The 249,357-nt window shown below is 43.7% G+C and overlaps 6 protein-coding genes and 1 long non-coding RNA gene across 9 annotated transcripts; 4 read left to right on the forward strand and 3 right to left on the reverse strand.

The window, feature by feature from the left end:
* Window positions 1–2,520: 2,520 nt before the first annotated feature.
* Window positions 2,521–6,620, reverse strand: LOC106569593 (uncharacterized). 3 transcript variants are annotated; one of them, XM_014141107.3, is made up of 5 exons: window positions 6,268–6,618; window positions 5,784–5,840; window positions 5,171–5,259; window positions 4,847–4,937; window positions 2,521–3,997 (listed from the first exon to the last, which is right to left on the reverse strand). In XM_014141107.3, the coding sequence occupies exons 3-5, from the start codon at window positions 5,249–5,251 to the stop codon at window positions 2,811–2,813; spliced, it is 1,359 nt and encodes a 452-aa protein (XP_013996582.1). In that variant the 5' UTR covers window positions 5,252–5,259; window positions 5,784–5,840; window positions 6,268–6,618; the 3' UTR covers window positions 2,521–2,810. The 3 variants fall into 3 exon arrangements, with proteins under 3 accessions (XP_013996582.1, XP_013996577.3, XP_013996581.1); XM_014141102.3 differs by lacking the exon at window positions 5,784–5,840 and having other exon boundaries at window positions 4,345–4,937; window positions 6,268–6,620; XM_014141106.3 differs by lacking the exon at window positions 5,784–5,840.
* Window positions 6,621–11,596: 4,976 nt separating this feature from the next.
* Window positions 11,597–12,392, forward strand: LOC145860355 (uncharacterized). The gene is made up of 2 exons (XR_014380384.1): window positions 11,597–11,711; window positions 12,144–12,392. It is a non-coding gene; the product is annotated as an uncharacterized LOC145860355 (long non-coding RNA).
* An 18-nt stretch (window positions 12,393–12,410) lies between these two features.
* On the reverse strand, window positions 12,411–19,451 carry LOC106569707 (uncharacterized). Its single transcript, XM_014141277.3, has 4 exons — window positions 19,039–19,451; window positions 17,187–17,759; window positions 16,158–16,934; window positions 12,411–15,766 (listed from the first exon to the last, which is right to left on the reverse strand). Exons 1-4 carry the CDS (start codon window positions 19,298–19,300, stop codon window positions 14,817–14,819), a joined length of 2,562 nt encoding a protein of 853 aa, XP_013996752.3. The 5' UTR covers window positions 19,301–19,451; the 3' UTR covers window positions 12,411–14,816.
* Window positions 19,452–24,365: 4,914 nt separating this feature from the next.
* On the forward strand, window positions 24,366–42,004 carry uck2b (uridine-cytidine kinase 2b). The gene is made up of 8 exons (XM_014141276.3): window positions 24,366–24,528; window positions 37,302–37,367; window positions 37,602–37,695; window positions 39,974–40,070; window positions 40,599–40,741; window positions 40,934–41,031; window positions 41,136–41,184; window positions 41,431–42,004. Exons 1-8 carry the CDS (start codon window positions 24,424–24,426, stop codon window positions 41,568–41,570), a joined length of 792 nt encoding a protein of 263 aa, XP_013996751.1. The 5' UTR covers window positions 24,366–24,423; the 3' UTR covers window positions 41,571–42,004.
* Window positions 42,005–44,135: 2,131 nt separating this feature from the next.
* Window positions 44,136–46,511, forward strand: czib (CXXC motif containing zinc binding protein). The gene is made up of 8 exons (NM_001141346.2): window positions 44,136–44,150; window positions 44,239–44,322; window positions 44,849–44,905; window positions 45,009–45,090; window positions 45,240–45,271; window positions 45,507–45,584; window positions 45,951–46,016; window positions 46,154–46,511. Exons 1-8 carry the CDS (start codon window positions 44,145–44,147, stop codon window positions 46,229–46,231), a joined length of 483 nt encoding a protein of 160 aa, NP_001134818.1. The 5' UTR covers window positions 44,136–44,144; the 3' UTR covers window positions 46,232–46,511.
* A 218-nt stretch (window positions 46,512–46,729) lies between these two features.
* On the forward strand, window positions 46,730–67,336 carry scp2a (sterol carrier protein 2a). The gene is made up of 16 exons (XM_014141273.3): window positions 46,730–47,023; window positions 47,862–47,916; window positions 48,122–48,193; window positions 48,860–48,991; window positions 50,502–50,566; window positions 50,679–50,805; window positions 50,979–51,042; window positions 51,297–51,383; window positions 51,603–51,753; window positions 51,848–51,995; window positions 53,647–53,754; window positions 56,127–56,280; window positions 57,716–57,809; window positions 58,256–58,385; window positions 60,779–60,858; window positions 66,858–67,336. Exons 1-16 carry the CDS (start codon window positions 46,847–46,849, stop codon window positions 66,951–66,953), a joined length of 1,740 nt encoding a protein of 579 aa, XP_013996748.1. The 5' UTR covers window positions 46,730–46,846; the 3' UTR covers window positions 66,954–67,336.
* A 12,473-nt stretch (window positions 67,337–79,809) lies between these two features.
* On the reverse strand, window positions 79,810–199,736 carry slc1a7a (solute carrier family 1 member 7a). The gene is made up of 11 exons (XM_014141283.3): window positions 198,991–199,736; window positions 184,243–184,322; window positions 94,591–94,806; window positions 90,518–90,560; window positions 89,584–89,818; window positions 89,145–89,244; window positions 88,693–88,926; window positions 85,886–86,080; window positions 82,952–83,086; window positions 82,531–82,630; window positions 79,810–81,535 (listed from the first exon to the last, which is right to left on the reverse strand). Exons 1-11 carry the CDS (start codon window positions 199,129–199,131, stop codon window positions 81,287–81,289), a joined length of 1,728 nt encoding a protein of 575 aa, XP_013996758.2. The 5' UTR covers window positions 199,132–199,736; the 3' UTR covers window positions 79,810–81,286.
* Window positions 199,737–249,357: the final 49,621 nt, after the last annotated feature.

Raw genomic sequence — 249,357 nt, forward strand, 5'->3', positions numbered from 1 at the left:
TGTGTAAAGTATGACTGCACTTGAGAATTGTGCTGTCAAGACCTAAATCAAGTTCAACCAAACCTAGTTTATTTTTAAAACTAGCAACACCTTAATTGTAGAATAACACAAAGGTCGCATTTCCCTGCTCAGACGTTGCATGCATCAACCAATGGTTGCGTGCCACGTCAGACTGTGCAGTCAGGCACCAGATTGTTATAAACACGCTCTAGTTATCTGATAAGTAAAATACCTGTTGTAAGAACTGGCATGAGTCAGCAACATCAGAGCAGGGGAACACAGGCTAAATCTGGGGGGTGATGCCCAGAATAGGTATCAACTGTATGACACTTTTAGATCAATTACTGACCCCAATAGTCAAGAAACATCCATTTCCTATTTCTTATCAATGCAAGTGACAAACGTTTCTGCAACCTTCACAAATAGTCAGAATCAACTACAGGATTTGGTCCTTTACCAGGCTTTGAGCTGCTGGTCCTTTACCAGGCTTTGAGCTGCTGGTCCTTTACCAGGCTTTGAGCTGCTGGTCCTTTACCAGGCTTTGAGCTGCTGGTCCTTTACCAGGCTTTGAGCTGCTGGTCCTTTACCAGGCTTTGAGCTGCTGGTCTTTTACCAGGCTTTGAGCTGCTGGTCTTTTACCAGGCTTGGAGCTGCTGGTCCTTTACCAGGCTTGGAGCTGCTGGTCCTTTACCAGGCTTGGAGCTGCTGGTCCTTTACCAGGCTTGGAGCTGCTGGTCCTTTACCAGGCTTTGAGCTGCTGGTCCTTTACCAGGCTTGGAGCTGCTGGTCCTTTACCAGGCTTGGAGCTGCTGGTCTTTTACCAGGCTTGGAGCTGCTGGTCTTTTACCAGGCTTGGAGCTGCTGGTCCTTTACCAGGCTTGGAGCTGCTGGTCCTTTACCAGGCTTGGAGCTGCTGGTCTTTTACCAGGCTTGGAGCTGCTGGTCCTTTACCAGGCTTGGAGCTGCTGGTCCTTTACCAGGCTTTGAGCTGCTGGTCCTTTACCAGGCTTGGAGCTGCTGGTCTTTTACCAGGCTTTTGAGCTGCTGGTCATTTACCAGGCTTGGAGCTGTTCCTTGGCAAGGCTAGAAGCTGTAGTTGAAGCACTCTGGGGTAAAGTTTCCCCTAGGTACAACTCAAAGATCAGCTTCCCCTTCCCAAATCCTAACCTTAACCATTGGTGGGGAAAATGCTAAACTGGATCAGCGTCCAGAGGCATCTTCACTGTACTCCGGTGGGAGCAGGAACAGTAATCAGGAAGTGACGTCAGTGTTTGTAAATGGGGAGGAATGCTCAGGACTTTATTTGCTCTGTAAAGGGCATTTATACTGTGTCTGCCGTGTACTAAAGGTTCCGCCCCAGAGACGTGAAACTATGCACACACACATAGCCACGTCAACATTGAGCCATGTCGTAGCCTGGGTACCAGTCTGTTTGGCTAACATTCCACTCCTTATACTCCATGGCATATGACAAGGAGTGGAACGTTTGGTAAACAGACTGGTACCCAGGCTAGTCATGAAGTTAACTGTTGCAAAGTTACTCTGCCATGCTTAAAACAGCAGCTTCAGATCATACTGTAACTTTTCAAATGTATACTGAACAAAAAATAAAAGCTGTTGCCAGAGAATTGAATGTTAATTTCTCTATCACAGGCCACCTCCAACGTCATTTTAGAGAATTTGGCAGTACATCCAACCGGCCTCCCAACCACAGACAACGTGTAACCACGTCAGCCCAGGACCTCTGCATCCTGCTTCTTCTCCTCAGGTTCGTCTGAGGAGGGGGTTGCTGAGGAGTATTTCTGTCTATAATAAAGCCAGTTTCTGGGGAAAAACTAATTCTGATTGGCTGGGCCTAGCTCCCCAGTGGGTGGACCTGGCTCCCAAGTGGGTGGGCCTATGTCTTCCCAGGCCCACCCATGGCTGCGCCCCTGCCAAGTGATGTGAAATCCGTAGATTTGAGCCTCAATGAATTTATTTCAATTAACTGATTTCCTTCTATGAACTGTAACTCAGTAAAATCTTTGAAATTGTTGCATGTTGCGTTTATATTTTTGTTCAGTATATATCTGCAAAGCCCTTACTTATTAGAAAAGCATCATAACACCAATATTTCTGTAATAGGACAACCTTTCCACAGAGTTTTCTATATTCTCTTTGACCCCGCTCTGCTGAAATGAATGGTTCGCCATTACAGTAAAGGAGAACTTCAAATGGGGGTTAGTTCCTGTAGCAAAACTGCACTAGGGTCACTAATAGTTTGCTCTGTTCTGAAAGTTGAGTACCACTGCCCTCTGGTGTGTAGAGATTTACACTGTTTACAATTACACAATCCAATACAGCAGTGAAGACTCTACAAAGGGTTCCCTGATTATTAATTGGTTCCACAGCCTACTGTGTGTGTCTATGGGCCATGGTCGAAACTAGAGCACTATATAGAGAAGATGGTGCTATTTGAAACACACCCACTGTTATATGACATGAATAGGTAATAACAAAACATTTTGCCAGAATACTTGATTATGGAGAGTACCGATTTTCATAGTTTATTAAAAGGCCTGATGCAAAACTATTCACTGTGTATTTTATTTCATGAAATGTTTCTGTAGTGTTGAAAATAGCATAAAACATCAACGTTCTAATTTTTCTTGAACTATTTTAATTTCTAAAGTAAAACAAATAACTTCATCTTAAATTCAGCTTTGAGGACCATATTTACAGACTTCCTGGATAGAGGTTTAATAATAATAATAATAATAATAATAATAATAATAATTATTATTATTATTATTATTATAATAATAACCCACTCAGCTATACCCAGCATGAATAATCCTGTGCCGCTTCAGATGGTGCAGAAGAGTGAAAGTCTTGCCACACTGAGAGCAACCATACGGTCTCTCTCCACTGTGGACACTCTGGTGTGTCTTGAGACTGCTCTGCTGGGTAAACCTCTTCCCACACGTGGCACAGCTATAGGGTCTCTCTCCCGTGTGAATGCGGTGGTGTATAGTCAGGTGCGAGGAGCAGTGAAAACTCTTCCCGCAGACGGTGCACCGAAACGGCCTCTCTCCCGTGTGACTTCGCTGATGTATCTTCAGATAGGACAAGCGACTAAAACTCTTGCCGCACTGCGAGCAACTGAAAACCTTCTCTGTTATGGCTGTACCCCAGTGATTTTTAGTATTATAATGAGGCATAGTAAAGCTTCTGAGGCCACCTGATGTAAAAGTGTTATTGTTCAATCGAATCCCTAAATGGGAGGCAGTTGGTCTGTCAGTGTCACCCAGTCCAAAGCTTCGCTCTGCTGTGTGTCCAGTGTCTTGAGGCCTGGACGGTGGGATGTGATTATTCCTCTGGGAGAACACCTGATCTCTCTGCCTGGTCTGCTGCTGTGAATGGTTGATCTGCGGTCGGCACTGAAAAGAACTAGACACAGACTGAGATGCACTTACTTTCTCTTTCTGAAAGACTTTGTTGTACATTGATCCATTGCACGGTCTCTGTAGAGGTGAGATGGCTGATTTACTAGGGCCTTCCACTGGGCTAGAGAGGGGCTGTGGCTGAGCCTCGGAGCGATCTGGAAAACTCTCTGAATACTGCTCGGCTACATAAGAGAAATCAGGAAAGTCAGTCTCTATGACTATGTCATCATTCCCTTGAACTATAGACGACCACAGTTGACTGTCTCTTTCATCCATTACAAACTCAGAGCTCAAGGGGTTCTGCTGCTTTACTGTGCTCCTCTGACATCCAGCCTGACTGAATCCAGAATGTTCTTCCTCCTTCTCAGTCTTTATTACAAACTCTAGAACACTGGTCTCCTCCTCGCCACAGTGCCCAGACTGAGACTGGCACAGCTCACTAAGCTTCTCTTGACCTTCTGCCAGCTGCTCCTCCAGGAGGATCAGTGGGTCCTGATTCTCCTCTTCTTCCAAGTCCTGATGATTCCCAATGGGAAGCTTCTGAATGGCATTATTGCCATATGTGGTGTTTCCTAGATAGAAAGTGCAAAGACAATCGTTATAATTGCAAAGCAAAAGAAAGGATATTTGTAGTTACTACAGTATGTCAAGAATTGCATGCCCTTCTTATATGTCCCAAAAATATATAATTGCAAAGCAAATGTTATCAAATCAAGGTTCAACACCATGGCCAGTAGAACACTGTTTGGAAACAAAGTAGCCCAAACCCACCCTATTCCCTACATAGTGCACTCCATTTAACCCAAGCTTTACGGGCCCCTGTTCAAAAGTAGTGCACTATATAGGGAATAGGGTACCATTTGGGACAGTGTTTTGAAAGGAAGTAGGCCTGTCTAATGAACCCAATGAATGCAGTTACCCTGCCTGATGAATGCAGTTGCCCTGTCCAATGGCCCACTGAATGCAGTTGCCGTGTCCAATGGCCCACTGAATGCAGTTGCCGTGTCCAATGGCCCATTGAATGCAGTTGCCGTGTCCAATGGCCCATTGAATGCAGTTGCCGTGTCCAATGGCCCATTGAATGCAGTTGCCGTGTCCAATGGCCCATTGAATGCAGTTGCCGTGTCCAATGGCCCATTGAATGCAGTTGCCGTGTCCAATGGCCCATTGAATGCAGTTGCCGTGTCCAATGGCCCATTGAATGCAGTTGCCGTGTCCAATGGCCCAATGAATGCAGTTGCCGTGTCCAATGGCCCAATGAATGCAGTTGCCGTGTCCAATGGCCCAATGAATGCAGTTGCCGTGGGTAATGGCCCAATGAATGCAGTTGCCGTGTCCAATGGCCCAATGAATGCAGTTGCCCTGTCCAATGGCCCAATGAATGCAGTTGCCCTGTCCAATGGCCCAATGAATTCAGTTACCCTGTCCACTTGGTTCTCTATGTTGCTCCCTGCTCCATGATCCATCATCCTGTCTCTCTACCTTAATGAAAGGGGTTTCTATCTCTGCAAACTAGAAGAATGAAACTATTAGACAGTATGCATGGTCAATTTGTCAGGTTTCAAGTCTGTAATATTTCATTGGGTTATGGGTTTTCTAGAGATGTTGTGTCCCTTTCGGCTCGTAGTTGAGCAAAGGGACTCAACAGACATGCACCGTCAAGGCCCTTCGGTCTACTTGGAGCCGAATACGATACTATCAATCTCTGATTCAACTACACAAGAATCAGTCTACGGAGCACAGACCTTGACTTCTCCCAAAGCTGACCCAAACGCATCCTCATCTCCTCGCTGACTGGGTCTCCAGTCTGAAGCACAGCTGTCCATGTATTTCTCTGAAACAGCAAATTATTACAGACATAAAGGACACTCCCAGGACTCTCTGGTAGTATTTTTTTGACAGGTAGGCAACCATAAGATTCCGACCTTATTTATGGTCGCTGTAAGTACATCTTTCCAGTATGGTCCGGAGCCCGGCAAGATATGGTTCGGAAAACGTGTGTGTATGTAACCTTTATTTAATTAGGCAAGTCAGTTAAGAACAAATTGTGCACCGCCCTATGGGACTCCCAATCACGGCCGGTTGTGATACAGCCTGGATTCGAACCAGGGTGTCTGTATTGACACCTCAAGCACTGAGATGCAGTGCCTTAGACCGCTGTACCACTCGGGAGCCCAGAGTTTTCTAACCAACGTTCCTCAATCCAGGGATAGAAGATGGCGCTGTACTACTAATTGTCCAAAATTATACACTGAGAAGACTGAAATACTGATCGATTTTACTTAAACTGTCCTTTTTGTCCTCATGCTAGACTAAAGCAACCCATTGGATTCCACAACACTTCAGGTAGCTACTCACCTCAACGCTAGGCGTCGTATTTTCACGGAATCCATGGGCTGCTATTGCCTAGGTAGACTAACATTGGGACGACAAAGGCAGTTTAATAAAAAAATAGCAGTATTTCAATATTTTCGATGTAACATTTTAATAATGGGAAAATTAGAATTACAGCGTCATCTTCCATCCCTGGATTGAGGTACGTTTCCTGAGCCTTATCTAGCGTCTGCTCTGTGGTGTCCTGAGCTAGCTGGTAGGTAACGTTAGCCTGACAACTACATTTCAAAACACAAATCGGCCCAATAACATCTATATTTCTCTATCTAATGTTTTCCTTGAATAAACACAACCACATAAATACTTAGCTAGGTATTAGAATAGCCTTATCTACAAATAACAATAGAGGCCTAGCCTGTACGACTGAGCACTTTGGAGATAACGTTAACTAGCTAATATAACAGTAACGTTAACTTCTGCGTACCACAACATTTGGTACAGTACTCACCAGTTTGTCGTGGAATCCGCGCAATCTTCAGTTCATTTTCAATCAGGAGCAGTTTTCTCCGCAGAATTTCATTATCATTATGCTTCCGAGATATTTCGAAATGTAATACAGCACAGTTGTCATCGATAAGTTTGGCAATTTCTGCCACCGCTGATTTGGCTAAAACCTCCATGATCGAGGTTAGTTGTGTCTGAAGGGCGATACAGTTAGACATTTTGAGTGTCGTTTAAAAACGAGTTAATGTAAATGTTATTCTAAAAGCTAGCTAACTACATCAGCCAATTTAAATGTCTGCAAAATAAACCTAGCTAACGTTAGCTAGCTACTTCCGAGTCAAAATCTTCTTCTATCATATAATGGCGGTCAGCAAACCAACGTTAAAGGTGCATGCCGCCACCTACTGTGCTGGAGTGTGTGGACAATCATGGTTTACAACATTAGTTCCACATTTCTAAATCCTCCAACCTAACTCAGCACTTCTGAGAGAGAAAAAAAGCCTATTAACTTCTAATAGACCATGCCCCAAATCCCTTCCAAACCCCCCAACCCTGTCCAACTCAATGACCTTACACTTAAATCTTTCCCTCTCTTCAACACACTTGCAACAATATAACAACACATGCTCCATCGTTTCATCGACCATACTCTCCAGACACAAACCAAGTCACATGCTTGCCAACAAGATGTAAAGACGAGTTCAATGTATAATGTCCTAGACATGTCGAGCAAATACCACCTCTTCCTTCCTAATCTGACCTTTGAATCTTGGTCCACCAACCTTTCTTTGGAGGGAATATAAATGTCGGCCCTTGGGCTCAGGGTCCCATCTTTTCTGCCACACAAAAAGGCTCTGATCTTACATTTGGCCTCACCTTTACCCAGTGGAACATTCATATGAATTATGACTCATTTTAAAGCTCTTTTGGCTATGTGGTCTACAATTTCATTCCCTTCCACACCCAAATGGGCTGGGACCCAGCAGAATCTCACGACTTCACCAAGATTAATTCTCCATAATGACATTAATGCCTCCAATAGTAGGTCACTCCTATTAGATTTGCCAGATGATAAACTATTCAATATAGACAGAGAATCTGAGCATACTATATATCATTCTGACAGGTTGAACGTCCTCCACCCACTGAAGGGCAATTACTATCGCCAACTGTTCAGTTGAGTATACTGACAGTTTGTCTGTTAGTATTCTACATGTCTGCACATTAAATTCAAGAACATAAACACCTGCTCCTGTGTGCCCACTATCTGGGTCCTTGGATCTATCTGTGAAAAGCAGTAAAAATGCATAAAAACTTCTACCAATGTAATTGTCAACCGGTTTCCTTAAATCACTGACTTCTGACCAATATTTTATTCTCTACCAAGGTTAGATAAACAGGATCTGGGAGTAACCACAGAGGAACATCCCCTATCACCACAGAAGGGCCAACCTCCAACTCCCTCAAACCACTCTCATGAGCAAGCTTTCCAACCAAACCCACTGCCTTGTCTAGTAGTATATTCCCAACAGTCATCTAGAACAGTAGCAGTGAGATGATCAACCTCACAGCCTTTCAGCCTAACCCAATAAGCTAATGACAGTTTTTTACTCTGTATATCCAATGGCATCTCACCTGCCTCCACTAGTAATGCACATACAGATGTTGATTTAAATGCACCAATACATATCCTTAAAGCTATATACTGGATTCTGTCCAGCCTCTGAAGCCAAGTCTTCGCCGTTGTTCCATAAACTATACATCCGTAATCATTTGTCGTCCTCATCAGAGCTCTATAAATATCCGTCAACTATGGTCTGTCAGCACCCCATTCATAACCAGAGACTGAGCTCATAAGATTCACCACCTTCTTACAGTTAGTTTCAACATTTATGACATAATCTTTCCATGTATATCTCTTATTGAACCATAGACCAAAATATTTGTACTTAGAAACCCTGCCCATATGCTGTCCATACAGAAACAACTGTATATTATTAGCAACTTTCTTCTTTGAGAAGAACATACAGCAAGACTTTGTCTCTGACAATTTTAAACCCCAGTAAATCTTGTTGAATAGATTTGGTCACGAGAGACATTCCTTCCCCTCTTCCATATAGCTCCATAATCAGCATATAGGGAAGCCCCAATACCCCTACCTACATTCGAAAACAAATCATTAATCATAATATTGAGCAAAATAGAACTGACAGCACTGCCTTGAGGAATACCATTGTCAACTACATAGGAATCAGATAAAATGGATCCTATTTTAACTTAAAGATGTGATTAAATAAGAAGGATAAAACCCAGTTATATAATCTCCCACCAATACCAAGTCCTTCCATCTTAATCAGTAGGCCTTCTCCACATAGTGTCTTTTCAATATATAAAAAAAGACAGTAGCAATTACTTCTTTCATGGCCAGAGTATTTTCAACTTGCTCACTTTTACTAATGCATCCAAAGTAGATCGACTTTTACGGAATCTACTTTGACATTGACTCAATATACCTCTATGTTCCAGGAAATATGACAATCTGATGACTATCATATTTTCCATCAATTTACACAAGTTAAAGGTCAGTGCTATTGGTCTAACTATCAACACATGAAGGGTCCTTGCCAGGCTTTACAAAAGGTAATATTACTGAATGTTTACAACCAGGTAGGTATAAACCCCTCACTACAAATCGTATTAAATTATCCCAGGGGAACGTACATGACCTCATCAGGTACAGTAGATGCTTAAAAATTACATAGCACAACTGATCATGACCTAGGGCTGTATATCCACAGCCTATTAAGGCTGAAAATCAAATCAAATGTTATTTGTCACATGCGCCGAATACAACAGGTGTAGACCTCACAGTGAAATCCTTACTTACAAGCCCTTAACCAACAATGCAGTTTTAAGAAAGATCCCTAAAAAAAATAAGAAATGAAAGTAACATATAATTAAAGAGCAGCAGTAAAATAACAATAGCGAGGCTATATACAGGGGGTACCGGTACAGAGTCAATGTGCGGGGGCACCAGTTAGTCGAGGTAATATGTACATGTAGGTAGAGTTACTAAAGTGACTATGCATAGATAATAAACAGAGAGTAGGAGCAGCGTAAAAGGGGGTGATAATGCAAATAGTTTGGGTAGCCATTTGATTAGATGTTCAGGAGTCTTATGGCTTGTGGGTAGAAGCTGTTAGAAGCTTCTTGGACCTAAACTTGGCGCTCCGATACCACTTGCCATGCGGTAGCAAAGAGAACAGACTATGACTAGGGTGGCTGAAGTCTTTGACAATGTTTAGGGCCTTCCACCGCCTGGTATAGAGGTCCTGGATGGCAGGAAGCTTGGCCCCAGTAATGTACTGGGCCGTACCCACTACCCTCTGTAGTGCCTTGCGGTCGGAGGCCAAGCAGTTGCCATACCAGACGGTGATGGAGCCAGTCAGGATGCTCTCAATGGTGCAGCTGTAGAACACATCTCACGTATGGTAAAGTCTGCATTCAAAGAAGAGTCAACAGTGTGTCTTTTCTTATACACATTAACATGAGCATTTAAAATGTCACACCTGTGTTGCTTATATACACTGAACAAAAATTTAAATACAACATGTCATGAGCTGAAATAAAGGACCCACTGAATTTTCCATGTGCACATAAAGCTTTTCTATCAAATTTTGGACACAAATTTGTTGATATTCTTGTTAGTGAGCATTTCTCCTTTGCCAAGATAATCCATCCACCTGACAGGTGTGGCTTATCAAGAAGCTGGTTAAACAACATGATCATTACACAGGTGCACCTTGTGCTGGGGACGATAAAACGTCTAAAATGTGCCGTTTTTTTCACACAACTCAATGCCATAGATGTCTCATGTTTTGAGGCAGCATGCAATTGGCAGTGATTACAGCCTTGAGTCTTCTTGGGTATGATGCTACAAGCTTGGCACACTTGTATTTGGGGAGTTTCTCCCATTCTTCTCTGCAGATCCTCTCAAGCTCTGTCAGGCTGTCAGGTTGGATGGCTATTTTCAGGTCTCTCCAGAGATGTTCGATCCGGTTCAAGTCCGGGCTCTGGCTGGGCCACTCAAGGACATTCAGATACTTGTCCTGAAGCCACTTCCGTTTTGTCTTGGCTGTGGTGCTTAGGGTCCTTGTCCTGTTGGAAGGTGAACCCTCGCCCCAGTCTGAGTTCCTGAGCAGATTTTCATTAAGGATGTCATGGGCGTCGTAAGGATTGGACCAAGGCGCAGCGTGTAAAGTGCTCATCTTCCTAATTTATTTAAAGAAAACATTTAAACAAACTAAACAAACGACGAAAACAGTTCTGTAAGGCAACACAGGCTATACAGGAAAACAACCACCCACAAAACACAAGTGAAACAAACACAACTAAATATGGCCTCCAATTAGAGACAACGACAACCAGCTGCTTCTAATTGGAGGTCATTGCCAAAAACCCAACATAGAAATAGAAAACTAGAAATAAACATAGAAATAGATAACATAGAACCTAAACCCAAAAACACCGAAACACACAAAAAACACCCCCTGCCCCGCCCTGACCAAACTACAATGACAAATAACCCCTAATACTGGTCAGGACGTGACAAAGGATCTCTTTGTACTTTCTTCCATTCATCTTTGCCTCGATCCTGACTAGTCTCCCAGTCCCTGCCACTGAAAAACATCCCCACAGCATGAAGCTGCCACCACCATGCTTCACCGTAGGGATGGTGCCAGGTTTCCTCCAGACATGACGCTTGGATTCAGGCCAAAGTTTTCAATCTTGGTTTCATCAGACCAGATAATTTTGTTTCTCATGGTCTAAGAGTCTTTAGGTGACTTTTGGCAAACTCCAAGCGGGCTATCATGTTCCTTTTACTGAGGAGTGGCTTCCGTCTGGCCACTCTACCATAAAGGCCTGATTGGTGGAGTGCTGCAGAGATGATTGTCCTTCTGGAAGTTTCTCCCATTTCCACAGAGGAACTCTAGAGCTCTGTCAGAGTGACCATCGGGTTCTTGGTCACCTCCTTGACCATGGCCCTTCTCCCCCGATTGCTCAGTTTGGCCAGGCAGCCAGCTCTAGGAAGAGTCTTGGTGGTTCCAAACTTCTTCCATTTAAGAATGATGGAGGCCACTGTGTTCTTCGGTACCTTCAATGCTGCAGACATTTTTTGGTACCCTTCCCCAGATCTTTGCCTCGACACAACCCTGTCTCGGAGCTATACAGACAATTCCTTCGACCTCATGGTTGGTTTTTACTCTGACATGCACTGTCAACTGTGGGGCCTTATATAGACAGGTGTGTGCCTTTCTAAATCATGACCAAACAATTTAATTTATCACAGGTGGACTCCAATCAAGTTGTAGAGACATCTCAAGGATGATCAATGGAAACAGGATGCACCTGAGCTTGAGTCTCATAGCAAAGGGTCTGAATACTTATGTAAGTAAGGTATTTGTTTTTTATTTTGAATACATTTGCAAAAATTTCAAAAAAAACTGTTTTTGCTTAGTCATTATGGGGTATTGTGATGTCATTATGGGGTATTGTGATGTCATTATGGGGTATTGTGATGTCATTATGAGGTATTGTGTGTAGATTATTGAGGACATGTTTTTATTTAATCCATTTTAAAATAAGGCTGTAACGTAACAAAATGTAGAAAAAGTCAAGGGGTCTGAATATTTTCCGAAGGCACTGTATTCCTACACAACACTCTGTAAGCCCTATTTCTTTCTCGAATAGCCGCAGTGCACTCTTTGGTCCACCAAGGAACCACCTTCCTTTTGTCACCCACTTCACTCACTGGCGCATACAGTGCATTGATATAGTATTCAGACCCCTTGACTTTGTCCTCATATTGTTACGTTACAGCCTTCCTCTGAAAGTTATGTTTTTTTACTCATCAACGGACTTGAACCCGATCAAACATCTCTGGAGAGACCTGAAAATAGCTGTGCAGTGACGCGCCCCATCCAACCTGACAGAGCTTGAAGATCTGCAGAGAAGAATGGGAGAAACTCCCCAAATACAAGTGTGCCAAGCTTGTAGCATCATACCCAATAAGACTCAAGGCTGTAATCGCTGACAAAGGTGCTTCAATAAAGTATTGAGTTAAGAGTCTGAATACTTATGCAAATGTCTTATTTCATTTTTTTATTTTTAATAAATGTGCAGAAATTTCTAAAAACCTGTTTTTGCTTTGTCATTATGGGGTATTGTGTTAAGATTGAGGGTCAAAAAACTATTTCATCAATTTTAGAACAAGGCTGTAACGTAACAAAATGTGGAAAAAGTCAAGGGGTCTGAATACTATCTGAATGCACTGTAACTCTCTAGAGCCCAATTCTCCAGATATTTCATCAAACTTCGCTACAGATAGTTGACGACCAGGGTTATAAACATGTTGCTACTTATTACTACCTCCACTGTAGATTTCCACCATCACACATTCATATTCAGATGGGAAAGGTATATTACCATATATATGACCTTCCCTTATGAATGTAGCACAACCACCCACCCTGTCCAATTGATCAATAAGATCCGACTGAACAATAACCAGGAATAATAAAATCAAGATGTGGTCTAAGCCACGTTTCTTGAACACATAACACATCAGGTTTGATCTCTAATCAATTCCATACTTCCTGACCGTTAGCAATAAGGCTTCTGACATTCCACTGAAGGATGACAAAAACCATGACTCTATCATTATACTGAGACATTCAATCATTATAATTATTAAAAGTCAACATATCAACAATCATGGCAACAGTAACATCTGTTACTCCTAAAAACTCTGTTGCTGCTCCCACAATAACCTTCAACTTGGCAGTTCTGTTTTCCTCAAGTGCAGTCATGTTGATAACCTTTCCAATGAAGGCTATAAAGTCAATCTGATTAACTATCAAGGTGTCTTTTGACACGACACATTTGTGAGAGCAAGCTCTCAGAACAGGCCTCGTAATGGTGTCAGAACCAACATAACTCCTACAGTAGGTCCACTTATTCCAGGACTGACCCTGTCATCTCCATCATTCTGCCTTATAGTTCTAATAGTTCCACCAATCTGCATTGAAGCCTCTGCCTAAGAGACATTATGTATGATTTTATATCTTTGGGCCTCTCTAGCCACTTTCTGGACTTGGCATCCACCAAATGCTGCACTGTGGGTCTGGAAGCCAAAACAGCCAAATACACCATCTAAACGTGAATCTATTCTCAATTGCAGCAGTTGGTTCTAGATACATAAAAAAAAAAAATCACAAATACAAACATACTGTTTTAACACAGTTTCAGAAGACAGTATTTTTCTGTGTTTGTGGTGGCATCCATTTACACACAGGTGTTAGGAGATGGCTAATCAGCCTTGTGGAAACACTAACCCTATAAAAAAGGTGTGTATCAATTTAACTTAAAAAAATATATTTTCTAGCTGATATGAAAGATAAGATCCTTATGCTTCCAAAACCATACCACAAGCAATGCGTGGTAATGTTCAGACCGAATGTCTGGGCTCTTAAAATTCCCCCGAACAGAAGACGCTTACGTCCAATGACTTACCGTAATTACCAGACTATTAAGCGCACCTAAATATAAGCCGCACCCACTGAAATGTTTTAAAATTATTATTTTGAACATAAATAAGCCGCACATGTCTATAAGACGCAGGTGCCTACCGGTACATTGAAACAAATGAACTTTACACAGGCTTTAACGAAACACGGCTTGTAACAAAAATAAATAGAAACACGGCTTGTAACAAAAATAAATAGGCTTTAACGAAACACGGCTTGTAACAAAAAATAAAAAATTTGCAGTAAGCTTTAGTTGTCTTTTTGCACTGAGTCAATTCCTCACGCTGCTGTTTCCAACGTCTTATCATCGACTCATTAAGACCAAGCTCCCGTGCAGCAGCTCTATTTCCTTTTCCAACAGCCAGATCAATCGCCTTCAACTTGAAAGCTGCATCATATGCATTTCTCCGTGTCTTTGCCATGATGAGGGTGACAAAATGACTACCGTAATCAGAATGATGGGAAGTTTGAGAGCGCTCGATTTAATCTAAACAGTAAACCCGTTCGGCAATTTCATTGGTCTAATGAAAGCTTCATGCCGCCAAAAAACTGAGCACGTCACAGAATGTGTTTTTTTGTAGATTTTTTTTTGAAAGCGGGTAAAATCCATATATTAGCCGCGTCATTGTTTAAGCCGCAAGGTTCAAAGCCTGGGAAAAAAGTTGCGGCTTATAGTCCGGAATTTACGGTAATTAAAAAGTAAAAACGACCATATCAAACAAACAAATAAGACATCTTATCAACACAATTTAGTTGGACTTCTAAACAGTTGCAACACCATCAACGTGTTAACAATAGCAGCCAAATGTCCCATACTCATTAACTGGTGTTGATTGAGTTTTGATGAGGTCGAAACAACTTTCAGTAAGGCTCTGTCCCAAATGGCAATTCATACCCTAAAAAGTAGTGCACTAAATCAGGAATAGGGTGCCATTTGGAACACAAACAAATACACTTTGGCCCTTGATTAACCTGTATGAAGTCTCTGATGAGCTTTCAGGCTGCTCTTCTGTGTGAAAGTCTTACCACATATCTCACAGCTGTAGGGCTTCTCACCAGTATGAGTGTGCAGGTGTCTTTCAAAATGACTATGGCGATCAAAACTCTTTCCACAAAAGGAGCATATGAAACATCTATTTCTTGTGTCGTCTGTAGTGGCGCTGCTGCCCTCTGTACTGTAAAAACTGTCTATGCCAAGGGCAAATAAAATCCCTTCTTGACTGTAGTTTGGTTCTGTGATGTACGCTCTCATTGCTGTTTCCTCCTCTACGGGTAGTGGTGGCGGTGGTACCCGGTCCTGAAACCTGGGTAGTATTGTCCCAGAACCATCCTCCCTGTTCCTTGCATGTAGAACCATCCCTGCATACTGCTCTTGCTCAATCACATCCAACTTGTCTTTCTCATCCTGAAAAGACAAGTCTTCAAGTTCCACCTCTCTAGAAGCTGACGTATAGAACCTGTGGTGGTGGTGCAGTCCATCAAAAGGACTGTGATGGTATTTGACACTGGGTGAAACAGGATGGGAGTTCTGCTGCTTTGTCACATCGGAGGAGCCGCCTGGATGTAGTGATGCAGACTCAGTATCACTGTGCCTCTCTGTGAAAGATCTACACAGCTGACTCTCCCTCTCATCCATGACATACTCTGGGTCGTCCTGGTAATCTGGTCGCTCTGTGCTTTGTTGGTGTGGAGGTCCTGACTGACTGAGTATCTGGGATTCAAACTGCTTTTCTTTCTCTGCTTCCCCCACCAACCCCTGCCCCCTGCCCTCCTCCTCCTCACTGTGCCCGGAGCTAGGCTGTGCTTCAGCAGGTGAGGGCTGATCCCTCGGTTCCTCTGGGTTCTCCGAGGGTCTAGGATAAACGTCAGGCTTCTTATCATCAAGCGGAGGTTGTCCCGTTAGCATGTCAGCATCATCTGCTTGTCAGGAAAAGAGTATCAAGTATTTTAGCATAGATTTTAACAACATGGCAATTCAAACAATGTAAATCAGCCAACATGAACTGTTTAACGTCATCTTAAACCCGACAGAGAACAGGAAAACACTTTGTATCCATCCCAAATGGCACCCTATTCTGTATGTAGTGCACTACTATTGATCAGAGACCTTTGGGTCCTGGTCAATAGTACTACACTATAAAGGGAATAGGGTTCCATTAAGGATGCACACTTATTTAAGCCTTATTTAATTATATAACGGGCATACTGTCTTTTAATTACAGAATAATTGACTGATTTATGCACTTAAGAGTTAACCATTTTCATGTATTAAAAGTATGAAAACATCAATATTATTCTCATCTCTTACCTATGTGAGTTTTCAGATGCCCTTTGAGGCTACTCTTCTGGTTGAAACACCTTCCACATATGTCACAACTATACGGCTTCTCACCCGTATGAATTCGCTGGTGCCTTTCAAGATGACCAACACGCTCAAAAACTTTCCCACAGAATGAGCAGATGAAGCACTTCTTGTCCTTGGTGACTCCTTGGAAGGTTTTCACTTTCCTTTCCTGGAAACTGGAGAAGATGGGCGGATGGTTCAGAGAAGCCCCGTCCATGACCTGTGAGTTTGGCTGTACTGTACCGTCACTTGCTATCAAGAGTGTGTCTGAAGGTCCATAATGTTGCTGCCTGAGCTGTAAAATCATATCCTCGCTGACATCTACATATGGTTTCCCTGGAGATGAAGCACTGCTGCATGACGCCTCCACCATTCCTGGGACAGGAGGTACAGGAGAGTGATCAGTGAGACACTGGGAGTTCTGACCTGAACTGTTGAAATATTCTGAATTGCTCTTGTCTATATCGTTGTCTGCTTGTGGACCGGACATCCATGGCTGGCTGTCTCTCTCGTACATTGACAATTCATCATCCAGTTGCTGTTCTGCTCTCCCTGCTGTCTGTTCTTCTGCTTTATGATCTAGTGTCTGGAATGCAACCTTCTCCTCCCCTGGCTCAGACTTCATAGGGATCTGAGGAGCAGTTTGGAACACTTCGTCCTTTTCGTACAACTGCTCTTCCTCAGACTGACGTCTATCCAGGCGAGGCTTCTCTTCGTTGTTAGCTAGTCCATCCATCGATACTGTTTGGAAAGATTACATTTGATTAATAAAACAATGAGGCATAGAATTGTTTATGTCCTATTAATAACCAATATATTGGATGTCATTATGTAGTGAGTGTGTCCCAAACGGTACCCTATTCCCTATATGATGCACTACCCTATGGGCCCTAGTCAGAAGTAATGCACTATATAGGGAATAGGTTGTTATTTGGTATGCATACATGGAATTGTCTATAACCGATAACCTAATAAGTGATTCTAATCTCTTACCTCTGTGAGTCTTCAGATGCCCTTTGAGGCTACCCTTCTGGTTGAAACACCTTCCACATATGTCACAACTATACGGCTTCTCACCCGTATGAATTCGTAGATGCCTTTCAAGATGACTGTAACGTTCAAAACTCTTTCCACACAGTGTGCAAATGAAGTGTTTCTTAACCTGGAATAATATTTTGTTGCTCGCTCTCCTTGCTGTATTATAATTTGGGTCAGAACCCAATGCACTTTGAGGGTCTGGGTTTGACTGTACTGTGCCGTTGCTTGTTCTCCTGAGCGTGTCTGACTGCCGATAACGTTGTTGCTGTCTGAGCTGTAAAATCATATCCTCTCTGACGTCTGACTCTAAACATGGTTTCCCTGGAAAGAAAACACTGCTGCATGATGCTTCCTTGTCTTTTATCCCTGTAGTCTGCTCTTCCTGTTGACCCTCTCCTCCTGGCTCAGTCTTCACCAGAATCTCATCCGCAGGTTTAACTCCTTCATCCTTTTCATTAAAATCTTCCTCAGGCTGCAGTTTTTCAAGCGAGGTCTTCCCCACACAAGTGGTACCACTTTTACCAGGCCCTGTGGAAATGAATAAGTACTGTACGTCAGTAATCAAAATAATGTATTGGTTGTTTTAATAGTAATCTAAATGGATGTGTCCCTGTGGGCAGTTGTGTCAAAGAAGGGTGTAATGGTTTGTAATAATAATGATTTGATTTCACATGCCTCCTGTTTCTATAGCGAGGTGTACAAGTACACCCCCTGGACAGGATACTAGTCTGTTGTTGGGCCTTACTCCAAATCCATCTCCTTAATTTTTTATTTAACCTTTATTTAACCAGGTTCTCATTTACAATTGTGACCTGGCCAAGATAAAGCAAAGCAGTTCGACACATATAACAACACAGAGTTACACATGGAGTAAAACAAACATACAGTCAATAATACAGTAGAAAAATAAGTCTATATACAATGTGAGCAAATGATGTGAGATAAGGGAGGTAAAGGCAAAAAAGGCCATGGTGGCAAAGTAAATACAATATAGCAAGTAAAACACTGGAATGGTAGATTTGTAGTGGAAGAAAGTGCAAAGTAGAAATAGAAATAATGTGGTGCAAAGGAGCAAAATAAATAAATACAGTAGGGGAAGGGGTAGTTGTTTGGGCTAAATTATAGATGGGCTATGTACAGGTGCAGTGATCTGTGAGCTGCTCTGACAGCTGGTGCTTAAAGCTAGTGAGGGAGATAAGTGTTTCCAGTTTCAGAGATTTTTGTAGTTCGTTCCAGTCATTGGCAGCAGAGAACTGGAAGGAGAGACGGCCAAAGGAGGAATTGGCTTTGGGGGTGACCAGAGAGATATACCTGCTGGAGCACGTGCTACAGGTGGGTGCTGCTATGGTGACCAGTGAGCTGAGATAAGGGGGGACTATACCTAGCAGGGTCTTGTAGATGACCTGGAGCCAGTGGGTTTGGTGACAAGTATGAAGCGAGGGCCAGCCAAATGTTAATGCTGAGTGTCAAGCAGAGAGAGTCTGTGGTCGAACCCCCAACCTTCCAATCTCAGGGTGTAGGCCTCCACTCTAACAAGGCCACTGAATTGGTTATAATGAGTCATTACTATTCCTCTCCCATCCCATTGTGCACAGACAGATATGACCCGAGGACACACTCGTCTGTTGTAGGGCCCTAACGTTAGCCCTGGGCTCTGTGCAGTGTGAACGTGAGTAGGCTGATTAAATACGCCTACATTGTTTACCTGCACATATTTCTAGCTGACTACTGTTACGTCACGTACACAGTTAGCTATTGATAACTATTGATTGATTATAAAATAGTTAGTACCACTACGTCGACCCACCTCTCCTAAGATTCTCAGCATCGACTGATCGACCATGGTGAATGCGTCTTCGAGCATTAATCCCTCGAGCTCTTTGAAGCTCGCTGTAAAGTTGTTGTACATTATTGTTCAGGACGTTGATTTCATTTTCCCGTCGACACATTTCTACACGTAACACAACTATACCATCGTCGACTACTTTGCTAATTTCTGCAACCGCAGCTTTAGAAAGTACCTCTATGATGGAAGCGATCTGAGCCCGGAGAGAAACACTGCTCAACATTTTCAAACGTTTGCGAAAACTAAACAGAGTTCGGTCTGACTTCAGCAGATGATTGAAACTTTGTATCTAAGTAATATGCTAATCATTTGGTTTAAATATGCTAGCAACAATGTGAATCGTGTAGTTACATGTGCAGCTACAGAGAGGAAAAGGCGAAGCGAGAGCTTTTACTCCACCCAAAATCTGCCCAAGACGTGAGGAATTTTTGTATGGAGGTCAACGGAAAATTGAATTGTTAATTTGCCACGTGAGGCAAATACAATACAATATTGATACAATAGACGTTTCGTAATGGTTAGCTTGTTATGCATGCACTGATATAAGTAAACACATGTGACATTTCGTCAATTTAGAAAAATACGACTATATCGGAGTTGTCATAGAGCTAGATAGAGGCCTCATCATGGATATAACATTGCCAATTGAGGCTTCAAATCATTTTATAGTAGTCAACTTGGTGGGGATTCCTATGAGTTGGGAGCAATCAGCCAATGAAGAAGAAGAAAAGGGCTCTTGGGTGGCGCAGCAGTCTAAGACACTGCATCTCAGTGCTAGAGGTGTCACTACAGACCCTGGTTCGATTCCAGGCTGTTTCACAACCGGCCGTGATTGGGAGTCCCATAGGGCGGAGTACAATTGGCCCAGCGGGTTAGGGTTTGGCGGGGTAGGCCGTCATTGTAAATAAGAATTGTTCTTAACTGACTTGCCGAGTTAAATAAAATAAAAATGGTGCTGTCACAGATTATACAATGGCACAGATACAAAGATGAGTCCTCTGATCTATCTCCATGTCTGTTCACACGCGTATCTGCCTTCTCATTGGCTAGACTGGTCCCACCTGAACTCGCCTCCCCCTGCCTGCTTTCCGTCTTTGATGACATGTATTTCCATTGTTAGAGCGGTAACTCGAATATCTTGTCAATATAATAGACAATCTTCGATGCAACAAACTAAAATAGGGTTATGGCCGGAAGTGGTGAAAATAGTCAACCGTAAATAGAAAAGATGATGCGTAACGGAATTTGAGATCTGGCGTCACTTTTTTGGCGAGGCAAAGAAAAATAACATGAAAAGAGGTTCAACATCTTTGATACTTTCTAAATGAATACTTCATATTTTGGAAACCTAAACCTTTCCAGTACAGGTAGACAATATATCCGGTAAACTTTTTTTGAATCCCACAATACACGAACTGGAAACGTAACCATTTAGGCTGTCGGCGGAATATACAGTATGACAGTAATTGGCTGATTTACCAGCAAGCTATAGACGTTTGATTATATGTTTTTACGTCATTTAAGTATCCTTGCTATCAGGAATCCTTGGGATGTCCAACTCTGACATCACATTTTATGTTATTTTAATGGACAAAAAATTTGCTTTTCTTTCAAAAACAAGGGCATTTCTAAGTGTCCCCAAACTTTTGAACGGTAGTATATATATACACAGTGGCATGAAAAAGTATTTTCCCCCATCTGATTTTCTATATTTTTGCATATTTTTTTATCAGATCTTGAACCAAACCCTAATATTAGATAAAGGGAACCTTAGTTTAAAAATAACCCCCCAAAAATATGACTATTTCATTTATTTAATTTAAAAAAAGTAATGCAACACCTAATTCCCCTGTGTGAAAAAGTAATTGCCCCCTTTAACTCAACGACATTTGTGGGTTTTCAGGCATAAACTGCACGTTTCAAGTCCTGCCAGAAATTCTCAATTGGCATTAGGTCTAGACTTTGACTAGGCCATTCCTAAACTTCAAATGTGTTACTTTTTAGCCATTTCATGTAGACTTCATTGTGTGTTTTGAATAATTGTCTTGATGCGGGACCCAGCTGTGCTTCAGCTCACAGACGGATGGCTTGACATTCTCTTGTAGAATTCTCTGATACAGAGCAGAATTCATGGTTCCTTCTATTAAGGCAAGCCATCCAGGTCCTGAGGCAGCAAAGCATTTCCAAACTATCACACTACCACCACCATGCTTGACCGTTAGTATGAGGTTCTTACTGTGGAATGCAGTGTTTGGTTTTCGCCAAGCATAATGGGACCCAAGTCGTCCAAAAAGTGGACTCAAGTTTGCCAAAAAGCACCTGGAAGCACCTGATCATTAAGACTCTTGAAGAATGTTCTATGGACAGATGATTCAAAAGTATAACTTTTTGAACGACATGGGTAGTTCATGCTTGAAAACACACAAATGTTGCTGAGTTACAACAGTTCTGCATTGAAGAGTGGGCCAAAATTCTTCCACGCCGACTTGAAAGACTTATCAACAACTACAGGAAGTGTTTGGTTGGAGTCATTGCAGCTAAAGGTGGCACAACCAGTTATTGAGTGTCAGGGGACAATTACTTTTTCACACAGGGGCATTGGGTGTTGCATAACTTTGTTTATGAAATAAATGAAATAAGCAGGTAATTGTTGTGTTATTTATTCACTCAGGTTCCCTTTATATGCAAAAGTAGAAAAAATTAGAAAGGGGGCAAATACTTTTCCTTGGCACTGTATATACACTGAACAAAAATATAAACGCAACATATACATTCCTGGTCCCATGTTTCATGAGGTGAAATAATTATTTGCAGAAAAATATTATTTATCTCAAATGTTTTGCACAAATTTGTTTACATCCCTGTTAGTGAGAATTTCTCCTTTGCAAAGAAAATCTATCCACCTGACAGGTGAGGCATATAAAGAAGCTGATTAAACAGCATGATCATTACACAGGTGCAACTTGTGCTGTGGACAATAAAAAGCCACAATAAAATGTGCAGTTTTGTCATACAACACAATGCCACAGATGTCTCAAGTTTTGAGGGAGTGGCAAATTGGCATGCTGACTGCAGGAAAGTCCTCCAGAGCTGTTGCCAGATAATTTAACGTTAATTTCTCTACCATAAGCCGGCTCCAACAAATTATGCAGTCCGTCCAACCGGCCTCAAAACTACAGACAACGTGTAACCATGCCAGCCCAGGACTTCCACATCTGGCTTTTTCACCTGCAGGATCGTCTGAGACCAGCCACACGGACAGCTGATGAAACTGTGGGTTTGGACAACCGAAGAATTTCTGCACATACTGTCAGTAACTGTCTCAGGGAAGCTCATCTACGTGGACGTTGTTCTCACCAGGGTCTTGACCTGACTGCAGTTCGGCGTCGTAACCGACTTCAGTGGGCAAATGCTCGCCTTCGATGGCCACTGGAGAAGCTGGAGAAGTGTGCTCTTCATGGATGAATCCCGGATTCAACTGTACTAGGCAGACAGCATGTGGCCAGTCCTCTTCTGGCTGTGTGGGTGGAGATTATAACAGTACATGGCCAAGATGTTCAAACGTTCATAGATGACCAGCAGGGTCAAATAATAATCACAGTGGTTGTAGAAGGTGCAACAGGTCAGCACCTCAGGAGTAAATGTCAGTTGGCTTTTCATAGCCGATCATTCAGAGATAGAGACAGCAGGTGCGGTAGAGAGAGAGTCGAAAACAGCAGGTCCGGGACAAGGTAGCACGTCCGGTGAAGAGGTCAGGGTTCCATAGCTGCATGCAGAATAGTTGAAACTGGAGCAGCAGCACGACCAGGTGGACTGGGGACAGCAAGGAGTTATCAGGCCAGGTAGTCCTGAGGCATGGTCCTAATACAGCTGTGCCAAGCTTATAGCGTCATACCCAAGGAGACTCAAGGCTGTAATCACTGCCAAAGGTGCTTGAACAAAGTACTGAGTAAAGGGTCTGAATACTTATGTAAATGTAATATTTTAATTTTTTATAACATTTGCAAAAAATCGAAACAAGTTTTTTGCTTTGTCATTATGGGGTATTTGGTGTAGATTGATGAGGACAATTTTTTTTTTATTGTTCCATTTTAGAATAAGTCAGTAACGTAACAAAATGTGGAAAAAGTCAAGGGGTCTGAATACTTTCCATGTGATTTGTATATACAGTACCAGTCAAAAGTTTGGACACACCTACTCATTCAATGGTTTTTCTTTATTTTTACTATTTTCTACATTGTAGAATAATAATGAAGACATCACAACTATGAAATAACACATATGGAATCATGTAGTAACCAAACAACTGAAACAAATCAAAATATATTTTATATTCTTCAAAGTAACCACCCTTTGCCTTGCTGACAGCTTTGCACACGCTTGGCATCACCTGGTTGTCTAGGTGTTAAATACAAGCAGGGGTGCAACTTTCACAGGCGATGGGGGGGGGGGACATTCTGAAATTGCATTTCTGTCCCCCGTTTTATCTTTGGAATGTGATACAAAAAAAAGGTCAGTTGTGCTTTAGGACGATGCGAGCGCCTCCCAGCGGTGGGGAAGGCTGTTTGTAGTGTTTTTCCGAATGGATAATAAAAAATAAAGTATGCCCCCCCACTTCTAAAACCAAAGTTTTGCCCATGTGTATATATATATATATATTTATATATATTATTACACTTTTTTTTATGTTCGCAATCAAATAGGCAAATTTTACATACGATGTCTTGGGCACTGGGCAAGTGAGCGTGATCGTAATCGATACCCTACCCTACAGTAAATCATGACGAACTCACTTACAAAACTCTGTTTTGGACGAGACTGACTTCATGGACAAAAGTATCCTGTTTACACTTCGTAGATAACTTCGTAAATTTTGTCTCTAGAATTAATGTTTCTGACTCAAATCGAAATAAGCCAAAAGTAACTGCAAGTAATCAGATTACATTACTGAGTGTTGGGTAATGCAAAAGTTATGTTACTGATTACAATTGTGGACAGGTCACTAGTAACTTTAAAGGATTACATTTAGAAAGTAACTTACCCAACTCTGATAAGGGTTAGGGTAAGGGTTAAGGTTAGGTTTTAGTGTAGGGTTGTTCCAAGGATTCTGTATAGCACTAACCATTTATGAAGCGCAAACATGCAATGAATTTATATAAATAATACAGCTTTATTAATCAATTTATATACAAATCACATTATGTGCAAGACCAGGACATTTGAAAAATTCCTTAATACAAAATAAATAAATAAAAGTTATACATTTAGTGAAGGAAATGATGGGAGGAGCTCAGCGGGACAGTGTATTCTTCCCAGCTGCGTTGTTGTAGGCACGTTATTGCAAGCATGGCCGGGGACACTGAAACACATCTGAGTGACTATGCCGAAAATAACAACGTTATCCGACAACCATTCCTTATCGGTGTGTCCGGAGGCACTGCCAGTGGCAAGGTTAGCACCTTACATATATTGTCTATTGTTGTATGTTTTTGCAACTGATGGAATGTGTTCAAGTCGCTCGTAAACTCGCCGACCGCGTGGCTCATGTCAAACTGTTGGTTTGAATGACATCAACCCCTTGCCAATCTTGAGTAATCAGCATTTATTAATGAGTTGGCTAATTGATTGTAACTTTTGTGGTTTCCTTAATCCGTTGGCATCATATTTCCCTTGCCCACAGGATGCCTAATTCCACCACACACAATGGAAACAGTGTGGTAACAACATAAAAAATCTTGACTGCGTCCTGTACTATTAAAAAAACTAATTGGCAATACATTTAGTTAATTATAGTTGGCTATCAAATCAACCAACAGTTTCTAGTTAGTAAATTAACTAAACTGTAATCGTTATATTTTATCCCCGGTACTACATGCTAACGTTATGTTAGTAACTAGACTGGCTAGACAGCTAACGTTAGCTAGCTACTTTTTGTTGTTGTTGTTGCACACACAGCTATAGAGAGCCTACCCAAATCGGCTATGGAGACTAACGTTAGCTTGTTATCTATCGCGCCATACAGCCAGCTAAATCATTCTTTTGTTTAAAGTTCTTTGATTAGCTAGCTAGCCCCGCGGGTTAGCCGAATAAGACCACGGTTCGTACCTTCTTCTGAATGTCAAAGTGACGAACTATTCGACACAATGTGGCTATTATCCACTGTTTGACTTATTTATTGACGGGGGACACGACTACTGGCTATTTCAGTTGAATCGATTATTGACGCGTAGCTACCTAGCTAATATTAGCTACATAACAATAACAGACGTGGGCTCAAGCGGGAAACGGGCGTCAGTTCCGAGTAATAAAAAATATTTTTTCTTTTATTCTATTCTAGTATACTTTTGCAGGAAGAAAAGCAGGCTCGGTACATATCTTCTAATATAATTATTAGTGCACACAGAACTGAATTCTTCATCTAATGAACATAATTTCCCTGTACAAGTCCATTAAGTGACAAGTCCATTTCCCTGTACAAGTCTTATAAGACCTGTAAGGTATTGCATATAAAACGATGGCATATATAGTACCAGTCAAAATTTGACTAACCTACTCATTCCAGGGTTTTTCTTAATTTGTACTCTTTTATACATTGTACTCTTTTATACATTTCAGTTGAAGACATCAACTGAAATAACACATGGAATCATGTAGTAACCAAAAGTTTTAAACAAATCAAAATATATTTTATTTGAGTTTCTTCAAAGTAGCCAACCTTTGCCTTGACTGCTTTGCACATTCTTGGCATTCTCTCAACCAGCTTCATGAGGTAGTCACCTGGAATGCATTTCAATTAACAGGTAGTCCTTGTTAAAAGTTGATTTCCTTATTGCGCTTTCCTTATTGTGTTTGAGCCAATCAGTTGTGTTGTGACAAGGTGGTAGTGGTGGTATACAGAAGATGGCCCTATTTGGTAAAAGACCAAGTTCATATTATGGAAAGAACAGCTCAAATAAGCAAAGAGAAATGACAGTCCATCATTACTTTGACTGACCTTCATGTCTTAATCTGGAAAATGTCAATAACCTTAAGTTTCTTCATGTGTAGTCCAAAAACCCATCACACGCTATGATGAAACTGGCTCTCATGAGTACCGCCACAGGAAAGGAAGACCCAGAGTTACCTCTGCTGCAGAGGATAAGTTCATTAGCCTTAACTGCACCTCAGATTGCAGCCCAAATAAATGCTTTGTAGTTAGAGTAAGGCACATCTCAACATCAATTGTTCAGAGGAGATTGAATCAGGCCTTGATGGTCGAAATGCTGCAAAGAAACCACTACTAAATGACACCAAGAAGAGACTTGCTTGGGCCAAAAAACACAAGTAATGGACATTAGACCGGTGGAAATCTGTCCTTTGGTCTGAGTCCAAATTTGAGATTTTTGGTTCCAACAGCCGTGTCTTTTTGAGACGCTGACTAGGTGAACGGATGATCTCCGCATTTGTGTTTCCCACTGTGAAGGATGGAGGAGGAGGTGTGATGGTGTGCTTTGCTGGTAACACTGTTGGTGACTTATTTAGAATTCAGGGCATACTTAACCAGCATGGCTACCACAGCATTCTGCAGCGATACACCATCCCCTCTGGTTTGCGCTTAGTGGTACATCATTTGTTTTTCAGTTTAGATTGTTTGAGATGAGTTGGATTGCAGACTGTTGGAAAAGCATTCCTCAAAGCTGGTTGAGAGAATGCCAAGAGTGTGCAAAGCTGTAATCAAGGCAAAGGGTGGCTACTTTGAAATATCTAAACTCAAAAATATATTTTGTTTGCTTAACACTTTTGGTTACTACATGATTCCATATGTGTTATTTCATAGTTTTGATGTCTTCACTATTATTCTACAATGTGTGAAAATAAAGAAAACCCCTTGAATGAGTAGGTGTCAACTTTTGACTGGTACTGTACCTGGAATTCCATTTAACAGAATTATACAGTTGTACATTTGTCATTAAATAATTGTCACTAAGAAAATAACGTTCTCTAACCATCTTTGAAAAATTAAGATGTTTTATTTTTAACTCAAACACCTATGAGGGGAGAAATTGTTTATATACAATTAACCAGGATAGTAATGCTTGCTTATGGAAATTGGCTAATTTAGTGAAGTTACATTTTAGGAAAAATTCAATGACTCCAACCTCGTTTTTTCAAAAACAAGATTTGGGATAATATTACAAATCCTATCCTTAAATTGATTTAATTGTTGATCCATCTAGTCTTAAATAATGTTGGATGTACCAAAATCAAGCACATTTAAACATCCTTGATTTATAAAAAATAAAATAAAAGTATTCCTTCAAACAAAATGGAAGCTGTCTATGTCTTTTTAATTGTTGTTTGGGGGAACATCCATTGCCATTTCAGAATATATTCATCTTGATAATCCTTCAGTTTTTGACAGCAATATATGACTCTTTTTTTTAAAAGAGACAACGAAGCATAATATTCTCTTCACTTTCTCAGCGATGGGATTAAATGAGACAAACATGGATTTTTCAGATGTGGGGATAGAAACTAGTCTGGTAACCAATCTTTTTAGATCATATTCATTCCACTCCTATCTTTGGCAAATGAAATGAGTGGAATGTTAGCTAACAATACTTGTGCCCAGGCTACAAAGAAATGTATTTTGTTAGCTAGATTATTTGTTTTTATAGTACAGGACGCAGTCAAGATTTTTATGTAGTTACCACACTATGTAGTTAATAGCTTTGTGTGATTTGATAATGACGTGTTAACACTGAGCCTAGTATGGCCTTTAGTTTTCCACTATTTGTTCGTACTTGTTGGTTTGAGACCACAATTAAATACCAGTCTTGATACCAACAGTAGTTTGGAAAGCAAATTATTAGTTTGCTTTGTATATCACAAGGCATATGTAATAAGCTTGTGAAATGAACTAAAGTTAAAATTCTTAATAGAACTCGATGGAAGCTTCCACACAATGTCCTTTCCCCGGCCCCTTCCTTACCCTCCTCTGTTCCTATTGTTCGGTTGACCCACACATGAAGTTAACTTTTGGCATAGGGCCACTGTTTGGCTCCTTGAAAATCCCCGTACATGGTGTTGGGTGTGACTGAGGTGGGGTGGTTTGGGATTGCTGGCCCATTGCGTTATGAGGAAGTAGTGAGCGAACAGTAATAACCTGCAGTATGGTATATCAAACATGGTGTAACAAACATGATGTCACATTACCCTATGGTTTCAGTGCACTTACAAATGTGGCTCTGGGTTGAATGGTATCCAGGCTTTTGCATGCTTGTATTTGCTAACTGAGATTACTTACAGCCTACCCTGTAGCTCAGTTGGTAGAGCATGGTGTTTGCAACGCCAGGGTTGTGGGTTCGTTTCCCACGGGGGGCCAGCACAGAAAAAACAAATTATGAAATTGTATGAAATGTATGCATTCACTACTGTAAGTCGCTCTGGATAAGAGCGTCTGCTAAATGACTAAAATGTAAAAAAAAATCTAATATTTACTGTACACGCACCCTGCTGTAGTCTTATGTCTTGCCAAATCATAGTCTGTATATAGAAGCTACATCATGTTTGACAGGATCTTAGATGAGCAGCTTTAGGTTAGTCTGTGTGCTGCAGTGCTGAACAACACGGTCTCCGGAGTGGGCGTCCGATTTCATTGTGACACTTTTTTTTTCACGGACACAAAAGCACCATAGTCTGTGGCAGGTCAGGAGAATGCCCCGTCAGCACTGGCAGCCTGGTAGATGGGAGATCCTGGCATTTGAGTGTGTCGGTGAGGACAGATGGCCTGGGCACTGGGAAGGGCACTTGGGTACAGGGTGGTACTTCCATAGTTCTCCCTGTTTTGTTGGGGTACTGGGTACAGTATGTTGTGCTGGGTACAGTATGTTTTTCTGGGGTACTTGGTACTAGAGGTCGACCGACTAATCGGAATGGCCGATTTAATTAGGGCCGATTTAAAGTTTTCATAACAATCGGTATTTTTGGACACCGATTTGCCGATTTTTGTTTTTTTATTTTTCTGTTTATAATTTTTCATTTTCTTAACTTTTTTATCCTTTTTTTGGTATTTTTTATTTTTTTTTACACCTTTATTTAACTAGGCAAGTCAGTTAAGAACACATTCTTATTTTCAATGACGACCTAAACGGTGGGTTAACTGCCTTGTTCAGGGGCAGAACGACAGATTTTTACCTTGTCAGCTTGGGGATTCAATCTTGCAACCTTACGGTTAACTAGTCCAACGCTCTAACCACCTGCTTTACATTGCACTCCATGAGGAGTCTGCCTGTTACGCGAATGCAGTAAGAAGCCAAGGTAAGTTGCTAGCTAGCATTAAACTTATCTTATAAAAACCAATCAATCATTATCACTAGTTAACTACACAAGGTTGATGATATTACTAGTTTATCTAGCCTGTCCTGCATTGCATATAATCGATGCGGTGCGCATATGCGAAAAAGGACTGTCATTGCTCCAACGTGTACCTAAACATCAATGTCTTTCTTAAAATAAATACACAAGTATATATTTTTAAACCTGCATATTTAGCTAAAATAAATCCAGGTTAGCAGGCGATATTAACCAGGTGAAATTGTGTCACTTCTCTTGCGTTCATTGCATGCAGAGTCAGGGTATATGCAACAGTTTGGGCCGCCTGGCTCGTTGCGAACTAATTTGCCAGAATTTTACGTAATTATGACATAACATTGAAGGTTGTGCAATGTAACAGGAATATTTAGACTTAGGGATGCTACCCGTTAGATAAAATACGGAACGGTTCCGTATTTCACTGAAAGGAAAAACGTTTTGTTTTCGAGATGATAGTTTCCGGATTCGACCATATTAATGACCTAAGGCTCGTATTTCTGTGTGTTTATTATATTATAATTAAGTCTATGATTTGATAGAGCAGTCTGACTGAGCGGTGGTAGGCACCAGCAGGCTCGTAAGCATTCATTCAAACAGCACTTTCGTGCGTTTTGCCAGCAGCTCTTCGCAATGCTTCAAGCATTGCACTGTTTATGACTTCAAGCCCATCAACTCCTAAGATTAGGCTGGTGTAACCGATGTGAAATGGCTAGCTAGTTAGCGGGGTGCGCGCTAATAGCGTTTCAAACGTCACTCGCTCTGAGACTTGGAGTAGTTGTTCCCCTTGCTCTGCATGGGTAACGCTGCTTCGAGGGTGGCTGTTGTCGATGTGTTCCTGGTTCGAGCCCAGATAGGAGCGAGGAGAGGGACGGAAGCTATACTGTTACACTGGCAATACTAAAGTGCCTATAACAACATCCAATAGTCAAAGGTATATGAAATACAAATCGTATAGAGACAAATAGTCCTATAATTCTTATAACTACAACCTAAAACTTCTTACTTGGGAATATTGAAGACTCATGTTAAAAGGAACCACCAGCTTTCATATGTTCTGAGCAAGGAACTTAAACGTTAGCTTTCTTACATGGCACATATTGCACTTTTACTTTCTTCTCCAACACTTTGTTTTTGCATTATTCAAACCAAATTGAACATGTTTCATTATTTATTTGAGGCTAAATTGATTTTATTGATGTATTAAAATAAGTGTTCATTCAGTATTGTTCTAATTGTCATTATTACAAATACATTTTTTTAATCGGCCGATTAATCGGCATCGGCTTTTTTGGTCCTCCAATAATCGGCATCGGCGTTGAAAAATCATAATCGGTCGACCTCTACTGGGTACAGTATGTTTTGCTGGGGTACTGTGTGGGGCTGTGGTGGTCATGAAATTGGCAGACAATGATTGCCAAGCAAATAACTGCGGTCTCACGGTAATTGACCGTTAATTAACAAACACATTTAGCATCTCCTGGCTTCCACACACAGCCTACAAGCCACTGATGCAGACCTGAGGAACATCGACAGTCTAATAAAGCCATTTTAATATAGCCTACACTATCACAATCAATCCATTTATTTTAGAAACAAGAAATTAAGAAAATGTAGTCTATTTCAGAAGAACAGAATAGCATACTCTGAGTGAGTTAGTTGCTTAGAATTCTGTGGCATTCTTTTTTTAGTATGAAGAATACAATTGAACATAGCTGAATAAAATAGAAAGGATATTTATTCCAAACGAGTGCGCACATGCGGCTATTCTGTTTTGAGCGGTTAACAAAGAAACAGGTCCTCATATATGCTTAGTTTAGCTGTTTATGCTATTTTAGTTCTACAAACGGGCTACAGTGGGGGGGGAAAGTATTTGATCCCTTGCTGATTTTGTACGTTTGCCCACTGACAAAGAAAGGATCAGTCTATAATTTTAATTATATGTTTATTTGAACAGTGAGAGACAGAATAACAACAAACATATCCAGAAAAACGCATGTCAGAAATGTTATAAATTGATTTGCATTTTAATGAGGGAAATAAGTATTTGACCCCCTCTCGATCAGAAAGATTTCTGGCTCCCAGGTGTCTTTTATACAGGTAACGAGCTGAGATTAGGAGCACACTCTTAAAGGGAGTGCTCCTAATCTCAGCTTGTTACCTGTATAAAAGACACCTGTCCACAGAAGCAATCAATCAATCAATCAGATTCCAAACTCTCCACCATGGCCAAGACCAAAGAGCTCTCCAAGGATGTCAGGGACAAGATTGTAGACCTACACAAGGCTGCAATGGGCTACAAGACCATCGCCAAGCAGCTTGGTGAGAAGGTGACAACATTTGGTGCGATTATTTGCAAATAGAAGAAACACAAAAGAACTGTCAATATCCCTCGGCCTGGGGCTCCATGCAAGATCTCACCTCGTGGAGTTGCAATGATCATGAGAACGGTGAGGAATCAGCCCAGAACTACACGGGAGGATCTTGTCAATGACCTCAAGGCAGCTGGGACCATAGTCACCAAGAAAACAATTGGTAACACACTACGCCGTGAAGGACTGAAATCCTGCAGCGCCCGCAAGGTCCCCCTGCTCAAGAATACATATACATGCCCGTCTGAAGTTTGCCAATGAACATCTGAATGATTCAGAGGACAACTGGGTGAAAGTGTTGTGGTCAGATGAGACCAAAATGGAGCTCTTTGGCATCAACTCAACTCGCCGTGTTTGGAGGAGGAGGAATGCTGCCTATGACCCCAAGAACACTATCTCCACCGTCAAACATGGAGGTGGGAACATTATGCTTTGGGGGTGTTTTTCTGCTTAGGGGACAGGACAACTTCACCACATCAAAGGGACGATGGACGGGGCCATGTACCGTCAAATCTTGGGCGAGAACCTCCTTCCCTCAGCCAGGGCATTGAAAATGGGTCGTGGATGGGTATTCCAGCATGACAATGACCCAAAACACACGGCCAAGGCAACAAAGGAGTGGCTCAAGAAGAAGCACATTAAGGTCCTGGAGTGGCCTAGCCAGTCTCCAGACCTTAATCCCATAGAAAATCTGTGGAGGGAGCTGAAGGTTTGAGTTGCCAAACGTCAGCCTCGAAACCTTAATGACTTGGAGAAGATCTGCAAAGAGGAGTGGGACAAAATCCCTCCTGAGATGTGTGCAAACCTGGTGGCCAACTACAAGAAACGTCTGACCTCTGTGATTGCCAGCAAGGGTTTTGCCACCAAGTACTAAGTCATTTTTTGACCCCTCTGCAAAACCTTATTTCCCTCATTAAAATGCAAATCATTTTATAACATTTTTGACATGCGTTTTTCTGGTATTTTTGTGTTGTTTTTCTGTCTCTCACTGTTCAAATAAACCTACTATTAAAATTAGACTGATCATTTCTTTGTCAGTGGGCAAACGTACAAAATCAGCAGGGGATGAAATTATTTTTTCCCCCACTGTATATGTTTTGATATTTAATACATTCTAAGGCTGCATGATACAACTCCAATGATGATTTGAAAAAAGTGGCATGGAAGGCATGAGCTTTGTTTTTTGCGCAGGCTGTACACACACTTCATCAGCACCGAATTCACAATTTGACAAGCACTTGATAATGCCTTGAATTTCCAGGCGGAGTCCCCTTTGTGGCCATAATGCCCCCTAAAAAATCCATGCATTTTGCGGCCAGTGACCGTTGTGCTCTTGTGCTGAATATAAAGAATTTGAATTCCCTTCTCCCAGGTGCGTGCTACGAAGCACCTCTCAGTTATTAGCCAATGCCTGTCACATGATGGGGTCCTTCTCATAGGCTACAAGTGCAGACTAACACATTAGATGTTGGAAGAACTGTCCATATTTACTTGTGAAAGGCTGTCAAGGCAAACGGGTGTCTACTTTGAAGACTAAATTATAAAATATATTTTTTGTTTAACTCTCTTTTGGTTACTACATGGATCCATATGTGTTATTTCATAGTATTGATGTCTTCACTATTATTCTACAATGTAGAGAATAGTAAAAATAAAGAGAAACCCTTGAATGAGTAGATGTCCAAACTTCTGACTGGTACTGTAGTTTGCAATAGTGTCACTTTCATTTAGGTTTGGATAGAATTTTGATTAACCACTTGACAATCATTTCAAGATATGAAGACATTGTAAATTAAATTAACCTGTTCCATGAAAATGTGCATATGAAAACAAACTGCCACGCGGATCGGTAGAAATGATCAGATAAATAGGCATTTCACATGAGAAAGGTCGCCGACTCCTCGTGTAGCCTATTACCGGCAACTTCAGGAGAGAAACAGACCTGCCAACATGCACGCATTTTGCGTACTAACTACGCAATTCTCTGTCCATGTACGCAGGTATGAGATCCGAGTTAAAAGTATTCTATTAAATACATTCTATTTAATACGTCATTGTTGGACGTCGCTACCCCGTGTCTGCCCCTCCTGCTTGTTGTGATGAGTTTGCCGACTGTCAGCTGTACATAAACACATGGACAAATCCCTTTTCGACTCTGTTGTGGAAAGTTAAACACTAATTGTTTCAAGCTAACGTTAGTGAACATAAGCTGGACATTCAGTGGGCTCTAAAGTGACAGCAGTTCACTGCATTTGCTAGTGAAAGAAATTAAATGCAAATACAAAAAATAACAACCTTTTTGAGCACAGATCAGGCCTGGAGAGAAATTGGCACAAGTAAAAGGGGGGGCAGCCTGGTCAACTCCCACCTTTCGGCTGTGATGCTGGGGATATTGGTCATATTCCACAGCGATGCAGGCTGCGAACTAATATTCAGTCTCGTTTCCAAGAACAAAACCCAGTACAGAGCCTCCCTCAGTACAGACATGCTGAGTGCCCTCGTTACCAAGAAGGTATCAATGATTACAAGAGGAACTGTTTGCCACAGAGAAGTCTACCCGGATGCCCTGCTGCGTAAGGTTAAATCTGCTAGCTACCAGGCAAATCTGTCTAGGAAATGATTTCCTGAACATTTTGAAGGTCTCCAGAAGAGTTGTTCTCACCCCCTGTTTCCTAACATGGCTTTTTTCATTTTTATGGATAACAAGTTTCTTCGATACTAATGCTCTGCTTCAGATATGTATTATCATATCAGTAAAAAAAATGTGTGGATTAGACAATTGTATATTTTGTACCTAAACAAATAACTCCTGTTGGAAAAAAATTTAAACTCAAAGAATAAAGGCTCTTTTTGTTCTTTCTATTTAGATCTTGTTAGTGACTTTTACCATATGTGTAAATGGAATGCTGTCAAAGTATTCCAAACTTTTATATACTTGATTGTTTGGCAATTATAGAATTGTACCAAGACTCACAAACGGCGCGCACGAGTGTCAGGGGAAAGAACCCCAATTCGGTGTGTGCTATGCGGGCGAGTTGAATCTCCAATGTTCTGCATTGGAGAGGGTTGGCAGGTCTGGAGTAATAGCAGAATCTGAAATCCAGCAGGAGAAGGAGGAGATTATCTAGATCTCTGGCTACATCTCTTGTCTTATGTCATTAGACAAATTCAATGCATATAGTTGATTTTATTAAAATGCATAGGGAGTGTCTATATAGATTTTTTATTTTTTATTTTTTTTTATTGACCAATCGATTAGTCGAAAGAACAGACTTTGATGACCAAGATTTTGTTGTCGGACAGCCTAATATTTTTGCCTACTTTTACTTCACTACATTCCTGAAGAAAATAATGTACTTTTTACCCAATACATTTTTTCCTGACACCCAAAAGTACTTGTTACATTTTGACAGGAAAATGGTCAAATTTACGCACTTATCAAGAGAACATCCCTACTGCCTCTGATCTGGCGGACTCACTAAACACAAATGCTTCATTTGTAAATTATGTCTGCGTGTTGGTGTGCTCCTGGTTTGCTTAATATAAGGAATTTGAAAGGATTTTTACTTTTGATATTTAAGTATATTTTAGCAATTGCATGAAGTGTTTTTTGATTTAGATGTTCCATCACATTTGCATTAATGTCAGTGATTAGAGGCAGTTAGCAAGTTTGGTAGGTTTCTAATGACCATCGGCACCATCAGACCTTGGAGAAGATGAAACGGTCACCTGAAATTTGACTGCAGTCCTGACTCGTGACCGTCAGTGTGGCAGTAATATGGTCACCGTAACAGCCCTAGTACTAGTTACTGTAACTAGCACACTGTAGAACACACTGCAGTACACAGAACATACTGTAACTAGTACACCATACAGTATGTTCTACTCTGTACTGTACAGTAACTAGCACACTGTAGAACATACTGTCTTCTACTGGTGTACGAGGTACAGCGTGTCCTACTGGTGTACGAGGTACAGCGTGTCCTACTGGTGTACGAGGTACAGCCGCAATGTTTGTTCATCAAATTGTGTATTTTATTAAAAATTAAGTAAATGGCCCACATTCGTTTGAAAAATGTATTTAAGGTGCAGCGGTCTAAGGCACTGCATTGCAGTGCTTGAAGCGTCACTACAGACCCGTGTTCAATCCCAGGCTGTGTCACAACAGGGAGTCCCATAGGGTGGCACACAATTGGCTTAGGGGAGGGTTTAGCCGGGGAGGCTTTACTTGGCTGATCGCGCTCTAGCGACTCCTTGTGGTGAGCCGGGCGCCTGCAGGCTGATTTTGGTCGTCAATTGAATGGTGTTTCCTGACACATTGCAGCTGGCTTCCGGGTTAAGACGGTGGGTGTTAAGATGTGCATTTTGGCGGGTCATGTTTCGGAGGAAGCATGACTCGACCTTCGCTTCTCCTGAGCCCGTTGGGGAGTTGCAGCGATGAAACAAAATCGCAATTGGATATCACGAAATTGGGGAGAAGGGGGTAAAAAAAAGTGTTTAAAGGTCTCCTTTTTTTCAGGTTTTTGCTCAATCACACTTTTTAAATAGAAAAACAACAATTGGATGTAAGTCCACAACAATGCTTAAAACCCTTTCCTCCAGTCAAATGACCAAATGTTATGAATATTTTTTTATAATGAATAACTATTACTTACATTAAATATATTTATTTTTTAATCCGGTGTTTGTCATGGTTTTATATTTTTAGTTTTCTCTCTCTGTGTGTGTGAACTGACGAGTTGAAATGTATTCAATTTATCTCTGACATGGTACAGGTACCATTATTTTTTTTTAAACCCATAACCATGTGTGTGAGGTGTATACTCTCGTTTCAAAGTAGATTTGTTTAAGACTACCATTTACTATCGTCATTGAATGTTTTCATAATTTATCTGCAGATAATTGTCAAAGGCGAAATGAGTGGCTCTCACCGATGCGATCCGGTAGGCTACAGACGAGTCACTCACTTTAGCATCACTGTTTGGCAAGCCCCGACGTCTAGGAAGTCCTTTGGTTTACTTGTCCCGACGTCTAGGAAGTCCTTTGGTTTACTTGTCCCGACGCGATACCATGGACATGTATGATTTTATTAATGTCAAAGGCATATAGAAGATCGACTTTAGTCAGTCAGTTCGACACTTACTGTTCAGTTGTCAATCAACACACAGTAAATGGCCTACTATGCACCGCAATTCTGTGGCTGGCTTTGTGAAACACGAGAGAGAAAATAAATGAATGTGTCAGAAAACAATGAAGCTTAGTCGTGGATTTACCGCTTGTGTTACATGGGATGTGCAAATTCACCAGCATCATGCTCTCTTCCAACTGTGTAAAGAAATGTGACTGCAACCAGAGATCTGTATATAATGACGATGTTCATGTCTCCGCCCTAACGATGGGAGTCGTTGTCCCAAAGGCGGGAAGGCAGGCGACCAAGCTTAGGTCTACAATAAACCCATCAACATTGTTTCTTCTACAACGTGTTCTTCTGTGTGTCTGCAGTCGTCGGTGTGTGAGAAGATCATGGAGCTTTTGGGCCAGAACGAAATCGACCACCACCAGCGACAGGTAGATTCTATTCTCTCCCCCCAGTCCTGGTTTTTCTGTACTGTAGCTCACAGCCACAGCATTCAGGGTTTAGCTTCCACTGTGCAGCCCTGACCGATCTGCAGCATTATTTTTCCAGGTAGCCAACCTCTCTCCAGTCTATCCCTGTTCTGTTTTTTTCTATACACCAGTATTATACAACCCGAGATGGTTAGCTTCCTCAGTGTAGTGCTGACTTATGTCGTTGTTTTCCAGGTAGCCATCCTCAGCCAGGACAGTTTCTACAGAGAGCTGACTCCAGAACAGAAGGCAAAAGCACTTAAGGGCCAGTTCAACTTCGATCATCCAGGTATGGGGTTGGGTCCACATAGGACTGCTAACTATGGGGCTGCTAGCTACATAGGACTGGTGGGGGCCGCTAGCTACATAGGACTGGTGGGGGCCGCTAGCTACGCGTAGGACTGGTGGGGGCCGCTAGCTACGCGTAGGACTGGTGGGGGCTACGCGTAGGACTGGTGGGGGCCACGCTAGCGACGCGTAGGACCGGGAGCTGTGGCTGGCTGGGGCTTGGAAGGGTCTGCTTTGCTGTGTGTAGATAAATCAGAATGTCTGACTTTGAATGTAGTTCAACTAGGGCTGACCCCATTTAGTCGACTGATCGATTGTTTGGTCGATAGGCTGTTGGTTCACCAAGATTATACTTTTTAATTTTTTTATTAAAAAAAATTCGAGCAGTTGCAAATCTATTTAATTTATGGCACACGAGACACCTATCTGATTTGCGCCTGTCTCATTGCACTAATTCATTGTTCATGCCGCAGGGATGGCACAGTCCAGGAAGGGGAGCGTGGTGGCTGATGCACAATGCACAGCTCTTCAGAAAAAGCAATCTCGCGCCAATTTGTGCTATTTCATTGTTTCATAATTTAATTGTGTGAATTGTTTGCCATTTGATTGTTAGTCTATCAATTCCCCATTGCATATATCACCAATAGTACATTAATGTTAACCATAATTTCTAATCTACAGTGTTTGGCTACGGTAATTTCTGCTAATGCATTGAATTTTTGTATTAGTTTACCGTTTTCATTGTTGGAGTGGACACATTGTTTGCAGAGCGCACAACCAATGCTCCACTTGTGAGAAACCAGTTTTGGTTTATTTAATTCCATTTGAGTTTGGTCAATTTATTAATTGTCTTTTGTTTGGAGCACTCCTGTCACTGTTGGGTAAGGACGTGTACCTGATTACACATAGAAGTAGGCCTAGGCAACCTGGCCTGTGCGCAATTGTATAAATGTCACCATTTGGGGATCTGCTTTAATATTTCCTATTGGCTTAACTCCCCACCACTAATGAACTGTGGAGCTTCTCAAAGTATTTTTTTCCAGCAAGTAAAAGCCTGTTTTAGTAAATTCAATGAGTGATAATAGTTCCTCAATGTATGTGAAAAATCTTTTCAGTTCTTTCCAGTGAAAAGGTCATAAAATAGGCCAACCTGATTACTTCTTATCCCTTGCAGGAATAGTCTACAGGGCCGGACCCAGTTGATAGTTGCTACAATGTTTCACCTTTTTTAATTATATTTCAAACAACCCAATTTATCACGTGATCCATGGCCACATTTCATCTAACATTTCAGAGGCATTCACTTTTTTTACCATCGCATACCTGATCCATTTTTGGCCTCTGTTGGCCATCCATCCCTCATACACTCAGCCCATCTTCCTGCTATAATCCTAGTCAGCAGAGCCTCTCTCGGCTACTGCAAGGCAGGGGGGGTGTCTCAATCAGCCTTCCCTGTAGCTCAGTTGGTAGAGCATGGTGTTTGCAATGCCAGGGTTGTGGGTTCGTTTCCCACGGGCGGCCAGCACAGAAAAAAAATGTATGAAATTGTATGAAATGTATGCATTCACTACTGTAAGTCGCTCTGGATAAGAGCGTCTGCTAAATGACTAAAATGTAAATGTAAATGTCAATCTCTACTTTCTCCCAAAGTGTTAATTTCCTCTCACTGATTTAAGAGAAATGCATGGCATAAAAAATGTCTAGTCTAGCCCATGTCTCCACCAATCCAATACTTTTAGATTTGTGTGAAGAAGTGTCAGGAGATATTATTGGGTATTACAGGGTCTGAGAGACAGACCTTAACAGCTGTGACCCAGTAGACTCCACAGAGATTCCTCAATTACACTAGTCTAGTGTGTTTTATTTTATCTTTATTTAACTAGGGAAGTCAGTTAAGAACAAATTCTTATTTTCAATGACGGCCTAGGAACAGTTCTGCCCCTGAACTGCCTTGTTCAGCGGCAGAACGACAGATTTTGTACCTTGTCAGCTCGGGGATTCGATCTTGCAACCTTTCGGTTACTAGTCCAACGCTCTAACCACTAGGCTACGCTGCCGCGTTTGATAGCGTGTGTTCACATGTGGATTTAGTGGAGGCCACTGTTGGCAGATGGGGACATAGAGGTCCATGAATGGTCAGTTATTTTACCAATGGAATAGAAGTGAGAAACCTATTGTAATGATTATTTTCTCTTGCTTTCTCATAAGCCATTTCTGTCTCTTGTTGTTTTACTTGTGAATCTCATGGAATTTCTTGCTCTAAAACTGTCATTCTTCAGATGCCTTTGACAATGAGCTGGTCATGAAGACTTTGTGGCAGATTATGCAGGGGAAGACCGTACAGATCCCTGTGTACGACTTTTTCACCCATTCCAGGTGAGCTCCTCGTTGTTGCAGTGTCCACACACCGGGGGCGGGGGGGGGGGGGGGTGTACTACAAAGCAGGATCAAGCTAACTCGCCTAAATATCTTATCTTGAATTGGACATGGTCTAATTTGACTCAACAACCAAAATCGCATATCCAAAATGTAGCTTTCTTAATGAAGCAGGAAATCAATAGTTATATATCAGGGTTAGCTGGCTGCTGCTTGATGGTATACCCCTCTACTCGTGTTTGTATTCTAACAATAACTGTACATGTTTCTAACCCAAGTGTTCTTATTTGTCAAGTTCAGGTAGTACCTACTGAGAACAGCCATGTAGAGCAGGTTCCTGTGGTCTGTTTTAATATAGCATTGTTGGGTATTAAAAATCACATGCTTGTCTCTAACAGGATGTTTTCTTAGGAAATATCAATACAAACTGTTTGTACAATACCAGGCTGTTCGTTCTTATGTTGTGTCCTGTTGGGTCATCTTGATTTTTACATTTTTTTATATTCATGGTGTCATGTTCGATTCCAGGAAGGATGAGTTTGTGACTGTGTACCCGGCTGACGTGGTGCTTTTTGAGGGCATCCTGATGTTCTACTCCCAGGAGATAAGAGACCTGTTCCAGATGAAACTGTTTGTAGACACGGATGCAGACACGCGGCTCTCACGCAGAGGTGTGTTTGCTGACTCCACTTCCTTGTGTATTTCTGGATAAGGTTAAACGTCGTACAAACTCTTGCCAGTCAGACTCGGTGTCAGTGTCTCTTCTTCACTTCTAACGCGCGTGTTCTGTGTTCCAATTCTAGTGTGTATGTTCTGTGTTCCAATTCTAGTGTGTGTGTGTTCCAAACTTTTATTTCTTCCAGTGCTAAGAGACATAGGTGAACGGGGCAGGGACCTTGAGCAGGTTCTTACTCAATACATTACATTTGTCAAACCTGCCTTTGAGGAGTTCTGTCTTCCAGTAAGTTTCCACTCTGTGTGTCCCTGTTATATTGTGTGCTAGTCAATGAAGCCAGCCATAATCTTTCCAAATACTTCCGTAGTAATTGTAATGTTTATTTCCAGACTAAGAAGTATGCTGACGTGATCATCCCTCGTGGAGCAGATAACTTGGGTAAGAAGGAACGTCCATGAGATCTGATCCTTTAATAACCCTTTGGGTTGTATGGAATCTTTTTTTGCCCCTTTTTGTCAATATAGTGAAGGGTTATGGTAAGGAAAGGTTGGCTCTTATGCAGCCGTCACGTTACATGACTCATGAATTTTCCCTCGGGAGTTTCCTTGTTTATACCCCTTTTGTGAATGTACAATGGTAACCCTAACTTCACTGTTCCCTTCCTCTGGTCTTTTTTTTCTTCAGTGGCAATAAACCTGATAGTACAGCACATCCAGGACATTCTGAACGGCGGACTGACCAAGCGGCACAACGGTTGCATGAACGGGCACAGCACGCCCGCCCGGCAACGACGGACCTCAGAGTCCAGCAGTCGCCCTCATTGACCTCCTTTGTATTGGAGGCAGAGTGTGATTTAGATCTGTACATAATTCCCAATGGCATTGCCGTATTTAAGATGGAGGAAGGCTACGTCCTGATTCTCTACCCTGTTACCAGAGTGTGCACTTGCACACTTCTGGTCCTTGTAGGAGAAGTGTAGAGAATTGGGACACAGCCAAAGAGTAACTACAATGCTTATTATTATTATTATTATTACTACTGTTATTACAGGTACTTTTATTGTAATTGTTGGATTTGGTTCAAGTGGGGAGAGAGAACCTCTGGTTTTTGCAATGAGATCATGTGTTAATAATTACCCCCTTTTTTTTGTTTTCATCCGTTTATTTCAAATTTGTATTTCATATCGTTTGCTTTTTGACAGATTGAATAAAATGGGGGAACTGGTGTTGTCCAATGAGAATTAAACCCTAAAATCACAGGCTGGGATCCAATTCCTCATTGAGAAGAATTTTGGACCTTTGAAAATGGGGATGAAACTAGACAAAGTTGAAATGAAAAACTCAGGATTGCTCTCGTTATTCATTCTCGTTGACAATCTCGAAATAGGTTTTTCCTACCCTTTTTTTTTTTTTCTTCTTCGGTCTTATCGTGTTTTTCTAGTCTGGATGTTCCATTCCCTAGTTGAGTTGTCTTTTGCCTGACACTTACCCTGCACCATTTTCTAAGCTACAGAACCTCCACAAGAGGAAAGTTCCAAACTCCATGACATTCAGAAATTCTAATTTCCACACAGAATAGGAAGGTTGAAGAAAGTAAAGAAGTAGTAACAAAGGTTGAATATTCTAAAACGAGGGTTCTCCTTTATCATGGAAGCCCAATTTTGGTGTTACCTGACAATGGTGGTATAGTTAGCTTGGGCTGACTTGTCCTGCATGATATCTTGTGTATTTCCTGGTGGTGGAAGCCAAATCCAATCTCGTCGTCAACACAGTAAAGTGTTATGAGTGCTATAACAAAATAGAAATTGTCAAGTTAATTGATTAAACTTAAACAAGATCTTCAACTATTTGCATAAAATACTTTCCCCTAATTAATCTTGAAGCAGAATTAATTTAACATTTTGAAGAAATATACCTATTAGAGTTTAATTTTCCCTAGTCATTTAGTATTTGTTATTTCCTAATATCTTCCTAATACTGTATTCTCAGGTTGACAGAGAACCATTTGAAGTGCAGAGATGTTATTAGTCAAACTGATGGAAGGGTCACATAACAGCAATACACGTGAACTACACCTGATTCATTATTTTTCTGACAAGACTTGAAAACATGAAACCAGCTCAATGCCTTTTCGCTGCTGAATTTAACCACAATACACATCCCTAATATTTCCAATTAGTCAATTTCTGTAAAATGGCTTTCATATGCCAAGTGCTGTATTTAGTAAGCATACAGTTCCTGAATTGTGACTTAATTTTTACCTATATAATTTTGTGGAGTCTGGATGTTGGATTGATGTAGAAACGTTGGATGATTGAAACAATAAAAGCACATTGCAAAATGGTCGATTAAAAAACTGGAGGCTGTTTGTGACTTATTCGTGCAACAGCTGATTTAAAAATAAAAAATATTAATGTAGAAAAACCAGTATACATACAAGAAGTATACAAATAGACAATGATAACATGTGCTAGGGGGTACAACAAATGACAGAATACCTTAAAAGAAACACACATTGATTGTTTTAACAGCTTTCTTATTAGAATAATGTAGACTGGTCTTAATGTACTGCTTGAATTCCTTATAGAAAAGGGTTTTTTTTATTAGTGAATTTACATTTATGAATATGCAATTTTCCATTAGCACAATTCGATTTGAGGTTAAATTGTTTTCCTTATGGTTAAGGAAACCGAGCAGCACATTCTCCCATAAAAAACATATTTTTTTTGTACATGTAGACAATGCGAAACTGTTTATGGATGCTCTACACAAGAGGTACAGTCAATGTTAATGTCTTTTTGGAGTTTCTTCAGGTAGTGATTCGCAGGATAATACTTCTGGATCATTCTGAAAGAGACAACTTTGACCTTGTTAACAAGCAGGTATTTGTGTGGTAATAACCAGACTTTTTCCCAACAGATATTAGTGACCAATGTATCGCAGTAAATGGTGACATAAGGAATGGATACAATATCCCTTTGAAATAAAGCACGTATAGATATGTTGCCCTGACGGAGCAAGGAGAAAAACATTTTCCCTACTGGAGAATCAACTGGATTAAGCGAGGGTAGATCAAGAAGGTGAGGTCTGGCTATACCTCTAAATAACATGAGAGTTCCAGATGGAATAGCATCAAAGACTGGCGAACTCTAGGTGTTACAGGGATATTGTAACGATATAAAATAAAAATAAATTCATAATTGAGTAACAATACTTCTGAATTAAAAAGTTGACTCACCAGCAGGATATGATTATTTAACCAGTTCTTAAAAAATAAAGACTTTTCTGTACAAAATATCCTTAGCTGATTGATTCTTGACAATGCGGAAAAGCGTGCCTTGACGTAGATACGCTTGCGTATTTTGAAACGAGTGTTTACGCAAATGTACTAGTGTCAAGATGGTGGTAAGTGAGGCGACATCATTCAGAGCATGCACGCTTGTCAACAATATTTACATTACCATGAATGAAATACTTGTTATATGTTTCATAGAAAATTGGGCTGCAGTTCAAAGCCACTTTGGAAAATGTCACAAATGTGCGGCCAGTAGGTGAAGACTTCCGCTGGTTTCTAAAGGTAACTAAGAACTTGCAAACAATCTGAAGCTAGCCATTTTACGATTAGCTATAACGTTATATTTGTCATGACACACAATAAGCGAATTTGTCAAATGGTGAAAAGTTGTCACTACATAAACAAGACATTTACAGCACGACTAGCTATGAAAGGTACTCCTGTGACGTTATTTTCAAAACATTGCTAGTTTTTAGTCAGTAAGAAATACGCATGTGACATGTAACGTTAGGCAGCTAACGGTAGGTAACAATACAAAAGCAGTGCTGATGTAGTGTTGTGGACTCCCAATAACCCATAGAATTAGGATTAGAATAGAATGTGTATGCCATAACTACACACAATGTATGCTTCCCTAGTTGACAGACTATTCCCTATAAAGTACACTACTTTTTTTTACCAGAACATGTGCCCTGATCAAAAGTAGTGCACTACATAGGGAATAGGGCTGTAGTATAAAGTAGTGCACTACATAGGGAATAGGGTGCCATTTGTAACAAATACCGTAACATATGTACTTTTGACACAGTTAAAATGTGCCAATTGTGGTGAGATCCCAGAGAAATGGCAGTATATCAACCTTATGGTGAGTAAAGGTGAATTTATAAATGAATCTTATTATTCAAAATCACATTTGATATGGTGACAACGGATATTCCACACTTTGCAGTGACTGACTGTTTCCCTAGGACAGTGTACCACTCAAAGGAGGAAGAGGGAGCGCCAGCATGGTGCAGAAGTGTAAACTCTGTGCCAGGGAGAATTCTATTGGTAAGCAAACAGAGAAGTTTTACACATAAGTTGTTTCATACAGTCAGCCATTTCACTTTCCTTTGGGGATCTGAGATGACTGGATAGAGGTAAGCAACAGCACCATCTTGTTTCTGCCATGATGTTCATATGTATGTGTCTGTTCACAGATATCATGAGAGACACAATCACCCCGTACAATGTGAGTACAGTTATTATTGTGAAGCTTACCTCTCAATTGATCCTTGGCTTGACTGCAATTCAAGGTGGGAATTGTTTAGTAGTAATAATACTGCCTATTTCATCCTACCACTCTGTTGCTGCTGACACTTGAAGTGTTCTGCTACAGAACAATACATCTTTAAAACACTAAATATTTATTTATTTCAGCCACTCACATCTTCTTGTCTCTTCCTCATGGTGCTGCTGCTGTGAAGGCTGAGGATAGTGAGAGGTTTAAGACCATGGTGCAGTTTGAGTGTCGAGGCCTGGAGCCGGTGGACTTCCAACCACAAGTGAGAACAGAGCACACTCTTGTACTGTATGTTGTTAAGTCTCAGCTAAGGTTGTAGAAGCACAGATTATAGCATCAGTGGATTTGTTTTCTCCCTTTCTGACTATTCTGATAAAGTATAACAATTGGATCCACTCTACCATTCAAAAACAGATTCCAAATGTTTAGCATAGACATTTCTGAAACCTTGACATTTTCTTTATTTAGTATTTTTTTGTAACAGTTTAATGACAAATGTTCTTAAGAACTTGTAATACTCCTGAAAGAGCAATAAAGTGAACTAAAACATTTGCTTTACAATACTACAACACCTCAACCATGTCCCCTGTCTCTAACATCACATTACTTTGACCTTGAAACACAACAGGCGGGCTTTGCTGCAGAGGGAGCTGAGTCGGGGACCAAGTTTCCTGAAATCACCCTACTGGAAAAAGTTAGTATTTTTGATCTACGGCCAGTAGGTCATCATTGTAAATGTGAACATTGATAATAAGAAAAGTTTCCAGTACCCAATACAATAGTTATTTTCAGTTCAAGAACAGTGTTTTTAATACTTCTTCTCCATATCAGGACTGGACAGAATATGACGAGAAGGCCAGCGAGTCAGTGGGCATCTATGAGGTCACACACCAGTTCGTCAAGTGTTGAGTTACAGTCAAGTGCTTTGTACGACCAGCTAGCCCAGGTGACGGGATGTAAACACACTGGCCAGATATCCACTGACTGAAATGGCTGTCGGTATCAGACGCTCCCAATGCTAATGCAGTGCTGTTTGGTTTGTGACAAGAAAGAAGCATTTGAGGATTGATTGGGTGGAATGTCCATCCACATCATCCTGGATTGAATGAGATATGTGACCATGCCTTTCCTTTTGACACTACCCCAATAAAGATCATGAATTAAATAAATAAAAAACTGATGTGGTTTTAAGGTTTTCTCTGCCTGGAATGATCAGTATCAGAATGCATTGAGTAAATCTGAGGCACTTCGGTCACAAGAAGTAGTGATGAAACTCAGCCATGTATGACTGCCACTGGTTTGAAAGTTTGTTACAATTGTCAACAATAGCACAGTACTTTACTCTTAAACGCACTTTTTAATACAGTCAATAGTAAAAGATCTCGCAAACGTTAGGTATTTGGCCAGAGTTCATCCATTGTTTACACAACTGGACACACTTTCAACTGACTTCATTAAGTAGTCACTGTATTGTGTAACGTTAATATGGTTATAGATAGCTAGCATCATTACAGGCAAGGAGTTATGCTGCGTTCATTTGCTCCAATGAAACTCCTTCGTAGTACTTTGACTTCTCAGTTCGGTGAACGGTTATCATCCGTATTGTCACTCTGCCCTCTTGGAAGCAGTAGTCTCAGCACAACAACCAGAATGGCTCCTCAAAAGAACAGAGTATTCGTCATTGGAGTGGGAATGACAAAGGTAAATCTTGCTATTGGTTAACCTATAAATGGTTGCATTTCGACTAGCATCCATGCTAGCTGGATTGCTATCTAGTATTGAAAGACTATTAAAGAGCTAGCGCGTTGTCCTTAGCTAGATAACGTTACCTGTCATGTTGGTTAGCAGCATTTCCAAAGAAACGTAGGTAGCTACAGAAGCTTTTCATTTCTTTCGATATTTAACGTAGGCTAAACAACTACTGTTAGCTAAACATATAACGCGAGATTCAAGGCTTTTGTCAGCTGTTCATGTTGGTGTTGCTAGCTAACTAGGTAACTACAGTAACGTAGCTAATTTAGCTAGCTTTCAAGCTATGCTAGTTAGCTAACACGAAACATTGAATAACAACTATATTGGGCTAACAATTTTTACAATTGTATTGTGAAGTATGGCTTGGAAATGTATTTGCTAGTTAGCTAAAATGAAATTGCCATACGTGGCATTTTAAAACCCCGTCTAATCTGAAAGTCCAATACTCCATGGTCTTAGGCTAATTGTGCCAAGGGTCATGGACGCATTGCACACTTCAATGGCTAGATAAACACTAGCTACATTGCATGCAGCAAAAGGACGCCCCTCATGTACAGTCAGAATTAGAATACTTTCTTTGTCGATTGTCTTTTCAAATCACACACACACACACACACACACACACACAGGGGTTGTCAGCCATAGTACCGAGCAGTTTATGGGCAAAGTGCCTTGCTCAAGTACACAGCAGTCATGTTGACCAAGAGCTCTGTCTGTGTAGTAGTTGAACTGTTATCCCCAGTCTGAGATTTGATCCAGAACCCTCTCCTGTGTTTTGTCTTTGCAGTTTGAGAAGCCAGGAAAAGAAGACTTTGACTATCCCGACATGGCAAAGATAGCAGGTGGTTGTCATTTCATTTCATTACTGTACCTGTCCTGTACTTACCAACATTGCTACATTCACCTGGATACACCTTGAGCAAAAGTCACCTGGATACTGCCTGGTTATAATACCCTGTGTTGTACATGTCATATAATAGTCCCATTCTACTTGCAACATTTTGAGCGATGCCCATTGTGTCTTATAATCATGTTCTTATGACTCAGGTGAGAGGGCCTTGTCTGATGCTGGAGTCCCCTACTCTGCCATAGAGCAAGCCTGTGTGGGCTATGTGTATGGTAAGAGACTGTCATTGATTATAATGTTAACTGTCCGTTACTTAACAGTCTTTTTTTAGGCACATTAAATGCCTTGTGAGTTGCATTCAAATTCAGTCCAAAAGTGCAGTAAGTGTCCACCCAGTAATAAGCTATCATTTTACATTTTAGTCATTTAGCAGACGCTCTTATCCAGAGCGACTTACAGTAGTGAATGCATACATTTCATACTTTTTTTCTTTTTCTCGTACTGGTCCCCCGTGGGAATCGAACCCACAACCCTGGCATTGCAAACACCATGCTCTACCAACTGAGCCAACAGGCCTATACAATGATGTTGTATAGGCCTAGTAATAAGCTATGATGTTGTATAGGCCTAGTAATAAGCTATGATGTTGTATAGGCCTAGTAATAAGCTATGATGTTGTATAGGCCTAGTAATAAGCTATGATGTTGTATAGGCCTGTAAGATATTATAACACAACGCAATCATTCACCTGAGCTGACCTGTGTCTGTGTCATGAAGAGAACTGTCTAGTGATGAACTATTGCTTTTAAAACAAGATCACTTTAAGATGAGGTCATTTTGACATCTGTCTGTCCATCTGTGTGTCTCATCATGTCTCAGGTGACTCCACTTGTGTTACTGTCAATGTAAATTACCATATTATTATCATTATTTTTCAGGTGACTCTACCTGTGGCCAGAGGGCCATCTACCACAGCCTTGGCCTGTCAGGGATCCCCATCATCAACGTCAACAACAACTGCTCCACAGGCTCCACAGCCCTGTTCATGGCCCGACAGCTAATCCAGGGAGGTGAGTGGGACTCGACCATAGATATATTAATCATATCTGTGTTACACATACAGTACTCTATATATACAAAAGTATGTGGACACCCCTTGAAATTAGTGGATTCGGCTATTTCAGCCACACCCATTGCTGACAGGTGTATAAAATCGAGCACACAGTTGTTCAATCTCCATAGACAAACATTGGCAGTAGAATGTCCTTACTGAAGAGCTCAGTGACTTTCAACGTGGCACTGTCATAGGATACCACCTTTCCAACAAGTCAGTTCGTACAATTTCTGCCCTGCTAGAGCTGCCCCGGTCAACTGTAAGTGCTGTTATTGTGAAGTGGAAATGTCTAGGAGCAACAAAGGCTCTGCTGCGAAGTGGTAGACCACACAAGTTCACAGAACGGAACCGCCGGGTGCTGAAGTGCGTAGCGAGTAAAAATCGTCTGTCCTCGGTTGCAACGCTCACCACCGAGTTCCGAACTGCCTCTGGAAGCAACGTCAGCACAAGATCTGTTTGTCAGGAGCTTCATGTAATGGGTTTCCATGGCTGAGCAGCCGAACACAAACCTAAGATTGCAATGCCAAGCGTCGGCTGGAGTGGTGTAAAGCTCGTCACCATTGGACTCTGGAGCAGAGCAGAAACTCATTCTCTGTAGTGATGAATCACGCTTCACCATCTGCAAGTCCGACGGATGAATCTGGGTTTGGTGGATGCCAGGAGAATGCTACCTGCCCAAATGCATAGTGCCAACTGTAAAGTTTGGTGGAGGAGGAATAATGGTCTGCGGTTGTTTTTCATGGTTCGGGCTAGACCCCTTAGTTCCAGTAAAGGAAAATCTTAACGTTACAGCATACAATGATGTTCTAGACGATTCTGTGCTTCCAACTTTTTGGCAACAGTTTGGGGAAGGCTCGTTCCTGTTTCATCATGACAATTCCCTCTGTGCACAAATCGAGGTCCATACAGAAAAGGTTTGTCGAGATCAATGTGGAAGAACTTGACTGACCTGCACAGAGCCCTGACCTCATCCCCATCGAACATTTTTTGCGATGAATTGGAATGCAGACTGCGAGCCAGGCCTAATTGCCCAACATCAGTGCCTGACCTCACTAACGCTCTTGTGGCTGAATGGAAGCATGTCCCCGCAGCAGTGTTCCAACATTTAGTGGAAAGCCTTCCCAGAAGAGTGGAGGCTGTTATAGCAGCAAAGAGAGGACCAACTCCATATTAATGCCCATGATTTCAGAATGAGATGTTCGACGAGCAGGTGTCCACATACTTTTTTTATCCTTCCCTGGACGTCATTGGATGGGACACAGAGAGGTGAGTGGTACTGAGAGAGAGGGGGGCAGGATTGATTCCTAGAACTAGGAGTCTTTCCCTGCTCTGGTCACATGTTCAGGACAAACTCCTGACCCTAGTGATGCCATGTCCTGGAAGCAAACTGAAGTAGGATGCATGCTCATCTCCTATGATCCGTCTTATGCTGGACCTAAACATATGCCTTCTTTTGCTGACTGTAGGTCTGGCCGACTGTGCACTAGCCCTTGGCTTTGAAAAGATGGAGAGAGGCTCCTTGTCATCAAAGGTAAGACCAATTGTAGTACATGATCAGGACTAACCCGGTGTATTGTAGTTCATGGACAGGACTAACCCGGTGTATTGTAGTTCATGGACAGGACTAACCCGGTGTATTGTAGTTCATGGACAGGACAAACCCCATGGACAAGCATATGGAGGTGATGTTCAACACATATGGGATGGCAGCAGCACCGGCAGCACCACAGATGTTTGGCAACGCCGGCAGAGAACACATGGAGAAATACGGTAAACATGATGGTGTGCGTGCACGTGTGTACAGTACCTTATGAAGTGTGTTGTTGGTTCTGTTCTCAGCCTTTTCTTTCATCTGGATGATACACCATGTAGTGTGTGACTGTGGAACTCTGGGAAGTCTGTCATTGAATAGTTAAGTGTATTCATTCCCGGGACTCTTCCAGGTACTACACCAGAGCACTTTGCTAAAATCGCATGGAAGAACCACAAGCATTCCACCAACAACCCGTAAGACTGCAACCATCAACTCTTTAACACACAGAAGGCCTGGTCATTAGAAATTGCCTTCTTTGACCAATCCAATGATCAATGTTTTCCTGCCACTGCAGGGGGGGGGGGTGGTGTGTGTGTGTGTGTGTGTGTGGTGTGTGTGTGTGTGTGTGTGTGTGTGTGTGTGTGTGTGTGTGTGTGTGTGTGTGTGTGTGTGTGTGTGTGTGTGTGTGTGTGTGTGTGTGTGTGTGTGTGTGTGTGTGTGTTAACAGGTACTCTCAGTTCCAGGATGAGTACAGTCTGGACCAGGTTAAACAGTCCAGGAAGGTGTTTGAGTTCCTTACTCTTCTCCAGTGTTGGTAAGGAGTCCCGCTATCTCTTTGGGGCAGTGTTTCCCCTACCAGAGGATAGGCAGAGCGGGGCAGCCCTTCCTTACCTCCACCTTTATAGTGTTTGGCTTTATTTGATTACAAATAAACATTTTGGTGTTAAGGACCAGGGTGTTGCTTTGGGGCTTTTGTACTCTGGCAGGAAAATAATCTATGGGACACTAACACTGTCCGTCCCCCCGTCCCCAGTCCTACCTCTGACGGTGCAGGGGCAGCTGTCCTGGCCAGTGAGGGCTTTGTGAGGCGCCATGGTCTAGAGCACCAGGCGGTGGAGATCTTAGCCCAGGAGATGGTCACGGACCTCGCCACTACCTTCGACGACAATAGCTGCATGAAGATGGTGAGAGGGGACATAAAGCTGTTAAAAAGTATCCAACAACTTTTAAATGCAGAACAACAAAAAAATAGTGACTCATTGTGTTGTTTCCTGTTAGGTTGGATACGACATGACCTCCCTGGCAGCCAAGAAGTGTTTTGAGACAGCGGGTCTGAAACCCAGTGACGTCAATGTGATTGAGCTGCACGACTGTTTCTCTGCCAACGAGCTGATCACGTACGAGGCTCTGGGGCTGTGCCCAGAGGGTGAGTCTGACCCTACCAATCTACGGCCTATTTCTAGCCACATAAAAGTAGCATTGTTAACTCCCTAGAATGTTTTTTTATAAAAAAAAATATAGAATAGCCTTTTATTTGTTTTTCACTGTTTCTGATTTGTTCAGTTCAATGTTTTACTATAGTTGAATTATTCATATATTTTTTGAATGAGAGGCCATCTGTGTGTTTATTTGATCTCATGTCATACTCCTGTCATAAACATAATGAGTTTCACCCCCTGGCTGTGTTCCCTTAGCATTCTGAGTTTCACCCCCTGGCTGTGTTCCCTTAGCATTCTGAGTTTCACCCCCTGGCTGTGTTCCCTTAGCATTCTGAGTTTCACCCCCTGGCTGTGTTCCCTTTGCATTCTGAGTTTCACCCCCTGGCTGTGTTCACTTAGCATTCTGAGTTTCACCCCCTGGCTGTGTTCCCTTAGCATTCTGAGTTTCACCCCCTGGCTGTGTTCCCTTAGCATTCTGAGTTTCACCCCTTGGCTGTGTTCACTTAGCATTCTGAGTTTCACCCCCTGGCTGTGTTCCCTTAGCATTCTGAGTTTCACCCCCTGGCTGTGTTCCCTTTGCATTCTGAGTTTCACCCCCTGGCTGTGTTCCCTTAGCATTCTGAGTTTCACCCCCTGGCTGTGTTCCCTTAGCATTCTGAGTTTCACCCCCTGGCTGTGTTCACTTAGCATTCTGAGTTTCACTCCCTGGCTGTGTTCCCTTAGCATTCTGAGTTTCACCCCCTGGCTGTGTTCACTTAGCATTCTGAGTTTCACCCCCTGGCTGTGTTCCCTTAGCATTCTGAGTTTCACCCCCTGGCTGTGTTCCCTTAGCATTCTGAGTTTCACCCTCTGGCTGTGTTCCCTTAGCATTCTGAGTTTCACCCCCTGGCTGTGTTCCCTTAGCATTCTGAGTTTCACCCCCTGGCTGTGTTCCCTTAGCATTCTGAGTTTCACCCCCTGGCTGTGTTCCCTTAGCATTCTGAGTTTCACCCCCTGGCTGTGTTCCCTTAGCATTCTGAGTTTCACCCCCTGGCTGTGTTCCCTTAGCATTCTGAGTTTCACCCCCTGGCTGTGTTCCCTTAGCATTCTGAGTTTCACCCCCTGGCTGTGTTCCCTTAGCATTCTGAGTTTCACCCCCTGGCTGTGTTCGCTTAGCATTCTGAGTTTCACCCCCTGGCTGTGTTCGCTTAGCATTCTGAGTTTCACCCCCTGGCTGTGTTCGCTTAGCATTCTGAGTTTCACCCCCTGGCTGTGTTCACTTAGCATTCTGAGTTTCACCCCCTGGCTGTGTTCACTTAGCATTCTGAGTTTCACCCCCTGGCTGTGTTCCCTTAGCATTCTGAGTTTCACCCCCTGGCTGTGTTCCCTTAGCATTCTGAGTTTCACCCCCTGGCTGTGTTCCCTTAGCATTCTGAGTTTCACCCCCTGGCTGTGTTCCCTTTGCATTCTGAGTTTCACCCCCTGGCTGTGTTCCCTTTGCATTCTGAGTTTCACCCCCTGGCTGTGTTCCCTTAGCATTCTGTTCTGTTTTACCTTTGTACCACACTTTGTGAATGTCTGCCTGTAGGCCAACATGTAAATCACTTTAAAGATCAAAGGTATTATATTATTTAATGTATCACTGTTCTATGTTCCTAGGTAAGGCTGGAGAGCTGATAGACAGAGGAGACAACACGTACGGAGGCCAGTGGGTGGTCAACCCCAGCGGAGGACTCATCTCTAAAGGACACCCTCTGGGAGCCACAGGTAATAACAACTATGACCAAGTGACCTCTAACCCCTGACCCCTCTCGTCAGCACAAACACCTGTTGCTGACCCCATAACCCCTGAGCTCGTAACCCTTGACCCCTCTATGAGCTACAGGTAAACAACACCAACCATCTCCTGCTGACCCAGTGACTTCATCCTCCTCCTAATCCAACAACTAATTTTGTATGCAACAAATGAATGTTGAAAAAGCTACATTATAGATTAAGATGGAATCTGAATGTGTGATGTGACTGTATTTCAGTCATGACCACCAGAGGGCAGTAGTCTCCTGAGAAAGTCAGTAACTCCCACAAAAGCCTTTATCCATGCTTTGCATGAAACACACAGACAGGATGTGACATCCTGAGTAGTCCCAGGACAACTAAACATGCTTATGTATGCAACCAGGCACTAAACTAATACAGCGGAGGAATATACATTTTGGCCTTAATGCGAAGCCTAATTTTTGGGATAAATCCAACACATCACTGAGTAACTGCCTCCTTATTTCCAAGCATGTTGGTGGCTGCATCATGGTGTGCTTGACATTGGCAAAGACTGGGGAGTTTTTCAGGATAAAAAATAAACGGAATGGAGCTAAGCACAGGCAAAATCCTAGAGGAAAACCTGGTTCAGTCTGCTTTCCACCAGACACTGGGAGACAAATTCACCTTTCAGCAGGACAATAACCTACAACACAAAGCCACAATTACGCTGGAGATGCTTACCAAGAAGACAGTGAAGTGTCCTGAGTGGCCAAGTAACAGGTTTGTATTAAATCTGCATAAAAATCTATGGCAAGACTTGAAAATTGCTGTCTAGCCATGATCCCCAACATCTTGACAGAGTTTGAAGAATTTTTAAAAGAATAAAGGGCAAATATAGCACACTCCAGATGTGCAAAGCTGTTATGAGACTGACCCAGAGTGACTCACAGCTGTAATCGTTGCCAAAGGTGTTTCTAACATGTATTGACTTAGGTGTTGAATACTTATATAATGAAGGTATTTTATTTTCATTTTTAATAAATGATATACTTTTTTTCAAGGTTATTCTTCCACTTTGAAATTAAAGAGGATTGTATGTAGATCGTTGACAAAAAAATGACAATTGAATCCATTTTAATCCCACTTTGTAACACAGCAAGGGAGTTGTAGACTTTCTATAGCCACTGTACTGTATTTATTAAGGACCCCCCATTTAGTTCCTGCCAAGGCAGCAGCTACTCTTCCTGGGGTTTATTATATGCTGGAACGCTAACCTAGGAGTCACGGCCAGCTTAGGGAGGAGTGTTAACGTGTCTCCCTCTTTGATGTGGCAGGCAAGAGTTGATGGAAATTAAGTGCATTGGAACGCTAGAGAGAATGAGATTTTGACCACGATGACCCGACCTGGTTAAATCGGAGAGGATTATAAATGTCTGTAATGGAGGCCGTATGTGTTAATTTTTCAATGTAGAAATTAGAAAAGCAAAATGGAAGGTCGTTGTGTTTTTATAGGGCAAGCGATGTGTTGTGTCAGGGACCTAGGGTTATTTTTCATTTGTGAAATGACATCCTGCCTCAGCCACACTCTGGGTTCAAATGCCTGTTGTCCATCTGGTTAGATTTAGCAATCCAGCATTAGCACTTACAGGCTTTGTACGCGTGCGCCCGTGTGTGTGTGCGCGCGGAAGGAAGGACAACCAGGAAATCCATAATCTATGATAGGAAATCAATCTGTTAATTGAGACCTTTCAAATATGAAAACTTTTGAAATATAAAATGTTCATACATGTGATGTTCAGTTTGTTGTCCAAGTAGATATTACAGTAGGCTTTCCAATCCCGCTGGTTGTTAGCATGATGACTTTCTTATATAACGCTTATATAGCTGTAGAGTACGTTGACCTGCGATTTGTAAGTTCTGGCCCAGTTTTCTGAGCTCACAGACATCCTAGAGCTCTATATGTAATTCTGTGACTGACCTTCGTCTCTCTGTGGTGTATTACTCCGGTCTGGTTCAGTACATTAACCTCTCCTCTCTGTAGTTGATGTGTCAGGTCTGACCCAGTGTTCTGACCTCTCTCCCTCTCTCTCTCTCTCTCTCTCTCTCTCTCTCATTTTGTTCTTGTTGATTACTCTGGTCTGGCTGAGCGTTCTGATCTCTGGGATTGGCTCAGGGCATTGACCCTATCGGTTTCTGTTATTGCTCAGGTCTGTTCTATTGTGTTGGCCTTAATTTCTCTCTGTGGTTGATTAGTCAGGTCTGGCCCAGTGTTCTGATCTCTCTCTGTGTATGTGTCATTGACCTCCCCTCTCTCTCTCTCTCTCTCTCTCTCTCTGTCTCTCTGTCTCTCTCTCTCTGTCTCTCTGTGTGTGCTTGCTCAGGCCTGGCCCAGTGTGCGGAGCTGTGCTGGCAGCTGAGAGGCCAGGCTGAGAGGAGGCAGGTCCCGGGGGCGAAGGTGGCCCTACAGCACAACATCGGCCTGGGAGGAGCTGTGGTCGTCACTCTGTACAGGATGGGGTTCCCTCAGGACGCCAGGTGAGTTTATCTGCCTTCCAATTTACTAATTAACTGACTAGGTGAGAAACAAACAACTGAGGTGATTTACCAAATAACTAAATAATTAGGCTTTATCACTCACATCCTTGCAGAAATCGTATGTATAAAATAATAGAAACCCGTTTTTTTGGGGGGGGGGGGTGTAATTCCATGGTAACGGAATTACGCTGAGACTCAGATTTTTCACATTAAAATGTACAATAAATAAAACAATTTCTTTCCATGTTTAACAAACCATTCAACTCTATGCACAAAGACTACTTAGAACAATTTCCACAGAAAATGTTACAAAAACACAGATGCAAAGTTTGGTAATAAAATATAACTTTTCCAGTAAATGTTTTTATAGAAACAATTGACTGTGTAAATTGTTCAAAGTAGTCATTGTGCATAGAGTTGTTTGGTTTATTAAATGTTGAAATCAATGTTTTTTTGTTTGGCCAACATTTTAAAGTGACAAATCGGAGTCTCAGTTTAATTCCATTAATGAGGAATTGCCCTGAAGCAAGGTTGAAATGGCTGTGTTACAGTATCTCTTCAGGCCTACATCTTCAAGTCATTGTTTGAACTGGGTAACGTGGTTCTTATCTCAACACTGTTTTTCACGGTATTGAATTGGCTTCAAAGATATAGTTGGCAGGCATTGTTCACAATCTTGTTGCTTCTCTGTGTGATAGTTGTTGTGAATATTGTGAGGTAAAATGGGAGCATTCCTCACAACTCGGTCTGATGTGTAGGTGGACAGACATGTCGTTCAGTCTACCTGATGTGTAGGTGGACAGACATGTCGTTCAGTCTACCTGATGTGTAGGTGGACAGACATGTCGTTCAGTCTACCTGATGTGTAGGTGGACAGACCTGTCGTTCAGTCTACCTGATGTGTAGGTGGACAGACCTGTCATTCAGTCTACCTGATGTGTAGGTAGACCGACAAGAAAGTACTGTAGTACTTATAACATTCTCTACAACGGACTACCAGCAGCAGAAAAGTAGGATCTACACACTAGCTAATGGAGTTTCTTCAAGGATTTTGTTAGTAGGACAAAAGCCTAGGCTTGTGATTGTGTGTGTTTGAATGTACCAATGTTGAAAGTGGTTTTATCAAAGACAATTATCGAGTGGACCAAATAGGGTTTTGTTTGAGACGTGGCCACAGCATGTACTTTAACCTTCTGTGTTGGAACAGATTAAGTGGAGATACTGTAGTATGGCCTTGGACCATACTCCTTTCAACATTGGTAAACACACACACACACATTTGCACGCATACTCACACAAGCGCACACACGTTTACTTTATGACTGTCCTTCGATGATGTTGCGCACACACACACACACGTTTTTACTAGCCCCTCTTTTCTCTCAGAGAACGCACTCTAACTGAAGCCGTGTTCTGTTCCTGTGTGTGTTTCTAGGTCCCATATAGTGGCTGTCCCCACCAGAGCAGAACGTCTGGAGGGCTTCAGAGTTTATTCTGTCTTCCAGGAGATAGAGAAGAAACTACAGGAGGTACACCACCTGGACAAACTAAATTCCTATTCATCATTTATATCCTTCTATACAAAGTCCAAATGTGTTCATGTTCTGTGTGGGCGCTGACGACTGCTTACCTCAGTCTCACTCTGCAGTGTCATTGCTGCTTGTTGTCACATCAATTAAGTGCCACATTTTAATGTTATTTAACAAAGCTTTTTGTATTATAATAAGGACTTTATAAGGTAGTCTCTGTCTCTGTTTAACAGTCTGTCACCAGAGACCAATGTCAAGGTAGTCTCAGAACCCAGTACCACTAGCTAGCTACGTGATTTATGGAATCCGTCACCTCGTATAAATGTAGGTAACTTTAACCCGACACTAGCCTCCGCTGCCACATTAACCTAACACAACCCAACAGAACGCAGAGCCATAACAGTCCATCTGTCTCTGCTCTGATGTCACATTGGGTTTGTCTGCAGGAAGGAGTAGACGTTGTGAAGAAGATTGGAGGAGTTTTTGCCTTCAAGGTGACAGATGGACCAGAGGGGAAAGACGCTCTGTGGGTCGTAGATGCGAAGAATGGACAAGGCTCCGTGAGCAACGACGCTGGTGTGTGTGTGTGTGTGTGTCTGTCTGTCTGTCTGTCTGTCTGTCATCAGAATATCTGGTCTTTGTGTTTTGACAATGTTCTGTGTTTTTATCAATGTGAGCATTAGAGGACTTGGAGGAGATCGATGATCTTGGCTGAGATTCTGACATATTAGATTTCCTGACAACAAAAAACAGAAGGACTGTCCGTCTGAGGAGATGGTTGTCTGCAGAATATAAATGACTGAAGGATGGGCGGTCTGTCTTCTGAGAGAGCAGCTCTGTAATGCAAAAGACAAAGAAGGATTTTAATCAATCGCCAAACACACACAATTCTTAATAAGTTGCTTCCTTTAGAAAACACACACACACACACACACACACACACACACACACACACACACACACACACACACACACACACACACACACACACACACACACACACACACACACACACACACACACACACACACACACACACACACACAGAGAACTTTTAAATTGCTTCCATTATGGCTGTCTAGAGCAATGTCCTGTTCTTCCACTCAGCTCTGTTAAAAAACCTTTCGAAACTTGGCCTTCCTCTGAGCCTTTCCTGTTATCAAACCCATCTCACTTGTTAGGACGTTGTATAGAAAGCAAGGTAGCGTCCCTAATTGCACCATATTTCCTATATGGAGCACTACTGTTGACCAGAGCACTATGGGGTGGCATTTGGGACATTGCCCCAATAGTACGTCTCTAAAGAGCAGCGAACATTTCATAAAAGCAACTTCCGTTGCAGCACAGTACACTTCATCCTGTCCCTGGTACTGGAATGACAACTTGTTTTCTTCTTAACCACATGGACAGTAGTCTATCATGTTATCTAACCATGAACAGCACAGTCCCAATGATTATGGTTTTGGGCATTTAAGTTAACATGATGTCAAGGTTCCCATGTATTTTGCAGTATATAGTTGATTGGATTCTCGTACGGTTCCGATCAACAAGAAACTGAAGATGGGGGAGAAACTATAGAGCATACTTCCTCTTTTTCTGTTAGTAACAGCGTCGTTCTACAAAATCGTGCCTTTTGCGTTCCTTTTGATATTTTAAGTAGAAATTGTGCACCCATGTTGAATTTTAAAATCCTGTTATATTAAATGACGTGCCATTTAATATAGACCACATGGAAAATTCAATAGATCATATTTTTTTTATATGAATAAAGACTTCCAACAGGGCAAAAACTGGTCAAATCAGTGTTTCCACGTCATTTCAACCCAAAAAAAGTCAATGTGATAACGTTGGAATCAACATGGAAAACTGATTGGATTTTGCAAAAAAAGGTAATCAACGTCTGGGCATTTTCTCTTTTTTTCACCCAACTTTGAATTGAAATCAAATGACATGGTGACATTTTGTGTTGTTTTCACATTGAATTCAAAACTAGACGTTGAACTGATGTCTGTGCCCGGTGGGTTGCTAAAGTAAAAAACAAATCTGCATTTTGGCATTTTGTCCTTAATGTTTTTACAACTTCTAGGAAGATTTTAACCAACTTAACCCAAACACTTCCCCAAGTTGTCATTGTAATTCTCTAGTTACGTTGTTGCTTTGACAGTTATTTCTGAAAGCCTGTTATTTAATAATGTGACTAGTGATTCATTTACGTCTGTCTCTCATTTTAAGGTCAACCCTGTTACTTGAACTGAACTCTCGTTCTATATTCAAAAGAAATATTGAACATTTAATATTGAAATCATAGTGTAAAAGCAGGTGAGCTCTTTTTTGGCCATTTTCTGGTGTTTTGTGGTGGAAAACTGAGCGGGTCGAGCATAACATGTCAACCCTCTTCTCTTATCTAGAGATAAGGGTAGAGATGTTTTTAACCATTACATTTTTTTGTGAAGCTTACATTCAATTGCCCCTCGCTGTTGCACACAACAAGCTTCCATTCCCCCTGTCACAAGGGGATTTATGGCTGATGAGATGAAATCATCAACCCTGACACTTTATTTGGCACTTATAGGCACCTACTATAGTATTTTATTTTATAGTAGTACACTTTATAGGGAAACGGGTGCCATTTGGGACACAACCTATGTCACAGTAGTCATTTAATACTGGAAGAAGGTTTTGTAGGGCAGGATAATTGAAGGAAGGTTTTTGTAGGGCAGGATAATTGAAGGAAGGTTTTTGTAGGGCAGGATAATTGAAGGAAGGTTTTTGTAGGGCAGGATAATTGAAGGAAGGTTTTTGTAGGGCAGGATAATTGAAGGAAGGTTTTGTAGGGAAGGATAATTGAAGGAAGGTTTTTGTAGGGCAATATAATTGAAGGAAGGTTTTGTAGGGCAATATAATTGAAGGAAGGTTTTTGTAGGGCAGGATAGTTTAACCTCTGTTATTTTATTCTCTCCTCCATTCAGATAAGAAGGCTGACTGCACTATCACCATGGGAGATGAAGACTTAATGAAGCTGATGACAGGCAAGATGAATCCACAGACGGTGAGTCCTTAAAACAACAATGAATAAGGCTGTGTCCCAAATGGCACCATATTCCCTATATAGTGCACAGCCTTTTTATCAGAGCTCTATGCTAATAGGGTGCTATTTTGGATGAAGCCCAATACTATTGTCCTCTTGTTCAGTTTTTATACACATTTATACAAAATATAAAAACAGAAATACCTTATTTACATAAGTATTCAGACCCTTTGCTATGAGACTTGAAATTGAGCTCAGGTGCATCCTGTTCCTATTGATCATCCTTGGTGTTTCTACAACTTGATTGGAGTCCACCTGTGGTAAATTCAATTGATTTGGAAAGGGGCACAATTGTCTATATAAGGTCCCACAGTTGATAGTCTTTGTCAGAGCAAAAACAAAGCCATGAGGTCGAAGGAATTGTCTGGATAGCTCCGAGACAGAATTGTGCCGAGGCACAGGTCTGGGGAAGGGTAACAAAACATTTCTGCAGCATTGAAGGTCCCTAACAACACAGTAGCCTCCGTCATTCTTAAATAGAACAAGTTAGGAACCACAAAGACTGTTCTTAGAGCTGGCCGCCCGGCCAAACTGAGCAATCGGGCAACAAGTACCTTGGTCAGGGAGGTGACCAAGAACCCGATGGTCACTCTGACAGAGCTCCAGAGTTCCTCTGTGGAGATGGGAGAACCTTCTAGAAGAACAACCATCTCTGCAGCACTCCACCAATCAGGCTTTTATGGGAGAGTGGCCAGACGGAAGTCACTCCTCAGTAAAAGGCACATGACAGCCCGCTTGGAGTTTGCCAAAAGGCAACTAAAGGACCCTGACAATGAGAAACAAGATTCTCTGGTCTAATGAAACCAAGATTGAAATCTTTGGCCTGAATGTCAAGCGTCACGTCTGGAGGAAACCTGGCACCATCCCTACAGTGAAGCATGGTGGTGGCAGCATTTTGCTGTGGGGATGTTTTTCAGCGGCAGGGACTTAGAGACTAGTCAGGATCGAGGGAAAGATGAATGGAACAAAGTACAGAGATCCTTGATGAAAACCTGCTCCAGAGCGCTCAGGACCTCAGACTGGGGCAAAGGTTCACCTTACAGCAGGGAAACGACCCTAAGCACACAGCCAAGACAATGCAGGAGTGGCTTTGGGCCAATTCTCTGAATGTCCTTGAGTGGCCCAGCCAGAGCCTGGACTTGAACCTGATTGAACATCTCTGGAGAGACCTGAAAATAGCTGTGCTGCAATACTCCCCATCCAACCTGACAGAGTTTGAGAGGATCTGCAGAAAAGAAAGGGAGAAACTCCCCAAATACAGGTGTGCCAAGCTTATAGCATCATACCCAAGAAGATTTGAGGCTGTAATCGCTGCCAAAGGTGCTCAACAAAGTACTGAGTAAAGGGTCTGAATACTTAGTAAATGTGATATTTCCGTTTTTGATTTTGTATAAATTGCAAAAATAAGGCTGTAATGTAACAAAATGTGAAAAAAGACAAGGGGTCTGAATACTTTCTCAATGCTCTGTATACAGTAAAGTAAATCTCAGTCTCTGATGGAGATGAATTCTTAATATTGAGATTCTTCACTCACTTTTAGTCCAAATTAGGCTTGGGCGGTATACCGGGGTATTTGGAAAAAGCCACGGAATGGTTTTTCAATACCGTCATCTATTTATTTAAATGTTTTAAATAAATGTGAATATTTGTAGGTACTTTTTAAGTTAATACCTGCAGTCAACTTGTGCAATGCATTAGCAGATGAAGCAAATTGGGTTCTTCATTTCACTTGTCACATTATTTTACATTATGAAGCTTACCGTTGTTAGGTTCTGACAACTAGGAAAAGCTCAAACCAAGTTTATTCACCCACTGAGTGAAACAGCTGCAAAAACATGTTTACACAAGCACATATAATTATACCCTCCTACTAGGAGGAGTCAACTCCTTGTACGTATAGAAAGCCAACACATCTCTGTTGCTATTCAGGAACTTAATTAGTTCCTCTCACTGGTGTAGTCATGGCCCTGCCTCCTGTTAGAACCTTTGTGGGCATGTAAGAATATGTGTGTAACAGGTTCCTTCTCACTTCATCTGACCTGACCTTGGGCTGAATTCCTCACTCCTCCCTACTCCACAGTCCTACCTTATCAGTGACTGAAACCAGGATCCATGAGATTTAACAATAACATGTTTGACAGAATGCAAACTTCCTGCCTCCCCCCTTGTCTCACTCAGTAAGTTTCCATACACCTAGTTCTTATCCAGTTCTTAATATATACATTCATTAAATGTAAAGTAATCAATGAATTCTAGTATCGTAACATGAATAAGTGTATTTCATTCTAGAATCCTACACCGTACTTCCCCAAAAGAGTTGAGCCAGTCATGTTTTTGTTTGTAAATAGCACAACAGGAGAATAAAGATAAAAAAAATAAAAGTTTTTCAATTTAACCTATATTTAACTAGACAAATTCTTATTTACAATGACGGCCTACACCGGCCAAACCCGTACGACGCCGGTCCAGTTCTGCGCCTGGAGAAAGCGAGCTGGTGAGTCCATAGCATTCAATATTTATCTTATCGAGTTATTTGCGCGGCGCACACAAGGTGATGATTTGCACAATTGCTCTCCTTCACTTTCGCTTGTGTAAATGTCCACACTCACCGAAAATGACATCCGGTAGCTACTAGCTATGCTTGTATAACTTTATGAGCTGGATTTGCCTGTCTTTGCAATTTGTTTGTTTGTTTTCGATTTTAAAAAAAATTCAGCATTCTGGTAATAGAGACTAAATGGGCTTTTCTTGCATTGTTTGCGCCCCCGTGGTGGGCTATGCCGGTAATACCGTGAATCCTGGGATAAGAAGGACTGTATGACAATATGAATGTTTCCCACCAAGCCTAGTGCAAATAGAGTTCCTCAGGAGAGGCAGATGTTACATAGATGCATGGAGATCAGCTTTTATGAATCTTGTAAGTATTTTTTTATTAATTCAAAAAAAAAAAATATTAATTTGATTTTGGTCAAAATGACCAAAGCGAGCGAAGCCCAATCTTAAGTAGAATGCCAAATCTGATTTGATTGTTTTCTAAAAATAGAAAAAGGAAATTGGCCAGTGTAATGAGATTAGTCCATGTCCAGAATGCATTCTGTTATGCCATAGGGTGAGTCTCCTCTCTCTCTCTCTCTCACTCACTCACTCACTCACTCACTCACTCACTCACTCACTCACTCACTCACTCACTCACTCCCTCAACCCTCCTCTCCCCTAAAAAATATATGTCTAGTCAAGGCCTTCAGATGTACTTTGTTCACAAACTTCAGTCAACTTTACATACATATACACCCACACACACCCACACACACACACACACACACACACACACACACACACACACACACACACACACACACACAAGAAATGGAATGAGTATGTTTACATACTTCAGCAAACAGTGTGGGTGTCCTCAAGCACTTTGCAATCACCCCAAAGTGTTCAAAATCAGAGGTCAAGTGGCGCCAGGTACCACAGGGAAAGGCCAGGTGTGGTCTCAGACCTCTGTTAGGAACCCAGGTACCACAGGGAAAGGCCAAGTGTGGTCTCAGACCTCTGTTAGGAACCCAGGTACCACAGGGAAAGGCCAGGTGTGGTCTCAGACCTCTGTTAGGAACCCAGGTACCACAGGGAAAGGCCAGGTGTGGCCTCAGACCTCTGTTAGGAACCCAGGTACCACAGGGAAAGGCCAGGTGTGGTCTCAGACCTCTGTTAGGAACCCAGGTACCACAGGGGAAGGCCAGGTGTGGTCTCAGACCTCTGTTAGGAACCCAGGTACCACAGGGAAAGGCCAGGTGTGGTCTCAGACCTCTGTTAGGAACCCAGGTACCACAGGGAAAGGCCAAGTGTGGTCTCAGACCTCTGTTAGGAACCCAGGTACCACAGGGAAAGGCCAGGTGTGAACTCAGACCTCTGTTAGGAACCCAGGTACCACAGGGAAAGGCCAGGTGTGGTCTCAGACCTCTGTTAGGAACCCAGGTACCACAGGGAAAGGCCAGGTGTGGTCTCAGACCTCTGTTAGGAACCCAGGTACCACAGGGGAAGGCCAGGAGTGGTCTCAGACCTCTGTTAGGAACCCAGGTACCACAGGGAAAGGCCAGGTGTGGTCTCAGACCTCTGTTAGGAACCCAGGTACCACAGGGAAAGGCCAGGTGTGGTCTCAGACCTCTGTTAGGAACCCAGGTACCACAGGGAAAGGCCAGGTGTGGTCTCAGACCTCTGTTAGGAACCCAGGTACCACAGGGGAAGGCCAGGTGTGGTCTCAGACCTCTGTTAGGAACCCAGGTACCACAGGGAAAGGCCAGGTGTGGTCTCAGACCTCTGTTAGGAACCCAGGTACCACAGGGAAAGGCCAGGTGTGGTCTCAGACCTCTGTTAGGAACCCAGGTACCACAGGGGAAGGCCAGGTGTGGTCTCAGACCTCTGTTAGGAACCCAGGTACCACAGGGAAAGGCCAGGTGTGGTCTCAGACCTCTGTTAGGAACCCAGGTACCACAGGGAAAGGCCAGGTGTGGTCTCAGACCTCTGTTAGGAACCCAGGTACCACAGGGGAAGGCCAGGTGTGGTCTCAGACCTCTGTTAGGAACCCAGGTACCACAGGGAAAGGCCAGGTGTGGTCTCAGACCTCTGTTAGGAACCCAGGTACCACAGGGGAAGGCCAGGTGTGGTCTCAGACCTCTGTTAGGAACCCAGGTACCACAGGGAAAGGCCAGGTGTGGTCTCAGACCTCTGTTAGGAACCCAGGTACCACAGGGAAAGGCCAGGTGTGGTCTCAGACCTCTGTTAGGAACCCAGGTACCACAGGGAAAGGCCAGTTGTGGTCTCAGACCTCTGTTAGGAACCCAGGTACCACAGGGAAAGGCCAGGTGTGGTCTCAGACCTCTGTTAGGAACCCAGGTACCACAGGGGCCAGATTTGGCCAGGTGTGGTTTCAGACCTACGTTCAGATATAAAGGACTTGAAAGACCTGAGAGCGATGAGATGTATTGTTATTGAACTAACCTCGTCCCCAGGTTGGCTGGAGGACCAGACTATAACTGATTCCCTTGATCCATTTTCTGACGTTGAGGAGAAAGGGAGATGACACAGCAGGGAAATGTAGATTTTTACCATGGTGACGTTTTCAGCAGGTGGGCGTTTTCCAATCCAACTTTTCGCAACTGAGACAAAAGTAATACAAAGGGAGGAGAAATTCAACAGGGAAGAATGAGATTAATGGTAGTGGATGGGTGATTTTTTTCCCAGGCTAAATCTAGGCCTACTTCCCATCCACACACCTGGGGCCATTGATTAATTTGATTTAATTGATCCTTTCAGCAACACTGAACACAGTGCTTTGGGTTTTCCCTTTATTTACCCAAAGGAAAGAGAAACCTTCACACTGCTCTTCTTAGTATCACTTATTTTATTCAAGCTTGCGTGTCGGACTCGTAGTCTTCGTCAGAGCTTTTATTTTGAGAGTCAGCATCAGCGAGCAGAATTGAAGTTGGGAAAAAAACTTGAATTGAACCTTTATTTAACCACGAAAGACACTTGAGGTTAGAAACCTCTTTTTGTACCATTTAACAGACATCATACACATACTTCCTCAAGGATGAATCCTGCAATGTTATGGTTGGTTTTTTGGGGGTGTAGATCTGGGCCATTAATCTCGTCACCGTTTATACATTGGATTTGTCTGAACTGCTGAAACGCAGGCAGACATGCCTCCAGTTGGTTCATGTCAGAGCAGAGCCGTTCCCTGGCTGCAAGCTGTCACCATGACCAACACTGACACTGCCAGCCCCTCCCGCTCTCTCTTTCTCTCTCCCCCGTGTCCCAGTTTTCAATGAACCGTGTTAATCCTGCAACTGGGTAATCTGAACCCTTTAAACCTTGGAGCCCGAGCAGTAGTTGACTTTCCTATGTTTTAACCCATTCCCCTCTGATTATAATTTGTCTCCCCTACCTGTCTGCTGCAGGCATTCTTCCAGGGCAAGCTGAAGATCGCAGGAAACATGGGCATGGCCATGAAGCTTCAGAGTCTGCAGCTGGTGCCAGCCAAAGCCAAGCTGTGATTGGCTGATACACCCTCAGCTCTGGAACTCCTGACATATGTAGCAGTTATGCACATTCTCTCACCCCTCACCCCTCCTCTCACCTCTCTCTAACCTCTCTCACCCCTCCTCTCACCTCTCTCACCCCTCCTATCACCCCTCCTCTCAGCTCTCTCTAACCTCTCTCCCCCCCTCGCTCACCTCTCTCCCCTCTCGCTCATCTCTCTCCCCCCTCGCTTACCTCTCTCCCCCCTCGCTCACCTCTCTTCCCCCTCGCTCACCTCTCTCTCACCTCTCCTCCTCTCTATCATCTCATTCCATCTCTCTCCTCCACACCTTTTCACATTCACTCTTAAGTTAGCCTCTCTTTCTCTATTGATCACTCTTTCTCTATTGATCCCTCTCACTCTATCTTTGAAATAAATTCTATACTAGATAATTAGTTGAGAAATCAACCCCGATGTCCCAAGATTCTAACTTCCTCAAGTGTCCTGTAACATAATTGATAATGAGATAATATTTATATTTAATTCACATTTTCCTCATGATTTATGGGTTCCTTATGTTTCAACCAACCAATGTGAAGACACATACACACATATAACTGGAAAATGTCTTAACTGTTATGTCACAATATTCTGCTCTGAGCTGCCGTGACAAACAGGAGGAAGAGGGATTGTGACAATTGTGAAAAGCAATTGAAGTTTTTTTGGACTCTTGACGGCCATCTTCTAAACAGCTTACGAGGCTGTTGCTGTGTCAAGAAAAGGAAAAGATCATCTTTAAGACCCAACTAATCTGGTTTGATCTCCAGCACTGCTGTTCAGTCATTTAATACCACAGTGACCAGGTGTTTGTGTCCCATATGCCATGCGTTTGCTGCGAGAGCATGGCAGTGACTCTTCGCCTGCTCTCCCGCCACATAATAACACCTAATAATAACACTGTCATTGCAGTAAATGTATACAATATTTTATGTTTGTGTAGTAAATAATGTTTAATAATAATGTGACATTTTATAATAATACAGAACACCACTTTATGTGCCTCTGCTGTCTCTATGAACTGACAGCTCTGATTTCAATATGACAGTCCGATAGGACCTGATTTGAGGAAATGCTTTTATATAGAATGTGTATGTGTGAATGACTGAACGAATGCAATTGATTTTTACTAAATAAATAACAGCGATGTTGACCAGCAGACTGAGTGTTTCATTAATTACTTTCAAGATGTGAATGAGAAGATGGCTCCCTATTCCCTATCCCAAATGGCTCCCTATTGTCTATTTAGCATGGTACTTTTGACCATGGCCCATAAGGCTGAGCGAGCACAGCCTGAGAGAACGTTTAACATACAGATGAAACTATTAATCGTGTGTTTGCTTCACAAATTCACTGCATTGTTGTGAAAGAGCTCTCAAGTAAGAATTTCACTGTACTGTTTTACACCTGCTGTATCCTGTGCACGTGGCGAATAAACTTCTGAAACTTGAAATGATTGACCAGAGGTGTTTTGAGCAAACCAATTATCCATACATACGGACACAGACCGTTTACTTTGTTCATAAGCTGTCTTCCTTATGTTTTCCTCAACAATTTTTATGTTCTAAGGTGTTTTTTTGTTTGTTGTTAAAGGTGTAATTCATAGTAATGAAATCCCTTTCCCCAGTTTTCTCTGATTAAACCTAGGGAGCTACAGTTTAGGGTTTGACCAAAAAAGTTGTGCACTAAAAACGGAATAGTGTTCCATTTTGAAAATGGCTTTGCGTTTGTGTAGTAAGTCTCTTCCAGTCTGCATATTGATATCTACTGCATTTAAAACCCATGCATGTTTATTGAAGACAATGTGTTCTGTCTCTTGCTTTAATTTCAGTTCCCTTTGTTCCTGACACATCTACAGCGCCTTGAGAAAGTATTCACGCCCCTCGACTTTTTCCACATTTTGTCGTCTTCCAAAGTGACATTAAAATGGATTTGTCATTTTTTTGGGTCAACGATCAACACAAAGTAAATAAATTATGAAAAATAATACACTAATATATCTTGATTAGATAAGTATTCAACCTCCTGAGGCAATAGGGTGGCAGGTAGCCTAGTGGTTAGAGCGTTGGGCCAGTAACCGGAAGGTTGCTGGATTGAATCTCTGAGCTGACAAGGTAAAAATGTGTTGTTCTGCCACTGAGCAAGGCAGTTAACCCACTGTTCCCGGGCGCTGAAGACGTGGATGTAGATTATGGCAGACCCCCGTACCTCTCTGATTCAGAGGGGTTGGGTTAAATGTGGAAGACACATTTCAGTTGAATACATTGTTGGACAACTGACTAGGTATCCCCCCTTTCCCAATACCTGTTAGAATCACCTTTGATAGTGATTAAAGCTGTGAGTCTTTCTGGGTAAGTCTCTAAGAGCTTTGCACTCTGGGATTGCCAACATTTTGCCCATTGTTCTTTTCAAAATTATTAAAGTTCTGTCAAATTGGTTGTTGATCATAGTTGATCATTTTCAGGTCTTGCCATAGATTTTCAAGCAGATTTCAGTCAAAACTGGAACTCGGCCACTCAGGAACATTCACTGTCTTCTTGGTAAGTAACTCCAGTGTAGATTTGGCCTTGTTTTTTAAGTTATTGTCCTGCTGAAAGGTAAATTCTTCTCCCAGTGTCTGGTGGAAAGCAGACTGAACCAGGTTTTCCTCTAGGATTTTGCCTGTGCATAGCTCCATTACGTTTCTTTTTTATCCTGAAAAAACTCTGCAGTCCTTCACGATTACAAGCATACCCATAACATGATGCAGCCACCACTATGCTTGAAAATATGGAGAGTGGTACTCAGTAATGTATTGGATTAGCCCCAAATATAACACTTTGTATTCAGGTTAGTATTGTAGAGTAACTACAATGTTGTTGATCCATCCTCAGTTTTCTCCCAACACAGCAATTTAAGTCTGTTTTAAAGACACCATTGGCCTTATGGTGAAATCCCTGAGTGGTTTCTTTCCTCTCCGGCAACTGAGTTAGGAAAGGCGCTTTTATCTTTGTAGTGACTGGGTGTATTGATTCACCATGCTCAAAGGGATATTCAATGTATGTTATTTTTGTATTTTTTTTTACCCATCAACCAATAGGTGCCCTTCTTTGCGAGGCATTGGAAAACCTCCCTGGTCTTTGTGGTTGAATCTGTGTTTGAAATTCACTGCTCGACTGGTCAGATAATTTTGTATGTGCGGAGTACAGAGATGAGGTAGTCATTCAAAAACTATGTTAAACACTTATTGCACACAGTGAGTCCATGTATCTTATTATGTAACTTGTTCGGCACATATTTACTCCTGAACTTATTTAGGCTTTCCATAACAAATATGTTGAACACTTATTGACTCAAGACATTTCAGCTATTCATTTTTTCATATTTTTTTTCTTTTCTTCTAAAAACATAATTCCACTTTGACATTATGGGGTATAGCGTGTAGGCCACTGACACATTTTTAATTCGGGCTGTAACACAACAAAATGTGTAAAAATTCCAAGGGTGTGAATAATGCAACAAAACCACACCCGACTTTAATTCGACAAATCCAATGCAGCCTTGTTACAAGTTCAAACACTTGAATTAGACTGATAGGCTATAGATTCCCCATCTAAATGAACATGAAAACATCCATTATCCTAACATCAATGGTTTGACATTTGAGAGTCATTATTTCCAACAGCGATAAAGCCTACACTTTCTAGCTCCATTTTGAACTTCTAACTGGGTAGGGATGATAAGGATGGGAGTGGTTTGTGACACACAAGAGCAGCCGCTCACCGATATGTTAGCTCATACCACAGTCACACCTCCAACACCAGCAGGATGTCTGCTATGCTGATGTCAGCCAATGCTGGTTAACTCTGGTTAAAGCTCAATCTGATTGAATCCAGCCTCTAGATTTTTATTCTGTTATGTTGTACATAAGTATCTTTAAGGGTCAAATGTCATGTTGATCTTTCTCTCAGGACATGATTGGTTTTCTACAAAGATGGAACTTTCTGCATACCAATTGACACATTATTCCCTATGTAATGCACTACCAGAGCTCTATGGCACCCTATTCCCTATATAGTGCACTACTTTAGACCAGGGCTGGCACCCTATTCCCTATATAGTTTACTACCTTTGACCAGAGCACTATGCACTATATAGGGAATATGGTGCCATAGTGTTCTGGTCGAAAGTAGTGCACTATATAGGGAGTAGGGTGCCATTTAGGATGTACTTTGATGACTAGTATTTTTAATACCTCCTGCTTTGGGCTGGACGTGTCAATGTGTAGTTCATACATACATCATTTATGAGCAGAATTATTGTTTTACCTCAATTTTCCCTAAAATTTCCCCCCTCATGGGCCAGCCCCCTAGCAATTCGAGGTTCAACTAGTGAGCTTAAGCCCCTCACCATTTGGGTGACAGCTATGCAATTTTCGGGGACCACTTTTGGCTCATGAACGCTACTTTCAGAACTACTGTCTAAAAACTATACAAAAGTACTGGAGAATCTCTTTCCCTCATACTACCAACTGGGATAATTTTGACCCCAGAGGCATATTTTTATTCATAGCCCAAAGGTGGTTTATTCAATTCTTCAAAATGTTCATGATTTGTCAATCAACTTGTTCTTAATAAATCTAAATCATTGTTTAGTCTCTGTATCAAATTCAAGTCATTTGAAGTCATTTTGACCACCACCAAAAACACCTAACTCTGCCTAAAGTAATTTGATAGATTGGACCTTTATTTGAATCTACGTATCTCTGGAGACGTACCACCAGAGGGAGGAGTTACCAGTACCAGCAGAGGGAGGAGTTACCAGTACCAGCAGAGGGAGGAGTTACCAGTACCACCAGAGGGAGGAGTTACCAGTACCAGCAGAGGGAGGAGTTACCAGTACCACCAGAGGGAGGAGTTACCCATACCACCAGAGGGAGGAGTTACCAGTACCACCAGAGAGGGAGTTACCAGTACCATCAGAGGGAGGAGTTACCAGTACCACCAGAGGGAGGAGTTACCTGTACCACCAGAGGGAGGAGTTACCCATACCACCAGAGGGAGGAGTTACCAGTACCAGCAGAGGGAGGAGTTACCAGTACCACCAGAGGGAGGAGTTACCAGTACCAGCAGAGGGAGGAGTTACCAGTACCAGCAGAGGGAGGAGTTACCAGTACCACCAGAGGGAGGAGTTACCCATACCACCAGAGGGAGGAGTTACCAGTACCACCAGAGAGGGAGTTACCAGTACCATCAGAGGGAGGAGTTACCAGTACCACCAGAGGGAGGAGTTACCCATACCACCAGAGGGAGGAGTTACCAGTACCACCAGAGGGAGGAGTTACCCATACCACCAGAGGGAGGAGTTACCAGTACCACCAGAGGGAGGAGTTACCAGTACCACCAGAGGGAGGAGTTACCAGTACCACCAGAGGGAGGAGTTACCAGTACCACCAGAGGGAGGAGTTACCAGTACCACCAGAGGGAGGAGTTACCAGTACCACCAGAGGGAGGAGTTACCCATACCACCAGAGGGAGGAGTTACCAGTACCACCAGAGGGAGGAGTTACCCATACCACCAGAGGGAGGAGTTACCAGTACCACCAGAGGGAGGAGTTACCCATACCAACAGAGGGAGGAGTTACCAGTACCACCAGAGGGAGGAGTTACCAGTACCACCAGAGGGAGGAGTTACCAGTACCACCAGAGGGAGGAGTTACCAGTACTACCAGAGAGTAAACGGGGACCTGTATCAGTGATTTTGACCAGATAGACAGATCATCTGCAGAGCTACAGCTCCCCATGTACTCGGCCTAAGATGTAACTTTTCTATAACATGTGTTATGACTGTGTTTTTACAATGCTGCTACTCGCTGTTTATTACCTATGCATAGTCACTTTACCCCTACCTACATGTACATTGGACCTCAATTACCTTGACTAACCTGTCCCACCGCACATTGACTCTGTACCAGTACCTCCTGTATATAGCCTCCACGTTGACTCTGTACCGGTACCCCCTGTATATAGCCTCCACATTGACTCTGTACCGGTACCCCCTGTATATAGCCTCCACATTGACTCTGTACCGGTACCCCCTGTATATAGCCTCCACATTGACTCTGTACCGGTACCCCCTGTATATAACCTCCACATTGACTCTGTACCAGTACCCCCTGTATATAGCCTACACATTGACTCTGTACCGGTACCCCCTGTATATAACCTCCACATTGACTTTGTACCAGTACCCCCTGTATATAGCCCCGTTATTGTTATTTTATTGTTCCTCTTTTATTTATTTTATTTTATTTAGTAAATACTTATTTTTCTTAACTGCATTGTTAAGGGCTCGTAAGTAAGTATTTCACGGTAAGGTCTACACCTGTTGTATTCGCTGCATGTGACAAATTGAATTGATTTGATTTGTAGAAAACCCAAATGACCTTATTTTTGTGCATATCAAAATTTGCCAAATATGTTCGCAAAATTTTTTTCTACAGGAAATGTTAAATAAATACCAGAATTCCTATAATATCCTCCAATATTCTATACATGCAACATGTTATGGTATTTGGGTGCTATGACATTTGGTTTGTAGTGAATGAGGATTTGGGCATGCTTTTGGAAGCATCCTGCAATAGGCCCTACCACTCTCATTGTTTCACTAGTAGCAATGCTAATGCTGGCTGTGGGGAAAGTAAATAAAGAAAACTGACAGGTGTGGCAGATCAAGAAGTTGATTAAACAGCATGATCATTACACAGGTGGACCACTCTAAAATGTGCAGTTTTGTCACACAACACAAGGCCACAGATGTCTCAAGTTTTGAGGGAGTGTGCAATTGGCATGCTGACTGCAGGAATTCATGTTCATTTCACTACCATAAGCTGCCTCCAACATGGTTTTAGAGAATTTGTCACTACATCCAACCGCCCTCACAACCACAGACCACATTTAACCACGCCAGCCCAGGACCTCCACATCCAGCTTTTTTACCTGCGGGATCGTCTGAGACCAGCCACTCGGACAGCTGATGAAACTGTGGGTTTGTACAACCGAAGATTTTCTGCTGTTAGAAACCGTCTCAGGGAAGCTCATCTGTGTGCTCATCGTCATCACCAGGGTGTTGACCTGACTGCATTTCGGCGGCATAACCAAATTCAGTGGGCAAATGCTCACCTTCGATGGCCACTGGCACACTGGAGAAGTGTGCTCTTCACAGATGAATCCCCTTTTCAATTGTACCGGGCAGATGGCAGACAGTGTGTATGGCGTCGTGTGGGCAAGCGGTTTGCTGATGTAAACATTGTGAACAGAGTACCCCATAGTGGTGGTGGGGTTATGGTGTGGGCAGGCATAAACTACAGACAACGAACAAAATTGCAATTTATCAATGGCAATTTGAATGCAGAGATACCGTGACAAGATCCTGAGGCTCATTGCTGTGCCATTCATCCACTGCCATCACCTCATGTTCAGCATGTTAATGCACGGTCCGATGTCAGAAGGATCTGTACACAATTCCTGGAAGCTGAAAATGTTCCAGGCCTGCATACTCACCAGAATGACCCCGAAGATTCGGGCCAATCTTTATGTATATAAAAATTATTTTTTAAGACAATCATGGTACCAATAATTATTTCTAATACACCAGATGTATGTCCTTGAACCAATTATTTAAAAATCGCACACAGAAGAGGATCATTTAGTTGCTAATTGCAACTTGCAGTACTACGGTCAGCCTTCAACTTGAGTAAATCAATGAGAGGGGCAGCACTGAGTTAGCCTGTAACATCACTTCCTGGATTAGCTCAAATGGCACATGTTATGTCTCCATGAGATGCAATCTTAACCCACTTCATTTGGCTTCAATGCGCTATTGAGTCTTCACATAGGAACAAATGGTGTCACGTGATCGATGGCTTTGTCCATTCATATCACAGGAGGTTGGTGGCACCTTAAACGGGGGAGGACGGGCTCATGGTAATGGCTGGAGCGGAATCAGTGGAATGGTATCAAATGCATCACACACATGGTTTCTATGTGTTTGATGCCATTCCATTTTCCCCGTTCTGGCCATTGTTATGAGCTGTTCTCCCCTCAGCAACCGCCTGTGATTCATATATAGTGTCATTGGGGTTAAGCCTCTGAGGCTTTTTGGTAAAGCAAAACCAACAGAACAAAATAAAAAACACTGTTTCTAGATTATCCGAATTAGAACACATTTTGAATGCCTTTTGAATGCATTTGTAATTTCCATTTTGTGCGTTCATCTCATTATGCCGTACTTTTTTTTTACCCCCACGCTTAGCCCACCTCCACCCTCAACCCAACTCAACCGGGGCCGCACCTTCTGCCAGATACAGCCTGGGCTCTTAATATCTCCCTCCACCCTTCCCTCTATCCACCCCTCCCTTCCTCCATCCAACGGTGCCAACTGGTGGCATTTAGCAGCTGTGGTGGCCGTGTGGCCTGGCTCAGTGATCGTTTAGTCCATCCTCTCAGTCCCGGGCTACCAGACTTAGGTCACCTTAATGTTAACGATTAACGGATAAGGGAAACTTGTGGGATCTGATCTATGATCTGGGAAGAAGAGAACCAGGGCAGGCTGGTGTTAAGACTAAGGGAATCCCTTAAGGACTACTGATTTGGGTTGTGTCGCAAATGGCACCCTATTCTCTATATAGTGCATCACTTTAGACAAGAGCCTTCGTCAAAAGTAGTGCACTACACAGGGAATAGAGTGCTATTTGGGATGCTCGAGTGGCCACAGTATGGAAAGTGTGTACACATAACACGTCGCCTGAGGTAAATGTTCTATTTTGAGACTGTAGCTCATTCCTGGTTCACTCAAGAGAGCTCAGCAAGGTGTCAAGGTTTGTGTAGGAGCTTATCTTCCCTTCATCCTGTGAGGCTGTGGTCCATGTACATCAACGCTAGCGAGCTTATCTTCCCTTCACCCTGTGAGGCTGTGGTCCATGTACATCAACGCTAAGCGGTTGCTATAGATTATGGTAAATATGACTTTGATGGAACGTTGGGTTCTTTGAGAGTTTATCCATTTGGTTTTTGAACTTTTGTAACTGCCCTTGTTGAATGTTTTCCATGTCCCTTTTGTGTTGTTGGTCTTCTTTGAACTCTTCACATTGTCTTTCTTTTGGTTCAACATGATAAGGGGCAGAAAGCGTATTTGTGATAGCAAGAAAATCCAACTCAGCTAACAATTCCAAACTACTGATTTCAAATAAGAACACCAAACAATCAGTTCATCAAAAGAAGCAATACACAACAGTTCAATATGTGTATTTGTGTTTCCTTAGAATAGTTTTTTTGTTTTTTTACAGAAAAGAGGGTTACATTTTGTGCAATTGGACTAGATGAAACAATGAATAATTATGTTAATTTCATGACAGAGATATAATGGCGCCTGTTGAATCATACTGTTTGTTTATACAATCTACAAATTCCTTTTCACTTTTGAAAGAAATATATTTACAGCATATATTATCATAAATATATTCAGAGTATGACCTGTGGTTATTTAGTTGTAGCTTGCTGCTCTTGCCTTGAATGTTTAGGGGTACCCCCATATGTTTATGGGTACCCCCATACTGTACATGACTGTATTATCTCCACACATGCTTCTCCTTTTTACTTTAAGCCAAAGATGGAATACTATGGGTGTAAATAATTGGACACTAGACATTTTTGAATAAGGGCTAACACCCACCGGAGCAGTATGGCTCTGACACATACTTAACCTTTTTCTGTCATTGTGTGTGTCCCATATGGAATCCTATTCCCTATATAGTGCATTAGAGTTTGGGCAATAGAACCCTTTTCCCTACAGTGTATAGTGCACTGTATAGTGAATAGGATGCCATTTGGTCTCCATGATGCCAGTCACCATATATGAGTCAGAGGTGTACTACCCTGATTATAAGGGGACCAAAAGACAAATAAAAAAATAAGGTGGGAATGTTGACCAGAAAAGGTACCAAAAGATTGAAATCAGTAAGAGAGAAGCAATATGGTCAGTTTGCTGAGGAAGAAGAGCAGAGCAGAGAGAATGGGAGTTCTGTAGATTCCTTCTCTGTTAAGTGTTAACACAAATGTCTTGAAAAGCAGTTCTAGATATCGATGAACAGAGTTCTTCCTAAACATAACAACCAGAGTAAACTCGTTTCTCAATGACAGAAAACAATTAGACATGTATCTCTTTGTTTCAGATTCGGAAATAAAAAAACGAACTAGATTTGACCTTAGCTAGATTTGACCTTGGCTAGATTTGACCTTGGCTAGATTTGACCTTGGCTAGATTTGACCTTGGCTAGATTTGACCTTGGCTAGATTTGACCTTAGCTAGATTTGACCTTAGCTAGATTTGACCTTGGCTAGATTTGACCTTGGCTAGATTTGACCTTAGCTAGATTTTACCTTAGCTGTAAAGTTTTACGAATAACCTCCAATGATGATCGTGAGAGTAACCTTCTGGGTATATAAGACTAACCAATGAGCCTAAAAAGACCATAACCCCGTGTGGGGGTTTTGAGGCAACATTACATTTGTTTGTGTGATGATGTTGTTCAGAAAGAGAAGAACTGAATGATAAAAACATACAAAATTCAACAAGAAAAAAAAACTATGCAAAATATGATAACATTTTTCAATAACATTTCAATAATATTTTCAAAAAAGAATACTCCTATTTATCCATAGTCCACAAGCGTAATGAGAGTGCAGTCACATTCACCTCTCAGCTTAGCAGACAGACAGACAGACTGACTGACACATCCATTGTGAGGGTGTTGATGAGCTAAGATGGAAGGCTAAGGCTCAAGCTTAGCTGTCCTGTCATTATCCACATGTCCACAGATCCTCAATCCCCGACTGAAGATTCCCACAGTTCTTCTTCTTTATCTCTTATGTCATCGTATAAAATGCATGCTTGTCATATATAGAATGTCTCCTCATCGTATAGAATATCTGCTTTTCATATAAAATGTCTCCTCATTGAATAGAATGTCTCATCATATAGAATGTCTCCATATCATATATAGAATGTCTCCATATCATGCATAGAATGTCTCCATATCATATATAGAATGTCTCCTCATCATATAGAACATCTCCTCATCATATAGAATGTCTGCTCTTCATATATAATGTCTCCTTGTCATATAGAATGTCTCCTAATTGTATAGAATGTGTGCTCTTCAAATAGAATGTCTCCTCATCATATAGAATTTCTCCTCATCATATAGAATGTCAGCTCGTCATATAGAATGTCTCCTCATTGTATAGAATGTGTGCTCTTCATATAGAATGTCTCCTTGTCATATAGAATGTCTCATTGTCATATAGAATGTCTCATTGTCATATAGAATGTCTGCTCTTCAAATAGAATGTCTCCACATCATATAGAATGTCTCCTCATCATATAGAATGTCAGCTCGTCATATAGAATGACTCCTTGTTATATAGAATGTCTCCTTGTCATATAGAAATACTCCTTGTCATATAGAATGTCTGCTCTTCAAATATAATGTTTCCTCATCATATAGAATGTCTCCTCATCATATAGAATGTCAGCTCGTCATATAGAATGACTCCTTGTTATATAGAATGTCTCCTTGTCATATAGAAATACTCCTTGACATATATAATGTCTGCTCATCATATAGAATGCCTCCTTGTCATATAGAAATACTCCTTGTCATATAGAATGTCTGCTCGGCATATAGAATGTCTGCTCGGCATATAGAATGACTCCTTGTTATATAGAATGTCTCCTTGTCATATAGAAATACTCCTTGACATATATAATGTCATATAGAATGACTCCTTGTTATATAGAATGTCTCCTTGTCATATAGAAATACTCCTTGACATATATAATGTCTGCTCATCATATAGAATGCCTCCTTGTCATATAGAAATACTCCTTGTCATATAGAATGTCTCCTCGTCATATAGAATGTTGCTCGTCATATAGAATATCTCCTAGGCATTTAAAATGACTCCTCATCATATAGAATGTCTCCTCATTACATAGAATGTCTGCTCTTCATATTTATTTTTACCTTTATTTAACTAGGCAAGTCAGTTAAGAGCAAATTCTTATTTTCAATGGTGGCCTAGGAACAGTGGGTTAACTGCTTTGTTCAGGAGCAGAACAACAGATTTGTACCTTGTCATCTTGGGGATTCGATCTTTTAACCTTTCGGTTACTAGTCCAACGCTCTAACTACTAGGCTACGCTGCCGCCCCGGCAAGAATGTCTCCTTGTCATATATATTATCTGCCCATCATACAGAATATCTCCTTGTCATTTAGAATGTCTGCTCTTCATATGGAATGTCTCTTCATCCTATAGAATGTCTGCTCATCATATAGAATGTCTCCTTGTCATTTAGAATGTCTCCTCATCATATACAATGTCTGCTCATCATATAGAATGTCTCCTTGTCATTTAGAATGTCTCCTCGTCATATAGAATGTCTCCTTGTCATTTAGAATTTCTCCTCATCATATAGAAGGCTCCTTGTCACATAAAAAGTGTCTTCAACATACATAAGGTCTGCTATTCATATAGAATATCTCCTTGTCATATAGAATGTATCCTCATCATATAGAATGTCTGCTTATCATATAGAATGTCCCCTTGTCATATAGAATGTCCCCTTGTCATATAGAATGTCTCCTCATCATATAGAATGTCTCCTTGTCATATAGAATGTCCCTTGTCATATAGAATGTCCCCTTGTCATATAGAATGTCCCCTTGTCATATAGAATGTCTCCTCATCATATAGAATGTCTCCTTGTCATATAGAATGTCTCCCTCTGTCATATAGAATGTCTCCTTGTCATATAGAATGTCTCCTCATCATATAGAATGTCTCCTTGTCATATAGAATGTCCCTTGTCATATAGAATGTGTCATTGTCACATGGAATGTATCCTCATCATATAGAATGTCTGCTTATCATATAGAATGTCTCCTTGTCATATAGAATGTCCCCTTGTCATATAGAATGTCTCCTTGTCATATAGAATGTCTCCTCATCATATAGAATGTCTCCTTGTCATATAGAATGTCCCTTGTCATATAGAATGTGTCATTGTCACATGGAATGTATCCTCATCATATAGAATGTCACCTCGTCATATAGAATGTCCCCTTGTCATATAGAATGTCCCCTTGTCATATAGAATGTCCCCTTGTCATATAGAATGTCCCTTGTCATATAGAATGTGTCATTGTCACATGGAATGTATCCTCATCATATAGAATGTCTGCTTATCATATAGAATGTCTCCTTGTCATATAGAATGTCCCCTTGTCATATAGAATGTCTCCTTGTCATTTAGAATGTCTCCTTGTCATTTAGAATTTCTCCTCATCATATAGAAGGCTCCTTGTCACATAAAAAGTGTCTTCAACATACATAAGGTCTGCTATTCATATAGAATATCTCCTTGTCATATAGAATGTATCCTCATCATATAGAATGTCTGCTTATCATATAGAATGTCCCCTTGTCATATAGAATGTCCCCTTGTCATATAGAATGTCTCATTGCCACATGGAATGTCTCCTTGTCATATAGAATGTCCCCTTGTCATATAGAATGTCTCATTGCCACACGGAATGTCTCCTCATCATATAGAATGTCTCTTTGTCATATAGAATGTCTCATTGCCACATGGAATGTCTCCTCATCATATAGAATGTCCCCTTGTCATATAGAATGTGTCATTGTCACATGGAATGTTTCCTCATCATATAGAATGTCTCCTTGTCATATAGAATGTCTCCTCATCATATAGAATGTCTCCTATCATATAGAATGTCTTCTCATCGTATAGAATGCCTGCTCTCATATAAAATGTTTCCCAGCACATCATTCTGCTGGCGTGTAACAACTGTGATAAATACATACACACACATGCACAATCATACTGGGTCGTAATATAAATAATGTAGAAAATCATATTTTCTTTTTGGATCCTCTGTCCTGCATCTGTTGCAGTTAGTCAGTCAGTCCCTTCCTCTTGCCTGTAGCTATAATCTTGGCTGCTTTCTGATTGTCCACCCTTTTTCCAAAGTATGCACTTTCCCACTCCTTGTCATGGTGTTAAAAACATTGAATTGGTGTAACCAACCATTGGCTGGATGGAGTTGTTAGGTCCACCATTGTTAGAGCAACCATTGTTAGGTCCACCATTGTTAGAGCCATGACGGAGAGTATGCATGTGCACACTTCTAGAGAAGTGTGGAGAATCAGGACGCAGCCGGTTGCTGTGGTGCTGATGACTGGCTCCCTCTATACGTTAGTCTCCAGGCCATTCATGTCGATGGAGCAGTGGTCCTTGTCCTTGTGCTCCCTCTTGTGTTGGGGAGCGTGGGGATTCCTCTTCCTATGCTCCGGCCGTACCCCCTCCTCCAGCTGCATCAGACGAGCCACGTCTGGGCCCTCTGGTCCACAGGGAGGGTGCTGGTACCCACCGTTCTTCTGGTACGTCATCATTTGCTGGATGCTGATCATGGGCTTGGTCTCACAGATCAGAGGCACCTGCAGGAGGGTACAAGAAGGAACTAATACCTTCATTTGTGCCAGAGCAATGTATTCCCTATGAAAAACAAATAGATGGCCTTGGATCTGACTATTGGATCAAAATACATTTTTCTGCATCCATAGAAATGATCAGAGGCACCTTAAGGACACATTGGAGAATAAGAAACTAAAAATGAAAAGGCCAGCATTCACACATGGATATAAGTTGCAATTGAAGCTTTGTTTTAATGTTCTTTAATCTCATAACATTTAACAATAGACCATCCATAAATGTAGAAGAAACCAATCTGTGAATTTGTGCAGAAACAAATAATTCCCTATGTTATGAAACAAATAGTTGGTCCAGGATCACACTGCAGGATCAGAGGTTTGTATTGCGTACAGAGAAATTAGGAAAATAATCAGGATTAGTTGAGTGAGATGGAGTGTAAATATAATTGAGAAGCTAATAAATATTAGAGTAAGAGGGTCAAAACCTAATGAACTCTGTGTGATTGTCTTTGAATATAATGGGAATGATAAACTTTATTATGCCTTTAGCAGAAAGAGTGAACGATAGGAGCCATAGTAAGAATTGTAATATCTGTATTCAACAGAGAGATTGGGTGATTGGACTCTTAGTCAGAATTGTAATATCTGTATTCAACAGAGAGATTGGGTGATCGGACTCTTAGTCAGAATTGTAATATCTGTATTCAACAGAGAGATTGGGTGATCGGACTCTTAGTCAGAATTGTAATATCTGTATTCAACAGAGAGATTGGGCGATCGGAGGCAAATAAATGTTTGGGTCTCTTCTTGACTTTTGTAGACGTGTTCTACTGTGGTATGTACTACAGTGTAACATTCTCTAAGGTTCTGACGAGTTACCACTCCTCTTCCTCTTCCAGAAGACAGTCAGTTCACTGCACACAATGGAAATAAAACTTCCTTGAATGGAAAGTATAGAGTGTCTGGCAGGCATTGTGATGCCAGGTTAGGGTATTTCTCACCTGCTCTCCTTCCTTGACAAAGTCTTTTCTACAGATGTGAGCCATGATCCCCGTGGCCAGGGCATCTCCCATCACGTTGACCATGGTCCTGAAACGGTCCCTGGAACACAAAATGGAGGTTCAGCTGCCTTGATGGTGTTGGGAGGCTCTGTGGTGAACTGGCACTGGAGCTGCAGTCCACACAGTAGTCTTGTGAGACACAACACTATACAATTACAGTAGCAGGGTTTTTGTGGCATATTGACATCACTTTGTTATATATTTGAAAATCACCTTGTCATAATGTCTCAGTAAAACGTTAATAACATTTTACCCTGTAAAATACGACCTACTTTGTTTTGGTTATCAACACCTGAACCTTTATTGCTATATGTAAAAGCATTGATAAAACTAAACCACGGAGAAGACAAACTATACTTACAACGCCCAATCTACAGCGATGATGAGAGTGATGTCATCAGTGGGCAGGCCCACCGAGGTTAACACTATCACCATGGTGACCAATCCGGCCTGCGGGATTCCAGCTGCACCAATACTGGCAGCCGTAGCTGTGATACTGGAAACGAAAGAGGAAATGCTATTAGTGACCTTGACTGGATTATTGCAGATCTGTACTGTGTCCAACACCTGCCAAATGATGCCTCACTACAACCCTCTAGTTGATTCTATTGTAGGCTATTGACCATGGCAGCATCCCAAACAGCACCCTCTTCCTTATTTAGTGCACTACTGGGCTCTGGTCAAAAGTAACAAACTGCATATGGAATAGGGTGCCATTTGGGACACAACCCATGAGGGACAGAAAAAACGAGGAAGAGAGAGTGAAGAAAGACAGGAAGAGAGAGTGTTATGAGAGAGTGAAGACAGACAGGAAGAGAGAGTGAAGAAAGACAAGAAGAGAGAGTGAAGACAGACAGGAAGAGAGAGTGAAGAAAGACAGGAAGAGAGAGTGATATGAGAGAGTGAAGACAGACAGGATGAGAGAGTGATATGAGAGAGTGAAGACAGACAGGAAGAGAGAGTGAAGACAGACAGGAAGAGAGAGTGATATGAGAGAGTGAAGACAGACAGGAAGAGAGAGTGATATGAGAGAGTGAAGACAGACAGGAAGAGAGAGTGATATGAGAGAGTGAAGACAGACAGGAAGAGAGAGTGAAGAAAGACAGGAAGAGAGAGTGAAGAAAGACAGAATGAGAGAGTGAAGAAAGACAGAATGAGTGAGTGAAGAAAGAGAATGAGAGAGTGAAGAAAGACAGAATGAGAGAGTGAAGAAAGACAGGAAGAGAGAGTGAAGAAAGACAGAATGAGAGAGTGAAGAAAGAAAAAAGAGAGTGAAGAACGACAGGAAGAGAGAGTGAAGACAGACGGTGAGGCTCTGAAATTATTGGTTCCTTGGTGTGTGATGTAAAGATCGAATTTGACCAATAATCCTTGACCTGTGATTCTGACATACAGTACACAGCATATACTGCACAGTATGTCCCCCCACAAGGGCACAGTACGTCCCCCCACAAGGACACAGTACGTCCCCCCACAAGGACACAGTATGTCCCCCCACAAGGACACAGTACGTCCCCCCACAAGGACACAGTACGTCCCCCCACAAGGACAAAGTATGTCCCACCACAAGGACACAGTACGTCCCCCCACAAGGACACAGTACGTCCCCCAACAAGGACACCGTACGTCCCCCCACAAGGACACAGAGATACACAGGCTGCTTGACATTTGACGTGACATGGGCTGTTACGGTGACCATATTACCGCCACACTGGTGCATAATCGAATGGCACCCTATTCCCTTTAGTGCGCTACTTTTGACCAGAATGAACTACTTTTGACCAGAATGTAATGTTCAGAATGTTCACTCTAAAGCGAACAGAATGCCATTTGGAACACACTCTCTGACACACTCTCTAACGCACTCTCTAGGGAGGGGACGTCACAGATGGTCTATCGTTCCAAACAGCCAAACGTCACGGGAATAGAACAGGACGCTACAGAAGAATATTAAAAGCCCTCCTGATAATTCTGTCGTGACAAGAGAGCTGAGTTATACAGGTCATATGGGTCTTACTGCCAGGAGATTACTGCCTGCCTGGCCAAAGTCGGCTCGCGTCCCAAACGGTACCCTATTCTCCATAAAGTGCACTACTTTTGACCAAAGCCCTATGGGCCCTGGTCAAAAGTAGTGCACTATATAGGGAATAGGGTGCCATTTGGAAAGCAGGAGTCTGTGACGAGTAGAGGAGGATAGGACAGGCCTGCTTAATGTTATTACAGTTTAACATGTCATTAAATCAGAGGAGAGCATGGCCATTTTACACCATAGGTCTACAGGGGGAGGAGTGTGTGTGTGTGTGTGTGTGTGTGTGTGTGTGTGTGTGTGTGTGTGTGTGTGTGTGTGTGTGTGTGTGTGTGTGTGTGTGTGTGTGTGTGTGTGTGTGTGTGTGTGTGTGTGTGTGTGTGTGTGTGTGTGTGTGTGTGTGTGTGTGTGTGTGTGTGTGTGTGTGTGTGCATCTGACTGTCTCTGCTATGTAGTAACCACAGATTTAAGGATTTAGTTTACGGGGTAGTACAGTCACATGTCACATTTACGTTTATCTACGTGCTTGATTCAGTATAATCTCATAATATTCATTAATTCATCCTCAAAACTGTAACACTAGATTCATTTCTGTGCTTCGCAAACCGCAAAGCTACAGATGTGTTGTACCCTTGCGCTATTTTGGTCAAAATAATTCCACAGAAAATATACATAAATGGATGATTAAGCTATCAATAATCAATATGATAATCAATGTGTTTCAATGCAGGAAGTTCCATTTCAGTAATTAGAGCTTTCACTATAACCACTTCCAGGTTTCTGACCAGGAAGTCCCCCACTGGGCACAGACGTCAGTTCAAAGTCTAGTTTCGATTTACATTTGGTTGAGTTGTCAACTAACATGAATTCAACGTGAAATCAACAGCAAATGTCACCATGTCATTGTACCCTTTTTTCAAGTATGTTGTTTACCTTCTAAGACTATGTAGGCTACATACCTGTATTATAAAGGCTATGTGGGCTATATACCTGTATTATAAAGGCTATGTAGGCTACATACCTGTATTTTAAAGGCTATGTAGGCTATATACCTGTATTATAAAGGTTATGTAGGCTACATATCTGGATTATAAAGGCTATATAGGCTACATACCTGTACTATAAAGGCTATGTAGGTTACATACCTGTATTATAAAGGCTATATAGGCTACATACCTGTACTATAAAGGCTATATAGGCTACATATCTGTACTATAAAAGCTATATAGGCTACATAGCTTTAATATAAAGGCTATATAGGCGTTATACCTGATGGTTATGATCTGGCCGAAGTCTAGCTCGTAGTTGTTGACCTGGGCGATGAAGATGGCTGCCACGGCCTCGTAGAGCGCTGTCCCGTCCATGTTGATGGTGGCGCCCACGGGGAGCACGAAGCGGATGATGCGTCGGTCGATGTGGTTGTTCTCCAGGAGGCACTTGAAAGTGATGGGCAGCGTGGCCGAGCTGGGGAGTAAATTATTACATTAAACACGCTCAACTCTATTATCTCAGGAAGTAGTACATTTCAGAGCTGGGTAAGGGTACAAACAGAGGACCACCTTGTGACGCAGATCACGTGAAAAAAATAACTGTTCATCAATTTCTATTCATGACTTTCCTTGAAGTTATAATTTCACACCTCAAAAGGTGACATTTCCACCACAGATAGTCTGTGTTTACTGACAGACTCAGGCAAGAAAAAGAACGAGATGAAAAGTATATAAAAAAAACCTTACACCAAGGCGTTTGTCTAGTTGAAACTCAGTGTCGAAATTAAATGAAATTTAGTCTGTGACACTTTGAAGGTAATGTAAACAATGTTTTCACTGAGGATAGTACTGAGGATATCAATGCCTTCCCTTGAAGCTAGAATCCTTAGTTGCTACATCCATTTTCTGACTTTTAAATGAGTGATATGTAGTCATTGATTCTTGAGGAATATAACATAGCCTAATGAGCTTAGTTCAACTGTCGTAGCCCATCAGAACCCAGAATATAAGCTTGTTTAACTCCAATGTTTGTACACAACGTAAATGTAAACACGCACTGTATAGCCTCAAAACATGGTTAAAACTAGAATGTTGATATTATGGATGGTCAGTCCTTGCATCCATTGTGCTGTCTGAATTTGAGAGTGGTTATATTTCTCCAGACCATTGCTCAGCTTTTTGTGGAAACAGGGGCGGGGAGTAACTTTGTTATATTTTCAGTTAAGGGTTGAAGCTTTAATGAGTAATAATGACAGAGACGCAGTCAGTTGGAGGGCTAGTGATTCAAGTTCATATTTTTTCATTTGAATTCAACCAAATTCAACTCTTATTTATTATTTCAATGACAATGATTCATACAACAACAGAGAGATTCATTGAAAGATACATTATTGTCATTATATTCACACCACTCCTGCTGTCAACGTTTAATTATGGGTAGTCGAGGAACTAAAAGACTGACACAGAAACAGCACCTTTGTGGGAGTCACTGTAAACCACTGTGACAACTGCTGATGTAAAAACGGCTTTATAAAATATATTTCACTGATTAAGGACATCCTGACTGTAGATACTTGATCATTCTCAATTATGTCCTAATACGCGAGACAGAAACCCAAGTCTACTCTGACACAGTCCCATCTGGGGAAACGAAATCTGTCTGGCCAACAGTCGGGGAGCTGAGGAGCAGAGACTAATGAAGAGGTAATATCACTCCATTACTCCATGGACTCCCGAGTGGCACAGCAGTCTAAGGCACTGCATCTCAGTGCAAGAGGAGTCACTACAGTCCCTGGTTCTGAATCCAGGCTGTATCACTTCTGGCCGTGATTGGGAGTACCATAGGGCGGTACACAATTGGCCCAGCATCGCCGAGGGTAGGTCGTCATTGTAAATAAGAATTTGTTCTTAACTGACTTGCCTAGTTAAATAAAGGTTAAATACTGTATATATATATATTTAAATACACACTGCCAGAGGCGGGGAGCTGAGGAGCTGAGGAACTGAGGAGCAGAGACTAATGAAGAGGCAATATCACTTCATATGAGCCATTACACACTATCAGAGGGAGACTGTCCCAAATGGCACCCTATTCCCTTCATAGTGCACAACTTTGACCAGCGACTAGAGATGGAAGAAGAAGGAGAGGTGGAAGAGGAACGAGAGACGGAAGGAGAGATGGAAGAGGAAGGAGAAGTGGAAGAGGAACGAGAGGTGGAAAAGGAAGGAGAGATGGAAGGAGAGATGGAAGAGGAAGGAGCGGTGGAAGAGGAATGAGAAGTGGAAGAGGAACGAGAGGTAGAATAGGAAGGAGGTGGAAGAGGAAGGAGAGGTGGAAGAAGAAGGAGAGGTGGAAGAGGAAGAAGAGGTGGTAAGCGGAGGAGAGGTGGAAGTGGCAGGAGAAGTGGAAGGATAGGTGGAAGATGAAGGAGAAATGGAAGGAGAGGTGCAAGTGGAAGGATAGGTGGAAGATGAAGGAGAAGTGGAAGGAAGGTGGAAGTGGAAGGAGAGGTGGAAGGGGGAGAAAAGGTGGAAGAGGAAGGAAAAGTGGAAGAGGAAGGAGAGGTGTGAGACAATGTAAACGGATGAGTGTAGATGTCTGTGGGTGAGAAGAATACTTTGGGATTGGATATTTTTTGACAAATTGTATTTGTCACATGAACCGAATACAGCAGGTGTAGGCTAGGGTTAGGGTTAAGGTAGGGTTATAGTTGAGGCTAGGGTTAGGGTTAAGGTAGGGTTATAGTTGAGGCTAGGGTTAGGGTTAAGGTAGGGTTAGAGTTGAGGCTAGGGTTAGGGTTAAGGTAGGGTTAGAGTTGAGGCTAGGGTTAGGGTTAAGGTAGGGTTAGAGTTGAGGCTAGGGTTAGGGTTAAGGTAGGGTTATAGTTGAGGCTAGGGTTAGGGTTAAGGTAGGGTTATAGTTGAGGCTAGGGTTAGGGTTAAGGTAGGGTTAGAGTTGAGGCTAGGGTTAGGGTTAAGGTAGGGTTAGAGTTGAGGCTAGGGTTAGGGTTAAGGTAGGGTTAGAGTTGAGGCTAGGGTTAGGGTTAAGGTAGGGTTAGAGTTAGATGTAGGGTTGTTGTTGTTTACCTGGAGGAGGTTGCCAGGGAGATGAGCAGGGCCTGCAGGATGCCCCTGATGTAGACGATGGGGCTCTTCTTGGTGATGAAGAAGTACATGGCCGGGAGGATGAAGAGACCATGGAGGATCAGGCCCATCACCACGGTGATGGCATAGAAACCCAGCTTCTTCCCCATGGCTGACGGGTCATCCATCTCTAGGATCTTACCGGCCACCAGGAACACGATGCCGAACGGGAAGTACCTGCAGTGGACCAGGAAGGTAGCGTTTTTTGTTTTGGTTCTTGTCATGGGAGACAGGATAGTTCTTGGACTGGCCCAGGTGATTGGCTGCGGTAGAATAGAATATTAACTATTTTGTTGACACTCCCGCACACATGACTATCTCAGCATGTTGTCTAATACGATGTTATTGAGAGGACATGTCTTTGGGTTGCTCTTCCCGTAAACTACAACTCTTACCAGATCACTATGGCGACAATCTTCAGGACAGCCTCGTTTAAACTCTGACAGAAGTTGACCAGGGCGCTGCCATTAGGCCCCATTCTACCCAGCATGATACCTAGACAACAACAACAACAACAACACATTGTGTTAGACTGAGACAGCATGGGCCAGATTGATTTGCTAAAGGTTTGTGATCAACATTGAGGAGAGAAAAAAAAAAGGCTAAATTAAAACTTAACTGTCACTCAGGCTGTGGCTGAAGGGAGGAACGATGGTTATACTGTCAACCGTAATGGCACTACAAGATAGTGTGCCTTGGTGAGTATGTGTGTCCGTGTGTGTGTCAGTGTGTTCGTGGAACTGTCCCTCATCCATAATGACACACACTACACGGTGTCTGGGGGGGGTGTTAGGGTTAGGGTTAGGGTTAGAGGTCAGTGGTGACGTCACTCACCCATTGTGGCGGAGAAGATGACGATCCCCAGGACGTTCATGCCGTCACTGGTCCCGGGCAGCGTGCGCATCTGGATGTCTGGCGGTGGCGTCAGGTCCAGGGAGAAGTTCTGGATGTCTGTTCCGTTGTCGTCTTGGACACCGTAGATATAGACCCTTCGGGTGGTGCTCTCCATCAGGGTGGCTGTCACCGTGGGTGGAGGGGTCTTCATGATGGGGATGCTCCTGGTACGGTACTAAACAGACCAGAGACATACAGTATACACTGAGTGTACAAAACATTAAGAACACCTGCTCTTTCCATGACATAGACTGACCACGTGAATCCAGGTGAAAGCTATGATCCCTTATTGATGTCACTTGTTAAATCCACTTCAAATCAGTGTAGATGAAGAGGAGGAAACAGGTTAAATAAGGATTTTTAAGCCTTGAGACAATTGAGCTATGGATTGTGTATGTGTGCCATTCAGAGGGTGAACGGGCAAGACCAAAGATTTTAGTGCCTTAGAATGGGGTATGGTAGTAGGTACCAGGTGCACCGGTTTGTGTGAAGAACTGCAATGCTGCAGCGCTGTATGTCATGGAAAGAGCAGGTGTTCATAATGTTTTGTATACTCGGTGTATGTACAGCATATACATTAATATCACTCTAACATGTCACGCACGTATAGATATACAAGCTATGCATGGGGATGGTACAGGTGTGAAACAGAGAGTTGGAATTTGTTAAAGAATCTGAATTGAATTCATTCCTGTCACTGTCACCCGAACGTTTGGTGAATTGGTTTGTCAAACATCCACAGACTTCGATTAAAATGATCTCATTATCTCATTCATATCCTTCTATTATAAACATGTTGTGCTTCACCACTCCTCCATAAACACTTCAGAAACGGAAACATTTCCATTTTACATGATAATGTCCTACTGCTTACCTGTTGGAAAGTTGCCTGGACCAAGTTGGCTGGGAACATGTTGCTAGAAGGGAAGAATATAGGAAAGTGTTAACCTCTAGAGCCAGCTGATTGGTTTCAGAAATGAACTAGAAAAGCATGATTCACAGTTACTGCATCAGACTAGACAATGCCTCTCTGATTACACCTTAGGCAATGGACAGGGCCTCAGACAGGTTCTATGCAGCCAGCCATCCAAATACTAATTTTATCTCATCAGAGCCAATGTTGTGCTCTCTAGCCATGCTAGGGCCTCATTGGTTAAGCCACTCTAGCCACACTAGGCCCTCATTGGCCAGGACTGTCTGACGTATGGTACTCAGTCGCCCACGCACACACGCACACACACACACACACACACACACACACACACACACACACACACACACACACACACACACACACACACACACACACACACACACACACACACACACACACACACACACACACACACACACACACACACACACACACACACACACACACACACACACACACAGAAACAGTACACACACATCCACTGGCAGGATAGGTGAAGGAAGGAAGTCTCTAAAAGAGTCTTAGGGTTCATCCTGACAAACAGACAGACATGATCCCTCAGTCTGGCCTCATATACCATATTACCCTTTCTAGGTAGATAACAAACAGACAGACAGACAGACAGACAGACAGACAGACAGACAGACAGACAGACAGACAGACAGACAGACAGACAGACAGACAGACAGACAGACAGACAGACAGACAGACAGACAGACAGACAGACAGACAGACAGACAGACAGACAGACAGACAGACAGACAGACAGACAGACAGACAGACAGACAGACAGACAGACAGACAGACAGACAGACAGACATCCCTCAGTCTGGCCTCATATACCATAGCTGCCTGTCTAGCTAGATACATGAGGTTCTTCCACCTTGCTCAAAATGGCACGGTGGCAAAATACTGTTTCCCCCACATCACATCTATCACATCCATCTTTCATCAGTCAAGTTGTGTTAAAAACGTCACATTTCTTCCCCGTATAAATCAGATGACTGTTACCCTGTCTGCCTCAGTTTCTGGATGGAGGACAGCATATGAGAGGGAAGGTGCTACATACTGTGCTATATACTGTGTACACCTGAATGAACACCAGCTCTGCCAACTCAAAAGCATTGTCATTTAAAAGTAACAATCAGTCATGAATAAAATACGGTGAACGTCTGTCCTCAGTAGTAGTGATTGCCTTTGCTGTCTCTCACATGAGATCCCTGTTGTGTAGGTAAGGACCAGAGATCTGTGACTGGGAGCTGTGTAGGGCCATGGGTCTGTTGTGTAGGGCCATGGGTCTGTTGTATAGGGCCATGGGTCTGATATGTAGGGCCATAGCCCTGTTATGTTGGGCCATGGGTCTGTTATGTAGGGCCATGGGTCTGTTGTGTAGGGCCATTGGTCTGTTGTATAGGGCCATGGGTCTGTTGTGTAGGGCCATGGGTCTGTTATGTTGGGCCATGGGTCTGTTGTGTAGGGCCATGGGTCTGTTATGTAGGGCCATGGGTCTGTTATGTAGGGCCATGGGTCTGTTGTATAGGGCCATGGGTCTGTTATGTAGGGCCATGGGTCTGTTATGTAGGGCCATGGGTCTGTTGTATAGGGCCATGGGTCTGTTATGTAGGGCCATGGGTCTGTTATGTTGGGCCATGGGTCTGTTGTGTAGGGCCATTGGTTTTTATATTTTTGGAAATCTCAGTGCAGCTCAAGCAATTTCTGCAACTGTCAACACATTCAAATGAATAGAGGACACGTACACGGGATGTGGATGTTGGGAATTTTGGGGAGGTGTGCCTTGCGCGGTCATGTTGTGCATCCCCCGTGTACGGTTTTCTCAGTGGGTCACAGAGGGACGCCAGACTATCACATCTCAGTGTCTGTCGACCCCCCTCCACCCCCCCATCCCCTCCACCCCATCCTCTTCACCCCTCCACCCCCATCCCCTCCACCCCTCCATCCCCTCCACCCCATCCTCTTCACCCCTCCACCCCCCCATCCCCTCCACCCCATCCTCTTCACCCCTCCACCCCCATCCCCTCCATCCCCCATCCCCTCCACCCCTCCATCCCCCCATCCCCTCCACCCCATCCCCTCCACCCCTCCATCCCCCCATCCCCTTCATCCCTCCACCCCTCCATCCCCCCATCCCCTCCACCCCTCCATCCCCATCCCCTCCACCCCTCCATCCCTCCATCCCCCCATCCCCTCCACCCCTCCATCCCCCATCCCCTCCACCCCTCCATCCCTCCATCCCCCATCCCCTCCACCCCTCCATCCCCTCCACCCCTCCATCCCTCCATCCCCCATCCCCTCCACCCCTCCATCCCTCCATCCCCCCATCCCCTCTACCCCTCCACCCCTTCACCCCTCCATCCCCATCCCTCAGCGTGAGCTTTGGTTGCGAATAGTATGAACTCTTATTCACTCCAGAAGTGATACCTCCTAGCCGTTGAGTTAGGAGCGGCCGCTGTAAACGTGGGCTAGGAAAGGACGGACGACGGATACAGTCTAACACACAACGACGATACTACAACGTATCCAATTTACCACCAGAGACATTCTTCCGAGGACAGGAAGATCTCTGTTGGGCAACACGGCCAGCATCTACGACCAACCTACCGAAGCGCAGCTCAGAGTAAATATTTATTGCATTTTCCTTTTACAAATGGGCGGTCATTTAGAATGCATAGGATACTGTATTTACAATAGCATAGCTTCTCCCATTGTTCCTCAGTCTTCCCGCTCTTTCACTCAAACCCAACCCACTTTCCTTTGTACAACCAGCCGTCATGTCGGCTCCGTCCACCAGGGACGTTTTCTGTATGACATAATTTGCATTCTGTGTATATGTAATTCTGTGTGATTATTTAAGTATTTAGTAAATAAATAATTAAACCAAAGTTTGTATTGCTGATTCAACTTGTTAGCCAGGGTTCGTGAAGATAACCAAGAATTTACAACTTTCAGATGAGACTGAAATAAGGTGACGATTAATATTGACTGCTATTGATGTAAAATATTACTAGGTCTTTAAGAGTTTATTCCGAAGATAACAGCTCTATAAACACTCTTTTGTGGTGCCCCGACTTTCTAGTTAATTACATTTAAATGATTAGCTTAATCAGGTATTATTAATTACAGAGAAAGGATTTTATAGAATAGCATGTCATATCACTTAATCCGGCATAGCCAAAGACAGACAACAGCTATATTGTAGCAAAGCATTTACCCTCAGAAACATTCTGTGTTGTTTATAATGATTATACATGAGTGGGTTGAAGTGACGAGATTATAGACCATGATAGTGATCCATTAGCTGGAGTGTTGACGCGGTGGCCTTGGATGGCAGAGCAACCAAGAGAGACCCTTTTAATAAAGCATTAGGGTATATTGAGGGCCATGGTTATTTGCTACATAGATAGCATCCCAAATGACACCCTATTCCCTTTATAGTGCACTACTCTTGACCAGGGCCCATAGTGCACTATAGAGTGCAATTTGGAACGCACAATGGTTATTATGAGGGTTGTTGTTGTTAAGAGATGAGATGAAGCTAAGAGCAGGAAGCCCCCTTAGCTTCCTGTTACAATCTCATTCGCATGCAGGCAAACACACACACAGTCTTGTCCCAAAAAATATTTTTCTCAAGCCTGCCTGAAACACAAAGGTCTCTTGTTGGGAGTCATGAATCTACAGTAGCCAGGTTAATGTGTAAGGCACTTGTAAACAAAATGTTGCTTTCATAAAAAAAAGTGCTATCTAAAATGACTTCATTGATTGAGCAGCAAAGCCATTCAATGTCAACAGTAGTAGAGTACAGAGGCTTGAAGAACAAATGATAAAGTCATATTCCTGTTTGAATATGTATTGAGTAAACAAATGTGTTTATTGTAAATGTGAATAATAAAAACCCTTGAACCTTCAATGTAGGCTGACTTTAGAACAATTCAATTACATTGGACACAACAACAAAGGTCAAAGGTAAATTTAATTATCTTCATCCTGTCTCTTACCGAATCAGATCAAGCAGGGCATCAGCGGAGCTCATGATTGGCTTGCCGCTGTCCTCGTTGTCCTCCTTCTGGGCGGCGCCACCGGGGTGGATGATGGTAACCATGAGGATGCCCACCACCACCGCCACGAAGGTGGTCCACAGATAGTAGGAGACGGTCATGATACCAAGGCGGCTGGAACACTTGGCATCCAGGGCTGCCAGCCCCGACATCAAACTAGAGAGAAGAACAGAATGGTTAGGAGGAAGGAGCCAGACTGATAATCCCAGAGAGAATAAGAGAAAAAAACAGAATGGTCATAATAAAACTGTAGACAGCGAGCCGAAAGAGAGAGAGATGGGTCGAAACAGAATGGGTCAGGAAAGAGAGAACTCAGTGGTAAAGGTTGTTGAAATGGTTAGCTACCTGCTGTTCTCTTCTGTATAGTGCATAGCGACATTCATGTTAAATGCACTTTTTAAATAATGTTTAATTTGAAAGCTTCTTTGAGAGCTTCAGCCATGGGGATTTTAGAAAAAGTTTGGTTTCAGTTAAGAGCATACATTTCTGACCACTAACTTTGCCGGGAAAATGTAATTGGCACACACATCAAATATACACAGAAACCGATAAAAATGGATTTATGACATAAACATGTAAGAGAGAGAAATAAGTCAAGAGATCCACCACTCAAAGCAAAGCGTAAAACCCTTGAGGACAAAATGTCCAACATTACAGCAACTTTACAACTTCCATCCCACCAAGGAACTCAACTTGGTAATAACTATTCATGTAATATTGAATCCCTGAGATTCTGTACTTGCTTTCCAGTCCTGGTTTTAAATACTATTTCAAGTCTTTCAAATATTTTGAGTGTTTGCTGTAGCCTGTCTGGGTGTGCAGTTCTGACACTATTCTATTGGTCCAGTAGGACAGACAAGCTCAATCAAGCAAAGATAAAGTATTTGAAATGATTTAAATCCAGGTCTGCTACTCTCAGTGAGATAGTGTGATAGATAGTGTGGTAGATAGTGTGGTAGATAGTGTGGTAGATAGTGTGGTAGATAGTGTGATAGATAGTGTGGTAGATAGTGTGATAGATAGTGTGTGTTGGAGTTGGTTGGAGCAACTCACTGGGTATAAAGACTGGGAATAACAAGATGGAGGGACGCTTACAGTTCTCTCCCAGTAGGTACGGAGGATGGAGGACAGGATAGGGACGTAACCCTGATTAACCCCGGTTAATACTGCTTTGTCCAAGCTGTGACCCCAGCACCTGCAGGATACCACAAGGTGGTTCCCACTTCTCAAACCAACCAACCGTGAGCAAAGTCCCTCTTAGTCAGAGTTATTAGACATATATTAGAACCAATCTCATTGGCTGGTTGAAACATCATCATGAATCATCATGAATCATCATAAATCCTCATGAATCATCATAAATCATCACGAATCATCATAAATCCTCATGAACCATCATGAATCATCATAAATCATCATGAATCATCATGAATCATCATGAATCATCATAAATCATCATGAATCTTCATGAATCATCATAAATCATCATAAATCTTCATAAATGATGGGCACTGCATTCATCGACCTCTGGTCTGCTCGCCTCCCTACCTCTGCGGAAGCACAGTTCCCGCTCAGCCCAGTAAAAACTGTTCGCTGCTCTGGCACCCCAATGGTGGAACAAGCTCCCTCACGACGCCAGGACAGCGGAGTCAATCACCACCTTCCGGAGACACCTGAAACCCCACCTCTTTAAGGAATACCTGGGATAGGATAAAGTAATCCTTCTAACCCTCCCCCCCCAAAAAAAAGATATAGATGTACTATTGTAAAGTGGTTGTTCCACTGGATATCATAAGGTGAATGCACCAATTTGTAAGTCGCTCTGGATAAGAGCGTCTGCTAAATGACGTAAATGTAAAATGTAAATGTAAATCCAACATCATTTTGCTCAACCAGCAGCCAGTTTCTCCATCTTTGATCAAATGACAACAACCAGGGTTTCTCTGGTCAAACAGCAACAATCATTACAAAACATGATGTTAGAGGTCATTGAAATAAATTGCAGATTCTTGAAGTCAGTCTGTCAGTATCGTCAAGCAACCTGTTACTAAACCAGAGAGACAGAGAAAGAGAGAAGCCTTTTACATAAGGAAAGGCCACAGATGTTTCTGAGCTGTGCGTGACTGTCTCCAGATATTCCCCATCAGAGCAGCCGGGTGGGCAGTTAGAGCAGACCAGTGGTGAATTAAACGTTGCTTCCTCCCCTCCTCCTCTCCTCTCTCCTCCTCTACTCCCCTCCTCTGCTCCCCTTTCCTCTCCTCCTCCTCTCCTCTCCTTTCCTCCTCTCCTCTCCACCTCCCCTCCTCTCCTCTCCTCCTCTCCTGTCCTCCTATCCTATCCTCTCCCCTCCTCTACTCTCCTCCTCTGCTACTTTTTCCTCTCATCTCCCCTCCTCTACTCCCCTCCTCTGCTCCTCCTCTCCTCCTCTCCTTTCCTCCTCTCCTCCTCCCCTCATCTACTCCCCTCCTCTGCTCCTCCTCTCCTTCTGTCCTTTCACACATAACATTAATCTGCCCCCAAAACAACCAGAGAAAAAGGGTTGCTGTTAAATCATGTCAAGAAAGGTCAGACCAAGTTCAGGAAAACAACAGAGACTATTTAGATAGGATTTTAGGTTTATCGCAGTAAGATGGTCATTCAGATTCAGATTAAATTTGATTCATGTAGCCTTCCCCAGTCTATCGCAGTAAGATGGTCATTCGGATTTCATTTGATTCATGTCGCCTTCCCCAGTCTATCGCAGTAAGATGGTCGTTCAGATTTCATTTGGTTCATGTAGCCTTCCCCAGTCTATCGCAGTAAGATGGTCATTCAGATTTCATTTGATTCATTTAGCCTTCCCCAGTCTATCGCAGTAAGATGGTCATTCAGATTTCATTTGATTCATGTAGCCTTCAAATCAAATCAAATTGAACTGGTCACATACACATGGTTAGCAGATGTTAATGTGAGTGTAGTGAAATGCTTGTGCTTCTAGTTCCTGCAGTGCAGTAATATCTAACAAGTAATCTAACAATTCCCAACAAGTACCTAATACACACAAATCTAAAGGGGTGAATGAGAATATGTACATATAAATATATGGATGAGCAATGGCTTAGCGGCATAGGCAAGCTGCACCTAGACGGTATAAAATACAGTATATACATATGATATGAGTAATGTAAGATATGTAAACATTATTAAAGCAGCATTATTTAAAGTGTCATTGTTTAAGTGACGAGTGATCCATTTATTAAAGTGGCCAGTGATTGAGTCTCAATGTAGGCAGCAGCCTCTCTGAGTTAGTGATGGCTGTTTAACAGTCTGATGGCCTTGAGATAGAAGCTGATTTCAGTCTCTCGGTCCCAGCTTTGATGTACCTGTACTGACCTCACCTTCTGGATGATAGCGGGGTGAACAGGCAGTGGCTCGGGTGGTTGTTGTCCTTGATGATCTTTTTGGCCTTCCTGTGACATCGGGTGCTGTAGGTGTCATGGAGGGCAGGTAGTTTGCCCCCAGTGATGCGTTGGGCAGGCCGTACCACCCTCTGGAGAGCCTTGTGGTTGAGGGTGGTGCAGTCGCCGTACCAGGTTGTGATACAGCCCGACAGGATGCTCTCGATTGTGCATCTGTAAAAGTTTGTCAGGGTTTTGGGTGACAAGCCAAATTTCTTCAGCCTCCTGAGTGGGTCTAGGGTGGCCAGTAAGGTGCAGGTGAAATGATCCTTGACTAGTCTCTCAAAGCACTTCATGATGACAGATGTGAGTGCTACGGGGCGGTAGTCATCTAGTTCAGCTATCTTTGCCTTCTTGGACACAGGAACAATGGTGGCCATCTTGAAGCATGTGGAGACAGCAGACTGGGATAGGGAGCGATTGAATATGTCCGTAAACACACCAGCCAGCTGGTCTGCGCATGCTCTGAGGACGCAGCAAGGGATGGCGTCTGGGCCAGCAGCCTTGCGAGGGTTAACACGTTAAAATGTTTTACTCACGTCGGCCACAGAGAAGGAGAGGTGAGGGCGCAGTCCTTGTTAGCGGGCCGCGACGGTGGCACTGTATTATCCTCAAAGTGGGCAAAGAAGGTGTTTAGTTTGTCTCGAAGCGTGATGTCGGTGTCCGTGACTTGGCAGGTTTTATTTTTGTAATCTGTGATTTACTGTAGACCCTGCCACATATGTCTCGTGTCTGAGCCGTTGAATTGCGACTCCACTTTGTCCCTGTACCGGCATTTTGCTTCTTTGATTGCCTTATGGAGGGAACAACTACACTGTTTATATTCAGCCATATTCCCAGACCTCTTTCCATGGTTAAATGTGGTGGTTCGCGCTTTCAATTTTGCGAGAATGCCACCATCCACGGTTTCTGGTTAGGGTAGGTTTTAATATTCACAGTGGGTACAACATCTCCAATGCTCTTCTTTATACACTCACTCACAGAGTCAGTGTACAGATCGATGTTGTTCTCTGAGGCTACACGGAACATATCCCAGTCCGCATGATCAAAACAATCTTGAAGCGTGGATTCCGATTGGTCAGACCAGCGTTGAATGGTTCTAGTCACTGGTACATCCTGTTTGAGTTTCTGCTTATAAGACGGTAGGAGCAAGATGGCGTCGGGGTTGGATTTGCCGAAGGGAGGACGGGGGAGGGCTTTGTATGCATCGTGGAAGTTAGAGTAGCATTGATCTAGTGTATTACCCCCACGTGTACTTTCTTGAAGCACCTTTAGCAGCGATTACAGCCTAGAGTCTTCTTGGGTATGACGCTACCTGTATTTGGGGAGTTTCTCCCATTCTTCTTTGCAGATCCCCTTAAGCTCTGTCAGGTTGGATGGGGAGCGTTGCTGCACAGATATTTTCTGGTCTCTCCAGAGATGTTAGATCGGGTTAAAGTCCGGGCTCTGGCTGGGCCACTCAAGGACATTCAGACTTGTCCCGAAGCCACTCCTGCGTTATCTTGGCTGTGTGGTTAGGGTCGTTGTTCTGTTGGAAGCTGAACCTTCGCCCCAGTATGAGGTCCTGAGTGCTCTGAAGCAGGTTTTCAGCAAGGATCACTCTATACTTTGCTCCGTTCATCTTTCCCTCGATCCTGACTAGTCTCCCTGCCTCTTAAAAACATCTCCACATGTTTCACAGTAGGGATGGTGCCAGGTTTCCTCCAGACGTGACGCTTTGCATTCAGGCAAAAGAGTTCAATCTTGGTTTCATCAGACCAGAGAATCTTGTAACACACGTTACTTTATAATAACACACATTACTAGACCACAATAACCCAGAGATGTCTCAGTGGGGGGGAGCGGTAAAATTCATCGGGTCTACCTGCACTTTAGTACAGAGTGACTTACAGGAAGTTCCGCTCAGGAGGGTCATGTTTAGGAGGCACAAAACAGAAGCTAGCATATTGAAAAGAAAGTTGTAGTGCTTGTACTTGTCCTCTTAGAACACTCAACGTACACTTTCTTTGAGGATACTATTATTTATTTGCAATACATTTGAATGTGTTCATTGTGCTTTATAAGGCATTATAATACAGGCTATAATCATTCAGAAGTATTTATGGCTCCTTATAGAGTATTTTGCTTACATGATGGATTATTTATTCACTGAGATATATTATCTGTTACGTATAGTCTCTCGTGACACATTTTCTCCAGCAGCATCCCAACATCAACATACGTGAAAATTGAGGATTTCTGTGTTTGGTGGGTCGGAAAGATGCACAACAAATGATGTCATCGGAAACACTTTTTTGTCATCTTCTGCTGTTTATGGTGATTTTATCTCTGAACCGGAAAAGGAAAGTACCAGATAATGTCAAAGTGTTTCCGAGATGATGTCATCGGAAACACTTATCTTGCTCAATCTTCCTCTTTCATTTTTATTACAAAACATCCAGCAGAAACATGCCTATTTCACATGCTGATGTCCCTTTAACACAGATTTGGTTCTGGGTGCTGTAATGATGTATAATTCTTATTTATGAGAACAGTTGTTGATGTTTTCTTCTCCTCTTTTCTCTGTGCCTTTTGAACAACCAACCTTCAGATGTCATTAACATGTACACTCACGATACAGCTCCCGTGAGCTCTAATAAGACAGACAAAAGCATTGGACTTCAGCCAGGCAGGGTCTCTGATTCATCCAGACTGGGGCCCAAATAACATCCAATTCCCCTCATAGTGCGCTATGGGTCCTGGTCAAACGTAGTGCACTATAAAGGGAATAGGGCTCTATTTGGAACGTAACCTTAGTCTACACAAGAGAGCCATTTGGTGATGACAGATACACACTCCTTCCACACGTGAACAATCTGTCCATGTGGTCACAAATGAAAGCAAATGCATTAATTAGAAGTCAATACATTTTCCATCTATGGTTTATCAGAGGTGTTGGGATGCAGAAAAAAATAGAAAGATACACATTGAAGTCAATGAGAAGAATACAAATCACCCAATGAACAATAAAGACTGCTACAGAGCTCATCAGACAACATAATTCATGGGTGACAAAAATGTAAGTAAATACGTTCATTAGATGTTAATTATTAAACTAAAGCAATAATACTCACAGCTGGAGGCATCACCCAGTTAAGTCTGCTCCAGAACTGATCAGAATTCTCATCGGTGGATTTCTCAAGGTCAAATACAACAGAGTTGGTGCCAGAGAGGCTCCAAGGTACGCCTGTGACTGATATTTCAAGAGTTTCATCTTGTGATAATTGTGATTGACAATTATCACAAATATAGCCCGGTTTCAGATAGTTTTGTGCTCTCTTGCCATAGACGTTTTGGCAAGACAGCGTCAACAGATTTTGGACCAGGCTAACACAAATATGCTGCTGGATGTGATTTTAGGCAAGCGCTGTTATCTTACTCACTACCTCTTTGTCCTGACAGAGAAGAACAACAGAAAAATGTCCTTTATGTTTCCCCAGTCAGCTAGGTAATAGTCTGCCCTTTGGCCTCTAACATAGGACCCCTGTTGGCCTTATGACACACACAGAAACATCACCTTTTGATTCCAACAGCAGAAGATTTCTGTCATCTCTGCTATTTCCTGTCAATCAGTATTGTATACAGTATAATATGCAAAAGCCCTGTCATCCATCATCAACATACAGGCAATTAAAACAAAAACTCCTTCTTGATGAAACAGTATTGGAATGTTCGATTGAGCCATCCTCAAGAGAGGACAAGCCCATGGAAATAAATAGCCTTCTGTGATAAGAGAGGTGTCAAAGATGAAAGGTCAAGGCGGGAAAGCCTCTATGTTCTTGGAAAAATATCAGTGAAGAGCAACGCAGAAGGGATTCATCACATCACCATGAAGACTTGACTGACTGACATAACAATGTTCTTACAACTGAGAGCAAAGCAGAGCAGATGTGGATTTTCCTCCATATGTCAATTGAATATATATGTTGTAAATATGTCAGAACGTGAGTCTTCTTAGAAATTAGAGCATATATTTTTGATAGAAATTAGAGCACTATTGTCTTCTAAGAAATTATAATAAACATATAAGTAGATTTTAGAATGCATGTCAGAATGTCGGAATGGTTGATGCAGTGACTTAGGAATAATGATGTATTCTTAAGTTGGAAGGAATGACCCCTCTGGGGATGTTAACACAGCACTGGCACTTTGTTTACATTAATCAGAATAAATGGTTCCAATATAAACACTCTACAGTAGTAGTAGTATCAACCATCTACAATAGTAGGAGTATCAACCCTCTACAGCAGAAGTAGCAGTATGTCACGCCATGACCTGACAGAGACAGTTTATTTCTCTAGGTTGTTAGGTCAGGGTGTGCATTCTATGGTTTATATTTCTATGTTTTGGCCAGGTATGGTTTCCAATCAGAGGCAGCTGTCTCTGATTGGGAACCATACTTAGGCAGCCCTTTCCCTCCTTGAGTTGTAGGATCTTATTTTTGTACTGCTTTGTAAAGCCTGCAAGACGTGACGGTCATTTTTCCATTGTTTATTATTTTGTTTAAGTGTTCAGATTTTAAAAAAAATATCAAGATGAACACATGCCACGTTACACCTTGGTCTACTCCTTTGGACAACCGTGACACAGTATCAACCCTCAACAGTAGTAGTAGTATCAAACCTCTACAGAAGTAGAAATAAGAACTCTCTACAGCAGAAGTAGAATCAACTCGCAACAGTAGTAGCAGTATCAACCCTCTACAGTAGTAGTAGTATCAACCCTCTACAGCAGTAGTAATATCAACCCTCTATAGTAGTAGTAGTAGTAGTAGTAGTAGATTTAACCCTCTACAGTAGCAGAAGTATCACTCCTATACAGCAGTAGTAGAATCAAACCTCTTCAGTAGGATCAACCCTCTACATTAGAAGTAGTTTCAACCCTCTACAGTAGTAGTAGCAGTATAAACCCTCTACAGTAGTAGTACTATAAACCCTCTACAGTAGTAGTAGTATAAACCCTCTACAGTAGTAGTAGTAGTATCAACCCTCTACAGTAGTAGTAGTATCAACCCTCTACAGTAGCAGTAGTAGTATCAACCCTCTACAGTAGCAGTAGTATAAACCCTCTACAGTAGCAGTAGTAGTTTCAACCCTCTACAGTAGTAGTAGTAGTATAAACCCTCTACAGTAGTAGTACTATAAACCCTCTACAGTAGTAGTAGTATAAACCCTCTACAGAAGCAGTAGCAGTATCAACCCTCTACAGTAGCAGTAGCAGTATCAACCCTCTACAGTAGCAGTAGTATTATCAACCCTCTACAGTAGTAGAAATACAAACCCTCTAAAGTAGTAGTAGTATCAAACCGCGACAGTAGTAGTAGCAGTATCAAACCTCTACAGTAGCAGTAGTATGAACCCTCTACAGTAGTAGTATCAACCCTCTACAGTAGTAGTAGTATCAACCCTCTACAGTAGTAGTATCAACCCTCTACAGTATTAGTAGTAGTAGTATCAACCCTCTACAGTATTAGTAGTAGTAGTATCAACCCTCTACAGTAGTAGTAGTAGTAGTATCAACCCTCTACAGTATTAGTAGGAGTAGTATCAACCCTCTACAGTTGTAGTAGTAGTAGTATCAATCCTCTACGGTAGTAGAAGTAGTATCAACCCTCTACAATAGTAGTAGTATCAATCCTCTACAGTACTAGTAGTAGTATCAACCCTCTACAGTAGAAGTAGTATCAACACTCTACAGAAGAAGCAGTAACAACCCTCTACAGAAGCAGTAGTATTATCAACCATCTACAGTAGTAGTAGTAGTATCAACCCACTAAAGCAGTAGTAGTACTATAAACCCTCTAAAGTAGAAGTAGTATCAACTCTCTACAGTAGTAGTAGTTGAATCAACCCTCTACAGTAGTAGTAGTAGTAGTAGTAGTATCAACCAGCTAAAGTAGCAGTAGTAGTAGTATCAACTATTTTAGTTGTAGTAGTTTCAACCCTCTAAATTAGCAGTTGTAGTAGTCTCAACCCCCTACATCAGTAGTAATAGTATCAACCCTCTACAGTAGTGGTAGTAGTATCAACCCTCTACAGTAGCAGTTGTAGTATCAACTCTCTAAAGTAGTATAAGTAGTATCAACCCTCTACATTAGTAATAGTTTCAACCCTCTACAGTAGTAGTAGTAGTAGTAGTAGTAGTATCAACCCACAACAGTAGTAGTAGTAGTAGTATCAAACCTCTACAGTGGTAGTAGTAGTATCAACTCTCTAAAGTAGTATCAACCCTCTACAGTAGTAGTAGTATCAACCCTCTACAGTAGTAGTAGTAGTATCAACCCTCTACGGCAGTAGAAGTAGTATCAACACTCTACAATAGTAGTAGTATCAACCCTCTACAGTACTAGTAGTAGTATCAACCCTCTACAGTAGAAGTAGTATCAACACTCTACAGAAGAAGCAGTAACAACCCTCTACAGAAGCAGTAGTATTATCAACCCTCTACAGTTGTAGTGGTACCAACCCTCTACATTTGTAGTGGTACCAACCCTCTACAGTGGTAGTAGTAGAATCAAAGCTCCACAGAAGTAGAAATGTTATCAACCATCTACAGTAGTAGTAGTAGTATCAACCCACTAAAGCAGTAGAAATACTATAAACCCTCTAAAGTAGAAGTAGTATCAACTCTCTACAGTAGTAGTAGTAGAATCAACCCTCTACAGTAGTAGTAGTAGTAGTAGGATCAACCAGCTAAAGTAGCAGTAGTAGTAGTATCAACCATTTTAGTTGTAGTAGTTTCAATCCTCTAAATTAGCAGTTGTAGTAGTCTCAACCCCCTACATCAGTAGAAATAGTATCAACCCTCTACAGTAGTGGTAGTAGTATCAACCCTCTACAGTAGCAGTAGTAGTATCAACTCTCTAAAGTAGTATAAGTAGTATCAACCCTCTACATTAGTAATAGTTTCAACCCGCTACAGTAGTAGTAGTAGTAGTAGTAGTAGTAGTATCAACACACAACAGTAGTAGTATTAGTAGTATCAAACCTCTACAGTAGTAGTAGTAGTATAAACCCTCTACAGTAGTAGTAATATAAACCCTCTACAGTAGTAGTAGTATAAACCCTCTACAGTAGTAGTAGTAGTATCAACCCTCTACAGTAGTAGTAGTATAAACCCTCTACAGTAGCAGTAGCAGTATCAACCCTCTACAGTAGCAGTAGCAGTATCAACCCTCTACAGTAGCAGTAGTATTATCAACCCTCTACAGTAGTAGAAATACAAACCCTCTAAAGTAGTAGTAGTATCAAACCGCGACAGTAGTAGTAGCAGTATCAATCCTCTACAGTAGCAGTAGTATGAACCCTCTACAGTAGTAGTATCAACCCTCTACAGTAGTAGTAGTATCAACCCTCTACAGTAGTAGTATCAACCCTCTACAGTATTAGTAGTAGTAGTATCAACCCTCTACAGTATTAGTAGTAGTAGTATCAACCCTCTACAGTAGTAGTAGTAGTATTATCAACCCTCTACAGTATTAGTAGTAGTAGTATCAACCCTCTACGGTAGTAGAAGTAGTATCAACCCTCTACAATAGTAGTAGTATCAATCCTCTACAGTACTAGCAGTAGTATCAACCATCTACAGTAGAAGTAGTATTAACCCTCTACAGTTGTAGTGGTACCAACCCTCTACATTTGTAGTGGTACCAACCCTCTACAGTGGTAGTAGTAGAATCAAAGCTCCACAGAAGTAGAAATGTTATCAACCATCTACAGTAGTAGTAGTAGTATCAACCCACTAAAGCAGTAGAAATACTATAAACCCTCTAAAGTAGAAGTAGTATCAACTCTCTACAGTAGTAGTAGTAGAATCAACCCTCTACAGTAGTAGTAGTAGTAGTAGGATCAACCAGCTAAAGTAGCAGTAGTAGTAGTATCAACCATTTTAGTTGTAGTAGTTTCAACCCTCTAAATTAGCAGTTGTAGTAGTCTCAACCCCCTACATCAGTAGAAATAGTATCAACCCTCTACAGTAGTGGTAGTAGTATCAACCCTCTACAGTAGCAGTAGTAGTATCAACTCTCTAAAGTAGTATAAGTAGTATCAACCCTCTACATTAGTAATAGTTTCAACCCACTACAGTAGTAGTAGTAGTAGTAGTAGTAGTAGTATCAACGCACAACAGTAGTAGTATTAGTAGTATCAAACCTCTACAGTAGTAGTAGTAGTATAAACCCTCTACAGTAGTAGTAATATAAACCCTCTACAGTAGTAGTAGTATAAACCCTCTACAGTAGTAGTAGTAGTATCAACCCTCTACAGTAGTAGTAGTATATACCCTTTACAGTAGCAGTAGCAGTATCAAACCTCTACAGTAGCAGTAGCAGTATCAACCCTCTACAGTAGCAGTAGTATTATCAACCCTCTACAGTAGTAGAAATACAAACCCTCTAAAGTAGTAGTAGTATCAAACCGCGACAGTAGTAGTAGCAGTATCAATCCTCTACAGTAGCAGTAGTATGAACCCTCTACAGTAGTAGTATCAACCCTCTACAGTAGTAGTAGTATCAACCCTCTACAGTAGTAGTATCAACCCTCTACAGTATTAGTAGTAGTAGTATCAACCCTCTACAGTATTAGTAGTAGTAGTATCAACCCTCTACAGTAGTAGTAGTAGTATTATCAACCCTCTACAGTATTAGTAGTAGTAGTATCAACCCTCTACGGTAGTAGAAGTAGTATCAACCCTCTACAATAGTAGTAGTATCAATCCTCTACAGTACTAGCAGTAGTATCAACCATCTACAGTAGAAGTAGTATCAACCCTCTACAGTTGTAGTGGTACCAACCCTCTACATTTGTAGTGGTACCAACCCTCTACAGTGGTAGTAGTAGAATCAAAGCTCCACAGAAGTAGAAATGTTATCAACCATCTACAGTAGTAGTAGTAGTATCAACCCACTAAAGCAGTAGAAATACTATAAACCCTCTAAAGTAGAAGTAGTATCAACTCTCTACAGTAGTAGTAGTAGAATCAACCCTCTACAGTAGTAGTAGTAGTAGTAGGATCAACCAGCTAAAGTAGCAGTAGTAGTAGTATCAACCATTTTAGTTGTAGTAGTTTCAATCCTCTAAATTAGCAGTTGTAGTAGTCTCAACCCCCTACATCAGTAGAAATAGTATCAACCCTCTACAGTAGTGGTAGTAGTATCAACCCTCTACAGTAGCAGTAGTAGTATCAACTCTCTAAAGTAGTATAAGTAGTATCAACCCTCTACATTAGTAATAGTTTCAACCCGCTACAGTAGTAGTAGTAGTAGTAGTAGTAGTAGTATCAACGCACAACAGTAGTAGTATTAGTAGTATCAAACCTCTACAGTAGTAGTAGTAGTATAAACCCTCTACAGTAGTAGTAATATAAACCCTCTACAGTAGTAGTAGTATAAACCCTCTACAGTAGTAGTAGTAGTATCAACCCTCTACAGTAGTAGTAGTATAAACCCTCTACAGTAGCAGTAGCAGTATCAACCCTCTACAGTAGCAGTAGCAGTATCAACCCTCTACAGTAGCAGTAGTATTATCAACCCTCTACAGTAGTAGAATACAAACCCTCTAAAGTAGTAGTAGTATCAAACCGCGACAGTAGTAGTAGCAGTATCAATCCTCTACAGTAGCAGTAGTATGAACCCTCTACAGTAGTAGTATCAACCCTCTACAGTAGTAGTAGTATCAACCCTCTACAGTAGTAGTATCAACCCTCTACAGTATTAGTAGTAGTAGTATCAACCCTCTACAGTATTAGTAGTAGTAGTATCAACCCTCTACAGTAGTAGTAGTAGTATTATCAACCCTCTACAGTATTAGTAGTAGTAGTATCAACCCTCTACGGTAGTAGAAGTAGTATCAACCCTCTACAATAGTAGTAGTATCAATCCTCTACAGTACTAGCAGTAGTATCAACCATCTACAGTAGAAGTAGTATCAACACTCTACAGAAGAAGCAGTAACAACCCTCTACAGAAGCAGTAGTATTATCAACCCTCTACAGTTGTAGTGGTACCAACCCTCTGCAGTGGTAGTAGTAGAATCAAAACTCCACAGAAGTAGAAATGTTATCAACCATCTACAGTAGTAGTAGTAGTATCAACCCACTTAAGCAGTAGTAGTACTATAAACCCTCTAAAGTAGAAGTATAATCAACCCTCTACAGTAGTAGTAGTAGTATCAACCAGCTAAAGTAGCAGTAGTAGTAGTATCAACCATTTTAGTTGTAGTAGTTTCAACCCTCTAAATTAGCAGTTGTAGTAGTCTCAACCCCCTACATCAGTAGTAATAGTATCAACCCTCTACAGTAGTGGTAGTAGTATCAACCCTCTACAGTAGCAGTTGTAGTATCAACTCTCTAAAGTAGTATAAGTAGTATCAACCCTATACATTAGTAATAGTTTCAACCCTCTACAGTAGTAGTAGTAGTAGTAGTAGTAGTAGTAGTAGTATCAACCCACAACAGTAGTAGTAGTAGTAGTATCAAACCTCTACAGTGGTAGTAGTAGTATCAACTCTCTAAAGTAGTAGTAGTATGAACCCTCTACAGTAGTAGTAGTAACAACACTCTACAGTAGAAGTAGTAGTATCAAATCTCTACAGTAGTGGTAGTATCAACCCTCTACAGTAGTAGTAGTACTATCAACCCTCTACAGTAGATGTAGTAGAATCAGAACTCCACAGAAGTGGTAGTAGTATCAACCCACTAAAGCAGTAGTAGTACTTTAAACCCTCTAAAGTAGTAGTAGTATCAACCCACTAAAGTAGTAGAGGTCGTATCAACCCACTAGAATTGTAGTAGTAGTATCAACCAGCTAAAGTAGCAGTAGTAGTAGTATCAACCCTCTATAGTCGTAGTAGTTTCAACCCTCTAAAGTAGCAGTTGTAGTATTATCAACCCTCTACAGCAGTAGTAATAGTATCAACCCTCTACAGTAGTGGTAGTAGTATCAACCCTCTACAGTAGTAGAAGTAGTATCAACCCTCTACATTAGTAGTAGAAGTAGTATCAATCCTCTACATTAGTAATAGTATCAACCCTCTAAAGTAGTAGTAGTATTAGTATTAGCCCTCTACAGTGGTACTAGTAGAATCAATCCTCTACTGTAGTAGTAGTGGCAGAATCAACTCTCTAAGGTAGTAGTAGTAGTATCAACCCTCTACAGTAGTAGTTTTAACCCTCTACAGTAATATTAGTATTAACACTCTACAGTAGTAGTATAAACCTTCTACAGTAGTAGTAGTAGTAGTAGTATTAAACCTCTACAGTAGTAGTAGTATCACCCTCGAAAGTAATACTAGTAGAAGTATCAACCTTCTACAGTAGTTGTATTATCAACACTCTACAATAGTAGTAGTAGTTTCAACCCTTTGCAGCAGTGGTAAGGGTAGTTTCAACCCTCTACAGTAGTAGTAGAAGTAGTAGTACTAGTATCAACCCTTACAGTTGTAGAAGTATCAACCCTCTACCGGAATTAGTAGTAGTATCAACTCTCTACAGTAGTATTTTTAACCCTCTACAGTAAAATTAGTATCAACACTCTACAGTAGTAGTATCAACCCCCTACAGTAGTAGTAGTAGTATCAACCCTCTACAGTAATTGAAGTAGTATAAACCTTCTACAGTAGTAGTAGTAGTAGTAGTAGTTTTATCCCTCTACAGTAGTAGTGGTAGTAGTATCAACCCTCTACACTAGTAGAAATATCAACCCTCTAAAGTAGTAGAGGTAGTATGAACCCTCTACAGTAGTAGTAGTAGTGTCAACCCTCTACAGTAGTAGTAGTAGTAGTGCAAGTGTCCTGTGTGTAGCTGGTGTAGAGAGTCAGGCGCAGGACAGCAGATATGAGTAATCAATGTTCTTTTACTCAAAAAGACAAATATACAAAGTAACATACCGAGCCCAGAAAGACGGACCGAATTACAACTAACAATCACTCACAAACACAACATGGGGAACAGAGGGTTAAATAATAAACAAGTAATTGGTTGAGTGAAGCCAGGTGTGTAAGACAAAGACAGAACAAATGGAAAATGAAAAGTGGATTGGCGGTGGCTAGAAAGCCGGTGACGTCGACCGCCGAATGCCACCCGAACAAGGAGAGGGACCGACTTCGGCGGAAGTCGTGACAAGTAGAGTAAACCCCCTACAGTAGCAGTAGTAGTGTCAAATCTCTACAGTAGTAGTAGTATCAACATTCTACAGTAGTAGTAGTATCAACCCTCAACAAAAGTAGTAGTAGTATCAACCATGTATAGCAGTAGTAGTATCATCCTCGACAGTAGTAGTAGTAGTATCAACCCTGTTGTGTCTTTCGCATCATTAAAACTGAAGACTTATCTATCAAATAATTCTCTGTAATTATTATTACGTGATCAAACTGATTAATCATGTAACTGTAATTAACTAGGAAGTCGGGGCACCAAGGAAAATATTCAGATTACAAAGTTATAATTTTCCTAATATAACTTTCAGATATTTTAATATCTGATCAATTAGTCTTCAATTTAATGAATTATTATTTACCTCACGTTAGTCTCATTCCAAACGTCGTAAATTGTTGGTTATCTGCACGAACCCAGTCTTCACTATGAGTCATCCATACATCAATTGTATACTAGGTAAACTTAAATTTACAAAATTCGGTTCACCAGTTTTGTGAGGTGGAAGAAATTCCTTGGTTCTCTCTATGAAACTCACTCTCTCTCTATACTTTGGACATGAGGAGAGGATCTCCTCCAGGAATTTACGACCTCTCTTACAGAGCCTGGTGAAAGGGGTATAGAGAGGGAGAGGGGGATGGTGCTCGCTGTACCCAAAGAGGGCAACGTCATGACAGTTCCCCCCTGGTGGTTTGGATCTTGTTTATCCTGCAAGTTACAAATCAACAAAAATAATGACCACGTGATGTCCTGTTTGTGGATCATCGTTGTAGTCCCCTCTGGTGGTTGAACTTGGTAGGCTCTCTGAAAGCGGAGCAGTCCACCACAAGGATGGGCAGTTGATGTCCGGTTGGTGATCGCCGTTGCGGTCCCCTCTAGTGGTTTACCTTGGTAGGTTCCCTGGAAGCTGCAATGTACCCCAGGAAGGGCCAGGGGATGTCCTGGTTGGTGATCGCCGATCACACGTGGTGTGATCATGGTTCATGACTTCTAATAATTTTCCTCCTGAATGGAGGATACTATTTATTAGTGACATGTGTGTTAACCATTGGAACAGTGCACTGGAGATTACCTTCCACGTGTTGCACTCTGAGTGACTCCTATGTCGCTGTTGTCAAGGGTAATTTGATTGGTTAGGTCTCTAACCTTCTTACTGATTGTAGCTAGACTGACTGTTGCTGGTATTGGTACTGGTACTCAAGGGGACCAGTTATCCTACCGATTTATTCTGAAATATTATACTCCCGGAACACATGATTGGAGCATTTTACTAGTTGTATTGTAGTTGAACCTACACATGGCAAATAATGATTATTGTTGCCATTTGTTTTGGAGGTGGACAAGTCCACTGGACTTCCGTTACGACCAGTGTGGTACACCTCAGTACTATCTTAGATGTGTTCTAAGATAATCCCCGTCTAGGGGCCTGTCTGCTCCTCACTGTTCTCATAGGGGAGTTTACAACTAAATTTGATTTATGCACCAGCGGGTGGTGTTGGTGTCCGAGGCGCAAACGAAAAGGTTGGACCCCATGTACGAGTTGTCAGCGGCCGCGTTGTTATGAGAATGGCTGTAACCTTTCAATCTCCTGGTATTTGTGCTTCAAAACGCTCAGTGGCTGTCGAGGCATGTCAGTCACCACCACGTCCACGTGTGGCAACCTCTTCAGTACCTGCGAACTGAGTCGAGGATATCAGTCTGTGATATCGCAAAGTGTTTCACCAGTGGGAGTCATCGGGTCAGTTGCTGGACTGACGCCATTAGTGTCATTGTAAGGGGTGACAGTCCCCAACAAAGCGGAAGGTGTATCATCGGAAGCAGAGTGTACTCTGCGCATCAATGTTTTTCTTGCTGAGACAGCCGCAGTGCTTGCGGAAGTGTCCGAAGGGCAAGAGAAGTTCATCTCAACTACCGTATTGCACGACTGCAAGGAGGAGGGAAGTTGCTTATTCACAGAGACAGCTGGCTCGAAATCATGAAAAGAATGGTCAATCAGGTTGGCTGATGGAATGTGTCGAGATATCGTAATATCTCCTTGGATCGGATTCTGCACCCAGAGGTTTCTAAACGTCTTTTTCCCAAGGGGTGCTTTCGACAGATACCCCTCGTGAATGACTGTGTTGCAGCTAGCGTTAGGGGAAGACAGTGTGGTCAGTGGAGAAGGCACTGTGGCCTGTGACCATACCTGGTTGGTTTTCCAATCAATCAATGGGAGTAACCAATCCATCAAGTCTGCTCCAAGTAGCAGGGGTACAGTTTCAAGGCTGGTAACATACACAGGGTGAACGAGCGATACGTCCTTGAAGTGTAGTTTCAGCATGACTCTCAATGTGAGAGGCGAGGTAGTCTGAGTGACCCCTCGAAGTGTAATGTCGCATCTTTCCACTTTTAACCAATGTTTAGTTGGCTTCAAAGCCCTTTTGAGATCATCGAACAATGTTTGAGAGATGAGTGATATTGTCGCACCCGAATCAATTAGCGCATGACAAGTTAAGCTGTCCTCCAGGACTGTTTCCAGGTATGGCCGTTTAGATTCGTGGTTAGTGAACATATTCCCCACAAAGTGGAGTGGTCGTTCGCAACGACATGGTGTGCCATTTCTGTTCAAGGTGGAAGCAGATTGACTTTTCAGATTTTGAGTGGGCTTGGCTTTAACAAAGCGTTTGACCTTTTTCTTCGCAACCTTTGTATCATAGGCTATAGACAAAGCCTGGGGGCTTGTTTCTTGATCAAGTGGGCCCTGGATAGTGTCTTGAATGAGAGCGGGAGAAATTTGAACTTGAACGTCCTTGCTATGGGTGTTAATTCCTGTAGACCTGGTGTCCGGTAATTCCCCGTCTAGTCCTTGTGACTTATCTTTGACCCTTTTCTCAAATTGTTCTCGCTTTAGTTCTTCCCGTAGTGGAACTTCTGGAGAACATTGGTCTACGTTTTGATCGTCCTTCAACCCTTTGTTACCCTTGTGCTCTGACACTTTTTGTGGGTTGGGTGCAGGAACGTAGCGAACAGGTCGATTGTAGCAGTAGTCATGTTGATGGCGGCATACTTTACAGTTATTTAGACCGCGGAGGTTATTGGAATCGGTTTCGTGGTAGAAACTGTTGTTGTGCATCATCTCTCAACGCTCCAATACCTGATAATGCACCCTCTAACTGGAGTGAGTGCTCCTGGTCAAACTTCAAAACCGAGTGGTCAGGGCTGTTAGCGTTGTGAACTTTTGATGCCTCAAAAGCTGTGCTTGCAAGCTCTCTGAGTTGTAAGATAGGCAAGCCAACGTGGGCGTCAGGGCCCAAGTAGTACTTATCTATCAAATAACTCGCTGTAATTATTATTATGTGATCAAACTGATTAATCATGTAACTGTAATTAACTAGGAAGTCGGGGCACCAAGGAAAATATTCAGATTACAAAGTTATCATTTTCCTAATATAACTTTCAGATATTTTAATATCTGATCAATTAGTCTTCAATTTAATGAATTATTATTTACCTCACGTTAGTCTCATTCCAAATGTCGTAAATTGTTGGTTATCTGCACGAACCCAGTCTTCACTATGAGTCATCCGTACATCAATTGTCTTAAAATCATTTATTTACTAACTAAGTAATTCACAGAAATGCATAACAAACAGTAGATATGGTTACAAGGAAATGATAGGAGAATGTGCCCTAGTGGGCTAAACAGGCATGATGGCTTGTTAGACAAAAGTGGAGTGGGGGGTCAGCTGAGGAGGCACTACAGAGTTGATAATTATAATATAACAATTGAAATGCTAATCCTTTGCACCTGAACGCTCACTCATTCGGGAATAATTGCAATCAATATATATATTTACGCTCAGTGTGTTGTCGGGATCTCTGTTGAAAAGTTTGTTTCTGTTGGAGAGTTTGTCCGCTCTCTCTCTCTCTCTCTCTCTCTGTAACGCCCTGGCCATAGAGAGGGGTTTTTGTTCTCTATTTTGGTTAGGCAAGGGTGTTACATGGGTGGGCGTTCTATGTTTATTTTTCTATGTTGGTTTGTTTCTTTGGTTGGCCGTGTGTGGCTCCCAATCAGGAACAGCTGTAGTTCGTTGTTGCTGATTGGGAGTCATACATAGGCAGCCTGTTTTTCCTTTGAGGTTTGTGGGTGATTGTTTTCTGTTTAGAGTTTTTCCTGACAGGACTGTTTTGCTGTCGTCTTTGGTTTATTTTTGTAAAGTGTTCTCTTGTTTCATTAAAGTTCTAAGATGAACACACATCCTCCGCTGCACCTTGGTCTCATTACGACGACGGCCGTCTCTCTCTCTCTCTCTCTCTCTCTCTCTCTCTCTCTCTCTCTCTCTCTCTCTTAGAATGGATAGTTCAGAGTGACATTCATTCATGTCGTTATAGATAGATGTTTCGGCGGTTGTCGGTCTTCGCGTTCAATGATACCGAATTCCTAGCTGCAGACTAGTAATTAATATCAAAGACTTGTTCTTATTCTGTCGGTATTGATAGTCTAAGAGTTTAACCACGTGGTATGGTTAAAAGTTCGGCAAGAGAAATGCATGGCCTGCAACCTTTAGCCATCTTGTAATTGAGGTAAGCTTGGTCTCCACTCAAATCTTGGCCCTCTCGTTCTCGAGGTAAGCTGGTCTGGTGATAGAAAACTTAGGTGGGGGTTTTATTCGGGACATAGAAAAAGGCTGTCTCATGACGCCAGGTCCTGTCTGTGCCCCTGGGGGCGTGCCAATGTGGCGGTATTGTGGCGGTATTGTCTCTCATGAGTTTCACAAAATTGTACCAAACGGACCAGATCGTAGCTGGATTCTTCACCAATCTTTTATACCTTCTCCAGAACATAAATGTCATTCGGTTCTCCAGTTCTGTGAGGTGGAAGAAATTCCTTTGTTCTCTCTATGAAAATCACTCTCTCTCTACACTGTGGCCATGAGGAGAGGATATCCTCCAGGAATTTACGACCTCTCTTACAGAGCCTGGTGAAAGGGGTATAGAGAGGGAGAGGGTGATGGTGCTCGCTGTACACAAAGAGGGCAACGTCCTGACAACCCTCTACAGAAGAAGTAGTAGTATCAACCCACTACAGTAGTGGTAGTATCAACACTCTATAGTAGTTGTAGTGGTATCAACTCTTTTCAGCAGTAGTAGTAAAATCAAAACTCCACGGAAGTAGTAGTAGTATCAACCATCTACAGTAGTAGTAGTAGTATCAACCCTCTACAGTAGTAGTAGTATCAACCCTCTACAGTAGCAGTAGTATCAACCCTCTACAGTAGTAGGAGTATCAACCCTCTACAGTAGTAGTAGTATCAACCCTCTACAGTAGTAGTAGTATCAACCCTCTACAGTAGTAGTAGTATCAACCCTCTACAGTAGTAGTAGTATCAACCCTCTACAGTAGTAGTAGTATCATCCCTCTACAGTAGTAATAGTATCAACCCTCTACAGTAGTAGTAGTATCATCCCTCTACAGTAGTAGGAGTATCAACCATCTGTAGTTGTGGTAGTATCAACCCTCTACAGAAGTGGAAGTAGTAATATCAACCATCTACAGCAGTTGTAGTATCAACCCTCTACAGTAGAGATAGAAGTATCAACCCTCTACAGTTGAGGTAGTAGTATCAGCCCACAACAGTAGTAGTAGTAGTTGTTGTTGTACAAACCATCTACAGAAGTAGTAGTAGTAGTAACCCTCTACAGCAGTAGTAGTAGTAGTACCAAACCTCTACAGTAGTAGTAGTTGTAGTTTCAACCATCTACACTAGTAGTTGTAGTAGTAGTAGTAGTAGTAGTAGTAGTAACCCTCTACAGTAGTTGTAGTAGTATCAAACCTCTACAGTAGTAGTAGTAGGATCAACCCTCTACAATAGTAGATGTTTCAACCCTCTTCAATAGAAGTTGTCTCAACCTTCTACAGTAGCAGTAGTAGCATCAACACTCTGTAGTAGTTGTATCAAACTTCTACAGTATTAGAAGAATCAAACCTCTACAGTAGTGGTAGAATCAACTCTCTACTTTGTAGTAGTATCAACTATCTACAGAAGTTGTAGTAGTAGTATCAACCCTCTACAGTAGTAGTAGTAGTAGTTTGAACCCTCTACAGTATTAGTAGTATCAACCCTCTACATTTGTGGTAGTATCAACCCTCTACAGTAGTAGTAGAAGTAGTAACCCTCTACAGTAGAATTAGTGGTATCAACCCTCAACAGAAGTAGTAGTAGTAGAATCAACCCTCTACAGTAGTAGTATAAGTATCAACCCTCTACAATATTCGTAGTAGTAGTACGAACCCTCTACAGTAGTAGTAGTATCAACCCTCTACAGTAGTAGGAGTATCAACCCTCTACAGTAGTAGTAGTATCAACCCTCTACAGTAGTAGTAGTATCAACCCTCTACAGTAGTAGTAGTATCAACCCTCTACAGTAGTAGTAGTATCATCCCTCTACAGTAGTAATAGTATCAACCCTCTACAGTAGTAGTAGTATCATCCCTCTACAGTAGTAGGAGTATCAACCATCTGTAGTTGTGGTAGTATCAACCCTCTACAGAAGTGGAAGTAGTAATATCAACCATCTACAGCAGTTGTAGTATCAACCCTCTACAGTAGAGATAGAAGTATCAACCCTCTACAGTTGAGGTAGTAGTATCAGCCCACAACAGTAGTAGTAGTAGTTGTTGTACAAACCATCTACAGAAGTAGTAGTAGTAGTAACCCTCTACAGCAGTAGTAGTAGTAGTACCAAACCTCTACAGTAGTAGTAGTTGTAGTTTCAACCATCTACACTAGTAGTTGTAGTAGTAGTAGTAGTAGTAGTAGTAACCCTCTACAGTAGTTGTAGTAGTATCAAACCTCTACAGTAGTAGTAGTAGGATCAACCCTCTACAATAGTAGATGTTTCAACCCTCTTCAATAGAAGTTGTCTCAACCTTCTACAGTAGCAGTAGTAGCATCAACACTCTGTAGTAGTTGTATCAAACTTCTACAGTATTAGAAGAATCAAACCTCTACAGTAGTGGTAGAATCAACTCTCTACTTTGTAGTAGTATCAACTATCTACAGAAGTTGTAGTAGTAGTATCAACCCTCTACAGTAGTAGTAGTAGTAGTTTGAACCCTCTACAGTATTAGTAGTATCAACCCTCTACATTTGTGGTAGTATCAACCCTCTACAGTAGTAGTAGAAGTAGTAACCCTCTACAGTAGAATTAGTGGTATCAACCCTCAACAGAAGTAGTAGTAGTAGAATCAACCCTCTACAGTAGTAGTATAAGTATCAACCCTCTACAATATTCGTAGTAGTAGTACGAACCCTCTACAGTAGTAGTAGTATCAACCCTCTACAGTAGTAGGAGTATCAACCCTCTACAGTAGTAGTAGTATCAACCCTCTACAGTAGTAGTAGTATCAACCCTCTACAGTAGTAGTAGTATCAACCCTCTACAGTAGTAGTAGTATCATCCCTCTACAGTAGTAATAGTATCAACCCTCTACAGTAGTAGTAGTATCATCCCTCTACAGTAGTAGTAGTATCAACCATCTGTAGTTGTGTTAGTATCAACCCTCTACAGAAGTGGAAGTAGTAATATCAACCATCTACAGCAGTTGTAGTATCAACCCTCTACAGTAGAGATAGAAGTATCAACCCTCTACAGTTGAGGTAGTAGTATCAGCCCACAACAGTAGTAGTAGTAGTTGTTGTACAAACCATCTACAGAAGTAGTAGTAGTAGTAACCCTCTACAGCAGTAGTAGTAGTAGTACCAAACCTCTACAGTAGTAGTAGTTGTAGTTTCAACCATCTACACTAGTAGTTGTAGTAGTAGTAGTAGTAGTAGTAGTAACCCTCTACAGTAGTTGTAGTAGTATCAAACCTCTACAGTAGTAGTAGTAGGATCAACCCTCTACAATAGTAGATGTTTCAACCCTCTTCAATAGAAGTTGTCTCAACCTTCTACAGTAGCAGTAGTAGCATCAACACTCTGTAGTAGTTGTATCAAACTTCTACAGTATTAGAAGAATCAAACCTCTACAGTAGTGGTAGAATCAACTCTCTACTTTGTAGTAGTATCAACTATCTACAGAAGTTGTAGTAGTAGTATCAACCCTCTACAGTAGTAGTAGTAGTAGTTTGAACCCTCTACAGTATTAGTAGTATCAACCCTCTACATTTGTGGTAGTATCAACCCTCTACAGTAGTAGTAGAAGTAGTAACCCTCTACAGTAGAATTAGTGGTATCAACCCTCAACAGAAGTAGTAGTAGTAGAATCAACCCTCTACAGTAGTAGTATAAGTATCAACCCTCTACAATATTCGTAGTAGTAGTACGAACCCTCTACAGTAGTAGTAGTATCAACCCTCTACAGTAGTAGGAGTATCAACCCTCTACAGTAGTAATAGTATCAACCCTCTACAGTAGTAGGAGTATCAACCCTCTACAGTAGTAGGAGTATCAACCCCCTACAGTATTAGCAGTATCAACTCTCTACAGTAGTAGTAGTATCAATCCTCTACAGTAGTAGTGATAGTATCAACCCTCTACAATATTAGTAGTAGTAGTAGTACGAACCCTCTACAGGAGCAGTAGTAGTTACCCTCTACAGTAGTAGTAGTATTAGTAGTAGTGTTAGCGTCAACCCTCTACAATATTAGTAGTAGTAACCCTCTACAGTAGTAGTAGTATCAACCCTCTACAGTAGTAATAGTATCAACCCTCTACAGTAGTAGTAGTATCATCCCTCTACAGTAGTAGGAGTATCAACCATCTGTAGTTGTGGTAGTATCAACCCTCTACAGTAGTAGTAGTATCAACCCTCTACAGTAGTAGTAGTATCATCCCTCTACAGTAGTAATAGTATCAACCCTCTACAGTAGTAGTAGTATCATCCCTCTACAGTAGTAGGAGTATCAACCATCTGTAGTTGTGTTAGTATCAACCCTCTACAGAAGTGGAAGTAGTAATATCAACCATCTACAGCAGTTGTAGTATCAACCCTCTACAGTAGAGATAGAAGTATCAACCCTCTACAGTTGAGGTAGTAGTATCAGCCCACAACAGTAGTAGTAGTAGTTGTTGTACAAACCATCTACAGAAGTAGTAGTAGTAGTAACCCTCTACAGTAGCAGTAGTAGCATCATCACTCTGTAGTAGTTGTATCAAACTTCTACAGTATTAGAAGAATCAACCCTCTACAGTAGTAGTGGTATCAACCCTCTACAGTAGTAGTGGTATCAACCCTTTACAGTAGTAGTGGTATCAACCCTCTACAGTAGTAGTGGTATCAACTCTCTACAGTAGTAATGGTATCAACCCTCTACAGTGGTAGTAGTATCAACTCTCTACAATAGTAGTAGTATCAACCCTCTACAGTGGTAGTAGTATCAATCCTCTACAGTTGTGGTGATAGTATCAACCCTCTACAATATTAGTAGTAGTAGTAGTATCAACCCTCTGCATAAGTAGTAGGAGTATCAACCGTCTACAGTAGTAGTAGTATCAACCCTCTACAGTAGTAGTAGTATTAGTAGTAGTGTTAGCATCAACCCTCTACAATATTAGTAGTAGTAGTACGATCCCTCTACAGAAGTAGTAGTATCAACCATCTACAGCAGTTGTAGTATCAGCCCTCCACAGTAGAGATAGAAGTATCAACACTCTACAGTTGATGTAGTAGTATCAGCCCACAACAGTAGCAGTAGTAGTTGTTGTACAAACCATCTACAGAAGTATTAGTAGTAGTAACCCTCTACAGAAGTAGTAGCAGTAGTAACCCTCTACAGTAGTAGTAGTAGCATCATCACTCTGTAGTAGTTGTATCAAACTTCTACAGTATTAGAAGAATCAAACCTCTACAGTAGTAGTAGTATCAAACCTCTACAGTATTAGTAGTATCAACCCTCTACAGTAGTAGTAGTATCAACCCTCTACAGTATTAGTAGTATCAACCCTCTACAGTAGTAGTAGTATCAACCCTCTACAGTAGTAGTGATAGTATCAACCCTCTACAATATTAGTAGTAGTAGTTGTAGTATGAACCCTCTACAGGAGCAGTAGTAGTAACCCTCTACAGTAGTAGTAGTATCAACCCTCTACAGTAGTAGTAGTATTAGTAGTGGTGTTAGTATCAACCCTCTACAATATTAGTAGTAGTATCAAACCTCTACAGTAGTAGTAGTATCCACCCTCTACAGTTGTGGTAGTATCAACCCTCTACAGAAGTTGTAGTAGTAGTATCAACCTTCTGCAGACGTAGTAGTAGTATCAAACCTCTACAGCAGTAGTCGTATCAACCCTCTACAGTAGTAGTAGTATCAACCCTCTACAGTAGTAGTAGTATTAGTAGTAGTGTTAGCATCAACCCTCTACAATATTAGTAGTAGTAGTACGATCCCTCTACAGAAGTAGTAGTATCAACCATCTGTAGTTGTGGTAGTATCAACCCTCTACAGAAGTGGAAGTAGTAATATCAACCATCTACAGCAGTTGTAGTATCAGCCCTCTACAGTAGAGATAGAAGTATCAACACTCTACAGTTGAGGTAGTAGTATCAGCCCACAACAGTAGTAGTAGTAGTTGTTGTTGTACAAACCATCTACAGAAGTAGTAGTAGTAGTAACCCTCTACAGAAGTAGTAGTAGTAGTAACCCTCTACAGTAGCAGTAGTAGCATTATCACTCTGTAGTAGTTGTATCAAACTTCTACAGTATTAGAAGAATCAAACCTCTACAGTAGTAGTAGTATCAAACCTCTACAGTATTAGTAGTATCAACCCTCTACAGTAGTAGTAGTATCAACCCTCTACAGTAGTAGTAGTATCAAACCTCTACAGTAGTAGTAGTATCAACCCTCTACAGGAGCAGTAGTAGTAACCCTCTACAGTAGTAGTAGTATCAACCCTCTACAGTAGTAGTAGTATTAGTAGTGGTGTTAGTATCAACCCTCTACAATATTAGTAGTAGTATCAATCCTCTACAGTAGTAGTAGTATCCACACTCTTCAGTTGTGGTAGTATCAACCCTCTACAGAAGTTGTAGTAGTAGTATCAACCTTCTGCAGACGTAGTAGTAGTATCAAACCTCTACAGCAGTAGTCGTATCAAACCTCTACAGTAGTAGTCGTATCAACTGTTACGTCCTGACCATACTATGGTAAGTGGTTATTTTCTATGGTAGAGTAGGTCAGGGCGTGACAGGGGGTGTTTGTCTATGTTCAGTTTCTAGTTTTGTATTTCTATGTTGGTTTTGTTTGGTATGATCTCCAATTAGATGCAGCTGGTCGTCGTTGTCTCTAATTGGAGGTCATATTTAAGTTGATGTTTGTCCCACCTGTTTTTTTGGGTGATTATATTTTGAGTAGTGTGTTGTCTCTCTGCGTCACGGTTTGTTGTTTTTGTTAGTTCAAGTATTTAGTGTATTGCATTACGTTTCACGAATAAATAAAGATGTGGAACTACAAACACGCTGCATTTTGGTCCGATCCTTCAAACAGCCGTGACATCAACCCTCTACAGAAGTAGTAGTACCAAACCTCTACAGTAGTAGTAGTATCAACCCTCTACAGTAGTAGTAGTATCAACCCTCTACAGTAGCAGTAGTATCAACCCTCTACAGTAGTAGTCGTATCAACCCTCTACAGTAGTAATAGTGTCAACCCTCTACAGTAGTAGTAGTTTCAGCCCTCTACAGTAGTAGTAGTAGTATAAACCCTGTACAGTAGGAGTAGTATCAACCCTCTACAGTAGTAGTAGTCGTATCAACCCTCTACAGTAGAATTAGTGTCAACCCTCTACAGTAGTAGTAGTTTCAGCCCTCTACAGTAGTAGTAGTAGTATAAACCCTGTACAGTAGGAGTAGTATCAACCCTCTACAGTAGTAGTAGTATCAACCCTCTACAGAAGTAGCAGTAGTATCAAGCCTCTACAGTAGTAATAGTATCAACCCTCTACAGTAGTAATAGTATCAACCCTCTACAGTAGTAATAGTATCAACCCTCTACAGTAGCAGTAGTATCAACCCTCTACAGTAGTAATAGTGTCAACCCTCTACAGTAGTAATAGTGTCAACCCTCTACAGTAGCAGTAGTATCAACCCTCTACAGTAGTAATAGTATCAACCCTCTACAGTAGCAGTAGTATCAACCCTCTACAGTTGTAGTAGTATCCACATTTTAGACCACACAATATAGCAGAAGTCACTCAGCATTAGTCATTGTTATTGTCAAGCCCTTGCCCCCTACCTTGCCCCCTCCCTCAACTAGTCTAGTCTACAAGGTACAACAGTTTGACTCCTGGGCTGCATTTCAAAATGTCACTTCTATGGACCCACAGGGAACTGGTTCAAAATAGTATATTTGATAGAGAATATTTATTTATTTTTTATTTTTTATTTTTATTTCACCTTTATTTAACCAGGTAGGAAAGTTGAGAACAAGTTCTCATTTACAATTGTGACCTGGCCAAGATAAAGCAAAGCAGTTCGACACATACAACAACACAGAGTTACACATGGAGTAAAACAAACATACAGTTAATAATACAATAGAAGAATAAGTCTATATACAATGTGAGCAAATGAGGTGAGATAAGGGAAGTAAAGGCAAAAAAAGTCCATGGTGGCAAAGTAAATACAATATAGCAAATAAAACACTGGAATGGTAGATTTGCAGTGGAAGAAAGTGCAAAGTAGAAATATAAATAATGGGGTGCAAAGGAGCAAAATAAATAAATAAATAAAATACAGTAGGGGAAGTGGTAGTTGTTTGGGCTAAATTATAGATGGGCTATGTACAGGTGCAGTGATCTGTGAGCTGCTCTGACAGCTGGTGCTTACAGCTAGTGAGGGAGATAAGTGTTTCCAGTTTCAGAGATTTTTGTAGTTCGTTCCAGTCATTGGCAGCAGAGAACTGGAAGGAGAGGCGGCCAAAGGAGGAATTGGCTTTGGGGGTGACCAGAGAGATATACCTGCTGGAGCGCGTGCTACAGGTGGGTGCTGCTATGGTGCCATTTGGGACACATTCCTACTGTACAGAGTTGATGGAGCCTGCCATACCATAATAACAGTCCCAAGGTTGATAGGTCCACTCAGGGATGTATGCAGAGGTCAGAGATTAGAGGCATAAATGGAGAGGCAGTGATAATCCTCCACACACACACACACACACACACACACACACAGACACACACACACACACACACACACACACACCACACACACACACACACACACACACACACACACACACACACACACACACACACACACACACACACACACACACACACACACACATAATACCAACATGTTTCAAGCAGACCACCATATTCCCTGTGACCAAGAACACTAAGGTAACCTGGCTAAATCACTTCCGGCCCGTAGCACTCACGTCTGTAGCCATGAAATGCTTTGAAAGGCTGGTCATAGCTCACATCAACACCATTATCCCAGAAACCCTAGACCCACTCCAATTAGCATACCGCACAAACAGATCCACAGATGATGCAATCTCTATTGCACTCAACACTGCCCTTTCCCACCTGAACAAAAGGAACACCTATGTGAGAATGCTATTCATTGACTACAGCTCAGCATTCAACAACATAGTGCCGTCGAAGCTCATCACTAATGTTAGGACCCTGGGACTAAACACCTCCCTCTGCAACTGGATCCTGGACTACCTGACGGGCCGCCCCCAGGTGGTGAGGGTAGGCAACAACACATCCGTCACGCTGATCCTCAACACGGGGGGCCCTCAGGGGTGCGTGCTCAGTCCCCTCCTGTACTCCCTGTTCACTCATGACTGCACGGCCAAGCACGACTCCAACACCATCATTGAGTTTGCTGATGACACAAGTGGTAGGCCTGATCAACGACAACGGTGAGACAGCCTTTTGGGAGGTCAGCGACCTGACAGTGTGGTGCCAGAATAACAACCTCTCCCTCAACGTGATCAAGACAAAGGAGACTATTGTGGACTACAGGAAAAGGAGGACCGAGCACGCCCCCATTCTCATCGACGGGGCTGTAGTGGAGCAGGTTGAGAGCTTCAAGTTCCTTGGCGTCCACATCCCCAACAAACTAACATGGTCCAAGCACACCAAGACAGTCGTGAAGAGGGCACAACAAAGCCTATTCCCCCTCAGGAGACTGAAAAGGTCCTCAGATCCTCAAAAGGTTTTACAGCTGCACCATCGAGAGCATCCTGATGGGTTGCACCAATGCCTGGTATGGCAACTGCTCGGCCTCCGACCACAAGGCACTACAGAGGGTAATGCGTAAAAACCAGTACATCACCGGGGCCAAGCTTCCTGCCAACCAGGACCTCTATACCTGGCGGTGTCAGAGGAAGGCCCTAAAAATTGTCAAAGACTCTAGCCCTAGTCATAGACTGTTCTCTCTGCTACCGCATGGCAAGCGGTACCGGAGCGCCAAGTCTAGGTCCAAGAGGCTCCTAAATAGCTTCTACCCCCAAGCCATAAGACTCCTGAACAGCTAATCAAATGGCTACCCAGACTATTTGCATTGCCCCCCCCCCCCCACTCCCCCCACTCCCCCTCCCCCCAAACACTGCTTCTACTCTCTGTTATTTACTATGCATAGTCACTTTAATAACTCTACCTACATGTACATATTACCTAAATTACCTCAACACCGGTGCCCCCGCACATTGACTCTGTACCGGTATCCCCTGTATATAGCCCCACTATTGTTATATACAGCTGCTCATTAATTATTTGTTATTCTTATCTCTTACCTTTTTTTGTAGGTATTTTCTTAAAACTGCATTGTTGGTTAAGGGCTTGTAAGTAAGCATTTCAATGTAAGGTCTACACCTGTTGTATTCGGCGCATGTGACACCATTTTTTTATTTGATTTGACACACACACACACACACACACACACACACACACACACACACACACACCACACACACACACACACACACACACACACAAAGACAGGGAAATCAGCAGCTGTCCTGTGACACATCCATCAGACCAGACCACAGGGCTGTAGTATAGTAGACAGAAGTTCAGTCCACAGGGCTGTAGTACAGTAGACAGAAGTTCAGACCACAGGGCTGTAGTTTAGTAGACAGAGCAGAGTAGAACAGAGCAGAACAGAGCAGAACAGAACAGAACAGAACAGAACAGAACAGAACAGAACAGAACAAAGCAGAGTAGAGCAGAGCAGAACATAGCAGAACAGAGCAGAACCGAGCAGAACAGATCAGAACAGAGCAGAAGAGATCAGAACAGAACAGAGCAGAACAGATCAGAGAAGAATAGAACAGAACATAACAGATCAGAACAGAGAAGAATAGATCAGAACAGAGCAGAACCGAGCAGAATAGAGGAGAACAGAGCAAAACAGAACAGAGCAGAACAGAACATAATAGATCAGAACAGAGCAGAATAGAACAGAACAGAGGAGAAAAAAGCAGAACAGAGCAGAACAGAACAGAGCAGAACAAAACAGAACAGGGCAGAGCAGAGCAGAACAGATCAGAGCAGGGCAGAGCAGAACAGGGCAGAGCAGAGCAGAACAGAGCAGAACAGAGTAAAACAGAACAGAGCAGAGTAGAGCAGAATAAAGCAGGACAGAGCAGAGCAGAGCAGAGCAGAACAGAGCAGGACTGAACAGAGCAGAGCAGAACAGATCAGGGCAAGGCAGAGCAGAGCAGAGCAGAACAGAACAGATCAGAGCAGAACAGAAAAGAGCAGAACAGAAAAGAACAGAACAGAACAGAGCAGAACAGAGCAGAGCGGAACAGAGCAGAACAGATCAGAACAGGGCAGAGCAGAACAGAGCAGAACAGAGTTGAGCAGAACAGAACAGAACAGAACAGAACAGAGCAGAGTAGAACAGAGCAGAGTAGAACAGAACAGAACAGAGCAGAACAGAACAGAGCAGAACAGATCAGAACAGGGTAGAGCAGAAAAGAGCAGAACAGAGCAGAACAGATCAGGGCAGGGCAAGAGCAGAGCAGAGCAGAGAAGAACAGAACAGAACAGAACAGAGCAGAACAGAGCAGAGCAGAAAAGAGCAGAACAGAGCAGAACAGATCAGGGCAGGGCAAGAGCAGAGCAGAGAAGAACCGAACAGAACAGAGTAGAACAGAACAGAACAGAGGAGAACAGAGCAGAACAGAACAGAACAGAACAGAGGAGAACAGAGCAGACCAGAACAGAACAGAGCAGAACTGAACAGAGCAGAGCAGAACAAAGCAGGACAGAACAGATCAGAACATAACAGATCAGGAAAGAGCAGAATAGAACAGAACAGAGGAGAAAAGAGCAGAGCAGAGCAGAGCAGAACCGAGTAGAACAGAGCAGAACAGAACAGAGCAGAACAAAACAGAACAGGGCAGAGCAGAGCAGAACAGATCAGTACAGGGCAGAGCAGAACAGGGCAGAGCAGAGCAGAACAGAGTAGAACAGAGCAGAGTAGAGCAGAATAAAGCAGGACAGAAAAGAGCAGAACAGAGCAGAGCAGAACAGATCAGATCAGAACAGAACAGAACAGAGCAGAACAGAGCAGAACAGAGCAGAGAAGAACAGATCAGAACAGGGCAGAGCAGAGCAGAACAGATCAGAACACGGTAGAGCAGAGCAGGGCAGAGCAGATCAGCACAGGGCAGGGCAGAACAGATCAGCACAGGGCAGAGCAGAACAGATCAGAACAGGGCAGAGCAGAACAGGGCAGACCAGAGCAGAACAGATCAGAATAGGGCAGAGCAGAACTGAAAAGAGCAGAACCGAACAGAGCAGAGCAGAACAAAGCAGGACAGAACCGATCAGAGCAGAAGAGAGCAGAACAGAGAAGAGCAGAGTAGAACAGAGCAGAGAATAACAGAACAGAACAGAACAGAACAGAACAGAGCAGAGCAGCAAAGAGCAGAACAGAGCAGAACAGAACAGGGCAGAACAGAGCAGAACAGAATAGAGCAGAACAGAGCAGAACAGAGTATAACAGAACAGAACAGAGCAGACCAGAGTCAAACAGAGCAGAGTAGAACAGATCAGAGCAGAACAGTGCAGAACAGAGCAGAACAGAGCAGAAAAGAGCAGAACAGAGCAGAACAGATCAGGGCAGGGCAAGAGCAGAGCCGAACAGAACAGAGCAGAACAGAACAGAACAGAACAGAGGAGAACAGAGCAGAACAGAGCAGACAGGAACAGAGGAGAACAGAGCAGACCAGAACAGAACAGAGCAGAACAGGGCAGAGCAGAACTGAACAGAGCAGAACTGAACAGAGCAGAGCAGAACAAAGCAGGACAGAACAGATCAGAACATAACAGATCTGAACAGAGCAGAATAGAACAGAACAGAGGAGAAAAGAGCAGAGCAGAGCAGAAACGAGCAGAGCAGAACAGAACAGAGCAGAACAAAACAGAACAGGGCAGAGCAGAGCAGAACAGATCAGAACAGGGCAGAGCAGAACAGGGCAGAGCAGAGCAGAACAGAGTAGAACAGGACAGAGCAGAGTAGAGCAGAATAAAGCAGGACAGAAAAGAGCAGAACAGAGCAGAGCAGAACAGATCAGATCAGAACAGAACAGAACAGAGCAGAACAGAGCAGAACAGAGCAGAGAAGAACAGAGCCGAACAGAACAGGGCAGAGCAGAACAGATCAGAACAGGGCAGAGCAGAGCAGAACAGATCAGAACACGGTAGAGCAGAGCAGGGCAGAGCAGAGCAGAAAAGAACAGATCAGCACAGGGCAGAGCAGAACAGATCAGCACAGGGCAGAGCAGAACAGATCAGAACAGGGCAGAGCAGAACAGGGCAGACCAGAGCAGAACAGATCAGAATAGGGCAGAGCAGAACTGAAAAGAGCAGAACCGAACAGAGCAGAGCAGAACAAAGCAGGACAGAACAGATCAGAGCAGAACAGAGCAGAGTAGAACAGAGCAGAGAATAACATAACAGAACAGAGCAGAGCAGAACAGAACAGGGCAGAACAGAGCAGAACAGAGTAGAGCAGAACAGAGCAGAACAGAGTATAACAGAACAGAACAGAGCAGACCAGAGTCAAACAGAGCAGAGTAGAACAGATCAGAGCAGAACAGTGCAGAACAGAGCAGAACAGAGCAGAGCAGAACAGAACAGAGCAGAACAGAGCAGAATAGATCAGGGCAGGGCAAGAGCAGAGGAGAGAAGAACAGAACAGAGCAGAGCAGAACAGAACAGAACAAAACAGAGGAGAACAGAGCAGAGCAGAACAGAGCAGAGCAGAACAGAACAGAATAGGGCAGAGCAGAACTGAACAGAGCAGAGCAGAACTGAAAAGAACAGAACAGAGCAGAACAGATCAGAACAAGGCAAGGCAGAGCAGAAAAGAACAGAGCAGAACAGAGAAGAACAGAGCAGAACAGATCTGGGCAGGGCAGAGCAGAGTAGAGCAGAACAGAGCAGAACAGAACCGAACAGAACAGAGCAGAACAGCTCAGGACAGAGCAGAATAGAACAGAACAGAGGAGACCAGAGCAGAGCATTACAGAGCAGATCAGAGCAGAACAGAACAGATCACAACAGGGCACAGGAGAACAGAACAGATAAGAAAATGGCAGAGCAGAACAGGGCAGAACAGAACAGAGCAGAACAGGGCAGAGCAGAGCAGAGCAGAACAGATCAGATCAGAGCAGAACAGAACAGAACAGATCAGAACAGGGCAGAGCAGAACAGATCAGAACAGGGCAGAACAGAACAGGGCAGAGCAGAACAGATCAGAATAGGGAAGAGCAGAGCAGAACTAAAAAGAGCAGAGCAGAACAAAGCAGGACAGAACAGACCAGAGCATAACAGAGCAGAGCAGAAAAGAGTAGAACAGAACAGAGCAGAGTAGAGTAGAACAGAGCATAGCAGAACAGAACAGAACAGAGCAGAACAGAGCAGAACAGAACAGAGAAGAACAGAGCATAGCAGTACAGAACAGAATAGAACAGATCAGGGCAGGGCTAGAACAGAGCAGAACAGAACAGAACAAAACAGAGGAGAGCAAAGCAGAACAGAGCACAACAGAGCAGAACAGAACAGAATAGGGCAGAGCAGAGCAGAACAGAGCAGAACCGAACAGAGCAAAGCAGAACAGAGCAGAGTAGAACAGAACAGAGCAGAACAGAACAGAACAGATCAGAACAGGGCAGAACAGAACAGGGCAGAGCAGAGCAGAACAGATCAGAACAGGGCAGAGCAGAGCAGAACAGATCAGAATAGAGCAGAGCAGAGCAGAACTAAACAGAGCAGGTCCAAACAGAGCAGAGCAGAAGAAAGCAGGACAGAACAGATCATAGTAGAACAGATCAGAACAGGGTGGAGCAGAACAGGGCAGAGCAGAGCAGAACAGAGCAGAGCAGAACAGAACAGAACAGGGCAGGACAGAACAGAACAGAGCAGAACAGATCAGAACAAGGCAAGGCAGAGCAGAACAGATCAGAACAGGGCAGAGCAGAACAGGGCAAAGCAGAGCAGAAAAGAAAAGAGCAGAACAGAGAAGAACAGAGCAGAACAGATCAGGGCAGGGCAGAGCAGAGTAGAGCAGAACAGAACAGAATAGGACAGAGCAGAACAGATCAGAACTGAACAGAACAGAGCAGAACAGCTCAGGACAGAGCAGAATAGAACAGAACAGAGGAGACCAGAGCAGAGCATTACAGAGCAGAAACGAGCAGAACAGAACAGATCACAACAGGGCACAGGAGAACAGAACAGATAAGAAAGGGCAGAGCAGAACAGGGCAGATCAGAACAGAGCAGAACAGGGCAGAGCAGAACAGATCAGAACAGGGCAGAGCAGAACAGATCAGAACAGGGCAGAGCAGAACAGGGCAGAGGAGAGCAGAACAGATCAGAATAGGTTAGAGCAGAGCAGAGCAGAACTAAACAGAGCAGATCCAAACAGAGCAGAGCAGAACAGAGCAGAACAGAGTAGAACAGAACAGAACAGAACAGAGCAGAACAGAGCAGAACAGAACAGAGAAGAACAGAGCAGAGCAGTACAGAGCAGAATAGAACAGATCAGGGCAGCGCTAGAGCAGAGCAGAACAGAACAGAGCAGAGTAGAACAGAACAGAGCAGAACAGAGCAGAGCAGAACAGGGCAGAGCAGAACAGGGCAGAGCAGAGCAGAACAGATCAGAATAGGGAAGAGCACAGTGGAACTAAACAGTGCAGATCCGAACAGAGCAGAGCAGAACAAAGGAGGTCAGAACAGATCAGAGCAGAACAGAGCAGAGTAGAACAAAGGAGGACAGAACAGATAAGAACAGAGCAGAAAAGAGCAGAACAGAACAGAGCAGAACAGAGCAGAACAGGGCAGAGCATAGCAGAACAGAGCAGAACAGAGTATAACAGAACAGAACAGAGCAGACCAGAGTAAAACAGAGCAGAGTAGAACAGAACAGTGCAGAATAGTGCAGAACAGAGCAGAACAGAGCAGAGCAGAACAGAGAAGAACAGAGCAGTACAGATCAGGGCAGAGAAGAGCAGAACAGAGCAGAGCAGAACAGAGCGGAACAGAACAGAACAGAGCAGAGCAGAGCAGAACAGAGCAGAACAGATCAGAACAGAACACAACAGAGCAGAACAGAGTATAACAGAACATGACAGAATAGAGCAGAGTAGAACACAGCAGAGTAGAACAGAACAGAGCAGAACAGAGCAGAGCATAACAGAACAGAGCAGAACAGAACAGAACAGAACAGAGCAGAACAGATCAGAACAGGGCAGAACAGAGCAGAGCAGAACAGAGTATAACAGAGCAGAACAGTGCAGGACAGAGCAGAACAGAGCACAGCAGAACAGAGCAGAACAGAGCAGAACAGATCAGGGCAGGGCAATTGCATAGCAGTGCAGAACAGAACAAAGCAGAACAGAACAGAGCAGAACAGAAACGAGCAGAACAGATCAGAACAGGGCAAAGCAGAGCAGAACAGATCAGAACAGGGCAGAACAGAACCGAAAAGAGCAGAGCAGAAAAGAACAGAGCAGAACAGAGCAGAACAAAGAAGAACAGAGCAGAAAAGATCAGGGCAGAGCAGAACAGAACAAAGCAGAACAGAACAGAACAGAGCAGAACAGAACAGAGCAGAACAGATCAGAACAGGGCAAAGCAGATCAGAACAGGGCAGAGTAGAACAGGGCAGAACAGAATCAAACAGAGCAGAGCAGAGCAGAAAAGAAAAGAGTAGAACAGGCAGAACAGAGAAAAACAGAGCAGAAAAGATCAGGGCAGTCCAGAGCAGAGCAGAACTGAGTTGAACAGAACAGAACAGAGCAGAACAAAGCAGAACAGAGCAGAATAGGGCAGAGAAGAACAGAACAGAGCAGAACCGAACAGAGCAAAGCAGAACAGAGCAGAGTAGAACAGAACAGAGCAGAACAGAGCAGAGCATAACAGAGCAGGACAGAACAGAACAGGTCAGAGCAGAACAGGGCAGAGCAGAACAGATCACAATAGGGCAGAGCAGAGCAGAACTAAACAGAGCAGATCCAAACAGAGCAGAACAAAGCAGGACAGAACAGATCAGAGCATAACAGAGTAGAGCAGAACAGAGCAGAACAGAACAGAGCAGAGTAGAGTAGAACAGAGCAGAACAAAGCAGAACAGAACAGAGAAGATCAGAGCAGAGCTGTACAGAGCAGAATAGAACAGATCAGGGCAGAGCTAGAGCAGAGCAGAACAGAACAGAACAGAGGAGAAAAGAGCAGAGCAGAACAGAGCAGAACAAAGCAGAACAAAGCAGAACAGAACAGAATATGGCAGAGCAGAGCAGAGCAGAGCAGAACTGAACAGAGCAGAACAGAGCAGAACAGAACAGAGCAGAACAGAGCAGAGCAGAACAGAACAGAACAGAGCAGAACAGAGTATTACAGAGCAGAACAGAGCAGAACAGTGCAGCACAGAGCAGAACAGAGCAGAGCAGAACAGGGCAAAGCAGAGCAGAACAGATCAGAACAGGGCAGAGTAGAACAGGGCAGAACAGAACCGAACAGAGCAGAGCAGAGCAGAAAAGAACAGAGCAAAACAGAGAAGAACAAAGCAGAACAGAAAAGGGCAGAACAGAGCAGAACAGAGCAGAACCTAACAGAGCAGAGCAGAACAGAACAGAACAGAACAGAGCAGAACAGATCAGAACAGGGCAGAACAGATCAGAACAGGGCAGAACAGAGCAGAGCAGAACAGAGTATAACAGAGCAGAACAGTGCAGGACAGAGCAGAACAGAGCACAGCAGAACAGAGCAGAACAGATCAGGGCAGGGCAATTGCATAGCAGTGCAGAACAGAACAAAGCAGAACAGAACAGAGCAGAACAGAAACGAGCAGAACAGATCAGAACAGGGCAAAGCAGAGCAGAACAGATCAGAACAGGGCAGAACAGAACCGAAAAGAGCAGAGCAGAAAAGAACAGAGCAGAACAGAGCAGAACAAAGACGAACAGAGCAGAAAAGATCAGGGCAGAGCAGAACAGACACAGAAGCAGAACAGAACAGAACAGAGCAGAACAGAACAGAGCAGAACAGATCAGAACAGGGCAAAGCAGATCAGAACAGGGAAGAGTAGAACAGGGCAGAACATAGAAAAACAGAGCAGAAAAGATCAGGGCAGTCCAGAGCAGAGCAGAACTGAGTTGAACAGAACAGAACAGAGCAGAACAAAGCAGAACAGAGCAGATCAGAGCAAAACAGAGTAGAGCAGAACAGAGCAGAACAGAACAGAGCAGAGTAGAGTAGAACAGAGCAGAACAAAGCAGAACAGAACAGAGAAGAACAGAGCAGAGCCGTACAGAGCAGAATAGAACAGATCAGGGCAGGGCTAGAGCAGAGCAGAACAGAAGCAGAACAGAGCAGAAAAGAGCAGAGCAGAACAGAGCAGAACAAAGCAGAACAAAGCAGAACAGAACAGAATATGGCAGAGCAGAGCAGAGCAGAACCGAACAGAGCAGAACAAAGCAGAACAGAACAGAGAAGAACAGAGCAGAGCAGAAAAGAACAGAACAGAGCAGAACAGAGTATTACAGAGCAGAACAGAGCAGAACAGTGCAGCACAGAGCAGAACAGAGCAGAGCAGAACAGGGCAAAGCAGAGCAGAACAGATCAGAACAGGGCAGAGTAGAACAGGGCAGAACAGAAACGAACAGAGCAGAGCAGAGCAGAAAAGAACAGAGTAGAACAGAGAAGAACAAAGCAGAACAGAAAAGGGCAGAACAGAGCAGAACAGAGCAGAACCTAACAGAGCAGAGCAGAACAGAGCAGAGTAGAACAGAACAGAGCAGAGCAGAGCAGAACAGAGCAGAACAGAACAGAGCAGAACAGATCAGGGCAGGGCAAGAGCAGAGCAGAACAGAACAGAACAGAGCAGAACAGATCAGAACAAGGCAAGGCAGAGCAGAACAGATCAAAACAGGGCAGAGCAGAACAGGGCAGAGCAGAGTAGAAAAGAACAGAGCAGAACAGAGAAGAACAGAGAAGAACAGAGCAGAACAGATCAGGGCAGGGCAGAGCAGAGGAGAACAGAACAGAACAGAGCAGAACAGATCAGAACAAGGCAAGGCAGAGCAGAACAGATCAAAACAGGGCACAGCAGAACAGATCAGGGCAGGGCAAGAGCAGAGCAGAACAGAACAGAGCAGAACAGATCAGAACAAGGCAAGGCAGAGCAGAACAGATCAAAACAGGGCAGAGCAGAACAGGGCAGAGCAGAGTAGAAAAGAACAGAACAGAACAGAGAAGAACAGAGCAGAACAGATCAGGGCATAGCAGAGGAGAACAGAGCAGAACAGAACAGAACAGAATAGAACAGAGCAGAACAGATCAGAGCAAGGCCGAACAGAGTCAGAACAGGGCAGAGAGCAGAACAGAACAGATCAGAACAGGGCAGAGCAGAACAGAGACAGAGCAGAACAGATCAGAACAGGGTCAGAGCAGAGCAGAACAGAGTATAACAGAGCAGAACAGAGCAGAACAGTGCAGGACAGAGCAGAATCAGAGCACAGCAGAACAGAGCAGAACAGAGCAGAACAGATCAGGGCAGGGCAATTGCATAGCAGTGCAGAACAGAACAAAGCACAGAACAGAACAGAGCAGAACAGAAACGAGCAGAACAGATCAGAACAGGGCAAAGCAGAGCAGAACAGATCAGAACAGGGCAGAACAGAACCGAACAGAGCAGAGCAGAAAAGAACAGAGCAGAACAGAGCAGAACAAAGAAGAACAGAGCAGAAAAGATCAGGGCAGAGCAGAACAGAACAGAGCAGAACAGAACAGAACAGAGCAGAACAGAACAGAGCAGAACAGAGCAGAAGCAGAGCAGAACAGATCAGAACAGGGCAGAGTAGAACAGGGCAGAACAGAAGAACAGAGCAGAACAGAGCAGAGCAGAACAGAGCAGAGCAGAACAGAGTAGAACAGAACAGAACAGAGCAGAACAGAAGCAGAACAGAGCAGAACAGAGCAGAACAGAGTAGAACAGAACAGAGCAGAACAGAACAGAACAGCAGAGCAGAGCAGAACAGAGCAGAACAGAGCAGAACAGAGCAGAACAGAGAAGAACAGAGCAGAGCCGTACAGAGCAGAATAGAACAGATCAGGGCAGGGCTAGAGCAGAGCAGAACAGAACAGAACAGAGGAGAAAAGAGCAGAGCAGAACAGAGCAGAACAAAGCAGAACAAAGCAGAACAGAACAGAATATGGCAGAGCAGAGCAGAGCAGAACCGAACAGAGCAGAACAAAGCAGAACAGAACAGAGAAGAACAGAGCAGAGCAGAAAAGAACAGAACAGAGCAGAACAGAGTATTACAGAGCAGAACAGAGCAGAACAGTGCAGCACAGAGCAGAACAGAGCAGAGCAGAACAGGGCAAAGCAGAGCAGAACAGATCAGAACAGGGCAGAGTAGAACAGGGCAGAACAGAAACGAACAGAGCAGAGCAGAGCAGAAAAGAACAGAGTAGAACAGAGAAGAACAAAGCAGAACAGAAAAGGGCAGAACAGAGCAGAACAGAGCAGAACCTAACAGAGCAGAGCAGAACAGAGCAGAGTAGAACAGAACAGAGCAGAGCAGAGCAGAACAGAGCAGAACAGAACAGAGCAGAACAGATCAGGGCAGGGCAAGAGCAGAGCAGAACAGAACAGAACAGAGCAGAACAGATCAGAACAAGGCAAGGCAGAGCAGAACAGATCAGAACAGGGCAGAGCAGAACAGGGCAGAGCAGAGTAGAAAAGAACAGAGCAGAACAGAGAAGAACAGAGAAGAACAGAGCAGAACAGATCAGGGCAGGGCAGAGCAGAGGAGAACAGAACAGAACAGAGCAGAACAGATCAGAACAAGGCAAGGCAGAGCAGAACAGATCAGAACAGGGCACAGCAGAACAGATCAGGGCAGGGCAAGAGCAGAGCAGAACAGAACAGAGCAGAACAGATCAGAACAAGGAGGCAGAGCAGAACAGATCAGAACAGGGCAGAGCAGAACAGGGCAGAGCAGAGTGAACAGAACAGAACAGAACAGAGAAGAACAGAGCAGAACAGAACAGAGCAGAGCAGAGCAGAGCAGAGCAGAACAGAACAGAACAGAGCAGAGCAGAGTAGAACAGAGCAGAACAGAACAGAACAGAGCAGAGCAGAACAGGAGAACAGAACAGATAAGAGCAGAGCAGAGCAGAACAGGGCAGAGCAGAGCAGATCAGAACAGAGCAGATGCAGAGCAGAGAAGAACAGAGCAGAACAGAGCAGAACAGAGCAGAACAGAGCAGAGCAGAACAGAACAGAACAGAGCAGAACAGATCAGGGCAGGGCAATTGCATAGCAGTGCAGAACAGAACAAAGCAAAACAGAACAGAACAGAGCAGAACAGAAACGAGCATGAACAGATCAGAACAGGGCAAAGCAGAGCAGAACAGATCAGAACAGGGCAGAACAGAACCGAACAGAGCAGAGCAGAAAAGAACAGAGCAGAACAGAGCAGAACAAAGAAGAACAGAGCAGAAAAGATCAGGGCAGAGCAGAGCAGAGCAGAACAGAACAAAGCAGAACAGAACAGAACAGATCAGAACAGGGCAAAGCAGAGCAGAACAGATCAGAACAGGGCAGAGTAGAACAGGGCAGAACAGAATCGAACAGAACAGAGCAGAGCAGAGCAGAAAAGAACAGAGCAGAACAGGCAGAACAGAGAAGAACAGAGCAGAAAAGATCAGGGCAGAACAGAGCAGAACAGAGCAGAACAGAATAGAACAGAACAGAGCAGAACAGATCAGAACAGGGCAGAGCAGAGCAGAGCATAACAGAGCAGATCAGAGCAGAACAGAGCAGAACAGAGTAGAACAGAACAGATCAGAACAAGGCAGACCAGAACAGATCAGAACAGGGCAGATTAGAACAGGGCAGAGCAGAGCAGAACAGAGCAGAATAGGGAAGAGCAGAGCAGAACTAAACAGAGCAGATCCGAACAGAGCAGAGCAGAAAAAAACAGAACAGAGCAGAGTAGAGTAGAACAGAGCAGATAAGAGCAGAAGAGAGCAGAGCAGAACAAAGGAGGACAGAACAGATAAGAGCAGAACAGAGCAGAATAGGGAAGAGCAGAGCAGATCTAAACAGAGCAGATCCGAACAGAGCAGAGAAGAAAAAAACAGAACAGAGCAGATTAGAGTAGAACAGAGCAGAGTGAAACAGAACAGAACAGAGCAGAACAGATCAGGGCAGGGCAATTGCATAGCAGTGCAGAACAGAACAAAGCAAAACAGAACAGAACAGAGCAGAACAGAAACGAGCATGAACAGATCAGAACAGGGCAAAGCAGAGCAGAACAGATCAGAACAGGGCAGAACAGAACCGAACAGAGCAGAGCAGAAAAGAACAGAGCAGAACAGAGCAGAACAAAGAAGAACAGAGCAGAAAAGATCAGGGCAGAGCAGAGCAGAGCAGAACAGAACAAAGCAGAACAGAACAGAACAGATCAGAACAGGGCAAAGCAGAGCAGAACAGATCAGAACAGGGCAGAGTAGAACAGGGCAGAACAGAATCGAACAGAACAGAGCAGAGCAGAGCAGAAAAGAACAGAGCAGAACAGGCAGAACAGAGAAGAACAGAGCAGAAAAGATCAGGGCAGAACAGAGCAGAACAGAGCAGAACAGAATAGAACAGAACAGAGCAGAACAGATCAGAACAGGGCAGAGCAGAGCAGAGCATAACAGAGCAGATCAGAGCAGAACAGAGCAGAACAGAGTAGAACAGAACAGATCAGAACAAGGCAGACCAGAACAGATCAGAACAGGGCAGATTAGAACAGGGCAGAGCAGAGCAGAACAGAGCAGAATAGGGAAGAGCAGAGCAGAACTAAACAGAGCAGATCCGAACAGAGCAGAGCAGAAAAAAACAGAACAGAGCAGAGTAGAGTAGAACAGAGCAGATAAGAGCAGAAGAGAGCAGAGCAGAACAAAGGAGGACAGAACAGATAAGAGCAGAACAGAGCAGAATAGGGAAGAGCAGAGCAGATCTAAACAGAGCAGATCCGAACAGAGCAGAGAAGAAAAAAACAGAACAGAGCAGATTAGAGTAGAACAGAGCAGAGTGAAACAGAACAGAACAGAGCAGAACAGAGCAGTACAGAACAGAAAGACAGAACAGGCAGCAGAGCAGAACACAACAGAGCAGAGCAGAGTAGAACATAACAGAGCAGAGCAGAACAGAGAGGAACAGAGCAGAACAGTGTATAACAGAACAGAACAGAGCAGACCAGAGTAAAACAGAGCAGAGTAGAACAGAAGAGAACAGAGCAGAATAGTGCAGAATAGAGCAGAACAGAGCAGATCAGGACAGAGAAGAACAGAGCAGTACAGATCAGGGCAGAGAAGAGCAGAACAGAGCAGAACAGATCAGAACAGGGCAGAACACAACAGAGCAGAACAGAGTATAACAGAGTATAGCAGACAGAGCAGAACAGAGCAGAGCAGAACAGAGCAGGGCAAGTGCAGAGCAGAGCAGAACAGAACAAAGCAGAACAGAACAGAACAGAGCAGAACAGAACAGGAGCATGAACAGATCAGAACAGGGCAAAGCAGAGCAGAACAGATCAGAACAGGGCAGAGTAGAACAGGGCAGAACAGAACCGAACAGAGGAGAGCAGAAAAGAGCAGAACAGAACAGAACAGAGCAGAACAGATCAGGGCAGGGCAAGTGCAGAGCAGAGCAGAACAGAACAAAGCAGAACAGAATAGAACAGAACAGAGCAGAACAGATCAGAACAGGGCAGAGCAGAGCAGAGCATAACAGAGCAGATCAGAGCAGAACAGAGCAGAACAGAGTAGAACAGAACAGATCAGAACAAGGCAGACCAGAACAGATCAGAACAGGGCAGATTAGAACAGGGCAGAGCAGAGCAGAACAGAGCAGAATAGGGAAGAGCAGAGCAGAACTAAACAGAGCAGATCCGAACAGAGCAGAGCAGAAAAAAACAGAACAGAGCAGAGTAGAGTAGAACAGAGCAGATAAGAGCAGAAGAGAGCAGAGCAGAACAAAGGAGGACAGAACAGATAAGAGCAGAACAGAGCAGAATAGGGAAGAGCAGAGCAGATCTAAACAGAACAGGCAGAGCAGAACAGAGCAGAACAAAGAAGAACAGAGCAGAAAAGATCAGGGCAGAGCAGAGCAGAGCAGAACAGAACAAAGCAGAACAGAACAGAACAGATCAGAACAGGGCAAAGCAGAGCATAACAGAGCAGATCAGAGCAGAACAGAGCAGAACAGAGTAGAACAGAACAGATCAGAACAAGGCAGACCAGAACAGATCAGAACAGGGCAGATTAGAACAGGGCAGAGCAGAGCAGAACAGAGCAGAATAGGGAAGAGCAGAGCAGAACTAAACAGAGCAGATCCGAACAGAGCAGAGCAGAAAAAAACAGAACAGAGCAGAGTAGAGTAGAACAGAGCAGATAAGAGCAGAAGAGAGCAGAGCAGAACAAAGGAGGACAGAACAGATAAGAGCAGAACAGAGCAGAATAGGGAAGAGCAGAGCAGATCTAAACAGAGCAGATCCGAACAGAGCAGAGCAGAACAAAACAGAACAGAGCAGAGTAGAGTAGAACAGAGCAGAGTGAAACAGAACAGAACAGAGCAGAACAGAGCAGTACAGAACAGAAAAGAACAGAGCAGAGCAGTACAGAGCAGAACACAACAGAGCAGAGCAGAGTAGAACATAACAGAGCAGAGCAGAACAGAGAGGAACAGAGCAGAACAGTGTATAACAGAACAGAACAGAGCAGACCAGAGTAAAACAGAGCAGAGTAGAACAGAAGAGAACAGAGCAGAATAGTGCAGAATAGAGCAGAACAGAGCAGATCAGGACAGAGAAGAACAGAGCAGTACAGATCAGGGCAGAGAAGAGCAGAACAGAGCAGAACAGATCAGAACAGGGCAGAACACAACAGAGCAGAACAGAGTATAACAGAGTATAACAGAGCAGAACAGAGCAGAGCAGAACAGAGCAGAACAAGTGCAGAGCAGAGCAGAACAGAACAAAGCAGAACAGAACAGAGCAGAACAGAGCAGAACAGAACAGAGCAGAACAGATCAGAACAGGGCAAAGCAGAGCAGAACAGATCAGAACAGGGCAGAGTAGAACAGGGCAGAACAGAACCGAACAGAGGAGAGCAGAAAAGAGCAGAACAGAACAGAACAGAGCAGAACAGATCAGGGCAGGGCAAGTGCAGAGCAGAGCAGAACAGAACAAAGCAGAACAGAATAGAACAGAACAGAGCAGAACAGATCAGAACAGGGCAGAGCAGAGCATAACAGAGCAGATCAGAGCAGAACAGAGCAGAACAGAGTAGAACAGAACAGATCAGAACAAGGCAGACCAGAACAGATCAGAACAGGGCAGATTAGAACAGGGCAGAGCAGAGCAGAACAGAGCAGAATAGGGAAGAGCAGAGCAGAACTAAACAGAGCAGATCCGAACAGAGCAGAGCAGAAAAAAACAGAACAGAGCAGAGTAGAGTAGAACAGAGCAGATAAGAGCAGAAGAGAGCAGAGCAGAACAAAGGAGGACAGAACAGATAAGAGCAGAACAGAGCAGAATAGGGAAGAGCAGAGCAGATCTAAACAGAGCAGATCCGAACAGAGCAGAGCAGAAAAAAACAGAACAGAGCAGAGTAGAGTAGAACAGAGCAGATAAGAGCAGAAGAGAGCAGAGCAGAACAAAGGAGGACAGAACAGATAAGAGCAGAACAGAGCAGAGCAGAACAGAGTAGAAAAGAACTGAACAGAGCAGAGTAGAAAAAACCAGAACAGAGCAGAGTAGAGTAGAACAGAGCAGAGTGAAACAGAACAGAACAGAGCAGAACAGAGCAGTACAGAGCAGAACACAACAGAGCAGAGCAGAGTAGACCAGAGCACAGCAGAGTAGAACATAACAGAGCAGAGCAGAACAGAGAGGAACAGAGCAGAACAGTGTATAACAGAACAGAACAGAGCAGACCAGAGTAAAACAGAGCAGAGTAGAACAGAAGAGAACAGAGCAGAATAGTGCAGAACAGAGCAGAACAGAGCAGATCAGGACAGAGAAGAACAGAGCAGTACAGATCAGGGCAGAGAAGAGCAGAACAGAGCAGAACAGATCAGAACAGGGCAGAACACAACAGAGCAGAACAGAGTATAACAGAGTATAACAGAGCAGAGCAGAACAGAGCAGAACAGAACATGACAGAACAGAGCAGAGTAGAACAGAGCAGAACAGAACAGAGCAGAGCAAAACAGTGCAGAACAGAACAGAACAGAGCAGAACAGGGCAGAGCAAGGCAGAGCAGAGCAGAGCAGAACAGAGTATAACAGAGCAGAACAGAACAGAGCAGAACAGATCAGGGCAAGTGCTGAGCAGAGCAGAACAGAACAAAGCAGAACAGAACAGAACAGAACAGAGCAGAACAGAACAGAGCAGAACAGATCAGAACAGGGTAGAGCAGAGCAGAACAGAGTATAACAGAGCAGAACAGAGCAGAACAGTGCAGGACAGAGCAGAACAGAGCACAGCAGAACAGAGCAGAACAGAGCAGAACAGATCAGGGCAGGGCAATTGCAAAGCAGTGCAGAACAGAACAAAGCAGAACAGAACAGAACAGAGCAGAACAGAAACGAGCAGAACAGATCAGAACAGGGCAAAGCAGAGCAGAACAGATCAGAACAGGGCAGAACAGAACCGAACAGAGCAGAGCAGAAAAGAACAGAGCAGAACAGAGCAGAACAAAGAAGAACAGAGCAGAAAAGATCAGGGCAGAGCAGAGCAGAGCAGAGCATAGCAGAACAGAACAAAGCAGAACAGAACAGAACAGAACAGAGCAGAACAGATCAGAACAGGGCAAAGCAGAGCAGAACAGATCAGAACAGGGCAGAGTAGAACATAACAGAGCAGAGCAGAACAGAGCAGAACAGAGCAGAACAGAGTGTAACAGAACAGAACAGAGCAGACCAGAGTAAAACAGAGTAGAGTAGAACAGAACAGAACAGAGCAGAATAGTGCAGAACAGAGCAGAACAGAGCAGATCAGGACAGAGAAGAACAGAACAGTACAGATCAGGGCAGAGAAGAGCAGAACAGAGCAGAACAGATCAGAACAGGGCAGAACACAACGGAGCAGAACAGAGTATAACAGAGCAGAACAGAGCAGAACAGAGCAGAGCAGAATAGAGTAGAACAGAGCAGAACAGATGAGGGCAGGGCAAGTGCAGAGCAGAGCAGAACAGAACAAAGTAGAACAGAACAGAACAGAACAGAGCAGAACAGATCAGAACAGGGCAAAGCAGAGCAGAACAGATCAGAACAGGGCAGAGTAGAACAGGGCAGAACAAAACCGAACAGAGCAGAGCAGAAAAGAACAGAGCAGAACAGAGCAGAACAGAGAAGAACAGAGCAGAAAAGATCAGGGCAGGGCAGAGCAGAACAGAGCAGAACAGAATAGAACAGAGCAGAACAGAACAGAGCAGAACAGATCAGAACAGGGCAGAGCAGAGCAGGGCAGAGCAGAACAGAGTATAACAGAGCAGAACAGAGCAGAACAGTGCAGGACAGAGCAGAACAGAGCACAGCAGAACAGAGCAGAACAGAGCAGAGCAGAACAGAAACGAGCTGAACAGATCAGAACAGGGCAAAGCAGAGCAGAACAGATCAGAACAGGGCAGAGTAGAACAGGGCAGAACAGAACCGAATAGAGCAGAGCAGAACAGAGCAGAACAGGGCAGAGCAGAACAGGACAGAGCAGAACAGATCAGAACAGGGTAGAGCAGAGCAAGGCAGAGCAGAGCAGATCGGAGACGAACAGAGCAGAATAGAACAGATCAGAACAGGGCAGAACAGGGCAGAGCAGAACAGGACAGAGCAGAACAGATCAGAACAGGGTAGAGCAGAGCAGGGCAGAGCAGAGCAGAGCAGATCGGAGACGAACAGAGCAGAATAGAACAGATCAGAACAGGGCAGAGCAGAGCAGAATAAATCAGAAAAGGTCAGAGCAGAGCAGAACCGAACAGAGCAGAGCAGAACAGGGCAGAGCAGAGCAGAACAGATCAGAATAGGGAAGAGCAGAGCAGAACTAAACAGAGCAAATCTGAACAGAGCAGAGCAGGACAGAGGAGGTCAGAACAGATAAGAGCAGAACAAAGGAGGACAGAACAGATAAGAGCAGAACAGAGCAGAGCAGAACAGAGTAGAAAAGAACTGAACAGAGCAGAACAGATCAGAAAAGAACAGAGAAGAACAGAACAGAGTAGAACAGAGCAGAGCAGTACAGAGCAGAACACAACAGAACAGAGCAGAGCAGAGTAGACCAGAGCAGAACAGAACAGAACAGAGTAGAGCAGAACAGAGCAGAACAGACCAGAACAGGGCAGAGCATAGCAGAACAGAGCAGAACAGAGTATAACAGAACAGAACAGAGCAGACCAGAGTAAAAGAGAGCAGAGTAGAACAGAACAGAACAGAGCAGAATAGTGCAGAACAGAGCAGAACAGAGCAGAGCAGATCAGGGCAGAGAAGAGCAGAACAGAACAGAACAGATCAGAATAGAACAGAGCAGACAAGATCAGACCAGAGCAGAGCAGAGCAGAACAGAGCAGAGTAGAACAGAACAGAGCAGAGCAGAACAGATCAGAGCAGAACAGATCAGAACAGGGCAGAACATAACAGAGCAGAACAGATTATAACAGAACATGACAGAGCAGACCAGAGTCAAACAGAGCAGAGTAGAACAGAACAGAGCAGAACAGTGCAGAACAGAGCAGAATAGTGCAGAGCAGAACAGAGCAGAACAGATCAGGGCAGGGCAAGATCAGATCAGGGCAGGGCAAGAGCAGAGCAGAGCAGAGCAGAGCAGAGCAGAACAGAGCAGAACAGAATAGAACAGAGGAGAACAGAACAGAGCAGAACAGAACAGAACAGAACACAGCAGAACAGAGCAGAACAGGGCAGAGCAGAACAGGACCGAGCAGAACAGATCAGAACAGGGTAGAGCAGAGCAGGGCAGAGCAGAGCAGATCGGAGACGAACAGAGCAGAACAGAACAGATCAGAACAGGGCAGAGCAGAGCAGAGCAGAACAAATCAGAAAAGGGCAGAGCAGAGCAGAACCGAACAGAGCAGAGCAGAGCAGAACAAATCAGGACAGAACAGATCAGAGCAGAACAGAACAGAGTAGAACAGAACAGATCAGAACAAGGCAGAGCAGAACAGATCAGAACAGGGCAGAGCAGAGCAGAACTAAACAGAGCAAATCTGAACAGAGCAGAGCAGGACAAAGGAGGTCAGAACAGATAAGAGCAGAACAAAGGAGGACAGAACAGATAAGAGCAGAACAGAGCAGAGCAGAACAGAGTAGAAAAGAACTGAACAGAGCAGAACAGATCAGAACAGAACAGAGAAGAACAGAACAGAGTAGAACAGAGCAGAGCAGTACAGAGCAGAACACAACCGAACAGAGCAGAGTAGACCAGAGCAGAGTAGAACAGAACAGAGCAGAGCAGAACAGAGCAGAACAGAGCAGAACAAGGCAGAGCATAGCAGAACAGAACAGAACAGAGCAGACCAGAGTAAAACAGAGCAGAGTAGAACAGAACAGAACAGAGCAGAATAGTGCAGAACAGAGCAGAACAGAGCAGAAGCAGAACAGAGTAGAACAGATCAGGGCAGAGAAGAGCAGAACAGAGCAGAACAGATCAGAACAGGGCAGAACAGAACCCAAACAGAGCAGAGCAGAAAAGAACAGAGCAGAACAGAGCAGAACAAAGAAGAACAGAGCAGAAAAGATCAGGGCAGAGCAGAACAGAACAAAGCAGAACAGAACAGAACAGAACAGAGCAGAACAGAGCAGAGCAGAGCAGAACAAACCAGGACAGAACAGATCAGAGCAGAACAGAACAGAGTAGAACAGAACAGATCAGAACAAGGCAGAGCAGAACAGATCAGAACAGGGCAGAGCCGAACAGGGCAGAGCAGAGCAGAACTAAACAGAGCAAATCTGAACAGAGCAGAGCAGGACAAAGGAGGTCAGAACAGATAAGAGCAAAACAAAGGAGGACAGAACAGATAAGAGCAGAACAGAGCAGAGCAGAACAGAGTAGAAAAGAACTGAACAGAGCAGAACAGATCAGAACAGAACAGAGAAGAACAGAACAGAGTAGAACAGAGCAGAGCAGTATAGAGCAGAACACAACCTAACAGAGCAGAGTAGACCAGAGCAGAGTAGAACAGAACAGAGCAGAACAGAGCAGAACAGACCAGAACAGGGCAGAGCATAGCAGAAGCAGAACAGAACAGAGCAGACCAGAGTAAAAGAGAGCAGAGTAGAACAGAACAGAACAGAGCAGAATAGTGCAGAACAGAGCAGAACAGAGCAGAGCAGAACAGAGTAGAACAGATCAGGGCAGAGAAGAGCAGAACAGAGCAGAACAGATCAGAACAGGGCAGAACAGAACCGAAAAGAGCAGAGCAGAAAAGAACAGAGCAGAACAGAGCAGAACAAAGAAGAACAGAGCAGAAAAGATCAGGGCAGAGCAGAACAGAACAAAGCAGAACAGAACAGAACAGAGCAGAACAGATCAGAACAGGGCAAAGCAGATCAGAACAGGGCAGAGTAGAACAGGGCAGGACAGAATCGAACAGAGCAGAGCAGAAAAGAACAGAGTAGAACAGGCAGAACAGAGAAAAACAGAGCAGAAAAGATCAGGGCAGGGCAGAGCAGAGCAGAACAGAGTTGAACAGAGCAGAGCAGAACAGAGCAGAACAGAGCAGAACAGAGCAGAACAGAATAGGGCAGAGCAGAACAGAACAGAGCAGAACCGAACAGAGCAAAGCAGAACAGAGCAGAGTAGAACAGAAGAGAGCAGAACAGAGCAGAGCATAACAGAGCAGGACAGAACAGAACAGGGCAGAGCAGATCAGGGCAGAGCAGAACAGATCACAATAGGGCAGAGCAGAACAGAGCAGAACTAAACAGAGCAGATCCAAATAGAGCAGAACAAAGCAGGACAGAAGAGATCAGAGCAGAACACAGCAGAGCAGAACAGAGCAGAGCAGAACAGAACAGAGCAGAACAGAACAGAACAGATAAGAGCAGAACAAAGGAGGACAGAACAGATAAGAGCAGAACAGAGCAGAGCAGAACAGAGTAGAAAAGAACTGAACAGAGCAGAACAGATCAGAAAAGAACAGAGAAGAACAGAACAGAGTATTACAGAGCAGAGCAGTACAGAGCAGAACACAACAGAACAGAGCAGAGCAGAGTAGACCAGAGCAGAACAGAACAGAACAGAGCAGAGCAGAACAGAGCAGAACAGACCAGAACAGGGCAGAGCATAGCAGAACAGAGCAGAACAGAGTATAACAGAACAGAACAGAGCAGACCAGAGTAAAAGAGAGCAGAGTAGAACAGAACAGAACAGAGCAGAATAGTGCAGAACAGAGCAGAACAGAGCAGAGCAGAACAGAGCAGAACAGATCAGGGCAGAGAAGAGCAGAACAGAACAGAACAGATCAGAATAGAACAGAGCAGACAAGATCAGACCAGAGCAGAGCAGAGCAGAACAGAGCAGAGTAGAACAGAACAGAGCAGAGCAGAACAGATCAGAGCAGAACAGATCAGAACAGGGCAGAACATAACAGAGCAGAACAGATTATAACAGAACATGACAGAGCAGACCAGAGTCAAACAGAGCAGAGTAGAACAGAACAGAGCAGAACAGTGCAGAACAGAGCAGAATAGTGCAGAGCAGAACAGAGCAGATCAGATCAGGGCAGGGCAAGAGCAGAGCAGAGCAGAAAGCAGAACAGAACAGAATAGAACAGAGGAGAACAGAACAGAGCAGAACAGAACAGAACAGAACACAGCAGAACAGAGCAGAACAGGGCAGAGCAGAACAGGACCGAGCAGAACAGATCAGAACAGGGTAGAGCAGAGCAGGGCAGAGCAGAGCAGATCGGAGACGAACAGAGCAGAATAGAACAGATCAGAACAGGGCAGAGCAGAGCAGAGCAGAATAAATCAGAAAAGGGCAGAGCAGAGCAGAACCGAACAGAGCAGAGCAGAGCAGAACAAATCAGGACAGAACAGATCAGAGCAGAACAGAACAGAGTAGAACAGAACAGATCAGAACAAGGCAGAGCAGAACAGATCAGAACAGGGCAGAGCAGAACAGGGCAGAGCAGAGCAGAACTAAACAGAGCAAATCTGAACAGAGCAGAGCAGGACAAAGGAGGTCAGAACAGATAAGAGCAGAACAAAGGAGGACAGAACAGATAAGAGCAGAACAGAGCAGAGCAGAACAGAGTAGAAAAGAACTGAACAGAGCAGAACAGATCAGAACAGAACAGAGAAGAACAGAACAGAGTAGAACAGATCAGAGCAGTATAGAGCAGAACACAACCTAACAGAGCAGAGTAGACCAGAGCAGAGTAGAACAGAACAGAGCAGAGCAGAACAGAGCAGAACAGACCAGAACAGGGCAGAGCATAGCAGAACAGAACAGAACAGAGCAGACCAGAGTAAAAGAGAGCAGAGTAGAACAGAACAGAACAGAGCAGAATAGTGCAGAACCGAGCAGAACAGAGCAGAGCAGAACAGAGTAGAACAGATCAGGGCAGAGAAGAGCAGAACAGAGCAGAACAGATCAGAACAGGGCAGAACAGAACCGAAAAGAGCAGAGCAGAAAAGAACAGAGCTAGAACAGAGCAGACAAGATCAGACCAGAGCAGAGCAGAACAAAACAGAACAGAGCAGAGTAGAGTAGAACAGAGCAGAGTGAAACAGAACAGAACAGAGCAGAACAGAGCAGTACAGAACAGAAAAGAACAAAGCAGGACAGAAGAGATCAGAGCAGAACACAGCAGAGCAGAACAGAGCAGAGCAGAACAGAACAGAGCAGAGAGAGAGAACAGAGCAGAACAGAGAAGAACAGAGAAGAACAGAGCAAGAGCAGAGCAGATAAACAGAACAGATCAGAACAGAGCAGAACAGAACAGAAAAGAGCAGAGCAGAGCAGAGCAGAACAGAGCAGAACAAAGAAGAACAGAGCAGAACAGATCAGGGCAGAGCAGAACAGCAAGCAGAACAGAACAGAGCAGAACAGATCAGAACAGCAAGCAGATCAGAACAGGGCATGAACAGAGCAGAACGAACAGAGCAGAGCAGAACAGAACAGAGCAGAACAGGCAGAACAGAGCAGAGCAGAAAAGATCAGAGCAGAGCAGAGCAGAACAGAAGACAGAACAGAGCAGAAAAGCAGAACAGAGCAGAACAGAGCAGAACAGAAGCAGAACAGAGCAGAACAGAATAGAACAGAACAGAGCAGAACAGATCAGAACAGGGCAGAGCAGAGCAGAGCATAACAGAGCAGATCAGAGCAGAACAGAGTAGAACAGAACAGATCAGAACAAGGCAGACCAGAACAGATCAGAACAGGGCAGATTAGAACAGGGCAGAGCAGAGCAGAACAGAGCAGAATAGGGAAGAGCAGAGCAGAACTAAACAGAGCAGATCGAGGACAGAGCAGAAAGATCAGGGCAGAGCAGAACAGAACAAAGCAGAACAGAACAGAGCAGAACAGATCAGAACAGGGCAAAGCAGATCAGAACAGGGCAGAGTAGAACAGGGCAGGACAGAATCGAACAGAGCAGAGCAGAAAAGAACAGAGTAGAACAGGCAGAACAGAGAAAAACAGAGCAGAAAAGATCAGGGCAGGGCAGAGCAGAGCAGAACAGAGTTGAACAGAACAGAACAGAGCAGAACAAAGCAGAACAGAGCAGAACAGAATAGGGCAGAGCAGAACAGAACAGAGCAGAACCGAACAGAGCAAAGCAGAACAGAGCAGAGTAGAACAGAAGAGAGCAGAACAGAGCAGAGCATAACAGAGCAGGACAGAACAGAACAGGGCAGAGCAGATCAGGGCAGAGCAGAACAGATCACAATAGGGCAGAGCAGAGCAGAGCAGAACTAAACAGAGCAGATCCAAATAGAGCAGAACAAAGCAGGACAGAAGAGATCAGAGCAGAACACAGCAGAGCAGAACAGAGCAGAGCAGAACAGAACAGAGCAGAGTAGAGTAGAACAGAGCAGAACAAAGCAGAAGAGATCAGAGAAGAACAGAGCAGAGCAGTACAGAGCAGAATAGAACAGATCAGGGCAGGGCTAGAGCAGAGCAGATGAGAACAGAATATGGCAGAGCAGAGCAGAACAGAGCAGAGCAGAACAGAACAGAGCAGAACAGAGCAGAACAGAACAGAGCAGAACAGAGCAGAGCAGAACAGAACAGAGTATTACAGTGCAGAACAGAGCAGAACAGTGCAGCACAGAGCAGAACAGAGCACAGCAGAACAGAGCAGAACAGAATAAGGCAGAGCAGAGCAGAGCAGAACAGAACAGAGCAGAACCGAACAGAGCAAAGCAGAACAGAGCAGAGTAGAACAGAAGAGAGCAGAACAGAGCAGAGCATAACAGAGCAGGACAGAACAGAACAGGGCAGAGCAGATCAGGGCAGAGCAGAACAGATCACAATAGGGCAGAGCAGAGCAGAGCAGAACTAAACAGAGCAGATCCAAATAGAGCAGAACAAAGCAGGACAGAAGAGATCAGAGCAGAACACAGCAGAGCAGAACAGAGCAGAGCAGAACAGAACAGAGCAGAGTAGAGTAGAACAGAGCAGAACAAAGCAGAAGAGATCAGAGAAGAACAGAGCAGAGCAGTACAGAGCAGAATAGAACAGATCAGGGCAGGGCTAGAGCAGAGCAGATGAGAACAGAATATGGCAGAGCAGAGCAGAACAGAGCAGAACAGAACAGAGCAGAACAGAGCAGAACAGAACAGAGCAGAACAGAGCAGAGCAGAACAGAACAGAGCAGAACAGAGTATTACAGTGCAGAACAGAGCAGAACAGTGCAGCACAGAGCAGAACAGAGCAGAGCAGAACAGGGCAAAGCAGAGCAGAACAGATCAGAACAGGGCAGAGTAGAACAGGGCAGAACAGAACCGAACAGAGCAGAGCAGAGCAGAGCAGAAAAGAACAGAGCAGAACAGAGAAGAACAAAGCAGAACAGAAAAGGGCAGAACAGAGCAGAACAGAGCAGAGCAGAACAGATCAGGGCAGGGCAAGAGCAGAGCAGAACAGATCAGGGCAGGGCAGAGCAGAGCAGAGGAGAACAGAACAGAACAGAGCAGAACAGATCAAAACAAGGCAAGGCAGAGCAGAATAGATCAAAACAGGGCAGAGCAGAACAGATCAGAGCAGGGCAAGAGCAGAGCAGAACAGAACAGAACAGATCAGAACAAGGCAAGGCAGAGCAGAACAGATCAAAACAGGGCAGAGCAGAACAGGGCAGAGCAGAGTAGAAAATAACAGAGCAGAACAGAGAAGAACAGAGCAGAACAGACCAGGGCAGGGCAGAGCAGAGGAGAACAGATCAGAACAGAACAGAACAGAATAGATCAGAACCGAACAGATCACAACAGGGCACAGGAGAACAGTACAGATAAGAAAAGGGCAGAGCAGAACAGGGCAGAGCAGAACAGATCAGAACAGGGTAGAGCAGAGCAGAACAGAGTATAACAGAGCAGAACAGAGCAGAACAGTGCAGGACAGAGCAGAACAGAGCACAGCAGAACAGAGCAGAACAGATCAGGGCAGGGCAATTGCATAGCAGTGCAGAACAGAACAAAGCAGAACAGAACAGAGCAGAACAGAAACGAGCAGAACAGATCAGAACAGGGCAAAGCAGAGCAGAACAGATCAGAACAGGGCAGAACAGAACCGAACAGAGCAGAGCAGAAAAGAACAGAGCAGAACAGAGCAGAACAAAGAAGAACAGAGCAGAAAAGATCAGGGCAGAGCAGAGCAGAGCAGAACAGAACAAAGCAGAACAGAACAGAACAGAGCAGAACAGATCAGAACAGGGCAAAGCAGAGCAGAACAGATCAGAACAGGGCAGAGTAGAACATAACAGAGCAGAGCAGAACAGAGCAGAACAGAGCAGAACAGAGTGTAACAGAACAGAGCAGAACAGGGCAGAGCAGAACAGGACCGAGCAGAACAGATCAGAACAGGGTAGAGCAGAGCAGGGCAGAACAGAGCAGATCGGAGACGAACAGAGCAGAATAGAACAGATCAGAACAGGGCAGAACAGAACAGAATCGAACAGAGCAGATCAGAGCAGAAAAGAACAGAGCAGAACAGGCAGAACAGAGAAGAACAGAGCAGAAAAGATCAGGGCAGAGCAGAGCAGAACAGAGCAGAACAGAATAGAACAGAACAGAGCAGAACAGATCAGAACAGGGCAGAGCAGAGCAGAGCATAACAGAGTATGACAGAGCAGAACAGAGCAGAACAGTGCAGGACAGAGTAGAACAGAGCACAGCAGAATAGAGCAGAACAGAGCAGAGCAGAACAGAAACGAGCAGAACAGATCAGAACAGGGCAAAGCAGAGCAGACCAGATCAGAACAGGGCAGAGTAGAACAGGGCAGAACAAAACAGAACAGAGCAGAGCAGAGCAGAAAAGAACAGAGCCGAACAGAGCAGAACAGAGAAGAACGGAGCAGAAAAGATCAGGGCAGGACAGAGCAGAGCAGAACAGAGAAGAACAGAGCAGTACAGATCAGGGCAGAGAAGACCAGAACAGAGCAGAACAGAACAGATCAGAATAGAACAGAGCAGAGCAGAACAGAGCAGAGTAGAACAGAACAGAGCAGAGCAGAACAGATCAGAACAGGGCAGAACACAACAGAGCAGAACAGAGTATAACAGAACATGACAGAACAGAGCAGAGTAGAACACAGCAGAGTATAACAGAACAGAGCAGAACAGAGCAGAGCAGAACAGAGCAGAACAGAACAGAACAGGGCAGAACAGATCAGAACAGGGCAGAGCAGAGCAGAACAGAGTATAACAGAGCAGAACAGAGCAGAACAGTGCAGGAGAGAGCAGAACAGATCAGAACAGGGCAGAGTAGAACAGGGCAGAACAGAACCGAACAGAGCAGAGCAGAGCAGAGCAGGGCAGAGCAGAACAGACAGAGCAGGCAGAGCAGAGCAGAACAGATCAGAACAGATAGAACAAGCAGGCAGAGCAGAACAGATCAAACAGGCAGAGCAGACAGGCAGAGCAGAGAGATAACAGAGCAGAACAGAGAAGAACAGAGCAGAACAGACCAGCAGCAGAGCAGAGAGCAGATCAGAACAGAACAGAACAGAATAGATCAGAACCGAACAGATCACAACAGGGCACAGGAGAACAGTACAGATAAGAAAAGGGCAGAGCAGAACAGGGCAGAGCAGAACAGATCAGAACAGGGTAGAGCAGAGCAGAACAGAGTATAACAGAGCAGAACAGAGCAGAACAGTGCAGGACAGAGCAGAACAGAGCACAGCAGAACAGAGCAGAACAGATCAGGGCAGGGCAATTGCATAGCAGTGCAGAACAGAACAAAGCAGAACAGAACAGAGCAGAACAGAAACGAGCAGAACAGATCAGAACAGGGCAAAGTAGAGCAGAACAGATCAGAACAGGGCAGAACAGAACCGAACAGAGCAGAGCAGAAAAGAACAGAGCAGAACAGAGCAGAACAAAGAAGAACAGAGCAGAAAAGATCAGGGCAGAGCAGAGCAGAGCAGAACAGAATAGAACAAAGCAGAACAGAACAGAACAGAGCAGAACAGAACAGAGCAGAACAGATCAGAACAGGGCAAAGCAGAGCAGAACAGATAAGAACAGGGCAGAACATAACAGAGCAGAACAGATTATAACAGAACATGACAGAGCAGACCAGAGTCAAACAGAGCAGAGTAGAACAGAACAGAGCAGAACAGTGCAGAACAGAGCAGAATAGTGCAGAGCAGAACAGAGCAGAACAGATCAGGGCAGGGCAAGATCAGATCAGGGCAGGGCAAGAGCAGAGCAGAGCAGAGCAGAGCAGAACAGAATAGAACAGAGCAGAGCAGAACAGAGCAGAACAGAACAGAACAGAACACAGCAGAACAGAGCAGAACAGGGCAGAGCAGAACAGGACCGAGCAGAACAGATCAGAACAGGGTAGAGCAGAGCAGGGCAGAACAGAGCAGATCGGAGACGAACAGAGCAGAATAGAACAGATCAGAACAGGGCAGAACAGAACAGAATCGAACAGAGCAGATCAGAGCAGAAAAGAACAGAGCAGAACAGGCAGAACAGAGAAGAACAGAGCAGAAAAGATCAGGGCAGAGCAGAGCAGAACAGAGCAGAACAGAATAGAACAGAACAGAGCAGAACAGATCAGAACAGGGCAGAGCAGAGCAGAGCATAACAGAGTATGACAGAGCAGAACAGAGCAGAACAGTGCAGGACAGAGTAGAACAGAGCACAGCAGAATAGAGCAGAACAGAGCAGAGCAGAACAGAAACGAGCAGAACAGATCAGAACAGGGCAAAGCAGAGCAGACCAGATCAGAACAGGGCAGAGTAGAACAGGGCAGAACAAAACAGAACAGAGCAGAGCAGAGCAGAAAAGAACAGAGCCGAACAGAGCAGAACAGAGAAGAACGGAGCAGAAAAGATCAGGGCAGGACAGAGCAGAGCAGAACAGAGAAGAACAGAGCAGTACAGATCAGGGCAGAGAAGACCAGAACAGAGCAGAACAGAACAGATCAGAATAGAACAGAGCAGAGCAGAACAGAGCAGAGTAGAACAGAACAGAGCAGAGCAGAACAGATCAGAACAGGGCAGAACACAACAGAGCAGAACAGAGTATAACAGAACATGACAGAACAGAGCAGAGTAGAACACAGCAGAGTATAACAGAACAGAGCAGAACAGAGCAGAGCAGAACAGAGCAGAACAGAACAGAACAGAACAGAACAGAACAGGGCAGAACAGATCAGAACAGGGCAGAGCAGAGCAGAACAGAGTATAACAGAGCAGAACAGAGCAGAACAGTGCAGGAGAGAGCAGAACAGAGCACAGCAGAACAGAGCAGAACAGATCAGGGCAGGGCAATTGCATAGCAGTGCAGAACAGAACAAAGCAGAACAGAACAGAACAGAGCAGAACAGAAACGAGCAGAACAGATCAGAACAGGACAAAGCAGAGCAGAACAGATCAGAACAGGGCAGAACAGAACCGAACAGAGCAGAGCAGAAAAGAACAGAGCAGAACAGAGCACAACAAAGAAGAACAGAGCAGAAAAGATCAGGGCAGATCAGAACAGGGCAGAGTAGAACAGGGCAGAACAGAATCGAAAAGAGCAGAGCAGAAAGGAACAGAGTAGAACAGGCAGAACAGAGAAGAACAGAGCAGAAAAGATCAGGGCAGGGCAGGGCAGGGCAGAGCAGAGCAGAGCAGAACAGAACAGAACAGAACAGAACAGAACAGAACAGAACAGGGCAGAGCAGAGCAGAGCAGAGCAGAACAGAGTAAAACAGAGCAGAATAGAGCAGAACAGTGCAGGACACAGCAGGGCAGGGCAAGTGCAGAGCAGAGCAGAACAGAACAAAGCAGAACAGAACAGAACAGAGCAGAACAGATCAGAACAGGGCAAGGCAGAGCAGACCAGATCAGAACAGGGCAGAACAAACCAGAACAGAGCAGAGGAGAGCAGAAAAGAATAGAGCCGAACAGAGCAGAACAGAGAAGAACAGAGCAGAAAAGATCAGGGCAGGACAGAGCAGAGCAGAACAGAGCAGAACAGAATAGAACAGAGCAGAACAGATCAGAACAGAACAGAGCAGAATAGAACAGAAAAGAGGAGACCAGAGCAGAGTATAACAGAGCAGATCAGAGCAGAGAAGAACATAACAGATAACAACAGGGCACAGCAGAACAGAACAGATCAGAACAGGGCAGAACAGAACAGGGCAGAGCAGAGCAGAACAGATCGGAGCAGAACAGAGCAGAACAGAACATATCAGAACAGGGCAGAGCAGAACAGGGCAGAGCAGAGCAGAACAAATCAGAAAAGGGCAGAGCAGAACAGAGCAAACCTGAACAGAGCAGAGCAGAACAAAGCAGGACAGAACAGATCAGAGCAGAACAGAGCAGAACAGAACAGAGTAGAACAGAACAGATCAGAACAAGGCAGACCAGAACAGATCAGAACAGGTGGGATTAGAACTGGGCAGAGCAGAGCAGAACAGAACAGAATAGGGAAGAGCAGAGCAGAATTAAACAGAGCAGATCCGAACAGAGCAGAGCAGAACAAAGGAGGACAGAACAGATAAGAGCAGAACAGAGCAGAGCAGAGCAGAGTAGAACATAACAGAACAGAGCAGAACAGAGCAGAACAGAGTATAACAGAACAGAACAGAGCAGACCAGAGTAAAACAGAGCAGAGTAGAACAGAACAGAACAGAACAGGGCAGAACACAACAGAGCAGAACAGAGTATAACAGAGTATAACAGAGCAGAACAGAGCAGAACAGAGCAGAACAGAGCAGAACAGAACAGAGCAGAACAGAGCAGAACAGATCAGGGCAAGTGCGGAGCAGAGCAGAACAGAACAAAGCAGAACAGAACAGAACAGAACAGAACAGAGCAGAGCAGAACAGCACAGAGCAGAACAGATCAGAACAGGGCAAAGCAGAGCAGAACAGATCAGAACAGGGCAGAGTAGAACAGGGCAGAACAGAACCGAACAGAGGAGAGCAGAAAAGAGCAGAGCAGAACAGAGCAGAACAGTGCAGAACAGAGCAGAACAGAGCAGAACAGATCAGGGCAGGGCAAGTGCAGAGCAGAGGAGAACAGAACAAAGCAGAACAGAACAGAGCAGAACAGAGAAGAACAGAGCAGAGCAGAACAGAGCAGAGTAGAACATGACAGAACAGAGCAGAACAGATCAGAGCAGAACAGAGCAGAACAGAACATGACAGAACAGAGCAGAGTAGAACAGAGCAGAACAGAACAGAGCAGAACAGAGCAAAGCAAAACAGTGCAGAACAGAACAGAGCAGAACAGAGCAGAACAGGGCAGAGCAGGGCAGAGCAGAGCAGAACAGAGTATAACAGAGCAGAACAGAGCAGAACAGTGCAGAACAGAGCAGAACAGAACAGAGCAGAAAAGATCAGGGCAGGGCAAGTGCTGAGCAGAGCAGAACAGAACAAAGCAGAACAGAACAGAACAGAGCAGAACAGAGCAGAACAGAACAGAGCACAACAGGGCAAAGCAGAGCAGAACAGATCAGCACAGGGCAGAGTAGAACAGGGCAAAAGAAAAACCGAACAGAGCAGAGCAGAAAAGAACAGAGCAGAACAGAGCAGAACAGAGAAGAACAGAGCAGAAAAGATCAGGGCAGGGCAGAGCAGAACAAAGCAGAACAGAATAGAACAGAGCAGAACAGAACAGAGCAGAACAGATCAGAACAGGGCAGAGCAGAGCAGTGCAGAGCAGAACAGAGTATAACAGAGCAGAACAGAGCAGAACAGTGCAGGACAGAGCAGAACAGAGCACAGCAGAACAGAGCAGAGCAGAACAGAAACGAGCTGAACAGATCAGAACAGGGCAAAGCAGAGCAGAACAGATCAGAACAGGGCAGAGTAGAACAGGGCAGAATAGAAACGAATAGAGCAGAGCAGAACAGAGCAGAACAGGGCAGAGCAGAACAGGACAGAGCAGAACAGATCAGATCAGAACAGGGTAGAGCAGAGCAGGGCAGAGCAGAGCAGATCGGAGACGAACAGAGCAGAATAGAACAGATCAGAACAGAGCAGAGCAGAACAAAGCAGGACAGAACAGATCAGAGCAGAACAGAACAGTGCAGAACAGAGTAGAACAGAACAGATCAGAACAAGGCAGAGCAGAACAGATCAGAACAGGGCAGAGCAGAACAGGGCAGAGCAGAGCAGAACAGATCAGAAAAGGGAAGAGCAGAGCAGAACTAAACAGAGCAAATCTGAACAGAGCAGAGCAGGACAAAGGAGGTCAGAACAGATAAGAACAGAACAAAGGAGGACAGAACAGATAAGAGCAGAACAGAGCAGAGCAGAACAGAGTAGAAAAGAAATGAACAGAGCAGAACAGATCAGAACAGAACAGAGAAGAACAGAACAGAGTAGAACAGAGCAGAGCAGTACAGAGCAGAACACAACAGAACAGAATAGAACAGAGCAGAACAGAACAGAGCAGAACAGATCAGAACAGGGCAGAGCAGAGCAGTGCAGAGCAGAACAGAGTATAACAGAGCAGAACAGAGCAGAACAGTGCAGGACAGAGCAGAACAGAGCACAGCAGAACAGAGCAGAACAGAGCAGAGCAGAACAGAAACGAGCTGAACAGATCAGAACAGGGCAAAGCAGAGCAGAACAGATCAGAACAGGGCAGAGTAGAACAGGGCAGAATAGAAACAAATAGAGCAGAGCAGAACAGAGCAGAACAGGGCAGAGCAGAACAGGACAGAGCAGAACAGATCAGATCAGAACAGGGTAGAGCAGAGCAGGGCAGAGCAGAGCAGATCGGAGACGAACAGAGCAGAATAGAACAGATCAGAACAGAGCAGAGCAGAACAAAGCAGGACAGAACAGATCAGAGCAGAACAGAACAGTGCAGAACAGAGTAGAACAGAACAGATCAGAACAAGGCAGAGCAGAACAGATCAGAACAGGGCAGAGTAGAACAGGGCAGAGCAGAGCAGAACAGATCAGAAAAGGGAAGAGCAGAGCAGAACTAAACAGAGCAAATCTGAACAGAGCAGAGCAGGACAAAGGAGGTCAGAACAGATAAGAACAGAACAAAGGAGGACAGAACAGATAAGAGCAGAACAGAGCAGAGCAGAACAGAGTAGAAAAGAAATGAACAGAGCAGAACAGATCAGAACAGAACAGAGAAGAACAGAACAGAGTAGAACAGAGCAGAGCAGTACAGAGCAGAACACAACAGAACAGAGCAGAGCAGACCAGAGCAGAGTAGAACAGAACAGAACAGAGCAGAGCAGAACAGAGCAGAACAGACCAGAACAGGGCAGAGCATAGCAGAACAGAGCAGAACAGAGTATAACAGAACAGAACAGAGCAGACCAGAGTAAAAGAGAGCAGAGTAGAACAGAACAGAACAGAGCAGAATAGTGCAGAACAGAGCAGAACAGAGCAGAACAGATCAGGGCAGAGAAGAGCAGAACAGAACAGAACAGAACAGATCAGAATAGAGCAGAGCAGACCAGATCAGACCAGAGCAGAACAGAGCAGAGTAGAACAGAACAGAGCAGAGCAGAACAGATCAGAGCAGAACAGATCAGAACAGGGCAGAACATAACAGAGCAGAACAGATTATAACAGAACATGACAGAGCAGACCAGAGTCAAACAGAGCAGAGTAGAACAGAACAGAACAGAGCAGAACAGTGCAGAACAGAGCAGAATAGTGCAGAGCAGAACAGAGCAGAACAGATCAGGGCAGGGCAAGATCAGATCAGGGCAGGGCAAGAGCAGAGCAGAGCAGAGCAGAGCAGAACAGAACAGAACCGAATAGAACAGAGGAGAACAGAACAGAGCAGAACAGAACACAGAAGAACAGAACAGAACAGAACAGAATAGGGCAGAGCAGAACAGAACAGGATAAGGCAGAGCAGAGCAGAACAGAACAGAGCAGAACAGAACAGAACAGAGCAGATTACAACAGAGCAGAACAGAGCAGAACAGAACAGAACAGAACAGAGCAGAACAGAGCAGAACAGAGCAGAGCTGAACAGAACAGAGCAGAACAGATCAGGGCAGAGAAGAGCAGAACAGAACAGAACAGATCAGAATAGAACAGAGCAGAGCAGAACAGATCAGAACAGAGCAGAGTAGAGCAGAGTAGAACAGAACAGAGCAGAGCAGAACAGATCAGTGCAGAACAGAGTAGAACAGAACAGATCAGAACAAGGCAGAGCAGAACAGATCAGAACAGGGCAGAGCAGAACAGGGCAGAGCAGAGCAGAACAGATCAGAAAAGGGAAGAGCAGAGCAGAACTAAACAGAGCAAATCTGAACAGAGCAGAGCAGGACAAAGGAGGTCAGAACAGATAAGAACAGAACAAAGGAGGACAGAACAGATAAGAGCAGAACAGAGCAGAGCAGAACAGAGTAGAAAAGAAATGAACAGAGCAGAACAGATCAGAACAGAACAGAGAAGAACAGAACAGAGTAGAACAGAGCAGAGCAGTACAGAGCAGAACACAACAGAACAGAATAGAACAGAGCAGAACAGAACAGAGCAGAACAGATCAGAACAGGGCAGAGCAGAGCAGTGCAGAGCAGAACAGAGTATAACAGAGCAGAACAGAGCAGAACAGTGCAGGACAGAGCAGAACAGAGCACAGCAGAACGAGCAGCGAGCAGAGCAGAACAGAAACGAGCTGAACAGATCAGAACAGGGCAAAGCAGAGCAGAACAGATCAGAACAGGGCAGAGTAGAACAGGGCAGAATAGAAACAAATAGAGCAGAGCAGAACAGAGCAGAACAGGGCAGAGCAGAACAGGACAGAGCAGAACAGATCAGATCAGAACAGGGTAGAGCAGAGCAGGGCAGAGCAGAGCAGATCGGAGACGAACAGAGCAGAATAGAACAGATCAGAACAGAGCAGAGCAGAACAAAGCAGGACAGAACAGATCAGAGCAGAACAGAACAGTGCAGAACAGAGTAGAACAGAACAGATCAGAACAAGGCAGAGCAGAACAGATCAGAACAGGGCAGAGTAGAACAGGGCAGAGCAGAGCAGAACAGATCAGAAAAGGGAAGAGCAGAGCAGAACTAAACAGAGCAAATCTGAACAGAGCAGAGCAGGACAAAGGAGGTCAGAACAGATAAGAACAGAACAAAGGAGGACAGAACAGATAAGAGCAGAACAGAGCAGAGCAGAACAGAGTAGAAAAGAAATTAACAGAGCAGAACAGATCAGAACAGAACAGAGAAGAACAGAACAGAGTAGAACAGAGCAGAGCAGTACAGAGCAGAACACAACAGAACAGAGCAGAGCAGACCAGAGCAGAGTAGAACAGAACAGAACAGAGCAGAGCAGAACAGAGCAGAACAGACCAGAACAGGGCAGAGCATAGCAGAACAGAGCAGAACAGAGTATAACAGAACAGAACAGAGCAGACCAGAGTAAAAGAGAGCAGAGTAGAACAGAACAGAACAGAGCAGAATAGTGCAGAACAGAGCAGAACAGAGCAGAACAGATCAGGGCAGAGAAGAGCAGAACAGAACAGAACAGAACAGATCAGAATAGAGCAGAGCAGACCAGATCAGACCAGAGCAGAACAGAGCAGAGTAGAACAGAACAGAGCAGAGCAGAACAGATCAGAGCAGAACAGATCAGAACAGGGCAGAACATAACAGAGCAGAACAGATTATAACAGAACATGACAGAGCAGACCAGAGTCAAACAGAGCAGAGTAGAACAGAACAGAACAGAGCAGAACAGTGCAGAACAGAGCAGAATAGTGCAGAGCAGAACAGAGCAGAACAGATCAGGGCAGGGCAAGATCAGATCAGGGCAGGGCAAGAGCAGAGCAGAGCAGAGCAGAGCAGAACAGAACAGAACCGAATAGAACAGAGGAGAACAGAACAGAGCAGAACAGAACACAGAAGAACAGAACAGAACAGAACAGAATAGGGCAGAGCAGAACAGAACAGGATAAGGCAGAGCAGAGCAGAACAGAACAGAGCAGAACAGAACAGAACAGAGCAGATTACAACAGAGCAGAACAGAGCAGAACAGAACAGAACAGAACAGAGCAGAACAGAGCAGAACAGAGCAGAGCTGAACAGAACAGAGCAGAACAGATCAGGGCAGAGAAGAGCAGAACAGAACAGAACAGATCAGAATAGAACAGAGCAGAGCAGAACAGATCAGAACAGAGCAGAGTAGAGCAGAGTAGAACAGAACAGAGCAGAGCAGAACAGATCAGAGCAGAAAAGATCAGAGCAGAACAGAACAGGATAAGGCTGAGCAGAGCAGAACAGAGCAGAACAGAACAGAGCAGAGCAGAGCAGAACAGAACAGAACAGAACAGAGCAGAACAGAGCAGAGCTGAACAGAACAGAGCAGAACAGATCAGGGCAGAGAAGAGCAGAACAGAACAGAACAGAACAGAATAGAACAGAGCAGAACAGAACAGAGCAGAACAGATCAGAACAGGGCAGAGCAGAGCAGTGCAGAGCAGAACAGAGTATAATAGAGCAGAACAGAGCAGAACAGTGCAGGACAGAGCAGAACAGAGCACAGCAGAACAGAGCAGAACAGAGCAGAGCAGAACAGAAACGAGCTGAACAGATCAGAACAGGGCAAAGCAGAGCAGAACAGATCAGAACAGGGCAGAGTAGAACAGGGCAGAATAGAAACGAATAGAGCAGAGCAGAACAGAGCAGAACAGGGCAGAGCAGAACAGGACAGAGCAGAACAGATCAGATCAGAACAGGGTAGAGCAGAGCAGGGCAGAGCAGAGCAGATCGGAGACGAACAGAGCAGAATAGAACAGATCAGAACAGAGCAGAGCAGAACAAAGCAGGACAGAACAGATCAGAGCAGAACAGAACAGTGCAGAACAGAGTAGAACAGAACAGATCAGAACAAGGCAGAGCAGAACAGATCAGAACAGGGCAGAGCAGAACAGGGCAGAGCAGAGCAGAACAGATCAGAAAAGGGAAGAGCAGAGCAGAACTAAACAGAGCAAATCTGAACAGAGCAGAGCAGGACAAAGGAGGTCAGAACAGATAAGAACAGAACAAAGGAGGACAGAACAGATAAGAGCAGAACAGAGCAGAGCAGAACAGAGTAGAAAAGAAATGAACAGAGCAGAACAGATCAGAACAGAACAGAGAAGAACAGAACAGAGTAGAACAGAGCAGAGCAGTACAGAGCAGAACACAACAGAACAGAGCAGAGCAGACCAGAGCAGAGTAGAACAGAACAGAACAGAGCAGAGCAGAACAGAGCAGAACAGACCAGAACAGGGCAGAGCATAGCAGAACAGAGCAGAACAGAGTATAACAGAACAGAACAGAGCAGACCAGAGTAAAAGAGAGCAGAGCAGAACAGAACAGAACAGAGCAGAATAGTGCAGAACAGAGCAGAACAGAGCAGAACAGATCAGGGCAGAGAAGAGCAGAACAGAACAGAACAGAACAGATCAGAATAGAGCAGAGCAGACCAGATCAGACCAGAGCAGAACAGAGCAGAGTAGAACAGAACAGAGCAGAGCAGAACAGATCAGAGCAGAACAGATCAGAACAGGGCAGAACATAACAGAGCAGAACAGATTATAACAGAACATGACAGAGCAGACCAGAGTCAAACAGAGCAGAGTAGAACAGAACAGAACAGAGCAGAACAGTGCAGAACAGAGCAGAATAGTGCAGAGCAGAACAGAGCAGAACAGATCAGGGCAGGGCAAGATCAGATCAGGGCAGGGCAAGAGCAGAGCAGAGCAGAGCAGAGCAGAGCAGAACAGAACAGAACCGAATAGAACAGAGGAGAACAGAACAGAGCAGAACAGAACACAGCAGAACAGAACAGAACAGAATAGGGCAGAGCAGAACAGAACAGGATAAGGCAGAGCAGAGCAGAACAGAACAGAGCAGAACAGAACAGAACAGAACAGAGCAGATTACAACAGAGCAGAACAGAGCAGAACAGAACAGAACAGAGCAGAACAGAGCAGAACAGAGCAGAGCTGAACAGAACAGAGCAGAACAGATCAGGGCAGAGAAGAGCAGAACAGAACAGAACAGATCAGAATAGAACAGAGCAGAGCAGAACAGATCAGATCAGAACAGAGCAGAGTAGAGCAGAGTAGAACAGAACAGAACAGAACAGAGCAGAACAGATCAGAGCAGAAAAGATCAGAGCAGAACAGAACAGGATAAGGCTGAGCAGAGCAGAACAGAGCAGAACAGAACAGAGCAGAGCAGAGCAGAACAGAACAGAACAGAACAGAACAGAGCAGAGCTGAACAGAACAGAGCAGAACAGATCAGGGCAGAGAAGAGCAGAACAGAACAGAACAGATCAGAATAGAATAGAACAGAGCAGAGCAGAACAGATCAGAACAGAGCAGAGTAGAGCAGAGTAGAACAGAACAGAACAGAGCAGAGCAGAACAGATCAGAGCAGAAAAGATCAGAAAAGGGCAGAACATAACAGAACAGAACAGAACAGGATAAGGCTGAGCAGAACAGAACAGAGCAGAACAGAACAGAGCAGAGCAGAGCAGTACAGAGCAGAACAGAACAGAGCAGAACAGAACAGAGCAAAACAGAGCAGAACAGAGCAGAGCTGAACAGAACAGAATAGGGCAGAGCAGAAAAGAGCAGAGGAGAAGAGAGCAGAAAAGAGCAGAGCAGACCATAGCATAATAGAGTTGAACAGAGCAGAACAGAGCAGAGCTGAACAGAGAAGAACAGAGCAGAGCAGAACAGAGCAGAACAGAACAGAGCAGAACAGATCATAACAGAGCAGAACAGAGCAAAGCAGAAAAGAGCAGAACAGAGCAGAACAGATCAGGGCAGGGCAAGAGAAGAGCAGAGCAGAGCAGAAAATAACAAAACAGAGCAGACCAGAGCAGAACAGAACAGAACAGAGCAGAGCAGAGCAGAACAGATCAGAGCAGAACAGATCAGAAAAGAGCAGAACATAACAAAGCAGAACAGAACAGGATAAGGCAGAGCAGAGCAGAACAGAGCAGAACAGAACAGAGCAGAGCAGAACAGAGCAGAGTAGAACAGAGCAGAACAGAGCAGAACAGAACAGAGCAGAACAGAGCAGAACAGAGCAGAGCAGACCATAGCAGAACAGAGTTGAACAGAGCAGAACAGAGCAGAACAGAGCAGAGCTGAACAGAGAAGAACAGTGCAGAGCAGAACAGAGCAGAACAGATCAGAACAGAGCAGAACAGTGCAGAACAGAGCAGAACAGACCAGGGCAGGGCAAGAGAAGAGCAGAGCAGAGCAGAAAAGAACAAAACAGAGCAGACCTGAGCAGAACAGATCAGAACAGGGCAAAGCAGAGCAGAACAGAACAGGGCAAAGCAGAGCAGAACAGATCAGAACAGGGCAAAGCAGAACAGGGCAGAACAGAAGCGAATAGAGCAGAGCAGAAAACAACAGAGCAGAACAGAACAGAACAGAATAGAACAGAGCAGAACAGATCAGAACAGAACAGAATAGAGCAGAACAGAGCAGAATAGTGCAGAACAGAGGAGACCAGAGCAGAGCAGAACAGAGCAGAACTGAGCAGAACAGATCACAACAGGGCATAGCAGAACAGATCAGAACAGGGCAGAGCAGAACAGATAAGAACAGGGTAGAGCAGAGCAGGGCAGGGCAGAGCAGAACAGATCAGAGCAGAACAGAACAGAGCAGAGCAGAACAGAACAGAACAGAACAGAGCAGAACAGAGCAGAGCTGAACAGAACAGAGCAGAACAGATCAGGGCAGAGAAGAGCAGAACAGAACAGAACAGAATAGAACAGAGCAGAACAGAACAGAGCAGAACAGATCAGAACAGGGCAGAGCAGAGCAGTGCAGAGCAGAACAGAGTATAATAGAGCAGAACAGAGCAGAACAGTGCAGGACAGAGCAGAACAGAGCACAGCAGAACAGAGCAGAACAGAGCAGAGCAGAACAGAAACGAGCTGAACAGATCAGAACAGGGCAAAGCAGAGCAGAACAGATCAGAACAGGGCAGAGTAGAACAGGACAGAATAGAAACGAATAGAGCAGAGCAGAACAGAGCAGAACAGGGCAGAGCAGAACAGGACAGAGCAGAACAGATCAGATCAGAACAGGGTAGAGCAGAGCAGGGCAGAGCAAAGCAGATCGGAGACGAACAGAGCAGAATAGAACAGATCAGAACAGAGCAGAGCAGAACAAAGCAGGACAGAACAGATCAGAGCAGAACAGAACAGTGCAGAACAGAGTAGAACAGAACAGATCAGAACAAGGCAGAGCAGAACAGATCAGAACAGGGCAGAGCAGAACAGGGCAGAGCAGAGCAGAACAGATCAGAAAAGGGAAGAGCAGAGCAGAACTAAACAGAGCAAATCTGAACAGAGCAGAGCAGGACAAAGGAGGTCAGAACAGATAAGAACAGAACAAAGGAGGACAGAACAGATAAGAGCAGAACAGAGCAGAGCAGAACAGAGTAGAAAAGAAATGAACAGAGCAGAACAGATCAGAACAGAACAGAGAAGAACAGAACAGAGTAGAACAGAGCAGAGCAGTACAGAGCAGAACACAACAGAACAGAGCAGAGCATAGCAGAACAGAGCAGAACAGACCAGAACAGGGCAGAGCATAGCAGAACAGAGCAGAACAGAGTATAACAGAACAGAACAGAGCAGACCATAGTAAAAGAGAGCAGAGTAGAACAGAACAGAACAGAGCAGAATAGTGCAGAACAGAGCAGAACAGAGCAGAACAGATCAGGGCAGAGAAGAGCAGAACAGAACAGAACAGAACAGATCAGAATAGAGCAGAGCAGACCAGATCAGACCAGAGCAGAACAGAGCAGAGTAGAACAGAACAGAGCAGAGCAGAACAGATCAGAGCAGAACAGATCAGAACAGGGCAGAACATAACAGAGCAGAACAGATTATAACAGAACATGACAGAGCAGACCAGAGTCAAACAGAGCAGAGTAGAACAGAACAGAACAGAGCAGAACAGTGCAGAACAGAGCAGAATAGTGCAGAGCAGAACAGAGCAGAACAGATCAGGGCAGGGCAAGATCAGATCAGGGCAGGGCAAGAGCAGAGCAGAGCAGAGCAGAGCAGAGCAGAACAGAACAGAACCGAATAGAACAGAGGAGAACAGAACAGAGCAGAACAGAACACAGCAGAACAGAACAGAACAGAATAGGGCAGAGCAGAACAGAACAGGATAAGGCAGAGCAGAGCAGAACAGAACAGAGCAGAACAGAACAGAACAGAACAGAGCAGATTACAACAGAGCAGAACAGAGCAGAACAGAACAGAACAGAGCAGAACAGAGCAGAACAGAGCAGAGCTGAACAGAACAGAGCAGAACAGATCAGGGCAGAGAAGAGCAGAACAGAACAGAACAGATCAGAATAGAACAGAGCAGAGCAGAACAGATCAGATCAGAACAGAGCAGAGTAGAGCAGAGTAGAACAGAACAGAACAGAACAGAGCAGAACAGATCAGAGCAGAAAAGATCAGAGCAGAACAGAACAGGATAAGGCTGAGCAGAGCAGAACAGAGCAGAACAGAACAGAGCAGAGCAGAACAGAACAGAACAGAGCAGAGCTGAACAGAACAGAGCAGAACAGATCAGGGCAGAGAAGAGCAGAACAGAACAGAACAGATCAGAATAGAATAGAACAGAGCAGAGCAGAACAGATCAGAACAGAGCAGAGTAGAGCAGAGTAGAACAGAACAGAACAGAGCAGAGCAGAACAGATCAGAGCAGAAAAGATCAGAAAAGGGCAGAACATAACAGAACAGAACAGAACAGGATAAGGCTGAGCAGAACAGAACAGAGCAGAACAGAACAGAGCAGAGCAGAGCAGTACAGAGCAGAACAGAACAGAGCAAAACAGAGCAGAACAGAGCAGAGCTGAACAGAACAGAATAGGGCAGAGCAGAAAAGAGCAGAGGAGAAGAGAGCAGAAAAGAGCAGAGCAGACCATAGCATAATAGAGTTGAACAGAGCAGAACAGAGCAGAGCTGAACAGAGAAGAACAGAGCAGAGCAGAACAGAGCAGAACAGAACAGAGCAGAACAGATCATAACAAAGCAGAAAAGAGCAGAACAGAGCAGAACAGATCAGGGCAGGGCAAGAGAAGAGCAGAGCAGAGCAGAAAATAACAAAACAGAGCAGACCAGAGCAGAACAGAACAGAACAGAGCAGAGCAGAGCAGAACAGATCAGAGCAGAACAGATCAGAAAAGAGCAGAACATAACAAAGCAGAACAGAACAGGATAAGGCAGAGCAGAGCAGAACAGAGCAGAACAGAACAGAGCAGAGCAGAACAGAGCAGAGTAGAACAGAGCAGAACAGAGCAGAACAGAACAGAGCAGAACAGAGCAGAACAGAGCAGAGCAGACCATAGCAGAACAGAGTTGAACAGAGCAGAACAGAGCAGAACAGAGCAGAGCTGAACAGAGAAGAACAGTGCAGAGCAGAACAGAGCAGAACAGATCAGAACAGAGCAGAACAGTGCAGAACAGAGCAGAACAGACCAGGGCAGGGCAAGAGAAGAGCAGAGCAGAGCAGAAAAGAACAAAACAGAGCAGACCTGAGCAGAACAGATCAGAACAGGGCAAAGCAGAGCAGAACAGAACAGGGCAAAGCAGAGCAGAACAGATCAGAACAGGGCAAAGCAGAACAGGGCAGAACAGAACCGAATAGAGCAGAGCAGAGCAGAAAACAACAGAGCAGAACAGAACAGAACAGAATAGAACAGAGCAGAACAGATCAGAACAGAACAGAATAGAGCAGAACAGAGCAGAATAGTGCAGAACAGAGGAGACCAGAGCAGAGCAGAACAGAGCAGAACTGAGCAGAACAGATCACAACAGGGCATAGCAGAACAGATCAGAACAGGGCAGAGCAGAACAGATAAGAACAGGGTAGAGCAGAGCAGGGCAGGGCAGAGCAGAACAGATCAGAGCAGAACAGAGTAGAACAGAACAGATCAGAACAGGGAAGAGCAGAACAGATAAGAACAGAGCAGAGCAGAACAGATCAGAATAGGGCAGAGAAGAGCAGAACAAAGCTGGACGAACAGATCAGAGCAGAACAGTGCAGAGCAGAACAGAGCAGAACAGATCAGGGCAGGGCAAGAACAGATCAGGGCAGGGCAAGAGCAGAGCAGAGCAGAACAGAACAGAACAGAACATAAAATAATAGGGCAGAGCAGAACAGAACAGAATAGGGCAGAGCAGAGCAGAACAGAGCAGAACCAAACAGAGCAGAGCAGAACAGAGCAGAGTAGAACAGAGCAGAACAGAGCAGAACAGAGCAGAGCTGAACAGAACAGAATAGGGCAGAGCAGAAAAGAGCAGAAAAGAGCAGAGCAGAACATAGCAGAACAGAGTTGAACAGAGCAGAACAGAACAGAGCAGAGTAGAACAGAACAGAACAGAGCAGAGCAGAACAGAGCAGAACAGAACAGAACAGAGCAGAATAGATCAGAACAGAGCAGAACAGTGTAGAACAGAGCAGAACAGAGCAGAAAACAGTAGAACAGAACAGAGCAGAACAGATCAGAACAGAGCAGAACAGTGCAGAACAGAGCAGGATAGAGCAGAGCAGAACAGAGCAGAACAGAGCAGAACAGAACAGAGCAGAACAGTGCAGAACAGAGCAGATCAGGGCAGGGCAAGAGCAGAGCAGCGCAGAACAGAACAGAACACAACAGAGCAGACCAGAGCAGAACAGATCAGAACAGAACAGAACAGAACAGAACAGAGCAGAACAGATCAGAACAGAGCAGAATAGAACAGAGGAGACCAGAGCAGAGCATAACAGAGCAGAAAAGAACAGATCACAACACGGCACAGCAGAACAGAACAGATCAGAACAGGGCAGAGCAGAACAGGGCAGAGCAGAACAGATCAGAACAGAGTAGAGCATAGCAGATGTCAATGCTGGGTGAAGCTGGTGCATGGAAGTCAGGCGCAGGAGAGTAGAGATGAGTGGACAAAGCACTTTACTTAGGCAATCATAAGAACAGAAAGCAATCGCGTCACAAAAACAAATGCCCAAAGCACAAGTGAGGCAGCACAAAGTACCACAAACAAAGTACAAAGTACCGGCTGTCACAAAGCACGGGTATAAAACAAAACCCGGCGCAAACCAGCCGGAAGCGTGCCAACCTGACAACAATACCCCACACAGACATGGAGGGAACAGAGGGCTAAATACACATAGTAATTAGTAGATGAAGATGAGGAGATGAAAACCAGGTGTGCAGGAAAACAAGACAAAACAAATGGAAAATGAAAGGTGGATTGGTGATGGCTAGAAGACCGATGACGTCGACCGCCGAACGCCACCCAAACTAGGAGAGGAACCGACTTCGGCGGAAGTCGTGACAGCAGAACAGAGCAGAACAGAGCAGAACTGAACAGAGCAGAGCAGAACAGAGCAGAGTAGAACAGAGCAGAACAGAACAGAGCAGAGTACAACAGAGCAGAACAGAGCAGAACAGAACAGAGCAGGACAGATCAGAACAGGGCAGAGCAGAACAGAGCAGAACAGAGTAGAGCAGAACAGAACAGAACAGAGCAGAGTAGAACAGAGCAGAGTAGAACAGAACATAACAGAGCAGAACAGAACAGAGCAGAGTAGAACAGAGCAGGACAGAACAGATGAGAGCAGAACAGAGCAGAGCAGAACAGAGCAGAACAGAACAGAGCAGAGTAGAACAGAGCAGAGTAGAACAGAACAGAGCAGAACAGAACAGAACAGAGTAGAACAGAGCAGAACAGAGCAGAACAGAACAGAGCAGGACAGATCAGAACAGGGCAGAGCAGAACAGAGCAGAACAGAACAGAACAGAACCGAGCAGAGTAGAACAAAGTAGAGTAGATCAGAACAGAAAAGAGCAGAACAGAACAGAGCAGAACAGAGCAGAACCGAACAGAGCAGAACAGAACACAACTGAACAGAACAGAACAGAGCAGAACAGATCAGAACAGAACAGATCAGAACAGAGCAGATCAGAACAGAGGAGTACAGAGCAAAACAGAACAGAGCAGAACAGAACAGATTAGAACAGGGCAGAGCAGAGCAGAACAGATCAGAACAGGGCAGAGCAGAACAGGGCAGAGCAGATCCGAACAGAGCAGAACAGAGCAGAACAGAACAGAGCAGAGCAAAACACACCAGGGCAGGGCAGGGCAGAGCAGAGCAGAGCAGAACAGGCAGAGCAGAGCAGAACAGATCAGAACAGGGCAGAGCAGAACAAAGCAGGACAGAACAGATCAGAGCAGAGCAGAACAGAACAGTGAAGTGGTGTTATGTAGCAGATTAGATCATGTGATGTTGTAACTGCTGGAAAGCCTTATGCTGGGGAATTGTTTCAGGGATTATATACAGACTATTTCCTATGACCGGCAAACTCTGGACAACCATCCTGGGGAGGACCCTCACACGCCCATGTCGTAATATCTCATCTCTCACAGTGTGTGTGTGTGTGTGTGTGTGTGTGTGTGTGTGTGTGTGTGTGTGTGTGTGTGTGTGTGTGTGTGTGTGTGTGTGTGTGTGTGTGTGTGTGTGTGTGTGTTTGTGTGTTTGTGTGTGCGTGCGTGCGTGTGCGCGCGTACATCCCTATATTTCTGCATCTGTGTCTTGGTAGTGTGTGAGTCCGTGTGTGTGGTTTTGGGAGGTTAGTCTGTCTGTCTGTGTATAACCTGTGTAGCCAGCCAGCCAGCCAGCCAGGTCCTGTAACTGAGTATCTAGCTATCTATTTGCCACCTGGGGCTTACTGTCCTGTCTAGTACTGTCCTGTACTCTACCTTCATTTCACTGGACAGTAGACTTACACTAATCCACCCTTCCTCCTCCTGGAAAGCAAACAGAGGAGCAGACTGAGTGCTCCTTCAGTTTACTGTATTCATCGATATCAATAACCGCACACACGTAACAGAGGCTAACATTACTGTAATTATTTATATCAATAACCACACACGTAACAGAGGATAACATTACTGTCATTATTTATATCAATAACCACACACATAAGAGAGGCTAACATTACTGTAATTATTTATATCAATAACCCCACACATAAGAGAGGCTAACATTACTGTAAGTATTTATATAAATAACCCCACACATAAGAGAGGCTAACATTACTGTAATTATTTATATCAATAACCAAACACATAAGAGAGGCTAACATTACTGTAAGTATTTATATCAATAACCCCACACATAAGAGAGGCTAACATTACTGTCATTATTTATATCAATAACCAAACACATAAGAGAGGCTAACATTACTGTAATTATTTATATCAATAACCACACACATAAGAGAGGCTAACATTACTGTAATTATTTATATCAATAACCACACACATAAGAGAGGCTAACATTACTGTAATTATTTATATCAATAACCCCACACATAAGAGAGGCTAACATTACTGTAAGTATTTATATAAATAACCCCACACATAAGAGAGGCTAACATTACTGTAATTATTTATATCAATAACCAAACACATAAGAGAGGCTAACATTACTGTAATTATTTATGTCAATAACCCCACACATAAGAGATAATAACATTACTGTAAGTATTTATATCAATAACCCCACACATAAGAGAGGCAAACATTAGTGTAATTATCTATATCAATAACCCCACACATAAGAGAGGCTAACATTACTGTAAGTATTTATATCAATAACCCCACACATAAGAGAGGCTAACATTACTGTAATTATTTATATCAATAACCAAACACATAAGAGAGGCTAACATTACTGTAATTATTTATATCAATAACCACACACATAAGAGAGGCTAACATTACTGTAATTATTTATATCAATAACCCCACACATAAGAGAGGCTAACATTACTGTAATTATTTATATCAATAACCCCACACATAAGAGAGGCTAACATTACTGTAAGTATTTATATAAATAACCCCACACATAAGAGAGGCTAACATTACTGTAATTATTTATATCAATAACCAAACACATAAGAGAGGCTAACATTACTGTAATTATTTATATCAATAACCCCACACATAAGAGAGGCTAACATTACTGTAATTATTTATGTCAATAACCCCACACATAAGAGATAATAACATTACTGTAAGTATTTATATCAATAACCCCACACATAAGAGAGGCAAACATTAGTGTAATTATCTATATCAATAACCCCACACATAAGAGAGGCTAACATTACTGTAATTATTTATATCAATAACCCCACACGTAAAAGAGGCTAACATTACTGTAATTATTTATATCAATAACCACACACATAAGAGAGGCTAACATTACTGTATTCATCAATATTAATACATAATAATAAATACACATTAATACTGTCTACCGTAGCATTGCAGTTCAAGAAGAGCAGAACCAAACAGAGCTAGGTTACATACAGTAGATGGCAACACAACGATTTACTGCCGACAGCCAGCCATCCAGAGACGTATTACCAATGCCCCATTAGTGCTATTAAAAATTACAGCCACAGATAAGATCATCATAGTCACGAGGTAAAACTACTATTATGGACAAATGAGACAAATATAGACAATATTCTACAGTATTTTCAGTGGCTGAAATCCCAAACTAATAACACCTTGTAGCCCTTTGCTGCCCAGCCAGCGGTAGCTTCTTCCAGCAAGCAGTTCCTAAAGCACTATTCTGTCCATCAGGGTTAAGAAACCACAACAAACACATTCTCTATAAAACTCATCTTTCATCGGAATTCAATACAATGTTTGGCCTGCTCTGCTGAACCAATAATAAACTGGAATTATATTCCATAGTGGTTTATACTTCAGACTGCAAGACTGACAGCCTGACAGACCGACAGACTGACAGACATGCCGACAGACTGACAGACAGGCAGAGAGACAGACAGACAGACAGGGGTTGAATCAGTTGGAAAATAAATCACTCTGAAAATTCCTTACTGTCGGATCACTTGGTATTCAGCTCCCAAAACGGACAGACATGACGTTACCACAAACATTTATAGTACATTACATTTTAAGATACTAGACTCATTTCCAACTATATTGAATGCCACGAACATTAGGTGTTAAACTGATGTGTAAGGTTTGATTGAATTGGCCAATCAATCACAAACTGCTACCATGATCAGAACCAAACCGATATAGACAATACGCAATTCATGCTGATTAGTATGGAAATATACTGTTTAACAATGACCACAACAGCAACTACTACTACTACTATTACTACTACTGCTACTGCTACTACTACTGCTACTACTACTGCTACTGCTACTACTGCTACTACTACTGCTACTACTGCTACTACTACTACTAGTACTACTATTACTGCTACTACTGCTACTACTATTACTACTACTACTACTACTACTATTACTATTACTACTACTACTGCTTCTACTACTGCTACTGCTGCTGCCGCCACCGCCACTGCTACTATCTACTACTACTACTGCTACTTGGATCTGTTTCACCTGTCTTTGTGCTTGTCTCCACCCCCCTCTAGGTGTTGCCCATCTTCCCCATTATCCCCTGTGTATGTATACCTGTGTTCTCTGTTTGTCTGTTGACAGTTCGTTTTGTTCGTGAAAGCTACCTGCGTTTGTTCCCCTGCTCCTGCCTTTTTCTTGCTCCTGTTTTCTTGTCCTTCCCGGTTTTGACCTTACCCCACCTTACTGGATTATTGAACCCTGCCTGCCCTGACCCTGATCACTGGGCATTCAGCTCCTGCCGTTCTTGACCTTTCGCACCCTCTCTGGATTATTGACCCCTGCCTGCCTTTGACCTGTCACTTGCCTGCCCCTGTTTTATAAGGAATAAACGTTTGTTTCTTCAACACTGTCTGCATCTGGGCCATACCTAAAACGTGATACTACTACTACTGCTACTACTACTGCTACTACTACTGCTACTACTACTACTACTACGATTACTACCACTACGATTACTACTACTACTACTACTACCACTACTACTACTACTACTCATACTACTACTACTACTACCACTACTATTACTACTACTACTACTATTACTACTAGTATTACTACCACTATTACTACTACCACTACTACTATTACTATTACGACTACTATTACTACTACTCCGATTACTACTACTACCACTATTACTACTACTACTACTACTACTACTACTATCACTACTACTATTACTACTACTAATACTACTCCGATTACTACTACCACTACTGCTACTACCACTACCACTACCACTACTACTACTACCACTACTACTACTACTATTACTACTTTTACTAATACTACTACCACTACTACTACTACTATTACTACTACTACTACTACCACTACTATTACTATTACTACTACCACTATTACTACTACTATCACCACTATTATTAATACTACTATTACTACTACCACTACTACTACTACTACTACTACTACTACTACTACCACTACTACTACTACTCCGATTACTACTACCACTACTACTACTACTACTACTACTACTATTATTACTACTACTAACACTACTACTACTACTACCACTACTACTACTATTACTACTACTTCTACCACTACTACTACTATTACTACTACTTTTACTACTACTACTACCACTACTACTACTTTTACTACTACTATTACTACTACTACTACTATTACTACTACTACTACTATTACCACTACTGCTACTACTACTGCTATTACTACTGCTATTACTACTACTACTATTACTACTACTATTACTACTACTATAACTACTACTCCGATTACTACTACTACAACTACTACTACTACCACTACTACTACTACCACTACTACTACCACTACTACTACTCATACTACTACTACTACTACTACTACTACCACTAACACTACTACTACTACTACTACTCCGATTACAACTACTATCACTACTACTACTACTACTACTACCACTACTACTACTACTACTAGTACTACCACTACTACTACTACCACTATTACTACTACCACTACTACTACCATCACTACTACTATTAATACTACTACTATTACTACTACTATTACTACTACTATTACTACTACTACTACCACTACTACTACTACTACTACCACTACTATTACTACTACTACTACTACCACTACTACTACTACTCCGATTACTACTACTACTACCACTACTACTACTACTACTACTACTACTACTATTATTACTACTACTAACACTACTACTACTATTACTACTACTACTACCACTACTACTACTATTACTACTACTTCTACCACTACTACTACTATTACTACTACTTTTACTACTACTACTACTACCACTACTACTACTATTATTACTACTACTAACACTACTACTACTATTACTACTACTACTACCACTACTACTACTATTACTACTACTTCTACCACTACTAGTACTATTACTACTACTACTACTACCACTACTACTACTTTTACTACTACTATTACTACTACTATTACTACTATTACTACTACTACTATTACCACTACTACTACTACTGCTACTACTACTATTACTACTACTACTACTACTATTACTACTATTACTACTACTACTATTACCACTACTGCTACTGCTACTACTACTGCTATTACTACTGCTATTACTACTACTACTATTACTACTACTATTACTACTACTCCGATTACTACTACTACCACTACTACTACTACCACTACTACTACTACCACTACTACTACCACTACTACTACTCATACTACTACTACTACTACTACCACTAACACTACTACTACTACCACTCCGATTACAACTACTACTACTACCACTACTACTACTATTACTACTACTAGTACTACCACTACTACTACTACCACTACTACTACTACCACTACTATTACTACTACTACTATTACTACTACTATTACTACTACTATTACTACTACTACTACTACTACCACTACTACTACTATTACTACTACTACCACCACTATTACTACCACTACTACTACTATTACTACTACTACTACTACCACTACTACTACTATTACTACTACTACTACTACTACTACTACTACCACTACTATTACTACCACTACTACTACTATTACTACTACTGTTTCAGCCTGGAGTTGGCTTGTTTATCCCTGTGGATACATGTTACAGAGCTACACTGCTCCAGGAGTTCTGCTGTACGGAGTTTGACTGTCTTCATCCATATGCTTTTGGGGATCCACACACAACTAATCAGAGCTTTCCTTAGATAGCGTTTCCTAATAAGCCTTGCTTATAAGACCATTCCCAAGTGTACTGCACTGTAATCCTATGGGTGAGCCCTGTGGATGAGAAAACCATGCAAATGTCTCAGTAGACTGTGTTACTTACTGTATGTAGTAAGTCAGAGTGATTGGGTCAGTTGCCAGGGGGAGAGTGAGTTCCTGTGAATTCTGGCAATTACATTAACACTGTTCCCGACCCCTTGACCTGTAACATAATGAACAAGAGTATGACCTCAGGATTTCAGCAGGGCCAGGCAACACTCCTCTGTAAAGACAGGATACATAACATAGAAATAGAATGACTAGGATGAATCGGATGTCCAGTCTATAGATTATATTTCTATGGGATTCAAGGGTTCTATATCATACACTGAATGGAGGAGGTTGGGGAAGGTTAGACATCCAAAATAATAACAGTATCGATACACTACCGTTATATTTTTTAGCCTGCTGTTCAGCACGATGCTACAATTTAGCATTTTATAACACAATGACCTCAAACATAGATTGTTTTCTCTAGTCCATCCCAACCCCTCCTCCCTTCTCCCTCCTTCCTCACTTCTCCTTCCTCACTCATTCCACCCCTTCCTTACTCCTTCCATCAGACTAAATTCTCTAACTCATGGATTCAAAATCCACCCAAAAAAGGTAAATATATGAAACCGAATAGAGGATAAGGAAGCTGCCTATTCCTTTAATTGTGCTGCACAACTCTCTACCTCATGAGATAATCTGGTTTCCTGTTTGGTTGCTGGGCAGATGGTGTGTAACGGCTGTCTATGGAAGAAGTGGATCAAAATGCGGCGGAGTTAGGGTTCGTCATATTTAATGTCACGAACACTATGCATTTACAAAAACAACAAAAACTGACAGCCAACACAGTCCTGTCAGGTGCAACCACATTGACAAGCACAATTACCCACGAAACACAAAGGAAACGTAGGCAACTTATGTGTGACTCCCAATCAACCACAACCCTCTACAGCTGTGCTTGATTGGAAGTCACACGGCCAAAATCAATGAAACAATAAAAAGCACACACTCCCTTCTGCCACGTCCTGACCCAACTACACCCTCTACTGGTCAGGACGTGACAGTACCCCCCCCTCAAGGTGCAGACCCCGGGATGCACCTAAAAAAAGAACACACAAGAAAATCCCCAACAAAAAGGAACACCTAAACAATAAGGGAGGGAAGGGAGGGTGGCTGCCGTCACCGACGGCACTGTGCTACACCCTCCCTCCCCAACCCACCTATCCTGGAGGTGGCTCAGGTGCAGGACGTGGACCTCGCTCCACCTTCGGCGTCGCCCACTTTGGTGGCGCCGATAGCTGCGCCGGGCATTCGGGCCACTCGGGCTGACCCTGGCAGACAGACCACTCGGGCTGGGCCGGAGGACTGGAGGGCCACTCGGGCTGGGCCGGAGGACAGGAGGGCCCCTCGGGCTGGGCCGGAGGGCAGGAGGGCCCCTCGGGCTGGGCCGGAGGGCAGGAGGGCCCCTCGGGCTGGGCCGGAGTGCAGGAGGGCCCCTCGGGCTGGGCCGGAGGGCAGGAGGGCCCCTCGGGCTGGGCTGGAGGGCAGGAGGGCCACTCGGGCTGTACCGGAGGGCAGGAGGGCCACTCGGGCTGGGCCGGAGAGCAGGAGGGCCCCTCGGGCTGGGCCGGAGAGCAGGAGGGCCCCTCGGGCTGGGCCGGAGGGCAGGAGGGCCCCTCGGGCTGTACCGGAGGGCAGGAGGGCCACTCGGGCTGGGCCGGAGGACAGGCAGGGCACCCTGGCAGATCCTGGCAGGCGGGCACCTCTGGCAGCTCCGGGCAGTCTGGCCACTCCGGCAGCTCCGGGCAGTCTGGCCACTCCGGCAGCTCCGGGCAGTCTGGCCACTCCGGCAGTTCAGGGCAGTCTGGCCACTCCGGCAGTTCAGGGCAGTCTGGCCACTCCGGCAGTTCAGGGCAGTCTGGCCACTCGGGCAGTTCAGGGCAGTCTGGCCACTCCGGCAGTTCAGGGCAGTCTGGCCACTCCGGCAGTTCAGGGCAGTCTGGCCACTCCGGCAGTTCAGGGCAGTCTGACGACTGTTGACTGGCGGGCAGCTCTGACGACTGTTGACTGGCGGGCAGCTCTGACGACTGTTGACTGGCGGGCAGCTCTGACGACTGTTGACTGGCGGGCAGCTCTGACGACTGTTGACTGGCGGGCAGCTCTGGTGACTGTTGACTGGCGGGCAGCTCTGGTGACAGTTGACTGGCGGGCAGCTCTGGTGACAGTTGACTGGCGGGCAGCTCTGGTGACTGTGGCAGTTCTGGACAGTCTGGCCACTCTGGCAGTTCCGGCTCAGGATTCACCAGGCTGGGGAGACATAACGGAGACCTGGCTCTGGGCGCAGGCCCTGGACTCACCAGTCTGGGAAGACCCGCTGGAGGCCTGGTTTGAGGAGGTGGCACAGGAGAGACCAGGGTGGAGAGACCCACTGGATGACTGGTCTGTGGAGGAGACACGGGCTTGACCAGGATAGGGAGACCCATTGGAGTACTGGTCCGTGGAGGAGGCACGGGCTTGACCAAGATAGGGAGACCCACTGGAGGACTGGTCTGTGGAGGAGACACGGGCTTGACCAGGATAGGGAGACCCATTGGAGTACTGATCCGTGGAGGAGACACGGGCTTGACCAGGATAGGAAGACATGCAGGAGGCTTGGTTCTGGGCGTAGGCACAGGACGTGCAGGGCTGGGAAGACATACAGGAGGCCTGTTTCTGGGCGCAGGCAGTCTTTACCAGACAACCAGCACGCACCTCAGGACGAGTATGGAGAGCTGCCTCAGGTGACATCATTCCCACGACACGCTCATTAGGGCGAATGCCGTACTTAATGCACCATACTAGCAGCTCTCTCATCTCTCTCTCTCCTAATTTCCCCATTAATCCCGTCACAGTCTCTGTCTCATATCCCTCGCTCACATCCAATGTCATCCCGACTGGCTCTGGTTCCGACCTCAGCTCCACCGACTGTCCCGTGTGCCCCCCCCAAAAAAATTATTGGGGCTGCCTCTCGCGCTCGTTGCGCTCTCTCTCCTCGTAATAGCGCCTCTCCGCTCTCGCCGCTTCAATCTCCCACTGCGGGAGGCGATATTCCCCAGCCTGAGTCCATGGTCCCTCTCCGTCCAGGATCTGTTCCCAAGTCCATTGGTCCATAACGCTATACTCCTGCTGCTCCTTCCTCTTCCGCCGCTTGGTCCGGGTTTGGTGGGTAATTCTGTAACGGCTGTCTATGGAAGAAGTGGACCAAAATGCGGCAGAGTTAGGGTTCGTCATATTTAATGTCACGAACACTATGCATTTACAAAAACAACAAAAACTGACAGCCAACACAGTCCTGTCAGGTGCAACCACATTGACAAGCACAATTACCCACGAAACACAAAGGAAACGTAGGCAACTTATGTGTGACTCCCAATCAACCACAACCCTCTACAGCTGTGCTTGATTGGAAGTCACACGGCCAAAATCAATGAAACAATAAAAAGCACACACTCCCTTCTGCCACGTCCTGACCCAACTACACCCTCTACTGGTCAGGACGTGACATGGTGCCAGTAAATGGGGACAGAGGACAGAAGACAGGCTTCGGCTCTACGTTTGTACGGCTTGGACGCTGCTCCATCCTGTAATCTCTGGTGAAATGCACTGTCCGCACCACCAGCCTGTCTGCCTGCCTGTATCTCAATGAACACTGGCCTCACAACCAGCCTGTCTGCCTGCCTGTATCTCAATTAACACTGTCCACACCACCAGCCTGTCTGCCTGCCTGTATCTCAATGAACACTGGCCTCACAACCAGCCTGTCTGCCTGCCTGTATCTCAATTAACACTGTCCGCACCACCAGCCTGTCTGCCTGTCTGTATCTCAATGAACACTGTCCTCACAACCAGCCTGTCTGCCTGCCTGTATCTCAATGAACACTGGCCGCACCACCAGCCTGTCTGCCTGTCTGTATCTCAATTAACAAATATAAAATGTCCATCATAGCAGAGGGGGGGACGAGAGAGAGAGTTAGAGAAGAGAGAGAGAGAGAGAGAGAGAGAGAGAGAGAGAGAGAGAGAGAGAGAGAGACTGGGATGCGGTAAAGCTGTCCAGCTCTTGTTCACTGCGTGGGGTTGGGTTGGGCGATGTGGTGACTTCCCAGGGGACGGCACATCAGGACGACAAGGGCTGACCCACATACAGAAACAGATAGGTGTACAGCTTTTCGTCACTCTCTGTCTCTCTCTGTCTCTCTCTGTCTCTCTCTGTCTGTCTCTCTCTGTCTCTATGTATATCCTCATTATGGCTTATTGACATCATCGAGTTGCATTCAGGGACTGACTGACTAGTAGATAAACTGCATATCTGATTCCTTCTTCCTCCACTCCATCTAAACCCAGCAGGAAACACACTGCCTGCTTCCCTCCTAGACATCCCTCCAACATAACAGGAGGCCAGGGTCAGGTCAGGGTCATGGTCTGTGAAAATAAATAAAGATAAATGCACTTCCTTGACTGATTAGAATTTGAAGGAATCCCTCACGTGCCTGGATAGAGCCTCTTTGGCAGGAAAATTTGCATGGACTAAAGTGAACTCCTCCTGTGTGTGAATGGAGGACTAGAACATTGAGGGACCCTAGCCCTTCTGCTCAGAGGGGAGGAGGAGGGAGGGATGGAGAGGGGGGAGACAGAAAGGGGGGAAAGAAAGAAAGAAGAAAGAAAGAAAGAAAGAAAGAAAGAAAGAAAGAAAGAAAGAAAGAAAGAAAGAAAGAAAGAAAGAAAGAAAGAAAGAAAGAAAGAAAGAAAGAAAGAAAGAAAGAAAGAAAGAAAGAAAGAAAGGGATAAACTTCTCATCCAGTCTTTGCTATAGCAGGGACTGTAAGTAGCTTATTCCGCAAAGTGTCCTGCATGTCAAATCAAATTAGAGTTTATTGGTTGCGTACACAGATTTGCAGATGTTATTGCAGGTGTAGTGAAATGCTTGTGTTTCTAGCTCTAACAGTGCAGTAATACCTAGCAATAATAAATATAAAAACAATAAACACGTAACCCAGAAAAATTACGAAATTACGAAATATCAGTACGAGCAATGTCAAAGACCAGACTATAAATAAATATATATATTGTATATACATATAATGGTGTGTAAAGACAGTATGGACAGTATATGAAAATAAAAGGTTTATACAGCAGTAGTTACATAGGATGAGCCATGACTAGAATACAGTATATATAGTGAATTCGGAAAGTATTCAGACCCCTTGACTTTGTCCACATTTTGTTACGTTACAGCCTTATTTTAAAATGTATTAAATAAATTGTTTTCCTCATCAATCTACACACAATACCACATAATGACAAAGCGAAAACAAGTTTTTTTAAATGTTTGTAAATGTATTAAAAAAAAACTGAAATACCTTATTTACATAAGCATTCAGACCCTTTGCTATGAGACACGAAATTGAGCTCAGGTGCATCCTGTTTCCATTGATTATACTTGAGATGTTTCTACAACTTGATTGGAGTCCACCTGTGATAAATTCAGTTAATTGGACAAGATTTGGAAAGGCACACACCTGTCTACATAAGGACAGTGCATCTCAAAGCAAAAACCAAGCCATGAGGTTGAAGGAATTATCCGTAGAGTTCCAAGACAGGATTGTGTCGAGGCACAGATTTGGGGTAGGGTACCAAAACATTTCTGCAGCATTGAAGGTCCCCAAGAACACAGTGGGCTCCATCATTCTTAAATGAAAGATGTTTGGATCCACCAGCACTCTTCCTAGAGATGGTCAAACTGAGCAATCAGGGGAGAAGGGCCTTGGTCAGGGAGCTGACCAAAAACGTTTGTCACTCTGACAGAGCTCCGGAGTTCCTCTGTGGAGATGGGAGAACCTTCCAGAAGGACAACCATTTCTGCAGCACTCCACCAATCAGGCCATTATGGTAGAGTGGTCAGATGGAAGCCACACCTCAGTAAAAGGCACATGACAGCCCGCTTGGAGTTTGACAAAAGGCGCCTAAAAGACTCTCAGACCATGAGAAAGAAGATTCTCTGGTCTGATGAAACCAAGATTGAATTCTTTGGCCTGAATGCCAAGCGTCACGTTTGGAGGAAACCTGGTACCAGCCCTACAGTGAAGCATGGTGGTGGCAGCATCATGCTGTGGGGATGTTTTTCAGTGGCAGGGACTGGGAGACTAATCAGGATTGAGGGAAAGATGAATGGAGCAAAGTACAGAGAGATCCTTGATGAAAACTTCCTCCAGAGAGCTCAGGACCTCAGACTGGGGAGAAGGTTCACCTTCCAAAAGAACAACGACCCTAACCACACAGCCAAGACAACGCAGACGTGGCCAGAACAGTGACTAAGGCTAGTTAGTGGTGACTGTTTAACAGTCTAATGCACCTGTACTGTCTCCGCATTCTAGATGGTAGCGGGGTGAACAGGCCGTGGCTCGGGTGGCTGAGTCGGCTACACTCTCCTCGTGTAGCCGACTCACGGAGGGCGCGGAGGACTTTCTCCGGTCGACATCACTCTCCTCGTGTAGCCGACTCACGGAGGGCGCGGAGGACTTTCTCCGGTCGACATCACTCTCCTCGTGTAGCCGACTCACGGAGGGCGCGGAGGACTTTCTCCGGTCGACATCACTCTCCTCGTGTAGCCGACTCACGGAGGGCGCGGAGGACTTTCTCCGGTCGACATCACTCTCCTCGTGTAGCCGACTCACGGAGGGCGCGGAGGACTTTCTCCGGTCGACATCACTCTCCTCGTGTAGCCGACTCACGGAGGGCGCGGAGGACTTTCTCCGGTCGACATCACTCTCCTCGTGTAGCCGACTCACGGAGGGCGCGGAGGACTTTCTCCGGTCGACATCACTCTCCTCGTGTAGCCGACTCACGGAGGGCGCGGAGGACTTTCTCCGGTCGACATCACTCTCCTCGTGTAGCCGACTCACGGAGGGCGCGGAGGACTTTCTCCGGTCGACATCACTCTCCTCGTGTAGCCGACTCACAGAGGGCGCGGAGGACTTTCTCCGGTCGACATCACTCTCCTCGTGTAGCCGACTCACAGAGGGCACGGAGGACTTTCTCCGGTCGACATCACTCTCCTCGTGTAGCCAACTCACAGAGGGCACGAAAGATTTGGGTCCAAAATAGAGCAGAGGTGGAGAGAATCTAGCCAGTTCACCATAATCAAACCCCATAAAAGGAATACAGATTTACAGCACAGCTCTGCAACAGAAATATAGTTCTCGGTTTCTTCTCTGTGAGTAGAATGCAGATGAAAATCATTTCGATGTAGCATTTCTATATTAATTGCTTGTCCCAGGTCTGCATCTTCACCATTCTCTAGCATAAAAGCCTTGCATAAACACCAATAGATATGAATTTCTTAGTCAGATTATTATTTTTATATATATTTAAACCCCAACAATGCAACAATGAGGAAAGGCAACTCAAAGGAGTTAATTAGTCCAGGGGGTTTCAAACCTCTCCTCGGGGACCCCCAGCGGTTCCATATACTTGAACTATTCCCACAGCTAACAAACCTGATTTCCCTTTTTAACTAAACCATCAAGCCCTTGAATCAGGTGAATCAGGTGAATCAGGTGAATCAGGTGAGCTAGCTCAGGGCTATTGTGAAACGTCTGAGGGTCTCTGAGGAGAGGTTTGATAACCATTGAGTTAGGCAATACAGCAGCACCAAGAGACGTGGGACCAGGGTAGTGAGGACAGCCTTAGGCTATGACATGTTGTGCTTCACCACAGCAACTCATTTGATCTACAGGTTCCTCAACTTGTGACACGGTTGGTTGTGTGAAAACCAGTTTAATAATAATGTTTCGTCACAGTGGCAGGCACACCATATTATGTGTTTTACCATACTGTACATTGTTTCTGGGTCTTAAAGGTTCCTTTGACTACACCGTATGGCCACACAGGGCTGCCACAGTACTATATGGGACAACAGCCATGGATGATTCCCACTGGACTGAATGCATTATAAATTCACAAAGTATATAGCAACGTTCACTTCACACATATTTCTCCACAGCCATATATGATGTACGGACCGTGTACACTCACAGTTCGTCAACAGCAGCACAACTGCATGACCTGAAAGTGGAAACTTCTAAATACAAAAGAAGCCATTTGTAGGACATACTGCAGCTAGTTCCCAAGTCTGAGGGAGAGAACACAAAGGTAGATGAAAACACACACACACACACACACACACACACCAGAATATTATATCATGTTCTTTTCCTCAGCAAAGACCACTACAGAAATAAATACTTTTCAATTACCATGAATACTACTCTCCACACATAACACCCACATCACAGTACACTGTGTTTGAAGAGGAGAACCAGTATAATAAGCATCAAAGCTTTCCAGCTGACTCTCTGCTTGAGTAAGGACAGTATGCCAAGGAGGAGCTTTTGTACCGTACAAGTGGACAGAAGTGCACACAGCTGTGTGTGTGTGTGTGTCTGTGTCCGTGCGTACATGCGTGTGTTGTAGTTGCGGGGGGGGGGGGGGGGGGGGGACCTGTGTGAACTACCCAGCATGCCTTCTGTTCCTACCTGGAGACGACAAGGGGAAGAATGAGCATCTTTAACATCCTCATCAGGAGCTCTCCAGGAAACTGGAAATACTTCACCTCCTACGGAAACACAGAGGGGACACACAGAGCAGAGCAGGACATAAGTTAGGGTAGATAGGTACAGTAAGTATACAGTAGGTTGGGTTTCCATTTCCCTGAGAAACATCTGGAGCTTCCCAAAAACATATTGTTACCTAAAACAATGAACGTATATAAATGTTGCTTTCTCATATGTCAAGTGAAGGTTGATTGGTTGACGTCAACTATTTCGCTACTAATGTGAATATTTCAACACCATAGTACCCTCAAAGCTCATCACTAAGCTAAGGACCCTGGAACTAAACACCTCCCTCTGCAACTGGATCCTGGACTTCCTGACGGGCCGCCCCCAGGTGGTGAGGGTAGGTAGCAACACATCTGCCACGCTGATCCTCAACAATGGAGCCCCTCAGGGGTGCGTGTTCAGTCCCGTCCTGTACTCCCTGTTCACCCACGACTGTGTGGCCAGGCATGACTCCAACACATCATTAAGTTTGCAGACGACGCAGCAGTGGTAGGCCTCATCACCGACAACAACGAGACAGCCTATAGGGAGGAGGTCAGAGACCTGGCCGGGTGGTGCCAGAATAACAACCTATCCCTCAATGTAACCAAGACTAAGGAGATGATTGTGGACTACAGGAAAAGGAGGACCGAGCATGCCCCCATTCTCATCGACAGGGCTGTAGTGGAGCAGGTTGAGTTTTCCTTGGTGTCCCCATCACCAACAAACTAGAATGGTCCTAACACACCAACACAGTCGTGAAGTGGGCACGACAAAGCCTATTCCCCCACAGGAAACTAAAAAGATTTGGCATGGATCCTCAGATCCTGAAAAGGTTCTACAGCTGCAACATCGGGAGCATCCTGACTGGGTGCATCACTGCCTGGTACGGCAACTGTTCGGCCTCCAACCGCAAGGCACTACAAAGGGTAGTGCGTACGGCCCAGTACATCGCCAGGGCTAAGCTGCCTGCCATCCAGGACCTCTACACCAGGCGGTGTCAGAGGAAGGCCCTAAAAATTGTCAAAGACCCCACCCACCCAAGTCATAGACTGTTCTCTCTACTACCGCATGGCAAGCGGTACCGGAGTGCCAAGTCTAGGACAAAAAGGCTTCTCAACAGCTTTTACCCCCAAGCCATAAGACTCCTGAACAGGTAATCAAATGGCTACCCGGACTATTTGCATTGTGTGCCCCGCCCCAACCCCTCCTTTTACGGTGTTGCTACTGTCTGTTTATCATATATGCATAGTCACTTTAACTATACTTTCATGTACATACTACCTCAATTAGACCAACTAACCGGTGCCCCCGTTCATTGGCTAACCGGGCTATCTGCATTGTGTCCCGCCACCCACCACCCGCCAACCCCTCTTTTACGCTACTGCTACTCTCTGTTCATCATATATGCATGATCACTTTAACCAGATCTACATGTGCATACTACCTCAATCAGCTCGACTAACCGGTGCCTGTATATAGCCTCTCTACTGTATATAGCCTCTCTACTGTATATAGCCTCTCTACTGTATATAGCCTCGCTACTGTTATTTTTCACTGTCTTTTCACTGTTGTTTTTTATTTCTTTACTTATCTATTGTTCACCTAATATATATTTTTTACTTACAAATTGCACTGTTGATTAGGGCCTGCATGTAAGCATTTCACTCTAAGGTCTACACCTGTTGCATTCGGCGCACGTGACAAATAAACTTTGATTTGATTTGATTTGGTCCCAAACCGTCATTTTAATCAGGTTGCCAGTACAGGTGTAGGGAGATGGTCGTCGGGAGGGTTTCAGTACAGGTGTAGGGAGGTGGTCGTCGGGAGGGTTTCAGTTCAGGTGTAGGGAGGTGGTTCTCAGGAGGGTTTCAGTACAGGTGTAGGGAGGTGGTTCTCAGGAGGGTTTCAGTACAGGTGTAGGGAGGTGGTCGTCGGGAGGGTTTCAGTTCAGATGTAGGGAGGTGGTTCTCAGGAGGGTTTCAGTTCAGGTGTAGGGAGGTAGTCCTCAGGAGGGTTTCAGTACAGGTGTAGGGAGGTGGTTCTCAGGAGGGTTTCAGTACAGGTGTAGGGAGGTGGTCGTCGGGAGGGTTTCAGTTCAGGTGTAGGGAGGTGGTCCTCAGGAGGGTTTCAGTACAGGTGTAGGGAGGTGGTTCTCAGGAGGGTTTCAGTACAGGTGTAGGGAGATGGTTCTCAGGAGGGTTTCAGTACAGGTGTAGGGAGGTGGTCCTCAGGAGGGTTTCAGTACAGGTGTAGGGAGGTGGTCCTCAGGAGGGTTTCAGTACAGGTGTAGGGAGGTGGTCGTCGGGAGGGTTTCAGTACAGGTGTAGGGAGGTGGTCCTCAGGAGGGTTTCAGTACAGGTGTAGGGAGGTGGTTCTCAAGAGGGTTTCAGTACAGGTGTAGGGAGGTGGTTCTCAAGAGGGTTTCAGTACAGGTGTAGGGAGGTGGTTCTCAAGAGGGTTTCAGTAAATGTATTGGTTTGGGTCAATTACCTACATCCACTACACAGGTCACGACCACTAGACGTGTTATTTACCAAGTGGTAATACAAGTGTACCGGGTAATTGCCATTGCAAAAGTAAATAGAATTTGGGAACCTATTTTTCCTTTAATGGGAACAATATCCTTTATATTACAGCAAGGTGCCTGATTTGTCCCTTTCTATTAAGATTTGTCGAGAGAGCCTGTATGGCACCATTCCTGATGAACAGATTGTGGTTTATAATCACATACTATATGTTACAGCTACTGCTGCAGCTATAGCCTTCAGGTTGATGTCCATTGCAGTAATATACGACTGCAGTACATGTATTAATGGTGCCAAGTCTGACGTTCTTGATACAATGCATGATACATGTTGTCATGTAGGTTTCAGCTTCTCGATGTATCAACATGAGCAACGGAATATGTCCTTGGTGAAAAGAAACTGACATGAATAGTAACCATCACAACCACCATCATCATCATCATCATAATCAATATTGTCTTGTTTCGTCAGGAAAGAGTAACAGATTGTATCTGCTGCATCCCAAATGACACACTATTTCCTATTTATGTGCACTACTTTTGACCACTATCCTATGGGTCTCGGCAAAAGTAGTCCACTATGTAGGGAATAGGGTGCCATTTGGGACGCGCAGGGTGTGTGTCCAGAGGGTTGTTTCCCTATAGCTCTTCATAGGTTCTCTATAGATCATAATTTGTGTACATTGGTACAATATTTATACCCTTGCCATGCAAGTATAGTTGAGTAACCTGAAGAAAATAAAACAGCACGGATGTTCAGGTCCTAATTGATCTCCTGTGAGAAAAGCTTGGTGGAGAAGAAAAGAGGTCTGTTAAGAGCCAAATGTCTGCCTGAGGAGAGAAGAGCTCTGTTAAGAGCCAAATGTCTGCCTGAGGAGAGAAGAGGTCTGTTAAGAGCCAAATGTCTGCCTGAAGAGAGAAGAGGTCTGTTAAGAGCCAAATGTCTGCCTGAGGAGAGAAGAGGTCTGTTAAGAGCCAAATGTCTGCCTGAGGAGAGAAGAGGTCTGTTAAGAGCCAAATGTCTGCCTGAGGAGAGAAGAGGTCTGTTAAGAGCCAAATGTCAGCCTGAGGAGAGAAGAGGTCTGTTAAGAGCCAAATGTCTGCCTGAGGAGAGAAGAGGTCTGTTAAGAGCCAAATGTCTGCCTGAGGAGAGAAGAGGTCTCTTAACAGAAGGAAGACCTAGCAGAGGATGACCTGCTGGGGATTAAACATGTTACGTCATGTGTCCGACTGTTACAAAATAACAATTCTTAATCTCTTTACTTTAATGTTGATCTGTACTTCTATAGTTCTCCATTTGCAACTCACAGGCAATACAGGCAGTCTTGTGTTTTTGTGTTGGTAAAATGTATCACCTACATGTATATTTGAGGAGGATAGAGAGATAGAGATATAGTTATGAAGAGGGAGAGCAGAGGGAGAAGGATAGAAGAGACAGGAAGGAATAGAGAGACAGAGAGGATGTGGAAAGAGAAAGAGAGAGAGAGGGGGGAGGAAGAGGGAGGGAGGGAGAGCGAGAGAGCGAGAGAGAGAGGGAGAGGGAGAGAGCAAGGGAGAGTGGGGAGGGAGAGAGAGAGAGGGACGGGGAGGAGAGGGAGAGAGGGAGTGAGGGAAATGGGGAGGTAGAGCTAGAGAGAGAGAGAGAGATGGGGAGGTAGAGCGAGAGAGAGAGAGAGAGAGGGAGAGAGGGAGGGAGAGAGAGAGAGCGAGAAAGAGAGAATGAGCGAGAAAGAGAGAGCGAGGGAGGGTAGGAGAAAGAGAGACAAAGAGAGGGGGAGGGAGAGAGAGGGTGAGAGAGAGAGGGGGGAGCGAGGAAGGGAGGGAGAGAGAGAGAGGGAGAGAGAGAGGGAAGGGAGAGAGAGAGAGAGGGATGAGAGGGAGAGAGCAAGAGAGAGGGGGAGGTAGAGAGAGAGGGACGGGGAGGAGAGAGAGAGAGCAAGGGAGATGGGGAGGTAGAGCGAGAGAGAGAGAGAGAGAGAGAGAGGGAGAGAGGGAGGGAGAGAGAGAGAGCGAGAAAGAGAGAATGAGCGAGAAAGAGAGAGTGAGGGAGGGTAGGAGAAAGAGAGACAAAGAGAGGGGGAGGGAGAGAGAGGGTGAGAGAGAGAGGGGGGAGCGAGGAAGGGAGGGTGAGAGAGAGAGGGAGAGAGAGAGGGAAGGGAGAGAGAGAGAGAGGGACGAGAGGGAGAGAGCAAGAGAGAGGGGGAGGTAGAGAGAGAGGGACGGGGAGGAGAGAGAGAGAGCAAGGGAGATGGGGAGGTAGAGCGAGAGCGAGAGAGAGAGAGAGAGGGGGAATAGGAGAGAGAGAGAATAGAAATTTGAACACAATAAGGCAGGATGATTAAAACTGCTGAAGAGCTTTAGCTACTGTTAAGTATTAGGAAGGGGGGGTCAGAAAGAGAGGGGGGGGGAGAAAGGCAGGAGGAGAGGGAGAGCTTAGTTTGCCTTTTTTAGATCAGGATCACTGCAGTCAAATGTCAGGCTGATTAGTGTGTGTGCGTGTGTGTGTGTGTGTGTGTGTGTGTGTGTGTGTGTGTGTCGTGCGTGTACATGTCTGTGGGACTTGGGTGAAAAACACACACACGCACACAAACAGCTGGCATCGGGCCCTGGCATCTGCCGCCACAGGGCAAACAGGCTGGCATGTGGCATGTGGCAAACACACACACAGTTATATCTCCTTAATACAAATGTTAATGAATGAAAAACCCAGTGACGTTCTGGGACGTTGATCCTATCATGACCAATTCATGATTACTAACACTTGATGGTTCCTGTTGTCAAGGGCAATTCCACGAAAACGGATGCCAAACAAAAAAACGTTGATTTCAAAGTTTAACGAACCATACAACTCTATGCACAAGCAGAATTTCCCAAAACTCTGTTAAATATCTGCTCCTAGTTAAGATTCAAAGACGTCTGCAAAAAGAATGGGGTGTCAAAAATCTATTTTGATTATTGAAACACAGTAAGGGGCTCCCGAGTGGCGCATCAGTCTAAAGCACTGCATCTCAGTGCAAGAGATGTCACTATAGTACCTGGTTCGAATCCAGGCTGTATCACATGATTGGGAGTCCCATCGGGCGACGCACAATTGGCCCAGCGTTGTACGGGGTTAGGGTTTTTTCATCAACGGAATTTCATCACGGCTCCCTAATCTGTACTGTACAGAAATGCAATGATATAAATGTCATTCTCTCTTCTCATGGGTCCTTTAACATAGAAACGACCTCATGCAATGCATCTGTTAGGGGAGTCAAAGGGCAGAGAAGTACTTAGAGTAGCTCAGAGGCTTTTAAAGTGTTTTAAGTGGATATCTAGATTTGGGGAGATCAGGACTGAGTACCAAGTGGCACCCTATTTCCTATAAAATGCACTACTTTTGACTAGAGTCCTATCGGCCCTGGTCAAAAGAAGTGCACTCTATAATGAATAGGGTGCCATTTTGTACTCAGAGGTCAGTTTGAGCCAGTTGCTGTTAAAGGCATGACATGTCTTTCTAGTCTCTCAAATGAAGCAAATTAATCGGGTTAATCTTGCCAATAAAGGAATCCACAGATTATATTAGATTATCCTGCTGCCATATACTAGACTAGAGCATTCTGAGTTGGAATTACACAGTGGGTAACATCGGTAAGAAAAGGAAATAGCTGCAATAAACGTCAAGCTGGGGAATAACTACCGTTGTTAAAGTGCATAGAAACCATTGCTATCGCTCTGTGTGAGAAACAAATACGAGAAATACGGAGCAAACAAACATTAAACTTTTCCTCCCTCGATATGTGTGGGATCCTGTAGACGTTGTACTGTACATTGTCTTACGTCAGGTCGTGTCACTCCTATGCAACGGACATGAGAGTGGGGGTGGGAGAGTGAGGGTGGGAGAGGGGGATATGAAGAGCGGGATACGAAGAGTGGGGGTGGAAGAGTGGGGGTGGGAGAGTAGGGGTGGGAGAGGGGGATACAAAGAGTGGGGGTGGAAGAGTGGGATATGAAGAGTGGGGGTGGGAGAGTGGGGGTGGGAGAGTGGGATACGAAGAGTGGGGGTGGAAGAGTGGGATACGAAGAGTGGGGGTGGAAGAGTGGGGGTGGGAGAGTAGGGGTGGGAGAGGGGGATACAAAGAGTGGGGGTGGAAGAGTGGGATATGAAGAGTGGGGGTGGGAGAGGGGGGTACGAAGAGTGGGGGTGGAAGAGTGGGGGTGGGAAAGTGGAGGTTGTAGGCAGTGCACTGTGTACCTATCCACTCTTGATAGGAGTCACTCCTCAACTTCTCAACTCCTATTTACTATACAATTCTGGCTGCCCCTCCTGCCCTCGCGACCATCCCATGTCCTAATCAAACTGTCTCTTTTCAACCATTTTCTAACCACTATACCTCACAAGAAGTAGGAAAAGAGAGATCGAGAGAGAGAGAGAGAGAGAGAGAGAGAGTTAGAGAACACACCATGCATTGGCTGAAACAACAGTATGATCTTGCTTACCACTCAAACATTTGCGTTGCTTTTCCTCCATAGTACAGCCTAATCTATGTCAAATAATGCTACTGGATTCCCTACAACGACTGAGATTGTCTGTGTTTGAAGAGGATTTGGAACTGTAGAACTGTAGAACTGTAGAACTGACCTAGGGGCCTTTGTCAAGGAGACCACAGCCATAACAGAAGGTAGGAAGGAAGCGCATGGCACAGTAACAACAACCAACCACATCCAACTTGGTCAGCCATGGAAACTAAGAAAACTGGATATTTCTGGGAGGCCATCTAGAGGAGGCTTGTGGTACTGCTATCTCCACCAGGTCGAGCAGAAAAACAGCACATTTGAAAAGGTCTGTTTTTAACAAAAGTTCTTAGACAGAAGAGTAGCTATTGAGGAACTACAGAAAAACACAAACCTTCCCAAGGCACCGTAGAGCCGTCTTACACCATGTTGATTTTTCTATTATTTCTCTGCCTGATATAATGTACTCTCCTGAATCTCCTCCCCCACTATAATGTACTCTCCTGAATCTCCTCCCCCACTATAATGTACTCTCCTGAATCTCCTCCCCCACTATAATGTACTCTCCTGAATCTCCTCCCCCACTATAATGTACTCTCCTGAATCTCCTCCCCCACTATAATGTACTCTCCTGAATCTCCTCCCCCACTATAATGCACTCTCCAGAGTCTCCACCCCCACTATAATGTACTCTTCAGAGTCTCCACCCCCACTATAATGTACTCTCCAGAGTCTCCTCCCCCACTATAATGTACTCTCCAGAGTCTCCACCCCCACTATAATGTACTCTCCAGAGTCTCCACCCCCACTATAATGTACTCTCCAGAGTCGCCTCCCCCACTATAATGTACTCTCCAGAGTCTCCTCCCCACTATAATGTACTCTCCAGTGTCTCCTCCCCCACTATAATGTACTCTCCAGAGTCTCCTCCCCCACTATAATGTACTCTCCAGAGTCTCCACCCCCACTATAATGTACTCTCCAGAGTCTCCTCCCCCACTATAATGTACTCTCCAGTGTCTCCTCCCCCACTATAATGTACTCTCCAGAGTCTCCTCCCCCACTATAATGTACTCTCCAGAGTCTCCTCCCCCACTATAATGTACTCTCCAGAGTCTCCTCCCCCACTATAATGTACTCTCCAGTGTCTCCTCCCCCACTATAATGTACTCTCCAGAGTCTCCTCCCCCACTATAATGTACTCTCCAGTGTCTCCTCCCCCACTATAATGTACTCTCCAGAGTCTCCTCCCCCACTATAATGTACTCTCCAGAGTCTCCTCCCCCACTATAATGTACTCTCCAGTGTCTCCTCCCCCACTATAATGTACTCTCCAGAGTCTCCTCCCCCACTTACACGATTGCACTTTTTTGGGACTAATGTTTAAAACATTGTGCATTGAAGGAACAGGATGTTCAAAGGAAACCAACAGGAAGGATTTATAAAGTAGCAGTCAAAAGTTTGGCAACACCTTCTAATTCAAGGTCTTTTTTCTTTATTTTTACTATTTTCTACATTGTAGAATAATCAAAACTATGAAATAACACATATGGATTCATGTAGTAACCAAAAAAGTGTTAAACAAATCAAAATATATTTTATATTTGAGATTCTTTGAAGTAGCCACCCTTTGCCTTGATGACAGCTTTGCACACTCTTGGCATTCTCTCAACCAGCTTAACCTGGAATGCATTTTAATTAACAGATGTGCCTTGTTAAAAGTTCATTTGTGGACATTCTTTCCTTCTCTATGCATTTGAGCTAATCAGTTGTGTCCTGACAAGGTAGGGGTGGTATGCAGAAGATAGCCCTATTTGGTAAAAGACCAAGTCCATATTATGGAAAGAACAGCTTAAATAAACAAAGAGAAACGACAGTCCATCATTACTTTAAGACATGAAGGTCAGTCAATGCGGAACATTTCAAGAACTTTGAAAGTTTCTTCAACTGCAGTAGCAAAAACCATAAGGCGCTATAATGAAACTGGCTCTCGTGAGGACCGCCACAGGAAAGGAAGACCCAGAGTTACCTCTGCTGCAGAGGATAAGTTCATTAAAGTTACCAGCCTCAGAAATTGCAGCCTAAATAAATTCTTCACAGAGTTCAAGTAACAGACACATCTCAACTGTTCAGGCGGACACTGTGTGAATCAGGACTTCATGGTCGAATTGCTGCAAAGAAACCACTACTACAGGACACAAATAAGAAGAAGAGACTTGCTTGGGCCAAGAAACCTGAGCAATGGCCATTAGACTGGTGGAAATCTGTCCTTCGGTCTGATGAGTCCAAATTTGAGATTTTTGGTTCCGACCGCCATGTCTTTGTGAGATGCAGAGTAGGTGAAAAGATGATCTCCGCATGTGTGGTTCCCACCATGAAGCATGGAGGAGGAGGTGTGATGGTGCTTTTCTGGTGACACTGTCTGTGATTTATTTAGAATTCAAGGCACACTTAACCAGCATGGCTACCGCAGCATTCTGCAGCGATACACCATCCCATCTGGTGTGTGCTTAGTGGGACTGTCATTTGTTTTTCAACAAGACAATTTGACCAAGAAGGAGAGTGATGGAGTGCTGCATCCGATGACTTGGCCTCCACAATCACCCGACCTCAACCCAATTGAGATGGTTTGGGATGAGTTGGACCGCAGAGTGAAGGAAAAGCAGCCAACAAGTGGTCAGCATATGTGGGAACTCCTTCAATACTGTTGGAAAAGCATTCCAGGTGAAGCTGGTTGAGAGAATGCCAAGAATGTGCAACGCTGTAACTCAAGGCAGAGGTCGGCTACTTTGAAGAGCCAACCTTTGAGAGATATCCATGTTGTTTTGCAACTTCACAGTATTTTGTCCCTAAGAAACCTTGCTTTTCTAATATGATCCATTACTCTCTGCAGAGCCTGTCATCTTCGGATGTGTTCATATATTTATATATAATGTATAGCGTCACATATGTAGGATCTTAATTTGATCATCCTGTTGCAGGATAACTTTTTAACAAGGCTTCTGAAGTTTGTAACTTCAACTTTGAAATTTCTGACTTGATTTTCCTTTACAAAAAAATGTATCAACCCTTACAAAAATGCCTATGAATTATAATTAGCATAATCATTTGCATGTCTTGTTGCTGCAGGATTATTTTCCTGCTGTAGCAAACTGGCTCAAATTAAGATCCTATATCTAATCACATTTTTATTTTATTAGTCACATGCGCCGAATACAACAGGAATTTACCTTACAGTGAAATGCTTACTTACGAGCCCCTAACCAACAATGCAGTTTAAAAAAATACGGATAAGAATAAGAAATAAAAGTAACAAGTAATTAAAGAGTAGCAGTAAAATAACAATAGCGAGACTGTATACAGGGGGATACCGGTACAGAGTCAATGTCCATGACACCGGTTAGTTGAGGTAATATGTACATGTAGGTAGAGTTATTAAAGTGACTATGCATAGATGATAACAATAAAAGGGGGGGGGGGGCAATGCAAATAGTCTGAGTGGCCATTTGATTAGGTGTTCTGGAGTCTTATGGCTTGGGGGAGGAAGCTGTTAAGAAGCCTCTTGGACCTAGACTTGGTGCTCCGGTACCGCTTGCTGATCGGTAGCAGAGAGAACATTCTATGACTAGGGTGGCTGGAGTCTTTGACCATTTTTAGGGCCATCCTCTGACACCGCCTGGTATAGAGGTCCTGGATGGCAGGAAGCTTGGCCCCGGTGTTTTACAGGGCCGTTCACACTACCATCTGTAGTGCCTTGCAGTCGGTGGCCGAGCAGTTGCCATACCAGGCAGTGATGCACCCAGTCAGGATGCTCTCGATGGTGCAGCTGTAGAACCTTTTGAGGATCTGAGGACCCATGCCAAATCTTTTCAGTCTCCTGAGGGGGAATAGGTTTTGTCGTACCCTCTTCACGACTGTCTTGGTGTGCTTGGACCATGTTAGTTTGTTGGTGGTGTGGAAACGAAGGAACTTGAAGCTCTCAACCTGCTCCATTGCAGCCCCGTCGATGAGAATGGGGGCGTGCTCTGTCCTCTGTATCGAATTATACATACATTCTTGTTTAATTGCGTCAATTATTATAATTATTATGATGACACACTGGTACACAATTTAAACGTTTATTTTCATAACACACAGGACTGATTGAGTGTCGCACCCTACATGTGTAACATTAGCACAGCTGATTGTGTACATTGTTTGCAGTAATTCTCTTTGTAAAGGTAACTTGAACAGGATGCCCTCAAACTAATTACAGTATTACAGTAATTACATGATATTCTGTTATGTATCTGATAAAAACTGAATGTCTAGCGGGAAACGCTGCCGCCTGCAGCCTGTTATCTACAGCGTGGGTACTGGTTAGGTATCTCAACCCGAACCCACCACTACTCTGCATCTGCCTTCCTCTGTATCCCCATGTCTTTTTTTTACAATTGTCTCTGTCCAAGTAAAGTGAATATACCAGCCCTATAAAATATTTTTAAAAAAGAACAAGCAAACAGCCAATAACACCAGTGTGCTGCGTTTTAGCCCATCTATGTGACTGACAGCAAAGCCTCAACAGCCACTAGCAATCCTTAATCTCATCAATTATCAGACCGATGACAAGTCTGAGACCGATGTGAAGTCTGAGACCGATGTGAAGTCTGAGACCGATGTGAAGTCTGAGACCGATGAGAAGTCGCCTATTTTGTCCACAGACAGGACAAGTGAAGCCAAACAAATCCACAGGGACGGGATCCGTTGGCATTACCCAACATCATGAATCACCACATGAGTTGAAGTGTCTGGAAGTGCTAGAATTTTAAAATAATTTTTTGGGCTGAGCAACCCAGCTATTTTGTAAACAGAAACAGTGTCTCTTTCCGTAAGTCAGTCTGAGCAGTGTCATCCTAGAGACAGAGCCGTGAAGTACTGTAGTACTGTAGTACTCTAGCCGCTAAACTACAGCAGCCATTGGTACTGCAACATTACAGAGCTCGTCTGTACAGCAACAGCTTATAGAGCTTATAGGTCCCCCTCTTTCTCTACCCACCTCAGCTCTCAAACACGTACTGTAACACTCACAGACCTAGCTGCAACATGAGTGTGCCTTATGAGCACAACACAAAACGTTCAAAAGACATTCAAAAGACGTCATTCAAACAATTTTGTTCACCCTTCAATCACACAGGTGAAGGTTGGTATTGTCACTTGCTATGACAACAATGTGGGTTATAGGTAGGTGGGAGAAAAGCCGTCTGTGTGAGGACAGGTTAGCGTATGTTTTTGGGATATTTTTTTGGAGTACACTGAAGGGTTTTTTTCAGGGCTAGGGGGACAGTGGGACCAGTGGACAGGGAGAACCAACAGGGGACAGAGGGACCAGTGGAAAGAGAGAACCAACAGGGGACAGAGGGACCAGTGGACAGGGAGAACCAACAGGGGACAGAGGGACCAGTGGACAGGGAGGACCAACAGGGGACAGAGGGACCAGTGGAAAGAGAGAACCAACAGGGGACAGAGGGACCAGTGGACAGGGAGAACCAACAGGGGACAGAGGGACCAGTGGACAGGGAGGACCAACAGGGGACAGAGGGACCAGTGGAAAGAGAGAACCAACAGGGGACAGAGGGACCAGTGGACAGGGAGAACCAACAGGGGACAGAGGGACCAGTGGACAGGGAGGACCAACAGGGGACAGAGGGACCAGTGGACAGGGAGGACCAACAGGGGACAGTGGGACCCGTGGACAGAGAGGACCAACAGAGGACAGAGGGACCAGTGGACAGGGAGGACCAACAGGGGACAGAGGGACCCGTGGACAGGGAGGAACAACAGGGAACAGAGGGACCAGTGGACAGAGAGAACCAACAGGGGACAGAAGGACCCGTGGACAGGGAGGACCAACAGGGGACAGAGGGACCCATGGACAGGGAGGACCAACAGGGGACAGAGGGGCCAGTGGACAGGGAGGACGAACAGGGGACAGAGGGACCAGTGGACAGGGAGGACAAACAGGGAACAGAGGGTCCAGTGGACAGAGAGAACCAACAGGGGACAGAGGGACCAGTGGACAGGGAGGACCAACAGGGGACAGAGGGACCAGTGGACAGGGAGGACCAACAAGGGACAGAGGAACCAGAGGACAGGGAGGACCAACAGGGGACAGAGGGATAGTGGAGGGGTGGGGTGGGGGGTTGGACAGACAGAGGGTTTTAGGGATAGTGGAGGGGTGGGAGGTTGAGCGGGTATGGGAACAGGGGACCCAGGTGTTTCTGGAACAGAGTACTTCTAACTGTAGGTGTGAGGGAACAGGTCTTTTAGGGACGGTGGAACGAGAGAACAGGTCCCTTAGGGAGGGTGGGGCGAGGAAACAGGTCCTTTAGGGACGGTGGGGCGAGGGAACAGGTCCTTTAGGGACGGTGGGGCGAGGGAACAGGTCCTTTAGGGACGGTGGGGTGAGGGAACAGGTCCTTTAGGGACGGTGGGGTGAGGGAACAGGTCCTTTAGGGACGGTGGGGCGAGGGAACAGGTCCTTTAGGGACGGTGGGGTGAGGGAACAGGTCCTTTAGGGACGGTGGGGTAAGGGAACAGGTCCTTTAGGGACGGTGGTGTGAGGGAACTGGTCCTTTAGGGACGGTGGGGTGAGGGAACAGGTCCTTTAGGGACGGTGGGGTGAGGGAACAGGTCCTTTAGGGACGGTGGGGTGAGGGAACAGGTCCTTTAGGGACGGTGGGGTAAGGGAACAGGTCCTTTAGGGACGGTGGGGTGAGGGAACAGGTCCTTTAGGGACGGTGGGGCGAGGAAACAGGTCCTTTAGGGACGGTGGGGCGAGGGAACAGGTCCTTTAGGGATGGTGGGGCGAGGGAACAGGTCCTTTAGGGATGGTGGGGTGAGGGAACAGGTCCTTTAGGGACGGTGGGGCGAGCAAACAGGTCCTTTAGGGACGGTGGAACGAGAGAACAGGTCCCTTAGGGAGGGTGGGGCGAGGAAACAGGTCCTTTAGGGATGGTGGGGTGAGGGAACAGGTCCCTTAGGGACGGTGGGGCGAAGGAACAGGTCCTTTAGGGACGGTGGGGTGAGGGAACAGGTCCTTTAGGGACGGTGGGGTAAGGGAACAGGTCCTTTAGGGACGGTGGGGTGAGGGAACAGGTCCTTTAGGGACGGTGGGGTGAGGGAACAGGTCCTTTAGGGACGGTGGGGCGAGGGAACAGGTCCTTTAGGGACGGTGGGGTGAGGGAACAGGTCCTTTAGGGACGGTGGGGCGAGGGAACAGGTCCTTTAGGGACGGTGGAACGAGAGAACAGGTCCCTTAGGGAGGGTGGGGCGAGGGAACAGGTCCTTTAGGGACGGTGGTGTGAGGGAACAGGTCCTTTAGGGACGGTAGGGTGAGGAAACAGGTCCTTTAGGGATGGTGGTGTGAGGAAACAGGTCCTTTAGGGACGGTGGGGCGAGGGAACAGGTCCTTTAGGGACGGTGGTGTGAGGGAACAGGTCCTTTAGGGACGGTGGGGTGAGGGAACAGGTCCTTTAGGGACGGTGGGGTGAGGGAACAGGTCCTTTAGGGATGGTGGGGCGAGGGAACAGGTCCTTTAGGGACGGTGGGAATAACTATTGAAGGGAGGGTTTTGGTTGGGGGAGGGAGGGAACAGGACACCCTGCAGGTGTTTGTTTGACACTGACCTGGTCTGAGAGCTGCTTGCCCCGCAGGTGGAACCCCATCATGCAGCCGATGACAACGGCCAACACAGACAGGATGAGGAGCCCATTCTGCGCACACACATTCTTTACCCGACCCCAAACCTCCGAAAAGTTCACCGCCATCCTGACTCCCCCGGAAAGTCCTCCACAGTCCCTGGCTGGTCACTCACTCCACCAGAGTCCCTGGCTGGTCACTTCACTCAGCCATAAAGAGCAAGGTCTATATGGGACACGCGACAGACCGGACGGCAGGAGACAGAGAGATAGAAGACGGGGGAGGAGATATGGAAACAGAGAGCCTTGGACAGAAGGGAGGGACTGAAGAATGAAAGAGAGAAAAAAGACTGAATTGGGGAAGAGATGGATTGAGAGAAAAGGGAGTAGGTGGAGGAAGTAGAGGTTGGCCAAAACAAAGGGAAGAAGGCAGTAGTTGTCCTCCTCAGATAAAGCACTTTAGGGGGTTTCTGCGATAAAGCTCTCTGTCATTCCACACAGGACTAAAAGCATCACACTTTCCAGGCACACACACGGTATTTCTCTCTCTCTCTTTCTCTCTTCTCTCTCTCTTCGCTCTCTCTCTTCTCTCTCTCTTCACTCTCTCTCTTGTTCTCTCTCTCGTTCTCTTGTTATCTCTCTCTTCTCTCTTGCTCTCTCGTTCTCTTGTTATCTCTCTCAAAATGTTTGAGTGGTAAGCAAGATCATACTGTTGTTTCAGCCAATGCATGGTGTGTTCTCTCTCTCTCTCTCTCTCTCTCTCTCTCTCTCTCTCTCTCTCTCTCTCTCTCTCTCTCTCTCTCTCTCTCCAGTAGGGGGCTCTAGTGACAGCTGGCAGTACTGTTCTCAGGGTTAATACATTAGATCCTATTAGGAGCGGCCATGACGAGCTATGCACACACATACACACACACACACACACAGACACACACACACACACACACACACACAAACACACATACACACATGCAAACACACACTTCACTGTGCTGCGTTATTGGGATATCAGCAAGATGGATTAAAGACCTACCAACAATTGGACAGAGGATTATTCCAACAACAACGAGTGTAAAACAACTGGCCTGGGTAGGGGAGGAGGGGAAGAGGAGAGGAGGGGAGGAGGGGAAAGAGGAGAGGAGGGGGAGGGGAGGAGGGGGAAGAGGAGAGGAGGGGGAGGGGAGGAGGGGAAAGAGGAGAGGAGGGGGAGGGGAGGAGGGGAAAGAGGGGAGGAGGGGGAGGGGAGGAGGGGAAAGAGGAGAAGAGGGGGAGGGGAGGAGGGGGAAGAGGAGAGGAGGAGGAGGGGAGGAGGAGGAAGAGGAGAGGAGGAGGAGGAGGGGAAGAGGAGATGAGGGGGAGGGGAGGAGGAGGAAGAGGGGAGGAGGGGGAGGGGAGGAGGGGAAAGAGGAGAGGAGGGGGAGGGGAGGAGGGGGAAGAGGAGAGGAGGAGGAGGGGAGGAGGAGGAAGAGGAGAGGAGGAGGAGGAGGGGAAGAGGAGAGGAGGGGGAGGGGAGGAAGAGGAATAGGAGATGAGGAGGAGGGAACGAGGGGGAAGAGGAGGGGGAGGGGAAGAGGGGAAAGAGAAGAGGAGGGGTAGGGGAGGAGGGGGAAGAGTAGAGGAGGGGTAGGGGAGGAGGGGGAAGAGGAGAGGAGGGGGAGGGGAGGAGGGGAAAGAGGAGAGGAGGAGGAAGAGGAGGAGGGGGAAGAGGAGAGGAGGGGGAGGGAAGGAGGGGGAAGAGGAGGAGGGGGAAGAGGATGAGGAAGAGGGAAGGAGGAGGAAGAGGAGGAGGGGGAAGAGGATGAGGAGCGGGAAGAGGCGGAGGAGGATGTGGAAGAGGGGAAAGTGGAAGCGAGAGAAGGGGAGGAGGAGGGGGAGGAGGAGGAGGAGGAGGAAGAGGAGGAGGGGGATCAGAAGTCTGATGGCACTATGGTATGAGAAGAGCGCCTGCTAAATTAACTTAATATAAATGTGTATGTTAAAATGGACAATTGCAAAGCATGCTGAGTATTATTCCAATGAGGTGTTGTCTAAGAGGATACAGCTTGTGTCCAAATTGACTTTTAGTAGCAGGTGTGGGAGAACTTACGCAGCAGGTTAGGAGAATTAACGTAGCAGGTTAGGAGAATTAACGTAGCAGGTTAGGAGAATTAACGTAGCAGGTTAGGAGAATTAACGTAGCCGGTTAGGAGAATTAACATAGCATGTTAGGAGAATTAGGTTAAGCTGTATCCCATCTATAGCCTCGTGAGCTCATGAGATCAGGACTGTTCGTACGAGGCTATCCCATCTAGACATGACCCCGAAACAAGGTCAATCACAATACCCAGTGTGCTTTGCAGTTCATTTTGGTATGTTAATTTTCACATATACATTTACATTTTGGTCATTGAGCAGACAGTCTTATCCAGAGTGACAGTGCATTTAACTACGGTAGAAAAACAACAACATATCCCAGTCATAGTAAGTAAAACGTTTCTGTAATCGTTACTGAGAATGTTGCTGCTGTTCGGGCCAGATACTTACAAATGCATTTCAAAACACAAAATACATGTATTTTAATTTCATACATTTAAAAAAAAGTATTTTGTAGTTTATTTTGAACTTTATGGTATACACAGTCTAATGTATGAGGGAGAGACTTACTGCTGCATGCCAGGTGTGAGGAGAGACTTACTGCTGCATGCCAGGTGTGAGGGAGAGAATTACTGCTGCATGCCAGGTGTGAGGGAGAGACTTACTGCTGCATGCCAGGTGTCAGGGAGAGAATTACTGCTGCATGCCAGGTGTGAGGAGAGACTTACTGCTGCATGCCAGGTGTGAGGAGAGACTTACTGCTGAATGCCAGGTGTGAGGAGAGACTTACTGCTGCATGCCAGGTGTGAGGAGAGACTTACTGCTGCATGCCAGGTGTGAGGAGAGACTTACTGTTGCATGCCAGGTGTGAGGAGAGACTTAGTGCTGCATGCCAGGTGTGAGGGAGAGACTTACTGCTGCATGCCAGGTGTGAGGGAGAGACTTACGGCTGCATGCCAGGTGTGAGGGAGAGAATTACTGCTGCATGCCAGGTGTGAGGGAGAGAATTACTGCTGCATGCCAGGTGTGAGGAGAGACTTACTGCTGCATGCCAGGTGTGAGGAGAGACTTACTGCTGAATGCCAGGTGTGAGGAGAGACTTACTGCTGCATGCCAGGTGTGAGGGAGAGAATTACTGCTGCATGCCAGGTGTGAGGGAGAGACTTACTGCTGAATGCCAGGTGTGAGAGAGAGAGTTACTGCTGAATGCCAGGTATGAGGGAGAGACTTACTGCTGAATGCCAGGTGTGACGGGAGAGACTTACTGCTGCATGCCAGGTGTGAGGGAGAGAATTACTGCTGCATGCCAGGTGTGAGGAGAGACTTACTGCTGCATGCCAGGTGTAAGGAGAGACTTACTGTTGCATGCCAGGTGTGAGGAGAGACTTACTGCTGCATGCCAGGTGTGAGGGAGAGACTTACTGCTGCATGCCAGGTGTGAGGAGAGACTTACTGCTGCATGCCAGGTGTGAGGAGAGACTTACTGCTGAATGCCAGGTGTGAGGGAGAGACTTACTGCTGCATGCCAGGTGTGAGGGAGAGACTTACTGCTGCATGCCAGGTGTGAGGGAGAGACTTACGGCTGCATGCCAGGTGTGAGGGAGAGAATTACTGCTGCATGCCAGGTGTGAGGGAGAGAATTACTGCTGCATGCCAGGTGTGAGGAGAGACTTACTGCTGCATGCCAGGTGTGAGGAGAGACTTACTGCTGAATGCCAGGTGTAAGGAGAGACTTACTGCTGCATGCCAGGTGTGAGGGAGAGAATTACTGCTGCATGCCAGGTGTGAGGAGAGACTTACTGCTGCATGCCAGGTGTGAGGAGAGACTTACTGCTGAATGCCAGGTGTGAGGAGAGACTTACTGCTGCATGCCAGGTGTGAGGAGAGACTTACTGCTGCATGCCAGGTGTGAGGAGAGACTTACTGTTGCATGCCAGGTGTGAGGAGAGACTTAGTGCTGCATGCCAGGTGTGAGGGAGAGACTTACTGCTGCATGCCAGGTGTGAGGGAGAGACTTACGGCTGCATGCCAGGTGTGAGGGAGAGAATTACTGCTGCATGCCAGGTGTGAGGGAGAGAATTACTGCTGCATGCCAGGTGTGAGGAGAGACTTACTGCTGCATGCCAGGTGTGAGGAGAGACTTACTGCTGAATGCCAGGTGTGAGGAGAGACTTACTGCTGCATGCCAGGTGTGAGGGAGAGAATTACTGCTGCATGCCAGGTGTGAGGGAGAGACTTACTGCTGAATGCCAGGTGTGAGAGAGAGAGTTACTGCTGAATGCCAGGTATGAGGGAGAGACTTACTGCTGAATGCCAGGTGTGAGGAGAGACTTACTGCTGCATGCCAGGTGTGAGGGAGAGAATTACTGCTGCATGCCAGGTGTGAGGAGAGACTTACTGCTGCATGCCAGGTGTAAGGAGAGACTTACTGTTGCATGCCAGGTGTGAGGAGAGACTTACTGCTGCATGCCAGGTGTGAGGGAGAGACTTACTGCTGCATGCCAGGTGTGAGGAGAGACTTACTGCTGCATGCCAGGTGTGAGGAGAGACTTACTGCTGAATGCCAGGTGTGAGGGAGAGACTTACTGCTGCATGCCAGGTGTGAGGGAGAGACTTACTGCTGCATGCCAGGTGTGAGGGAGAGACTTACGGCTGCATGCCAGGTGTGAGGGAGAGAATTACTGCTGCATGCCAGGTGTGAGGGAGAGAATTACTGCTGCATGCCAGGTGTGAGGAGAGACTTACTGCTGCATGCCAGGTGTGAGGAGAGACTTACTGCTGAATGCCAGGTGTGAGGAGAGACTTACTGCTGCATGCCAGGTGTGAGGGAGAGAATTACTGCTGCATGCCAGGTGTGAGGGAGAGACTTACTGCTGAATGCCAGGTGTGAGAGAGAGACTTACTGCTGAATGCCAGGTATGAGGGAGAGACTTACTGCTGAATGCCAGGTGTACGGGAGAGACTTACTGCTGCATGCCAGGTGTGAGGGAGAGACTTACTGCTGAATGCCAGGTGTGAGGAGAGACTTACTGCTGCATGCCAGGTGTGAGGGAGAGAATTACTGCTGCATGCCAGGTGTGAGGAGAGACTTACTGCTGCATGCCAGGTGTGAGGAGAGACTTACTGTTGCATGCCAGGTGTGAGGAGAGACTTACTGCTGCATGCCAGGTGTGAGGGAGAGACTTACTGCTGCATGCCAGGTGTGAGGAGAGACTTACTGCTGCATGCCAGGTGTGAGGAGAGACTTACTGCTGAATGCCAGGTGTGAGGGAGAGACTTACTGCTGCATGCCAGGTGTGAGGGAGAGACTTACTGCTGCATGCCAGGTGTGAGGAGAGACTTACTGCTGTATGCCAGCTGTGAGGAGAGACTTACTGCTGAATGCCAGGTGTGAGGGAGATACTTACTGCTGAATGCCAGGTGTGAGGGAGAGACTTACTGCTGCATGCCAGGTGTGAGGGAGAGACTTACTGCTGAATGACAGGTGAGAGGGAGAGACTTACTGCTGAATGCTAGGTGTGAGGGAACCATACATAATCCTGTGCTGATTTTAGTTAACCTGACGATGTGTTTAATCGAGTAAAACCAGGCCTCCCGGCTCCTCCCTGATCCTGCGTTTGACCATAGGGCCACACAGACCCATTCACCCAAACCCATGATCACTGTTTGTATGGAACGTTGGCATATTGGCAGTTCATTCAAAAAAATTATGGAATCATTCCACTAAAACTGGCTGGCTATCTAGCTAACAAACATATTCATTGTTTTTCACAATATTTGATGAGTTATTTGATTAAAGTTTTCCTGTTACCAAAATGGACGATTTTTTGTCATGTTGCTAGTATTCCAATTCCTGTTCTAAAGCTCTAATATGTAATTCTATGCCCATGACCCAGAGTTGCCGCCCTGTCACCCACCAGACTGTGGGAGGGATAGAGAGAGGGAGAGGGGGAGAGAGAGGGATAGATTGTGGGAGAGGGCTAGATAGAGAAAGTAAGTACATTGTTACATCATGCCAATAAAGCAAACTGAATTGAATTGAAACAGAGAGAGAGAGAGAGAGAGAGAGAGAGAGAGAGAGAGAGATAGTACACAGTGGCAGAATACCTGACCACTGTTCCTTTGGGACTTTAACTATTTGCACATCGTTACACCACTGTATATAGACATAATATACTGTTCATTTTTATTGTTTATTTCACTTTTGTTTATTATCTACTTCACTTGCTTTGGAAAGTTAACATGTGTTTCCCATGCCAATAAAGCCCTTAAATTTAATGTAATTGAAATTACATTGAGAGAAAGAGAGAGAGAGAGAGAGAGAGAGAGAGAGAGAGAGAGAGCGAGGAGAGAGAGCTTCCAGAGTTCCAAATTGAGTAGCAGTTGCTGAAAAAAATTAGCTCCTACAAATATTGAGATTTACATGGTTTTTAGAGTGAAGTATATTGCAAAAAGCAAAAGAAAACTGCAAGACTGAATAGGAGATAAAACAAGCAACAAACGAAGAAGGCAGGCTTTTGAAAAAGTAATAATTTTTCATAAAATTGTAGTTATCTTAGCTAGCTGAATTGTTTACCAGTTGCTAAGCAGTTGCTAGGGACTCTCCGAAAAGAAGCTAGCTAGCTAACAAAAAATAGCTTGTTAACAAACGAATAGAAAGACAAAATAAGGACAGAAGACAAAGGACATCAAAGGAAAACAGTCCTCTAAAGACACAAGAGACAATAATACAAGAAACTATGCTGTTTTGGAAAAGGTAGGCTTATATTGCAACATTGTAGCCAACATCACCAGCGTTGCTATGGAAATTGTTTACCCACCAGACATCCAAACAGAAAGCTAAGAAAAGCTTTGATGATGGGACAGAACCATGAATGCCTGTTTGCAGATCTTACCAGTTGAGAAACAAGAGCAAATGTAATATGTAATTGCAAATGAGGGCACATATGGAAAAGGGTTATTTGCAACCATTTCCTTTTCTCAAAATAGAGAGGCATCAGCCAAGGATGTCAGATCAGCATTTTTGAAGAAGCTGACCAGAGCAACATGTATTAAACAGTGAACTTCTACAATAATGGAACTGTATTGATACAAGGCAATAATTCAAGCCTCCAGGCTTTAGAGAATATGTTTGCTACCCTAAAAGTAGAATTTGAACTCATCTCAGAAACTGAGGAAGAAGTAAAGGAAGGAGATGATGGAGAAAAGCAGGCCCCAATGGTCTCTGTGACCCAGCAAGAAGCCCTCAGTGTCCCTCTACCTACCTCATCTGCAGCAGACAGAGCCAAGGACATGCCTACAGCACCAAGAACACCTGCTATGCAACGATTCCACAACACCCTCTCTCTAGTCGAAGCAGAGGTCATAGAACTTAGAACAAGCTTCAAGATGAGGACACTGTCCAGAAACGAAATGAAGAGATGAAACAGTTCAGGGAGGAGAGCAGAGCATCTATTGCTAAATTGGAAAGCAGAATGGACAAGCTGAGTCAGACAAATGATGACCTCAGAGACCATCTGAGCACAACAAGAGAGGAGCTAGAACAGAGAGAGAGGTACATTGACCCCCTCAACCAGCAGCTAGTTATTATGTCCTCTGCATCAAGAGAACATGTCCACCAGCTTGGTACAACCCAGGCAGAGCCTGAGACCAGCATAACCAGCATGGCCTCCACCACACAGCCTGATGACACTGCACCAGCCTACCAGTCTGCTCCAGCCCAGGTCAGCCAACCAGCTTCCCAGTCTGTTCCAACACAGTCTGCTCCAACACAGTCTGCTCCAGCCTATGTCAACCTACCAGCCTCCCAGTCTGCTCCAGCCCAGGTCAGCCAACCAGCTTCCCAGTCTGTTCCAACACAGTCTGCTCCAACACAGTCTGCTCCAGCCTATGTCAACCTACCAGCCTCCCAGTCTGCTCCAGCCCAGGTCAGCCAACCAGCCACCCAGTGTGCTCCAGCCAGACAATCACCCACAACTGCAATCCTTATTGATTCAAATGGGAAGTTCTTAGTCCAGGAAAGATGATTCCCTAGAAACCAGATGTATAAGGTCTGTTGTCCTACAACTGACAGTGCAATGCAGCTACTCAGTCAGACCAGGGTTGACACCCTTGACAACATCATCATCCACACAGGCACAAACAACCTTCATTCCAAAGGTGGAAATGTATCTGGGGCAGTGAGAAGAGTGGCAGAACGGGCACAGGCTATGTTCCCAACAACCAATATAGTTGTGTCCACCCTCTTACCAAGAAAAGACTTCCCAGGACAGTTGATGGACAAAATAAATCAACAGATCACTATGGACTGTGCCTCACTGCTCAACGTCAGAACGGCTCACCATCCCACTCTGACATGTCAACACTTATACCATAATGTACATCTTGATCAGGACAGTATCAGAACCTTTGTTATGGACCTAAAGAATGGAACACTTGGCAGGGACCCACACACCCATCACCCCAGCAGCAGAGGCCCCCCGCTCCACCTTCTGAAACAACAATACCCCCACCATCCCCAGGAGAGAAGAGCCAGACATGGCTTATTACAGCACAGCTCTACTAGACCAGGCCCATCACAACACAGCTCTACTAGACCCGGCCCATCACAACACAGCTCTACTAGACCCCATCACAACACAGCTCTACTAGACTAGGCCCATCACAACACAGCTCTACTAGACCCCATCACAACACAGCTCTACTAAACCCGGCCCATCACAACACAGCTCTACTAGACCCCATCACAACACAGCTCTACTAAACCCGGCCCATCACAACACAGCTCTACTAGACCCGGCCCATCACAACACAGCTCTGCTAGACCAGGCCCATTACAACACAGCTCTACTAGACCCGGCCCATCACAACACAGCTCTGCTAAACCCGGCCCATCACAATACAGCTCTACTAGACCCGGCCCATCACAACACAGCTCTGCTAAACCCGGCCCATCACAATACAGCTCTACTAGACCCGGCCCATCACAACACAGCTCTACTAGACCTGGGCCTTCACAACACAGCTCTACTAGACCCGGCCCATCACAACACAGCTCTACTAGACCAGGCCCATCACAACACAGCTCTACTAGACCCGGCCCATCACAACACAGCTCTACTAGACCCCATCACAACACAGCTCTACTAAACCCGGCCCATCACAACACAGCTCTACTAGACCCCATCACAACACAGCTCTACTAAACCCGGCCCATCACAACACAGCTCTACTAGACCCGGCCCATCACAACACAGCACTACCAGACCCGGCCCATCACAACACAGCTCTACTAGACCAGGCCCATCACAACACAGCTCTACTAGACCCCATCACAACACAGCTCTGCTAGACCAGGCCCATCACAACACAGCACTACTAGATCCAGCCCATCACAACACACCACTGACCACTACTCCAGGGTCGGGCAGAACACTGTTCTTCAGAGAAGTGGACCACATGATGCATTCCACACCATGTGTCATTCAGATCATCAGCCTACATATGCTGAGGTAACCTCTGGCAAAAGACACCTAGAACAATCAGAGATTGGAGAGGTGCGCCAACTACTGCATCTAATATGCAGACTACTGTGCTAGACAGACACTTTAATCTTTAATTCACACGCACACACACACACACACACACACACACACACACACACACACACACACACACACACACACACACACACACACACATTCACATACACACACACATACACAGGGTTGCAGATTGCATTGTACTGTACTTTTTTGTGCAATCTTATTCCATTCTTATTCATTTGTTTACAGCTATTCTTTATTTTATTGGCACTGATATTATAATAATAATTATATGTAATGGTGTGTGTGTGTGTGTGTGTGTGTGTGTGTGTGTGAAACATGGTGTCATGGAGACATAGAAACTCAGTGTCCCTCAGGCTATAGAGAAAGTTTACTACCATCAATCAAACATAAAAATATTAAATGGGGCCAGGACTCAGGTGGAATAATCATTTGGCATAAGCAGGACTTAGCACTGAATAAAATGAAACCACATTTGGCTATAACTTAACAAAGGTACAATCTATTGCGACAATGATGTATACATATGTGCAGCTTATGCTCCTCCTTCAGATTCATCATATTATGATGATCAGTTTTTTGACAATCTCCATACAGAAATCATTTAATTTCAGGCAGAAGGTAAAGTGCTTCTTTGTGGAGATTTCAATGCAAGAACAGGTTCTGAGCCTGACTACACTGATACGGGAGGTAACCACCACATATTTGGACACCCCTCCTTGTACAGCAGCCCTATTATAAATAATAGAAACAGTCCTGACCAAATATTCAACAAAAATGGGAAGGAGTTAGTGCACCTCTGTCGAGCCTTAGGCCTGTACATGCTTAATGGTAGAATTAGAGGGGACTCTTTAGGTCGGTTTACTTCCTGCTCAGCTCTTGGGACAAGTGTAGTCGATTATGCCATCACTGACTTCGACCCCTCCTCCATTAGTGCATTCACTGTCAGACCACAGACACCATTGTCAGATCACAGTCAGATCAACGGGTTTCTGAAGAAATTAACCGGCAATATTCATTCAAAAAAAGAGCCCAATAAACTCTACAACATAAACCAATCGTACAGATGGGCTCAAAACAGTGCAGAGAGATTCATTGAAACATTGAACTGAAATGAAATGACGAACTCTATACAGTTCTTCAATAACTCACAATACCAAAACAATAAAGAAGGTGTCAATTCGGCTACTCAAAACATTAATTGCATTTTCCAAAAAGAAGCATCAAAAGCAAATTTGAGAAAACCAAAGAAATGCAACATTAGAAACAAAAATCAAAATGTTTCTGAAAAATGTTTTGACAGCGAATGTAAAACAATTATAAAACATCTAAGACAAATGTCAAATGAAAAACATAAGCAACAAAACAACCCAGAAGTACCTTATGAATACTTTGAAACTCTGAAACAGTATAAACCTACACTGAAACGCAAGAAATGTAATTATACCAATAAGACTCTTCATGAAATTGAAAACGCAATTGACCAAAATCAGTTCTGGTACATGTGGAACAGTTTAAGCACGACAAAGCCACAAGAATTAGCCATACAAGATGAAGGAATTTGGAAAACTTATTTTGATAATCTATACAAAAACAACCCACAAAAAGACTTACAACATAACCAATTAGAAATTCAAGAAAAATGTTACATCCTTGATTCAGTCATTAAAAATAACCAAAATCCATTAGATTACCCAATAACCCAACAAGAACTAAATGAAAAGATCATATCTATAAAATTAAAGAAAGCTTGTGGTCTAGATAACATCAGAAATTAAAGTTTCAAAATGCTGTGCTTAAATTGTTCAACATGGTATTATTATTCAAGAATTCAAATCTTTCTTCAAGAAAAAAATGTAATAAGTAAATGTCAAATTGGCTTTCTCCCTAACCATCGCACTACTGACCATATATACACCTTACACACACTAATTAATAAACACGTCCACCGAAAAAGAGAGGGAAAAATCTTTGCTTGCTTTATTGACTTTAAAAAAGCATTTGATTCTATTTGGCACAAAGGGCTACTTTACAAAATTCTCCAAAGTGGGCTTGGTGGTAAGATGTATGAAAGAATAAAATGTATGTACACAGAAAACAAGTGTGCAATAAAAATCCAAAACCAAAGAACATAATTATTTTCACAACATCGAAGTGTGAGACAAGGCTGCAGTTTGAGTCCAAATCTTTTCAACATTTATATCAATGAATTAGCAGCCATGTTGGACCATTCTCCAGCCCCAGGACTTACACTATTTGACACAGAGGTAAAATACCTGCTATATGCTGATGATTTGGTACTCACCAACCAAAGAAGGTCTTCAACAGAACCATAACATTCTAGAGCAATATTGCCATAATTGGGCCCTGGCAATACATTTAAAAAAAAAACTAAAATCATGATTTCCCCCCCAAAAAACAGATGTCAGAAACACAAATATAAATTCACCCTGAACAACACCATAATTGAACACACTAAAAATTACTCGTACCTTGGTCTGACCATATCTGCATCGGGAAACTTTAGTATGGCAGTGAATGTACTCAAAGAAAAAGCCTGCAGAGCATTGTATGCAACAAAAATGAAATTATTCAAAATCAACATCCTAATTAGAATTTGGACCAAAATATTTGACTGTATAATCCTACCAATAGCTCTTTATGGAAGTGAGGTTTGGGGGCCACTCAATAAACTGGACTTTAAAATGTGGGACAAACATCCAATTGAAGCCCTACGTGCAGAATTCTGTCGGAAAATTCTACAAGTCTAGAGAAATACACCAACTGATGCATGTAGGGCAGAATTGGGCCGCTTTCCAGTGGTAATGAAAATACAGAAAATATCATAATTTTTTTTGCTACATCTAAATTCAAGTCTGCAATTTAAAGCACCAAACCCAAGAGCTGGGCCCAGAAACAATCCCTCTCAGTAAGCTGGTGATGGACCTAACCAACCAAGCTGACACCAGCACTGCTTCAAAAGAAAGAACAAAATCATGAACCAATTAAAGGACTCATATTTACAAAATTGGAAAAACGAAACAAAATCCCAAAGACGACTAAATTGCTATCTGGCACTAAACAGAGAATATGAATTGGCTGATTATCTCTACTCTGTCAGAGATACGAAGCAGAGACAGATCCTTACCAAGTACAGGCTGAGTGACCACCAATTGCCAATAGAAACCGGCAGACATATAAAGACATGGCTACTCAAAGAGGAGTGTGTATGTGGTCACTGCACGACAGGGTAGGTAGAAAGAGAGATGCACTTTCTCCTTTACTGTGATAAATATTCCTCACCAAGATATTAATTATTCACAGAAATGACTACATTTATTCCAGATTTTAACATATTAATCTCAGAGGAAAAACTAAAAATACTCATTGGTGAAGGAGCAATGGCTCCTCTTTCAGCCAAATATGTATTTGCCTGCCATAGCCTGAGGGATACTGAATAATAACATCTGCATAGTAAACAGTAACTTACTTATTATTAGTATTATTGTCATTACTATTATTGTTATTACTATTATTATTGTTGTTGTGATTATTATTCCAAATAGTAGTGGTACGGGTAGTAGGGTGATGGTAGTGATAGCAGTTTAGTGATGGTGGTGGTAGTAGTAGTAATGATGATGGTAGTTGTAGTACTGATGGTGAAAATAACAACTATGTAGTTATAAGTTAGTTGTAGTTTCATTTTCCGTGTTTAGCTTTTTATATATATTACATTTCTACTATTGACTGTTACCATTTTTTATTTAATTTTCTGGTATTATTATTTACTAGCATTTTATATTATTATTTGTTATAATTTTATTACAATGTATATCATTTTACATTTTTACATTTTAGTCATTTAGCAGACGCTCTTATCCAGAGCGACTTACAGTAGTGAATGCATACATTTCATACATTTTTTTTTTTCATACTGGTCCCCTGTGGGAAACAAACCCACAACCCTGGCGTTGTAAACACCATGCTCTACCAACTGAGCCACACGGGACCATATATTGTATACATTGTTGCTTTGGCAATATTGACACAATGTTTTTCATGCCAATAAAGCAGCTTGAATTTGAATTTGAATATGAGACAGAGGGATAGAGTGAGGGAGAAGGCTATATAGAGAGAAAGTAAGAAAGTAAACTTTGGCGGTATGTACATTGTCACATCACGCCAATAAAGCAAATTTAATTGAATTGGACTGAGAGAGAGAGAGAGAGACAGAGAGAGAGAGAGAGAGAGAGAGAGAGAGAACGAGAGAAAGAGAAAGAGAGAAAGAGAGAGAGAGTACACAGTACACAGCAGAATACCTGACCACTGTGACTGACACAAACTTAAGGAAAACTTTGACTATGTACAGACTCAGTGAGCATAGCCTTGCTATTGAGACAGGCCACAAAATGAGGTGGAAACAGAGATGCACTTCCTAACCTCCTGCCAAATGTATGACCGTATTAGAGACGCTTATTTCCCTCAGATTACACAGATCCACAAAGAATTTGAAAACAAACCCAATTTTGATAAACTCCCAACTCCCATATCTACAGCAGCAAGATTTGTGACCTGTTGCCACAAGAAAAGGGCAACCAGTGACGAACAAACACCACTGTAAATACAACCCATATTTTGTTTATTTATTGTCCCTTTGAGACTTTAACTATTTGCACATCGTTACACCACTGTATATAGACATAATATACTGTTAATTTTTATTGTTATTGTTATTTCACTTCTGTTTATTATCTACTTCACTTGCTTTGGAAAAGTTAACATATGTTTCCCATGCCAATAAAGCCCCTCTTACATCTAGGCGTTCCGCTAGCGGAACCCCGTTCCGCCAGCGGAACCCCTAGCCAACAGCCAATGGGATCGCATGGCACGAAATACAAAAACCTCAAAAATGCTATAATTTCAATTTTTCAAACATACGACTATTTTACACAATTTTAAAGATAAGACTCTCGTTAATCTAACCACATTGTCCGATTTCAAAAAGGCTTTACAGCGAAAGCAAAACATTAGATTATGTTAGGAGAGTACATAGACAAAAATAATCACACAGCCATTTTCCAAGCAAGCATATATGTCACAAAAACCCAAAACACAGCTAAATGAAGCACTAACCTTTGATGATCTTCATCAGATGACACTCCTAGTGTAACCGATGTGAAATGGCTAGTTAGTTAGCAGTGGTGCGCGCTAATAGCATTTCAATCAGTGACGTCACTCGCTCTGAGACTTGAAGTAGGGTTTCCCCTTGCGTTGCAAGGGTCGCAGCTTTTGTGGCGCGATGGGTAACGATGCTTCGTGGGTGTCAGTTGTTGATGTGTGCAAGGGTCCCTGGTTCGAGCCCGGGTTGGGGCGAAGAGAGGGACGGAACCTACACTGTTACATTGATGCTGTTGACCCGGATCATTGGTTGCTGCGGAAAAGGAGGAGGTCAAAAGGGGGTTGAGTGTAACCGATTTGAAATGGCTAGTTAGTTAGCGGTGGTGCGCGCTAATAGCGTTTCAATCAGTGACGTCACTCGCTCTGAGACTTGAAGTAGGGTTTCCCCTTGCGTTGCAAGGGCCGCAGCTTTTGTGGCGCGATGGGTAACGATGCTTCGTGGGTGTCAGTTGTTGATGTGTGCAAGGGTCCCTGGTTTGAGCCCAGGTTGGGGCGAAGAGAGGGACGGAACCTACACTGTTACACTAGGACATTATGTTATACAATACATGCATGTTTTGTTCTATCAAGTTCATATTTATATCCAAAAACAGCTTTTTACATTGGCATGTGATGTTCAGAACATGCATTCCCACCCAAAACTTCCGGTGAATTTACTAAATTACTCATCATAAACGTTGACAAAATACATAACAATTATTTTAAGAATTATAGATACAGAACTCCTTTATGCAATCGCTATGTCAGATTTTAAAATAACTTTTCGGTGAAAGCACATTTTGCAATATTCTGAGTACATAGCTCAGCCATCACGGCTAGCTATTTTGACACCCGCCAAGTTCGGGGCACACTAAACTCAGAATTACTATTAGAAAAATGGTATTACCTTTGCTGATCTTCGTCAGAATGCACTCCCAGGACTGCTACTTCCACAATAAATGTTGTTTTTGTTCCAAATAATCCATAGTTATGTCCAAATATCTCCGTTTTGTTCGTGCGTTCAGGTCACTATCCAAAGGGTAACGCGCGAGCGCATTTCGAGACAAAAAAATTCAAAATGTTCCATTACCGTACTTAGAAGCATGTCAAACGCTGTTTAAAATCTATTTTTATGGTATTTTTCTCATAAAATAGCGATAATATTCCAACTGGACAATAGTGTATTCATTCAAAGAGGAAAAGAAAAAACAGCGTGCTCACGTGAACGCGCATATCCAATCTCTTTGTCACCAGGCAGACCACTGACAAACTGAGCTACTATACTCTGCCCAGAGACAGAAGACGCCTCAATCCGCTTTCTGAAGGCTTTAGAGAGCCAATGGAAGCCTTAGAAAGTGCTAGATACTACAGATACTGTAGTTTCGATAGAGAATCAAAAGAAGAACTACAAATTCTCAGACAGGCCACTTACTGCTTGGTATTTTCTCAGGTTTTTGCCTGCCATATGAGTTCTGTTATACTCACAGACACCATTCAAACAGTTTTAGAAACGTCAGAGTGTTTTCTATCCAAATCTACTAATAATATGCATATTCTCGTTTCTGGGCAAGAGTAGTAACTAGTTTAAATCGGGTAAATCTTTTCATCCGGCTGTGAAAATACTGCCCCCTATCCCAGACAGGTTAAATTGAATTGAGAGAGAGCGAGAGAGAGAGAGAGAGAGAGAGAGAGAGAGAGAGAGGGGGGGGGGGGGACATCTTAAAAGTTAGAACTACATGTACAGTGGCTTGGAAAAGTATTCACCCCCTTGGCATTTTTCCTATTTTGTTGCCTTACAACCTGGAATTAAAATATATTTTTTGGGGGGGGTTGTATCATTTGATTTACACAACATGCCTACCACTTTGAAGATGCTAAATATTTTTAATTGTGAAACAAACGATAAATAAGACAAAAAAACTGAAAACTTGAGCATGCATAACTATTCACCCCCCCAAAGTCAATACTTTGAGGAGCCACCTTTTACAGGAATTCAGCTGCAAGTCTCTTGGGGTATGTCTCTATATGCTTGGCACATCTAGCCACTGGGATTTTTGCCCATTTTTCAAGGCAAAACTGCTCCAGCTCCTTCAAGTTGGATGGGTTCCGCTGGTGTACAGCAATCTTTAAGTCATACCACAGATTCTCAATTGGATTGAGGTCTGGACTTTGACTAGGCCATTTAAAGACATTTAAATGTTTCCCCTTAAACCGCTCGAGTGTTGCTTTAGCAGTATGCTTAGGGTCATTGTCCTGCTGGAAGGTGAAACTCCGTCCCAGACTCAAATCACTGGAAGACTGAAACAGGTTTCCTTCACGAATTACCCTGTATTTAGCGCCATCCATCATTCCTTCAATTCTGACCAGTTTCCCAGTCCCTGCCAATGAAAAACATCCCCACAGCATGATGCTGCCACCACCATGCTTCATTGTGGGGATGGAATTGTCGGGGTGATGAGAGGTGTTGGGTTTGCGCCAGACACAGCGCTTTCCTTGATAGCCAAAAAGCTCAATTTCAGTCTCATCTGACCAGAGTACCTTCTTCCATATGTTTGGGGAGTCTCCCACTTGAGTTTTGGCGAACACTAAACGTGTTTGCTTATTTTCTTCTTTAAGCAATGGCTTTTTTTCTGCCCACTCTTCCGTAAAGCCCAGCTATGTGGAGCGTACGGCTTAAAGTGGTCCTATGGACCGCTTTGCAGCTCCTTCAGGGTTATCTTTGGTCTCTTTGTTGCCTCTGATTATTGCCCTTCTTGCCTGGTCTGTAAGTTTGGTGAGTGGCCCTCTCTTGGCAGGTTTGTTGTGGTGCCATATTCTTTCCATTTTTTAATAATGGATTTAATGGTGTTCCGTGGGATGTTCAAAGTTTCAGATATTTTTTTATAACCCTACCCTGATCTGTACTTCACCACAACTTTGTCCCTGACCTGTTTGGAGAGCTCCATGGTCTTCAAGGTGCCGCTTGCTTGGTGGTGCCCTTTGCTTAGTGGTGTTGCAGACTCTTTGGCCTTTCAGAACAGGTGTATGTATAGTGAGATCATGTGACAGATCATGTGACAGATCATGTGACACTTAGATTGCACACAGGTGGACTTTATTTAAATAATTATGTGACTTCTGAAGGTAATTGATTGCACCAGATCTTATTTAGGGGCTTTATAGCAAAGAGGGTGAATACATATGCAACCACTTTTCTGTTTTTAATTTTTTTTTAACATGTTATTTTTTTCATTTCACATCACCAATTTGGACTGTATGTCCATTACATGAAATCCAAATAAAAATCAATTTAATTTGCAGGTTGTAATGCAACAAAATAGGAAAAACAAGTGGGTGAATACTTTTGCAAGGCACTGTATCTGACACACAAACACACACACACACACACACACACACACACACACACACACACACACACACACACACACACACACACACACACACACACACACACACACACACACAGACACACACACAGCCCTCCATTCCCAGTTCTCTGCTGCAGCGTGTGTGTGAGTTCAGAGAGGGTGAGATTCCTGTGAGATACTTTCCAATCCTAGTCCCACATAACCTTAACAGGCACACACACATATGCTGCTGTTACCACGACGACCGCACACACCTGTTACCATGCCGACTAATAGCAGAGCAGACTAGGGCTGCGTCACAAATGACACACATCCATTTTGAATTCAGGCTATAACAGAGACATCCATTTGAATTGCACTGTAATGGGTCGGACACATTATTCCAGTCACAGCTCTCTGTCATGTCAAACATTATTCTAATTCTGCTTGGTCCTGCCATAAGTCTGTCTCCTCGTCACATTACTCTTCAGTGATACATTACTGAAGATTATTATTCACATTATTCTTCAGCTGGAACCCTGACCTATTCACCGGACGTGCTACCTGTCCCAGACCTGCTGTTTTCAACTCTCTAGAGACAGCAGGAGCGGTAGAGATACTCTCAAAGATCGGCTATGAAAAAGCCAACTGACACTTACTCTTGTGTTACTGACTTGTTGCACCCTCGAAAACTACTATGATTATTATTATTTGACAATGCTGGTCATTTATGAACATTTGAACATCTAGGCCATGTGCTGTTATAATCTCCACCCGGCACAGCCAGAAGAGGACTGGCCACCCCTCATAGCCTGGTTCCTCTCTAGGTTTCTTCCTAGGTTTTGGCCTTTCTAGGGAGTTTTTCCTAGCCACCGTGCTTCTACACCTGCATTGCTTGCTGTTTGGGGTTTTAGGCTGGGTTTCTGTACAGCACTTTGTGATATCAGCTGATGTAAGTAGGGCTATATCAATAAATTTGATTTGATTTGATAGACATCTTTATTTACATCATGTTTCTAAGACTTTTTTTAAAACTCCATCTGTCGTAATTACATTCTCATCGAATGCAATCTCCTTTCTCAGACACTCAGCTGTCTTCCATCTCCTGACTCGTTATACTGATTCATTGAAATTAATCAACCAGCAGCAAACCTGGAATTCATTTCCGTCCCCTCCAGCTGAGATGAAAGGAGAAGAGGTAGTAACACTACAAGGGAACCACGTGTGATGAGAGTCAAAATGTCATTGTATTACAGTGGATTGGCCAAGTGCACGTGAAAGCCTTCTACCGGAAAACATGTGATCGAAAACCCTGTCCTGTGGATTCAAATGTAAAATGTACAGGGAAGATGATGAGGACTGAACATTTAGGGTTTCTTCCCTTTCTCTCTCTGTCTCTCGATCTCTCCCTCTTTCCATCTCTGTCTGTCTGTCTGTCTGTCTGTCTGTCTGTCTGTCTGTCTGTCTGTCTGTCTGTCTGTCTGTCTGTCTGTCTGTCTGTCTGTCTGTCTGTCTGTCTGTCTGTCTGTCTGTCTGTCTGTCTCGCTCTCTCTCTCTCTATGTCTCTCTCTGTCTATGTCTCTCTCTGTCTATCTCTCCATCCTTCCATCTCCATCTGTCTCTATGTCTGTCTCTGTCAATTCAATTTCAATTCAATTCAATTGAAGGACTTTATTGGCATGGGAAACATATGTTAACATTGCCAAAGCAAGTGAAGTAGATAATTAACAAAAGTGAAATAAACAATACAAATTAACAGTAAACATTACACTCACAGAAGTTCCAAAAGAATAAAGACATTTCAAATGTCATAGTATGTCTATATACAGCGGCGTAACGATGTGCAAATAGTTCAAGTATAAAATGGAAAATAAATAAACATAAATATGGGTTGTATTTTTAATGGTGTTTGTTCTTCACTTGCCCTTTTCTTGTGGCAACAGGTCACAAATGCAGCTCAGTTTCCATCTCATTTTGTGGGCAGTGTGCACATAGCCTGTCTTCTCTTGAGAGCTAGGTCTGCCTACGGCAGCCTTTCTCAATAGCAAGGCTATGCTCACTGAGTCTGTACATAGTCAAAGCTTTCCTTAAGTTTTGGTCATTCACAGTGGTCAGGTATTCTGCCACTGTGTACTCTCTGTTAAGGGCCAAATAGCATTCTAGTTTGCTCCGTTTTTTTGTTCATTCTTTCCAATGTGTTAAGTAATTATCTTTTTGTTTTCTCATGATTTGGTTGGGTCTAATTGTGTTGCTGTTCTGGGGCTCTGTGGGGTCTGTTTGTGTTTGTGAACAGAGCCCCAGGACCAGCTTGCTTAGGGGACTCTTCTCCAGGTTCATCTCTCTGTAGGTGATGACTTCGTTATGGAAGGTTTGGGAATCGCTTCCTTTTAGGTGGTTGTAGAATTTACTGGGTCTTTTCTGGATTTTGATAATCAGCGGGTATCAGCCTTCTTCTGCTCTGCATTCATTATTTGGTGTTTTACATTGTACACAGAGGATATTTCTGTGTTTGTCCCATTTTGTGAATTCTTGGTTGGTGAGCGGACCTCAGACCTCACAACCATAAAGGACAATGGGTTCTATAACTGATTCATTTTTAGCCAGATCATAATTGGTATGTTGAATTTTATGTTCCTTTTGATTGCATAGAAGGCCCTTCATGCCTTGTCTCTCAGCTCATTCACAGCTTTGTGTAAGTTACCTGTAGTGCTGAAGTTTAGGCCAAGGCATGTATAGTTTTTTGTGTGCTCTAGGGCAATGGTGTCTAGATGGAATTTGTATTTGTGGTGTTGGCAACGTGACCTTTTTTGGAACACCATTATTTTTGTCTTACTGAGATTTACTGTCAGGGCCCAGGTCTGACAGAACCTGTGCAGAAGATCTAGGTTCTGCTGTAGGCCCTCCTTGGTTGGTGACAGAAGCACCTGATCATCAGCAAACAGTAGACATTTGACTTCAGATTCTGGTAGGGTGAGGCCAGGTGCTGCAGACTGTTCTAGTGCCTTCGTCAATTCATTGATATATATGTTGAAGAGGGTGGGGCTTAAGCAGCATCCCTGTCTCACCCCACGGCCCTGTGGAAATAAATGTGTGTGATTTTTGCCAATTTTAACCGCACACTTGTTGTTTGCGTACATGGATTTTATAATGTTGTATTTTTTTCCCCCAACACCAATTTCCATCAATTTGTACAGCAGACCCTCATGCCAAATTGAGTCAAAAGCTTTTTTGAAATAAACAAAGCATGAGAAGACTTTGCCTTTGTTTTGATGTGTTTGTTTGTCAAGTAGGGTGTGCAGGGTGAATACATGGTCTGTCATATGGTAATTTGGTAAAAAAAAGCAAATTTGACATTTGCTCAATACATTGTTTTCCCTGAGGAAATGAACTAGTCTGCTGTTAATGATAATGCAGAAGATTTTCCCAAGGTTGCTGTTGACTTATATCCCACAGTAGCTTTTGGGGTCAAATTTGTCTCCACTTTGTGGATTGGGGTGATCAGTCCTTGGTTCCAAATATTGGAGAAGATGCCAGAGCTGAGGATGATGTTAAATTGGAATTTATGGTCTGTATATTTTATAATTTCATTGAGGATACCATCAACCCCACAGGCCTTTTTGGGTTGGAGGGTTTGTATTTTGTCCTGTAGTTCATTCAATGTAATTGGAGAATCCAGTGGGTTCTGGTAGTCTTTAATAGTTGATTCTAAGATTTTTGTTGCTGTTTGTACTTTGTTGTAGGGCCAAAAAGATTAGAGAAGTGGTTTATCCATACATCTCTGTTTTAGATAGATCACTTTTTCCATTTTGGATAGATAGCGTGTTGTTGTTTGTTTAGTGTTTTTCAATTTTCCCAGAAATGTTTAGAGTCTATGGATTCTTCAATTACATTGAGCTTATTTCTGACGTGCTGTTCCTTCTTTTCCCTAGTATTTCTGTATTGTTTTAGTGATTCACCATAGTGAAGGCATAGGCTCAGGTTTTCTGGTTCTCAATGTTTTGGTTGAATAGGTTTCTCAATTTAATTCTTAGGTTTTTGCATTCTTCATCAAACCATGTGTCATTGTTGTTCATTTTCTTCGGTTTTCTGTTTGCAATTTTTTGATTTGATATGGAAGCTGAGAGGTCAAATACATTGTTTAGGTTTACTACTGCTAAGTTTACACCATCACTATTACAGTGAAACATTTTGTCCCGGAAGTTGTCTAAATTTGTTGTTGCCTAATTGTTTTTTGGGTAGGTTTCCACACTACTTTCTTTACATCTATAGCATTTCTTAATAGTATTCAGTTCCTCTGGCTTTGATTCCTCATGATTGAGTATTGCTCTGTTCAAGTAGACTGTGATTTTGCTGTGATCTGCCTGTCATGTTTGGAATTTCAACATTTCACTTACAGTTTTTCTCAATTGCTAAAACACAATTTCTGAAACCTTGCTCCATTTCCTGAAAACATTAAACACAAAACGTCATCTTCAAGCACTATTTACATAACCTCTGACTCCTCTCGCAAAATGAAACATTCGCCTCAAAACAGTTTGTGTGTGTTCAAAATGTTCAAAATCAAACACTGCTCTCAAATCATAAACAAAGTGATCAAAATGATATACACTCTCAAGCAGTCAGTAAACAATACACCGAAAAATAGAAAACACATTGTTCAAAACATACAATTCTCAGGGAGAAGTACATTTTTAATCTAAAAAAATATTCATATTTTTCCTTCATTGTCTTTTGATGAACGAAAACATGTTCTATCATAGTAGCTCAAAATTGATCAGAAATTACTACTGTTCTTTGCTTTTTGCAATTTTGTTTTTTGTTCTTCCTCCTCCCTGTACCTCTATTTTTACAGTACTATACCCTGCATCTCACAAACTTGGCCTTTGTCTCTGTGATACTGTAATTCTTGTTCTTTGTTGATATGAACCTGCAACCAGTCAAAATCTATTGAGCAGTCAGTACTGTTAATAAATGGAAAGCACAATGTTCAGGGCCATACAATTTGTCCATTGTACAGTATACAGCCTACAATACTAAAAGGGACAAAAATCAAAGGAGTAAACATGTGATCAATGTGCTTCTTCTTGTCTTTGGGCTGGGTCAGGCCAGAGCACTTAGTCGACATCACAAGCAATATTGTCCCTCCTGAGGCAACGGGGGAAGAAGCCTCTTGTGTGCCGTATCCAGCCCTGACATGATTCCTCACCTATATCACCACAGGCTAAATCCATGGCTTGCAGCAGATTTACTCTGGTGTAGGGTTGTCTATCATACACTTTCCATCTCCAAGAGGAGAAAAACTCCTCAATCGGATTCAGGAAAGGCGAGTATGGAGGGAGGTATAAGTTCATAAACTGCCCATTGATGTTAAACCATTCCCTTACCTGAGCAGCTTGGTGGAAACTGACATTGTCCCACACTATCACATAGGTGGGAATGGGATTCTCATTTAGCTCTTGACCCTGCTGCTCTTGAACCTGCTGCTCAAATAAAATATCTCTTAGATTGGCAATAAATCTTAGAAGGTGCTGGGTGTTATATGGCCCGAGTGTAACATGGTGATGTAGAAAACCATGGTTGCTGATAGCAGCACAGATTGTGACATTGCCACCTCGTTGACCAGGGACTTCAACAATGGCCCGCTGTCCAATCATGTTTCGGCCTCTCCTTCTCCTCTTTGTTAGATTGAAGCCTGCTTCATCGACAAAGATGAACTCATGGGGTCTGTCCAAGGATTCCAAGTCAAATATTGTTTGTGTAGAAATACAATATACTGTATGTAGGATTTTGTAAGTCGTACAGAGACAGTGCTATACTGTAGAGTACAATTAGGCCTACTGTATGCACTTCTGATTCACATACATTGTATGTACTGAAGAGTAATGTCATTCACATAGTATGTGTTAGTACTGTAGACAATCTGGATTACAGTAAATGTTTCTGAATGTACACTTACTTGCACATACTGAGCTTGCAGTTCTTTCACCCTTGGTGAGTTGCGCTCAAAAGGTACTCTGTATACTTGTTTCATTCGCATCCTGTTACGATGGAGGACACGGTCAATTGTGGAAATGCTCACACTGTCGATTCCCTGGAAGTGTGTGTTGTCTTGTATCACTCATTCCAGGATTTCTCTGAGTCGTATTGCATTATCTTGAAGGACCATGCCAACTATAACGGCCTCTTGCTCCCGAGTGAATATAGCTGTCCTTCCACCTGCATGTGGCAGCCTTGCAATTCTACAAAAAGTAGTTGTGCAGTTACAAAACATATTCATGCAGTACAATACATACAGTGATTAACTTTACAAATGTCTATTGAAACAGCTGCATATAGTGTAGTACAGTAAATTTGCAATTACAAAAATACAGTAGTATACTGTACCTTTTCTCTTCTCTGAATGTCCTTACTATGGTGGACACAGAAAATCGGCTCAAATTGGGTTGCACTCTAAGTCCTGCTTCCCTCATTGTCAGTCCATGGACAAGAACATGGTCTATAACTGTTGCTCGAATTTCATCAGATATTTCCACTCTTTGTCTTCCTCTTCGTCCTCCTCTTCCTCTTTCTTGCCCTCCTCCTCCTCTTCCTCCTCGTCGCCCACCTCACATACGCACTCGTCCTCGTCCTCTCACATCGTTTCTTCTATCCATTCTCAGACTTTCTCCTTCCCACCTTCAACAACCTGTTTGCTCTCTGAACTGGCTTATATTGGTTGTGTCGCATCATTTGAAACAGGTTAAATCCATTTTGAGTGGTTGTGTTCAATCAATGACATGTGTTCTCTATTTGTATTTGATTGTTGCCGCTTGTGTTTACCAGTATGGATGACATGTGCATTAGAGTGCAGAATGTGTTTTGAGAAGAGAATGTGTTTAGAGTTTTGCTGAAAAGTCTAAGTGAGATCTGCAAATTGTGTTTTACCATGTGAAATGGTTTAAGGTATTGACAACAGACTGCATAATTAGCTAAACGAGTCCAGGCAACTGAGAACTTTGTTCAGCCAATGGGTTTCAGTGTTTTAGCAATTGAGAAAAACTGTAATAGTATCTCAGTCTTCTAAAAGCCCCCCTCTGGCTTCTCATACTTCCTTGTGGGGGGGGGGGGGGGGGGGGGGTAACTCGGACAAAGGCGCTGATTGTGGACTACAGGAAGCGGAGGGCCGAGCACACCCCCATTCACGTTTACAGGGCTGTAGTGGAGAGGGTCGAGAGCTTCAAGTTCCTCGGTGTCCACATCCCTAAGGACCTAACATGGTCCACACACACCAACACAGTCATGAAGAGAGCATAACAATGCCTTCACCCACTCAGGAGGCTGAAAAGACTTGGCATGGGCCCTGAGGTTCTGCAGCTGCACCGTCGAGAGCATCTTGACTGGCTGCATCACTGCTCGTTATGGCAACTGGAGGGTAGTGCGTACAAACTCCCTGCCATCCAGGACCAGGCGGTGTCAGAGGAAGGCCCTAAGAATGGACCCTGAACAGCTTCTACCCCCAAGCCAAAACTCTTCTAAATAGTTAGTTAAATAGTTAACTAAATAGCTACCTGGACTATCTGCATTGACCCTTTTTGCACTAACTGTTATTGACTCAACATATGTGATGTTGCTACTGTTTATTATCCATCCTGTTGCCTAGTCACTTAATTCCTAGTTATATGTACATATCTACCTCAGTTACCTCGTACCCCTTCACATTGAATCGGTACAGTTTACCCCGTGTCTACAGCCAAGTTATAGTTACTCATTATGTATTTATTATTACTTTTATTATTATGTGCTATTACTTTTTATATTATTTCTCAAAGAAAATTCTCTTCATTGTTGGGAAGAGCCTGTACGCATTTCGTTGTCAGTCTACACCTGTTGTTTACGAAGCATGTGACAAATAACATTTCATTTTATTTGATATCTCCTGCTCAAATCCAGGGCTGTAACATCTCATCACCCATCACAGTGATTGTCTATGTTATTTCATTTTCATTAAAGGGGTACTCTGTGATTGGTACGTTCATATTTTGACTTTTAAATTAATAATATATACCCATTGATTCTTGAAGAAAATAACTCATACTGTAAGTATCTCATAAGCTTAGTTTAACTCTTATACAGCATCAGAACCCAAATATAAACTTTTTTCACACCATTGTTTGTAGCAATGTAATCATAAAGGAAAAACTGTATAGACTCAAAACATGGTTTAAACGTAATGCTGATCTCATGGATGAGCAGTCGTTGTATCCATATCTCTGTCTATGATTTGAGAGTGGTAACATTTCTCCAGCCCCATCCCTCAGCTGTTTACCAAAACATTGGCCGGGTGTGCGCTTTGTTGTTGTTTGAACTGCAGATTGCCCCTTAAATACATTCTAGGAATAAAATAACTTAGGAGCATTTAGCCCCATGAGGGGAAAACGGCATGTCCTATTATCTTAACATCTTAACAAGCTTTCGGAGGATGCATGATATTACAGTAATGGTAATCCTACATACAGCTGTGTGCTCAGTATTCCCTGATTGCAGAAATGGATGACACACACACACACACACACACACACACACACACACACACACACACACACACACACACACACACACACACACACACACACACACACACACACACACACACACACACACACACACACCACACACACACACACACTATACTGTACTGCACTCTGCTCAGTGTAAGGCCTCACTCACGCTAACTAAACTAAACAGACACGATATTAGAACATACTAACAGCGCTCATATCCCACAGCTGTCTCCCAAAGCTCTGTTCAATCATTCTCATTCTGTCTGAGACATACTAAGGTCATCTAGTTGCAATGGTATGCTGTGAGGGGAGAAAAGGAGGAAGGCACGAGGGGAGGAGTGGTCGTCACTAGTTACCACAGCCACAAAGACATAAACCCCTCTCATTTCTACAATTTATCTTCTTAAAATCTGATTTTAAACCTAACCCTAACCGGGGTGGAGGGGAGGAGGGGAGGAAAGGGGGAAGGGTAGAGGGGTCTCTGCCCCTCTACTCTCCTCCTCTTCCCCCCCTCATCCCTCTACCCTCCACCACGGTTGTGGGTGTGGGTGTGCATTAAACTGGCTTGGATCACCGTCTATCGGTAACTCGGACAAAGGTGCTGATTGTGGATTGTGGCGCTGATTGTGTGTGTGTGTGTGTGTGTGTGTGAGCGAGCGAGCGAGTGACACACTATCCTTTTGGGTAGCAAATCGGGACATTTTGCCGGTCCTCATGAGGACAAATGCTATTTTAGGCCTATTTTTTTAACCTTTATTTAACTAGGCAAGTCAGTTAAGAACAAATTCTTATTTTCAATGACGGCCTAGGAACAGTTGGTTAACTACCTTGTTCAGGGGCAGAACAACAGATTTTTACCTTGTCAGCTCAGGGATTCAATCTTGCGGTTACAAGTCCAATGCTCTAACCACTAGGCTACCTGCTGCCTAGTGGGTTAAGGTAAGGGTTAGGGGTTAAGGGTTAAGGTAAGGGTTAGGGTTAGATTTAGGGTTAGGGATTAGGGAAAATAGGATTTTGGATGGGAATCAATTCTATGGTCCCCACAAGAATAGCAATACAAAACGGTGTGTGTGTGTGCGCGCGTGCGTGGAGAGAGAGAGAGAGAGAGAGAGAGAGAGAGAGAGAGAGAGAGAGATATCTTTGTCTCTTACTGCAGGAGATGACATGAAGCTGTTTATCAGTCTGGTGGCCTGGAGATAGAAGCTGTTCAACAGTCTGATGGCCTGGTGATAGAAGCTGTTTATCAGTCTGATGGCCTGGAGATAGAAGCTGTTCAACAGTCTGATGGCCTGGAGATAGAAGCTGTTCAACAGTCTGATGGCCTGGTGATAGAAGCTGTTCAACAGTCTGATGGCCTGGTGATAAAAGCTGTGTTTCAGTCTTTCGGTTCTGGCTTTGAAGCTTGTGTATTGTCTCTGTCTGCTATATGGCAGCAGAGTGAACCCTGTGCTTGCGAGAGCAAAATTGCGAAAGAGAGATGTAAATCGAACAATGTTGTTTTTGTGGTGTTGAAGCAGTGATTGTGATTAGTTCTGCAACCCGAGAAAGGGAAACCACTATGGAGCTGCTGGTTTTCATATTGCTGGTACCACTCCTATACTGACAGTGAACAAAACATTTATGGAAATACTGAGAAGTTATGCAGTACTGGTCGTTGAGTTCACTGCGTATTACCCGGCTAGCACATAACGTTCTGAGAACCGTATGTTTCTAAGAGCTTGGTGAGAGCGTGGTTGTCCTATGGTTATTTTGTAAGCAACCTTCCCACAACTTTCTGGGAATGGTGCAGGATAGTTGCTTGGCTTTGGAACTTTCTCAGCACATTAAAGGAACATATTTTCTTGGTATTTCATTACTTTAACATAATGTTTCCTAAAAGTTCAAACATGGTTACGTTTAATTAAAATTCTGGTAATGTTCCTGGAACGTTCTCCAACTGGTTTGACATTGGCAATGCTCTCAAATTATTCAGAGAACTCTAAGAAACAACATTCTTCTGTGGACATTTCAGTACTTCAACATAACGTTTACTATAGGTTTCCTCGTGGTTCTGTTTAAAGTCATGTTCTCAAATTGTTTACATAACGTTAAGAAAACTTTCCATAAAAACCACAAGAAAACTTGTTCTGTGTTCTAAGAATGTTATTTTAAAACATATACATTCCGTTGTCAGCATCAACAAAACTTTCTCTAGCCTCTATCTTGTTAAGTGTATTTAGGTCTGTTGACTGCGCCCACTAATTGGTCACACCTGATCTTAAGGAGTGCTTGTTTCCTTTGAAATGGGGTCTGTTTTAATAGACTAAAATGAACAGCTTTATATGCGTAAAATATAATATATATATATATATATATATATATATATATATATATATATATATATATATATATATACGTTTTATCAGTCAGGAAATGCATGTCTTCATTCCCACAGTCAATGAAAATAACATATGTTCCCACAACTTCCAAGGAACCAATGTGCTAGCTGGTTTATTGTCCCCTAGAATAAGTCAGGCAGAGATACAGAAAGACCATCTACTATGGAAATAGTATCTATGGCGTTCAGTAGAATCAATATACTCTAGCTGGTTGTGCTCTTGAGCTGACCGTGAGTTTACTGGCCCCTGAAATAAGTCTGAAGTGTAGTCAGTCAGAAAGACCATCTAACGCTGAACCTGATAGCTGAAGGCCAAAGCTGTGATTGAATGGCTGGTCGGCGGTGATTCATTCAACTCTTACTGACAGAGAAGACTGATGGATGAGAGGAGCACAGGGTTCAGAAAATGTCATTTTGATTTATTTAGCCAGGATAGTACACTCAGTTACATTAGCCACGGTTTTCAAGGGAAAATAGCAGAGAGTTCAGAAGAGCAGAGGCGTCAGAAGAGTAGGGGGTTCAGAAGAGTAGGGGGTTCAGAAGAGTAGGGGATTCAGAAGAGTAGGGGGTTCAGAAGAGTAGAGTCGTCAGAAGAGTAGGGGGTTCAGAAGAGTAGGGGGTTCAGAAGAGTAGGGGATTCAGAATAGTAGGGGATTCAGAACAGTAGGGGTTTCAGAAGAGCAGAGTCGTCAGATGAGTAGGGGGTTCAGAAGAGTAGGGGGTTCAAAAGAGTAGGGGGTTCAGAAGAGTAGGGGGTTCAGAAGAGTAGGGGGTTTAGAAGAGCAGAGTCGTCAGAAGAGTAGGGGGTTCAGAAGAGTAGGGGGTTCAGAAGAGTAGGGGATTCAGAATAGTAGGGGATTCAGAACAGTAGGGGTTTCAGAAGAGCAGAGTCGTCAGATGAGTAGGGGGTTCAGAAGAGTAGGGGGTTCAAAAGAGTAGGGGGTTCAGAAGAGTAGGGGGTTTAGAAGAGTAGGGGGTTCAGAAGAGTAGGGGGTTCAGAAGAGTAGGGGGTTTAGAAGAGTAGGGGAATCAGAAGAGTAGGGGGTTTAGAAGAGTAGGGGAATCAGAAGAGTAGGGGGTTTAGAAGAGTAGGGGGTTTCAGAAGAGTAGGGGGTTTAGAAGAGTAGGGGGTTCAGAAGAGCAGAGTCATCAGATGAGTAGGGGGTTCAGAAGAGTAGAGTCGTCAGAAGAGTAGGGGGTTCAGAAGAGTAGGGGGTTCAGAAGAGTAGGGGGTTCAGAAGAGTAGGGGGTTCAGAAGAGTAGGGGGTTCAGAAGAGTAGGGGGTTTAGAAGAGTAGGGGGTTCAGAAGAGTAGGGGGTTCAGAAGAGTAGGGGGTTTAGAAGAGTAGGGGGTTCAGAAGAGTAGGGGGTTCAGAAGAGTAGAGTCGTCAGAAGAGTAGGGAGTTCAGAAGAGTAGGGGGTTCAGAAGAGTAGGGGGTTCAGAATAGTAGGGGGTTCAAATGAGTAGGGGATTCAGAAGAGTTGGGGGTTCAGAAGAGCAGATGATTCAGATGAGTAAGGGGTTCAGAAGGATTGACAGACTCCATCCTAGCTGGAGGGGTGCTTTCATCTTATCTATCAACATAGACAGGGCTCTAACTCCTCTAGCTCCACAATGAGATTGGGTGCAGGCCTAGGTTGGGCAAAGCTAAACATGACAGTGTTCGTTTTAGCAATCTCACTGGAATAAAGACCTCCCGCCATCCCTGTCATTTTTTAAAGAGATTGTGATAATACCTGACATCTCAAAATAGGACTACTTAATGTTAGATCCCTCACTTCCTAGGTAGTCATAGTCAATGAACTAATCACTGAGCATAAACTTTAGGTGATTGGCCTGACTGAAACCTGGCTTAAGCCTGATAAAATGACTGTGTTAAATGAGGCCTCTCCTCATGCTTACACTAGTGACCACAACACCCGCAAAGGCAGAGGTGTTGCAAACATTTATGACAGCAAATGTCAATTTATGAAGAAAAGAATTACAGCGTTTTCGTCTTTTGAGATTCTAGTCATGAAATCTATGCAGTTTACTTTATATAGCTACTGTTTACAGGCCTCCTGGGCTGTATACAACGTTCCTCTCTAAGTTCCCTGAATTCCTATCGGACCTCGTAGTCATGGCATATAATATTAACTGTTTTGGTGACTTCAATATTCACATTGAAAAGTCCACAGACCAACTCCAAAGGGCTTTCGGGGCCATCACCAACTCAGTGATTTTTGTCCAACATGTCTTGGGACCTACGCATTGTCACAATCATACTCTGGATCTAGTTTTGTCCCTTGGAATAGATATTGTAGATCTAAATGTTTTTCCTCATAATCCTAGACTATCGGACCACCATCTTATTACGTTTGCAATCGCAACAAATTATTTGCTTAGACCCCAACCAAGGATTATCAAAAGCCGTGCTATGAATTCTCACACAACCCAAAGATTCATATATGCCCTTACAGACTCCCTCCACCTACCCAAGGATGTCGGAGTACAAAAATCAGTTAACGACCTAACCAACAATCTAAACTTAACCTTGCGTAATACCCTAGATGCAGTCACACCGCTAGAAACAATACGTCTCAAGAAACTAGCTCTGTGATATACAGAAAATGCCCAAGCCTTAAAGCAAGCATCCAGAAAATTAGAACAGAAATGGCGCTCCACCAAATTTGAAGTCTTCTGACGAGCTGGGAAAGACGGTACTGTGCAATGTCGAAAGGCCCTCACTACTGCTCGATCAGCCTACTTTTCCAACCTGATTGAAGAGAATAAAAACAATCCCAATTTCTTTGTTGATACTATCGCAAAGCTAACTACAAAGCAACATTCCCCAAGCGAAGATGGCTTTCACTTCAGCAGTGATGAATTCATGAAAAGATTATTCTACGAAAAAATCATGATCATCAGAAAACAAATTACGGACTCCTTATTGAATATGCGTATTTCTCCAAAACTCAGTTGTCCTGAGTCTGCACAGAATTGCTAGGACTTTGGATGATTGGAGACACTCAAGTTTTTTTAACCCTGTATCTCTCTAAACATTCACAAAAATAGTAATTGCCTCTAAACCTTCTAGCTGTCTACTGGATCCTACTCCAACAAAACTACTGAAAGAGCTACTTATCCATTGGAAAGATGTCAGTTTATCTCTGTGGATGGTTTGTCCTCTGACAAATCAATGGTAATCTTCGGTGTTCCTCAAGGTTCTGTTCTAGGACCAATATTTTTTTCACTATATATGCTACCTCTTGGTGACGTCATTCGGAAACACAATGTCAACTTGCCAGATGATACACAGCTGTACCTTTCGAGGAAACATGGCGAAGCCTCAAAATTGCCTACCCTGGAATCCTGTGTTTCAGACATAAGGAAATGGATGGCTGCAATTGTTTTACTTTAAAACTCTGAGAAAACAGAGATGCTAGTTATAGGTCCCAAGAAATAATAAGATCTGTTGTCGGTTCTGACAATGAATCCTGATGGTTGTACAGTCATCTCAAATAAAACTGTGAAGGACCTCAACGTTTCACTGGACCCCGATCTCTCTTTTGATGAACATATCAAAAATATTTAAAGAGCAGTTTCTTAATATTAAAAAAATCTGGAACTTTTTGTCCCAAATTATTCAGAAAAGCTCATCCGTGCTTTAGCCACTTCGTGATTAGACTACTGCAATGCTTTACTCTCTGGCTAACTGGAAAGGGCACTAAATAAACTTCAGCTTGCTGGTCATCTATGAACATTTAATCATCTTGAAGAACGATCTGGCCTTAATGGCCATGTACTCTTGTCATCTCCACCCGGCACAGCCAGAAGGGGACTCGCCAACCCTCAGAGCCTGGTTCCTCTCTAGGTTTCTTCGTAGGTTCCTGCGTTTCTAGGGATTTTTTTCCTAGCTACCGTGCTTTTACATCTGCAGAACAGGACAGGGTTCAGAACAGTAGAGGGTACCGAAACGTGCAGGGTTCAGAAGAGTACAGGGTTCAGAACAGTACAGGGTTCAGAACAGTACGGCGTTCAGAACAGTACAGGGTTCAGAAGAGAAGAGGGTTCAGAACCGTACGTGGTTCAGAACTGTAGGGGGTGCCAAACAGTCCAGGGTTCAGAACAGTACGGGGTTCAGAACAGTAGGGGGTTCAGAACAGTATGGGGTTCAGAACAGTAGGGGGTTCAGAACAGGACAGGGTTCAGAACAGTAGAGGGTACCGAAACGTGCAGGGTTCAGAAGAGTACAGGGTTCAGAACAGTACAGGGTTCAGAACAGTACGGCGTTCAGAACAGTACAGGGTTCAGAAGAGAAGAGGGTTCAGAACCGTACGTGGTTCAGAACTGTAGGGGGTGCCAAACAGTCCAGGGTTCAGAACAGTACGGGGTTCAGAACAGTAGGGGGTTCAGAACAGTATGGGGATCAGAACAGTAGGGGGTTCAGAACAATACAGGGTTCTGAACAATACAGGGTTCAGAACAGTAAGGGGTTCAGAAGAGAAGAAGGTTCAGAACAGTAGGGGGTTCAGAAGAGCAGAGGGTTCATCACCCCGAACAACAACTTAGTCTACAATGTAATGTTAAAATTGTACATACAGTGCAATCAGAAAGTATTCAGACCCCTTCCCTTTTTCCACATTTTGTTACGTTACAGCCTTATTCTAAAATGGATTAAATACATTTTTTCCCTCATCAATATACACACAATACCCCATAATGACAAAGCAAAAACAGGTTTTTAGAAATGTTGCCAATTTATTAAAAATGTTAACAGAAATACCTTACTTACATAAGTATTCAGACCCTTTGCTATGAGCTCAAGTTCATCCTGTTTCCATTGATCATCCTTGAGATGTTTTTACAACTTAATTGGAGTCCACCTGTGGTCAATTTAATTGATTGGACATGCTTTGGAAAGGCACACACCTGTCTATATAAGGTCCCACAGTTGACCGTCCATGTCAGAGCAAAAACCAAGCCATGAGGTCGAAGGAATTGTCCGCTGTAACGTAACAAAAAAAAACATGGAAAAAGGGAAAGGGGTCTGAATTCTTTCTGAATAAACGGTATAATTATTATGTAAAATGTATGTATATGTATCAGAAAAGCTGCAAAACCAAAAAAGGATATGTATCCTTTGAAGATGGGGGGGGGGGGGGTGTGGTGGATAGGTTAATAAAATAAATAAGAATAATAGATAATTCACATGTGTGCGTGCATGTCCAGAGGCATGTATGAGAGCACCTCCCTCCCCCATTCTCTCCATCACTGGACAAATAATACCTTTCGTTTGCCTTTTTTTTTCCTATTTCAGCATTGGACTCAGAGAGATAATCTGGGATTAAAGCGTCCAGTGAGAGCTGGTTTGTCTGTCCCTCATTAATTTATAATATCTGACCAACATGTCCTGTGAGTCCAAACACATTCCAGTACACAGCCTCACATATTTGGAATTTATTAAACTAATTCACTATTTACTGGAGCTATCATGCTAAACGTTGTGTCATGAATGACTGTTGAGATTGTAGCCTATTCACAAATTCAGAGAGTGAAGGGGGGGGGGGGGGGCAACAGAGAAAGAGAGAGTGATAGTGGTACGTAGAGAGATAGAACGAGAGATGAGATGACATGATGAATGAATGCTGCCATTGGGGATCTCACCCACCACTCACAACACCTCCCAGTCCTCCTTTCTCCCCCACCTCCTCCTCCCCCTCCTCCACAAAGCAATGCGCCACACTGCCTCCGGTGTGTACTGAGTAAACAGCTCTTCAATATTTACTGTCACACTGTGTGTGTAACTTCAATGCATTTTACATTTACGTTGTAGTAATTTAGCAGACTCTCTTATCCAGAACAACTTACAGTTAGTGCAATCATCTTACAGTGGTACTTCAACGGTTTTGTATCATTTCAGACAGTAGTTTTGAAAGTAACACTTACAGGCCAAAACTGGTCCCCAAAAATGGTGTACAATTGTGTTCAACATCCCATAATGTTATCACAGCATTGTTCTCAAGCCCTACAGCGTGTGCACAAAGAGAGTACAACATTAAAACGTATTAAACAGCCATAATAACAGAAACATATTTTTATTTTTTATTTAACCTTTATTTAACTAGGCGAGACAGTTAAGAAACAAATTCTTATTTACAATGATGGCCTACCTCGGACGATGCTGGGCCAATTGTGTGCCGTCATATGGGATTCCCAATCACAGCCGGATGTGATGCAGCCTGGATTCGAACCAGGTACTGCAGTGACGGCTCTTGCACTGAGATGCAGTGTCTTAGTAAACCACTGATGATCTGAGATCTTATCGAACATGGCGTGTTGGACGTAGGTTCTGTATACATCTTGGCCTGTCATAATTATGTCTGTCCATCATAATTCAATGTTTCTTCTTCAAAAAAGATCAATCATGATTAAAAAAAGGAATCAAGGACACAACGTGAACTCAGTCCCAAAATTGTTTTGAGTTAGGGGTTTGATCTAGTCTCCAATGTAATATTTGGATGTCTTTAATGGGTGTGCCTTGAAGAAATATTGCAGAACGTTTCCTCAGTTGAGCCTTGTCTGTTTCCGTCAACATGATGTGTTTGTGTTCCAATTTAGAACATTGATGTTCCAATGCTTCTCATTCTCCAAGTCTCCAAATGAATAGTATTTAGTTTTTCGGAGGACACGTCTGTTTAACCTTTCAGTACCTCTTTGAATGCATCACCGTTGTGCATCTCTCTATGCTATTTCCTTGTGTGTGACATTCGTCTGCATTATCTGACTTATGTATTAACTCACTGCAGTCCTCTGCCTGTGTCAGACCATCCACACCTCTTCAAAATAGTCCAAACTTGTTCAAGCGGGGAGAGACGAAAACGTCAAGGTTGAAGACGTTTCCCACTCTGCCTCAAGTTTTACATCTTCAGCTGTGGGACTGTTGATTACTGTGTTGAAATGGTCTTCTAGAATCAATCTGTTTCGCAGAGTTAGCTGCAGTTGTTTCTCTGCTAGGAACTAGCCCCAAACAGTCAGCCTGTCTGCCTTCCAAATGACACCCTATTCTGTATAGTGCCTATGGGCCCTGTTCAAGAGTAGTGCACTATACAGGGAATAGGATGCCATTGGGATACACACACACACCTATCTATTCTGTTTGATACAATGTTGTGTGCGACCAGAGAGTGACAGAAAACATATGAGGGGACATAATGAGGACAATGAAATGAATGAATGTTATTACTCTGCTGGAATTGTTATATTACTGATGAATAGACTTCAGAACAACTGCTCTGTAACATTCCAATCAAATGCCTCACTCTGGTTTTCATTTGAGCATATGCTGTGGGAAGGAGTGCTGAGATTGTCACAAAGGGCTGGATTCAATGTGTATGCTCAAGTAAAATCCGCTTAAAAATGTAAAGGTAATTTCCGACATATGCCGCTTTAACCGTGAATGCATTCTCCGCTACTGCGGGAACATTGACTTTACAGTCAATCGTGCTATAAAGCAGATCTTCGGATTGCTACGGATTGAATAGAGCTCAAATTCTTTCTGACACAGTAGTTTGATGCAGGAAAGTGGACAATGAAGTTCTCTTCTTTTATGTTTTTACAAGTAAAAGTGTTTTGTGTTTTAGATGGTCCTAATACCATAACTTAATTTTTTTAAATCAATGTACCTTTGAAGCCATTCTAAGAAAGAAATGGAGTGCGCTGAGTGCTGGCCTCTAAAATTAGACATTCCTGTTAATGTTCCTTTCTGCTCCAATAGAAAGGCTGTTTTCTGCCTCTTAAGGATCGGCCCCTATTTTTTTTAGTTTTCAGCCTAAAATGACTTACCCAAATCTAACTGCCTGTAGCTCAAGCCCTGAAGCAAGGATATGCATTTTCTTGGTACAATTAGAAAGGAAACACTTTGAAGTTTGTGGAAATGTGAAAGGAATGGTCCCACGGGGGACCGGGGGACCAGACCGGGGGACCAGTATGGAAAAAAATGTATGAAATGTATGCATTCACTACTGTAAGTTGCTCTGGATAAGAGCGTCTGCTAAATGACTCAAATGTAAATGTAAAATGAATGTAGAAGAAAATAACACATTAGATCTGGTAAAAGATAAGACAAAGAAAAAAAACGTTTTTTGTATTTTTTTGTACCATCATCTCTGAAATGCAAGAGAAAGGCCATAATGTATTATTCCAGCCCAGGTGCAATTTAGATATTGGCCACTAGATGGCAGCAGTGTATGTGCAAAGTTTTAGTCTGATCCAATGAACCATTGCATTTCTGTTCAAAATGTTGTATCAAGACTGCCCAAATGTGCCTAATTTGTTTATTAATAACTTTTCATGTTCAAAATTGTGCACTCTCCTCAAACAATGGCATGATATTCTTTCACTGTAATAGCTACTGTAAATTGGACAGTGCAGTTAGATTAACAAGAATTTAAGCTTTCTGCCAATATCAGATATGTCTATGTCCTGGGAAGAGTTCTTGTTACTTACAACCTCATGCTAATCGAATCAGCCTACGTTAGCTCAACCATCACGCAGGGGACCCACCAATCCTGAAGAAGTTGTAATGTTCCTTTCTGCTCCAATAGAAAGGCTGTTTTCTGTTAATGTTCCTTTCTGCTCCAATAAAAATGCCTTTTGTAAGACACACAGAAAATGCTTAAATAGATCAACAGGACAAGGGGGTAATAATAGTAATATTGGGGCCACCCGAGTGGCGCATCGCTCTAAGGCGAGGCGTCACTACAGACCCGGGTTCGATGCAAGGCTGTGTCACAACCGGCCTTGACCGGGAGTCTCATAGGGCAGCGCACAACTGGCCCAGCGCTGTCCGGGTTAGGGAAGGGTTTGGCCGGGGGGGGGCTTTACTAGTGGAGGGCTTAACTTGGCTCATCCTGTAGCGCAAGCTGACTTCAGACGTCACTTGAAAGCGTTTCCTCCGACACATTGGTGCAGCTGGCTTCCGGGTTAAGCGGGCGGGTGTTAAGGAGCGCGGTTTGGCGGAACGTTTCAGAGGACGTATGCATGATACACTAGCACAGGATGCCGCGTGGTCAAACACCGCTTCCCATTCATTTCAATGGAAGGAAACCAATGGGAAGAAGAGAGGGCGGGGGACCTTTGGGCAGTGCGAAGGTGGCGTGGGAGGTGGTGAAAAAAATGAACTTTTCCCAACTTTATGCAAATCACCAGTGGCAACCGCAGGGCTATGACCAATCATATCGAGTGGTTCCCATGACGAATTTGATGCTATGCGATCCAAAGTCTGGAGACTTTTTTCAGCAAAGATGGCTGACAAAAACCCTAGGATGGAAGCAAATGTAAGTGATTATAACATCATAACGAATCATGCAAAAAATGTACAGTTGACAGGAATATGTTAGTTAATGTAGAGACAAACAATTATGCATATTCTTTTATCATAAAGTTAATTTACAAAAATCGCGGTTTAGCAAGCTAGCTGACTAGCTAACATGAGCCAGCTATCTTTATGGGTGTTGTGACATGAGAATGAAATTGTAATTCTGGTTGTTTGCTTTAGGGACTCCTGAAACAACCAGCAAACCAGGCTGTCGTCTTGTGAAACAGTGGATGTAAAGAATCTAGCTAGCTAAAGCATTTACTGCAAATTGAATGTATAATTTTTGTAAGCTTGCCTTGCTGATATTTGCCATGCAATGCAGATAGATTAAATAACATAGCTAGCTATGTTCTTGCTTATTGTGCAGTGGAGGATAACAATACCTGTATGCCTATCGATGTGTATCTAGCTATCTAGCCAATCTGTGTGTGGACCCAAACGTTTGGTACACATATTAGTTCAGAACCTAGCTATGAACCTCAGCTATCATAGCCAGTTGTATCAACTTCACAACAGTCTGAATGACATTGGTGAAGCCTATATATTGAGTAGAATATAATATAACTTTGTGCTAAGGATGCAAGTCATATATACATGTAGTTATTACCATGCATGAGATCCCCACATTGTAGCCTGTACATTTAATATATTCACTGATCATGTACTCTACCTTGGCAAATAAAGGTGCAGTTTAGGTATGAATGTCTTTGAGATCATTTTTCAGTCATATCCAATACCAGGAGTATCAAATTCCAGTCTTGAATGATGCTGTGTCTGCATGTATGTATTACAATTATACACTTCAACAGGGATTACCAATCTTGGTCCTGGGACATCAATAGTTACACATTGTAACTAACAGACTAGAAACAGCATTGAACTAGTTAACCTGTTATGGCTAGGGGGCAGTATTTTCACAGCCGGATAAAAAACGTACCCGATTTAATCTGATTATTACTCCTGCCCAGAAACTAGAATATGCATATAATTATTAGCTTTGGATAGAAAACACTCCAAAGATTCTAAAACTGTTTGAATGGTGTCTGTGAGTATAACAGAACTCATTTGGCAGGCCAAAACCTGAGAAGATTCCATGCAGGAAGTGCCCTGTCTGACAATTTCTTGCCCTTCTTGATTATCTCTATCCATTACAGAGGATCTCTGCTGTTACGTGACACTTCCTACGGCTCCCATGGGCTCTCAGAAGGCGGCAAAAAGCTGAATCGTGGCTTTGCAGGCTCTGGCTGAAAAAAAGTAGCGCGTTTGGGTAGTGGCTGGTTACAGTACTGTGAGACTCAGGCGCGTGCCCGAGTCGACCTCATGCTTTGTTTTCTTTCGTCTGTTTACCTAAACGCTGATTCCCGGTCGGAATATTATCGCTTTTTTACGAGAAAAATGGCATACAAATTGATTATAAACAGCGGTTGACATGCTTCGAAGTACGTTAATGGAATATTTTGAAATCTTTTGTCACGAAATGCGTCATGCTCGTGACCCTTATTTACACTTCGGATAGTGTCTTGAACGCACGAACAAAACGCCGCTATTTGGATATAACGATGGATTATTTTGGACCAAACCAACATTTGTTATTGAAGTAGCAGTCTTGGGAGTGCATTCTGACGAAGAACACCAAAGGTAATCAAACTTTTGTAATAGTAAATCGGAGTTTGGTCAGGGCTAAACTTGGTGGGTGTCTAAATAGCTAGCCGTGATGGCTGGGCTATCTACTCAGAATATTGCAAAATGTGCTTTCACCGAAAAGCTATTTTAAAATCGGACACCTCGATTGCACAAAGGAGTTCTGTATCTATAATTCTTAAAATAATTGTTATATTTTTTGTGAACGTTTATTGTGAGTAATTTAGTAAATTCACCGGAGGTTTGCGGGGGGTATGCTAGTTCTGAACGTCACATGCTAATGTAAAAAGCTTTTTTTTTATATAAATATGAACTTGATTGAACAAAACATGCATGTATTGTATAACATAATGTCCTAGGTGTGTCATCTGATGAAGATCATCAAAGGTTAGTGCTGCATTTAGCTGTGGTTTGGGTTTATGTGACATTATATGCTAGCTTGAAAAATGGGTGTCTGATTATTTCTGGCTGGGTACTCTGCTGACATAATCTAATGTTTTGCTTTCGCTGTAAAACCTTTTTGAAATCGGACAGTGTGGTTAGATAAAGGAGAGTCTTGTCTTTAAAATGCTGTGAAATAGTCATATGTTTGAAAAATGGAAGTTTTTGTATTTTTGAGGAATTTGTAATTCGCGCCACGCCCATCATTGGATATTGGAGCAGGTGTTCCGCTAGCGGAACGTCTAAATGTAAGAGGTTAAAGGCTGATTTGTAATTAATATATACAGAAATATAATTTTAAAAAACAGTACACTACACTTCCTATATATCATGTAAATACTCTAAAACCGGTTAATCTCAATATCTAATGCCCTTCATCTGCACTTATCTGATAAACACAGGATAGGTGGAGTATTTCATCAAATGAGACTTAATTTCAACCAGTAGAGAATGTGAAACGCTTTATTGAAAGAAGTTCATTATCCAAGTGTTATAAATACATGCATTATAAATATTATACTTGTAATATTATAAATACAAGTTCAATCTGTACTTCAATGCACATCTGTTGTGCATTATAAAAACAGAGGAAGAAAGGAGGTGGTGAGAGTTGTAAAAGACAGTTCGAAAGAGGTAAGAACAGAGGAGCAGGGAAGGCAGCATATGATTAATGAATCAGTGCTACCCAAATATTCTCTCAGTTCATCACAATTACATAATAGTGTCTCTAGTTGGCCCAAAGGTTATTTTTTATTTAACTAGGCAAGTCAGTTAAGAACGAATTCTTATTTACAATGGCGGCCTAGGAACAGTGGGTTAACTGCCTTGTTAAGGGACAGAACAGCAGAGTTTTACATTGTCAGCTCGGGGATTTGATCGAGCAACCTTTCGGTTACTGGCCCAATGCTCTAACCACCAGGCTACATGCCGCCCCGGGTCTTAAGAGCGGGTGAGATGGCGATGATGGAACTGGGGGTTGGCATCCTCTCTCTCATCAAAACATGTCTGCAGATGAGAGACAGATGGAGAGAGAGCATGTTTAAGCCTTGTGTTTTTCATTTTTTATTCTAACATTGTTAGTCATCATAATCATCAGGAGGTGAAATGCTAAACTGACCTTGGATCATTAACTCTGGGACTTCTGCATCTCTATCTGCATTTCAATGTAAAGCATCTCTAATAATACTTCCTGTTGACCTGACCTAGTGCCCTCTCACCTCTGATCATGCTGTGCCCTCTATGTAGCCAGTTCAGATGAGGGAGGGGTTCACCAACACAGCTGATATAACCTAGAGGATTTAGGGAGAAGAGGAGAGAGGGATGAAGTGAAGGAGAGATACTGTTATTGAGAAAATAAGGTAGCTAAAGTGACAGTGTTCAACAGGAATCTGTGTGTGGCCTCACCTGGTGTCCACACCACACTAAGTGGCTGCAGAGTACTTTATGCTGAAAAACATGAATGAACACACAAGGACAAACAATATAGCGTAATTATAGAAATAATTGTCTTACTATTCTCCATGGTTGGCCATCTTGCCTATTCTTTGAAGGTGGAAGGAGTCACAGTTATACACCTGAACCTGTTTACTGCCCAACACAATCCATCAATCAGATTGATACATGAGTGTGTAGGAGTGGGTTATAGGGTGTCTAATTGTCCTACATTTTTTCAATATGGGTGATTAAAATGGCCTGTTTTGTTTTTGTACAGACATCACAGCCTTACCAAAACAGCACCCTCACCTGAGAAGTAGAAACTGGGAATTGAATAAGCTAAGTAAATGGAAGAATACTCTTATTGATATGTGAATGGCTCTTAAAGGAGCCCTTGGTTGTGCATAGTGTAGTCTATGGTGTTCCCAGGGAACAGCACCCTCTTCGAAGAAGTAGGAGGTGAAGATCTCCTGCACACGGAGTGCCTCTCTTGCTGTGTTGTTGGACACCATCCTTGAAACATCCTGCAGAGCAGCAGACTTCTCCCCTGGCACACTGCGGCGAGCTGCAGATCCCCTCCTATCCTCCTGTTCATCCTCATGAAGTTACGCAGGACACAGGTAGCCTTCACAGACCTGAATTCCTCCAGGAGGCAGTCCCAGATGGACCTGGTCACCCAACCTTGCAGTGCCCTACACATTAACTGTAGGCAATCGTTTTGAAGGAATCTCCAGTTACCAGGTATCTGTAGGAATATGGAAGAAAATGTAATTATTAGACTTTTACATCACCAGGTCATTGTGGATCTAGTGTACATGCACCGTGCGCCTCTCCCGAGCCCGTTGGGGAGTTGCAGCTATGAGACAAGATCGTAATTGGATATCACGAAATTGGGGAGTACAAGTGGGTAAAATAATAATAATGGGTTCTATTCATTCTGAAATGCTGAAGCGTTGCAGATTCGTGATAGAAACGTACAAGTCATTTCCGATTGAAGGGACATACAGTACGCAATGTTCACCATGAAAGCAGCCTCCGCTAAAGCAGGAACATTGCCTTTATATTTCCGAGATGCGGATTGAACAGAGCCCAATATGTGGGAAAGCTCTTACAGTAATTGCTGTGCCATTTTAGCAGCTGAATCTTGTCCAAAGATGTTGTTCTTATATCATGTTCAGGTGAAGGAATGGCTGGAGACAGAGGACAAAGAAAGAGCATCAACCAAGCAATTGAACAAAAGTACAGATACCTTTCACAATAACAAGGACACGGCGAATACAGTACTGTAGGGCTCTCTTTAAATCAAATCCTTATCAAACTCCTTTTCTAAAGAGGTACGTTGTTGGTATATGCCACTAAGAAGGTCTAATGTAATCCATCTCTCTCGCCTTCTCTCTTTCAATCTCTCTCTCTCCTCTCTTTCAATCTCTCTCTTTCACTCTCTCTTCCAATCTCTCTCTCTCTCTCCTTTCTTTCAGTCTGTCTCTATCTGTCCCCCTCTCTCTTATCCAATACTCACTGCCCTAAACTAGTCATAACCCACATCATATTTCTCCTGCTGCTGACATGTAAACCATCTCCCTCCCAGAACTCCATGCTACTCACATACACTCAATTATTGGCACCCTTGATAAAGAGGAGCAAAAATGACTGTATACAATAAATAATACAATACTGATTTTGTAGTCAATTAACCATTTTTTGTGGATTTTAATTAGTGCTTGGGGTTATTGTCTTGCTGGAAGATCCACTTGCAGCCATATTCCTTAACGTAGTGCATTCTTTTCTCAGTAGTGCTGAACGATTCGGAGGGGTTCGGTTATTAAACAACGTTCTGAGAACTGAGGTGAAAATGTTGCCTGTTCTGGGAACTTAAATGTTTATGTTGCAGGGATGTTCTGAAAACGTTTTACTATGGTTCTCTGAAAGTTTTCCTGGGATGATTTATTAGGTTTTTTTGAAGGTAACTAAAAAAACTTTCTGAGAACCTGTTTCAATAAGACTTTTAATAGCACTGCTAGCTTAGTTTGGGTTAACTCTTTTGAACTCCAAACGCAGATAGGACACTGATAGGACACAGATAGGAAATTATTTTGGTTAGGCATTAATCATGCAAACACATTTATTTTTTTTATTGTGGCCCAGCATCAGTGAGATACAAACCTATGATCTTCTGTTCTTTCTTCATGGTATTAGTACACTGTGCCATCCAGACGGAGCTAGAATGCCAATTTTTTTTACTGATACAAAGCTGCTAATTTTAATCTATTCAAACAGACCCCATTTCAAAGGCAACAAGCACTCATTAAGATCAGATCTGGCCAATTTGTGGGTGAAGCCAACACACCTGAACACACTTAACAAGATAGATGATAGATTTTTGTTGACACTGAGAACAGAATGTATGTTTTTAAATACAATTCTTAGAATGTTCTTTGAACATTATGTGATGGAAAATGTTGTTTGTGCTTTTCTATTTACCAATTTCTGTGTTCTATTCTTGTGCTTTTCTAATGACCAATTTCTGTGTTCATGCAAGTGACTGATTGAACGAATCCTCACTATCAATATCTTCAATTTGGCAGTACACCCAGACCCTTGTTTTGAGAACAAACAATATCTCAGTTTTAAGGTTTCAGCTTATAGAGAAGAAGTCTCGTGAGGTACTGGTCTGTCACATGCATGACCCAGTATTGGTCAGTCAAATGAATGAAGCAGACGTTAATGATTAATTAATTATAAATGATAAATAAGCTAAATCATGCAAATATAACTTGTCTGTATATAAGAGATTTAACAGGACTGACCCGAGAGAGCTCCTGATTGACATGTGTACTTGGTGCATTAAGTTGGTTGGAACCAATCCAGCGTGCTGATAATAAAGTGATTCATTTTAGATTGACTTCCAGTGTCCCTATAAAGAATTTCCATGACAGTTACTAATGTTTTCCTCCGTTTTTTATGGAATGTTTTCCTAATGTTCTGAGAACATGAATTTAAATCAAACCATGAGGAAACTTGGAGAAAACGTTATGCTGAAGTACTGAACTTCCCACCTAAGTAACATCCTGCACCATTCCCAGAACGTTTATTTATTTTAATTTTTTTTATTTCAACCTTTATTTAACCTTTATTTAACCAAGCTAGTTGAGAACAAGTTCTCATTTACAACTACGACCTGGCCAAGATAAAGCAAAGCAGTGCGACACAAACAACAACACAGAGTTACACATGGAATAAACAAGCGTACAGTCAATAACACAATAGAAAAAAAGAAAGTCTATATACAGTGTGTGCAAATGGCGTGAGGAAGTAAGGCAATAAATAGGCCATAGTAGCGAAGTAATTACAGTTTAGCAAATTAACACTGGAGTGATAGATGAGCAGATGATGATGTGCAAGTAGAAATACTGCTGTGCAAAAGAGCAGAAAAGTAAATAAAAACAATATGGGGATGAGGTAGGTAGATTGGGTGGGCTATTTACAGATGGGCTATGTACAGCTGCAGCGATCGGTTAGCTGCTCAGATAGCTGATGTTTAAAGTTAGTGTGGGAAATATATGTCTCCAGCTTCAGCGATTTTTGCAATTCGTTCCAGTCACTGGCAGCAGAGAACTGGAAGGAAAGGCAGCCAAAGGAGATGTTGGCTTTGGGGACGGTTGCATAAAGGTTGCATGAAAAATAACCATAGGACAACCACGCTCTCACCAAGCTCTAAGAAATGTATGGTTCTCAGAACGTTATGTGTTAGCTGGGGGGGTTCGCTTCCCTGCACCACCACTCTCTACATTGGTGTCAGAAGTGGGATGGAAGGCACAGCCCATGAAATTACTGCGGTCAAAAAATCTTTGAGAGAATGTATTGTTGTTTTGTTTGGAAATGTTGGAAATGTTGTATTCCATGAGAACACAATGATTAAGCATTGTTCAAAACAATTCCTTCACTACTGAGATCCAATTATGAGAAACTGAAGTCCTTCGACTTCATCAACAAGCTTTTGTAACAACTGTGTTCTTTGAATAACAAACAAAATATTCAAATTATGAAAGTTGTCTATTTTTTTTCATTGTTGTCGTGAGAAATTAGTGGTTCTTAAAAATAAAGCAAGATGGATTAGATATAAAAAAAAATATTTAAAAATATAATTAATTCTGTTTTCACTCCAGTGATGGAGGGAAAGTACAGAGAGAGAAGTTATTTGTTCTTTTTTCATCTTCAACTTCATCATCAACAACAGCCTATTCTAACAGTTAAGGCCTAGATTCAATCAGATCAAGCGTTAACTGCCGATAGCCGATACCCGCATAGCCTATGTTTTGCCAGTGTCAAAGGTGAATTTGTGTTGGAGCTGTCAAATTGCTGAAGAGCTGCTCTTGTGATCAGCCACACCCTTCCCAGTGGTGTTAGAAATTCAGAATGAGCAAGTGTAGGCTATAGGCCAATAGAAATAATTACGCTCAAATTGAAAATCATTCAACGAAATAATGAGGATTTCTATCAGCCTAATCAAGGTGTACATTACTTCTCACATTCCAGTGTTTGAACTGGTAAACAACGCGTGCAGGCAATGTATGCTTTAGGTATAATGTATAATGTCGGGAGCGGCTTGTGGATTTGACAGCTCTGACGCAGTTCCACCTTGGACACCGTCACAGTTCCACCTCCCACACTGTCAAAACATCAGCTATGCAGAAGTTGTTTGAAACCAAACAAAAGACTCAAATTATGAAAGTTCTGTCTGAATTTGTCTTTGGAAAATATTTGACATGTGTGCCTAATTTGTAATAATAAACAAGTTGCAGAAGAAGCACACCAATCATAAGAGAAATTACATTAAAAACACGGAGCCCTCCTCAGGAGACCAAAAAAAATACATATCTTTTCCAGAAGTTGGCGTCACGTACATTTCACGTGCGTGCCGAATGAAATGTTAGTAGATACATTTTATACGGACGTCAAAAAGATGCCTTAAATGGATGTCAAAAATATGTCTTATACAGAAGCAGAAAATACGTATTTTATGGATGTTGAAAATACATAATTTACAGACTTTGAAAATATGTTTTATTTCTATGGACAAATTAAAACTGCACACACATTCTCAATGAAGTAGGCATTATGTCACAGTAATATAGGAAAGAGGAGCCAACTAAAGATTGCAGCAGAATATGTATTATTGTTCCCATCTGCACTTATGTTAGATTTTTCAAAAGCTTAAAAAAAACTAGAGTCGATTGACACACTGGTGCTTCACACAGTGACTTCATTTTGAATATTGAGTAGATCCCTGTGTGTTTATGGTAGAGATTTACCGTTTCTTCTACGGCTGGCCATACTTTCTCTACGGCTGGCCATGCTTTCCACCTGGCTACCACTACCCCGGTCAACTGCCCCGGCACCCTCCACAGCATCCCGCCAAAGCTCCCACCATTTCTCCTTCACCCAAATCCAGATAGCTGATGTTCTGAAAGAGCTGCAAAATCTGGACCCCTACAAATCAGCCGGGCTAGACAATCTGGACCCTCTCTTTCTAAAACTATCCGCCGCCATTGTTGCAAACCCTATTACTAGCCTGTCCAACCTCTCTTTCGTATTGTCCGAGATCCATAAAGATTGGAAAGCTGCCGTGTTCATGCCCCTCTTCAAACGGGGTGACACTCTAGACCCAAACTGTTACAGACCTATATCCATCCTGCCCTGCCTCTCTAAAGTCTTCGAAAGCCAAGTTAATAAACAGATCACTGACCATTTCGAATCCCAACGTACCTTCTCCGCTGTGCAATCCGGTTTCCAAGCTAGTCACGGGTGCACCTCAGCCACACTCAAGGTACTAAACAATATCATAACCGCCATCGATAAAAGACAGTACTGTGTAGCCGTCTTCATCGACCTGGCCAAGGCTTTCGACTCTGTCAATCACCGTATTCTTATCGGCAGACTCAATAGCCTTGGTTTCTCAAATGACTGCCTCGCCTGGTTCACCAACTACTTCGCAGACAGAGTTCAGTGTGTCAAATCGGAGGGCCTGTTTTCCGGACCTCTGGCAGTCTCTATGGGGGTACCACAGGGTTCAATTCTCTGGCCGACTCTTTTCTCTGTATATGTCAATGATGTCGCTCTTGCTGCGGGTGATTCCCTGATCCGCCTCTACGCAGACGACACCATTCTGTATACATCTGGCCCTTCTTTGGACACTGTATTAACTAACCTCCAAACGAGCTTCAATGCCATACAACACTCCTTCCGTGGGCTCCAACTGCTCTTAAACGCTAGTAAAACCAAATGCATGATTTTCAACCGTTCGCCCGCCCGACTAGCATCACTACCCTGGACGGTTCTGACCTAGAATATGTGGACAACTACAAATACCTAGGTGTCTGGCTAGACTGTAAACTCTCCTTCCAGACTCATATTAAACATCTCCAATCCATAATCAAATCTAGAATCCGCTTTCTATTTGGCAACAAAGCCTCCTTCACTCACGCCGCCAAACTTACCCTAGTAAAACTGACTATCCTACCGTTCCTCGACTTCGGCGATGTCATCTACAAAATAGCTTCCAATACTCTACTCAGTGAACTGGATGCAGTCTATCACAGTGCCATCCATTTTGTTACCAAAGCCCCTTATACCACCCACCACTGCGACCTGTATGCTCTAGTCGGCTGGCCCTCGCTACATATTCGTCGCCAGACCCACTGGCTCCAGGTCATCTATAAGTCTATGCTAGGTAAAGCTCCGCCTTATCTCAGCTCACTGGTCACAATAACAACACCCACCCGTAGCACGCACTCCAGCAGGTATCTCTCACTGGTCATCCCCAAAGCCAACACCCCCTTTGGCCGCCTTTCCTTCCAGTTCTCTGCTGCCAGTGACTGGAACGAATTGCAAAAATCGCTGAAGCTGGAGACTTATATTTCCCTCACTAACTTTAAACATCAGCTATCTGAGCAGCTAACCGATCGCTGCAGCTGTACATAGTCCATCTGTAAATAGCCCACCCAATCTACCTACCTCATTCCCATATTGTTTTAATTTACGTTTCTGCTCTTTTGCACACCAGTATCTCTACTTGCACATCATCATCTGCTCATTTATCACTCCAGTGTTAATCTGCTGAATTGTAATTACTTTGCTACTATGGCCTATTTATTGCCTACCTCCTCACGCCATTTGCACACACTGTATACAGACTTTCTTTTTTTCTATTGTGTTATTGACTGTACGCTTGTTTATTTCATGTGTAACTCTGTATTGTTATTGGTGTCGTACTGCTTTGCTTTATCTTGGCCAGGTCGCAGTTGTAAATGAGAACTTGTTCTCAACTAGCTTACCTGGTTAAATAAAGGTGAAATAAAAAAAAATATCTAAAAAAATAGACATATAGGGTATGTTTCACAAGTTTGAACATCACATTACAGTACGGCAGTTTAGTACAGTAGAGTACGGTACGATACAGGACAATCGAGTTTAATTCAGTGGATAACAGTACGGTACAGTACAGTGCAGTACAGTACACAGTACAGTAAAGAAAAGTAAAGTATAGCACAGCTTAGTTCAGTAAAGTAGAGGACATTATAGTACAGTACACTATACTCTACTTTTCGTTACTGTAATGTACTGTAGTCGGTTGGGCTCTACTGTACTGTACTGTGCTGTTCAAACTTGTGAAACAGAGATGTCTATGATTGCTTCAGATTTGGTCCAGACCGGATAAAATCTGAACCAATTATAAACGTCTATGTTTGGTCCAAATATAGGCTGGTCCGGACCAAATCTGAAGCAAACCTTGGACATTTAAATCAAGACTAGTCCGGACTGCACCAAAACAAGACCCCAAAAAAGACGGCTGGTATGGACAGAACCAAAAAAAGTAATCTAAAAGACGTTGCCGTCGTTAAATGCTTAGTGGGAAGTGTAGGCCTTTACTCGTTCACTACAATACTTCCCACAAGACTAAAAGCAGGATCAGTGGAATTCTGGGCTATTAGGAGATTCCACCATATTGCTTAGGTTACCAGTGATGATGTTTAACGGTCATGGCTGCCTTCCCATTTCTGACACCAATGTGTCAGAAACAACAAACCCGGGTTGTGGCATGAAAGGCAAAAACCCTACTGGACTTATCATAGACGTCTATATTTGGGCCAATTCTGAACCAATCTTAGATGCCTTTTTTAGGTCAAATCAAGGCCGGTCCGGACCGCACCAAAAGAATATCTAAAAGATATCCAAAAGACGTCGCCTGATGGTAAATGCTTAGTGGGTTTGTTGTAGTTTGAAATTAGTGCTTCTTAGACATGTTCAATGCAATAATTTATCTACACATGAAGTGGAGGGCACTCTTTCTTTAAGGTTTTCATATTACTGTATTCACATTGATTACATCAATCATGTTTCATGCAAACCGCTTACGTTCAATTCA

The sequence above is a fragment of the Salmo salar genome, chromosome 14, assembly GCF_965601325.2.
Source record: "Salmo salar chromosome 14, fSalSal1, whole genome shotgun sequence".
NCBI classification, from domain to species: domain Eukaryota; kingdom Metazoa; phylum Chordata; class Actinopteri; order Salmoniformes; family Salmonidae; genus Salmo; species Salmo salar.

What these genes read in the sequence shown, in the direction of transcription:
- scp2a (XM_014141273.3), top strand. Translation starts at nt 46,847, where the DNA reads ATGCTGCGTTCATTTGCTCCAATGAAACTCCTTCGTAGTACTTTGACT. An exon ending in GAGGCTCCTTGTCATCAAAG is followed by an intron (nt 50,567 to 50,678) that starts GTAAGACCAATT and finishes GGTGTATTGTAG; the next exon opens with TTCATGGACAGGACAAACCC. An exon ending in TCTGGGGCTGTGCCCAGAGG is followed by an intron (nt 51,996 to 53,646) that starts GTGAGTCTGACC and finishes CTATGTTCCTAG; the next exon opens with GTAAGGCTGGAGAGCTGATA.
- slc1a7a (XM_014141283.3), bottom strand. Translation starts at nt 199,131, where the DNA reads ATGGCGGTGAACTTTTCGGAGGTTTGGGGTCGGGTAAAGAATGTGTGT. An exon ending in TCCCTGGCAACCTCCTCCAG is followed by an intron (nt 86,081 to 88,692) that starts GTAAACAACAAC and finishes TTTACTCCCCAG; the next exon opens with CTCGGCCACGCTGCCCATCA. An exon ending in TTGTCAAGGAAGGAGAGCAG is followed by an intron (nt 81,536 to 82,530) that starts GTGAGAAATACC and finishes ACCCTCCTGCAG; the next exon opens with GTGCCTCTGATCTGTGAGAC.
- LOC106569707 (XM_014141277.3), bottom strand. Translation starts at nt 19,300, where the DNA reads ATGTTGAGCAGTGTTTCTCTCCGGGCTCAGATCGCTTCCATCATAGAG. An exon ending in TGCTGAGAATCTTAGGAGAG is followed by an intron (nt 17,760 to 19,038) that starts GTGGGTCGACGT and finishes TCATTTCCACAG; the next exon opens with GGCCTGGTAAAAGTGGTACC. An exon ending in GCATCTGAAGACTCACAGAG is followed by an intron (nt 16,935 to 17,186) that starts GTAAGAGATTAG and finishes CTTTCCAAACAG; the next exon opens with TATCGATGGATGGACTAGCT.
- LOC106569593 (XM_014141102.3), bottom strand. Translation starts at nt 4,894, where the DNA reads ATGATGGATCATGGAGCAGGGAGCAACATAGAGAACCAAGTGGACAGG. An exon ending in AACTGCATTCATCAGGCAGG is followed by an intron (nt 3,998 to 4,344) that starts GTAACTGCATTC and finishes CTTTCTATCTAG; the next exon opens with GAAACACCACATATGGCAAT.
- uck2b (XM_014141276.3), top strand. Translation starts at nt 24,424, where the DNA reads ATGGCCGGGGACACTGAAACACATCTGAGTGACTATGCCGAAAATAAC. An exon ending in GTTCAACTTCGATCATCCAG is followed by an intron (nt 37,696 to 39,973) that starts GTATGGGGTTGG and finishes GTCATTCTTCAG; the next exon opens with ATGCCTTTGACAATGAGCTG. An exon ending in TCGTGGAGCAGATAACTTGG is followed by an intron (nt 41,185 to 41,430) that starts GTAAGAAGGAAC and finishes TTTTTTCTTCAG; the next exon opens with TGGCAATAAACCTGATAGTA.
- czib (NM_001141346.2), top strand. An exon ending in TGCCAGGGAGAATTCTATTG is followed by an intron (nt 45,091 to 45,239) that starts GTAAGCAAACAG and finishes GTCTGTTCACAG; the next exon opens with ATATCATGAGAGACACAATC. An exon ending in ACACAATCACCCCGTACAAT is followed by an intron (nt 45,272 to 45,506) that starts GTGAGTACAGTT and finishes GCTGCTGTGAAG; the next exon opens with GCTGAGGATAGTGAGAGGTT.